We start from the raw sequence: 281651 nt of genomic DNA on the forward strand, positions 1-281651 counted from the left end.
CCTTAAATTTTCGCCTGAGTAACTGCAAAAAAAAAAGGAATGAAGATAAAAAATAAGGCAATCTCCGGCTGCATCCTTGGGCTGGATGCGCTTCCTTATTCTGGATCCAGTGCGCCGCCGCCTTGGGCCTCGTAAATCAGGCTGCCAAATGTCATTCGGCGACTTGACATGCTGCATAACAAGTTTCCGGCTTTTTTCCAAAAAACTGAGCTGCATTCTCTGCGTTTTTTTTCTTTCGATTTTTTTTTTTGAGCTGCCTGTCAAATTACTTGAGGGCGCCGCAATGTCTGAGAATTATTTGTGGGTACCCAGGAGGCCGCGACGGACAAAAAGGACGCGCAGTCTGACAAGGACGAGTGCAACTGCTGCAGACGCACAGGAGAGGAGGGCCGGGGATCCTAAGGATCGACAGGATCTGTGCAACTCTTTTTTTTCGATTTTTTCCTCTGGCTTTTTCGGGTGGATAAACCTTTTTTTTGTGTGTGTGTGAGAAATGCAAATTTGGTTAAGTTAAAAAATTTGTTAGGACAACCGGACGAAGGAATAGGAGTGGAAAAAAGCGCTGCACTAATTTGATTTTTTTTTTCTTCTTCTCCGCTTTTGGAAATGCAGTCTTGAGAAGGGTGTCCTTGCTGCTGCCATTTTTTGGTCATTTATCAAATTTCAAATTCCAGAAAGCAGATCAGTCTCAGTGTCTGGGTCCTGGTTCTGGTCCTGAGTTTGTGTGAAGTGAATATCAAAACAAAACAAGGACATCGGAGTCGACAGCAGAGTCGGCATTCCTCTTGCTCTCTTTTGCGGCCAAGTCCTTTTTCGGGGCGCGTCCTGTCGGCCTGTCAATCAAAAAGTCCTCTTCGATTTTCCTACCTCTCTAGCTATCTCTTTCTATATATATTTATATATAATCTTTGCTATACTTATTTTCCCACACATTTTCCGCATGCAAATTTTTTTTGCAGTCGTCCTTCGTTAACTCGCAAATCCCTAAAAATCCTCAATATTTATCGCTTACACGACGACATCAAGTTTCTTGCACAAATTAGGCAAATTTTCGGGGCCACCCAAGGACCCAAAACATCGATATATAAAACCCAGATATGTCAAGGGGTTTATGCCTAATGCATTCGCAATTAGTTCGCCAAACCTAACCCTCGCTTAGGGATTCAAATTGAATTTATAATCGATTTGGATCATTTTTTTTTTTTGCAAGAGCGGGGAAAGTCCAAGGAAATCCACCCCGAGTCTGCGTAACCCTTCCCTTTCGCCCTCTGTTGTTGTTGCTAATTTCGATTCTAATGAAGCGCGAATTACGAAAACATGGAAATCGTATCAATTACAGAGACAAAGATCGGCTGGCGGCCATGAAAAGCGCAAACATCCTTCTATCGAGGGTTTGGGATCAGGAAAAAAATATATATAACAGAACGGGCGGAAAGCACTTCGTACTTATGCAAAAAGATCAAATAAATGTGGGCTCAAGGGTTCTGTAAATGTTTATCTTTATAGATTTAGATTCATATTTTTTTTTGGCTTGAACCATTGATTATATAGGTGGGAGGAGTGTAATGTGTGGAAAAAGATATTAAAAATAAATAAAATAAAAATGAGAAATTAAGTTTAAGAAACAAAACAAATTTCTAAAGAAATTATTTAGTAAATTATGATTTTATTTGACTTGATTTTGTGAAATGTTTAAGCAAATATCTTAAACTATACGAAAAATATATAATCTTATAATAAAATATAATATAACTCAATTTTTAATTAAGAAAATTATAAGATCCTTTTGAAAAAGTATAATATACTTAAATATAAATTATGCAAAAATGAAATACCTTAAATCTAAATTAATTGCTAACTTAATTACTTAAATAATTTAAATAATTATAGCTTGTATATTAAATAATATATACATATATTATAAATATTATAGGCATTTTTTTAGTAAAAAGGGTGTGGAGCAAGTAAAGTCCAAGGAAAAATAATATAAAAAAATATCTTATATAAAATAATAATATTTTTAATAAGCAATAATATAAGCTCAAATTAATGGCTTAAACCTTTGCCTATATAGAGGTATATATTAAATTAATAAATAAAACACCTTGTTCAACTTAAAACCTCATTAAAAGGCAATATTAATAACACTAAATATTTATTATATAATTTAAAAACATTTTTGTTTAACAAAAACCTTAGTTTTATATATAAACAAACCTTAAATTATACGCAAGTATATAAAATCAATAAAGAAACTGCATTTCACGGCTCATTAAATATTCGCCGCTGACCAGACAGAGAACTTTCCATCAAAATCCACATTCAATAGTCCTTCTGAAGGACTTCTTGAGGATAGACAATGACATAACAGATTCGCGGGCAGCTGTCCCTATTTTCTGACTTTTTGACTGAAGTTGAGTTGTCCTTGAGAGAGAACGTCTCCCAGCGGGATCAGCTCAAGTACCCACCCCCGGCCCAAGTTTTCCACGAATCCATACCAGACTCCCCCGCACAGGACTCACGCGTTTTTTGATCCTCAAGGAATATGCAATGAGAAATGCATTTGCCATTATTCTAAGATTGAACGAGCTCGTAAAATCCAAAGATCGACAGGCACACGTCACATAAACATGACCAGGACCCGGGGCCCAAACGGCTGCTAATGTAGGGCACGAGTGTCCTGTCCTGGCTATGCCATGTCCTGGCATCTGGACAAATATTTACCGAAGCTTCGGCTCGTAAATTGCCGCCTCCGCACAATGGCAAAAGATTCAGGAGTACAAATCAGAAATCAAAGTGAAAGTAATGACCGTTTGCCGAGGAGAGAGACAGAGACATTAGGCTTCTGTTTCGGCTTCTGCTCCTGGTCCTGGTCTTGATTCTACTCCCGCTCCTGCTGCTACTGCTGCTGCTGCAATTGTTCTATATTGTGGACAACACACGAGGCAAATCTGGGCTGAGACACCTTGCGACGTCGCCGTCGTGTGGGTTTCCTTTCTTTTCCCACCTTTTTTTTAGCCGCTTGCCAGCTGTCCCGAGGCCCAGATCTCTCACATTGTTGTTTGATCGCTCCAGGATCAGGCGGATGGCCAACACAAAGGATGCCTTTGGCCGGGATTTACCTGCTTAGCGGAGAGCAATCCTGTGTTCTTTCACCGGAAGAAAGAGAGCGGTCACGGCAATAGAGAGAGAGAGAGAGTGGGAGCAAAAGAGCCCAACGTTCAACAGGAGGTTTTCCAAGGCAAAAAAGAGAGCAAAGAGAGTGTTATTACTTTTCCCTACAAGAGCGACCTCTAGCGGCTGATGGCTGAAACTGTTAAAAGGATTTGCTTTCTCCCGAAAATCTCTTAAATATTTTCTGCGCTCTTAGATTTGAGTGTTATGATGTAAAATTAATAAAAATGATATAAACTAAAATTACTTACAAATTCTTTAGCTTAGCAAGCTTTTCTTACATTTAAGTTTAGCTTAAATATGGTTCTCAAAAACCAAACAAGAAATTAAAGTAAATTTTTATAGTATATTGTGCTTTAATTAACCTTAAAAATATTAATGAATATTAAATAATATTGCAATCATATTTTTATAGAATTTTACAATTTTGTTTTTTAATTTTTTGCTTTCAGAGAAATACATTTTTATTAAAATCCCAAACATTTATATTCCTTATCTAAGAAATTCCCACACTTGCCACATACTCAACTTTCTAGCTTCCCACTTCCTTCAGATAAGTCCACCATATACCCTATCTCTATATACCCCAACAAGACATAATATTTGTCTAAGCCTTATCGTTAATATTTATCTAATCTTGAATATTATATAAAAACCAATTAAATATCAGAATTTTCCCACTACCGAAATGCCTTTACTCTGACCACAAAATCAAAACCAAAGAGAGGATTTCAACTAACTGATATTTACTCTCCCTCTCTGCTTGGGGGTTAGTTTTCTACTTCGGCCAAGTTCGTCTCACTTCGGCTCGCTTCGTTTGCTTCAGGCTTCGGCCCGAGCCTTTGCCGAAGGCTGCGCGTGCGCATTTCCTCATTTCCGTTTCAGAACTCGTGCAGTGCAGACACTGCAGGCAAAAGTTATAGAAAAAAAAATATATAAAATAAACCCCTACATTTTTTGGCTTTTAAAAGCTTATTTGGCATTAAAATTTTTTTTCTGTGCAATATTTGAAAAAAATATAATAAAATAAACAAAACAAAATTGTGTGAAAAACAATATTTTCCAAGGACACAAAATCAGTTAAGAAGCAACTGGCGCAGGACTCCGGGCGACCTAGTCGCAAGCAGATCAAGTTTCCAGGTAAGTCCCCAACCCACCAAAATGGTCATTCAATCCCTGACAGGGTGAGGGATATAGATTCCGATCGAGATCAGCGATCGATCAAAATCCAAAATCGATCTGCACCTGGCCCTCACGTGTTGGTCCTTGCTCTAGATCTAATTTAAAAAAAGGAGGGAAGGAGGGAACCCAGTGAAAGTGGGAAAATAGCAACAGAAACCCCTAAGACCCTTACCCCTAAGCGTTGTCCTTCCCAATCCAGATCAGGGCCCACAAGAATATATAAAAAAGGGGTGGTGAGTCCTTCTCTAATGCATTTAATTTGTTGCTGGCTCTACCTTGAACTTATAGATCTGCTCCTATTTGTTCTCCTGCTCCTTCTTATTATTATTATTCTTCCTTTTCGTTTTTTTTTTTTCTTGGCTGCCACCCTGAGCTAATCCTTCGGGCACAAGTCACACGCACACGAGAAGGATCTGGGGCTGGAAAGAAAATATTTTTTTTGCTCGCCTTTTAAAAGCGGCTGCCTTTCTAGTGCAATTTCGCTCTTACGGGGCTGGGATGACGTTTATAGATTACATGAAAACCCATTTTCTGTCCCAGTGTGTCTCTCTGTGTGTGTGTGTGTGTAGGAAAATACACACATCCTAGCCATTCAGGCAAAGGACAAAGACAAGGATCTTAGGGATCTGGGACGAACCATTGACGATCCCCTTTTGGCTTTGCCGATTGCCGCACTTTTTTCTTTTTTGCAAAATGGCATCATTATGCTGGGGCGTAATTGTTGCACTCACACCACACCAACTCACACACACACACTTACATACATAGATAGCAAGACAGGATCGAGTGTATAAGGACTCGCTCAATTTTATGGTTGGCAACCGCAGCAGCAGCAGCAGAAGCCTTGCGCGAAAAATCTGTCTTCTGAATTGAAATTAGCATAAGTTTAATTTCAATTTAAATGCAAACCTGAAACCAGGACCTCGAGCTTCTGGAAACTCGTTTGCCGCAAAAAAAAAAAAATAAAATAAAAACAATTTGCAAAAATTCCGGCTTTGTCCGAGCCTCCTTTTCTTTTGAGATTTTTTTTTTTTTTTTTTTTTTGCGTCGAAATTGTCGGGAAGAAGTTCCCAAAAACAGCAGAGAATGGAAATGAATGGAAAGGAGGAGAAGGAGCAGCAAACCAGAACCCTGCCTCGGCACTGATCCTCTTGTTTGGCAGCCAGCTGCCCAGGAGCAGGATTTTGTTTGCCAACCAAAGAGGAGAAAATGAAGAGTCCTTTATATACAACTTCTTCCTATACATTTTTATTAATTGCTAGATATTAATGTTCTCAATTAGTTAAAAATAACACCCAGGGGAAAGCATTTCAAAAGAAGTCTAAAGTTAGTTCCTAAAATTAAAATGCGTTACGCATCTTATTAATATATTAACTCCTTAAAATATGAATCTAGGAAACTCTTTTCCCTCATTTACAAATTTTTAAAAATATATAACGCTAAGCACAAAAAAATAAGAAGCCGTTACGCATCTTATTAGTCTAAAATATTAACCTAGAAAATACTCTTTCCCAAATTTTCCTAATTTTTAGTTAGGAATTTATTTAACAAATTTAAAATATATAAACCCTTCCTTCCAGTTAGGGACATGCCAACCATGACACGGATGCATCGCCACTCCAGCTCCAGCGCCGTGGTAGAGGAGTCACGCGGACGACGTCGCCCCGTTGCCGGACTTCCGGGCGATGCCAACAAGGAGAATTTTGGTGTTCACTTCATGAGCAGTCCCTTTGGCAATGCCAGCCTAATTGCTCTACAGGATCTAAGCAATGTCCATGGCAAAAGTCCGCAGCGTAGAAGCTTCAGCGAGGGTAGTGGTCCGCGTCAGGCCACGCCCCAGCTGGCGGCTCTCCGCTGCCTGCCCCAGCGTTCCACGGCTCTCGAGGATTCGCAGCTATCCTCCTCCCGCATGGGTGATACCACACTGGACAGGATGCTGGATGCCATCATAGAGTCGGCCCGAAAGGAGGTGCGCTGTAAGGTGGTTCCGCCCAGTACTAGTACTAATACTCTTCTGGCGGACACTGGTGCCGGCGGCGAGTGGAGCGAGACGAGTGTCCACGAGATGGAGGTGCGCACACCCACGCATCTGAAGAGGCAGCGAGTGGTGCGCCGAAAGAATCCCCACAAGACCACAGCGCCCAAGCTGGATAAGCTAGAGCTGAAGAAGCATATGGAGCTGGAGCAGCATTTGGAGCAGCAGCTGGAGCATGTGCCCAGCACCAAGCGTTGCCTAAGTTTCTCTTCCAGCTCTGGCTCGGGAAACTCCAGCGACGAGGAGGAGCAGGAGGAGGTCGAGCAGCAGGTGGCCAAGCGGAGCAGTAGTCGTGGCAGCTCCACTTCCAGTTCCAGTGGCAGTGGGTCGGACAGTAGCAGCAGGGGCAGCATCGATCTGAGCATCGTCTACGATACCAAGGAGCAGCGACTAAATGTACATGGTGAGTTCCAAGTGCGCCAACTCCATCCTCGATTTTTCTAATTGGGATTATCGAGGGACCATGTTCTGTCTCTCCTCGAGGGCTTTTCATTTAATTGATTTGCTTTTCCTCTTTTTTCCCTTTCAGTGATTCGTTGCCGGGACCTGCAGCGTTCCCATGGCAGTGGCTGCATCAATGCCTATGTAAAGGTGTCTGTGTCCGGCCAGGGCCAAGGACACTCATCATCGTCGGCGGGCGGCTATCAGCGCACTGCCGTCCATCGTCACTCGGGTCGTCCCTACTTCGATCAGCGTTTCAGTTTTCCGGTTGTTAACGGCTCTGGCGATGGCGAGCATCTTCAGCTGGCTGTGTGGCATCGGGATCGCCATTTAAAGTGAGTACGAGTACGGTCGAAAGCCAAGAAAGCCCAAGAAACAGGAAAACAAAACAAGAATTTATAAGAAACAACCTCCCCCCCCAAGCCATAAGCAGGGCTACACTGCAAATATTTAGTGGGTTTAAAGAAGGGAAATAATGAAGAATTTTAAAAGAAAATTTATAAATATTTAATTGAGTTTCTGAAACCCTATGGTATTTAAAAGATACTTTTGAGAATTTAATTTCCAAAAATTTGCATGTTTTTAATTCTTCTTTAATACAATAATACAAATTTATATTAGTATTTTAATATTTATTTCTTATTCTTAATTAAAATCCCTTGATAATCAGCGCAAAAGTATGCTACAATTAATATTTTGTTGGCAACTCTAGGCTTCCTTTTAATTTATTAAAAAAATTTTCTTTTTAAAATGAAATCAATAATTTTAGATTAAAAAGCAATTAGATATTATTTAAAATAACAATAAGCACAAATTTTTCTTGCCATGCCACCCATCGTTCAACGTTCGAGTTAAAGTCCTGCGACAAGTCATTCACCCCGAAAACGTTTATCGAGGGAAGCTCCTTGGGCTCCTTTCGAGTGGCTAACAGCAGGGGGTGTGGATTTTGGAGCAGGCAAAAGACCAAAGCTGCCAGAGCGTCTGGTTAATTGTGGCGCCCTTCCTGGCCTCGTGGCACCTCCAGTATCCTTTCTCTTCCTGCTTGTGTGTGCGTGTGTCTTGTGCATTTCCTGCACATAAACAAGCCACCCTTATTGTCCCTTCCAGTCCGCGTGCGCAGTTTAGGCGACTTCCAGTCAACTTTCCCGGGCCCAGAGCCCCGAGTCAAGCGATTTTCCCCAGTTTTTCCCTGAGAGCGAGCAGCGCTCAGTTCCCGTTACTCAGTCCGAGTGGCAAGCTCGCGTGCGAAAAGCGACTGGCAACGCTCGAGAAAGAAAAGCGCAGGAAATCGAAACGGCAAAGTAGGTGCACTTTCCTATATGCACTTGAGAAAGCTATATATCTTCCGATATATATAGATACATATATCCTACGCCTGCTTCATTATTTATTTTTGTAGATTTTTTTTTGGTTAGAGTGTCCTTTCGAAGGAGCAAAAGTATGCAACGGAAAACTTATATAACAGTGTGTGTGCGTGTGTGAGCATGGAAAGTGTAGCATAATTTCGGGGGCATGCTGCCTAAACAAACGCGAACAGGAAGTGGCTAAAGGTTCTGCCTAAGCGCGCGTGTCTGTGAGGTGTTCTCTCTTCAAAATATGAATTAAGCTTCAAGGACATCATTAGCCAAGGCTCAAAAAAATATAATTATAATAAAGAGAAGCAACATTGTGCCGGAAAAGCGAATTTAATGCCAAATCGATGGCGTTGATTATGCAATGCCCAGGCTTAAAAACCGTACACGCACACGCACCATATCCTGGGTTATCCTGGTGGCTAATTGAAGTGGCCAACTAACTAAATGTACGCCCGGGACCTAAAGGCCGGCCATAAACCAGGCACTACTACCCTCATCCTTACCCATTAAGGCCCATTTCCCCATTTAAGCCTGCTTACCTCACGCACCACCTGCTTCTAGCTGGCATTTTCCCCATTTCCACCATTTTCCTCATTTTCTCATTTCCCATTTCCCTGTTCCCTCATTTGCCATGCATAATTCAAGTACGTGCGAGTTGTGAAAATAGTTTGGCAGCGTTTTAAGTCAATTTACAAAACGACAAAAGCCACTTAATAATTGATGAGGTCCTGTCCACAGGACCTCGTTACCCGAAAAAGCCACTGCACCTGACAGCTGCGATTGCAATCGCCCCCCCCCTAAAACTACACAAAAATACAACTAAGAAATAAATAAATACAAAGAGTCAGAGAGCGAGCGAGTCCTTAACTCCGGGAAAATCAATAAAAGTGACCCAAATACGCGCGCCAACTTCAGACCCAAGTGGCCAGTGGAAGAAGAGGCAATGTACGAGCCACTGTCATGCTGCCACCACCACCACCACCAGCAGCAACCTCTCCTAAGCCAGCAGGGGGGTGGTGGCACCGAGTGGGTGGCAGCAGGAGATGTACTATATATATGTACACCCATTTTCCGCCCAACAAATTGGCCGGGCAAAGCGCATTTCCGGGCCAAACACATTTTCTAGCCAAGGAATGCGGCAGCAGCTTAAAGCCGCTAATTGATTTATGTCACGTACGCTGGTCGCTGTCCAAAGAGAGGGGGAAAACTAGCAGGAAAAGTGGTTGAAAGAGCGCGAGAAAAGCGGGTCAGGTGCTAGGCTTGGATCAGCTGTAAGCCAACTATAATTAGACAAAGTCCGTCAGACCTAGACAACGTGCCCAGCCAGAATCTAGGCCTAAGTCTAAGTTGGTATTATCTAATAGAGAGGAGCCCAGAGTTTATATACATATATATGAATCAATAGGTATTATCCTGAAAGGATAAAGTCGTTGCTTTCAAGGGGTTTCCCTATAAAATATTTATAAATTTCCAGAAACCTCGAAAACTTTCGAAGGATACTTGCAAAATAGAATCGATAGACCCTTGGGGGGGGGGTTCCTTTCTTTGAGTTAGATAAAAATATAAATAAATAAATTAAAATAATATATAAATAAATAAATAAATAAAAATAACTAGATATAAAAAAATTTAAAAAAAAATTAAAAACTAGATGAAAATAAAAATAAATAAATTTAAAAAAAAAACGTCTTTAACTAAAAAAAATTGATATTAATAAATAAATAAACTAAAAAAATCTACATAAATAAATAAATTACCAAAAATAAAAAATATAAAAAAAAGGTATTTATAGATAAGAATATATAAATAAATAAATAAAAAAAAACTAATACAAAAAATTTATTTAAAAAAATAAATAAAAAAAGTAGATGTAAATAAATAATTTTTAAAACAAATTACATAAAAAATAGATATATGTATGTAAATAAATAAATAAAAAAAAATACATGTTAAAAAATAAATTAAACTTAAAACAATATATATATTATATATAATTAAATAAACTATAAGTAAAAAAAATACTCCTGACCTTCTCCCTTCTCCTTCACAGACGCAGCGAGTTCCTGGGCTGCAGCAACTTTCCCCTAAGCGAGCTAGTGCACCCAGAGGCGGCCACCACGGCGGGATCCTACAAGTTGCTCTCGCAGCCATGTCCACCCAACAATATCAACAACAACAACAACAATAATAATAATAATAATAATCATCGCCAGCAGAGCCATACGAAAGCCCCAGGCCAGGATCATCATCGTCATAGAGCAGAGCAAGTAACGGAGCAGGAGCAGGAGCAGGAACAGGAGCAGGAATCCTTAGAGATGGCAGCGGCTGCCACTGTAACCTTGACGCCACAGAAAACGGCCAATGGATCGGGCGTGGGCGTGGGTGTGGGAGCCACGACAACGTCACTACCTCTCAACGACGAGGTCATCAGCATCAGCATCGATAGCATGGGCCGGGAGGATCCATTGATGCCACAACAGCCCCAGCAGCCCATGAGGCTGAGCAAGAAGGCGCTGCATCAGCGCGATGCCGATGAGAATCTATTCCTGCGCTTCCTAGAGCTGGATCCGCCGGCGGATGGCAATGCCAATAGCACAACCAATGCCAATTCAGGATCTGCAGCGGGAACGGGAGCCACGGCGACCAAGGCCAATGAGAGTAATGCCAATCATTTGAATGGATCAACAGCCAGCGGGAGACGTCAGTCCACTATGCCAGGAGGAGGAGGAGGAGGATCTGGCAGCCGGCAAACAGGACGCACGCCCTTCACGATGACCAAACGGCTGACAAGGACAGAGGAACGAGGTTTTGGCTTCTCCATTGTGTGGACACATCCACCGCGAGTGGAGAAGGTGGAGGCTGGTCTCTCCGCAGACCGATGCGGCATCCTGCCCGGCGACTATGTGATCTTCGTGGACAAGCACAATGTGGTCACGATGCCCGAGGCTGATGTTCTGAACTTGATACGATCGCAGGGCTCGGCCTTGACGTTGGAGATTTTCAGAAGGTCAGGCGCGGGCGCCACCACCATCATCACGAACCTGGGTGGCTCCAATGCAAACGTTAGCAGCAGCACCGCCACCAGCAATACCCGCCATCAGATGCCAGGCATGGGAGTGGGCGTGGGTGTGGGTCTAGGACTGGGTAGTGAGGAGCATACCACAGCAACGACAACTACGGGAACGGGAACGGGCACCGCCTTGATAAGCCTGCAAAGAACAGCTAGTTCCCGAATTCAAGGCTCCGCACAGATGGGCAACAGCCTAAGCCGACCGGCCACCGCCTGCTCTGGAACAACCTCATCGATTGAGGCTGCCAAGCGGAGGCTACACCTGCCACAGGTCACCTTCAGCAAGGAGGTAGGCAAGGGTGTCATCGTCTAGGACACTGACTCACCACGGTCTTTCTTCATAAAACATTATTCTTCTTTTTTTTTTGTATTTTTTGTGTCTTTGCCATTTGTATATATTGTCCCCTTTATCCGTTAAGATTTATTATTAATTAATTATTAATTTCTTTTTTTTTATATATATATATTTATATATTGTGCCTAGCCCTTAGTTCCTTTGAGAAACCACTGAACCCGCTTGACAATAAACTTTTTTCGATTTCATGTGTCTGAGTTTTGATTTCTTTGTTTGGTTTATACATTGTCTCGTTTAGGATGGATCATTAGACTAAAGACGTGACACCTATAAGACATAACATCTTTGAGATATGACACCAATAAGACATACCATCTTTAAGACATAACACCTATATATCATGTGTTCCTTTTATTTTTGATAAAACTAAGCTAACATTTTCCATTAAGGAGCTTCTCTTTGTAGCTCACTTAATATCTTTAATCCTTTATATATCTCACTTCCCTTTCCGAAATTCTTTAAGACATTCGCTAACATTTATTAAGACCTTCTCTAATATTCTTTAAGATCTTTTCTAATCACGAATTAACCTCAATCCTCTTAATCTTTTTTTTAAATCACACTTTAAGTGAAGGTTAAGACACTTTTAAGAGGGGTTTAGATTATCCATTTTTTAAACCGAACCTATAAAAACTTTTAGCTTAATGACCTTCTAAAGGCAATTCTTTTTTCATGCAATTCTTTTTCCTTTTTTTACTATCTCCCATAACTATATTCCATACATTTCTCACTCCCACCAAAACCCTAGACCTCCTCCAAGTCTTCAACTATTACTAAGCGAAAACCCCGTTCTTAAACCCTTCTATTACCTCTCCAGTCCATTGTGCCCATCACGGATAACCGGCGGCGCTTTCTCCTTCAACTGATTAGCCGCGAGCAAAACTTCACGGCGGCCCTGCACTTTGGAGTACAGCGATTCGTGCAGCCTTTGCTGGAGCGAAAGGACCTCATCTCGCCGAATGACCACCGCACCCTGTTCCAGAACATTGACGAGCTGCTGCGCATTGCGGAAGACATCCTCGAGCAGCTGTGCAGCAGCCAGGATCAGCAGCAACAGCAACCGGACCAGGAGCCGCACATGAACTTCGCCTCGCGGGTGTATCTCTCCAAGACGACAGCGATTTGTGCGGCTTACAAGAAATATTGCAATGGAATCAAGCGGGCGGACTGCGTCCTGGTCAACAAATCGCGGCAGACGGGGTCCGAGTTCATTGCCTTCATCACAGAACCGGCTGTGCCGCGTAAGCGTCCCGATCTCACCATGTTTATCCATCGACCGTTGCAGCATTTCCGGGAAATTCTCAAGCTGATGCAGCTGCTCGCTGGCAATTGCCATGTGGATACCGAGGAGCACAAGAACTTTAGCACGGTGATTGCTGAACTGCAGGCAGCCTACCGGGAGATCACAGTGAGCAGTGGCCTCATGGAGCCCCTGGGCGAAGGAAGGCCGCTGCTCACGCTTCAGGATTTGGAATCACGGATGGTGTTCACCAAGTGCAAGCCCTTTACCCTGGCTGTACAGGGTCGCCAGTGGATATTCGGTGGGGATCTGTCCCGCGTCGAGGGGCGATCCGTGAAGCCCTATTGGACGCTGCTTTTTAGCGATATTATTGTCTTTGCCAAGGTCAGCCGGGACCGGGTACTGTTCATCACCGAGGAGCCCATACCAATAGCCAATGTGGTCGACTCCTGCTTTCACATGCGCAAGAAGAGTGAGTGAATTCGTCAACCTGAACCTCCCCTGACCTCTGGTTATCCTAATCCCTTTTTACAGCCACCGAGTTCCGTCTAACTGTGGATCCCAATGGACGTTTGGCCGAGAGTCCAACCGGGTACTGTGCCCCCGATCTCACCCGAACGCCGAAGCGAGGAGCACGCCGCAAAAGTCTTATCCTGCGAGCGCCCTCCCTGGAGCTCAAGGCCGTCTGGCAGAACCTGTTGCAGCGACAGATGTGGGTTGGGTATCAGCCAAGACTTGGATCAAGAGTAATCCTGGTTTTATTTTTCACAGATTTTTGGTCAATGCCGCTTTGGGCTCAACCCCGTTGTCCAGTCCGTTGGACTCGCCGGATGTTCTTAATACTTTGGTGCCACTGAGCGACATTGGACTGACCTCCGCCTCAATGGGTTCAATGAAGCTGCCGTCGCTGGACAGCATCCATCTGAAGCAGCAGCAGAAACAGCAGGTGCGTCTCTTTCGCAGCAAGCGTCTGGACAGCGCCGATTCCTACGAGAATCTGCAGCGCCTGGCTAGCGCAGTGCGTCATCATTGCGCCAGCGCCAGCACCACCACGAGCAGCGCCACCCAGACCCATTACCAGTCTCAGTCGCAGTCACAGTCACAGGCCCAGAACCTGTCCCAGTCCCAGACCCTATCGCAGACCCTCTCCCAGTCCCGCACTCTGTCCCAATCGCAGACCCTCTCCCAGGTTCAGTTGCCGCAGAGCAGCAGTTCGCCGGCAAGGAATGGCTCGTTGGTTAATGGTCTGGGCCTAGGGGTTGGCTCCTCCTCCTGCCTGAGCAGCAGCGGCGGCAGCCTGGTCCAGGTCCACACCCAAACCCTGACCCAGTCGCAGACAAACTCACAGACCCAGACCTCGGTGCTGTCCTCCCTATCGCTGGCCAACTGCAAGTGCCTCACGGTTATACCGGAAGTAAGCAGTGAGCAGCAGCCGACTGCTCTGCCTTCACGGTCACATCCCTCCAAGAAGCTTCTCGAGTTCAGCCTCAGCTCGGTGGGCAGGTCTTTTATTGATGAGTCCAGTACTGGCATGGCCACGCAGATGGGTGGTCAGGTGTCGCTGACCACACCGGAGACACCCACGCCGAATATCTCGCCCAGCTCTCAACCCTGCAACTCGGATGCTTTTTCCAATGACTTTGTGCCGCCGCCGGCGGCAGCGCCGGAAAGGCCACCGAGCATACCCCTGGCGGAGTTTGGTGGCTCCTGGGATCTCCTTGAGCTGGATCTTCAGCTGCATGAGGTTAATCTTGATCCCTGCTATGACACCGATGTCGAGGAGTGCATATTTCTGGGTGACGATGCCGACGGGAACTGTGACCAAGATGACGATGACGATGACGAAGACGAGGAGGAGGAGGAGGATAGTGTAGTGGTGGATGATCCTTTTGGCATGTTGCCCACCAAGCCGACGCCGCCGGATTCCCTGGATCTGTGATTTGACTTTTGGCTGCAGTCGGAGCCCAATCTAAAGCCCCATCCAAGTCCCAACACCGATAACGATAACGAAACCGATACCGATACCTTGCCGCACAATCTTTGAACCCTTGACGAGCTTAGACAACTATGTAACCACCACTGATCATCGGAAGAAGTCCACAGCTCCACTTCTGTACTCTCTCTTTCTCTGTCCCTTTATATATATATATATCTGTCTCTTTATATATGCATATATGTATATCTTTTTATATATATCTCTCTCTGCTCCATTGGCGAGGCCCTTTTGCTCTGCTTTTGCCCCGCCAGCTTCGCTCAGTGTATCAGCGGCCGTGTCTCTGGAAGATTGGGTACTGACTTTGCCAGGATATCAGTAGTAGGATCAGTAAGGGGATCCCACACATGATCAGTAAGGAGATTGCTGAGAGGATCAATCAGAGGACTCTGAGACGATCAGTTAGAGGATGTCTTAACAGAACAGTTGGGAGAACCCCTGAGAGGAATAGTAAAAGTATCCTTCAGAGGATCAATAAGGGGATCCCTTAGAGGATCAGTAAGGGGATCTATGAGAGGTTCAATATGGGGATACCTGAGAGGATCACTGAGGCATCCCTTAGAAGATCAGTAAGAGTAAGAGAAAAAACCCCAAAAGGATTAGGAACAGAATCAGAATCGAAATCAAAAGCTAAAAGCATACACTAAACCTTGAGATATATCCAGAGGGATATATCAAATAAAATCACAGTTTTCAAAGGGTTTTTAGTTTCAGTGTATTCCTCATTATATTTGCGAGTGAGAAGTGACAATTATTTGTGGAAATTGTACATAGAACTAAACCATCTCTCTCTCTCTATGTGTGTGTGTTTAATTGTATATACATATGCTCGTATCCATGTAAACCCCCTGAGAGCCCCGACATTTGTTCCATCCAGTTTGATTTAGAATCGAATGTATATAAAGGTTGGAAAAGAGAGAGGTGATGATTATTGAGAAGACACAGAGAAGCAGAGATACATCGTACTAGTACTTGGCTCTTTTTAGTCACACATATATATATATATATATATTTACATAGTATACATAGTATACACGCCCTAGATATATAGCCGTAATTATGTATATTAGCTAGTCGAAATTTACAAGAGTTTTTAGCTTTTAGATATATATACATATATTACCCAAACAAGACACTCTTTCTATCTCTCTGTCTCTCTCGCTCGATTCGTAATAACTTGAAAATTTTGATTGCCAAGAGGAAACCCAAAGATTAAAAAAAAAAGGAGTTATACTATAATGTTAATATTGCTTCCATTTTGTAGCCAAAAAAAAATTGAGAACCTATATTGGATCACTGTTATAGCCGTTGTTATCTTCACTTTAGCCTAGTCCTAGTTTACATTGGATCGTATGCTAAGTTGTTTACGTAAATTAGCCAAAATATTATCTTTATCGAAATTATTACCTAATTATGTTAGACTGTTGATTGGCCAAAAAAAATATAAGAAAAAACAAAGAAACTAAAAAAAAAAAACAAAAGAAAAAGAAAACCTGCAAAACCCAGTTGTAAATAGAAACACAAACATTCCTTTGAATATTTACCTATAGTATCCGTATCTGTATTTGTATCTGTATTCGTATACGTATCCGTATTTGTATCTATATTTGTATCTTTATTCCCCTGTTGTGGGTGTGCAAGTCTGTGTGTCTTGGCTGGCTGTGTCACCTACACTTGCTACTTTTATGTATCTGAGCCGACTATCGATGTCAATTAACCGTGGCAAGCACACTTTGTTGCCTTTTGCGTATGTATCTTCAAGCTAACCACACGTATCTAAGTATCTACGTATCTAAATATCTCTAAAAACGAAGAGGAAGCACTTCTCTGCTAGCTGCACAGTGGTTTGAAATCTAATAAAAAGGCCAACCCAATAGAGATTCATATTTATCTAGTTTTTTCCTAAAACATACATATATTGATTTAAATAGTTCTTATTATACAATTATTCATTATAAATATTTTAAATTTTTTCCAAGCCTTTTTAATACATTTCTAACCACTGTGCTTCTACCGAATGGTCCCAGAGCTAGGGCTGGCAAAAAGATCGATACTAAACGATTTTAAATCGATAATTAGAATGAAAACTTGCAATACTTTGCAGCTCTAGCGTTGAGCCTGCCAGCCAAGAGTTTTGTAGACTAACCCACACACACTCCACCTGCACACACACCACTCTCCCTTGCAAACACTCCCTTGTTGAATATCAAGCATACGCCGCGTTGTCTTTTGCGCTCCGATTTTTTCGTGTGTGCCTTGAGCAGTAAACAACAACAAACAAACGAAAAAAGATTTCTATACACACTATATACATACACACTTATATATATATATATATATATATATATATATATATATATATATATATATATATACAAGCAGATATATATATATTTCTATATATTATACATACTATTTAGATTCATATTCTCATATTCTGTAAATTTTGATGTACTACGTCTAGAAAGGTTTTGCGAATTATTTACATTTAAAACGAGAAGAGGATCGAGATATACACATCTATATATATAAACATATATATATATATATAGCTTGATATCTTGAGCCCGTTTGAGATTGAGATTGCGAAGAGAAACGATGAATTCAAAACAAATAATAATAATAAAAAACTAAAATGATTCTTTGACTAAAAACGCTTGTGGATGTTCTTTTTATTTCACTGAAAACAAAAACAAAAATATAAAAAAAATAAGACACCACGAAAAAACAGGGGAATGGAAACCAAGTAGAGAAAAAGAAAACCCACCGAGCACGCTCCGCTTCCTGAATTATAAACCACAAAAATATATAAAATATATATAGAAAAAGAATATATATCTTCAAGATATATATAAAAAACCAAAACCAAAATTGATAAATTAAAAATTGTGATGGACTCAATTTTAGTTTTAAGTTCAAATTGCTTCTTCCTGTTCTCAAAAAACTAATTTCAAACTTCCATTGCTTATTAGATGTTTTTGTTGTGACTGTACCCCCCTCCATGTAACCCTGTATTATCCTGTATTATCCTGTATAATCCCGCTTATAAGCCCATCTTTAAATCTTTAAACGAAAACAACTCCATTCAGAGCCAGAGAGCAAGCGTTTTTAATCAAAGATGGACCGCGATTATTATTGTTTTCGTTCCGTTTCTCCGCTTCGCAAAAAGAAAGTAAAACAAAGATCACAAAAGACAGCCAGAGAGTTCTAAGGAATAAGAAAAAAAAAAAAAAAAAAGAAAAGAAGGCAAAGACAAAAGCAAAGCTTAGCAAAAGCAAAAGTAAAAGAAAATCAAAAGCAAAAGCAAATCAAAAGCAAAATCAATAGCAAAATCAATAGCAAAATCAATAACAAAATCAAAAGCAAAATCAGCTAGCAAAAGCCAAAAGCCTTAAGCTAGAGAGAGCCCATCACAAATTTTAATTTGCCAAAACCTTAGTGGGTCCCAGTGCTGGTGGTGGTGGTGGGTCCAGGATTATGGATTAAGAGTGTCCCTTGTCCAGGTAATGTATATGTTTCATCCACATCCTCATAATCTTCCAGCAGCGCGGCCCTAACTCCTCCCATGGAGTCGGAGGAGGAGCCACCACTGATCGTTCCTCCCATGGCCATTCCCATAGCAACAGCGCCGGTGGTCCTAGTGGCCATGTGGAGCAGATCGAACTCCTCATTGACGAAAAGTGCCGCATCCTCAACAAGACAGGCACTCCCAAGTCCAGTGCCCTGCACTTGGCCAACTGGATGAAGGGTCAGTTGGACAAGCAGCAGCAACAGGCTCGCCTGGCGGCCATTGCCAGGTCCCAGGAGAACGTCAGTGCCGAAGATGAGCAGCTAATCTTCAATAGCGACAGCGAGCAGGATGAAAGGATCACCTATTGGACGCGACAGCAGCTGGAGAAGCGCACCAAGGAGCTCAATTTGGCCAAAGAGAATGGTGGACTCTCGGCCAAGCCCAATTTTGGAGGCAAGCGACTGAGCGGCGTCGAGGAGCTAAGCATGAGTGCCACCTCGGATATATATTCCACATCGGATGCGGAGGCGGTGACTAGTGTGATAAGTCAGTCGCACAGCACCACCTCGGATAGCCAGGTGAGAAATGGGTTGTTGTTGTTAATCTTCATCAAGGATCTCTTTTTTTCCTCGCCTGCTTAACTTATTGCTAAAACCTGCTGCTTTCTCTCTTCTTTACCCTTAATGTCTTCCTGCTCCTCCTGGCTCCTTTTTTGCTTCCTAACCTCCTTTACGGCCAGATCACCGTACGCTCTAGCCCCATTGTGCTGGACAAGCTGGCCGTGTGCCGGCATTGCCACAAGAATTGCCAGCAGAGCGGGCCGGGGGGCAATAACCGAGGTACAGGCACACCTGGCGGTGCTACCAGCTCGAATCCCGTCCTGCTCTGCAACTCCCTGAAGGTGCAGCATAGCCAGTCCTCGCCCAATCGCTGTTGCAAACTCAATGGCACACTCTCCTCGGATGGCCTGGCATTGGAGATGGGTTTGAGAACAGGCACTACCACAACAACTGCTGGTGCCGGCAGCATGACCAGCATGTCCAGCAGCAGCACCACCACCACCACCACCATCACCGGAGAGCTATCCTCCAAGAGGGTGGCCGGAAGCAGCAGCACACGCCGGGAGACCGGCGACACCGAAAGCGATGTGGCCCAACTGATCACCGATGAACTGTCCCTGTCCCAATCAGAGGCCACCGATGACAGCGTCGGCGCCATGCCCAACAGCAGCAGCCTCAGTGCCGGCGAGGTTAACAGCTCCAAGCTACGTCATCTAGATCAGTCTGTTTTTCTCCCTGCCTCCCTGCCCAATGGCCATTGCTCTAAATCCAACTCCAACTCGGTTTCTGGCTCGCCCAAGCCATTGCCTCCGCCGCGAAGAACACGTATTGTGGCCCAATTGTGCCAGGAGCCCAGCAGACCCAAGGCCAATCAGCAGGTCAAGGCCATTGTGACCATCACAGAGACGGCTAGGATAATGAGGAGTGTGGAAAGAAGTCCCTCGAAATCAGTGGGTGGAGGAGGAGCAGCAATAGGAGGAGGATCACCCGCCAAATATGCCGCCTGCCATTGTCGTTGCCAGCCGGAGGACTTTACCCATGCCCAGCTATCGCCAGACAAAATGGAGCACCAGACCTGCAAGCTGCTAGAGTCACCCAAGCAGACCACCAGCACGAGCACCATTGAGCAGCAGAAGCAAGAGGATGAGCAGTTGTCTCTGATGCTCATTGGCCTGGCACAGTTTGCGCCGGCGGCCAGGTTGTGTGGTGGAGGAGCACATCAAGCACACAAGCCAAGTCCAAGAGAGGATGATACACCCACGATAGCCGTAGTGCCGCCCACTCCAGATGCTGTGCTCACCAAAACCAGCACTCATGTGTGGGACAACAGTGGTTGCTCCTCCTCAAATGGAGGAGGAACCACCACAACCACCAGCACAGCCACCACCACCACCAAGCAGCCCAGGCAGGCCACCATTGAGAATATACCCGAGGATTCTTGCGATGAATCACCGCTGGACGAAGAGCCACCCTACAGACCCATGAGTAGTGCCCTCCGGCGTTTTGGCACCATGTCCAGTTTGGAGAAGCTACCCTCCGATGATCGCATGGACGAGGCTGATGAGCTGGACGATGACCTAGAGGAGCCCGTCTCCTATACGCCGAACGGTCACGATGAAGACAATGAGGAGGATGGGGACGGGGACGACGATGAGGAGGTGGGCTCGGATAAGGCTTTGGCCCAGAATCTCAATGAACCATCCACCTCGGCGGGCATGCATCTGGTTAATGGGGATGTCCTGGCCAGTGGGGCGTGGACAAATCGTGCTGGGGCCTATGTCACTGACAAAATGTCCTTTTTCGAGGAATCGCGAGCCTTTATAGACAAGTATCTGGGTCGCTGGAATGCCGGAGATGCCCAGCTGCAGCAGGGAGGTGGAGGTGGAGGAGGAACCGCCTCCGAAACGGACGAGCAGATGGACGAGTGCACCTCGGGAGCTACCAGCGGGGAGGAGGTATGGGGCACGCCCACCAGTGGAGGGGATAATGATGACCAGGACCTGCAGCTGATCAACTCGGAGAACACACACTCGGTGAGTGGATAGATAAGCTAACTGTGTTAGAGGAAATGAACATTAATCCTTGATTCGTTTTAGTCACCCACCAAGTCGAGCACCTCGCTCAACGATGACGATGACACCGAACTGATGATGGACGAACTGCTGATGGCCCCACCCATGACGGCCAGCACGATCCGAGGACTATTGCCACGGTATGTAGGTGTCTAGGGGAAACTCCAGGACGAAGCTCAACCGAAACTAGAGCTGGAAATAAAATCGATTCTGTAATCGATTAATCGAGCTGGAAATAAAATCGATTCAATAATTGATTAATCGAGATAAAAATAAAATCGATTCTATAATCGATTCATTATTTTCAATTATGCGATATATTAATATAAATGATCAGAATCGATTTAATCGAAAAAGTTCGATACGTATGTAAATCGATATACATATATGTATAATATAATTAAAATTATTTCCATTTTTAATTTTAATCGACTATAAACGATTTACTCATCGAATTTTGTATTAAGAAAATCGATTTTCTGAAAGTCGATTTATTTCCAGCTCACCCGAAAGCCAAGATCACAGACACAATATGTACACACACACAGCCGGTAGTTGAGATAAAACCCTAGTTTAGACCTATAAAGCTCCAGCTGCCAACTCCTATATATATCGAATATAAATACATATTTATATGTATCTACCATCTACCACACATAGTCTAGTATATAGTATATATCGTGATAGTGTTTTAATAAGACCAAATGAATTCTCTTTTTTTTTCGTGTACTCCTTTGGTAACTTTCTTTCGTAGCTTTTACAGGTGTTTATCTCCCTTTCGTTTCCATTTACACACACCACGACCACACATCTCCCGAATTCGATTCGAATCAGCGCCATCAGTATCCTCCTATATCTTGATCTCTCTCTTTCTCTATATATAGCCTTTATATATCCTAGTATTTTGCTCACTCATTCGCAGGCTATAGCCATTAGTCATAGTCATAGTCAGGCTAGGGTAGCTCAGCCCACTCTCTTATGTATTTCTATATATAGTCATATCTAAATGTATCGGAATCGAGATATATATCCATTAATGACATCTATATACACACACACACACATATCGAACCAATCAACACACACATCAATCGACTGTTGCTAAATTCCAATTGAAATTCGTTTGCATACGCCACACACACGTATTATCGTAACGTATACCGTATATCGTATCCGTAATCGTAACCCGACGTATCCGTCAATAGACGTCGCCTTGAGCCCCTGTTCGAGGAAGAGACGGAGAGCGACGAAGAGAAGACGCAGCAGGATAGCGACGACGTCAAAAAGGTGGGTCGTTATTACAGCAAAATCCCAAGACACGTCCCAAAATCTTTAACTTAATACCAACAAAAAATAGTTTAAAATATCGAAAATATTTAATAATATCAAAAAGGGTATACCAAATAATAGTTGAAATATATAAAATAATATATAAAAATATCAAAAAATATTTAAAAATATCGAAAAATGTATGAAAATATCGAATATGAAAAAGGGTAACATATGTATATATGGATATGGATATTAAAATAATACTTAAAAATATCAAAAAATAAAAAATTAAATAATATATTGTTGTATTATTATTTTATAACAAAACCCTTAAATATCAAATAATAGAAGAAAAAAAAATAAAAATAATAATAATAAATACCCAAAAGCATAACAAAATATCGAAGAAATACCCAAGAATATCAAAATGTAAAAAATTAAAAGATAAAAAGATATAAAAATATAAAAAAAATATATAAAACATAATATTTACAAATATAAAAGCTATAAAATCCGACTGCAAATGGAATCGTGTCGCGTTTCGTTTCCGTTTCCATTCCGTTTTTGCATTCCGCTGCATGGCGAAAACAGTGGCAACTGTACCTATGCACCAGCCAGAAAGAGGAAGAGCGTGACTACGTCTAAGGGGAACGGGTTCGAATTTCAGAACCTGTGCCCCCTTAGTCGCCACGCCCTCCTCCGATCTGTAGCTCATAAGCAATCCACCTAGCACACACCTGCATGTAGCCTAGCCTCAACTCAATGAACTAACCCAAGAACCTTGGTTTGTCTTTCTGTATTTTGTCTATACTTTCATAAAACATCATCATCCGACTGCAACTCGCTCATCACCATCTCTCTCCATCTTCATCGCTCAAAAACCACCATCAAACCATCAATCACGCTCTAAACATGTTTTGACTTTGTATGTAAACTGTACTTCCGTTTTTGCCTGTCTCATCTTGTATATCTTAAATGTTGCTTAAAAAAAAATCACAACTTAAAATAATGTATCTTGGGTAGAAGGTCGTAGTGAAATTAGTGAAGCTTTAGCCCATACTGCAATATTGCGAGCTCATCACCATCACTAACACACGAACGGGTCCGGACAAGGACAAGGACAAGGACGATGCCGATTGACAACCAATCCGATCCTGCTATCGAAATTCCGTACTGTAAACGAACTCGAACCTAAACTCCATCACTATACACTTCACTCTCATCCGACCATTATTCACTCCTTCTCTTCATCCCGGGGCGGCGCCAACTGCCAGCAGGAAGCTCTATCCCAACCAGAATTGATTAGTTGAATTCTATTCCCAACAATTGGTAGGGGGAAGCAACGACCAATGGCCACTACCTAGAGGATTCGGCTGGAAGTTCAGACGACAGCGAGGCAGCTGCAGCAGTCCCCCCACCACAGCCACCAGCTCCACCAGCGGTGGTGCCGGATCGGGAGGAGGATCCAGCGGAGTTGAAGTTGGAGCAGGAGGAGCAGAAGGAACAGGAAGAGTACTTGAACTCGAGACAGGTTGTGCCAGCGCAGAAGGAGAAGGAAAAGGTGGAATCGAATGTAATGATGGGGCCACGACCATTGGTCACCACACGTCTACTACCCACCACGGCCATCGTTTCGGAAGTGGCGCCATTGGTGGCCTCATCCTGCGAGTATCTGCTCGATCAGCGCCCCTCGAGCGGATCGAAAGGGTCACCAGGACGCGATCGGGTCGCCTCTATCACAATGAAAAACACGACGCCATTGCCACCTACTCGGGCGATGCCAGTAGCGATGACTATCGGTACAGGGACAGAAATCGAGAAGTGGATGACATCGAGGACGACGACGACAATGACGACGACGACGACAGCGACGATGACCGTAACGGCGACGACGACGACATCGATGACGATGGCGAGTCGAGCTCCCTCATCGATTATTACAACAACCAGCAGCGGGAGCGTCACTACCAACTCCGGAGGCAGAGCCAGCGGCAAGCCGCCGAGATTTGTACCGCCGCCGCCGCCACCTCGTCGCTTGCTGCTCACCCAGACCGATCTAAGCGCTGCTCCGGCCAAAACGGTAAGTCACCTTCTAAAAAAGGCAAGCTACAAACTTGTTTTACTAATTTTTTAATCCCCTTTTAGGAGCCACCTCGAAGAAAATCTGGCGCTATTGCTGACAATGGCTCCTCGGGGGCTGTCGGCGTCGCCGCCAACGCTTCGGTCCCAATCGGTATCGGGTCAAGGATAATGCCAGCATCGGCACCGAATACCATCAGCTCCAAGCGAGTACCGTCCTCAACGATAATCGAGACCTGCCTGCTGGGGGCACCCAGGCCCGTCTCAGTCACTTCATTAGCAACAGTCTCGAGGATAGCAAAAACGATTCCCACAGCCGAATCCCAGCGGGAGAGGAGATCTCAGGTGCCAGAGGAGGAGGAGGAGGAGCAGGGGGAACAGGAGCAGGAGCCGAGCCACAGCCCAGCTGCAGTGGAGCCAGACGCAGCCGGTCCACGTTCGGTGGCCGGTGTCCAAGCGCCCCACGCTGGCTGCGGCCTAAGTCCAAGGCTGGAAATGCGACTGGCCCTCAATCACGACATTCTCGGGGACGAGGACTTGATCTGCTACGAGCCTGGTCCCGATCTAACAACTATTCTGGGGTAAGGAGCAAACTAGAATATCGATAGAACGATATGATATCGATATTATAATCGACAATATTATAAAATTTAATTTATCGAAAAAATCGTTAAGCTTGATATATCGAATTTTAAAATATTAAAAAAATCGATATTTTATTTCTAAAAAATATTACAGAAATATGCTATCCAACTTAGTTGTTATTTTAATCGATTTTAAGTAAAATAAAAAATTATTGTTTATTTTGTATAATTATATTGAGAAAAAGAGTGCGATAAGATATATTTTATCTTACTTTGTATTGATTTTGAATTAATTAATAAAACACTTTATTATTTAATTAATAAAATACTTTATAAATTAAATTAAACTATATTAAATGGAACTACTTTCAGGCACGACCTCTCCACATTTCATCGTCTGACGGGTCGCGATTTATTGAGTCGTTCAGCCACGAACCGAGTGCAGCCAAAAGAGGCTGTCATATCGTACTCTCAACATCGCAACTCAAAGATGGACACACCGACGGTGAACCGACGGCCTCGACCCCTTTCAGCGGGCGCGGCCTTGAGTCACAGTCGCAGTCGCAGTCACAGCAACACCAACAGCAGCAGTCACGGCAGTCCACTCGCCGCTGGTGGGTCAATCCGTGCAGCCGGCGAAGAGCTGCCGCAGCCACGACATCCGCATCAGCCGGGACATCCGCCGGCGGGTTGGAGCGGTGGTGGATCTGTGGGTCGAGCCGGAGGCAACGCGAACGGAAGCGGCGGCGAAGGGAGCATCGGCTCCAAATCCAACAGAGACGGGAGCAAATTAGGAGATCTGGAAATCTTAGCGAGACGCGAGAAGATATACTCCATGTCTCAATCGAGGAGTGGCTGTCGAGTCAGGGAGACATCCACAATGTCCACGACTCTGGTGGCGATGGCTTCGGAGATGCGTACGGAGATGGAGGCGATGGGGACACCGATGGTGGATTCAACGAGACGCGACTCTTCCTGGCCGACCCGAGCAGCTGCAGCAGCCTCTCTGACGAGGACGAGGAGTACTACTTCGATGGACGGAGCGGGAGCCATCACTACAACCACAACAATGACTGAGGCGTTCCTTGAGACCGATATAGGCAGGTCCAAAAGATTGTAAGTAATGGAGAGATATATATATATCTATGATCCTGACTATGTCCTGCTTTTAGAATAAACTTCATAAAGCGTCGCAACTCTGAGATAACCGCCAGTAGCACCAACAGCAGCAGCACTCCCAACTTCTCTGACGGCGCCGTCCAGCTCGGCGATCAGCAGCCCCATCCGAGCCACAGCCAGAGCAGCCTGCTGCTCCAGAAGCTGCCGTCGGCTTCGGGCCAGGACACGGCGGCGGAGATGGCACAGATGTCGCCCCGCAAGGATAACGTAAGTACACTCATAAATATAATTAAAATCACACAGTGCTCACCACTGTCAATATGCAAGTCTGGAAACCGTCACTTCATGTCAGGGATGTCAGAACCAGTTGAGAATTATAATATGAAAAATATGAAAATTGATGAATATGAAAAAATGACCAGTAAAATAACTGAAATTCACCCTTAAATTTATAAAGTAACTAAACTCCCTAAATTTGCGGAAAATATAAAAATAAACCCCTAAAAAATATTAAGGTATATAATTCTATAATAATGGTGTCTTGATTATAAAGTGCCTTGCCTTAAATTCATAGAAACTTTTTCTTAATTGTAGAAAAATATTCATGTTTATGTAGTTTCAGGAAGATTTTTCTTAAATATAGAAAACCATTTTTATGAAAAATATCTATTTATATACAGTACTCATATTTATACATATGAGCTTTTCTAGCCTCCCTAATATATGATATATTTATTTTTCCAGGACAAGCCATCACTTAACCGCCGCCTGTGGAAGCAGATCACCAAACGCCGACGCACCAACTCCGTGTCCCAGATAGTCGCAGGCTAGGGGAATCCCCGGAAAAAGCACTCTCCAAGCATCCACTTTCTAACCTCCTCCTTGGAAGCACATTCACACCCCTTCACTTACTGTGTTCTAGGGGTAGAATTTTAGTTAAGCATCTCTTAAGCCCTAATATCAGCTTCGGATCAGCTATGGGCCATGACCGATAACGATAACGAATAACGGGATATTTGCATGACGGGACAGGCTCTTCGATAGGCCGTCCCAGGTAAAAATCAAGAAAGAGAGAGAGAAACACTTGAGAGGAATCGGAAGAAAACTTTTAGTAGTACGTTAAGTTTTTTGATACGACTTTGTAGCTAGCGAATCCCCCGGATCGCAACGATCACGGGCAAGCTCTAGGCGTCCAATTGCGTCCAACATGAAAACAGATAAAACGATAGATCGACAGGTCGATATAAATCGATAAGGATATCGAATCGATTCTCCTGCCAAGGAAGCAAGCAAACGAGCCAGTCAAAGCCAAAAATATGTAACAGACAACGAATGGCAATTACTTATGTAGTTGGGAATCTAAGCAGAGAGAGGCATCCAACACACAACACACACACACACACTTGACACAACAAACAAGCACTCGGAATCCGAATCCAGCCAAAAAGAAAATATTAATAATAATATTAAATAATGACTTAGGACTTAGGGGGCGTTCCGTACACTGACTACATATTTTTTTAGAGACAAAGTCGACATTCGTTATTACATGTATGTCTTGTAGCTTTTAGCCATTTCGGGTTTATGTTGCGCGGGATTAAACAGTGTGAAATTGCCTTACGTATCCAATGAACTATTGTATGGGTAGCTTAACGTAGTTGTCTTTATACATAACATTTACTACTACAACATTTACACTAACATTTACATTAACAATTAAAATTAACGGCCACAGCCTCAGAGCAGTTAGTAGTAGAGTCAAGCCAGAGAGTCAGAGTCGAAGTTGGAGTCAGAGTCTGTTTGTCGGTAGACGTAATACAATTTTTAGTACTTAAATTCCACGTTTTTTCTCAACTATTTACAAGCGAAACTTTTGCATCAGTTAGATCTTATATATACATCAAATATATATATACATATATATATATATATATATAGGGAATCTTGGTAGTTCATTTCACATTGAAATTGTAATTGAAATTGAAATTGAAATTGAAATTGAAATAAAGGAAAGCAACACACAAATTTGTTTGTTTTGAAGCTAATAACAAATTATACGAATTAATAACAAACGATCAAGTACATTTATCAGCTTTAATAGAAATTCTAATATATATACATGGATCTAAATAGTTCTAGTTGTAGTTATATAATTGACATATACGAATTACTTTTGAATAGTGATCGCCGATCGGGGTTATTAGGCATTTAACACTCACACACCACTCACACTCACGAGCCAGTCGTTGTCTCTAGCACCGTTTACAACCACGTGAGAAAGAGAGATGATACCCTGTAAATGCCCAGAGTCCATTGATTTTCTCTTGTTTTTTTTTTTTTTTTTGGGGTATTTTTAGCAGAGTAGTACGATTACGATTACGTATGAATTTTCCTCTTGAAATTCAATAAGAAATTCAATTATAAAAAAAAACAAATTCCAAAGAAAAGCATCCAAATAAATTCAATATACAAATAAATCAAAAGAAAAACAAATACCGAATGTTTATACATTTTTTGGGTGGGTTATACATACATATTTCATTGTATTTATCGTTATATATTTAATTTTATAAATCTATATCTATATCGTTCAATTTAAAAAGTTAAGAACCTTTGATACCCTTTTGACCAAGTTAATATTATGACTAAGATGCACAATTATCCTTTTCCTTAAAAATGAAGCGTTACGCATCTTATTTTTTATAGTATCTTTATATTTATATATTACACTTTGGATTCTTATACAAATTATTCAAGATTTTCAACTAGTTTTATTTCGAAAATGTTAATACTTTTTATAATTTTAAAATATATTTTGTAAGACCCTTATTCCTGATAAAACTATATAATATTTCGTTAGTCCCAATTCTGGTTATAACATCTGTCATACCCTCTCTCGAGGAAAAGTACCCTTTCAACCGAATGTTGGTCAAATTAATTGTAATTCCCTTGGCTTGGAACTCGGGTTAGGCCCAACCCGTGTGCGTGCATTCTCCCCCTAAAAACCCGGCTGAGGAGGCCGAGAGAGGGATCTCTAAGCACGAGAGGGTTGAGAGCGTTGTTTTTGTTTTTTTTTTTTAATAGGAGAGGTAACCAGCTGCCTGGCTGCCTGCCAGTCAGCTGTTGCGGCGCTTTCAGCTCTTTGGCTTTCAGCTTTTCAGCTGGCACTGAAGCCGCTCTCATTCGAGAAACGAGTTTCGTGCCGAACGGACGCCACGCTGCGTCACTCTCTCGCGTGTAGAAGAAGCTGAAGCTGAAGCCGAGGCTGGGAAGAAACTAGGGGAAGAATTCGCCAAGGCTTTGTTTATATATTTTTTGCATACGTTACATGCCTTTTAAATTGGCGACGCGAGTGTAAGTGCGTTCGGTTTGATCTAGTTTTTTTTTAAATAGTTTTTTTGTGATTTAATTTATTTTTTTGAAAGTGAAAAAATATATACAAACAAAAAAATAAAATACTTGAAAAAAAGAGAGTGCATGTGTTGTCGTTGTTGTTGCTGCTGCTGTTAACCTGGACACAGGCATTATGGACCGATGCATGTGAGCTGACAGGAAATAAAGGGAGCACCATTAAGCCATCGTCGTCGTTAGAACGAACCATGGACAGAGACGCGGCCCAAACAGATTCGCTAATTGAGGTCGTTGTCTAGGTAAGTTGTCAGTTTCATCTTCATCTCTCTCTCTTTCTCTGTTTCTCTGGCCCTTGCCGCTTCCGTTTGCATCTAAAAATTCACTTAGTTGCCACTGCAACACCACCAAGCACTGCGATCTCCTCTGATCTTCGGATCTCCGAGATAAAGCCACAGCTAGTGCTCCAAAACGGTAAATTATGCCGGTGTGCTGGGGGCAAGAAACTCGCCTCGACTGCAAAAATTCACACGTTGCACAGTGGGGCAAAGGATATGAATAATATAATGAAATTTTGTACCTCAAAAAGATACAAATTTCGAAGGCAAAAAATATATCTAATTTGGAGAAAGAAATTAGGTTCTTAAAGTTCTTTCAGTTAAATAAGTATTACACTAAACTCTCTTAAGCGGACAATGGGCGTTTTGAAAAAAACCTAGTGTTTTATGCTTAATTTAAATAATTTTAATATTTGTTATATTTAAATATATAATATATTTAAACAAACATTAGCTCTTAAAAATCCTTCTAAACAGAAATGTGGCCTATAAACTTTCTTGAACAAGCCAAGTCTTTGTCCGCCTAAGAGAGTATCTGCTAATTTTCAACTTTGAAAAGATTTAAACTTAATGAAAATTATTATAAAGTATGTTTTTAAATATATTATATGAAAAAAAATTTCTCTTACTTATTTGCCAAGTTCAAGATCGCATTAATTCTTGGAATCCTGTCCGCTTAAGAGAGTTTTTATTTTATTTTCTACTGTGTTACTTTATGTATGCATTTTTCTATTTCTATTTTTTCACATTCCCTAATAAACATTATATTGTGAATATTTCTATTTAAGAAATATGTGTTATTTTAGATACATATGTATGTATATGCATTTGATCAAACCGTAGATATAAGGTTCTTAAATTGTTTGCTTACTTGCAACCTCTACAATAGGTAGTCTTTGGTTGACTCCAAGATTTCTCATTAGTTATGTATGTTAAGGCAATTTCCATGCTTTTTTTGCCCCAGAGTAGACTCTTTGGCAAAAAGCGGAAAATCAAAATGACAGATAGTCGGGAGTCGGTCTCCGATTGTGGCAGAAGGGGGCAAAAAGCCAAGCCAGCAAGTTGTTGCCACTGGCTGAGTCAGCAGTGAAAGCAGCAGCGGATCGGATTGAAATGGGGGATACGGATTGGGATTGAGATTGAGATTGGGATTGAGAGCTCACTGGCAGATCTCATGGGTGAGAACCAGAACTACAACTCCAACTCAAGTTTGGTTTTGATAATATAATTATCCGCGGCGGCAGCCACAATCAATGGCTTATGGCCATAATGATGAGGCTCAGATTGCTGATTGCTGAAAACCGCAGCGGAAACGCTTTTGCCGCCAGCTCGACTATCGATCAAAAAGGCAACAAAAAAAAGCAGCAAAAAAGCATAAGCTATGTAAGGTCGAAGCACGGCGGCTAAATGCATATTAAGTAATTTCCAGGCAAGTGAGAAACGAGATAAAAACAACGTAAATAGATACTTGTACGGCTCTATTTAGCGCATGTTTCCTTTTCCAAAAACATTTGCAGCATGATTTTTTTTACGTTTTTACGCTGTTTTTTACTATTATTTTGTTGTTTTTTTTTTGGTTCCGCTAAAGCAAATGGCAAGTGCAAAAATTTGTTGCGAAAATTGATTAACATCAAACAGGTTGATGGCACCCTCTCCACACCACTCCACTCCATTTTCCCCTCACAACTATTTATGAAATGGCTGGTCAAAAGTTTTTAATTGAATCTCACAGCAAACGTAAAAAAAAAAGTGAGTAAAGAAAATCCCAAATAAAAAGCAAGGCAAGCAAAAAAAAAAATTTATATATATGTATAAAACGGCGACAAAGACAACAAATGCTGTGGTGATGATGATGATGATGATTGGGACATGAAGCTTCGTTTATATTTTTGTATATATTTTTTTGATTTTAATGTACACACACATATATACTATATAGGCATTTATATGGCGTATATTATTTGGCAACATTTCACTGAGAAACCAAGCTGATAAACTGGTTTCGCAGTTTTTATTGAATTTTATACAACATTTGCGCGCTGAACAATAAACAATTTCAATGAGAAAATAAAAATAAGATGTGAGCATCTCAGCTCGTTAAGCTGAAGGTATTTGACCCACCAGTAGCTGTAGAATTGTTCTCCGTTTCAGATTCGTATATATGTACATCCCTCCCCAGAAACTGGGAGAGCCAGCTGCTTGGGCTTAAAAACTCTGAATTGTGAACTGAATATATGAATGAGCATTTCAAACAAAAGCTTCCTAAGGGAATCTCTCATTCACTTCCTTTGGCTACCCTGATCTTTCCCTTACCTTTGTTTATTTTTTGGGCCTTACTCTTTCTACCTGTCACTCTTCTACCGTTCCTCTCACTTTCGTTTCGATTTTGATTTTGATTTTAATGTTTTCTTAATTTTTTTTTCTTGTTTGGGCAACCCGCTGACGAAGGGCCTTTCTAAATCTTTAATGGCCAGTGCTAATGCGGCTGCTCCCCTTTTACCTTTTGGAATACCGGAGGGAATTCTTGGTATTTAAGAGAGCCGCGGGGGAAGTAAAAGAATTGAGAATTTGAGGTTCTCTCTTACTACTAGGCTATTTTTATTTAGAATTAAATAATTTACAAATTAAATACCATAAACTTGAATTTAATAATTAATTTTAGCTACAAAGTTTTTTCAGTTAAATAAAAAAATATCACTAAACTCTCTTAAGCGGACAATTAACGACCTTTGTCCGCTTTAGAGAGCAGATTAGTGTTTTGTGCTCAATTGTGTGTAAATAGTGTAAATAGAATACAAATATTTGCCCAGAAATAATCAAATAACATTGTACATTTTACATTCTACAATCTATAGTCTTCTCTCCAACCCATAATTCCCACCTGACCTTATGGCTGTCGGCTGTCTTCTGGTTAGATTACGGTTTGCTTAAAGACTTCCTCTATGATCTATGGGATATCATGTAATGCCTCTGTCAGGGGGTACTTGAACTTACCATTCTACGTTCTCTATTCTCCACTCTGTGGCATTCTCCCGGTTCTCTCTCTCCCTACCCATTCTGGCGATTCTCCATTCTCCTGGCTGAACAGTTCGCTGAACAATGGAGTTCTTGTTGCTCTTTGTGTGTGCATTGTCTATATAATCCATGGGGCACAAAGCCCGGCTGCTCCATACATAGTAATTAGAATCATGCACGGAGGAGCCTATACCTCTCTCTCTATGTGTGTATCTATGTATCTGCGTATCTGCGTATCTCCGGGGTTCGCTGACTGTGACTTTAACCGTTGGCGTCTGCGCCTCAGTCGTTAATTTAGGCTTCGTTTCCAGCTTTTGCTTGTAGTTTCGTAGTAATTATGAGCGACAGAAGCGGACCATTTCCCGCTGGAGTTTTTGGGGGGGAATTTGATTTGGGATCGGATGGCCAAGACTTCCCTAGTCTCTCAGTCATTAATCACTCGAATTGGTCAGTTGAAAATTCAATTTCGTGGCCACAAAAACGTCGACAAATTAACGTCTTTTTAATTGCTCGTGTGTGTTGCCTCTGTCTTTGCCACGACAACATTCAACAACGTTCAACAACAATATACAACAACAGGCGGAGCCAACACCAACAATGGCCAATTGTCATGTGAAGTCGTTGAACTCAAGAGCCCCCTTAACAGCCAGAGTTTATTTAGTCCCCCCTGTCTCTTTTTTATGTATTTATCTTTATCTTCTTTTATTTTTTTTGTTGATTTGGCTTTTAAAAGCCGAAGTTATACAATAGATCAGCTGCTGATCCATCATAAATTGTGAAATAAAAGCTGCACTTTTTGGTATGTATGGAAATGTAAATGTAAATAAAAACAAAAAAAAAATATAGAAAAAGAGCAGCGTTTGACTGGGCATGACCTTGACAAGGGCAGCCGCATAGCAAACGTGTTTACCAACAAATCGGTCTAAGCAAACCGGTCTCTCTGCCCGGCACTGCTCCCCATCATCTCTTCCCCGGTTCAGCTGATATTTTCAGACATTTATTTTTTGTTTGGTGACGCTTCACAGATTTTCCGCACGTAAAATTGTCACACAACAAAAAAATATATATAAATACAGTAAAAAAATAATAACAAAAACAACGAGAAAACAAACAGAACTTACCACGTGCCCCCAAAGCAGAGTGGCGCGCCAGCAAAAGCAGACTTGCAACAGAGCATCCAAGCAGAGCTGAGCAGATGGAGTCGAATTAAACACTCTCATGTGGAGCCAGGCATGCATGCCACAAACAATTAATGCCAAAATTATAAAACTTGGGATCGAATTTTAGAATAAAAACGAAAAAGAACCGAAATTTGTATACCCTATAGTATTGAAATCGATCATAACCAAGTCAAAAAAGCATTAATCTCAAATTGGAAAACAGTTGTGTGCTAGTTTCTTTTAGCTTAACAAATCTGGATCAATAGTTTAATATTTAAAAAAAAAAAAAAAAACTAAAAGAAAATTTTAATGATTTAATCCCTTAAAATTCCTTCCTGATCAAAAATATATATATTTTATAGGGTCGGAAATGGCTCCTTCATAGCTTAACAAGTTCCTGATAATAATAATACCCTTTAAGGTTATAAAAACAAATAAATTTAACACAAATTTCAAAGAAATGTATTTTTTAAATAAGAATAAAAATCTGCAAGTTAAATTAAGGTAACATTAAATTAAATAAAGGAATATCTAAACACTAATTCCTATAAACTGATCGCCAACTGTACTTTTTCGGGTGATGTGTATGCCTCTAACAATTGCAGTTGATTTCTTGCCGCCACCTCTCGCTATTTCTTCCCTTTCAATTGCAATTCGACTCAATTGAGTTGAGTACGAAAGCGTGAAAAACTTAGCGAATTCAGCCAGTCATAATAATAGGAGTTGACCGGCCACTGACCACCACCAGACAGGCGACGCGACGCGACGGCCAGTGGATCGCTGGCAGTCTTGCAAAATTTCTACCCGGCGATTACAGTAAAGAGGATTTTTTTTTAATTTAATTTAATGTTAGGTTTGGAAAATTAACTATAAGTTAGGTAAACTTAAGGAGAGTGCTGGAAAAGGACTTTAAAAAATGTCAATCTTAAGGGTGAATCCCCCTTAAAAACTTTAAGTGTTGAAAAAGGCTTTGCGTTCACAAAGTTAACTGAACTTATATTGACTGTTAAAAAAAAGTCTGACAAATGCAGTGTTTATTTGCATTTCTAAATGTGTTAATCTTAAATAAGTGTTGGTCAGATCTTCAAGATCATAATCATGAAATTTCCTAGTTTAAAGTGTTGAAAAACGGTTTCAGTTCACAGTTATCCAAAAACCTCTATCATGTTCAAAGGCATTTGCAAATTTTGAGGATTATCAAAATAAAATTAAATAATTTTAAATGCTGAAAATTGTAATTTAAAATTGAAAAAAGTTGTGAAAAAGGTCTTGACTGTGTTGATAAGCAGTTGTAAAGGTGTTTACAGATTAATCCCCGATCGCAATGATGAAATTAGTTACTCAAAAGTGTTGAAAAACGCTTGGTGACGCAATTAACTTTACATTGCGGATTTGATTTGACCTTGAAGTGAGTTTTTCGAAAAAAGCTCAACTGGATTCCAGTGTGGAAATTAACCACAAATGGGGTTTTTATTTGAACTTGAAGCGAAGAGCTAGGGTTTATATATTTCTTTTTATTGTGCTTTACAGGTCGAAAGCCTCTAAATCACCGAACCATGGCGATCCATCCCGATGGTTGCTTGGGACTTGCATAATTTTCTTTTTTTACGCTTTTTTTTCGGCGTTTGATTTGTGTTATTACTTAATTGCTTTGAACCTGAAAACAACACACAAAACACACACACAAAATAATTTATAGCGCGTCTTTATGCAAATCTTTAAAGATTCCATTTACATATGATTTTGTGTAAATTCTGGTTTTGAATTTATTTCGCTTTTGTTTTGGCTGCAAAATGCAAAACACGCGCTGGCCACAAAAAAAAAATAAAAAATAAAATAATAAAAACTAATTGACAAAAAGCCTCCCAGCGCTCCAGTTGACTTCATTGTCACCCGAAAAAAAGCTCATGTTGACATTGAAAATGCCCAAAAAGAAAACAAAAAAAAAGGGGTTAAAAGGTAAAAAAGAAATGAAAAGAAGGCCAAGAAAGCCGGCACAAAAGAGAGAAGGAGCGGAGAGAGAGTTGAAATGCGATCGGTTTTTGGATTCGGATTCGGATTCCAACTTGGCTCGCATTGGGGCAAGTGGGTCAAAATGTTGGGCAAGGGCCACAGAAGACACCCGAGAAGAAGCCGAAGAAATCGAAGAAGACGTGCGTGAAATACGCCCCAAATAGATATATATATATATATAGTGGCATATATTGTATAATCATGGCAGATATTGGGACGTGATCTGCCTGTGTTATTTGCTATCTGAAAGCAAAGTTGGGAAGTGGATATTTCGAGTATCTTGAGTAATAACCAAAAATAGAAGGTTCTACAGCAAAAGATACAAAGTTTTGGTATGCGGAATACTGATTGGGAGGGGAGTTATATAATCTATTACTATATATTGCTCTTAATATAATGAAATCCTTTTTAATATTAATTATTTTCTAAATAAAAATATATACAAATAAATATATAAAAATATATAAGAATATATAAAAATTTATAAAAATATATTTAAAAATATATACAAATATAATATAAAAATAATTACTAAACCCTGAAGTTGTCTATTTTAAGGCAAACAAAATACAAAAACATGATTTGTTTACATTCTCTACCACTGTTTTTCCATTTCCTTCTCATTTTTCTCTGCTCTCACACACATTTGCAATCCAATCTATCGATCGTTCAATCGATAAATCGATATCTCTTAGTCCCCCAATATATACCTAATGGCCCGAGGACGTGCCTCACATGAACGAGAGACGCTCCCAAAACACACATTTCGCCTGCGATCATTGTATAATCTCCGACTCCGCCAAGCAAAAGCGACTTTGGACACTAGCTACGTGACATGACTGTGTCTAATCTTTTATATAAGTGGGGGAGGAGGAGCAGGAGGAGATCGTTCCAGCTGGAATTCCATTAGCCGAGCTCCAAAATATAAAAAAAAAAAATAAATAAAAACGAACCAGAGCTCAGATCAAGCGAGGCGCTTGCGTGTTGCAAGTGTTGCAAGTGCTTCCTGCTCGGCGGCATGCAACACGCATCCAGCTATTGGTTTTTGGTATTGGATTTTGGCCAACTCGTTTGGCCAGTATGCAAGCCGAGAGAGAGGGAGAAGGAGACTTGTTGTCAATACTTTTCGGCCACTTTTCTTGGTTATTTTTTTGGGACAGAAAGTAAAACTTGCCACAGCTGTTTTTTATTTTTTTATTTTTTTTTTTTTTGTTTTGTTTTAAGCTTGAAAGCCTGAAAGCCTTGGTTGCACATTCTGTGCGCTGCAGGTGACATACTTTTCTCAGCGCCTGTCCTAAAAATAATTTTACTTTTTCTTAGCCAAGCCAACTGGTTGCCTAACTACTTTCTCTGCCCTGCCTGGTCGTTTCTGGCCAGGCGGTTTCTTGGCCAGGTTTCTAGGCAGCTTTTCTAGCACTTTTTGGCAACGTCAGGGGTCCATTTCAAGGTCAGCAGCGGTCGTGACAGGCTTTCCCACCAACTCAAAAAAAAATAAAATAAAAACTGTGACTTGCATTTCCAATAAATCTCGAATCTCCATTATTCGCAATGCAAAAAAATAACCATGTATAGGAGTCCAATGACACTTGTACCTAGGGTATCTTCCCCTTCCATATTATATATATATAATTTTATATATATATATATATTTATATTTTTTTATGCACTGCAAATTGCATTCCATGCATCCGGCTTCCTCGAGCGGATCGAGTGTAATCGGATACCATCGCCTTCCCTGCTAATGTCCAGCTAAGATATTTCCATATTTGCACTTGATCCGAAGGGGGTTAGCTGGTCAGCCGGCCAGATCGGAAACTGGATATCACAGATCAAATGCTGGCCCCCAAAAAAAAAAAAGTTATACATAAAAAAAGGGAATGCATTGAGATCTGAAAACTTGAAACAAAAATCACAATAACACAAGTGGAAAGGTTTATATGTGAAAGCTGGGAAAATAACAAAAAGAAAGGGGTCCAAATAGTAGGAATAATTATAAATCTACAGTTTAAGATATTTCGATTTATTCTTTTACATGTATTTCAAGGGAAATTCAGAGTTTGTTTTAGGTATTTAAGCATACGAAGGTATATCGGAAGGAAAAAACCGACTAAAATATCACATATTTTGATATACAAAAATATCGAAAAATGTCAAATTTAACATTAAGATATCAGTATTTTAGAAAATAATAAATATCGATATCGAAAATGATATCGAACTTAATTACAATTTCGAAGAAGTTCGATACATAAAGATTTTAAATATGGAAAAATATGGCAATTAACTTTACAATATTCGATACTATCCTAAAATAATCTAAACAAATGTTCGATTATTTTTGATTCCGCTTTATAGATTATATCTAAAGAATTTTAGTGGTAAACTTGTTTCAATATATCGAACAGAATATCGATACATCACACAAACATATATAGCAACATTAAAATATCGAGGTTTATCGATTATTCTATGGGAAATAAAAATTAAATGTTATTTTTTGCTATCCCAAGCCAGTTTTTCATTCATAAATCAAACCTCTACCAGATTATTGTTTTTTAATAAGTTAAATTTGTATCCTTTACCTAGTAATTTGTAAACATTTTAAACACATTTTTGTGTTCCGTAACTTTGCAATTTTTCTGATACGTAAATATTTTCACCCACTAATTGCTGGCGGCACCTGGCCACCCAGTTACCCATTCAGCTGTCCAATTTCATTGATAAACCAGGGCCCAGCCCCGCCCTCGCACACACACACACTGAGAAAGATACAGATACAGAGAAGTATCTTGAGCCAAGGTGAGCCACATTTGGTTCAATGCACCGTGCAGACACTCCAATTCCAATTCGAAATCCAATTCCAACTCGAACTGAAAACCCAAACTCCGATATAACCAATAAGCCAGCCAACTCTTTGGGGTCTTTCGGCGCCTGTCCAGGCGCTGGGGGAGCCAATGATCAATCGGTGCAAATGGCCAAAATGAAGTTAGCCGCATTTTTGCGCCCGGCTGCCGAACAGATGCAGATACTTGCACTTACGGATACACGGATACACAAGCCAGGCAGCGCACAGACAGAGAGATAGATACATAGATACATTCATAGCGAGACACTGAGATACAGGTACAGATTCAGATACGGAGATGGCATGGGCGGCAATTGTTCAAGTGACGCGCAATTAAAAAGAAAAAAAGAATGAATTAAAAAATGAGACCAGCGAAGGCAATCTAAGTACAGTCGTACATCTGTAATTTAAACGGTTTCATTTAATAAAAAATAAAATAGATATAATAAATCTAATGATTTAATACAATTTTATTTTTATTTTCTTAGAGAATTAATCAATTTATATTAATTATTTATTATATTTTTTTTAGAATTAATAAATTTATATTAATTATTTATTATTTTTTTTTTTTAGCATTAATAAATTTATATTCATTTATATTGTTAAAAATATATCAAAAAGTATATACAAAAATATATAAACAATATATAAAAAATATATACAAAATATATATAAAATACATAAAAAAAATATAAAAAATATATATAAAATATATAAAAAATATATATAAAATATATATAAAATATATATAAAATATATATAAAATATATAAAAAATATATATAAAATATATATAAAATATATATAAAATATATATAAAATATATATAAAATATATATAAAATATATATAAAATATATACAAAATTTATAAAAAATATATAACAAATTATTAAAAAAAAAAAAACATTAAAAAGAACATACAAAATATATATTAAAAAAAAAAAACAATATATAAAAATTTATAAAATAATATATATACGAAAATATCTTAAATTTAACCAGAAACATTAGACAGGCAACCCTGTAAAAATACCTATAATGAGGTGAGGCGAGCTCATCTCTGTGTGGGATTGCATTGGTTTTGGTTCGAGACGAGAGACTGGCGCGGATTGCAGATGGGTTTTGAATGGGATTGCGAATGGGATTGGGCGATGCGCACTTGTCGGCGATTTCCTGTCATTAGTTTGGGCTGCATGTCAAGGTTGTTTGGCAAGCCCAACAGCAGTAGCAGCAGCGGCAGCAGCAGCAAGTATAAAGTAGCTACAAGCCGCATCCGATGGATGCAACTGCCACAGCAATGGCATACAGTACAATTAAGGCAGTGCGTTAAACGTCTTTTCAAATGAAATGCAAGCCAGTTATTAGCCAAGTAGGAAAGCGGCTTCCACCAGGGAGCAGACATACAGGAGAGTAGCAAAAGTTGTTAGTTGCAAGTTGCAAGTAGTTGCTAGTTGCTAGTTGCAAGTTGCTTGTTGTTAGTTGCTTGTTGTTAGTTGCTAGTTGCTGTTGTTGCAGCTGCATTTCATTTCGCTTCACTTTCTTCCAGGTTGTTTTCCAGCTCGTTTGGCCAGTGGGCGGGGCTTTGGCTAGGCTAAAAACCGGCATGCACATAAATACATATACAAAAAAAAAAAATAAATAAATAAATATAAAAAGAAAGAGAAATATATCCCCCTCAAAGGCCCACGAACATTGCAATATGGAAAATGCACTCCAACAAATTATTATGAGCAGCAATTGAATGTGGCTTGGCTTCGCTGGATGTGTATGTTGCATGTTGCTTTGGCTGCTGCGGTTGCAACACTCAAACACCCGAAAAAAAAGCTACAAAATAATCATAAAAAAAACCCGATCTTGACAGGTTGCTCTGGCCATGCACCGTTGCCGTTTATTGGGCGGCGATTTCATAGTAGTAGCTCTTTCACAGCTCTCCGAGCTCCGACCAAACACTTGCAGCTGGCCACCAAAACAGAGATCCAGATCCACAAAAAGGTAGCCATTTAATGAGGGCTTTAGCCAGACAATGAAAAGCAATTACCCCGGCAAATGTTTGTTTGGAGAAATAATATATACACTGCTGTTTCGATTGGTGTCACAACGAGTTGTTTTTAGATGTTTTTAGTGAGTTTTCAGTGGGGTTTTCAGTGGTTTTCAGTGGTTTTCAATGGTTTTTCAGTGGTTTTTAGTGGTCTTTAGTAGCTTGGAACTTTAGTTCTTTCCATAACAAAGAGACAACAAAAATAGAAAACTTAAAATAACAGGCTTTGAGGCTGTTAAACCTAATGAAAGACAGCATATTTTTGCTAAATATTTGGTTTTAAAGGTTTTGGTTTTTAAGTCGTAAAAAGAAAACCATAAAATACTTGACTTGATGGATTATTGTTTAGTTTTTATGAGAAAGATATATCTCTGTAATAAGATACATCTAGAACACTTCAGAATATATTCCTTATATATATTTCTTTTCATAAAAACTAAAGGATAATCCATCTTGTTAGGGAATCCATAAAATATATACATATAATTATGTGGGTCACACTTGCCACAGTCCACTTAAGTCAATTCAGTTTATATAAATATATATTTTTAATGGATTAATCTGTGTAAAATGTGAAAAGTGACAGGGAGCGATCCCCAAGCCGCGTACGATGATAATGGCTTGCATTTGTGTAATACAAGACAAGGTTTCACTTGGATGTCGTGTAAGTGGATACACCGCATAGCTGGGGGGCACACAGATGTGTCTCTCTCACTTGAGATTGAGCCACATTGAATTGTCCGGACGGCTGACTGCACTTGCAACGCAAAACGCAATGCAATTCGTAATTGAATCAGCTGCTCCGATCTCCGAATCTCCAGGCAAATCAAAATCATTGAAAACCCAAACCCAAACCTTAACTGAAGTTAAAGCCCAAGCCAAACGCATGCAACTGTCGGCCGCACTCGAGTCAACTCTTGAGAGAGATCCCCCTAGCTCCATTCCCCGATCCAAAACTGCAGTCTGGGCACCACTATATGGCAGGCAGTGTTGACCCCATTCTGCGACTAATGACTGACGTCAGAGTTGAAGTTATACACGGTAAACTCTTTAAGCACTGATAAAAATAAAGGTAAGATTAAAAAAATATATAGAAATATTATTCACTAAAATCACAATTTCTTAGAAGGCAAACAAAGTTTTTTTCATCAGTACCTGAACTGCTTACCAATCGTTTTCTGCTTGAGCTAGTTAGGAATTTTAGGGCAAAGCAAGCAGTATTTTTTTAATCTATTTAATTTTTTTTTTAAGTATCTTACTTTTTAAGTTTTTGTTTCCTGATTTTTAATTAAATTAATTTAGTTTATATTAGCTAAGACAATTTTTTATATTTTTTACTATGTATTTGTCATCGAAGTCTTTTTGAAGAACTGCTTAGCAAACAGTTACAGGTAGACATAGTTGGGAATTATAAAGCAAACCAAGTAGTAATAAAGCCAAAACTAAGCGCTGCCTTGTAAATTCAAAAGGTTCTAGCGGATAACCCACTTTTTATGAACTTTTATCGACATTTAAAAACACCTCTCTCTCCTCTAAATTCTTGGAAAATAGTGAAACTTACTATATATTTTCGCCAAGTGCAATATCTTGTAGTGAAGAGCAGCCATTGGGGCGCTGACAGCTGCCTCTGGCATTGATTGAAGTCTAATTAAAGCAAGGCATGCAAAAAAAAAGGCATTACAAAAAAAAAAAAAAAAAGAAAAATAGGAAAGAAAAATGTATCAAGGGCCATGGCTAACGGAGCTTGTTGGTATGTAGATCAACTATTTTCCTAGATAACAAAACAGAGAGAAAAAAAAACAGCAAAAAGGAGGGCGGCCTAGGCGTGCCGCGATTTATGAAAGATTTGCCTTAGCCAAAGAAATACCTCTCTCGGAGCCAATATCATAACCAATCATAACCAATCATAACTGATCATTACGCTGATCATATGGTTCCATTGTCGAATTTGCCATCGCGAAACTTGTTTACGACGGCTGCCTGCCTGCCTGGCTGCTGCCACTCTCTGTTGTTCTTCTTGCCGCTTTTCGGAATGAGTTTGTGCCACTTTTCGCAACAACTACGAAAAAAAAAATGAGGCAAAAAAAGAAGAAAAAAAAAACAGCACAAGAATTCCCTCAAATCGGGGTCACCAGAGTACCAGAGAGTCTCCGTCTCTGCTGGAGAAATGGCCCAATGATGTTGCTGATCGAGATATATACATATAAACACTCTATCCAGTACAAGACTGATAGCAATGAACGCCCCCGTCTGTCGAAGAAACCTTCGCCAAGACCAAAGACACGACTGTTAAGGTTGAGGTTATCACAGACCCCGGAACGTGCCCCACACAGAAACACTATAAATACAAGTACGACTACAAGTGCGAGTACAAGCACGACGAGCGCCAGATGGTAGTACTTTCGGTTAGTTAGTTTCGGTGGCGCCCTCGAAAAAAAAAAATTCAGAAAAAACAACTAAGCATAATAGCAATACCCAAAATTTCCGTAAGCCCAGACAGAATTTATTGGAATTCTTTTGCGCACATTAGCGATAGCATGGGGCCGTTCTATACTAACATATATATATACTATATATGTTAGGCGTCATCGACCACCAGTAATATGCGAGTGAAACAAGCCTTAAGTGATCAAGATAGTAGCCGAAACGCGAAAGGAAATCGGACCAGAGATGATTGCGATAACAGGGGCTCTTGTAATAAATTCTTTAGATTCCCAATAGAACCCAAAACAAATCGATTCTTAAACTTAAAATTCTTTTGGGGCCAAGGGCTTGCTTTTAACATAGATTTTGATACCGATTTAAACGTTTTTATGGGGTTTCCAAGCAGCTAATACAAGTTCGAATGGGAGGGGCTATAAATATAACCCAGAAGAATTGGGGCTTATTGGGAATTTCTGTGGAGTTTTATGGAGTTTTAGGGCAGGCAATTCTTTGATATTGTACAACTATCGTTGTGAGCAGAGGCTGGGAAGAGTAATTTGCTGGCTTAAAGGTTTATTCCAGTTTATGGTAATATATACCCGTAATAATAAAGTGGTAGCTTCTTAGAATATCTTTCAAGCTAATGCTATCAAGAATCTCTAAGCTTATAATCCATAAAATCTTAAAGAATATCTAGCTTATAATCCCAAAAATCTTTCACGACTAAGGGATTGCTTTAGGACAAAATAAGATACAAAATAAATTACAAAATAATCAAATCAATACCTTGCCTAGTCTTTGAATCTAAGTTCTAACAAATTCTTAAGCTAGAACCCCTCAAGATGCCACTCACTTTTGTCAGAGAACTGAAGGAGTAGAGATGTTTGACTTCGATAAAATGTAATAGTTAGACTTGGTTCAGAACACACCCCATTATAATGCCTAATAGCCTCTTTTTTGTTTGTGTTTTATTTTTCTCTTGGAATGTCCATTTATGGTGCTTCCACCTATGATGTCATTGGCGCTTCGGCATGTGCGTGTGCGTTTAGGTGAGGCTTCCTTCCTTTCTTCTTGGCGATGATGGGGAGCCCAAAATGGTCACGCTTTTAAGCGGTTGCCACTCCTGCGGCGAGTGAAAAGCGTTGGCGGTTTTCTAGCACAAGGAGCGCCACTTAAAAACTAATGTAAAAAAACCTAGGGAAGGTGGTGATTGCTTGGGCTCCCCCCACACGAAGTGGTACAAAATACACAAATAGTTGACTGCGATTGAAGGTCGTCAATCAGAACTTGCCAGACTTGCGCAATTCTGCTGCTGCTGCTGCCGCCGCTGCGGAGTCTCTCCAGTCACTGTCGCAGTCGCAGTTACCGTCGCAGCTCATCATCATCTGAGTTATGCAACGCACTTAGCTGGAAGTTTTAGTTCAGTTTGCCCAAGTGCGGCGACAAGTGAAGATACAGATACAGAGCAGCAGATACAAAAGTCAAATACAAGGCAAGCACAACCAGCAACAGTCTAGACTCTAGACTCTAGATACAGTGCTACTTCAGCTAAAAAGTTCTTGTTGTCGCGTCAAAGAGTCGGAAATAGAAAGGTCAAGACGGTAGCTCGACAAAAAGAAATATAAAATGATCTACAAGAAGTATAAAAAATAGCTATTACTCAGGCTCGAAGCTTGAACTATTTTGGAATTATAAAGTAAATTTCAATTTCAAATACCAAAACCAAAGACTTGAGAATTACAAACATAAATAACCCTTTTAAAATTACTTTAAAGTCCAATTAAAATTTTGTGGCGACTTAAAAACTTTAAGCCAAAAATTAGCTACTAATTTCATGCAAAAAAAAAAAAACCACCAATACTCCAAATCATTAAACTGCAGATTCCAATCAGATTCAAAAAGAACTGCAATTGGTAAAATGTGCAATTATGGCTATTTAACTGTAAAACCAAAACACAAGAAAGAGACTATTGCACTTTTTCCTTTCTCCTTAAAAGCTCTTTCTCCTTGTTCTCGTTGTTGTTGTTGCTATCTCATTCTGCAAGGTCTGATAAGATAAAGCAGCAGCTCCAATGCGGCGGGAGAGTACAGAGGGAAAGCGGAGAGAAAGAGCGGAGTGGCGCGTGAGAGACCCAACAGCTGAGCGGAGCAATTTTTTTTTTCTGCTGTTCTTTCTTTTGCGTTTTGCCTGCGGCTCTATTATTAGAGAGTTACCGTTGCTTTATTATTGCCACTATTATTGTGAGTGTGCGTGGTGTGTGTGTGAGTTAGTGTGTGTTGGTGCGCTGTGTTGTGTTCTATGCATAATTTGCGCGTTTTTTGTTTTCAGTTTTGTTAACGTCGTCGTCGGCAAAAGCCGCCAAAGTCGCTCCCTCTTCTACACATTTTCTTCTCCCCGCGAAAGAGAGAGAAAGCCAAAAAATAAAAAATAAAAACCGAAAAAAACACCGCTAGCCTCAGTTAGTACGCAATTTTTTGTTGTTTTTCTAGTTTACCTTTAGTAGCTGGCGTATATAACTTTCAAGTGTGAGTTTATTAATTTAGTTTTGTTTATGACAACGTGTAAAAAAACAACAAAGGCAACAAACAACAACATAAAAAAAGCAGCAAACTCTGCGTTTAATTGCAACGAAGTGACGCCTAAAAGAAAGCACAAAAACGGCTAGAAACTAAAAAAAAAATTACAGTGACTCCTGTGAAAAGTGAACTTTAAAGTGATTTGTAAATAACAATATATATTTGTTTTGATTTTTTTTGTATGTTAAAACAGATTTAAACGTACAGTGAAATCTCATAATTAAGTGTTTAGAGAGAAATAAATAAATTTTTATATAAAAAAATAAGTATTATATTTTTCTTATATATAAAACTCTTATTTATATTGAAATTTAAAAAATCATAAAAAGTTAAATATATAAAAAGTACAGTGAAATTTCATAATGAACTATTAGAAAACTTTCTTGCAAGTATTTGGTTAAGAAATAATTCAAAATTATTATTTTTATCACTGCAACAGATAAACCTCTTTAATATTATATTTATAATAAATAATCATCAAATATTAAATATAAAAAAAGTCATGTTGAAGCGTCATATCGATTACCCACTGTGCATGCAGAATGCGAGGAGTGCACTGCGAGTGGCTCACCTCACGTAGCTCCCGGGACTCCGATATATATATACACATATTGTAGATATAACCGACTCATCTAATAACAATATATACATATATATACCATAATAGCCATACAATACCATACGGCAGAAGGCCAAGCTGCAGTTGGAAATGCAGTTGGCTAATATCGTTATCTGTGCAAAATTAACGGAAAACTTGCAATTAGCCAAGCGTCGGGCGTTGATTTGTTGCCAATTAGCCAAGCAACTGGCCTAGAGTCGCTTCAAAAGGTGGCAAATAGTGGGAATATCGATTTTTACTACCTTTACTTTAGTTCCTTCCTTAACGTATTCTTTTCATTAATTGATTTTTAAGCTTTACTAGATATTTATATTTCTGTGATGATTATAGAGATGTTTATATTGTTTAATGAATTTATTTAGGCATGTCTCTTAGTTTCTCTTAGTTTCTTTTAATTTTTTTTTATTTTTTTAACAATATTAATTTTTATTTGGGTGATATAAGATAATATTGCGTTATTTTATATCATATTAGAGTTTTAAATATGTTTTTAAACTTGTATCTAAAGAACTCTGTCATATATGGATTTCCGTTGTATGTCTAGAAGTTTATACTTGGCTTTAAAAGGTCTCATGTATTATCAATATTATTGCTTTTAGTAACTTCATTGTTTACAATATTATTGTTCTTTTAGTTATTAATTTATGCTTGGGCTTTACTAGATATTTTCATTATTTTTGTGATGATCATTGAGAGGTTTATATTGTTTAATAAATTTCTTGAGGCTTGTCTCTTAGTTTCTTTTGATTTTCAAACTTTTCATGAGCGTTTTAATTTATTTTTTGATGATATAACATAATATTACGTTATTTTATACCTTAACATAGTTTCAGAATCTTTTTTAAGATTGTATCTAGAAGTTTATACTTTGTTTTAAAAGGTTTCATTGTATTTTAAGATTTCTTGCTATTCATAACCCAATTCTTTAGACCCATTTTCCTTTGATATCTTTCGGTTATGCACCTTAATCCCACAATGTCTTTTATCAATTGAAAACCTCCCCGTTCACGTCACTCCCAAGGAAATGGACAGGGCAAAGTTTGACTGGAAGTTGACAGTAGAATTGGTTTGGTGATTGGGACAGGTGCCATTTCTGAGCCATCTGAGGCGGTACGTGATAACTGGCATTCAAACGGGGACCTATATATGTATATAGTACATATATAGCTTATAAAATTTGTTATGCCATGAGAGAGACACCCGGTAGATCGGTCTAATCAAGTGGCTCAAATTGCCATACAAATTGAAATAGATAATGCTGGGCCACAAGTGACAGTGGGCGACATAATGACGACGACAGCGACTGCGACTTAGCATATTCGGTTGGGATTAGTCATGCGTAACGCCCTGAAAGCCCGATAACTGCTGCAGATAAAGCTGTCCGCGAAAAACGAAAAAAAAAAAAAAAAAAACAAAATACAAATGCTAAAAACAGGCACAGTGACTTGAGAAAGTCAATCCACAGGTGTTTTCTTTTTGTTTCTGTTTCTGGCTATCGTCTTACCGCACAGAATTAGCATAGCCGTCTAGTTGGATTGGGTGATTATTTTGTATATTTATAAAGAAACAATGATGAGCACCAATAAAAAATTCCCTCACGTCGGCTATATAATGATATCATCGCCTAACTTTGGAGCAAACCTCAGGCGCAGGCGATGAATCTCCGTGAATGCAATGCCGCGAACCGCGGGAACTTCAATGTCAGTGTCACCCGTTGCATATATTGTACGATAATATATATAGATTTAAATATATACAACGATTGGAACGCAACATCTCTATATTTAAGTCTCATGACGAAGCCAACCCTGGGACATTCCGAGATTCCGACATTCCCCAAATCACAGACCATTAATCATCGATCCGTCTTCTGTTTGCACTTCTGATCCGCCCTCTATGGGTACTTGGTACTTCCAAAAAATATAAATATACAAAAAATTTCATTATTTAGGCACGATGTGTAACGGTAGAAAGTTGCCAATTTGTTGAGTACACATAACGGATTCTCCTTAAAAAAAAAAATGAAGAATAAATAAATAAAACGAAAGGGGAGGACAGAGAAGACATTAGCCATGAAATTAGCATTCAATCATGGAAAGTCGGAGTTATCTAACCCATCATGGGTGATGTATTCAGACCCATATAGACACCACAGTGGGGAGTTCTTTAATGGCTGCCATTTAAAGTCTTTGATTTCTAATAAGGATCTCTTGTCTTGGATATTGATATTCAAAAGCATTAAATTAAATTAGCAAATTAAATAAGATGTTGGTAATAAAATTCTGAAGAAACCCTAAAACTCACATTTAGACTTTACTCAGAAAAAATTATTCAAAATATTCACTTAAGAGATTTGAAATTTACTCAGAAAAATGATTCAACCTATTCAAATAAGATGAGTAAGATATGGCCTGCTTTTTCCTTGAGACCTACTTAGGAGATTCGAAATTTCAAAGGGAGATTTTAAGAATTTCAAAGTCTGGAGGAACCCAAAATTTATATTCAGGCTCAGAAAAATGATCAAATTATTCAAACAAGAAGAGTAAGATATAGTCTGCTCTTTTCTTAAGATATTTATAAATTGACTTTGAAAAATGATTCAAAATATTCAAACAAGAAGAGTAAGAAATGCCTTGCTCTTCCCTTGTGACCCACTTATGAGATTCGAAATTTCAAAGCCAAAGATATGGCGGGGCTAGGCTAAACTCGTGAGGCCTCAATGTGACTACTGATCGATCAAGTTCACGCTGCGATAAGTGATCTGATTTCACCAGGTTTTAAAGACCTTGTTTTGGGGATCGATCGATTTGATAAATGTTGAGTAAATGGGAATCGCTCTGACCCCTGTGGCACACGGCAATTACAAGCATTTGTACTTTGCTTTACCATATATATAACTATACAAGTTTGTATATTTCTAGATATATGTATATATATAACTTAACGTGTAGCGCCGTGTTTGTCTGTTAACTGGGCCGGCAGAGCCACACTACTTGTGTTGGAAGTGGAAATCGATAGAGAGCGTTACTTAACCAACGTGCCAAAGCAAACAGTTCAATTACGCCAGATTTTTCACATATACTATCTACCAAATAACCGTAACACCAGGCCCTATATAGAAAGGGATAATTGTGGGCTTATGGTAATGTTAACATCAATCTAAGGCGTTTTTATATATATATCGATAAGGCAGAGTATAAAGTTCAGAGACCAAACGCTAGAGAGTAATTTAATTTTTATTTCAATTAGCCGGTTCAAAAGGCCCCAAACACACTTAATGTGTGATGGTATTATTGTTGTTGTTGTTTTGCGGCTGTTGATGTGCTATTAGCCAAGCTCATTATTTTTGGCAACACACCAACCAACCGACCGACCGCAAGCCATGTTTATGGAACGTGATGATTTATGGCAAGAAAACATTTCTCATCGCCGCCTCATGATAGCCGAGGAATTTTTACTTACTCATGTTTATTTCAAGGGGAACTTTAGTGACTGACTATAAAGGCCAAAGCTAACAAAACAACAACAATACCGAATTGATAACCAAGAACCCAAAAACAATAACAGGTAAACAGGTGGAGAAGAGTGGCAAATAACAGCTGAGAAATCGACTTGGCCAATACCTTCGCCTCCTCTCGAGGTTTACTCAATTGAAATAAATAATAACAAGACAAGGAACGTACTATTGGGAAGCCGAAATTTGTATACCCTTGAAGGAAGCCATAGAATCGAGGCATTGACTCGCCTGTTAATGCTGATCCTGAATATATATGATTTATAGGGTCGGAAATGACTTCTTCGCTACTTTGCAAGCTTCTGACCGAAAATTTAATACCCTGTAAGGGTATAAAAATTATATACGAATGAACAGAAAATGAACTAAAAATAATATGGAAAATACTAGACACTGTGCTAATGCCTAGGTAATCCCTACAATTGAATAATTTTCCATATAAACCAATTATAGTTGAGACATTAACGAGAGGGAATTTGATTAGAAATAAAACCCGATTGCCAATAAAGTGGGAGTGCCGATATACCCAGAGGTATGTCTATATTCTTCTTCTCTTCTCTTCATTATTTTTGGCAAATCCATTGGGGATCGATAAAACTTGACTCCATGTTGAGTTTTATATCTAATTAGGCTGGCTAATAGTTGGGCTAATTAGTTCGGGGCTGCTGCTCATTAAAAAGTAAACACAAATCGATTTGCCTCAGGCAATCCCATGGATATAGGGGCGCGTGTCTCAATCACGAATAGTAAACATACAGTGCCGACCATGAGCACAATTTAGTAATTGAAAAACTTGTATTACATGGTTTTTTTTTTTTTTGTAGTAATTAATTGTGGAAAATATTTAGGAAAGTATAAATTTATAAATTCCATTTTTCAACATTTCAATAATGAGTTATATTCTGTTCAGAACTCATTCGATATATCTTCTTTATGAGAACCCTCTACCCTCTCTCTCTCTCTCTGTTCTAGAAATCAATTATAGTCAATTATTTGAAAGGTTAACTATTAAATTAATTGGAAAAATTAAGGGAAGTCTACTTCCTGTGGGAATCACTTACTAGCATTCAAACCTTACAGCTTTGAAATCTACTGTACATGGTTAAGTCATGTGAAATTAAACTGTATCTGTGTATTGATTGCTACAGAGAACAAATTGTGGGGTATATTTTATATATTTGTGAAATAACTCTTAATTTCTTTAACTATTATCTATGAAGAATATCAGTTTGAGGGCTGATTTTAAATAATATCTATATATTTATGTTATTATTTATTTATTAACTATGAGTTGGAGTTGAAAATAGGGGTATATATCCATAAAAAAGTCAAAATATTGCACTAAATAAAATATCGAAAATATTGTAATGGTTAAAATATCTACATATATTGAAAAAAATCCTCAAAATATCACCTTTAAATAAAAAATATCGATATTTTTTAATAATATCTGAAGCACGGTAAATAATTAATTTGGCATTGTTGCAAAATTAGTTAGATATATATCATAAAAATATTGATTTATAACACAACGTTAAATATCGATTTGTGTATCGACTTTTACATCAAATATCGATAGATTATCAATGTATATCGAAGAACTACAGATAAATTATTATATTTTAATGCAAACATGAATAAATTAAAAAATTGCATAACTTTTTAAATTACTTTTAACGAAAATTCGAAATTCCCCGTAGAACAATGGTTCATTTTGTTGCAGTGTATAGCTGTAGAACCCAGTTGTTGCCTCGCCAATTGCCCGTAATTTGCATGGCCTCACACTCACACTGCTGCACAATCTAACTATGTCATTAGACAATAAGTAAACAGCGCCTACCTACCATGCCCCTTCCGCCTACTCCCCCGGAAAATCGCCTTGCCTTCGCGATTTACGATTTGCGATTTTTTTTTATTTTTTGCATTTTCCATTGTGTGCAAATACGAAAAAAAACGCACGCGACCAAAAAAAAAAACGCTTCTCAGTTTCTCTCATTCCGATTTCGATTTTCTTGGGCTTATCGCCGGCAATGGGTGTTTGTATGATATGAATGTGTGTGAGCCATTAAACAACCTGGCCGACAATTAAGCACTAAGCCAGGCGCAAAAGACGTAAAGCGAAAAGCAAATAGCTACAAAAATAAGAACGAAGGCATTTAATTGATAAAGCAAATACCGAATACACTGAGTATTCAAAGTTACTCTAGGAAAATTTGGAATATATATGAATAAATTATAATATATAAATAAAATAATATTTAAAATAAATATATATTTTCTTTTTTTGTTGATTTTTGATGAAAATATATATATATAGCTAAACAAATATGATTTAGCTGCTAATAAATACGTAATTAGGAATTATAGAGACATTCTTCGGAAATTGAACTATAAAAAAAAAGTTCACTTTGTTATGTGTTATTTTATTTTGATATTTTTTTTATAAAAATTATTTATTGGTATAGGTTTTTGAACCCACAAGTAGGCTTCGGAACATATATTTTATTTTTACTTTATTTTTTTCGATTTAACAAATTTTGCCCTCTGAATTATTATACGGCGACGATACTACACTTCATGTTTTTTTGTTGTTCTTTCTGGGGAATTGGAAGGGTATCATGGATGCGGCGCCATATAGTAGTGAGTATATGTATCTGCGGCAGATATACAGGTGGCAGGTGATAAGGGAGACCTAGGAGACCGCCGTCCCCCTCCATCATCCTTATCGCTCTAAGCTGATAAGAGGGGGAACCTGTGGATGGAGAGCGTCGTCTTGTGGCTCTGCGGGGCATTGTTTTGTAATCGGCGAGCTTTTAACTCACTTTCTGTCTTTGCCTTGCCTTTCCACTTGCAGATTTCGCAGCGCACAAATCGCACGCCATTTTCTAGCATGCTCTAGGAATCATCTATAATATTACGAAACTCGAAAAACCAAGTAACAAACAAAACCGAATAACGAGAGCAAGTCGACACACGTTTTGAGACACGTAACAGGAAACGATTAACGAAACGGAAACGGAAATTGGAGAGAGGGAAAGGTAAAGGGTAACACTGTCTAGAAGCCACGCCCACAAACATGAGCAGCATGAAGGGCGGCTTCTCCACACTTAACCGCTGGTTTGGCCGCAAAAAGGGTAAGTCAATCGATCAGTCAACCGATAGGTCCAACGATCACTAAAGTCAATCAAGTAAAGAAATCAAAATAATAAAATCTTTTGAGAACTTAACTTTAATTTCGATGAATAATTATTATTTTTAATTAATTAAAAGGTTTTTATAAATTTTTACAAATTTCCCTTTGAAAAGTTGTTGTAAAACAAAAAATTTCCTTCGAGTTTTTATAAATAAAAATTAAAAAATAAAATAAAATATTAATAAAAAAAAATTCCTTAGTTTTCATAAATAAAAAAACGTCTTTAATTTCATTACTAACTGAAAACTTTGTAGCCCGTTACGCATCTTATTTATTTATATTGTCTTTTTATCTTATTTGGAAGAACTATATAAATATTTCTTTGTATATAAATAATAATATAATAAATAAATAATTGAATCCTTTTCTCCAGACAAAACCACCACTGGCAGCTCCTCCATGGGCAAACTGTCCAAGTCAACCACACAGCTGCATCACCTGTCCACGGACACGGACATCAACGAGACTAGTCAGCTGGAGTACAACAGGATAACCCCAGTGCCGGCTGCCACCAGCAATGCACCCTTCGAACAGACCTTCCGCATCACGGTCCTGCTACCCAAGGATCAGTTGTTTGTGGCCAGACTCGGGGCCCGAGTGCCCCTCAGCAAGCTCCTGTCGCTGGTCTGTGACAACAAGCAGCTGGATGCGGACAAGTACGAGTTCCGGAGTCCAGGTGGGTTTGGAAATTCCTACAGAGATTCTATAAATGGTAACTAAATCCACTTCTCCACTCTCCTTTCTCCCTCCAGTGGACGCTAGTCAGGTGTATAGCTGCGAGTCAACCATCGGCGCAGTGGGTCTCTCAGAGATCCGTTTGTGCCACAAGTCCGAGTCGTATGACAACTTCAATCCGGATGCCATGCACCACAAGTTCCAGCGTACCGGCATAGCTCGCGATTCCCTGAGCAGCAGCTCGGACTTTAGCAGCAGTCGCCACTCCAAGGTGACGGCCAAGACGCCCAGTCCGTACAGTTCGAGTAACTCGCTCAATTCGATGGATTCCACTGGTATGAACTACACCCGGACACCGGTGGTGGTGCCACCGCCGACCAAGGTTATGGCACCGCCGCCGCGCAAGAAGCGAACGGCACCGCGTCCACCAAATCAGATATGCATTCCAGAGCAGTCTGTACCGGATATACCATCTTCAGTGGGTTTGAAGTCGGAGCCTGCTTACGCGGTGATTGTAAAGCGTCCACAGCTGTGCATGTCCACGCCCAATCTCTCCGGTCAGCCGGAGTTGGATTGCAATGGCAACAGCTCCAAGTCGCTGCTCGATGAGGACTCCGCCTCCGATGGACATTATGCCACGTTGGATATAAAGCAGCCACCAGTTCCAGCAGCAGGTGGACCAGAGCCAACGCCCAGGAAACGGATTATACAAATCAAAAAGAAGACGGCGCCGGCACCGCCACCTGGCGAGGACACCATATCGCTAGCCTCCATTCCAGAGCCGGTGACACCCACGGCCATGGTGCCGCAACCGGCGCCCAGGATCACAAGTCCGCTGCCAACTAGTGCAGCGCCACAAGTAAATGGGAATGGTAATGGAACCCCCAATGGAAGTCCTCTGGAAACACCCAATGGCATCCCTCAGGGAACATCCAAAGGCACAACCAATGAAAGTCCACATGGAACCCCGAATGGAACCCCCCAAGGAACACTCAATGGCACCCCTCTTGGCACTCCCAATGGCAATGTATCCAAGGTACTCCTCAACCGTACGCCCACCCCAGAGCCCCGCTCTCTGGGCAGTGCCACCGAAGAGGATGACAATGATGCGGCCTCAAAGCAAGCAGATTCGGGCATTGGTGAGCCAGCACCTTCTCCCTCATCCGTTACACCCGAACCAGAGGCGGAGAAGTCGCAGCAGGAGTCCAGTTCCGAGGACGACGAGGCCATCAAGGTGTACAACTTCAAGCTGTGCCAGACCTCCTCCAAGAAGGAGAAAGAGGAGACACCAATCCCCCCAAAGGCCACCAGTCTGGCCGAGCTGGCTGTTCTAACAGCCGCCGCCGGCGAGGATGAGGAGGAAGAGGAGGAGGAAGTGTGTAGAAAAGAAGAGGGACACATGGCCGCCAACACACCAAGTAGTGCCAGCGAGCAGACATCGCTCTCCTCGTGGAACTACTCGGTGCCCATATCACCGCCTCCCGATTTCTCCGATCAGCAAGGACGCCATCGCAGTGCTGGCTCTGTGAGTCCCGGTTCCCCGCTAGACGAGATTGTGGATGAGCTATCGGCCATCATCAATCATCAGGGACTGGACACATTGATCAAGAAACAGCCTGATCCTCGGCTGGCCGAGATTGAGGCTGCAAAACCGAATCGTTTGGCCAATTTTAGTATAGCCACGGCCAAGAGCACAACAAGGATAACCAGAGCCGACTCCTTTCAGGCTGGTTCTGGTGCAGAAGCAGAGGTAATTTCGCCTGGCGGAGGAGCTCTTAGCCTGCGCAGCACCTCTCATGTCTCGCTGAACAAGCTGGAGCAGCAGAACGGTTATGGTTTGGGCCAGCGTCGTTCCTCCAGCGAGCTAAGCATTGGAGAGTCACCCTCGCTGCAGAGTCTGGAGGTAATCAAGACTATACTCAATTCTAGGAAGAACAGCTTGGCTGAAAGCGGAGGCAGTACGTCACCAACTGTGGAGCAACCAAAGAGCAGGGTTCAGGAGCAGGAGCAGCCTCACTTGGCCAAAGAGGAGTCAACGGTGGATGGGGAAACTAGAGCATCTAGATTGGTTGCCAAGGAGACAAGTCAGCCAAGTCTTGGCCAGAATGTCAGGGCTTCTATACCTCCTTCTCCTGTCCAGGAGCCCTCACCTACTCCCCTGAAGAAGCAAGTGCCTGTGCCATCGTCTCCGGTGGTCCCGAAGCAGGTGGTTTCTCTGGTTCCACAACATCTGGAGTCTCCTCCTGTCCTCAAGAAGGAGTCACCTCCTGTCCCCAAGAAGGAGTCACCTCCTCCTGTAGCCAAGAAGGAGTCACCTCCTCCTGTAGCCAAGAAGGATTCTCCTCCCCCTGTAGCCAAGAAGGATTCACCTCCCCCTGCAGGAAAAAAGGACTCACCCCCTCCACTCCAAAAACAAACCCCTTCAGCTGTCAGCAGACTCCTCCTGGACCAACCTCCCCTTCAAAACCAGGTACCACCTCCAGTGGCAGTCTCCACAACTCCCCCGAATACCCCAGCCTCACCCGCGGTCACCATGAGAGGCAACTTAAGCCAGGTGGAGAGTCCACAGCCAGCCAGGCCCATCGAATTGGCGCCCAGCTCCAAGCCCATGCCACCTACATATCGATATTCCGGACCGCCCAGCATTAATTTTGCCACATGGAGTGAACGACCCAAATCCCAGGTGGCCATTAAGAACGAAGGTGACTATATATTCGGAGGAGCAGGCAAGGCCCAACCACCACCGGGAGCAGGAGGAGCCACCTCCAAGCTCACCATCGAGGTGGCTTCACCCATACTGAGAATGGGTATTTCACAGCGCAAGGAATACCATGTGCCCATCACGGTCAAGCCGCTCAAGGATGCAGAGGCGAATCAGACAGAGAAGTTAACCGAGGAGCCACAGCCACAAGCCCAAGTTCAAGTTCAAGTCCAGCCCCAAGTCAACAAGCAACAAGTCCAAATCCAAGCCACAAACCAAAACCAATCGTCGACGCTGCCGCGTCCAGCCAAGAGCAATCGGTTTACCCTGCCAGCTGGTAGTAATCATCACATCCAGGTGGTCACAAGTAGCACAGCCAGCAGCAATTCCCTGCCTAGACCCGTCTCCAGTCTGGAGAGGAATAGCAAGCCGGCGGCAGAGGCCACGCCGGCTCCCTTTGGCCAGAATACTTTAAGACGCACGGGCTTCAAGGAGCGCATGCTGGCCAGAGAGCAGCTGGAACAGGAACAGGCTTTGAGCATACGAGTGTCTGTGAATGGAACAGCTCCAGCAGTAGCTTCTGCACCAGTTTCTACTCCCACTCCCTTAGTAGCTCGTGTTCCAGCTTCTAATGTAGCTCCTGTTCCGGCTCCCAAGCCCACATCCCCCAAGCCCGCGCCGCCAGCAAAGAGCGTACATCAGCAGCAGCAGGTCTTCAAGACCGCCAAAGTGGAGGTGAAGCTCCAGCAGGAGCAAGAGGAGCAGCCCCCCAAGCCGGTGGTTTTGCAGGTAAAGCTGCGACCCACTTCCCAGCCAGTAACAACAACAACGACGACGACGACAACGCCACCACCACCGCCGCCGCCGCAAGTGCAGCTAAAGCCCGTGAAGGTTTTGTCGTCCGGAGGACGCAATGCATCTGCCGGATCCGCGCCGGATCCCAGGTCTCAGCTGCTCGAGGCGATACGCAATTTTAAGCGCGAAGAGCTCAACCGATCCTGAGGAGAGGAGGAGATAAGGAGGAGGAACAAACCCTGGGCACAAGAAGACGCACAAATTGTATTTTTTTTTGTACTGCAAATCTTGCGAAGATTACAGCCTTTCTTCAGTTGTAAATAGTTAGAAAGCAAAAAGCTTAACTAAATTACAGGATTTAGTAGAACCTGTCTCTGTGTGTGTGTTTTTTTATATATATATTTCCCCCCCGGAAAACCCCCTTATTTTTTTCTGTGTGCGCTTCTAAAGCGCCCAAGCTTATTACCCATTATTTTTTTTTAACTAATCTTAGTTTTTTTGTTATGAACTATGTAGTTTTTTAAAAAACTTTGTTTTAGTCATTAGGTCACAAGATAGATGCCCGCCCGAAGAGGAAAAGCAAAAAGGAAAATATCCACAAAGTAAAGGAGAGAAAACGATAAAAAGCGAAAATAATCGATAATGTATGCATAATATATCGTATGTTATTATATATATTTCGTATGTCTTAGTGAATTATAGTAACCAATTTTCTAACCAACATGTGGGACTGGTCTACTTAGTCGTGTCAAAAAACAAAAAACATAAACAAATAATGCGATACCAAGAGTTAATAAAGCTAATAAATTATTATTTTTAAACGCAGCACCATGTAATACCCGGCAGCCAGCAGTAAATGCATTTAGCGCTCATGTATATACATATATGGCATTGTATTAAAGTGAATAATAATAAAAGTACACAAATTAAGCGATTGTCTTGTCATATTTATGCGAATATTCAATGTGGTTGTTAAAGGTAAGGTTAAATGCCCTGGTTAATAAGTTTTACAGTTGCTGTATTAAGCTCGAATGGTTTACAAATTAATCAACAATTATTAGGACAAAAGACTTCTGTTTTCTATTTACGAATGAGTCTGTTAAATTATAAGTTAAATGTCCTGGTTAATAAGATTACAGTTGTAATATCATTGGTTGAAAGTATATTAAAACGACAGTTTTAGTATCAAAGCGTGATTTATTTAAACTGGTTTACAAGAATCAAAAGTTATGAAGTATTTTAAAATAACGAATTCATCTGTTCTTTTCAAATTAAGAATGTCAAATGTTAAATGTTAAATGTCCTGCTTAACAGAACTACAATTGTAATGTCATTGCTTGATTTTTATAAAATGGTTTTCAAATGAATCAAAAGTATATTTAGACAAAATGATTTATATTTTTAAATTACGAATGTGTCTGTTAACTTAAAGTTAAACGTCCTGGTTGACAGGATTACAGTTGCTTGATTTTTATAAAATGGCTTTCAAATTAATCAAAGTATATTAAGACAATCGTTTTTTGTTTCTGTTTTTAAATTACGAATGTGTCTGTTAAGTGTAATGTCCTGGTTAACAGAAATACAGTTTGAATATTCAAAGCTTGATTTTTATAAAATGGCTTACAAATGAATTAGAGTTTATTAAGCAAACAGTTTTCGGTTTCTGTTTTCAAATTACGAATGTGTCTGTTAAAGGCAAGGTTTAAATGACCTGGTTAACAGTTGGCAGTTACATTTTCGTCGCTAGCATTATATAAAAAAAGAAAAAAATAACTGAAATCAAAATTCTCAATTTAGAAATCGATTGGGTCGTTTAAATGTCCTGTTAAATGATTCGGTTAAGAGGTTTATTTGTATTATTATTATTTTTTTTATAATAAACCAAAATAAATAACGTTTAAGACTTCTGATGTCAAAATAACTTAAATACAAGTTTTCCAAATCAAATGAATGAGTTCGTTAAATGTTCTGATTAACAGGTAATAGTTCTCTACTTTTGCCAATTAAATTACATTTAAATTCTTCTTAAAAATGAATGAAAAAGCAAGAGGATCTTCGCTTACCCCAGATTGTTAATTTTCATATTCAAATGTGTCATCCGAGAAAAAAAGGCTTGAGTTAACTGGTTCGGGATATTTAACACTACACTTTTGGTCCTTATAGCGTCGTTCGCCTTCGCGACGATACTCCTCAACCTGTGAAGATGAGCTTTTTTGACCCGCGACTCGGTAACTCGAACTTCGACTGCTAATCGGCGAGATTTCCTCCGAAAACTCCTCAAGAAAGCCGCGCTGTGAGTTACTTGAAGGATTACGGCGAGGTCTGTCAGAGCGGCGACATTCCTCGATCTCAAAAGTGGAGTCCTTTTGATCCTTGGCTACATAGGGAGCAAATGCACTCGAACGCTCACTCCTATTCGGTGAGCTATCCTCCGAAAACTCCTTAAGAGAACGGCATTGTTTGCCAACTGATGGATTACGATGCTGTCCACCGGGTTGCTGATATTTCTTGATCTCTGAGTGGTCTTTGTAATTATAAGAACGAGATTCACTCGAACGTCGACTGCTAATCGGTGAGTTGTCCTCCGAAAACTCGTCAAGAAAGCGGCGCTGTGAGTTACTTGAAGGATTACGGAGACGTCCGCCTTGTGGCTCATATTCGTCCTCGTCCTCGTGTGGGTAAGCACGACGTCCAGCTTGTCGCTCGATGTCCTCCTCGTGTTGGTCCACGGTTTCGAAGAGGTCAGACTCACTGCTAATCGCAGAGATATCCAAACGATGACGACGAGTTTTCTGGGGCTCATTGATTCGCAAGTCCCTGAAGGATGCCAAAGAGTGAAAGGACTCCAACGAAGACCCACCAGCTAGCGTCACGCTCCAGGTATCCGCATTATGAATCCTGTAATTGGGCTTCACTGTGGCTGGAACATGCTTGCCGGGTTCCATAGTAATGTCCAGATCGCCGCACATATAATCGCTGAAGGTGAAGGCCCAGCGCATCACCATGCTCTGCGTACAGTACTTGGTGCGGTCGTTCGCCTCGTGGAACTTGCAGGCAATATCGTTGGTAAACTCGAAGAAATCCTTCTGAAAAACGGCATCCGTTATATAGATATTGAACTTATTATTCGGCAGGCCGACTGTGTCCAGAACCTCCTTCTTGAGGATAAAAAACAAATACTGAATGTCAAAGACCTCAATTTGAAGCAAGAAATCCTCCTTGCCCCTGCAGGCCAAGAAGCGAAAGCCCGACTCCACAATGGGTATCAACTCCTTAGTGGTAAAAACGATCGGTGGCTCATAGCCGCATTGCTTGGCCAGATATCTACTCATCTGGCTATAAAGCTTGAGGAGGTTGCTCTCGCCCATAGCCTTGGGCGGCAGCGGTAGATTGTGGGTGCCCGTTGAATGCTCCTGGGCATCCCTGCTCAAACCCAAACTGAGTTGGCCCGGGTCTATCAGAGTGCTAAAAACGGATTTTATGCCATCCTGGAGTGAGTACTCGCAGGCGGCGAACTCGGCGGGCACATAGACATTGTCATTGGGATCCTTGGTGAAGTAGTTAAAAGCGCAGAAAATTAACTTTAAGTTCTCCAAATCTGCAAGGAAAGCAAAGCTAGAGTAAGAGAGAGAGAGAGAGAGAGCGAGTGGGAAAGAGACAACTACTGCTAACCTTGAGACTTCTTGGCCGCCATTACGATGCGCTCGATGGTGCGCTTCATGTACTCCACTCGCTGGGCGGCCTCATCCACCTCGGGAAGCGTATTTTGGGGCTTCTTACAGGCACCGGCATAACGCCGGTTAGCTTGTTGGTAAATTTCGCGATCCTGCTTGGTCATATTCTTGGAAAAAAAAAAAAACACGAAACAACGGTTAAAGCAAACTGCGCAACAACGAAAACGAAACTTACATTCCAAATGCCGCTGCAGTAAGAAATCGCCTCGGAAAAGCTCATTTTTGGGTGATTGTAACGCCAATGGTTGGCAAACATCATGAAGTCACTTTGCTTTTTCGGCCGAGACATCGCAAGTGCACGAATTCTTGAGAAAACACACGCAATAAGAACCGAAAGAAAAATTCACCAGCTTGCGATCGCGCCAAGGAAAATGGAACTGCCAACTCGTTGATCAGAAAGCAACGGGACCTTTTAATATAACAGAGTAGACAAGAAAAGCTGTTGGGCTTAACATTCTGTTAGGTTAACAGTTTGCTTAAACCAAACAACGAATGCTTCTATTAGTTTAAGTCAAATGAAAGCAAATAACTATATAATTTAAATAGAAACCAACATAATTATTCAAGTGAATCAAGTAATAAGCTTTTTCTTTTCATTTAAGGTAATTCTTGAACATTTCATGGTAACTTTTAAACCTGCCGCTCTTTGGCCTTAACAGTGTTATAACAGAGTCGGCTATCGATTGTTTAAGCACGCGATACATCGATAGTATCATTAGCACCTCTATCTGGCAATAATAATTGTATAATTTCTTGTTTTCGTTTTTAATGAATTAAATTCCTGCCTAAAGAGGAAAAAATCACACTCTGCAATGGCTCTACGGTTAATGAGGACCTTCACCTTGGGCCCAGCCACTCTGAACGCCGTCGGGCGGCAGCAGCACCAGCAGCAGCTGATCCACACGACGCCGGCGTGCTGCGAGATTAGGAAACTGGCCCGCCTCCGTGTGGTGGACAACAGCGATCTGGGCAAGCGGGCCATGGCCGAGGGCCGGCCGCCCCGCTGCATTCATGTGTACAACAAGCGCGGCGTGGGTCTGATCGGCGACAAGGTCCTGGTGGCTATCAAGGGCCAGATGAAAAAGGGCATCCTCGTGGGCCTCAAGCAGAACCAGCGGCCCAAGCAGCCCAAGTTTGACAGCAACAACCTGGTGCTGATCGACGACAATGGCAGTCCGCTGGGCACACGCATCCATGTACCCATACCCACTGTCCTGCGGACGATTCTCAAGGAGAAGACGCTGGCCAAGGGAGCGGACTACACCAAGGTCCTGGCCATAGCCAGCAGATATGTTTAGATGGAGTCCCACTGAGGCCTATAGCCTTTTTTTGTTTGTTAAACTTGTAAAGATATGAAAAATCTATAAAATATATAAATTATATACAAAACTAAAGGTTTTTTTAAGGTGTTTTTGTGATCTTAAAAATTATTTTAAGGGAAATTTATGGTTTAAAACAAATTTTGAATTTGTTTATATAAATTATAAATTGTTTACAAAATTAAAGGTGTTTTTGTTAACTTAATGTTAAATTTAAGGGAAATTATGATTTTTTTAAAAGTTATTTTGAACTTTTTTACCGTTTTAAAGCATCTATGGGATAATTTTTACTTTGTGAGCAGGGTTTTTCCGTTTTTAGCTTCAGTTTGGTTGGGTTTCTATACGTTTCTTTGATCTTTTGCTCATTAAAATCCCAGTGACATCCTTTAGTTTTCTGTTTTGAAACCCAAAAAACAAACAACTTGAAATTTTATAGTATAAGTATAATATGTGTACAATGTAATTGCGATCAGCTAGTTTAGTTTTAGTTTTAGCTTTAGTTTTAGTTTTAGTTTTAGCTCAGTAGTCTTGCCTAACGTATATAAGTTATGATGCAGTTATGTATGTACACATGGGCGTTGCAGTTGCAGTTTAGTTTTGTTTTTAGCTTTTAGTTTTTAGTTTACAGTTTTTGTGTAGTTGTTAAATTTGTCGCAACAGAAATGCACTTTTGTCAGTTCCAAGGAAAGCAGCCATATCTCCGCCTCTCGCTCTCTTTCGCCGCTTATGTACAGGGGGTGTTGGGGAAAGTGTGTGTGGGTGGTAAATACATATAAATATACATATTTAGTTACAGATCACTTCGTAGAGGCTTTGGCTGCGCAGGATAAGTACAGGTACAGCTGCCCAGCATCTCATAAATTTAGATATTCCCTGCACTGCCAAAGAACTGAAAATTGTTGAAATTCACCGGCGTTTTGGGGCTGGGCAGGTACAGGAAGTCATCGTTCTGCAGCTGGGACTGCGTCAGATTCGGCTCGCTGGCGCTGCGATGGATCTTGGGCAGCGTGCGCAGCATATTCTCCAGCATGTTGAGCAGCGGCCGGAACAGCGGGCGATCCTTGGTCGTATACTTGATGCAGTCCTCGGCCAAACGCTTCAGCGCCTGCGGAGCATCCGAACGCACCTGGCTCATGTCCGGCCGCAAGAGGCCACGTCCCACCATGAACAGAATTTGATCCTTGTTGCTTATATGGCCATAGGGTAGGCATTCCGCCAGCAGTTCGTACATCACAATGCCAAAGGCATAGACGTCCGACTGGAAGGAGTAGGGGTTGAGCTCCTGCATGCGTATCACCTCGGGGGCCATCCACAGAATGCTGCCAGTGGGCTGGTTGGCCTGCTTTTCGCCAGACCAACGGGTCTTGGCGGTGGCCAGACCGAAATCACCAATCTTCACCGACAGATCCTCGTGCAGGAAAATGTTGTTGGACTTCAGGTCTCTGGGGGTGAAAAATTTAAGGATTAAAGGTTACCCTATACATTTATTTACATTTTCTGCTCTCACCTGTGTATTATGTTCTTGGCATGCAGGTAATCCATGCCCTGGGCCACCTGGCGACCAATATCAATCAACGTGTTCAGCTTAAACTTGGTCTCGCTCACATGGACATGCTTGTAGAGGCTGCTGCCCTCGCACCACTGCGTCACAATGGCCAGCGAGGGCTTCGATACGCAGCCCATAAACAGCAGTATGTTGCAGTGTCGCGTCTTCTTCAGCATGGCCACCTCGTTCTTAAAGGCCTGCAGCTGGGCCAGGCTAGGTGTCTTCACATTCAGGGTCTTGACAGCCACAGGACCATGCCAGTGGGCGCGATATACCGTTCCAAAGGAACCAGAGCCAATCCTGGGGCCAATTAGGATCTCCTCCGCTTGGATGTTCTGCAAAAAAACACAAGGAATTATATCAAGGATTCAAGGATTAAGGCTCTAGTTCTCCGAAGTCCAAGTCCAGATGGTTAAAGATTAACTATCTCTCTCTCTCTCTCTCTCTTACCCAATTCTCCTCGGAACTCTTGGCATCCCGGGAGAGCAGATTCTTGTTGCTCTCATCGGCGGACCTGGCCCGGGGTCGATTGTGCTTCAAGGTGCTGGTGGGCGAGGCCTGTGTGGAGTTGGAATGATCCGTGCAGGGATGCTGTGAGGGATAAAAAAAACCACAAATGAAGCTGGGAGGCAGGACAGAGATTAATCCCAAGACTCTCTCTATCTTTTTCTCACCGGCAATGGGGGTCTGGCCTGCATGATGAGACTCCGCTGGACATCGCTGGGCACCGTGCGTATATTGTTGATGCAAACATTTGGCGCCGAATTGGAACGATCGTCCTGGCTGATGCGCGGCGGACGACCCTGTCGATGGTTGGAGGCGGAGCATGAGGATGGGGGTTTTGAGTTGCTGCTGCTGCTGCCGCTGCTGCTGCACCGCCGGCTGCGGCTGCGGCTACTCACGTTGAAGCGTACGGCAGTTCCGCGTCCAGGAAAACCCACGCCATTATCCGGATTCTCGGCCAGCAGCAGCTGATAGTAGCTGTCCATGGGAAAGGGCTGGCACAGCATGGGCACCCTGCCCGCGCATCTCTGGTGGAACCGAAAGTTGCACTGGCTGCAATAGAAACCCGTGAAGAGCAGCCGACGGCAGCCCTCGCAAAAGACCAGCGAGAAGAAGGTCTTCCGTATAAACTGATGCTGCGTGTGCGTTCGTATGGGGAACTTCTCCAGCAGCCGCACAAAGATCTCCTCTACATGCAGGGTCCCGATATCCGTGTGCCACGGTATGATATGTCTTCCGCTATGCGTGGTGCTCACCTCGCACATATCCGGCGTTAGCTGGCGCAGCTTCAAGGCCTTCATCAGGGCATCGCACAGCCGGACGCCGGCCACCACCTCGACGGAGGTGCGCTGCTGATTGGGCAAATGGGCGCGCAGCAGGATCTTGGGCTGGCGGGTGAGGGTGCCACACTGGCTGGCCGGATTGGAGCCGCCCAAGCCGGAGTCAGTGAGATCGGTGCCGCCGCCGCCGCCGCCATGGATGCGAGCCAACTGTCGCTGCTGCTGCAGGATCTGGGTTTGATTTTGATAATGCGGCTGCTCGGCCGCCGTTTCTTCCGGCGCCTCATGGGATGACGACTGCTGCTGTTGCTGCTGCTGCTGGATCGCATTGAGTTGCTCCATCAGCTCGTGCTCCTTGGCCTCCAGCTCGTGCAGCTTGGAGGTGAGCTCTTGGTATTCGGTTAAGTACATGGCCGGCGGCTCCTGCAGATTGGCAAACTTGGCATTGAGGGCATCGATGTTCTCCCGGGTGACATGCTTGACCAGCTGCACATTGTGCAGCTCCTCGGCCAGGGGGTCATACAGCTCGCTGTCGCTCTCCGCGGATGAATCGCTGGACATGATGGCTGTGCCTGCTTTTGGATGATAGAGTTGCAAGTTGGAGGCGTAGCTGCTATTGGTGGCCTAGGAGGATGCATCAACTGATGCGACCATGACCCTGAAAATGCCAATGCCAATCTCTAAACGAAAGCGTATACGAATCCAAATCCGAAATCCAAAATCCGAGTCCAAATCCTTGACTCTTCGTGCGCTTGCGTTTTAATGGAGTTCAATGTCGAGGAGCCACCCACCAGCGGCTTTCTTGTGGGCGGGGGGCAGCATGTCGTCCTTGCAACCTCTGGGCTTTCCTCAGTTTCCTTTTCTTTCTTCTCTTTAACCTTTTTTTTCACTTACAATTTTCTTTGCAGTTCTTTTTTTCACCTTTTTTTCAGTGCACCTACACACTCACACCCACACCACCTGCCTACACACACACACACACACACACGCACGCACTGGTACGCACGCTAAGGTATGTACATATATTATTTACTGCGAAGGTCGCGCGCTGCCCGGCCCTCTCCTGCTGACCCCGCGCTCGCAGCTCCCCAGGAAGCTGTGCAAGTGTCCTGCCGCAATTTGAACTGCACGGCAACTGGGCGACCACGGGCTAGATTCCAGGCTTTGGCGTCCTTGCTGGACGCAGTGCTGTGCTGTGTGCGGCGGCGGCCAGCTCTCGGAACGGGACGCGGAGGACGAAGGAGCTGTTTTGGCAGAAGTTCAGGAATTTGTTTAATGCCCCAGCAGAGTTGCCAGATGAAAATTCGGCTCATCCCCTAAAAAATCCCAAAAAGCTGAAATTTCCCCCCTAAAAATGCTTACCTGATACTCGAACCACACCTATCGATTGTAAAGGGGAAAACTTTGAAGGATTTTGTTTAATTTTAATTAAATTAAATTTTATTTAATACATTTTATAAGGCATTTTTAAATAAATGTACTGGCGTTTATACATTTTTAATTATTAAGGGAAATTTTTTGATTTAAAGTTTTCTGTTTTAAGCCGAATATAGGTGAGCATTTTTGTAATGTTATTTATTATTATTATACATAATTATTTAAATGATGGGACTATTAAACATGTATTTATATTTAATATTTTAATTGTGGAATTTTTTAATTATTAATAATTTTAAATGGTAATGCCATTATTAAAACGAAAAATAAATTCTTAATTTCTGACAGAGGTTGATTTTATCTTGTTTAGCTTAAATTAAAAAACAAAAAATAAATTTTAAAAATCCGTTTTAAATTTCTCTGCAAAAAAGGAAAAGTTTAACTTTCTTAAAAAATGTATAAAATATATATAAGTATTGACCAAAAAACAAAACCGTAAAGAAAATTAATATTCGCAGAACTTAAAAAAATTCTTGATCTCAAAAAACAAAAAAAAAATTGTATAATACTAGAAATGCTATCTTAAAAACTATAGTTTACAAAAGAGTGAATAAATGCACAAAAACTCTTAAAAAACTAAACAATTTGTACACAAAAAACCACCTAAATAAAATAGTTTTTTAAATACAAAAAAAACAAAAAAAAAACGGATTTTCCAAGAGAAATGAAACAAAAAATCACCTTAATAATATTTAAATACAAAAATAATAAACATAAAAAAAAAGAATTCACCAAGAGAGATTCCTTTCCCTATCGCCCCTTGAAAAACCTGGCAGTTTGAGCTTGAACTGCCCCGAAACCGCCCTTTCCGGCGGCCGCCTCCACAATGTGCCGGGCTATCCACTCCGGCAGCTTGCCCCGTATCCTTGTGCCAACATAGCGCTCATCCAGCAGGTAGACGCAGGCATAGTCCCTGATGTGGCGAACGGCTCGTCCGATGCATTGGTTGACCGCCTTCATGCAGAGATTCTCGTAGAATTCATTGCCAGAGCCAGGGCCCAGCTTCTCGTCCAGATGCCGCATGCGCTGCTCCAGCTCCGGCGACTGGCGATTGGGATAGGGCAGGCCCACGACCAGAACGGCTCGTCCCAGGTCATCGGCAAAGTTCAGGCCCTCGGAGAGCTTGCCGCCAACGACACTGAGGAGAAGAGCTCCCGCTGATTCCTTGATTGCCTTGCCATACTTCTCCAGGAGCTGATCCGCCGCCAAACCGGCCACCTCCCGAAAGACACACTTTTTGCGTGAAATCCTCTCCAAGCTGCCCGACTCCATTAGATGCTTAAAGATCTTGTCCAGATAGTCATAGGAGGGCAGAAAGCAAACCACACCTCCTGGTATAACCTGGCAGAGATTCTGGAGGAGCATGGAGAGCTCCTGAAGCTGTAAAAGATCGGTGGAAGATGAATATAAAGCGGAAAGGATGATGGCAAAGCTTACCATCTCTGGATTTCCACGCTGGGCAAAGTTAAAGCGCAGCGGAGCACCTTTGGGGCCATTGGGTATCACAAAGGGCAGCACTGCATCTTGGGGCACCACATGGCTGTAGAAACGCTCTATTAGACGATCCTGGCAAGAGGCAAACAGCTGCTCTTTGAGCTCCTGAGTGGGCTGCATGGTGCCACCAGCAATTACAATCTTTAAAGAAATTATTAAATATTAAATTTACAATTTTTAATATAAAATAAAGCCAAACCCACCGCTCTGGCTTGTTGGAGGATCTCTGAAAATTGCTCGGCAGGATCTAGGAGCAGATACTTGAGGCTTTCTGACTGAGGATCCAGCAATATCCTGCCATCTGCGGCATCGCTGGTGAGGGTCTCCAGAAAGGCCAGCAAAGGTCTGATGGGCGAAGGAGTTGCTTCCGGAAGAAGCTTCCCTTGGGGCTTCCCTTGAGCCTCCTTCTCCTCCGCTGCTGCTGATGCTTCTTGCATTTCCTCCAGCTTCCTTTTGCCCTGCCTGGGCTTCTCCTTCTCCTCCTGCTCCTTGCTTAATCTTTGGAGTATTAAACTCCTTGCCGTTGGCGGCTGATTCTCACTGGGCTGCGGCTCCCTTTGCATCCTAGCCGCATGGCCCTGTACCTTGCGTGCGAAACGAGTGCGAGCACAGAACTCCAGCAGCTCGTGAAGATCAATGTTGAAGAAGTCACCCTCGGCGGTCAGCTCGTAAGTGCGCAGCATCCTCGAAGATTTCGATAACTCCAAGATTTTAAGCAGTCGCTTGACTATAAAGATCAGCTGGTTGATCTTGAGAAGATTCCTGGTGCTAAAACGCTTTTGGAAGTGCTCCTTGTAGCCCAAAATCTCGGTTCTTGCTCTTTCCAGCTGCTGGCGTTTAATCTCAGCGCCATGTAGCTGGGCCAAAGTGTCCAGCAGATTGTGTGCCTCGTCCACAACCAGGACGCTGCCCTGGAGATTAATGCCCAGCTGCTGGCGGGCAGATTTCTGCAGCATTAGCTGATATGGCAGCAGTATGAGCTGGGCCTGGTCCAGAGCAGCCCGGGAGGCATAGTAAGAGCAGGCCCCACAGGCCAAACCCTCTGTGGCCAACTCCTCTATGTCCAGGGGCTCACTTAGAGCCAAGTCCTTGAGGGAGTCCACCAGGGACTGGGTTTTCAAGGGACATCTGCCTTGGCTAGATGCTACTCCTTCAGTCAGACGGCTTCTCTTGCTGGGATTTGGTTGAGACTTCTTCTGACTGGCCATCTCCAGGCAGCGCTCGTTCATCAGTCCCACCTGTTTGAGGCTTCGCACCTGGGGATTGCCGCACAGCTGCTGGCGGGAGCCCAGGGAGATGCACCTCACCCACTTGCCGTGCGGGGTCTTGCGCAGCTCCGAGACGATTTGCGCCAGCTGCGAGTGCGTGCGACTGCAGAAGAAGATCTGGACAGGACGATAGCGTTCCTCTGAGGGTTCCTCCAAGCTGTCGGCGGTTTCATGCTCCTCGTCCGTGTCGGAATCGGAGGCGGGCTTCTCCTCCTTGGCTTCCTCTAGCTTGGGCCTGCAGTCTCTGCTCCTCTGCTTTTTCCTGCTCTTCACACGCTCTCGCATCTCCGCCAGCTGCTGTTCCCGCTGCTCGAGCAGTCCCCGGAGGTGTTGCAATTGGTGCAGCTCCTCCCGCTGCAGTCGGGATTTGCCCTGAGCCTCCAGCCAGTCCGTGGCCCGCTCGCCTTCCTTCTGCAACATTTCCAGCTCCCTCTCAACGGCCACGATCCTCGCCAGCATTTCGGACTTCACCAGCGCCTCGTGCCGCTCCAGCCAGGTGAGGGCACCGCAGGTGAGGGTCAGGGACTTGCCGGTGCCTGTGGGACTCTCGAATATACCCACCTGGCCGTTTTCCAGCACCCGAAAGAGTTCCTGCATCAGCTGCTCCTGGATTTTGTACGGGACGTGCGGGAAACCAAATTCCTGGGCATCAGGCGTGGCCAACGCCTGGCGGGGCGTGTATTGTGCCATTTTCTGCCACAAAAATTTACATTTCCCGGGATCCTGGGGGGCACGAAAAAGCGGGGAAACAAAACGACGCGCCAAGCAGCGGAGGAGCAACAACAACAGGTTGCCAGCGATAATTCTCAAACGCGTTTCCGATGAAAATATCGCATATCGATGACACTTTGATGGTTCCGAAAATGGCTAAACCTCAAAATTTATTAAACTAATCTACAAAATAAAACTCTTAAGAAGTTTAGTTATTTAGTTTGACATGATCAATTTATTTTATAATATAAATCAAAAAGATCTATTAAAGAGGAAGCAAAAAACCTCCAATATAGTTTAATAAATAAGAATAATCGATAAAATTGTATTTACCCGATGACAATACCATATGGTAGCTCAATAACGCCTTCTGTTTGGTACTAAAAAAGCCCGTGCTCAGTAATGGCGCGAAAGTTCGTGGTGAATAAGCAAAACTTGTTGCCGGTGAAAAAAAAAGTGTAAAATTGGAGAACAAGCTGTGATTCTGGAAATCCGGTGAGTAATAACCGAGCTATATGCAAATCCATTGCTGCACTCGCTTAGTAATGCGCGAAGAAACATCAAAGCTTGATTGATTGCCAATTAGTCATGTGCGCTATTAATTTGCTGTAGATGCTAAATCTTGTTGTTTTTGTACCTCCCCCTCCCTTTGGCAAGATGGCGACCGCTTAAATTTCGATTTGAATGCGAATTTCGAGGGGATTTGAGCCGAGTTAAGATCGCAAATTGCAATTAATAACGCCATTGTGTGGGCGGTTATTGCATGGCGGCCTCAGGCAACACGGCTAATTGCAAACAAATTTGAGACTTCTCAGTCCCAACGGGACTCCTTGTTCTCTCTTTGTTGTGTCTCTTCTTTCTACTGTAGGAGTGAGGGAGTCAGCTAGATGTTGTGTTACCGTGCTAACGGGACAACTCTTTTTCTTAGATTTCTTTTTATCGCTTCTCTCCTTTATTGTAAAGGAGTGAAAGAGACAGCTATAACTGATCCTGCGGAGTATGTACAGTGGGCAAAACAGTTGAAATACTGAACCTTTGTTTTGCTCACTGTATATATTACTTATTTCTTATAATTTGAAGAATTTAAATGTTTTAGAATTTGTGTATATATTTTTTTTATGTGCAATTTATCACAATGCATGCTGCACCTGACTTTATTGTTGCAGATCTTAATGGTTTCTGCTGCCTTTAGCATATATTTGTGGGTTGTGTGTGCGTCAAAAGCAGACACATAAATCAAGCGCCCAAGAGAAGGCGGATTAATGCGTAAACGACCTTGGGGGTAGAAAATTAGCTTGTGATTAGCTTGGGTTAAAAATATTCATCCCAAAATTTACTGCATTGCAAAGAAAATTCTTTATAAATTTATAATCAGAATGGGATTTAAAATAAGATAATCTGCAATATATTTTAAATTAACTAAAACACACACAATTACTATACTATTACAAAAAGTCTTGTATTCTTTCTAATCGACACAATTTTTCGCAATATCCTTACATCTGTAACACCAATTTAGTTGGAAATTCTCACATAGACCAGGGCGAACTATTTTTTTATAAATAATTTCAACTAACATCAATTTTATATTAAACTATGGATATTATTGCTAATAGATCTAGACTTAAAATATAATTTTTTAACTGCAAAACTTACCAATTTGGCACCGCACCCAGCTAATTAAGTTGACAATGCTTTGGTGGCGAGCTGCACTCGACCTGACCGCTGTGTGCAGTCCGTTCTTGACCAGGCCACGCCCGTCCTCCTTCGCATTGAATCCCGCTCCCTGACCTTCTAAGCCACTGAGTCATGGGACTTTTTCCCCCAATGATCTGTGGGGACCTTGGCAGACAGCGAGTCGGCGGCACTTGGTGGTCGGTTGAGCGATTGAAATTGCTAATCTCAGAGCCTTTGCCCGAAGACATTTCCCATTTATCACAATCGCACTTGTGCCTAGGTGCTTGTGCCAATGCCAGTGCCTGTGCCTGCTTTTCGGTGGCATAATTTTTCACTTAACGCACGACTATAAATATAACCATGCTGCAACACATGTAAGACTCTATCTAAATACAAATACAGGTACAAATACTACACCTGTGTGTGATTGCTAATAGTTACCTCAATGATAATGCTTTCTGTTGATTATTTATGACCGATATTTTATGCGATTAAGTGCCATAATTTATCAAAGCACAGGCTCTGTTGACTGCCTCTATTTTGATTTCCATATGGAAACAAAATTTCTGCAAAATTTTATTTATATAAAGAATCCCTAACGGGGATCCACACATTCTATACAAAATATTGAAGAGCTGCACCATACCATACCATGTTGAAATGATCATTAAACTATATCAGAGTATTTACTTTATACAGATCTACCAAGCTAATGCTGAAAATCTTGAATTTAACTATCAAAATGTCCTAGAAAATCTGTGTAAGCCATAATAATAATACAGTACCGGGGTGTCATCTCGCCCGGGGGCTTGTCTCTCGAGGAATCATCATCATCATCATCACCATCTCCGGTGATTGCACCCACATCGTGTGTCCAGTGCATGTGACTCCTCATCCGTCCCGTGGCGACACGGTGACCCAATCTATGACACATACACTGCACCGAGAAGGATTTTTGGTGCGGTGTTTTTCGTTCTTTTATTACTGTTATGACATTCAATAAGCAATTAGGCATTAATCACGGCCGGGGGCAGCATTAATCACCCCAGCCCAGTCCGACCCGGCCCGGCTTGAAGCTTGAAGCGTCGAAAGCGAGCCTTCAACTTATGCATATTAGCGGAGAGCTAGAGCTGCGCTACTATCTCCCTCTCAGCTTGGCTTCTATCCACAAATAGTTGGCGACACGACGGAGACGGAATCCCGCTTGCAAGACACACAGCAGCGACATGATGTCACCGCCTGTTTATAGCCAAAGCCCGTCAGCGATGCAGATCGGATCTGGAAATTGGACGGGGAGTGGAGTGTGGTTAGGATCGGATTGGTTCGGTTCGGTAGAACAGATTGTCCCACGCCCACGCGGAGACACGCGCCAAGAGCAAAAGCGCACAAGCTTACAATTGAGTCAACAGAGTTTCACGATACGACGTTTGGGACACCCTGTAATAACAATGGTTTGCAGACAATATAAAGAGCTTGGGATACCTTGACTTAATAACGAGTTTGTGGTATACCCTTGCATTTTCCAAAAATTTTCATTCATTTTTTTAAAAAACAAAATGGTACACTTGTCAAGACAGCGTAATTTCACCAGCAAGTCAACAGACAACTTCCATACACCCATATACCCTACTTTTTAATAATTTAAGGGTAGCAGTAAAGGCAGGTCAGGTTGTTGATTCAGCTATGTATTTGCCTTGCGGGGCCCGTCGTATGATGTCCAAGATCCGAGATCTGATTGCTAGATCAATCAGGCTGATGCATATCCAAAGCAAACTCAAAGGGCATATTTGGATATTAAACTTTAATTTTATTGTAGTTCTTTTAGAGTGTGATCGGTTGTAGTCGGATCGGAGATGGTTTACAGAGACAGTTAGAGATACGGATGGCGGATACAGCGAGCGTTAGAGATACGGATACAAGATACGGCGGCTACTGGATAAGGGGATGATGGGTCGCGGGATTATGAGTGGAGTTAACAATATATATCGACTAACAATTGGACATAGATTGGATTGGACTTGGTTTTTGCTGTTTGTTGTTCCTTTTGCTTGCTTTTGGCTTTCAAGTCGGCTAGATCTATTTACCGTATAGTTTTGCTCTGGTCAAAATTACACAAATAACATCTGGGACTCGTGCGCTCTCTCTCAACACATTCGACACATTTCTTAATATTTTTTACAATTGTTTTTTTTTTAGCACAGTTTGTGGGAGTTTTCTTTGTTTTGTTTCGTTTGCTGCTTGCTCTTGCGGTCGTGGACATACACACACATATAGATCTTTAACTTTATCGATAGCTTTTAATTTAATTTAGCAATATACATGGATATATAATAGGGCTCTATATAACTATACAAATTAAAGGGCCTCTCGAAAGGTGATTTTGTGATTTTGCGGTCAGTTTCTCCTTCTGCCTGCAGCTGAGTGATCGTTTCTTTCTGTGCAACCCTGATCTATCGGTATTTATCGGTTGATCGTTAATCGTTAATCGTTACATTACGTTGTCCAGGTACTTTTGTAGCGCATTTCTGTTCAAGTTGAAACAAACTTTGTGTTGTATGTTGTAGCCTAAAACTAAAAGCTAAAGATGAGGGTCAGTAGGAGGTCCTGTCGTTCCAAAGTCAAAAATGTATCGTCCAGAATGTGGGGAAGGAGGGAAAATGCTGATGCGCCATGAGTCCTGCAAGGATGACAGCGAAATGGTTTGATCAAATGGATGGTTATGGATGGATAGATGGAGTTTCCAATGACGTTCTACTTCTACGATGCTCTATTAATAATATAATAACTTCGCCTTTCAGCACAGCTGCAGCCAGAAGCGAAGAAGCCCACGAAATCCCAAAAACTTGAAACTCAAACTCGACTCTTTTGTGTGTTTTTTTAGGCCATATTTATATAGGTATATATATATATATATTAGAGAATATTAATCGAAAACAAACAAAACAAATCGCGAAATTATCGATTACAAATATTAAACAAAAAATGTACAAGCGAGAGTACTTTGCTTTTCTTCGTTTCTTTTTTTTTCCTTTTGCATGTTAACATATGGAGTTGATTGCATTTTGCCATTTTTTACAGTTTACGGTTTACAGTTAACATTTACAGTTACGAATTACATTTAACATCGAATGTGGTGGCAACCCTGGGCGCAGCTTTCTTCACTCGCCTGACCTGAGTGGTTGAAACTTGATTAAGTTTTTCTTTTTCGTGATTTTTGTAAGTTTTTTCTGTATTTGGAAGCTGAACGTAATATCAATTGTCGGCGAATGGAAGTCATTCTGCTCTAAAATTCTCCAGGGTTGTGTGTGTGTGTGCGAGTGTGTGAGGTAAACTTTTGCTTAATGCTTAAGGCTCAAATACAATTTTAATTTTCAAAGATTTCCATCTCAAGTGGAAAGAAATATGCACTTTGCACAGAGTTTTCTTGTATGCTTAACATTCCTATTCAGGGGCAAATAGGCAGGCATTTTCGTGGGTGTGTGGGTGGGGGGGATACATTATGGTAGACTTGGTACATCTAGAAAAAGGCGGTGCTCAGGGGAGGGGGGGGGGGTTGGTTTCAAGAGCTGTTTTCGGGTTTAGTTATATGTTACAAATAGTTGGTTTTCTTTTGTTTTTGCGTATTTAACATAGATATAATTTATCGATTATCATTTATCGTTATCGTTGGTTAACTCTTTAGTACAAATCGAGGCAATTACCATTACAATTTTTACAAACAATTTTCAAAGCACTTGTTGTGAGGGGAATTTCTTTTGTTTTTTGGGGGATGATCTTTTAGGCCACTTTTTGGTGTTCACAGCTGTTTATACACACACATGTTTTTTTTTTGTATATATATAATTGTTATATCCGTGTATAAGTATGTTTTTATATATATTAATGAACTCTGCTTCAACTCGTTGATCAAGCAATAGACACACACAAATATATATATAAGTTTTGCTTTTTAGTATATATATAATCTTCGACTTGTATACATATATAATATAAATTACAAAAGTTGTTCATTTTATTTGCTTTCTGTTTTTTAACTATAATAAGGCGCAAGTTGAAAGGAGTTGCAAAGTTTCAATTTTTTAGCAGCACTTTAAGGTCTTCGATTCCACCGAAAATACATATATATATATAATATATCTTCTCTCTTTTCCCATCTTGTATATATATAGATTGTTTAATTATTTGTTGTTCTTGTATATGTAGATTAGTTTTTTGTTTGCAAAAGAATTAACAAAGTGTAGATTAGTAATTTAGTTTTAGTTGTCAATTGAAATTTGTTTTTTTTTTTTTCTCATTTTTTGATTAAGGCAACAGCTCACACATTTTTTTTTCGCTTATCATTTAAACATAGCTTACAAATTATGGACACGAAAAAAAAAAACAAAAAATTCATACATGTATTGTTTATATATAAGGTATATATGGTATATATATACGGGTTTATCACTGACTAAGCCTAGGATTTAGAGAAAAAATATCAAACGTCATCATATATCGCATATATCAACTTGAAATACTCCTCTCTCTCTAATCTCTCTCTTGTTTTTTTTTTTTTGTTTTTTACACACATAAGCATATATAGTAGTAGTTATCATTATTTTTAAGGCTTCGTTGGGTGGAGCAAAGAGCAAACAAAAATACGTTACGCATAGAAAAGAATAATTGAACAAATTAAAATTAATAATTACTGATGCGGATGTGACTGCACGCAGTTGATCACTGCGCTCTCTCTCCCTCTCTCTTCTCTTTCTCGATGCAGGCTTGCAATGGAATGTTATCGATAAATGATATCGTATCAAAAAGTTGGGTTATGTACAGTTGTGCAAGTGCTACTTCTTTTCTTTTCTTATTTTTTGTGTGCTCTCCTCGTCTTACTCTTCTCTTTTTAAACGTTAAAACTTTTTAATGATAGTTACTTGTTAATTGTTACTGCTTCTTGCTTCATGAGGTAGTCAAGCCACAGGCTGGATGCCGCTCCAGGCGGACTTGGGATCAGGGAGGAATATACATACATATAGGGGATGGGGTTTTGGGTTCGGCGGATGATATTCGAGTGGTCTTGGGATCTGGGGGGAAACTCAGCTATTGGAAGAACTTGGATTTGTAAGGAATTTAAATTGAAAAGTTAAATTGTAACAAAAATTAAAAAAAATATATATTCTAAAATATCCAAGATTGTCGCAAATGTGCTAAACTTTATAAAAAGTTTTATAGAACTTGAAATGATTTTGGAAGAAATTATTATCTGGAGGGTTGGGAACTTCTTGGGAGGGGACTTGGAGGGATCTTCTGCTTTCCTGCTTTTGCTTTTTGCTTAGTCGATGAGTGGCGGTTAATTTTAAGATTAGATTGTTGTTTTTTTTTCGTTTTTGTTTGTTTTTTGGATAATGATAAGGTTGTGGGCCTTAGCACCAATAGTCAACATGGGCCCAGGCCGGATCCTGCTCCTCGCCCAGCTGCAGCTCCATTTCCAGCTCCAGCTCCACCTGTTGCTGGTCCAACTGTGGGCTGGAGTGTTGTGCCTGACCCTGATATCGATCCGGTTGATGAGTCACCTGCTGCGGTTTCTGTGATTGCTGCTGCTGCTGCTGATGATGATGATGCTGGTGTTGGGCTTGCTGATGATGGCCGGTGGACTGCTCGAAGGCGGGTAGCATCAGGTCACGGTCTCGATCTCGTTCACGTTCACGTTCCCGTTCACGTTCCCCTTCCCGTTCCCTTTCTCGATCCCGCTCCCTGTCCGGCGCCCTTCCTCACGCCAGGCAACCCCCGTTGGTCATGAACGCGGTGGCTGTGTCCAAGTCGACATACTCCCCAGCAACGCCATCGTCCACCAGCTGCGACAGCAGATCCGATGCATAGCAACCGCTCTTCATGAGCATCAGCTGATGATCCTCATCGTAACAGGATGTCATGCCTACACCCACACCAACACCCACATTACCAATGCCAATACCAATACCATTGCCATGCTGCAGTCCCTGATGGAAGTCCATCAGATGATTGTTATTATTGTTATTGCTGTTGGTGGTGTTGGTGTTGCCGCTGCCATTGCTGCCATTATGATTGCCGCCATTAGAGCCCACATTCGTGGGCACCACACTGGCCATGTTAAGGCCATTGATGCCGCACGGCGAAGGCAAAACACTGACTGCATGCTTAATATCCGGAAAGCCATCACTTGGCTCGAAGAGGAACCGCTCGGCACTCAGGGCGGTGGTGTAGGGACTCTGCGAATCCACCAGTTCGTTTTTCACAAACTCAATGGCGCTGGTGGACGTAGTGTTGCTGCTGGTGTTGCTGCTGGTATTGCTGCTGCTGTTGCTGCTGCTGCTGGTGCTAGTGTTGTTGCTCGGATTGTTGTTGTTGCTGCTCAGGCCATCGCAATTGGGCACATAGTCGGAGAGGAGGCCGGGACTGGGATTTGGCTGGTGCTGCTGATCAATGTTGCTGCTGGCGGGATTCAAAGAGTGTTGCTGATTGTGCTGCTGCTGATGCTGCTGTTGATGATGCTGCTGGTAGCCTGCATGCTCAAACTCCTGGGCACTGGGCGAGGGCTTGCAATAGCCAGTGGGCAGTTGTTGGGCCATCGCCGCTGCCGTTTTGGAGCCAAACTTGAAGGTGGCCATTGATGGTATGCTTTGAACTCGCTGCTGATTGCTGGTGTTGCTGCCACTACTGCTGTTGTTATTGTTGTTGTTGGCTCCTCCACTGGAAACCACCGCATCATCCAAGTCCAGTTCGGCGAGATACTTGTGGGCCGGTGACTGCGTGAGATGCGTGGGCAGCTGACAGCCGCCGGCGCGCAGGCATCCATGAGATTGCAGCATATCCATTAGCTTGCGACGTTCCGTTTCTAGCAGGCGCACTTGATTCCTTAGCTCCACATTTTGGGTATCCAAAACTTCGGATTCCTTGATCAAATTCTGTGTACGTTCGCGCTTCTTCATCCGGCACTTGGTGGCCGCAATCTTGTTGCGCTCGCGACGCCGTCTCCGGCGATCTTCATCCTCGGGCGTTAGACCCTTGGGCTGCGACTTGGTCTCGCTGTCCTCATCACTGGTCTCCTCCAGGTCGTCGTCGTTGGCATTGCTCATGTTGCCGCTGTAATGATTGCTACTGCCGCCGCTGTGCCCGTTGTGGTTGCTGCTGCGTCGCGAGCACTTGGAGTGCGGCTGCTCTGAACCGGAGCTGGAGTCGCAGGTGGAGAGCTTGCGTTTGCTCTGGATGGAGAGCTTCAGGCCCTCCTTGATCAAGCGAGAGCAGGTCTGTAAAATAGTACAGGAAAAGAGGGAAATTAAGGTGGAAGCCAGGGGTTAGAGTGGGTTTTTCATGATTTTTAAATATTTTTTTAAAATATTTTCTTCTAAATTGTTTGTTCTTTTTTATATACTAAACCCTCTTGGCTAGTGGCCCCCGAAAAGTGGTTTGTCACCATTGGCCAAAGCGGTTGACTGCCAAAGAAGGCAGCCCCAGGTTGTTCAAGTCCACTGGCTTGGTGACATTTCAAACAGAATTCGAGCTCACTTGATCGATAGTTTCTTTGGTTAGAGTTTGGATTTGGGGGTTGTATATCGAGGAGAATTGTCTTATGGAAAATGTAGAAAAATTTGATATATCGAAAAATATCGCTTTTACCGTAAAAATATCGATTTAATGATGTAAATTTCAAAAGATATTGTAGAATTTAAATGAATATATTTAAAACTAATTGTAGGCTTTTCTACACTTCATTATATCGAAGAAAATATCGATGTATTGTTCATTTCGCAAATATCGCTAATATCGATAAATTGTTAACATTAAAATTTTCCGTAGTTTCTAGTTAGGATTGAAATTTCATAACATCTTAAATAATTTAACCAAATTTATTTAAACCAAAGTTTGGGCTTTATTATATCAAAAAAGTATCGATTTATTGCACATTTGTGTATCGCAAATTGTAAGTATCGATTTATTAGTTTAGATATCGATAAATTATTAAGATATTCAAATTTTCTGTCCCTTTTAGGAAGGATTTAACCACAACATTTCTCCCCAAAGTATATTAATCTTAGAACAACATTTCCTTATTTGTTTTTCCAGCTTTCCGCCTTTAGACTCTTCCAAAGTATTATCTCATAACCCATTGATCCTATTTCCTATCACCTGGTGGATCTGCCTCCCCTCTACTTCAAGGACTGTTGGAGTGACGATGAGTGATGCGTGAGAAGTGAGAGCTCGACACAGTTTCTCGAGAGTTGGACGCCCTTCAGGGCAGGTAGATATGACGAATCGCGGCCCCGCTTTTTCGATTCCGAGAGGAGATTATCTCTCCCCACCACAGCAGCAGCGGCATTTTCAGCTTTGTTTGTTTGTGATTTACTCCAGCGACCTTTTTTTAGTTTCTTTTTCTTTTTTTTTTTGCGCTTTGACTTAGGGCTTGGCTCTGGAATGGGGCTCAAGTTTTGGGTTTCGGTTGGGGTTTCGGGTTTGGGGACACACACATACTCGAGTTTGCATGAATTATAAATACTACAGATAGAAATCTGCGAGGGACACGCCCAGAGGTGACTCTCCCACTCTCCCTGCGGAAAGTGCAACCTCGAAACAATTTCGAGAGGCACTCGTCGCTCCATTTTTGGAGATCAGGACAGGGAACAGATGGTCATCGTTGCATTCGGCACGTTGTCAACTTTCGTTGAACAATCGCTGATTGACAACTCCAGCGCCAGCATTCGGTTATATGGGTTAAAAAGATGCCCTAACTTGACCTATTTGATATATTTTATTTAATATATGGTACGACTCATCCCTTGTCTCGTATATTTTAGAAATATAATCTGTGGGTTGACTTGAAAGTTAATATCCCACAATAAATCATCTCGCAATATGGCATCCATCAGGGGGAATGCCTGTCAAACTTGTGCCTTCAATTAGCCCTTTCAATCCGCAGCTCATTGAATTGTCGGCCAGACTGTTGGATATTCCCTTGTTATTTTTTTTTTGCTCATGTTGTTTGTGTTGTCTGGTCGAGAAATTGTTCGGATGCCCCAGTCCCTGTCTCGATTTCTTTCGACTTCTGTTAATTTTTTGGGCATCGCCTCGCTTTGCGGGCTTCATTTGAATTTTAGGCACGCTGCCGCTGCTGCTTGCAGCGTTTTATTTATTGACCCAGAAATCAGATAAATAAATTTTTTGTTTAAAAAAAAAAAGCGACCAAAAACAAAAAAAAAAAAAAAAATGCCGAAATCCGAAAAGCAAAATCATAATAATCGCATGCGCTGGCCAAATTGGAGCCAAAAAACATGGAGCACATGACCATATGGTCAGCGGACAAGTTGCTGCTGGTGGAAACTTCTGCTGGAAAATTGTGCAATTGCGTTGGGGGGAGGCAGAGGAGACGACACAGGTTGGTTGTTAGTATCTCAGTATCCGTATCTGTATCGCCAGGCCGAGCCTTTCTTTGCACTTCGCATCGCTGCAACTCAAGTCGCAAAATTCGAACGAAATGGCAACAGTTTTTATTTTTATTTCATTTCTGGTAAAATTTGCATTTTGTTTGCCTTATGTTTGCACATTTCACTCGTTTGTCTGTTTGCCGTTCTTATAATTTTCCCTCGCCTTACATTTACCCTTCTTTTTTTCGGCAACAATTTTTGTGCAAATATTTGGGGAACCAAACCTCGCACACACAGGAAACACACATTCGATGAGTCCAAGTCCCTTGGGTCTGGCCCGGGGTCACGATCGGAATGACAAATCTCCTGCTAATTGTGCGAAAATACTTCATACTTCATTAGTATGCACAGGAAAAAACCGAAATGAAATAACGAAAAAGTACGCAGAGTAAAGCCTTATGAAAACGAGACATTGTTAGCGAAACTTTAATGCCATACTTAAATGTAAATTGAGAGGCATTAAAGCGAAAAAATAAAAAAAAATTAAGCGAACCCCAACCTTTGAGCTGCGAAATGTATTTTGGGATGAAAACATTGAAACGTGGCGTTTGGCAATTACATTTTTCAATCAGTTATTTCTCTATATATTATTGTTCAATTATTGTAAGCTTGTTCTTGTGTTTAATTAATAATAATTGCTTAATTTTTGGTTACAATTTTCTATCAAACCCACAAATAAACTGTAAAAAGCATCAAAAGTTATGTAAAAACCACAAAAAGTACTCTAAATCAACTGTTGGGCGACAAAATTGGGTTTCTTTGAATAGGAATGTGAAATTCTTGCCTTTATGTTGATGATGCCTTTATGTTAATGCTGTGAAAGACCCACAAATAAACTGTAAAAAGCATCAAAAGTTATGTAAAAAGCACGAAATGTGCTGTAAAGTGAGTCAAATGCTCTTAAAAGTATTCAAAGTGAACCGTAGGGCGCCCAAAATTTCGAAGTTTCTTGAATGTGAATGTAAATTGCTTTTAATAGTTTAAGAGCAACAATTTCGCTTAATCTGGTCGGATATTTATAACTATTAATTAACATTGAAAAACTGTCACTACCTAAAGTGATTTTCCTAATTTTGAAATAAATGAAGTAAATATAAGTAAATTTACTTGCTGGCCACTTCAATCTAGGCGCCTCTATATGACCAGTATAGAATTGTAACCATTCTAACTATTCATTCATTCATTTATCCATTCATTCATTCATTCACTTATTCATTTATTCGATGACTGTTTGAGTCACCCACGCGACCACACGATGCCGTGCAAAATCGACCCACGCACTCTGCATCTTTTTTGTTTTATGTTTTTTATTTCTTACTCTCCATTGGCCATTGGCCGGCGTCTGTCTGTCTTTGAGTCTTTCTGTCCATAAGTTTGTCCCCTGTCCAGCCGGCGTCTTGAGATTTTTTGCGGCGGTGGCGGCGGAGTGGGCGTCAATTGCGAGACGCAGCGTGAATTGATTTCACTTTTTGCGGCATTGCGTTCGAGTATCTGCAACTGCATCTGCATCTGAATCCGTAAATGTGTAAAATGTATCTGTGCGCTGGCACGGGTGTGAGTATCTGACGGGGGAGGGGGAGAATCACACTCTTGACTGACTGGCTGACTGACATTGGCCTTAATGAGGCACGTAACTGCTGCGGCCGCTTGGCTGCTGCTGGTGTCAACTTCAGCGATTAATTCTCGCATATGAAGCGGGCGCGGATTGCACTTGCCACGGCGGCAATTAGAGGTCGCATCCCTCAGATAAATAGATAGATACATAGATAGATGTATGTACATATATAGATGCACTTGCACTTTCCCCGCTAGTAATTGGCAGGTGTCTGTGTGCCCACACACGCTCGCAGATACTTTGCCTTCTTTTGTGATTTATGATTATTACTTGCAAACAAATTTATAGGAGACGCTTGCACTTTTCAATTTGTTTTTTCAACCAAAAATTTTCTCATAAACTGGAGGCTCTGCCACCGCCTCCCTTTCCTGTGTGGAATCATCGCTATCGCCTTTCGGCTGAAATCTACTAACTGACTTGGTTCAGCCCTTTTGTCATGCCTCTTCAGACCTTTAATTGCAAGTCAATTACTGATTGATTGATGGATCGTTTGTCTTTTGATTTATATATCTACATTTGGTGTTTATTTTTAAGGGAAATTTTGAAAAAATAGAAACATTTTAAATTTTCGAAAGCTTAGAAAGATTTCTAAACTTGTTTAAAAATGGGACATGTTTACCCCTCTTTGACAAGGCTTATATTTATTGCTTTAAATAAATGTAGCCCTAAAATATTTATACGCAAGCGTAGCTTAAAACCTTAACTAGCTTAGGTTCCTATTTTATATATTAACTCTGATAAATTATTCCAAAATTACCTGTTGAACGCTGGGCGTGGTGGCAGTGCCGCCTGCTGGCGAATCCAATGGCGAGCCGGAGCAACTGGAATGACTGCTGTCCTGCGAGTGTAACTGTAAATATATATAGAATATATTTTAGAAAAATAAAAAATAAAAATAAAAATATAATATTAAGTATACGCACATCAAGCATACACATAGAGTGTCTACTAACCTGTCCATTGGGATGTCCATTGAAGTGACGCACTGTTACCACTGGGGTAGAGGCAGCACTGCTGCAGGAGGCTGCTGATGAAGCTGCCGAGGCAGAGATGGCTGCCACCGCTGCTGCCGAACCGAAGCTATAGTTATCTAGGGGATTGGTCATGGCGATAAGCGAATTGAGGATTTCCGGGGTCTTGGGCGTGTGAGCGCCCAGGCCACCTAGGCCGCTGCTATCGATGCTAAGCAGCGAGGCTGCCGGTATGTTTGAGTTGAACATGGCTATCGATGATCGGTTATCGATTGGTTATCGAGCAGACAAAAAGAATAATTAAACAAAAACTAAACGTATCTCTCTCTATATATTATATATATGGTTTCTTTCTTGTTTCTTTCTTGCTTTCTTTTTTTTTATGCTTAAATCACAGTTAAAGGCCTACACGTTGCACTTGTTGGTTTTTTTTTGGTTGCTTTTGGACTGCTCAACAAGTCTTCATTTATCTTTCTATATATCCTTGGAGATATATCTATATATCGTGGGTTCTGGAGGCACACTTATCACAAGTTTCCTTCTAGAGTTTCTCTTTTTGCTTTCTGCTTTCTAAAGTTGTTGCTTTTGCTTCTGTAGATGTAACGCCGATAATCCATCAGTTCAGTTTCAGTTTCCGTTTCCGTTTCTGTTTCTGTTTCCGTTTCCTTCCTGGTGCTCCCCTTGATCTGATCCGATCACCGATCTCTCTCGTGTCGTCTGTGTTGTTGCCCGGAGCACTAGGGCCGAGCGAATGCGTTGCTTTGAACGTTGAACAGCCGGCAACTCGCTTCACATCGGTAGCGAATCTGCAAAATTACAGAGACAAAACAGAGAGAGAGAGTGAGTGAGTGAGTGAGTAGAGAATCAAAGAGAAAAATCCACAGAGAGAGTCACGTACGGGCCATGTCAACGTAAACAAAAGCAATTAAATTATAAAATAAACTCGGCTAAATTGATTTATGTAAGTCAGCGTGTCGTCGTCAAGCCGCGATGCGCGTGTCACGCGATCAAGAGAGCTCTGGAAATCACTATTACGATCGTGATTGATCACGCATCACCCACTGCCACCCCACACCCTCATAGATGCCACAAGATGCCACCCAATTAAGCCATTAATCGTTTAATTGAGATCGGGCACACTTTATACACAAAAATAATAATAATTTAACCAGAATAATCAAAAGGAGGGGGCATTCCATTCCTCCAAGGGGTTCGTCGCGAGGTGAAGGTGAGCAGAAGGAGAAACTGCAGCGAAATTCCATACACAAAACGGCGACGGTGGCTGTGCCGGCAATTGAAACGGAATTGAAATGCAATTGAAGGCAATCATCCATGAATTCGCTTGACTCCCGAGAACCTCTAAAAAACAAAAATAGGGTTGGAATGTGTGCTAAGGGAACTTTGGGTGTTATAATCTCTAATTTAAGATTGAAATCATAAGAAAAATTATTTACTAAAATGTTATTAGTATAACAGTATAACGGTATAACAGAGGAATGATACGTTTTTAAGAGAAATTGAATTAAAACAGACTCTAAAAAAAGCTAGGACGCTGTTAAAGTCTGAATTTAAAGTGAAAAAGGCTTTCAGTATAACAGTATAACTGTATAACAGTATAACAGGGGAATTATGTGTTTTTAGGAAAAATTAAATAAAAACAGACTCTAAAAAATAATCTAAGATGCTGTTAAAGCTGAAATTAAAAAAGAAAATTTTTCAAAATAAAAACATACATTCAGGACACCTTAAAATTCCCAAGCATGAACTCAGCGACATTTTGTTATACAAGCAAGCTAAGAATAACTATCAAAAAAAAAACAAACTAAATATTTCAGAGCCTTAGGGTGTAATTATAATTATTATAAATATTTTAAAGCCAATGCTGCTTTACTTAAATTAAATAATTTAAACCCTACTTTCTTTCTGAATTCAATAATACAATTTACAACCCCTTTTGCTGCTACACACTTAACTTTTTAGAGGAATTCCAGCCTCAGTATTCAAGATGAACTATATATCTTCGAAGGCAGGGATTGGAGTCGTTTGGGAGGCAGGGGGAGGTAACTTAATGTGGTGGTTGGCCACTGGAAAACGGGGGGAATTTCGCTCAAAATGCAAATTGAGGCTGTCAAACTTCAAAAGCCGAAAAACAGAACGCACAGCACATACAAGAAAACATCTCATTTGGGGTTTGTGTGTGCGATTTTAGACGCTGCCTTTTGACCATTTATCATATGGCCAGAAGTGTCTGCACTGCCATTATATATTGGTATTGGTACACTGGCAGAAAATGTTAAGAGATTTTTTTTTATAAATAATAGTAAATACTTTTAAAATTTCAAATATATTTTATGTTTTTTTTTTGTATCAATATTTAATTATTTATATTTTATAATAATTTCATTCTTTGTTTGGTTTTTACCAGTGTATTGTGGTTATGTGTGCGTGACATGCTCTATAAGTTTTAGAGCTCCCCTCTCTCTCTCTCTCTCTCTTCCATAAAAACCCGAAAACCCGAAAGCTAAAAAGGCAAACGAACAACAAAACGAAGGCAGAATAAAGAATTATGATTTATGACTTTCGCATGTTTCTTTATATATTTTTATTTTTATTATTTTCATTTTTTTTCGGGGGGGCTTTGAGGGGGTTTGTTTGAGAGCTTTTAATGCCCCTCTTGCCAGCTTGGCTGCCTTTGATGTGGTGTCTCTGGCTCCTGCCCCCCAGTTTCTGCTGCAACGAAAATCACTTTTGACATTCACCTCGCACAGAAATCGCACAGAATCTGAAACACAAATCGTTGCGATTTGGCTCGCTTTTGTGTTGTTCGAACTTAAAAAAAAATCTAAAAACTAAAATCCACTTCCACTTCGACTTGGACTTGAAGCCAAACGCTCATTTTGACCAAATGCGGCGGAGACGTCAACGTCAAATCGACGGCGGCATCGATACACACACAGCACATGCGTGGCCTCCCCGAGAATGGAGAACATTTGGGGTCAGGGCGACCCGATGCCGACTGAAAGCCAACTAAGAGAGCTTGAAAACACTCTTTAGACACTGAAATCGCCTCAGGAGCAGTGAAAAAATTATAAAATAAAATATATATACAGGTTAATTGTAAAAGAAAATCTTTCTAAAGTATTACTTATATTTCTTTCAAGAAATTTTTATGAATTTTATGACCTTTTGAAAAGGTAGCTAATATTTATTTTCCAGCTTTTGAATCTTTCTTCTTTATTCAACCAAATTTTCCCTTTTAAAAAAATTAAACAAAAAAATGTATTAACCAAGCTTCTCTGGTTTTATCATGTCTTAAAAATAATGGACTATTAAATTAAATTCAAATTAAAATCCCATTAATTGACATTAACTATTACGAAAAGAACTTAAACTTATAACATATAGTATATCCTTAGTTCATTTCTATATTGATTGGAAAAATCAAAAAAATGTCAAATTTAAATAGCTTAGATTACAAGTTGAGTGGTTAATATCGTTGCCAGCAATGTGTCCCATCGCAAATGTTGACTATTGATTGCGTAAATTTCTATCAAACGATTGGATCTCATATGTTGTCCAGCTGACTTGATATTGCGCATACGCCGCGTCGGCTGACTGAGTCGTTTGTCAAGTAACCGATAAGTTGACAGGCCGCAGGCCGGCGCCCAGCAGGATTTTTAAGACAAAACAAAAAAACTAAAAAAAAATAACAAAAAATTGAAACATTTTAGCTGGCTGCACTTGCCACATTGACATTCCCCAGTTGTGCTTTTTGCTACTTTGGAAATAAAGTCATTTGCGGCTGATTTGTGGCCGGCATGTGAATTGCCCTCAAGTGTGCGAGTTTTTGCTTCGATCGGTTCGAGAACAGAGAACAGAAGCTTGCACAACGATCGAACGATCAATGAAGATATATAGAGAGAGGAGAGATCGTGTGGAGATCACTGGGGTGTCCGTCCCATGCCATGAATATGCGATGGAGGTGCCAGAAAATTCTTGTCATCGATCAGCTAATATCATTCTAAGTACTAAAGAATGTATTGATCGGGAGGTATTAAATCGGAATATATTCCATCAAAATAGCTTTGTTTTATTACCCTGTTAAGGCGACAATGTTGTTAATATAAAGACAAGTGTTACCTAAGTCGATGGATAAACAATTTAACGATTAATTTAACGATAAAGTTTTATGAGAAACACAATTATATGATTACTCAATAGTTATCGATTAAATATTGTCTTATTATTGATTTTTACGCATCACAATAATGCGATTACTCTATGGTTATCGATAGTAGTTGACTATTGACTCCTAAGCATTTTAATTAAAGCCTACTCCATAGTTATCGATCTCCTACTCATCACAATTATATGATTATTCCATATTTATTGATTTAATATTGTTGTATACCGATATCAGATCTATTATTGACTCATGATTTATATAGAATCTATCGAAAGATAGCCTTAATTATTATGTTATCGATTTAATCGCTGCTTATCGTGTCTATTTTTTACACACAACCGATTGCCATTCGGACTTGAATCAACCAAAATGTTATTAAGCAATTTTCAATGGGTTTATTACACTTGCATTGGTCACGTCGCTGAATACAAATATACATACATATATCCAAAATATCCCAAAAAGTGTGACTTACTGACTGATCGATCGATGACTCAGATTCCCGTTCCATTTGCATACGATTAGGTAAATTCGATCGGTTCGCATGCGAATGCAAGTGAATGAATTATGGAGCAGGGCAAGATTGCACAATCGAGTGGCTAGCGGCGAACGGCGATCGTCGAGCATTATATTAATAACACTTCATAATTGCGATACATAGGAGCACGGATCGTGGCCCGGACCTGCATTTATCATCGTATCGGCGTGAGTGCGCGGGGCGTGCGATGTGAAAACTCTGCATACTTTGCATTGGGGGTGCACTCAGTATTTGAGTTATTGTATTGTGTGAAATGTATTATATATATTTTGTCCGCACATCTGCCGCTACGAACGTTTATCGGCTTTTTGCTCCGCTTACGTGCTACGTGCCTCACTCGCACTCTGCATTTCACACGAGCGAACGGCCAAAAAGCCGGCGAAAACAGTCAATAAAGGGGCGCAAAATAAATAAAGACAATTTTCTTAAAAAAAAAAAAAAGGCAAACGTTTCAGCTCAAAACATTTTTTCGTGAACAACTTATTTCAAAAAAGTGCTGTTTATTGATTAATTTGTTTTTTTTCATCGATTAATTCGATTAAATTCAAATATCGTAACGTTGTTAGCCCTAAAATGACACATTTCTTATAAAAAGAATATATATGTCCCAGATAATTCGATATATAATCGATAGAATAAAAATGGTATTGATTATTTTCGATATTTTATTAGTTTTTAATCGATTAAATCTATTTATTTAAAATATCAAAACGTTTTTAGTTTTCCATATTTCTTATTACTCTAAACTCTCCTCTTTTGGGTTTTAAGAACTAACTGGTCCAAATCAAGGAAATCGATATCATATTCGATAGCCTTATTATGCTCCCAGCAAGTAAATTTATGTTTCTTGCCATCTGTGAGTAAGTTCCAAGTAATTTCCCTGTCCCTGGGATTCTGTTACACATTGACTGTCGCTTACATATCGATCTGTCCATTATTCTTTTGCATTTACCCATATATACAGATGTATGTATATATATATATATATTTGTTTGTATATATCTATCACCACATATCTGCAGTAATTCGTTTCACAGCCAGAATCAGATACGTAGATATCTCGAACGGATTCCGGGGAATTCCGAGGAGTCTTGGCTTTTTCCCTGCGTCATCGGATTCCGTTTCACAATCCTTTGTAGTAATATGCTCGTAAAATGAAAAACTTTGCCAACTGTGTGCTTATGTCCCCTTCTATTATTACTTCTCCTTCCGCTGGATCGTGCTCTCCTTGGCTCATATTCCTCCTCCGCTTTGGGCCGAATTGGATTTTAGCAGAAAGTAGTTGGCCATTATTCCGCGTGGGTGTCTCTCCTCTCTGTGTATGGACTCTGGCCATAAAAATAAACTTTCGTTGTGCTGCTTGCTTTTGCTTTTGCTTGGACGGAGCTTAATTAAAAGCCAGAGCAAACAGAGACACACGGAATATAACCGATAGATACTGGGGAGGGTTAGAATCATTCTCTAGGTTTCTTTTTCCCTTTTCTTTTTTTTCTTCCTTCTAATTAAGTGTCAGTGCAGCAAATCTGCTTGAAGATGGCACAAAATTTACACTTTAATTGGGCATTTAGATAGTGTATATCTATATTGGCCTTTGATTAGTTTGCTAATTGCTTCGTAGCAGGGATGGGTGTGTTGTAATGGGGCCCAGAGGAGGTTGGAGTTGGGGCTATTAACATAAAAGTTGACGAAACCAGAGATTGGGGATGGAGTCCAGCCATCACAGCCATCACAACCATCCATCCATCTATCCATTTTACTTCTTTAAGCGATCCGCATTCACGCCCCGCCCGCATCTGAAATTGGGCCGCGTGGCGATTCAATTAATTTATTATTCACTTAAGAGCGCCACGGGTGAGGAAGGGAAGGCGGAAGGAAGGAAGGCGGCAAGATGGAGCGCACATAAAAATGTTATAAAAATTAAGCGCAAAGACAATAAATGGCAGGGAGAGAAGAGAGAAAGAACTGAAAGCTGGCCAAAGAATTTTTTCGCACATTGCGAAGAATGCCTCCCGCAGTTGTGCCAAAAATGTCCTGACAGCGGGATGTTCAGCTCGAACAGGGGGGGTTGATTTTGGGGTTGGTAGTGTTTTGGCTTATGGAGAACGCGTGGCGCAAGTTTTACAGTTATAAACATTTCCGTGCACGTTTCAAGCGTTAAATTTGAGAGCCGCAAAAACAGAAGAAATATAAATATGAAAATTGTTTCAGAAAATTAACGGGACAAAGAGGTCAAAGCGAAATACCCTAAGAACAAGAAAAATTCAAAAGAAGTATTAACTGGAAAGTTTATATATTCTCAAAAGACTTGTTTTGAAGCTCGAAGAAGCTTTTCAAAATTAAACCTAAACATTACTATCGATTTTAAAATATTGAAATCGATAATTTTCTTGCAAAATTATATTGATTAAGAAATTAAACAATTGCTAATATATCATTATTTTTAATATTGTTGCTTTTTTAAAAAGATATTCGATGTATAATTGATATTAATCTTTTTAAATTAGATATAAAACGATATTAATAGATTTTTAATCGATATTTAAAGACTTTTAGTACAATATAATCTTATTTTGATCGATATATATCTATTTTGAAAATATTTTATATAGCCATAATCAATCTGAATCGATTTAAAATCGATAATTGCTTGCAAAAATATCGCCTATATACCCGCTCTAGTCACTTGCTCTCAACCCTTAATCAAGGGTATAGCCTGGTCATAAAACTACTTCAACTGTCGTCGGGAAAGTAAATGAAATGCCTGGGAAATGGAAAATTATGGAAATGAATTGGTTTCAAAAGAAGATATATACATTTCCAAGCAGTGGGAGAGGGTGAGTTCCTATGCGCACTTGGAATGCGCCTTGTAATTGTGTAATCAAAAAAACCGGGAAGTATCTAGATACGCCTGCATCTCCACCTGCGTAATGTATCTGCCACTATGCGTTAGTCACTCTCCAGGAGATAAGGGAGTATTACATGCAGTGCACTTTATGTGCGTGAACGCGTCGTATCTTAGTATCTGCAAGGACGTTGGCAATCAGAGAACTTTCATTAAACTTTGTGTGTGGCTTTTTATCATCGGGCTTATCAGCTCAGTGGCTGCGCTGTGTGTCAGAAGATGTCTTATCGGAGGAAAAACACGAGCACGAATCTTATCTGGGGGCCAGCCCTGCGCTCGCTCGGTTCTCTCTTGTTTCGATTTCGATTTCCAGTTCGATTTCTGTTTCTGCTACGATTTTGGCGGAATCTAATTAATTTCCAGAGCTAATTCATTTTGTGACATCGTTGCGATTTATGCTGATTAAGGTGACATTATCGGCCCTGCTCGCCGTTTGCGTGTTTCCTGTTTTATTTATTGTTATTTATGGGCACTTCTTGTGGCCTCTCTTTCTGTTTTTTTTTTTTTTTTGTTGTGTTTGTGGAATTTTATCAAAAAGAGCTGTGGAGCTTGGGGTTTTTACTTTTGTTTGCTTTTGGCTTTTTTCGGATGGCTTTCCGTCCAAAGCCATTTAGAACACTTTTCGCACCTCGTTGTTCTCGTTGCTGGCGAAAGATACATTTTGTATCTGCTGCTGCTGCTGCTGCTGCTGCTCGCCATGCGACAGCTGTCTAGCGATCTCTGAGATCTCTTTGTGGCCAGCACATCATCATAATCATCATTGTGATCATCATCAGCTTGGTGATTTTTATGAAGGAATTCGCATTAAAAATGTTTATTATGTTTATTTATTGCGAACGAGAATCGAGAACGGGCCAAAATGGAAACACTCTCACACAAGCACACACAGCCAACACAGATACAAAGTAGATCTAATGGATTTCTGAATTTTCTGTGTTGGCTGTAACACAAAAAAAAAAAAAAAAGAAAAAAGAAGAATACAACAAAGCAGAGGCGTCTCTGCAAAGGGGGGCCCTGATACTCTTGTACACTTGTTCGTGCTGGACAATGCCAGAAGCCAAAGGCAGCTGACAGCTGGCTGTAAAGTATTCACTTTTTTTCGGGGAAATCATAAGATCGTTTGCAGTTCATAGGGATCTCAGACACTGCTAAAAAAGTAGGTATTAATAAGGTCTATATGAGAAGTTTTGCTGAGTTTTCTTGAAATTTTCTTAAGTTTGCAAGGATTTTCTTAGTTTTAGGAGTAACTCTTCCAAATTTAACAGAAATTTATCTTGAATAAAAAAAATTTGAGTTACTTTTAGGGTAACTATGTAATGTAACATGTGCTGACCACTGTCCTTACCTAGATGCTAGAACCAGTTGGGAATTATAAGTGCTCACGTGTGAAATTTTTCGACGTGAGAGATCTGGGGCAAATTTGTCTTGGTTGTTATGAAAATTTGACCAGCAAAACAAGTTGAATTCGTCTTTATTTAAAAAAAGGAACTAAACAAAGCAAATCTTCGTTCTTTGTTACTTATATTTCTTCTGTAAAATCCAGTTTAAAAAAAAATTTATAAAAACAATACTAACTGTAATTGCTCAAGAAATTGCTAAATAAAAATTCAACAATCGTAAATCGTTATTTAAAATCGAAACAACAAATTTGAATTGAAAGTGAATATATATTGTTTAATTAAAAGCCATATTGTGTTTACTTTTGTTCTGAGTTTCTTTTTGTTGTATTACACACTTTTATGCCGAAATTAAATTTAAAATAAACATTCAGTTTTCAGGCTAGGATGTTTATTTTATCTGGACTTTGGCCTCTCTTTGAGTTTTAATTAAAATAAATTTGCCGATTTGCCAACTTAGTATTTCAAGGCGGGGTCCAAAGATATATATATATATATATGTATATGCTCCTGGGGAGTGCCGAAAAAAAAGCCCAAAGAAGGGAGTTGGAAATGATAAGAGGTGAGATAGAAAGAGATAGAGTTTGTGTGTGAGTGGGAAGGTGACAAGGACTGGGAGGCAACATCAATTAGCGGACGACAAATGTGTCCCAAATGTATAGAAAGGACCACGCCCATTGCACCCACATGCCACACTTCAACAGGAACCCACACACACACACACATATGTGTCTTGGCATGTCCTTGACACATATCCTGGCATTTGCTCAGCACGCACATTTCACTCCACACACACACACATGAGAAGGTCCTTAAATGTGCGAGGCAACGCCTTGCGGGGCTTCTTCTTTGCGAGGAGAGCCTGGCCCTAATCCATTTGAGAGCCCTCCTCTTTGCCTCGTCCTGTTGCCAACTCGCTGCGCTCTCCCTCGCTCTCTCCAAGGATAATAAAAGCGAATTCTCCTACTTTATGGCCGGGTCGAAACTTTTGTGGCTTCCTCATATACGAGTGTGTGTGTTCGAGCCAGTTCTGGTAATATAATCCTAATGGAATTTACACTCAAACTTTACAATGGCAGGGCAACAATAGCGAGGACACTGCGTGTCCTTTGTCGTTTGTAGGGATCTCGTTGTCCGGATATAGGGGCGGATATAGTAGAGGCAGAAGACCAAGTAGGAACCAAATTGAGTTGAAATTACATCCGCGGAAGCTCAAAACAAGGACGAATTTGAAATTGAAAGAAAGCATTGAAATTAAAATTTAAAGAAAATTTAAATTAAAAATAACAAAACAAAAAATTGAAAGATAAATTTAAAGAAAATTAAAATTAAAATTGAAAGAATAATTTAAATTAAATCAAAAATAAAAAAAAAATTAAAAATCGAAATTGAATTAAAAACAATTTAAAATTAAAAGAAAATTGAAATAAAATTAAATTGAATAAAAAAAAAACAAAACAAAAATTGGAAATTAGAAAAAAATTTAATTATTCAGGAAAGGAAAAGAATTAACTAATAACTCTTTATTTAAAAATATTAAAAACTTTAATTTATAAAATTAAATTTTCAAATGTGGCACAACATCTTCCGAAATTTTACAGCTTTTAAAAAATAAAAATAAATAAAAAAATATATAAATTGATTACTTGAAGCAGAAACTCTTCTCCATAAAACCATAAATAATATTTAGACAAAAAACCTAACAAAAAAAACCTATTCTAGTTGCCACTTAAAGTGTGGCAACCGAAACATATTGCAACCAAATGCTGTCTCGCTTGAGTTTGCAGGGGTTTTTATTTTGTTCTATTTTTTTTTATATACTTTTTGTTGTATTTTTTGTTTTGGATACCGATTCAGATTCAGATACGGACTCGAATTTGAATAGCGATCTGGCTGAAGGTCAAGTGCATTAAGGCGCAACGGAAACGAGGCGAAATGGAAATGTTAAATGGCATCGAAAATAGTTTGAAACAAAAACAAAAAAAAAAAAATAGAAATAAATAGAAAAATGTATTTGTTTCATTTTTTTCTCCCTCTCTCTCTCTCTCTCTCTCTCTCTTTATATCGAAAAAAGATAGCCTGCGTGCGTGAATGTAGTAAATTCTGATTTTATTTGATTTGATTTTGAGACCAGCCGCCTTCGAGGCCCGTATCCTTGGACTAACTTTGGCTTAATTGTGCGTGTCAGGCAGCCACAAAAGCCGCAACATGGACACATGTCCGTTTGTACCCTCGCTGGGTGTGTTTTAACCAAGGTCCAAGGACTGGCCAAAAGCAGGGAGAGAGCAGGAGAAGTCGTTAATAAGAGCGGAAATGCTGGCGCCGACATTATCATTTCAACCTCCCACCCGCTTACAGCGCAATTATGATAATTGAGTGAGCAGAAAAGGCAAAGGCAGGCAGTAGGGCTTTCAGCCAGGCTAAAAAGAGAGTGTGGCCAAGTGGCAGACAGGTTAAATTGCGCGTAACTCGACAGTAAATGGTGGCAGATTCTCGTCTTTTTCTTTTCTTCTCTTCTTTTTGTTTTTGATTGATTCGCCAACAAGTTTGCCACGCACGCACGCAAAAAAAAAAACACAAATGAAAAAAGAAAAGCAAGGGAAAACACATTACCAACTGGCGCCCAATTGTCTCGAGGACCTCAAACCTCTTTTTCTCTCTCTTCCTCCAAAAGATGCAACAACAAATTATTTTCCGAGTCCTTTTCTCTTTGTACCTCACCCCTCCTTTACCTTGTGAGTTTATGAATTGATTGCGTGCTGAAAATTCCTTGTCTTTGATTGATTTCGCTTGACTTTTGTGCGTGACTGTGTGCCCCCAGTGCGTATGCGTAATATTCTTGCTTGTTTCTCCCCACAGGAAGCTGTGTACACTATATTTAGGCACAGTGCCACCATTTAATGGATTGTTTACGTCCCAAAAAAAAAAGGCAAAGAAAAAGACAAGAAAAACACAAATTGGGACGCCTGCAAGTTAGCATAAACAGCAGCAGAAATGGAAATAGGAAGGGGTGCCACACATAGAGTTTAAAATTGGAGAGACAGAGAAAGGGATTAAGCAAGGAATTTAATATTTTATTAAATTTGTATTATTAAATAAAGATTTTAAATGATTAAAATTACATTTCAATATAAAAAAATAGATATGGAGCCTTAATAAACCCCTTTAACTTGATATCATCAATCCCAAAGTTGAATTAGGCTTCTATTACCACATGGAAAGCTTTACAAATTACTGAAAAATATGTGATTGAAGGTCTTATTTCCTGGCACACTGTTAAAGACTTTTATAAAATTTTCAAAAGATAGTTTACTGTTCCATTGAATTAAAAGAAGTTTGAAAAAGAGCTTGAGACTATAATAAAATGTATACAATATAATATTATATAAATTAATGTAATAATATTTGATTTTATAGTTTTAAAAAGGTTGAAACGTTCAGATCCTTCAATTTAATTAAAAAAAGCTTTAGTTAAACACTAAACTCCATATCATTCCGATTGGATTTTATAGTTTCATAAAAGGTTGTAAGGGTCAGACCCTCTCTCTTTGCGATGCTAGCCTCGCACTTTGACTTACCCATTAATTGCACAAGTCGCCGGTTCCGAGCTAAGCTGCTGCTGTTGCTGGACCTGGACACGGGACGAGAGAAGGGAGAATTCCAACTGTTAGCATTGATTAGCGTCTAATGTACAAACACGATGTGGATTGCATGGGATGGAGATGGAGATGGAGAGATGCGGAGGTTGGGGTTACTGAAAGCGAGCTGAAACCGAAACTGGGTTCAGAGTGGATCGGGGGACCGGGCCCATCAATAATTGCGGCTTACGGCCATCTATTATGTGTGTTTACTGTGTGTAAAGACGATGGATGGTTATTGATTAGGCGAGTGTGTATGGCGACGACGACCGCATATTATGTTATGAATCATCGCGAATACAAAAGAAGAAACGAAGCGACGCTAAAAACAAAACTCGCGTAGGTAGCGCCAATTTTTTAGGCAAACACAAATATAAATAAAGCGAGTGTGTGGATATTCGTATAAGCCCAAAGCCAAATCAAACCAAGCCAAACCAACCCAAGAAACACATTAAAAAAAAAAAAAAACAAGAACAACAACAAAGCGTTATTTTGTTGTGGGACTCCGACTTTACAGACCTGAAATCTACTCTGTAATGCGAGAAATTTATAGGAATACTATATTGGTATTTATCGATATATATATATATTAATAAATCAATATATTTTTTAGTATATTGCATCAATATTCTTTTTGAACTTTGCCTGAGCTTGTTTTGCTTTGCATGGTTACAAATTTTGGTTCTAGTTTAAACGCAATATTTTTCGATAATTAAAATTCGGTTTTCGATATTTTTGATTTTTGATATTGAGTGCTTTCTTTCGCTATTTTTAAAAATATATGTGCTGTTTCAATAGCATTGATATTCTAACGATATTTTAAATTAAGATTTTTTTACGAATGCAGAGTTTTCCTATCGATATATATTTATATAGTACAAATCTGAATAATCTGCTAATAAAAATCGATAAATAAATCGATTTATTACAATATTTTTTAGTTGAATGAAAACCCATCTACCCTTTTGAATATTCAACCCAATGTAGCGACGAAGTCAACTAAGCCCGCTGTCCATTAATTTGGCTTAAATCCCAGCCAGCGCCGTGGCAAACGGGGAATTTGGTGTTTATTTGGCAGAGAAGAACGCTCTTTTAGAGAGCTCGCGCCTCCTCCTTTGTTTGCTTTGGTCTTCGCAAATCGCCAGCGGAACCGCTACTTCATTTGCATCGATTTTTTTTTTCGTGTGTGCTTTTATTTGCACCGAAAATTGCATCTTCTGTTTGTTTGCACTCTTTAATGTCATTAATTTCGGCGAGGGAGAGAGAGGAGTGGAAAGGTGGATTTGGCTACCTGGCAACGGTGTTTCGCCGTTTCGGGTCTTGCTTTTTGTTATTTTGTGCGAATTTTCGCGTTGAATTCGCATTGAAATGTGCAAAAACCCCAATTAGGTGCAATTAACAGCAATTTTGTTGCCCCTGGGCCAGTAGTTTCTGGCCAAAAATGCTTCAATCTGAATTGAAATGTTGTTGAAAGCCCAAAAATTGGGAAGAGTAGAGTTTAAATTGAGTTTTTTGTTTTTGTTTTGGGAATGCAGATCGTTTAACAAGGGCATACTTTTAACTTCATTAATATTCAAGGAGGTAAAAGTTAATAATTTTATAAAGGAAAGGTGGCATTAATTAATGTATTATTTTTAATTACAGATAATTAAATAACATAAGCAAGGAAAATGTCAAGAAAATATATATTTCAAGTGGAATGAAAAGGTAAGTCGTCCATATTTCAATAAAAAAAACTAATTTACAAACAAGTAAATTAATAAAAATATTAATCAAGTAAACAAGAATAGTATCAGCATTTAAAGAATGCATTTTTAAACAAAATAAATCGAAGTAAATTAGAATTAAGCCCGAAATGAAAGGAAGTTTGTAGCGAAAAAAAAAATCCTGTTTAACCAGAATCTGTTTTAAATGGGTTTTTGGGGGAAAGAATATATTATTTATAAGGTAAAAATAGCTGCGTTTTTTGTTTTTGTTTCGATTCCCATATGGAACAAGCTCCGAAACACGTTTGGCTTCGACTCTCTCTCCAACCCGCTGTTAATTTGCGCGTAATTGCCTCAGCTGGGTGCGAGATCCATCAGCTCATCAGGGCAGGAGGTGGGATGTATGGGCTTTATGGCCTCATCAGCAGCGGTAATATTCAATTCCTCCATTCGTCGTAATATTGAACATCAAATGGAAATGTGATTGGAAATGGAAATGGAGATGGGACTGAGACTGAGACTGAAACTGCGACTGCGACCTGACCTTGACTGGCTGCAATCGAGGTTCTAAGATAGAGATATATAGAGGGCAATTTACGTTGCTTTAATGACCATTTCGTTGGTAATTAAGCAACGGCAGCTGCTCCACCGAAACAGCAAAAAAAAAAAAAAAAAAAACTACCAATTTCAATTTCAATTTCGGCAGAGAGAACAGCGGGTTGTGGAGCGACATTAAAAATTATTTAATTAAGTGATTTTAATTTCGCTTTTTGCCGCTGCTGCCACTTGAGACTTGCCTTCTTGATTGTCTAATTTCATTAATCTAGGCGGAATCGCTCAACAAAAGTGAATGAAGCGAACTGGCAGTGTGCCAGAGTGGCTCGTTTTGACCCACTGTGCCGCTGCCACCGCCACCGCCACCGTCGCGTTCTCTTTTGTCAATTAGAATTTAGAATTTGACCTCTGTGCACACAGCCAGCAGCAGTTAGCGGAAGACGCCGACGAAGACGAAGTCTCAAATCGAATCGAAATGGATTCGTGTTGCGTGGGACTTGGGGACTTGTTCATTCTACTCACTGACATAAATCACACTTGAGTGCCAATGCCAGAACAGAAATAATCGCTTAATTAGCCACTGGGTAAAGTCTAATTCGTAATGCACCTTATTTTCTACTATTTTTTATTTACTTATTTCCGATTGGCGCCAGGCGATAGCATCCGTGTAGGAATAGTGCCAAAGATACAACTAAAACGGTGCCAAAGATGCCAAAAAGGTTAACCAAAGGCAGTGTCAAGATCGAAAAGCTTTTTAAATGAATTTTTAATAATTATAAAAAAGAGGGTTTCAGATGCTTGAGAAGGTTATTTGCAAGAATGTTTGATATATAAAATTTCTCTCAATTCTCAAGTGATTATTCTGTGAATAACAGGAACAAATTTCTGATGTGAAGTAAAACCGAAACCTAAACTTCACTAAGATTTATTAAGAAGTAGCTTAAAACAGCACTTTTATAGAAATTTATGGTAATATAATCATATTTTGATATATATTAATTATTTTAAAAAATATATCTTATAATTCTCAAGTGCTTTCTTCGTAATACAAAGCATTAGCAGCGGATGGGAGTAAGTGTTTTATAACTAAAACCTCTGACCTCAAAATAAGATCTATAACCCAAAATTATACATTATTTAAATGAACAACCGATTAATCCGGATGTTTTTCTAAATTGTAAAAGGCAAAACCCCTGGGATAGCCCTATCTTGGAATGTTGACATTTTGAGGCCTAAAGTTTCCACCAATTCTCTATGGAGCTTTTTTTCGCAGCTGGCCTTCCGCCCTTTGGGAATCATCTCCGGCTGATTTATGGTCTCCATAATCATGGATCGCACGGATTGTGGTGGACCGGGGCGTGGCTGGAAGTGTGTATGTGTGTGTGTGCGGGGGCTTAGGCCTATGGGCCCTACAAACTAGCACGACCTTCGGCGACTTAACTCTTAACTTAACTTACAAAACTGTGTGTTTGGTCTTTGATGTTTTTTGTTTTTTTTTTTTGTTGTGCTTTGTTTTCTGTGGGCTTCTAATGCTTCCGGTTCCACACACTCCCACTCCTGTCTCGCTCTCTTGTAAGTTGAAGGCCTCACCTCGCTATGTGCGATAAGATACGTAGAGCCGGCTTTGTGTATTGATTACCCCAACTCTTGGCCTGGCCAATTTGGTGGCAAAAGTACTGACTGTCGACCATTAAAAAGTCATTACAAAAGCACGGCACACACATCACATGTACATGTTTTTCCGGAGGAGAGGCTAGAGAAGTCCGGGGGAGATGGAGTAGGGGCAATGAGACAAGTACCTGGCATAATTGCAGAGTGGCAATCAAAAGGTTCGGACCGCACACACGGGAAGTACCATGCCCAAAAGACCGACCAAGCAACAAGCACAAGTCCCAAGCCCAAGATAGCTCAAAGCCGAGAGCCGAAAGCCGAGAGCTCCTCCTCTACATTTGGATTTCCGCTATGTCGGGGCTTTGGAGTCGTCGACATGTCTGGGAGGCATCGCCCCTCCTCTGATGATGATCACTTAAAGGGATTTTGGATTGACTCGTACCTCGTATTTGCCCACTGATAATGAGCCTCAATTATCGTGTGCCCGCGTTGTTTGCCTTGTCGAAAGGCGAAGAAGAGCTTGGATGCCAATGCCTTCCCTTCTCCAACTTCCCCCGTAAAAGTCTGTATCTGGTAACTCGTGTCAGCTGGCCGTGACTCAGTTTGGTTAACAACAATATTTGGTAAATATTTGCCAAACTCGATGCACTTTTTACACTGAACAAAAGGAAGTCGTTAGAGGGATTTATAACCACGACTAAGCCCCAAGTCTAGTGACGATAAATCGATTCCTAGAAAAAAAAGGGACTGGACTGTAGACTGATGGAGTGAATCTTTCGATAAGCGTATCTATCTGTGGCCCAATTAACCCAATTAGCCGATAGCATTTGAAGGTGACCGAGAAATAAACTGCAATGCAACACCACATAGTTTACAATTATGCGGAATAACAAGAAACGCAGTAATTCTTCATTAAAATTAGCTCAATCAATTTTTCGTTGCCTTTTATTTTATCGATATATTCAGGGCAAGTTATCGTTATCGAGGGAATTTAGTTTTTTATTAAGAAAATAATTTACTTTTCCAATACAAATAAACAAAGATAAACTCACTAAGAAGTAATTTTAATTTATCGATATCGATCAGAGGTAGTTATCGGTTTGTTTTTTAATAGTTAATTCTTCCATTTTCAAGCCTTCAAAGAAAGTAATATTCTTTTATCAGAATGAAAAAAAAGATACCCTTAAAATTATAAAATTCAAATATAAAATCAACTATAAACCGATAAGCGATAACAAGTTGAATAAATTTCGATAAAATATAGCGATTAAGCTAAGCCAAGAATACCTTACAATTTTCCCGCCACTGAAGAACTCAATAAATTTTAGTGGCCCGGTGGTAGTTTCTTTGATCTTTCAACAAAAGAAATTCAATGAAATTTATTTGCCACCTGAGAGGAGAGCTCTCCCCTCGTCGTGTGAGATCTAGATGAGTAGGAACTGCTGGCCTGGGAACCAGTGGCACTTGGAAAGCCATTAAGTGCCATGCGAACTATGTAAATGTCCGGCAATAAATTCGTTCAGAGGCTCAAGGTGATCATCCTCCTTCTCCTCGGCCTCAGACTACCTCGCACTTGGCACACTTTGAGCATAAATTTGTTTTGGTGCTTTATAGAACACATATGTATATATCTATAGGTGATATGGTTTCGAGGGTGGATTGCTGCGGATGAATCTTGTTGGGCGCCGCCTGCCTTTGTTGGCCCGGCATTATTACTGTAATTGATTGATTGATTAACTTGCAGTCGCGGTAATTGAATCGAAAAGTGACCGACGGGCATGTGCCATAGAATCCATTTCGATGGGGCGTGGCACTTGACGATCGGTCGTGTCAGTGGTGTAGTTATAGTTGTCGCTCCAATGTCGCCGCTTTTCAGTTGCAAATTAATGCTGACAATGCGGCAGAAATAGATCCGAACGAACAAACGGACTATATATATATTTATATATGTGTATGCACATCCGATCTTGATGCGATCTATCCGTGGCAAAAAGCAAATAAAAATGGAACAATCGTCGGACTGGAAAACTGCAAATACAACTATACTGTGAATATTGTGAATACTGAAACACTAAAAACTGAGCACTGAATACTGCCCGAATGCCAGGCAAACACGTCCAATACAACAGCAAAAAAGTAAAAAAAAAAAAGAAACACAGCAAAAACGCCATAAAACAATCGTAAAAAGCGACAAACAAATTGGGAGGAGGGGTCTTTTTTCGAATAATGGGAAGAGGTTCCCGTACAAAGTAACCACAAAGTGAGCAGACAAATGAATCCAAAGTCGACACTCAACAGGGTTTTGAGTCTAATGTATATAGAGTTGTGGGAATTTTTTTGGGGGAGTTTATATAATAACATACCCCTGAAACTAAGATCAAAGGGTATACAATTTGGACTAGAAATATCCTTAAATGACTAGGTCAAAAGAAAATGTCAGAAAATCGTCTCTGAAAACCCTCTATTTTAGGAATGTATAAAAAGATACGATATTTGGTGTATCACATCATATCGAAAAAATCGTTAACTTTCATGTATGAAATTTTTAAATATCGAGATAATATCGATATTATCAAAAAATGTTAGAAAATGTTAGTTAATCTGCAATTATAAAAGTCCAATAAATAAAATACAATTATCGATTTATCATCCATATATCGCAATGTTATAAAATTGATTTAAATATCGACTTTGGCAAGTCAAATATCGATACACCCTCGATCTATCGATCATTTTCTTCATTCTCAGTACTATATTTTCTGTTCAGACAAGACCTTCCGTAACACCTGGAGATGAATGGCTTAGGTGTACCCGCCGTCGCCTTATGATTATCATTATCATTATGACTATGATTATGAGACAACAAATATTTGATTGGTGCGAGTGTGTGTGTGTGGGGCTCTTTATGATATTTTAATTTATTTTGAATTCCAAATGAATTGCTTATTGTTTTAAATGGAGGTACGAACGGGGATGGGTTTGTTTCGACTGCTAATTAGCATAGCAGAAAACAAGTTGAACAAAGCTCGGAAATACGAAACTAAAATAAATAGAGGTAGAAGTAGAAACACGAAATATATACACATATAGGTTATATATGTGTGTGTATATATAGCAAACAAATGGGAAATACTAAGAGAAACTAGTTTTGTTTTTTTTTTCAACGGCTAATGAATGGTGCGTGAATGGGAAGTTGCAGATAGAGCTGTGGATAGAGCTGGAAAAATTGGTAAGAGGAGTGGGAAGTGGCGGAGAATATGGCCAAATGAAATGCCAATGAACCAAAGAGGCCGAATCGCTATTTTTTCTATCATTTCATTTGCTTTTGCTTTTGTTTGGCTTTTGCCTTTGGATTTTGCTTTTTCTTGGCTTTTGATTTGTATTTGCTCTGCCTTTGCTTTTGCTATTTTCATTAGCTTTTGCTTTGCTTTTTGAATAACTTATGAACCATTTGGCGAGTGCAAAAAGGAGGAAAACGATTCCCAACCCGAAAAGACTTATGGCCATTCGAAAGTAGTCGCCGGTTCGTTCTCTCGGATATGGTTATGAAAATGGAATTGGAAATGGGAATGGCTTGGCAATGGCCACCATAGATTTGGGCGTGGAATTGGTATAGGGTTTTGCCATTGGGATTGCACTTCCAAATCCGGTCAGCGTGTCAGCAGGGAAGACAGTGTGTGTGTGTGTGTAACTAATACAAAAAATCTGTAAAAAATTTGCAAAGAAAATAGAAGAAAACAAAAAAAAACAAGCTATCTTAGTCGAGCTTAAACAAGAAATATCGACGACATCGGACGACTCCCACTCTGACAGGGATCTGGACGCGAGGGGAGACACCCACAGAAAGAGAGCCGAGGAGAGCAGCAAAGTGTAACGAAGTTAGAAATCCACACAGAAACAAAAAAAGCTTTTAACGCCCACGCCAAGGCCAAAGCTAATTTGCATATCTCGACGCGCATACACGAAACTCGAAACAGCAACGAAAAATAAAGAAAAAAAGAAAAACATACTAAATAAAACGGCGAAAAAAGCAGGCAGAAAAGTACATAAATACCTAATAGGAGTGTGCTGCCAAAACTGGAGACAGCTCAATAAACTCCTCGGGTTTCTTAGGGGGAAACGCAGAAATAGAAACAGAAACAGAACTTTGGACATACGGAGAACGTATCCTGTTTTGGGGGTCACGAAATGCTATTAAATGTATTTACTTAAACAAATATCTATGTATATTTAACCTTGAATATATTTGCATTTGTTAAACTCCAATTAAAACATATATTTATTGGCATTTTGCTTCGTATGTCAACGACCTATTGGCAGTGGTCGGGGTCACCATTTAACTTGGATTTGAAATATATTTGTTGTTATTTAGTTAAGACATGTTTTTTAGGGAAGTATAAGCTTGGTTTTAGTGAAGTTTGTAAATTTGTAGGATTTATTTTTAACTGTGAAACTGAAAATAAATATGTTTAGGAAGTAGGAATCACTCTACCCCCCGGACGTCGTAGGGGTCACCACAAGGGTAGTGATCATTCAAGACCCCCCCCCGAACCGCCACCTTATGTCCTAGATACATTTGTTAATTAGCTAAGATATGGAAGTGCAACTAAGTATATACCTAGGTATAGTACAAATTTGGGTTTATGTTAAACTGTAACAAAAGTGTCGGTATTTAGGGAAGTAAAATAGGAGGTGGTAGGTATGACACTTGACCTCCCCAGATGTCGTCGGGGTCACCACTTTAGGTCGAAGATTTTTTTACTTAGTTAAGATATGAAATTAAATGGAAGTATTCGTCTAGTTAGTCTAGCTCTATAAGATGAATCTACCTATTTAGGGAACCAAGTTACGGGGTAATGATCATCCATCCCCCCGGACGACGTCGGGTTGACCAGCTGCTGATTTCGGTGGATGTGCTGCGGATATCCATGCTAATGTATCTCCAGCATGTGCGTGTGTAACTAAATACAATGCAAATTTTGTATTTTTTCGACTCAATTACTCAAAAAAGAAAAAAAGAAAAAACACACACACACAAGTAGAGCGGCACATGCAAATTATATTGTACATATGCATATTATATATTTTACACCCCCATGACGTTGCAGGGGCATAATTAATTAGTTGAACAGAGCACGGAACTTGGACTGCTCGGGTTCGGGTTCGGGTTGGAGTAGCTCTTTATTTTAATGCTTGTATAATCTGTATATATTTTTGTGTTCTTTTTTCGGTGTTTTTTTTCGTTTATTTCTCTCTTTTTTTATTTGGGGTCTTGTGCTAATGAGTCCATATTGTGCGAAAAAAGCGAGCGAAATGTATATTTGCCGGCGAGCAAACAAAACAACATAACAAAAGCAACGTTCAGCTGAATGCCGGCTGAATACCGGCTGAATGCTGGCTAAAAAGTTGACCGAAAACGTGGCCAACAAGCCTTAGGACAGTGCTGGCAAAAAATCATTTGGTAAAAGTTAAAAAAAAAAAAAAACTCTGTGCTCTGGTGGAGTTTCTTTTCCTCCTAGACTTTTCCTTTCTTTTTTCCCTATTTTTTTGCCCATCTATTTTTAATTGGTGCTAAATTCTTATTGGATCGGAAATTATGAGTCTTTTATGCATTCTACAGCTTGTATATATATACATATGTATATACATACATTGTTTTGAAAAATGTGCTCTATCGAAGGCAGCTATAAATAGTTGGGCAAGAAAATCACATAAACATTAAAATATGCTTTTCAGTTTGGGTTCGAAATCGATTGGAAATTAATTTTCCTACAAATTTTTCCTAAAATTTGACCCTCAATTGGTGTCAATATTTCAATATATACATATATATGAACAGGTTGAAACGGAAAAGTCAAAGGAAGACCGAGGAGGAAACAGTAGCTGTGCCAGTGAGCGCTATTAAAATGGATTCCCGCCGGACTTCCTGGCCATATCATATTACTTTTCTCTCTTTTTCTTTGCCTTCTGACCAGCTGGTAGCTGGTTTTGCCTGTCCTGCCTGTCCTGTGTTTGCCTTGATGGACATGACCCAAAAAACAACAACGACAACGTCGTTGGGGCAAGTGACCCATAAAACCCGATATGCAGGCGGCGAAAGTGATGAGCGAGAGAAGCCAAACCTTCGGGTTCGGGTTTGGTTTTTGGTTCGGGCCAAGCCCCCGCACAGTGCATTAATATGATTAGCAGGAAGATATATATACATATATATATATTATATGTGGGGAGACCAGGAGGAGCAGCTAATGCCATTTCCTGGAACGCGCCCAATGTCGGTGGAAGGTCACCGCGGACAGACCCACCATATGGCCAGCCAGCACCACCACCACCACCAAAAAACAATGCCGAAAAAAAAACAAATAAAATTCAACCACCGGCTCAGAAAATATAAAAACTCAAAGTGCAACCCACGTGCATTAAGCCAAGATATATCTATATATACTATGTATATATGTATGTACATATGTACATATGTATGGTGTATACCACGTTGTGTGGGCCGACTTGGAATACGAAAAAAAAATACAGAAAATAATAAAAGAGCTACGGAAGTGCAGCCGCCAACGTAACTGTAAGCGTAGAATGACTTGGAAGTACAGAGATCACTGGCAAGTAATGGATTTCTTAAGGAAAATATACAAAAATTAAAAAACAGATACTAAAGACAACATTCATCTGGGTTACCACTTAGAAAATGCTAGAACTGGTTGGGAATTATAGTGTCAAGCGATGGAATTTTTATTCATTTTTTTTTTTATAAAATATTTAAAAAAATTAAAAAATATATAAATTATATATATTCTTGATCAGTATCAACAGTCAATAATAATATTAATAATAAGGCAAATTAAATTTATATTTATTATTTAATTTATATAACTTTATACTTATAATTGTATAACTAAATGAATAAATAATTTTAAAAGTATCTTTTAAGTGACCCAAGTACAAACTACAGACAAATTGTGTGTAATGTATATTCCAAAACGTTCTTTGTAATTATTTTCCAGCTATTTTTGGCACGGAAACTTTTTGTGATTTTTTTTATATGGGATTTTTGTGGAATTTTTTGTAGCAATTTACGAGCGGCAACTGTAATAAAGCTCATCGCTTTGCTTAAAGGGAAGGGGAAGTGGGAAGTGTACTACATGTGTGTAGGTGATTGGGGAAGCCCTTGACTGTCTCTCATCTCTCTCTCTCTTTGTTTTTCTCTCTAAAGATTCTCTAGAGAGCTCGACTTGATTGAGACCCCACCTGTGAGGCAGAGGTCTTCTTTGTTTCTTGCATGGCATTTCTTCGAGGAAGTTTCTTTTGCCTCAACAATGATGATGATCATTTATCAACGGATTGGTTGAAAAAAAAAAAAACATTCAATTTCCCTATGCAAATTAACAGCAAACAATGTATTATTCGGTGGCTTTGCTTTGTTGTTGCTCTTTAGCTTAGCTTTTTCGGTGTTTGGGCTGTTTTATTTTTTTTTTGTTTCTGTACTTTATTTTTTCGTTTTTGGACCTTGAACAAGGTGAAGTTGATTGCTGCCGCTGCCGCTGCTAATGCTGAGGCTCTGTTGTTATTTTGTTTTTGTCTTGAAGTTCAAAGTTAACGAAACGAAACGCACAAAAAAAAACGAGGAAGAAGCATAAACAATGCAAAGAAAACGTACAAAAATTCACACCTCCGAAAAGTGAGGAGCTTGTGAGATGGATGGTTGATGAGCAAAATAAAAGACAACACGGCGTATGCTTGATACAAACTGATGCAGCCATTAATCAGTGATCGTTGAAGGGTTACGTTTAGGAGAGACAAATTGCATATTTCATACTGAGTCATCTGGGAAAAAAAGGGAAAGTAATTGTGCCTATGGAGAGTCCAGAGCAGGAACATTTTATATGCGCTTTGTATCTGATAGATTAGAGTATCTGATAACTGATATATCTTCCTTTCCGACATCAAATATGTCGAGGTACAGAGAAAGGAGAGTCTTGAGCTGGAAAAATTGCTTAAATATGTCAATTGAAATAAGATTTAACTGTTATAAACAATAATTGTTATATCCTCTAATCTTTTGCTAAGAATTTCTGATATATCTTCCAATTCAGGCAGAAAGAGGTACAGAGAAAGGAGAGTCCTGAGCTGAGAAAATTGCTTAATTATGTCAATTGAAATAATAATAACTGTTATATCTTCATAGAAAACTCAAAAAAGTTTCTTTTCTGTATCAGGTAACGAAGCTACCTTAAATGTGTTCATATTTCCCTCAAATTAATCAACTCGGGCAGGCACGCGTGCGCCAGGTGTTGCAGCTTTTACCTGTTATGCTAAAATACAGTTTCAATTTCAATTCCAATTTAAATTCCGCACTCAGAAGTCCATTTAAATTTTTGTGTAATTTTTTGTTTTTGTTCGCTTTGCCGCTGGTTTCATATTGCGCAATGAATTTGTGTCGCATCCCAGTACACAGATACAGATACAGATACAAGTACAGATATATTTGAACCCGCACGAGGTGACAAATTGCCTTTTGCAATCAGTCGGCCTTGAAACTGCATCTAAAACCCTCCCGCCCCCTGGTTATCATCATTTTCCAAGGGAGCAATTTGTTTTTGTCAAATTTTTTGTGCTTGTGTTTTCTTTGTCTCAAACAAAAAAAAAATGAAATAAATGGAGAATAATTTGGGAGTTTGAAAAACTCAAGCTCTCCCGGTAGAGTTTTCCCATATTTAGGCAACAACCTTGGGCATCTGCTCCTCTAATTGTTATATAATTAAGATGCCAAAACTGTTATTATATTCTACTATTATTAATAACAATCGTTCGTGTATTATTTATTTTTTTTCGGGCATCCGACAGTAGTTTTTCCTCTCGTTTTTGTTTCATGTTTCATGTTTGGTGTTGTCTTTTTTTTTTTTGGCAAAACCAAATTTACTGTCTGATTTTATGGATCAAAAAGCGTAACACCGACAAATCATAAACATTCCCCTCTTTTTTTATATTTTTCACTCTGTCCATCGCAGCGGAAAGTCATTAACAGGCGGCAGGCAGCAGAGACCCACCGATTTGGGTTTGGATTTGGATTTGTTTTCGGCTCCGACTTCTAATGAGTTTTGCAAGCCATTTGTCTTGGCCTGAGAAATGTTTTCTTAGCTGCAAAGCTACACATACTAACACTATATACTATATGTACATATATATGTATGTTTATATATATTTGTGGTAATAAAGAAGAAACCCTAAAGATATAGGGGTCTTCAGGGGAAGACTAATGTTTATGGGCTTGCCCTTGAAAGTAAGTCCCTTTTCTGCTTTCATTTTTGTTCATTTCTTGTTCATTTCTTGTTCATTTTTTTTTTCTGCATTTTATGGCCTTTTTGTTTTAATTTAGCTTAGCATAAAAATTTAATTACACCTTCAGTTAAGATGTCTTTATTTAGTGATAGTGTTTGTAGTTCTTGCCAAGCCGAATCTTTAAGATACTTTTAAGGGTTGTTAGAACGAGAAACAGAGAGAGAGAGAGACTGAGCAGAGCCACCACATGCATTATTCATTAATGCCACCCTCGGAAAAGCAGTTACTGCCTATAATAATTTCCACTATAAAATGCCTCTGTACATATAGATTAAGCAGTATATAAAATACGAAGCTCTTGAAATTTTAATTTCGATTTTAATAGAGGGGGATTTCCCTTTTTTGGGGTCAAAACATTATCGAACATGGCCTCAGGCCACGCCCACAAAGGCTTACAAGACTTGGTTTTTGGCTTAGCTTGTTAGTTAGTTTCTTTTTTTTATTATTTTATTTTTTCAGCTTTAAACATGTTTTCTGTTAATTTTTAAATTTAATCTTTTTTTCATATTTTTTGTGTATATTTTTGGCAAGCGTGAGAAGCCAAGATTTCAAGTTCAATTTCGCATTTGAATTTACGTGCGATGAAAGCAAAAGTTGAGGCAGCTCCCACCCTTTTTTTTTGTAAGTCTCTTTCCTCCCCCCGGGCGGCGCCTCTGCCCCCTGCCCCCCATCCAACGTTTTGGGCCATTAAAGCGCAGCAGAGCGTGACGCTAGCTGCGACGTCGAGTGCAATTGAAATGACCAAAAAGTGAGGCAGAGGCGGAGAGGCATAGTGCGTAGCTGGGGGCGGGGAGGGTGCCAAAAAGGGGGTGGCATGTCAACGGAACGTAATTTATTGATCAGTATATAAAAAAAAAAATAAAAATAAAGCGAAAAAGAGGGGGATACTCAGAGAATAGAAGAAGAAAAAGAAGAAAACAAAAACAAAAACAAAATAAAATAAAAGGCAAACGCATAAATAAATAAATAAAGAAGGCAAGACATGGACAGAGAGAAAGAACTAACTTGGGGTCGCTCATTATTTGATTTTTTGCTTTATATTTATTTATTTATTTTCTGGCAAAAATAAATTAGAATTAGATACAGATACAGATACGACAAAGAAAAAATGCGTAGATATAGATACACACACGCTGAACGACGACACATTTCCAGTTTTTGGCCAAAAGTCTCTCTCACATATGGCTGCAATTAAGTAATTTTTTTTTTGAGCAACAAAAACAACAACATCAGCCGGATAATGATATATATACGGAGACATGCTAGACGCAGAGATACAGATACAAAGCCACAAGATAGAGATAGAAATAGCCAAGAAGCTGGCCGAAAAATAAAAAGCTAAAAAAGAAAAAAAGAAAAATATAATGGAAAGAAATACGAAATGAAATAAAAACGAAAACGAAACGAAAATTCGACAATTAAACCGAAAAATCATGAGGAAGAAGAGGAACAGTAGTGTTGGAGAGGCCAGAACCGACCTCACATGAATTTTTCATTTTGTTTTTTTTTTTTTTTTAATATTTCCCCAGGATACAACTGGGGGGAATATTTTAGAAACAAGTAACAACAAATTATGAAATGTAAAAAAGATACATATTTTTCTGTATACAAAAGAAGCCAAGTCTAATAAATATGCTAATTGCAAAGTTTATTTATTTATTTAATCAACTTTATTTGAGGTTTTCATTTTTTTTAGTAGAATTTTTCCATATTTACTGATCTCTAAACTATGTAGATATTTTAAATAAATATTTATTTATTTAAGCTGCTATTTAGGTGACAGCAACTGTGCCTTCCCCCCACTGTAGATACATACACTTACATACATATATGTAGTTAGAATCCCACTTCTTCCTCTTCATCTTTTTACTTCAAGTAACTGCTGTTTCCATTGTACTTGTTGTTGTTGTTGCTTTTGTTATTGTTTTCCCTTGTTGTTGGAAAATAAGTACAACAACAAACGAATAAGGAGAAACAGAATCAGAAACAGAAAAGCCAAAAACAAAATTTAATGTGCTTCAAGGTTAGGCGAAAAGGCAGCAGCAACGACGACGCGCACAAAACGAAACGAAATGAAAAAAAAATAACAACAAAAAATAGAATACAAAATAAAATACAACAACAAAAAAGTTGTACGAAAAAACAAAAAAAAACAACAACCGTATGCCGAAAAAGAACGCACAACAAAATAAAATTCGTGATGAATTTTAAACAATAAAAACAAACAACAAACAAATGTTCAGTCTGAGATAGAATTTGTGGGTACGCATGGCGGGGGGTAGAGCGGGCGAAAAAGAGGGGGCGGTTGAAAGTAGGAGGCCCCCAAGGAGAGGTTAAGGCAAAGGTTAGACGCAAAACATTTTTTTTTTTTGTGAAAGAAAAAGAGCAATACGAATTGGAATTGGGAGTGGAATTGGAATTGAAGCAATCGCTAACCCGATCCTTTGTTCTTCAAGAGAAGAATTCTTCTGGTTACGTATACAAATTCTTATGATATTTACACTCACTTAATGTCCCACAATTGAATCCATCATTTCCTGTTATTAAAGGGTAATTCTTGTAACAAATTTTAGTGAATTTTGCTTAAATATTGCTTAAATGAGTTTTGGAATAAGCAATAATTTTGAAGAAAGAATTCTTCTGGAAGCTCAAACAAATTTGAAGAGTAATGTCCCTTTAATTATCATAATTTAAAGTGAATTCTTATGAAGGCAAAAAATAAGTTCTTTTAATGGTTCTTTTCAAGAACAGAATTCTTCTGGAGATATTTTCAAATTTTAAAGAATTACATTCAACGGTTCGTCAAGGGCAACTTATCTGACGAATATTAGTTCTTTTGTAGGGAAGAATTCTTCCTCTGATCACTTATACATCATGTTTTTTTTATAAAGAATTCCCAAATTCTTCTAAAGGGTATTCCCTATTCGTTGCTTATTCTTTGCTCTGACTTCTAATGCTGCTGCTGCTTCTTCTTTTTCGGTTTCAGTTGAAGAGAATTGTTATTTGTGAAGCTTTTACGGGCTTCGCATTTTCGACTGTCGTCGACAAGTTGACAAATGGCAAACCGGTTTTTGGCTTTTGGCCAAGCTTCTAGACCCCCTTTTAGTCGGGTCGGGACGAGGGCGAGCTCAACAAACACTCATTTGGAATAAAAGTAAATAATATAAATAAAATAATCGTTAGCAAATCAAAATGCATACAAATTTCAACAAAATTTCGAGGGAATAGAAAGCGCGTGGGCGAGAGCCAAGCCAAGCATCGGGAATCCAGTATTCGAAGCGGAATTGGAAACGGCTCTAATCGCTGGTAGGGTTGGGAGGAACATCAATTGGTTAATCAATTTGCCCAAAAAGTGAATTGAACGAATTAAGCTGATTGCCGGCCGACAAATGCGGGCTTCGATGTTCAATGTTCACCCTTTTTTCTTCTCTCTGGGGGATTACAAAAATCGCCCAGTGCTGTTGTTATTTGTTTAATTCCCTCTGCTTTGAGAGGTTTCCTTCTCTTCTATGATTTTTCTAGGGGTTTTTTTTTTTTTTTGTATTTACAGTTTTGTTCTCCTAGCTATATCTAAAAATTTTCCTAGTTTTTAGTTAATTGTTTACTTTTTAAAAAGTTTCATGTTTTGTTTATTTAATATTTATTTAAAAAGTTCCAAGTTTTGTTTATTTTTTATTTATTTAAACATTTTTTCTTGTTATGTAATCAATTTTCTCAATCTCTGGCTTGTTAATCAAAGGTTAAATATTAACAGTGACTGTTAAGGGACTTAAAATTTGCTGTAAAGCACTAACACAGTCTTAGTTAATTGTTTACTTATTGAAAATTTTCTGTATTTAATATTTATTTACGTTTTTCGTAATCAAGCTGCCAGGATTTTCTTAATCGCTGGTTTGTTAACCAAAAGTTAAATGTTAACAGACAGTTTTAATGGTCTTCTATTGTATATATTACTCTTCTATCTTTTGCCGATTAAAAGTAAACTTACACTTCTAGTTAACTGGCAGTTTAGCTAATTAGATGCTGAGAAAGTGGACCGTACACATCCCTAAAATTCTTGAAATACCTAGTGTTACCTGGTGATACCACTCACACCCCTATATACCGTTTGCTTGGCTTACTTGTTGATGCAAAGCCCACACCCCTTTACAGGCAGACAGATGACCACCCCTCCTATACCTCCCATCTCCCATCCGATAGATAGTTCCAATGTAGTATTGGTCAAATCTGTTGAAATGTTTACACTTGCCACATGCATTGTATGCAAACAGACGGGGGGATTTCTATATGTAGTGTATTTGCCAGCGGTGCGCGGTGACAGTTTTCATTGCTTTGGCACAACAACTACAAAAACAACACACATGTGTGTATGTATGTGCATTCAATGGCGCACAAATAACACATATTTTTGTGGAAATTATTCACGAAAATGCCCGACAGTTTTGCTTTTGACAGCCCATCTCCGCATCGAATGGATTTCGTACTGGGACTTGGATTTGGATACGGTTTCGGGTTCGGGGATGATGTTTGGTATGTGGCTTTGGTGCTACATGCTTGGCTGCCGCCCGGCTGAGGGGTCTTCCTCGCCTCTCGTCAAGGCCATAAACTAAGCCCAACTCCCCGAGTTAGAGCTGTGGCTCCTCCGTCTCCAGTACCCCGGGCCGGCCTCATTAATGCGCACTATGTGTGCTTAAAACGCCATTTGGGCGTTAGCCGACCGACTGACTGTCTCTCCAGCTGTCTCTCATTTTGTTGTTTGGTTTTTTTTTTTGTGAGCAGCAAACACTGGGAAAACAAGACCCATTAATTCCAAGTAATGCACTTGAATTATAGAAATTTTAATAAAAATAAAAGCCTACAAGTTGAAGAGGTTTGTGATATGCTAGGGTTTTGTTTTATGATCTAGTTTAACCTTTTCTGAATATAACTATAATTTACTTGTTAAAAAGTGTATAGTTTTTGTAATCTGATCACTTGAATAATGGTAAATCCAGATTTTATAATTTAAAATTATAGTAGAATTTTTCTTCTAGAACTTTTTTACTTTCTTTGATTTCAAAAAGAGTTTTGCCTTAAAATTAATCATAGAAAAATATATATAAGCTAAGACTAAACATGAATAAATATAGGAATATTTAGGCTTAAATAATCTATTTAATAATTGACTCATTTCCTATAACAAGTTACTAAAAATATTTCTACTATAAGTTTTTCACTTTTGCTCAGTGTCTCGTTTTCTTATGAAATAAGTCATTTTAGTATTATATATATTGAGTTTTTCTTTATATTAAAGCCTGAATCATAGCCCTGGGGACCTTTTCTAATCTATTGTTGTTTGTTTGTTTTTTTTTTTTTTTTTATAAATTTGTAAGGGTAATCAATTTTTTAAGGAAATCCCATGCGTGAGTGAATTGTTTTTGGATTTTTTTTTTTTTTTTTTGCCAGTGCCAGTTCCAAAAACGAATATCTTGGTATTCGCTCTCTTTTCGGAACATTAGACTGGATGGATTCTGCCCCCTTTTCCCCTTTTCTGAGTGTTCAGTTACTGTAACTACTGCGTCTTCTTCGGTTTTCGTTGTTGGACTGCCAACAATGGGCATCATTCATCGCTCATTCACATCGCACTCGCTGGCAAATAGTTCTGGGGCACAGAGCGCGTACATTGTACACACAGTGGAAAGGGGCTATCCTCAGGGGGGGAGAGGGGTGTGGGGTGTGGGGTGTGTTGTGCGGGGTGTGGCGTTTTCCGCAATACTTGGGCATAAATTCGCTGGGCGATAAAATGCGCAACGGGCAACACACAGCGATTTCGGGATAAGTAAAGTCCTTTTGGGGGGTTGGTTGCTAGCAGGGGAGGGTTTTTGCGCTAGTATTCGGGGGGAGAGGGGGTTGAACATAAAAATATACAAATATATTCATTAATGAATGCATTGCCAGAGATACATAACAAAAAGTTTTCGCCAAATTGTCCATAAATCCAATTGGCAATGGTTCTAAATGGCAGGCACAGTATCTGTGTATCTTTATATCTTTGTATTTGTATCTGTATCTGTAGCTGCGTATCTGTGAGTGCCTGTGTGCAGCAGAAAGCAGCTGATTAATGAAGGCAATGCCAACGAGCAAAAGAAGTGCGCAAAGAGGCAAAACACCTGTTAACCTCCGTGTGTGTGTGTGTGTGCCTGTGATGATGAGTTGGCAGTAGCCGCCGTGTGCCAATGCATTTGTATCTTCTACTTTATATATTGCTTCAAGAAAGACTAACTTTATAACTAACTCTTTTCAGTTAAAAGTAAACTTACAGTTCTAGTTAACTGGCCGTTTTGTTAATTAGACATTGAGAAAATGAATCAAACATCTCTTATAAACACTTGGTAAGTTGGTTATTCAACCAACTAGACGTACTTTTTTTTGGTAACGCAGTCACCAGTTCTCATTCATACCCTTAAAGGTGTTATCTTTCAATAACAACAGGGCTTTTCGAGTGTGTAAATATAATAGAAGAAATGAATGATTCTACTGAAAATGTCAAGTGATATGATAAGTGCCTCTGAGTTCGCCAAAAAAGTATGAATGGACCCTAGTGGACTCAAACCGAAAAAAATGTAATAAATTCCTTGAAAGTGCAATCAATGAAGGCCTTTGATGGTGTTTTTTTTATATACAGAACTAAATGAGTGCATTTTATCGATAGATACGATCCTGAATAGTATAAGTGAATTACTTTGGGTGTTACGAAACCTAAAAACCCTGACCTCTAGGCGGGCACCTTTGAACACTGCTCTCTGTCCCTTGAGATTCTGGCTAGTTTCCGGTACTTTTCGAAGGGGTTTTAGGTTCGGTTTCCCCCGAGGTGGAGACTTTGTTTACTTGCGATAATATGGAACTGCTGCAAATGTGTGAGGAAAGTCACGTATTTTTTAGGGGCAAAAAGATGGGTCAAGATGGAGGAATGAATTGTCAGATTTTCAGAATCTTGGATTGTTAACAAATGCTCACCTGTTTGTTCTGCTTTTCGGCCACCTGCTGCTGCTTCCTTGCTTCGTTGGTTGCTTGCTAACACTGTTATGCTGCTCCGCTTGGCAACACTCTGTTATGCTGCTCCGCTTACCAACACTGCTGCTCCCAGTGGCAGACTGGCAGACGGACACCTGTTTCAGTTTCAAAAATTGGTCTTGCAAAAAGGGGTGGGGACTTTCTTACACTTGTGACACTAAAGCGTGACGCTGTTTAAAGGCATTTTGGTAGTAGTAGTAATAGTAGTAGTAGTTGTTGTTGGTTTAAAGCACTTTGTGGGTTCACACTTCAAAAAAATATGTTTGGTATTTGTATAATATGGTCAGAACTTGTGATTTTTTTTAACACTCTATAGGTTTTCGCGAGTTTTTTTGGGGAATATTCTGTATGTTTTTTGTTTTACATTCATCGGTTTTGTGTTTTTTTTTTTTTTTTTGTAATTTTTTAGCTTGTAATTTTGTGTTTTTGTGAATTTTGTGTGTGTTTCGGTTTCGGTTTCAGTTTCCGCTGCAAATGCTGCTGCTCGATTGTGGCAGAGTTGCTTACGCGACGGAACCAACACGTTGAATAAAAGTCCGAGCGACGTTCAAATTCGCTTAAAGCCAATAAGTCAGCCAGCGGCAGAGACGTCGACGTCGGCTGCGGCAGAGACCGAACGATTCTAACGCTGCGAGAACGCAACGAAATGGCATAAGGAACGAGCACGCGCGCACGGACCGAGCGAAATCGGAACGTCCAAAAGGCGCGGCCGCTGCTGCTTGTTGTTGTTGTTCTTACGTGCCGCTGCTGCCCCTGCTGCTGCTGCTGTTCTAAGTCAAAGTCGCGCCGCCATAAAATCTAATAAGAACGGCAGTGCTGTGTCAAAAAGGAGGGGGTGGTGCGGGAAACGGTTCGGAACGGAACAGAACGGGGTGGGTTGGTGGGAACGCGTCGTCGGTCGGTCTGGCTGGCTGCGGCGTCAGTTGGCGACAGCGACAGCGACTGTGGCGTTGCGTTCGAGTCCGGTACACGCAAAGCACTGAGACGCTAAAGTGCCGACGCCGACGCGACCGACGAAGCGACCGACCGACCAACCAACCAACCGACCGGTCGGAACGATTGGCAACGGGCCACGTCAAACAAATAAACAAACGCACTACAAACATCGGCCAGAGGCGTTGGGGGTACAAAGGGAGGGGGTTGTTTCTTAGAGTTAGATATTATAATTATAGGATTCCTACAATAAATAGCTATCTCTATCAGTTCCACAGTGTCCCATTAAAATTAACGATCAGTTAAAGTGTGGTTTAAGGGGGAAACATGTTAACATAAAAATACTAATCCCTGTCGGGGGATTTAATATAATAACATTAACCATATAAAAATATGTGGGAGTTCGGAAGAATATGATGAATAAATAATGTTACAATGTTTATTCACATTCAATTTAAGCTACAGGAAATCCCCTTTTACGAAGCCACTGGCCGGCCCCCGTGGCATGGAAGTAGATGGTGGAAGTGGAATCGGAACGGCAGGGCAGATATCCAAAAATTGAATGTGCACATGTGTGGTGTGTATGTGTGTGGATATGCGTGGAAACGCGAAAGAGCAAAAAGTCGAAAGCAGAACGCAAGAAAGCAAAAACAAAAAAAGAGGCACAGTGGGGCAGCTCCCCAGGGAATTGGCAAAGAAGTGGGAGGGGGAGGTACAGAGCTACTGCCACTACTACAGACTAATCCGACAGACGGATCGATTATGTAGGGATCTTTGTACACATTTATAGCGGCGGATGTGTGGGAAAGGCGAAAATAGCAAAAGCATTGGCCCCTTATCAATATTCGCATTTTATTTGGGCTGTCAAATTTGCCACCCACCACCCCCTCAGACCACTCCATTGAGTCGTTCCCCTGCTTGGTCCCATCGTTTCCAAAGTTCTTCCAAACTCCCTCGCTTCCTCTCTCTTTCTCTGGCTCTGTGGGGCTCGTGACTGGGGCGGAACGTTTGGCATCGGACTGGGTGCTGCACACACGCATTTCAAATGCAGCGACGTCAGCAGCAGCAGCGCCGCCGTGACCTTGAAAATGTTTTTTATGCTCCCCATCGATCCCTCTCGCTCTCGCTCTCGCTCACTCCTTCTTCTCTCTCTTTTTAAGCCCAAGCGGCATGCGCAGCCGGTTGTGCGGCACACTGCAAGTGTCTGCAATTCCTTAATTTTGGAGTTAACTTTATTAACTAAGTATTTGACATATTTTTATGTTTTTGTTTCAAAAGTAAAATATTTGTTAAAAGCAAGCAAAGTAATATTTTATTGTCACAATTAATTAAAACAATTATTTGATAAAGATAAAGAACAAAGGCATTTACACTTTATATTTTATGACTTACCCGGGTATTCCCTTATCTAAGATTAAACAAAATTAAATAAAATAAAAATATATGTATACATATTGGAAATATGGAATCAGCGAAACAAAAGCAAGTAAAATTTAAGTAAATTTTTAAAACTAAATGTATCAATTTTAAATGACTAAGATTTAATTTATAAATTATTTAATTCATATTATATTTCATTTAAAATGTATATTTAAAAGGTAGTTTTTAATTTGATAAGGAATATGGTCGAATTGATCCCCATTTTATGTCGCTATTGGTATTTGTGTTTGGGGCTTTTCTCAAGCAATGTCGTTGCACAAACTTTAAAAGCAGGAAAACAGCAAAAAGTCGAGACCCCAAAGCCGATAAAGCCCAAGAACACACTTAATTATTGCATAAATAACAACAACAACAACTACTACATGTGTGATAAGTTATCGGTTATCAGCTAATGGTGCACGAATAAGGCTGCGAGGCAAGGAGGTAAAGAAAGGCCGAATGAGACGACGTGACAACGCTCAAGTTACGTCGAGAAGAAGGACGCCAAGGAGCCAAAGGAGCGCTGCAAGCTACGAGTGAGAATTCTTCCCGCTATCAATCGGTGGGGTTGGGTGGGAATGGAACACCGGCGAAAAAAGCAACTAAACGCCGGCTACAAAGTCGCATAAAAACAATAACAAATGCTCCACTCTTGCAGGCAGCGTGAGAGCAAGAGCGAGAAACAGAGAGGGAGAGAGTGGACCCGCCGCCAACCGGCTATGTTCCATATCCATCCGTTTCGTTTTTCGCTCACACAGTTTGTTTGTCCCACTCACGTTTCCACGCGACCGCCGAAAGCAAAAACAAGGGGGCAAGAGAGACGGGTGGCCGAGCCAAGGGGGCGAAAAAGCGAAAGCTTCGTGGCTCGCGTTCGCCTTCGTATCGCTTCGGGTGCGCCTTCGTGCCCAGTGAATGTATTGGGGCTATTTTTAGACTCTTACTCGCATCATGCTGCTCCTCCATTCGCCGTGGATCCCGTCATTTGCTTTCTGATTGGCCGACGGGCTCCAATAGAAATGTCTAGCGGCAAGAACAACACAATGGCAATAACAGAACCCACTGTGGGGCAGCAACAACAACAACAACAGCAACAGCAACGGCAGGCACAGCAACAGCAATAGCAACAACTACGGCAACTAATATAAGTATATTCCAACACAGAAAAGTTCTATGTCGCCGTCGCCGCTGTTGGCATCTAATAGCGAATTTATAAAGGAATAAAATGAGCATTAAAAGCGCCAAGTGGCGACGGGGAACGCAGGGGAGGCGCGGGCGGTAGGCAAAACGGGAAAGAGGTTCGTGGGGTTCATGAGGCGGAGGCGGAGGGGGGCTTGCTTGCCAGTGGCATATGGAAATTGTGCAGCAGCTGCGATGTCCGAAGCGTGCCAAAAAGTGCCCCAAAAGAAAGTGCACACAAAGCGAGGGAGACTCACAGACACAGTTGGGGTCAGACAAATAGGATAGCCAAATTGTCGCCTCACAGAAAAATACAATACTTCAAGTAGGAAGTACTACTTTTTTTTTTTAAACTAATAACTGCTTTTTAAAGATCTAGTTAAATTATTACTTCAGCCATAAAAATATATTTATAATAATTATGAAGAAAAGATGCTTATAAGAAAACTAAATTCAGTAAGCCAAAATTTGTTTTACCCTTGACATAGATATCTATCATAACTCAGGCAAAAATGTATTAATTTTAAATCGGTTTTGTGTTAGTTTTCATTAGGTTAATAAATCTGCATACTACATTTAATTTTTTAAGAAATCGAAATTTTTTTTTGGCCATTTTACCGAATTTTTGAAGAAATAGTGAAATTTTATTTTCTTTCCAACATGGCTAGAAAGACTCGCCTGTTGATGCTGATCAAAAAGATGGTATGCCTTATAGGGTCGCAAACTACCTCTTCACTAAATAAAATCATAAAAGAAAAGCATAAAACCCAATACGGGCAGCTTTTCTATGTTAGTTTTTTCTTGGTTAACATATACATTATTAAAAATTTTAGGAAATATGTACAAATTTGTTTAAATTTTAAAGAATTTTAATGATGTAAACCCTTTAAATTTGCTTACATTTTTAAATTATTAAAAATAAGAAAAAGTTTTACAAATGTGTATAGATTCAGGCTAGTTAATTTCTCCATTTCGAACTTTAGACTTTTATTTTGACCGGGCCTGTATGGAAGCAATTATATGGAATGGGATTGCGAAGGGAAGAATGGAAGCGATGGATCTGCGGCTGCTGTGCGCCTGTTCGCACTTTTGCAAGTGCAGTGGGAGAAGCTCTCGCACACACACACACACACACACACACACTCATGCGTTGCGTGTGTGGGGGCTAGCACTCCCACTCCTTCCCTTGGAAGCATCCAGTGCAGCGCTGCAGCTCTGAGTTAGTCAATTGGAATTGTCAGTTATTGTTGCTGCTGCTGCAGTCAGTGGCGCATTCATAGCTAAAATTTTGCTTTAATGAAATGCTAAAACGTGTTATGTAAACCAACAACAACAAAGGGTCAACTAAGCGGGGCGGAAGTCGACCCAGCGAATACCCAGGGATTTTTTAATAAGTAAAATTTCTTGGCTGGGCCTGATAGGCCGGGGTCTCTACAGGGTATTTCAGACAATTTCAATAGCAATTGCTGTGCGATCTCTCTCGCTCTCTCTCTTTCTGTCTTTCTCTCTTTTTTGCATATGAATATGCAAATAAATATTAATCATTGCAAACTAAGGAAACCCATAAAATAATCAGCTAAAACAGAATTTAGAGTGTCTGGGTCGCTGGGTCGCCTAATTGATACCCATCAGTTTGAACACGCCCACCCATTGAAATTGGAATTTTTATTTGCTGGAAGGCAAAAAGAGTTGGCGAGTGGTGGAGAGTGGAGACTGGAACGTTATTAAGGAAAATGTGTAAAGAAAGTGGAAGCTTTTTGGTTACCCTTTAAATATATGTTAATTATATATACTTTTCCTTCTTTATATATATAATTTTTAGCGAGTGCCAAGTGGTATGTGTTAATTATATATTTCTAATAATCTAACCGTCAAGAAACCAGTCAATATTTGTTGTATATTTCGAGGATCATGCTCTCTCTTTTTGACCCTGAAATTGTCACAATTCATGCTGTTTAAGCTACCGTGAATTTTTACATTGTTTGATATATTGTTATTTAAATATAAAGCAATGATTTATGGTACATGTATGATTTTATAATGTACTTATTTCCCCCAAGAAAACCTTAAATTTGAATTTTTTAAAATTTAAACTGTGATATTTTAAGGAGATTGTACATAGACTATTTATTATTAAAATAATTAAGCATAAACCATACATTTTAAAGGAAATACCCAACCCATTATATACCCTTTCTCTCATATTAAAAGAACTAAAAAATATAGTTAGATGGAATTTATAAAACTTCTAAGAGAAAGGATCTTATATATCTTTAAATAAATACAATAGAGGGATCCTAAAGAGGAAGTGCTTTTGGACCTACTCAATACAAGGATAAAGAGACATGTAATATCATCCGATCAGCCAGATTCTTTTTTTGGAAAGACTATAACTTTTTTTTATGACTTTTCTAGCTGTTAGTCACCAAGATCAAGCAGGCTTTCTCTCCTCTTCTTCTCCAGTCCCCCTGAAAATGCATTGGCAAATGACTTTGTGGCATTAATTAGACACAAATTGAAATAGTGTCGCGAGTCAAAAAGGCTAAATGAAATGAAAATATACGGATTTGCATACTAATCGATCGGTAACCCAGTGGGAGGTAGGTGTGGGGTTGCACCAAGGGAGAAAAATAGTATACATCAAAAGCGGAAATGCCGGATGAGCTAATGGTAGGTGTTGGGTAAGATCAGGGCCAGGAGTTAATCACCAGATCACTAGCCATCGATCAGCCCTGGCTTTGTCTCCGACTTATATATGAATATATATACATATGTATGTATATTGCTTCCAGTCACTTGATTTATCTATCGTGTAAGTGTCCAAGTGCCAAGCCCATTCAGAACACACACGACGAATGGCGAATGGAAGTCTCTGGGGGATTAGGTGAATAGGGTGGGGTGCTGTTGTGGAGCTGCCGAAATATCTGACAGATCACCAATTGTCACTCGCCACTTGTTTACAGCCGGGACTTGTTTACACACCACACATATTGCCTCTTGGAGAAGGGTTTCTACGATCTACGATCGATCTCTATGGGCTATGTCTGGCTCTGAGTTAATACCATTGGCTCGCTACTGGCTACTGGACTTGGCCTCCTATTGTTGGGTTCTGCTCTTGGTTAAAAGTATTCCTGCTTTTAAGGGGAGTTTGTTTTTGCCAGAAGGTTATAACTTTATGATAAAGAAAAATTTAAGAGTTTTGAGTTGAATGTAAAATTATTTTACATTAAGTTTCAAATTGTTAACTACACTTAATAATTAAGTATTTCCACATATTTAATAGCACAATCTTGTATACACATATGTGCTCACCATTGTCTATACCCAAGGCCGGCCACCGTCACTTCATGTCAGGGATGCTAGAATCAGTTGGGAATTATATGTGCACAAGTGTGAAATTTTTTTACGTGAGATTTTTAGGGCGAATTAGCCATGGTTTTTTTTTAAAAATTAACCAGCAAAATAAGTTAACTTCGCCCTTGATTTAAGAAATGAACTAAATAAAGGAAATTAAAAAAAAAAAAATCTAAAAAATTTAACTGTAGAAAACTTTATTCAGTTTTAAGGCACATTTTTGTAGGAAGAACTGAATGAAGAATGAAGAATCTTTTTAGGAACGATCTAAAAAGTACTTGGGAAATGTTTGAAAACAAACAGACTTATTCTGATCTAAATACGGAATTCTCTTTAGGAAAGACCTTCATAAAATTGATTGTTGTGAGGCATGACAAACAATAAAAAAATACTATATACTACACATAGTACTTGTTATCAATCCGTATCGATGTGATGTGAGCTTTGAACGCAGTAAAATTGAAGTCACTATGAAAGAATAATTCTTATCAATTCAATGACGTAGGGCAAAGAAATATTCAATCTTCAAACAACAACAACAACAATCAAGGCAAATAAATTTTAAAAATTTATACAATAAACAACATTAAGCATTTTATATAAAATTATTTTCAATATATTTCGAGCATTTTATAGTAGTAGTTTTTTGTTATAAAGTGTATTCAACACTTCGGCTTTTGAAGTCTGAGAAAACCTCTTTCTCTAATGTTTTTTCTGTCGCCTTTTGTTTATGGTTTTCGATATTTCGAATCTTGTTTTTCCGCATGCCAGCACCCAGCTACAGATCTAGCTCTAACCACTAGATGTATCGACCTGTTGGAGTCGCTGGACTTGGAGATTAACACATCGAGGCGGAGCATTGGGTTAAATGACACGATCGATGGTCAACCTGTCCCCAAGTTCGAGCCACTAAGCGGCTGTTATTGATTAGTGTGACTCTTGGCAACATCTTAATGCCCAGCAAAACGAGATTCGGAATGCCTACGAGGGCACATAAATCAAAGACGATCGGTGGAATATATCATAATGGATCTATCGTCGAAGTGGTATTTAAAGCTAGCAGAGTAGAGTTGGAGGGTTGGAGATGTCGTGCCTGACTGTGGCACAATGTGCCACATTGTCCGGCTCCGTGCATCCTCTCTAGCTGCATGCCTCCGGGGTTTTATGGCCTCACGCAAGACCATAAAAACACTTGGCCCAGTTGGAGTAAGGGAAGAAGCGGGCCAGAGCCAACGAGGCGTATGAGGAATGTCAGAACTACAATGTAGTTGACATTTGGGTATATCCCGTGTGGAAAGTGACTGAAGGACTCACTTCACTTGCTTTTTACTTTCATCAATTTGTACTTTTTGTCGTTAATTTCCATGCAAGTACAAGCTTATTGCTTGAAATCAATGGGGGGTAGTTTGAGATGGGTTTTATAATCACAAAATTGAATTTTTCTTAATGCCAATAGTGGGAATAATTATTTTTTAGGTAAATGTTTTTGAAAAATAATAAAAAATTTCTGCAAATATCTACCAGAATGTAAGCAGTGCTTGGAGTTTAAAGTGCCAGGTAGTTTTCGTACCTCAAAAAATAATTTCATAATTTAAGGAAAAAAAATAATTTGATGACTCCCTAAAAGTTTACCTCTTCAAAATTTTCCTTTGAGATTTCAACCTTATATCTTTTCCCGGTTAATCAGTGCATGACTGTGTGTAGTGTGTGGGGAGCATAGTAAACAAGGCAAATAGTAGTCATATAATCATAGTCAGAGTTCGGTAGGCGATAAATGACGAATATTCTGCGCTGGTGATATCGAGACCTGCGCCTCCTGGCGGCGGAAATGCGCCAAAGATATCGGCGATAACTAAAAAAATAACATTCAAATTTCCGATTTGATTCACGGGAAATTTGCTGACTGCATCCCTAACTCGGTCTAATGCTTTTTCCTGCGTTATTTGACACAGAGAAATATAATGTTATTAACTTTTAAAAAATGTTGATTTTATTTGATATACATATTTTTTTTTAGGAAATAAGAAAAGCAGTAGACTAAAAATCAGACAGCATCAATGTATAGATACTTTATCGATATTTTAACAGAAATTCTATATAAAAATCAATATGTTAAAGCTGCTATAAATCAATATTCTCTTCGGTGTATTGAACGACCTTCAAAAATGTAATTTTGAATTTTTTGTATATATAAAGACAACAATTTAATAATATATATTTCTTTAATTTCTAATAAAATTAAGTAACATTAAAATCGATATTTTTCGATACTTAAAATTCCGATATATTAACATTTTCGAAATTTCCCATATGATTTTGAGCGCAAAATTTTATATCAGATTGTAAACATTCTCAGAATTAAGTTTAGCTTGTCTAGGATATTCAATATAAAAATCTGACTAGTTTATATTAGGTGGTTTTAAGCTGCAATGTTTTTAGTTGAGTGTGCACTGGCGTTTTCCTAATCGTTGCACCAGAAAGGGCAATATATGGAAGGAGTAGGAAAAAGCCGAGGCAAGGCAAACATTATTGTCTGTGGGCAGCACGCGAGAAAAGCTTCCGCGCCCCAGCTCCGACTTCGACTCTGGCTCCGTTATTTGCCGCCGTGTGGGTTGCCAGTTTTTCCTGGGAAAACAGCGGATCAATAACAGGGGCGGCGACGACAACAACAACAACACACGACAGCCAAGGGCGCCACTCTGCAGCCGGTTAGGTTGGTCCTTCAGCGAGTCAGCCAGTCAATCCTTCAGTTAGCCAAGTTCCTAGTCTGCCAATGCCACCCCTGTCGCCCCGCATAAACTTCAATTAGAATTTAAGCGAGTGGAAAGCAAGCACAGACAGTGAGAGGAGTCAAAAAGATAATAATAATTTTATATAGATCTGAAGGATACCCTCTAGCTATAATTTACTGGGTAATCTAACTATTTTGAATGCTTAAAGTTCTTGCTTAATTTTTAAATAGAAAATAGTTGGAAATGCTTGCTTCTAGAGGTTTACTTAGCTTACAATTACAATTTACAATTATTACATAATTATATATAGATCTAAAAGATACCCTCTAGTTATAGAAAAATATATTATATAAATAGGGAAAATATTTCTTTTAAGTGTTCAAAGTTCTTGCTCAATTTTGAACTAGGAAATAGTTGGAAATGTTATCTATGTTACCTTCTACAAGGTTTACCTAGTTTTCAATTATGAGGACACATAATTATATATAGATCTCAAGGATACCCAGTAGTTATAGAAAAATATATCATTTTCAGGAAAAATGTTTCTTTTGAGTGCCCAAAGTTCTTGCTTAATTTTCACCTAAAAAATAGTTTAAACCTTCCACAGGTTTACCTAGTTTTACAATTATGATCTCATGTTTGTTATAGTTTTACGATATTGATAACTTTTCGGTAATATATAGCTTATCAAATAATCCCAGCGATTCCGACAGCTTGACGTTATGTTTTATGGAATTCTCTCGATAGAAACGGGCAAAAGAGGAAAAATTCTAAGAGGACTCCTTCCTTCCTTCCTGCCTGTTCCCCTTAACTGTTGCACATCAGATTTTCTCTCTGCGAATAGTTGGCAACTGGTGACCCATTTCCGTGGCTTGGTCAGGGAGGAGCCTTAGGAGGCCACACCCGAAAAGCTTTACAAAAAAAAAAACATACCTTGAAAGCGAAACTCTGCTTTGTTTGGGATCCACTTGGTATCGATTGACGCTGAGAAGTCGCTCCACCACTCCCTGCCTCGAGCTTCCAACTCTGAACTCCAACCCCTCGTGAACAAAAAAAAAAAAAAAAAAACTAAAAGAGAGAACCATGGAGCGAGGTCCTGCACGCAACACGAAAAACTTTCTTTCACATTTTTTCGACGCCCGCTTGCTTTTACGATACGAAATTACGATTGTATAATAAAGCGGACGACAGCTGGAGAGCTGGGGAGCAGGAGCAGGAGGAGGAGGAGCCAGCGTCGTCGACGATGGAGACATTGAAAGAGAGGAGCATGGCGGCCGGATCCGAGTCCGAGTCCGGGTCCGGGTCCGGGTCCGGGTCTGGGCCAAGTGGGCCGCCATTTTGTGTGCAGACTTGTGGCGCCAGTTTTATGTACTCGACGAGCAACACGCGTTCGCGGACAGGCAGGCGGGACAGGAGGACATCGGCCAGCAGGACAGGCTGTGCAGGATGTGGGCTGAGCATAGTGCTGGCACTGGGAAAAATAACTAAAAAAAAACAATAAAAGTCTAAGACACATCAGGCAGTTTTGGGAAGTTTATTAATTCCTGATTCCATACTTTTTGTTAATTAAAATCCTCTAATTAATTAACCTACTTGGATTAAAGTTAATTAATACGAAAAAGAAAATTATTTAAAAGTAACAGAAGGAAAGCAGTTTCCTTAGGTTAATGCTTTGTTTTAAATTTAATTATGGCAATTTCTTTAGTTTTTAAATGTTTACTGGAGCTACTCATAGAAAACTGGCTTCAAAGGGCTAAGTTAAGGTTCCAATTTACTTAACTGTTAGTTAAACTTAACAATCAGTTCTGCTGCCCGCAAATAAAAAAAAGTTTTAACGAAATATATGTATATTAACCAAAGACATAAAATAATTTTTTAAGTGGTTTGATATAATTGAACCAAAAAAATAATTAAAGAATGATTTAATTTACAGTTTTATTAATTGTAAGTTAACATAACGAACCGTTAAATTTTCCTTTCCATAAACACAAAGCTGTTTTTTCGGAATTAATAAGAATTAACTAAAAATTAAATAATTGCAAATAAAGAAAATACTCTGTAGGGCTTTTTATTTTGATTACAAAAAAAAAAAATTAAATTAACGATGAGTTTAGGAGCCACTTAAACCGAAGGTTAAATAATAACTGACACAACCCAATTTGAACTTCAATATTTGAACCAAGTTTGGAGTTCATTTTAACATTAAGTCATAGTTGAAACCAATTTTTTGATAAAAATTAATCTTAGGAATATAAGTAATAAATTTCCTTTAAAAAAACCTAGAACATAGCTAGTTTATAAGCTTTCAAATAGCCAAAATGCCTCCTCTAAACGTGGGATGTCAAGACCGGGTAACTGGGAACTAGTAACTGGGATCCGAGGAGGACCTCGGACTAGGACATAAACTCATTTATTGTGTGGGCCGTGTGGCACCCCCCAGTCCAAGCCCAATCATCCCTTCCCCCAGTCTCTTAATACTCCCCAGTGGTCGCCAGGCGGGCGTGCGCTACGCAATTAATTCAAACACTCGAAGGACACAGGTCACAGGACACAAGCACACACGCACAGCCGTTGGCTTTTCCTCTGCTTTCTTTCAGTTTTTTTTGTTTTTTTGTTTTTATGAAACCTGCTTGCAGGTGAGAGTTTTTTTTGGGGTCGTTGCTGCTGGCTCAGCATATTTGCGTATGTGATTTGGCCCGCCGGCATGTGGTTAATGGCGTCAACAAACGAAGAGAACACCCCAAGCATGAGTCTCCTCCAACTCCAGAGGCAACATTACCATTTTGAACCCAGATACTGTGTGTGGAGTGTCATGTGTAGGTCCAATTCTAGCTGGAAATATGCTTTTCCCTGATAACTGAGGCATTTTCTAAAAGGTTTCTGGGAATAAATTTCATTAAATTTTTCCTTTTTTTTTGTTTTATAAATATTTTAATTGAATTTTAGAGGAGAAAAAGTTTCCTCTATTATTTATAATTTTGTTTTCAGCAATTTGTAGTCTCACATAAATAGTTATAAAAGCTTCCTGGAATCAAATTTCATTTAATTTTACTTTTTTTTTTTTGTTTACAAACTTTTAAATAATTTGTAGAGGAGAAAAAGTGACCTTTTCATTATTTATATTTTATTCTTGACAAATTTAAAGACTCATATAAATAGTTATACATTTTCGGTGGAAGGTTAAGGGGTTAAGGGGAAGCTCAAGGGGCACTTGGTTCCAGCTCAGATGGAATCTTTTGATATTCCGCCGGCCGAGAGGGGTGGGGGGACTGGGGATCGCTGCTGCTAAGCACACCGAAGCTTGGAGTAGTGCCTCTTCGCTGATAAGGTTTTGTGTGTGCCATCGTCCAGTGGCGTCTGTCAAGGGGACTTGCCTCGCCAGTTTGGCCATCAAGTAGTCCCCTTTATGGTTGCCTCTGCCTCTGGTTCTAACCGCTGCTGGAATGTTCTCAATTGAAGTGAATCGTGAATCATATCCTCAACCTACAAGTGAACTCTGAGTGGAATGAAATCGGAATGGAGATTACAATATTTCATTCACACTGCGTGTTGGTGTTCCTTTTTCTTTTTTTTCATATTTATTTTATTTATTTTATTTGTTTGCATTTAGTTGAAACGAGGGAATATAGCGATTGCGAATGCTAGAAAACTAGACTGTTGGGGGGTAAAAGAGATCCAGCGGATATATGAATATACAATACAAATTACCTAACTATTTATAGGTTGAAATAGTTTTTTATTAAAAATATTTATATATTTATTAGTACATTTATTATTACTATTTTTTAATTATTTACCTAAAATAACAATAATAACAATTTGTTCTCTTGTATATATATTCCATGTCCTTTTAAAAAATCCAAACATTAAGAGACATTTTAGCTAAAAAACTTTAGAAAAATATGACTAAATGTTAACAGTTGACAGTTTACAAAGAGGTTTCGATGAATTTTTTACCTCTTATTAAGTTGTGCATTTTTAAAATATTTTTTTGGGAAATAATAAAAATTTGTTTTCACCTGGATACGGTTAAAAATACTCACCTGTTAATGCTGATTAAGAATATATATGATTTATGGGGTCAGAAACGGCTTTTTCGCAGCTTTGCAAGTTTCTAACCAAGTTTATATGATCAACGATCCTAAAGAACAGGGCTGCTCTTTGTCCTTGCCAGGAGTCAATCTCTACCTATAGCGCCTCTTCAGATCCTCTTGATTCCTATACATAAACCCCTTCTTTATAGTCTAATTTACAGCTCTCGCAGTGTGTGTTAGTCACCTAGATAGAGTAGAAGGCTCCACCCCCTCCCTATTGCGACTCCGGGTTGGATTGGCCAATTGGACAATCCACAGATATGACTATCATTCGGTGCAAGAGGGGTGGGGAAGAGTGCCGCCAAAGTGAAATCACTGGCGCGAAAATAGCGACAATTACTTAATGCATTTAATAAATTCAAGCCGACAACTATTGGCCATAAATTATAAGCGCCGCGAGCAGTTGATAAAGCCCTGGATCGGCGGAGGGATCGATCGAGCGATCCAACGATCGATCGATCTATCGCTCGTCTGTCCGCAGTTGTAATTGCTAATTATAACCGAGGGCCGCCGTCGCGAATCGGGGATCGGAACTGGCTGTCGCGGATTGGCCGGCCAGGGTTTGGGTTATCGCCCGCCAATCGCTGGACTGATTGATAGGAGGAGCGAGGAGCACCAAGGGCTAACCATGGAGGAGAGGGTGACTTCCGATTAGATTGCACATTAAGTCATGCTCTATAAGTGTGTCCATGTCCACTGGAGCCACTCACTACTGGCATTTTCCGCCAAGAGATCTGTGTATTTCCATGGCATTTGGTATTTGGAATTTGCTTCTTGATGGTAAATCAGCGTCAGGTCTAGATTAAAGATCGATTTCTCGATGCGTAGTTAATATTTTTTGTATAAACAAACAGCCAGTTAACTAACGTGGACTTTTTAAGGGGTTTCAATAGTTCTAAGGCTCGATTTCTCGCTGCGTAGTTAATATTTTTCGTTAAGACTAACGTGGACTCTTTAAGGGGTTTTAAACTTGATTTAGTCATAAAAAAATGATGAAGATTTGATAGTTTGCCGCAAAGAAAGAGTTTCGCTTGTGATTAATTGCATATTTTGATAATTTAACAGTCCCTGTTAGAAAGCTTACCTATGGTTAATAATTTAAACTTGACTTAATCATCAAATATAATGAAAACGTGTTAGTAGCAAATTATTTCCTTAAAAAAAATCGATTTTGGCGCTTTGCGCTCTTAAAAGCTATTGTTAATAAGCTAACCTCTGGTTAATAAACTAAAATCAGTTTAATCATAAAATAAATAATCATCAGTTAGTCTGGAATCTATCAAAACAAATCCGATTTTTTCCACTTAACCTCTTATTTTATTATTTAAATAGTCTCCGCTAAAGAGCTAACCTATGGTTAGTAAATTAAACTTGATTTAATCATCAAAAATAATGAAAATGTAATAGTTGCAGATAGCAACTCCGTTTTTTCCGCCTTACATCACATTTTGTTCTCCTAAAAGCCCCTGTTAACGAGCTAACCTTCGGTAAGCAAGCTGGAGAATGAGGAAACTTCTTGATCCAAGACTACAATAAGTGGCAAACCTTAACCCCAAATATTTATTTGAAATATTCCCAAAATCTAAAATGAAACTAAGCTGATTAGAGCCTTTTGGCCAAGTTTGCAGTGGTTTGTCCGCCTGTTTGCCGAGCGAGCACATTGGAATTGCTAAAAAGACACACACACTGCGAGAGTCACAGTCACAATAATTTATATGCAAATCAAATATATATTTTGTGATTAAACCGTTTTGCTTTTTTCATTAACACCCTGGCACTACCTTAACCCCTGCTGTGCTGCCAACTTGTCAACCAACCAAAATCGAACTTGGCGATTGTCTTTTCTTTTTCTATGGCAACAAAAGATGTGCGTGAGTCACTATTAATTACTAGTCACGACTCACGACATTACGTATACGCAATGTTGTTTCCTTCAGTATGTATATTCCTTATATGTAAATATTTAACTACTTGTAATAATTTTTATTACCACGAGTCGTAAAGGAAATTAAAAAAAGGTTGTAAAATTGAATTATAAAATCAAGTCTCTATAGCTACAAGTTATGGAACATATCATTATCATACCGGAATTTAAAAAGAAATAATCTTTATATATTTTTTTCAAGCTCATCTCCATTGTTATTTAATTTAATATAACTTTTCTAGTTTCTATTGTTTAATTTGAAATCAGGTTAGAAGAACAAAGAGGGGAAATGAAAGTGTCAGAGTAGCTGGGCTATTTAGTATATATTTTTTCGGTGAAATGAATTCTCGCCATATATAGTTTTGATGACAGTTGGCACAGATTGATCGATATGCCATTTGGGTATGCAAATTTTCGTTTTATATAGATTTTTAGAGAAAGTATTAATATATTTAAATTTAATGGAATGGTAAATTTGATGGTTTTTATATAAAAAAATATATTCAATTCGATAAATAAGTAATTAATCGCTGACATTAAATCGATAATTTTTCCATATAAATTTTAAATAATAACATTTATAAAGAAAAATCTTAATAATATCCATTTTTGTCTATGAAAATAGAACCAACTTCATGAATTATATAAGAAATAGAATCTAATTAATCGAAAACATCTATATATAATCAGAAATCGATAAGTTTCGATATTCTTTACAACTACCACTTTTAATTTCAACAAAAATTCCATTAATAGCTACTTTTTGGTATAATTTTGCATACAAATTTTAAAATGCTAATAGCAAAGTTTATTTATTTTCGATCAACATCACCAGGCGACTCGGTTTAGCCACGTCTAAGCTGATACCCAAGAAATCAGCGATCAATGCTCCCATCGCTAGCTGGCCCAACTGACTATTTGGCCAACTGACAGCTTGGGCCTGGCCAAAAAGCCGCTCAGACGCTGCGGCGGACAGCTCTGCTTTTGATTAAGCTCATTTGCATTTGAATGGCAGTGCTGGACGCTGGTTTTATGTTACTCCACAGGAACCCGGGATGGGCTAAGGGGGGGCCTTTGCGAGGCTTTGAATTTCTAATAAGCCAAGTTATTTGCGCATGACTCAACGACGTCGTCGATAATATTCATGATACTCACTGCTAGCAACTCGGATCGGATCGGATCGGATCGGTGGGGATCGGCTCTGGGCTCTCCAGCTAGTTGGGTTAGTTGGGCAAATATTTATAGAAGCGCTCGCCAAGTCGAATTAAATTTACATTTGCGACTGTTCGTAGCTGCAAGCCCAGGCCAAGACGCCTATTTTTAGCCGGCTGAGTCTCTGGAGTCTCGGGTCCCCAGCCAATCAGTCTCTGCAGTCCAGCGATGAGTCGCCCCCAAGACCGAGCACGAATCCATATCCGAACCCCCGAACCTCAGCCCGAACAGTTGACTAATTATATATCTCTGGCACATTTGTCATATCGGCCTTGAAGGTCGTTGCTGAAAATTTGCTCCTAATTCACCAATGACAGCGGGTTGAAAGGTGAATCTTGAATTATCTTCTAGTTTTAAAAATAAGCTACAAATGGTATATAATATATTTTATTTTATATAAATTCATTTTTAATGTGCAATTAATGTTTTTATGTGAAAATTAATTCTTTATGTGATGTTTTTTTTAACATTAGAAAAGCATTAAACCATTTTAATATTAGAAAAACAAAATAAACCTCAATAGTTGGTTCAAAATGTGGTGTAATTCATGAATTCTTATAAATATATTTAAAATATATTTTATTATATATAAATTATTTTTTATTATATATCAATTAGTTCCTTATGTGAAATTTTCTTAACATTTAAAAACACTGAACATTATTCACATTAGAAAATAAAAATAAACTCTACCAGTTGGTGCAAATGTGGGGTTATTCTTGAATTCTTTTAAATTGGTTATTAAATTATAATTAATTAAATTTAATTTTAATTGGAAAAATGCTGATTTTGTGCCAGTTTACCTTTAATGTGACTAGCTCTACAATTATAAGTGTAAACCTGCTGCGCTAGGATAATAATATAATAAATAATAAATAATAAAAAATAATAAGAAGATATGTTCAAGGAATATTTCTACTTGGATTACTAATATTTTTATACCCCTACAGGGTATTATAATTTCATTCAAAAGCTACTTACGCAGTGAAGGAGCCATTTCCGACCCTATAAATTATAACAGGCGAGTCTGTTCGGAGATAAACAATTTTTAGCCCTTTTTTTTTAAATTTGTTAAGGGGTTACATAATTAAAATTTCAAAAAAATGGTGAAGACTTTTAATTTCTTAAATTTTTATATACAGTAACCAGATTTCTTAACCTATTAATAACTAGCACAGAACTTTTTTCCGAATTAAATTTGAGGCTTTTTTTAGTTATGATATTTTTAAACTTTTACATTCCAAAAAAATTACTATATAAAATGATGGATAAATATTGAAATTTTAATACCCCCTTAAATGTATAATAATTTCAGTTAGCTTCCCTTCTTGTTCGCTTATTAGTTTACTGTTCGTTTTCATTACTATAATCATTTATTATTCATAAACTGTGTCTTTATTAAATGACTAGTTCTAGCCGTAACACTAATATCACTTATTTATACAGATGTAACCAACAAATAAGCCTGAAAGGTCGCTTGCAAGAAAAATATGTAATATTTATTTATAACAAGTGACCAAGTCTCTAAGATAGGCAGCTTGTAATTAGAAAATAGGGCTAAAATTCATGGAAATATGGGGTAACTACCACAGAAGCCTGGGAATTTAAATGATCGGTAATTATACCCTTGCAGGGTATTATAATTTCAGTCAGAAGTTTGCAACGCAGTGAAGGAGACCTTTCCGACCCTATAAAGTATATATATTCCTGATCAGCATCAACAGCCGAGTCGATCTAGCCATGTCAGTCTGTCCGTTTCTACGCAAACTAATCCCTCAGTTTTAAAGGTATCTGAATAAAACTTTGCATTTTGTTTTCTATATACTCTCACTGCTATATATTTTGGAACGGGTCGGATCGGACAACTATATCATATAGCTGCCATAGGAGCGATCGGTAGATGTAGAGAAAATGTAAAGCTGTGAATGTAAAACTGTAACTGTCAAACTGTAAACATAATAACTATAGGTAAAATGTTATGAAACTCTGTTTTGTCTGTGTTTTCAGCATTTTATTTATGCTATGTATAAATATACAACTTTTAAGTATTTTCTTTTATTTTTTTTTAATAACAAGAATGGCTCGATTCTCAATGATCCAATTGCAATCTGCAAGGGTATACAAACTTCGGTGTGCCGAAGTTAGCTTCCTTTCTTGTTTTTAGCTAAATTTTCAATTTTCCTTTCTGCCTTTTGCTCTCTAATCAAGAATTTTTCGCAGCCCAAAAAGCAAAACGCAATCATTTCCAATTATTCGCAATTACACCCGCTTTCCAACTCGCTCCAGCCTCCCTGCATCCCAGCAGCTCCTCTTTTATTTGAATTTTTGTTGTTATTTTTTGTTTTTTATGCTGGCTCCAGCGAGTCGCGCATTGTGGATGAATTAGTCAGGAAATTAATTAATCAAAACTAACGCAAAAAGCAACAATTTCAGAACAACAAAGCGGGCAAAATAGCAAAGCGAAAGAAGCCACACGGTAAAAAATTCAAATTAGAAACTAAAAGCAACAAGTTTTTTGTAGAAAAATATATTGTATATTTAAGAAATTTAATAAAAATAAATTTAAATTATATTATTTTTATATATTAATATTATCTAAAAGTAAACTTAATACAGAGATAGATATGTGTATATAAATAATTTAAATATTTATATAAATATTTCTATAGATATATTTATTTTTATAAATTTTTTTTCATTTGTATTCTTAAAAATATTTTAAATAATTTTTACAAAGCATTCATATTAATCATCATAAATATATTCATATGAATATTAATATTAATTAATAATATCATTATATCACTTTCTATATCCATTGCTTTCAGTCCCCATTTCGTATTTATATAAATATTTACATAAAAATATTATTTTAAAATATTTTAAATAATTTTTTAAAAGCCTTCATACCAATAATCATAAATATATTTATTTAAATATTAAGATTAATTAATATTATTATTTTAACTACCAATACCAATTGTTTTGAGTGCACATTTCGTAGTCCAAACAGAAACAGAATGTTCAAAACAGCGTCGCTCTACAATTTGTTGCCTGTCATTTTTGCTTATTTTGTGTATGGCGCTATACCCCCCCAGCTTTTTGCTTTTCCCCCCTCCATTTTTTTTTTTGTTATTGTTTAATTTGTGTCGCCGCTATTGTTTATTGTTTATAGTGGTTGCTTTGTTGCTGTCCCCGGCCGTAAGTAGTATCCCCCCGCAGTAGGGCATCCGCCAGTCTGCCAGCGACACTCGGAGGAGAGACCTGTTTGCCCGGCGAGCAACCTTGGCAGGCGCTTAAAATGTTTTGATTATTATATTATTATTGTTTCTGTTTCGGTTTTGCGTTCGGTTTTCTGTTTTCGTCTAAATAATATATAGATTTTGTTGTTTTGTGGGAAGTCGCCGGGAGAACTGGGTGGGAGTGTCGTAGAGATAATTGCAAAGCCATAACAGGGACTTGAATTGATTGAGTTACCAATCAACAGTTTGCTTTTTTTTTTTTATAAGGAACATTCACTTTAATCCTGCTAACGGATTGAAAAACAAGATATTAGTTACGGTTTTGGGTATTTCTTTTAATTCTGAAATGTTGATTATCCAATTTACAGTAGTTTGTAAGCCTTATAGCTTTATTCTTATTTAACAGTACAGCACAATGTATGTCCTTACAGAAAAATATTCGCTGTTTAGAACATCTATTACACACTTTATGCTCCTTACAGCACACTTTAAGTTCTTATAAAATATTTTATGCGCTTATCAGCACAGTTTATGCGCCTTGCACTACATTTTGTGCTTCTTACAGCACTTTTTATAACCCTGACACCATACTTTATGCGCCTCATAGCACATTTTGTGCATCTAACCAAGCTTTGGTTATATAAATAACCTTCAGTTAAAACTGATAACCGCAGGTTAAGAAATTTATAACCGGAAGTTTAAGAAATTGAAAACCTTTTTCTAGAACTAGTAAACGGAGATTGAGATATTTCAATACTTTTTCTAGAATCAATAACCTGAGGTTTTAGAAATTTAAATTCCTTTTTCTATTAACTTTGACTGACAGTTAATTAACTGATAGCTTAACTGGAGCTTGTTGCAACCCAGAGCCCTTGATGGTCGCCATATGGAAAGCGTTGCAGGGCTGCTCCTATTACTCCCACTATATACATATATATATGTATATACATAGTACTTGAAGGGCCTGCATGACGGCGGTAATCGGGCTCATTTAAATGCATTGAACTTGTCTCATTATGCCGCAGCAGTAATGGCATCTGCAAGTCGAATCCCATCCACAACCAATACGATCCAACGGCTGGCTGTCCCGTCCTGACTCATTCGGACATATGGCAGCAGTGGGCCGCAAATTGTTGAACAAACAACATTTCATGCAATTTGTACGCGCCAAATGAGAAGGTGCACAGTTGCGGTGGTTATTTTAGCACCGAAAAACATTTTTTTAATGGTAAAAAGAAGTTTTGGGATTTCCCCGTTTTTTAGGTATTAGCTGGCACACAAACCCAAGGGGAAATTATCTTTACACATCCTTAAAGTTCAGACTTCAACCATATTGGTAAGCCAAGGATTCAATTTCAAATTTTCCCAATTAAGATCAGGGAATAATAAATAATTAAATTATTTAAATTAAAATTTAAGCTAATTATTCCTCCTTCATTGTCACAAAACACTCGTACTTGCTTTCTGGTCATGTTGTTGCTGCTGTTGCCTAGCCTTTTGGCCAATTTATTGTTGCATTTGGCAAAATGGTCGGTGAAATTTCGTGCTCGCTTTGATCTTGACGCGTTTTTGACACTCGTCGAGCACATTTCGTCGATTTTGCATGCTCTTCTCCGTAAAATGATGGCAAATGGGTGGTGGTTGGTAGGGGAAAAGCGGACAGCCGGCGGCATGTGCCGCACATTTTTCATTATATATTTTCCATCTCATATACACGAGTTTTATTTTCCCACAAAGAAAATATACCGCCGCATTTCGGGGCATTACTCAGCTGCTGCAGCTGAGCAAGTGGCAAGTGGAAATTGGCGATCGTCAAATGTAAGAGTGTTTTTATTTTATTTTTGTTTTATTTTTTGTTTCGGTACGTATATTAATAGCAACGCTCGGATCGCGCGATTCTATATGCAAAGCATATTCCTAATTTGTAAGCGGCATAGAGGTCAGGCAGGCATCATCCTCAGAGAGTCATTTGTCTTCGGAAAATAGGGGGAATTAAGGGGATGGTCACAGCCAGTTTGGTTCACGACTTGGCTGCCTACCTAATTATGCTAATATTAAAAATAAAGTTTATGTACATTACTAAAAGTATTTATTAAGGAAAAAACAATATACACTTAGGAAATTAAATTGCAATTTAAGAGTACTTCACAAATTAGTATACTTTTAGGCAGTGATTGCTGAAGACTCGTAACTATGAAAAAGATGGTTAATAATAGATGGTTCGATTTTTTGACATTTAATAAACGTAACAAAAACAAATTGAATGCAACTATTTTTAAGGCTATCTATTTAGGAGATTTTCTGGCCATATTCAAATTTTTAAATTAGCATTATTACTAATGCTATAATTATACCCATGCAGAGTATAATAATACTGGTAAAAAGTTCGCAACGCATTGTTTACCCATTTTTTTTTTAAATTTGATAAGGGGTTATATGCAGATTAGGTTAACATAAAAAAACTAGCAGAAAACTGTTTATCAAATTAAAATTAATGCTTTTTTGGCGTAGTCATAAAAGATCCTGATCCAATTATTACGAGCAAGGGTATTTAAAGTTTTTCCTTTCGAAGTTAGCTTTCTTTCTTGTTTATTGTTTTTAATTAACGATCAACATTTCCCCTTTTCCTTTTTGCCAACCTCTTTGGTTTGTGTCTGAACTAGCTGTTGAAAATGTGGCTTGGAAATATCCCCTTATTCAGAGGCTTAAGCCACTAATAATTTCCCCTGTGGTTGTCTAGCTAATGATGGTTTAAAAACTCAATAACTAAAAATATAAAAAAATAATACTTGAAAAACAGAAGTTTAATAATTAAGAATGTTTGTAGTTTTTAAAATTATTTTCTGTTGATATCCCCCCCTCCACCCAGGAGCAACGCCACACTGCCCACTCCACCCTGTCCTTCCCAGCAGATGGACAGGCATGAAAGCGGGCCAATTAAGCGGGAAGGGAGCGTGGAGTGGGCGGAGGTATGGCGAGGGGGCGTCGTTGCTGCTGTCAACTGGCAGCTGGCCAAGGCGCACGCATAGCGGCGGCGTCTCCTTCGTTGCTCCGCTGGAAAGGGGCATCAGGTGGCGTAGCAAAAGCAGCACTCGACGTAGTGCGTCAGAGGCGTCGTCGATGGCGCGGAAGTAGCAACGGAACGCCTCATCGGCCCCCTGGCCCCGGTCCCCCCCTGACCTCAGTTTCCCAGCGGGACCTTGACAGCGCCCGTTTTGATTTATGCGGCATTTTGCAAAAGTCAACAAATGAAAATGACACAGAAATAATGCCAAGAGCGAGCTAGAGCTAGCCTCCACCTCCATCTGCTCCTCCTCCTCCCAGCATTTCGATTTCGTTTGGCACCCAAGGTCGAACGACGCGACGGCACAAATAGATGCTCCTCCGCGGTGGTGTGTTCGGTGGTTCCGTTCCTTCATCGGGAATTAAAACCTTATGGAGGGGCTTAGGGTCTTGTCAGCAGAATTTATATTATTTAATTAATCCTTGTATTAAGAGAATTTTGCAGCTAATAACCTCTTTTTATTTGCCCAATTGAACCATGAAAACTAAACCAGTTGCGTTTATTTCATTCACAATAATCGTTTATTATAATTTGTTAATAGTTAGGGTGTAATTTCCAATAGAAGAAGCTTTCTCTCCGCACGCGAAGAGCACGTCCTATGATGCGCTTTATAAAATGTTTATGTTTTTATGTTTTTGTGTGTGATCGATCGACTGGATCTCGTGCTAAAAAAAAATATAGAAAATGATGAAGAAAACAAACAATAAGACCTTAATTATGAACATGACTTTATGGCAGGCCCGCGAGCTCCTCTCCGACTCTCCGGTGGTGATTTCCAGTTGCTTGCTGAGTCTATATATATGAAATCGGTGCAATATAAAGCACTATATAGGCGTACATGTATATATATATATATATATATATATATGTATATATCTCCTTCGTAACACTTCTCTTTAGACTTTAAGTTAAGAATTACACTGCGATTTGTCGATTTTCGAGTTATGGTAAAAAATTTGGTTTGACGCTTGCATTAGCCGAGCTTTACGTTTAGATTATATACTTATCGGATGTGCTATATATATATTTAGGTGTAATATATATATATGTATACGTAAATCGTAGGTAGAATATATATAAATAATTACAAAAAGGGTGTGTGTGTGTGTGTCTTTGCGAGAAAAAAAAAATAAAAAAAATACTTGCGATAACATTCAACTTTATGTTACACTTAGGGGAGGTTAATCCCCATCCCCTTGCCCCTACTGGCGCCGCACTGTGCGCTCTCTCTCCCGACCGCTCTCCTCCCGCTGCAGGCTGCCATGGCGCGGCGGTGATGTGTGTCCCGTATCCCCGCTGCCATTGAGCACGCGCGCCTTGCGCGATCTCTTGAACTTGGCCATGTCCTCGCCAAAGACATCGCCCGTGCGCAGGGCCGAGATAAGGTCATCAAACTCGCCCTTGTTGTCGCCCCCAGAGGCTCCTTTGGCTGGCGAATCCGGTCCAGAGTTGGGCGAGCCCGACTTTAAGCCCAAATTGCGGGCCACGCTGCTCATTAGCCCTGTCTTGTTCTTCCGCTCGATGGTGCGCTTCTTGAGCTCCGCCTCCTGCTTGGCCCGCTTCTCCTCCTCCTCCTGGCGCCGCCGGAAGCTCTCGTTGTCGTGCCTTGCCTCGGCAAAGGCGCCCAAGAACGAATCAAAGATGCCAAAGAACTCGTCCGGCTGCAGCACGGAACCATCCTCCCCGAACAAACGGACAGCGCGATCAAAGCGGGTCTTCATGTCCTGGAACTTGTCCTCCAGTTCTGCAAAGCGGACCGAGGCCGAGGCATGGAACTCGCGCATCACGGGCAGAAAGCGATCGCCCTGCTGGGCAGGGCCAGAGCTGCGATGGAACTCGATTTCCCGGGCCACATCCCCCAGGCCGGTGCGCAGCATCTGAATATCCTTGTCCATCTCGCCCAGCGACACCTTGGAAGCCTCACGGACATGCGGAATGTCATCCTCCAGCTTCAGCAGATCCTTGAATTTGCGCTCGATGACCTGGACGAGATAGTGCAGCAGGGTGGTGCCCTTGGCGGCACTGGACTTGGTGTCGGCCAGCCGATTGAGCGAGGCCAGACGGAAGCCGGAGGCATTGCCGCGGGCTCCTCGGTTCATGTAGTTGCCTGGGGATATTTTGAGATTGGATTTAATAGAGAAACTAAAATAAAAGAGAAGGATAGCTTACCCAAAGCCAGGACCAGCTCTAGGAGCTTGCGCAGGCGTCGGGAACGTGCCACCTCGCGCGAGGCCTCCATCACACTGGTGATGCGCGGTATGAGGTCATTGACCGTCAGCATGAAGCGCTTCCTGTAGTGCAGGCTCTTCAGCCGCTGCTCGTAGTGGGGAATCCTGCAAGAAACAAGGGAGAAAGAGCTCAGAAACTTCTACAACTCCTTGATGATTCTCAAACCCACTTTGATATCTCGTAGAGAAAGCGATCGGCTCGGGCCAGTGACTCAATGTCCTCGCTATGCTCATCCAGCAGGGCCCGCTCCTCCGCCGAGGGCGTGAACTTCAGCAGCTGCTCGACCATGTCCAGTGCCAGCTGCTCATTGCTGTCCATCGATAGAATGGCCCTGTCAGAGTATAGAAATTAGTATTTGTAACCCAGAGGTGCCTAGGGAACACTCCTACTTTGATATTTCCATGTCGCTCATCTTCAGCTTGCTCAGCAGAATGGTGCAGTTCTGGGCCCGGCGTCCATCGATCACTGAAAGCACCTTTTGCTTGGCCGGCTTGCCGCCAGTTGCACGCAAATCCTCATAAGAGCCATCGGTGGCCTGTAAAAGGAGCAAGAGGTGAAGCATTACGATGGGTAAATTCCCTTTAGGATCTCTTTTAGGGACTCACCGACACCCCGTTCTTTTGGTAGGCCGAAAACAGCTTGTCTATCGACTCCAGCTCCATGTTGTTGTACAGCTTGCTCTCGTCCAGTTCACTCCAGACGGTGCCCTGGAGCTTGGCATCGGGTAGTTTGGACCAATTGAAGCTCTTTAAAGGATTCGTGGGCTGTGGCACGTTCTTCTTGGGCAGCTCCACCTTGGGTGGTGCAGGAGCTGCAGAAACAGGAACAGAAATAAATATACAAAATAAATAAATATATAAAACTCCAAGCTCACCCATTGTTGGCGCCATGCTTGGTGGTGGTGGCGGTGCTCCCGGACAGGGCGGCGGCGGTGGTGGCATCATGGCCGGCGCCATCGGTGGCGGTGGCGGCGGTATGGCCTTGAGCATGGCCGGCGGCGGTGGTGGCGACACAGCCCCATTGCACCCCGTCAGGCCGGCCACCTTCTGGTCATCGGGTATGCTGCCCTCGGTGACCAGGCGCTCCAGCCTTGCCCTTTCCTGCTGCTCGCTATGCAGGCGATGCTGCAGATCCTCCGCCTTCATTTCAGCTGTCTGCGCCCGCTGTACCGCCTGCGAGTGCTGGGCCGACTCCTTCTCCAGGCGCTCACGCATGCGCGCCAGACCCGTCTCCAGGTCCTCCTTCTCCTGCATGCGCAGGTCAAGCTCCTGCTCCTTCTTCGCCAGCCGCGACTGCACATCAAAGTTCTCACGCTCCAGCTCATCGGCACGCTTGCGGGCCTGCGTCAGCTGCTCCTCCTTGACCAGCAGACGCACCAGCTTGCCCACATCGATTTGAAGGGGAGCCACATCGGGATCGTGTACAGGAGAGTCGCTGGCTAGCTTTAGCTGCTTCCCAGGGTCCTCGGGATCCGAGATGAGGTCGCTGCTAGGACGCTGCTCCACCTGCAACACAACCTGCTGGACCACGCGATCAATCAGCAGCCAGTGCTCCGTGCAGTGGCCAGTATCTGGGTAAGAAGACGGATAAGAGTTAGCTTGGGATGGTTAAGCAGGATCCTGAAGAGTACTTACAGGGCAGCAGGAGCATGTGCTGCAGCAGGGAGAGCATGTGGGGATAGGCGGGCGAGTGGCTGAGCTTGCGGCGCAGCAGCTCAAACATGGTTCCAGCGCTCTTGGTGTCCACATGCTCCTCATTAAAGCGGCGGGCAAACTCCTTTTCATCCTCGGCTCTGACCATTTCAAAGAAGTCCTGGGAACAGAAGGAGAGGGAACATATTAAGCCAGGTTATTCCAGCTACCAATCCCTTTGATAGACTCACCAAATGCCTGTCCAGCGTCTCATTCTCATGCGTCCGCAGCTTGTCAATCACCGGCTGTATACCCAACATGAGAAACTCGTAGCGCAGATGCAGCCGGAACTCGAGATTCTCTTGCCCGGGGCCATAGTTAAGCACCGCGTTCACAAACGACATCAAGGCCGTCTTGAGGTTGACATTGTCCCTATAAGCATAGGTGGACCTGTCCAGGTCATTGACAATGCTCTGGAAGCGGGTTCGCTCCGTGGCGAATTCCTGGAAGTGGAGCATGGCCTGCAGCACCTTACGATGTCCGCCTGGCACCAAACAAACCGCTCCCAGTATCTCCAAAGCGGCGATCTTGGTCCTTATGTTGTCCGCCGCCAACGAACGGGCAATCGTGTCGATGGCCGTCGGATGGGCCAGGACATGGGCGCGTCCCATTGAGTTATTCATCAGCGCCTTGATGCAGCCAATGAGGCTGGTGTGCAGCGGACTATTGGCCACCCGGATGTCCAGCTGCAGCAGAAGATCGAGCAAAGCCGGCAGACCATCCAGCTCCACGAAGCGCAGCACAAAGCTGTGCGTCGAGGTACGCAGGGCGGTCTTTAGGGCGTCCACGAAGGCGGCATGACCATCGAGTCGGTTGCCCAGCTCATGGCTGGGTGAATCCTCCGGCGATAGGGATATATGCACCACCAGCTCCTTGAGTCGCTCGATGTAGTGCTCCGCCGTCGGCGGTTGAGTAATGGCCGCCGCATCGGGCCCATCTCCAGCGTCCAGTGGCAGCTTGCGGGAGCAGTAGATTTGCCATTTTTTCTGCGCCGGCAGACTCAGCATTGCCTCCTTGTTGGGCGCCGTCAGGTCGAGCTCCTCCACCAGCTCCGCGAACTTGCTGTCCAGCTCATCCACCGCCGGCATTGGCTGGGTGGGCGTGAGCGTCTGCAGGGTGAACGCCCCTTCCACCACACAAATCTCGGGTGGCTCATCGTCCTGCGGGAGGGGGGAGAGAGGGGGATATGGAGAATCAATCAGTATCTCTGATCGTTAACAGTGCGTGTCCAATTAGCAGGTGGGACAACCTCGAGTTTAGGCAGCGGTTCTGCTCGCTGCGCTCGTGCCAGCAGCAGCTGCAGCTGTTTCCCTTGGCCAGTGACTAGTGACTGCCCCACTCGGTGGTGGTGACTCAGTGCCCCAGAAGTTCTGGGTACTTGGTACTGGGTTCTTGGTTCGACGGAAGCCCTGTTCTTGGAAAAAGACTCTGCCAAAGCTGGCTCTTGATCAGGCCAAGAGCCTCTGGAATCTGACTGTGACTGAACGAAAATATTAAATTATAAAGAGCTAAATAAAAGAATATAAAGCAAATAAATCCTTCACTGCGTTACTTGCCTTTGAATGAAGTTATAATACTCTGTTGTTAAAATATTTACATGTAAATAACAAGAATCTTATGTTATGGCCTTAAAATTCTCAACTAGTTAAGGCAGATATTCAGAACCAATCAAATGAAGAAGTTTTATTTGTATTTTTGAAATCATTTTCAGGGCCTTAAACTACAAATTGCATAAGCTTTTTGCAATTAATATAATTAATAAACTAAATAAAGATTCGGCCTTCAAATTCTTAAGCTCTCTTGATAAAAAAAACTGGAATGAAAATACATAATTTTGTATAAAAAATTTCTTTGTAATTTCTAAATATAAAGCTGCCCCAAGATAAGCATTTAAATGGAATTTCTTCACTAATCTCAAGGGAGTCCTCTGTTGACTTTGCTGAGACTTTGGCCCCTCCACACTGGAAATTAATTTAGTAATTTATTTAACCAACCCATTAGGCAAATCTCTGCTGGAACATTAACCTGGCCTGGCTAGTAATTATCTGGCACGGAGCAGAATCAAATTCCTCAGCAGACTAAGGTTTTTATTTTTATTTTTTTTTGGCAATTTTCTGAGCTGGCTTTCGTTCCGACCAGCCCGTTCCCATGGCAATTGGAATTATCGCCTCTTATGCAACATCGTCGTGCACAATTTGACAAATTCGCTGACACAGAATGTGCACAAGGAGAGCCAACGAGACTGGCGACCGATTCAAGTGCCGGCTCCGATTTCGATTGGCTTTCAAGTCAAAGTGTCCGAAGTTCCGCACGTGACTTTGTCCGGATTCGGCTTCAGTTCGAGTACTCACACACAGAGCACTCTCTCCTAGACTATATGGGTCTCGATATCTGGCTTTTACTCGAAATTCCCCTGACTAAAGCCTCTAATTCTGATTCAGTGTGAATTTCCCTTGAAAAATCCCCAGCAAAGGATCAGTACTCACCTTAAAGCACCCACACCAGGCTCTCCTCCCCCTAAACACGGGCATCTTCTTCTTTTGCTGCTGACGATAGTGCTTCTGAAGCGGCGTCTCACTGCTGCTGCCGCTGCTCCCGTTGTCCGCTATGGACTTCCTGAAGCCTAAAGTACTGGTGTTGCTGTGACAATTCCCGTTGCCGTCGAGACCGTCCTCCTTGAGGCCAAAGGGATAATTAAAGGTATAGCCTAATATGTTGTGGGTATAGAAGGATCCAGATCCGCTGCCCAGGCCGTTGCTCTCATGGTCTGACTGTGACTGCTGTCGGCGGCTGCCGTTGCTGCTGCTCCCTTGGAGGTTGCCTTCGCTGCTGTTGCTGCCGCTGCTGCTGCTGGTGTTGCTCCGTCCGTTGTACTGATTCCAGTAGCGATAGAGTCCGTGGAAGCAGTTGTAGTCACTGAGCAGGCCCTTCCAGTGGTCAAAGTCAAATCGCTCTTGGAAATTATTATTGGAAGATGTGTCGCTGCCGCTGTTGTTGGTGTTGCTGTTGATGTTACTGCTGCTGTTGTTATTGCTGTTGCCGTTGCAGTTGTTCTGTTGGGAATGATGACTCAAGGGATGAGTGTTGACTGGGCTTATTGAGGTGGTGCTGCTGCTGCTTAGAGGCAATGTGGCTGTGCTGCCCTGACTAAGATCACTGCAGCTGTTTAGGCTGGTGATGGACACTAGGCTGCTGTTCTTGTAGCCACTCTGGATGTGGCTGGCTCCGCTGGCGGTATTATTGTTGTTGTTGTTGTTGTTGTTGTTGCTGCTGTTACTGCTGCTATTCTCGCTGGTTATCGTTATCTTGGTCACTCCGGACGCAGTGCTAGTGTTGGCTGCCTCTCCTGAAGAGCCTACTCCTCCATTGATGGCTATGCAGTTGCCGTTTAGCTGGAAAAGAAAGGTAATACAAGAGAAATGAATGTAATGTCGGGTAAGGAGATCAAGAACTATGCCTGCTTACCGCTGTGGAGGTCTTAGAGGATGATGTGGCTGCGTTGGAGCTGACACTTGGCTTCTCTAGCGTTCCCTCTGGCGTGGTCTGCAGTATCTCTGTGCTGGCACTGTGCGTATCCGGCTCATTGATGCACACGCTGATGGGACACGACTGTAGGGTCTGCAAGGTGGTCAAGAGAGTGAGCAGAAGATGTTAGTTTAATTAAGTAGAATGTCTATCAATTGAAAATTTAATAATAACACGAGTAAATAAAATAGCATTTAAATGAAATATTTCATTAGAAGCTAAAGAAGTTGCAGAAATAGATAGAACTACCACTAATTCCCGCTGACAGGCGAGGTGTCTGGCCAGACAAATGCCCGTCAACGGGCCCAACAGCCACATATTTTATGTGCCCCCCAGCCCCCATTATATATGTCTGGTGGTGGTGGCTTGTGCCGCATGCCAAGGCGGCCAGCCAAGTCAGGCGGCGGCCAAGAAACCAAGCCAAAACCCAGCCAACACCAAACCGAGTCATGGCAAGACCGGGCCAGCCAAGAAGACCAATGCAATAGCTATTGCAATCGGAAATCTGGTCAATGGAATACTAGCATGTGGTCTGGGAATGTACACAGCATATCGAGGGCACACAAATTCGATATAATATATCGGCAAAACTAGCTTTCTCAATATTCCATCGAAAATATCGTAGTTGTATGTGTTTATCGAACTTAAAAATATCGAAAAATAAATTACATTTAATGTTTAAATATTAATATCTTCATAAAAGATATTTTTAAAAAGAAAAATTGCTGTGATAATTAAACAGCTTATAGATTTATCGCTTAAACATCGCATTTATCGCTATTTTAATATATGCTCCTCCTCAGATATCGATATAGTATCTGTATATATCGTTATTTTCCACCCATCTCTAACATGTACAAGTCTAGACTAAAGTCTTGTGTAATTCAGATTCTTAAGTATGCTGTCTTAACTGAATTTGTGGCCCAGACTGATAAAATTAAGACACAAATCAAAAAATCAACCAAAGCATTAGGAAAAGCTATAAATAAAACATTGAATTGAAAAGAGTTTCATGTATATTTATTGAAAACTTAGGTTTAAAGTACCTTTTCCCTATATATAATGGGTTTTTTATGCTTTGGCTTTATTAAGGTCCTGTTCAAATTATTATACCCTATATTATTATACCCTATATTATTAAACCTTATATTATTATACCCCTTATTATTATACCTTATATTATTATACCAGGATATCTATAATCTTAGTCAGAAGTTCACAACGCAGTGAAGGAGTCATTTCCGACCCCATAAACCATATATATTCTTGATAAGCGTTAACAGGAGACTTTCTAGACGTTTCAGAGAGAACAATTTTGCTTAGCATTTTTTAAAAATTTAATAAGGGGCTACATCGTTCAAATTTCTAAAAATTGACAAAAAATTTGCGAATTGAAATTAAGTCACTTTTGGCTTAGTTTATGATCAATTTTTGATTTGATGCCTCGATCCCATTACAAACTTCAAGGGTATACAAATTTCGGCATTTTAAAGTTGGTTTTCCTTTTTAATTTCCTTTTTAAACTAATATAAATTTAAGATTTAATAGCCTAAGAAGTCTTGGAGCACACTCTAAATCCCCTCACGCGATTGCCGGCACAAGCAACTTTCCCCCACTCGCTTGGAGGATATGGAGGTCACCTCCGGGGGCGCTTCGTGTCGTGTCAGAGCCTACTCCAAATTTGTCTAGGAAAATCAGCATATGTACATATTCTGTGGCACAGTTGCCGAGACAAGATATATATATATGATTTTTGTGGGTTTTCCTCTGCGTGGGCGAGGGACAGACCGAGAGACAGACCGAGATAGTGGGTAATCCAAACAAACCGAGAAACAAACAGCATTACAACTGTTGAATCTGTCATAAGTCAGCCAGTGATCCGTGTTGCAACTGGCGCAGAACCGAATTCAAATCCAACTTTTGTGTGGGAGAGGAGCAAGCGACCGCCCGGGTTACCTGGTTAGGTTACTCCTCCTCCTCATCCCTCTCTCTCACTTGCCAGTCTTTGTTATGCAAATTGCTGTGGAGTTGTTGGGGGAATTGCAATTGCATTGCACACATGATCAGTCCTCCGCCTGCCCAGACCTCCACTTAAGACGTAAGCCGAGGAGGAGGAGGCACATACTCATACCCACATAATGCCGGGTGATGGCTTATTAATTTGCTTTCATTACGTTCCGAGTGAGTGGAATCTCAAGTCGAAGTTGGAGTTGCCGTGTGGGACTTGCTCAACGACTGCGGATTGGGTAATCCGCTGTGAGTGCTCAATCAGCAGGCCATCAATCAATCGGCGGAACAGGTTCTCGCCTCAAACTGGCGCCAAAGGATTATAATTAAACACGGGTGTTAAGTCCAAGTTGAACTCTTAATGGGGTTAATCACTGGGAATCGGGTTAGTCTTTCCTTAACCCCCAAAGTCCCATAATTTATATATAATTTTTGGAGCACTTAATTCAGTGGGTCGCTCATTAGCCTTAGTTTCTTCTCTGAAAGTTCTCAGTTGGCTTCACCCACTAACCCGCTGGGGGAGCTTCGATCTTGGAGCTCGAATCTCGCCCTAGTTGCCAATCGAAGCCAGCTGTGGCTGCTGCCGCTGTGACAGCCTCTGTCCCGACTGTGTCACTTGTCTCTCGTCTCGACTCTGTCTGTGTCTCTGCCTTGGATCTCCTCGTCTCCGCGACGGCTGTCTTCGCCGTCACAAATCAGGTCAATGCTTCAACGTCAGCTTCAGATTCAGACTCAAGACTCAGCCCCAGAGCTTTGGCTTTGGTGTCTCTGAATCTCGGCCTGCACCGTGTGGGCTCGCGCGCGCTCTGCTCTCCACTAATTAAATCCGCGCTTTGGGCTCACTTTTGGCCTGCGCGTGGGTCTAATTAGACGCAGACGCGACCTGTACCGGCACCGTAAATAGCCACAATTAGAGCCAAAAAATATTTGGACAGGCTGTGCCTACGATAAGGGTCAATAGACCGACATAAAATACCAATTTGGATCGAATTACAAGAGTTTTGACATAAAGAAACTAGGGGTATATGAATACGATTATGAATACATCTACCTTTGGCTTAGATTTATAATGAGTGAGAGACTCTTTAGTGTTTCATTGGTTCAGAATTCTTGAAAATGTTGTTTAAAAATGTTTTTTATAGATGATTTCAGATTCTTTCATATTTATTTCAACTACAATTAAGCTGTAAGGTGCTTAATCTCCACTATAAATGATCGATACTTATATATATATGTGCAATAAATCGATTGTATGTTGGATATATCGAACCTATATTCTATTTGTTCTCACAAGTAAGAATTTCTGTAGTGCTTATTTTAACGATAAAAAGGCAAATTTTTTCATAAATGAAATAGAGATATATCATAAATTTTGAATTCTATATTTCGATAAAAGTTCGATAAATTTATTATATATTCGCTAGGTTTAAACTCCGATATTTTTGTCAATATATTATTTTAGACTTTTCCTTTCAAAAAAAATATCTACCTAAACAATTTTTTCGTTTATCTCATACTTTTCGATATTTTCCATCTCCTCTTATCTTCGATATTTATATCGATAAATGAAATATGACTTTTTCTCTCGATATCCCTCAACCCTACTTTCTGGCCTGTAAATCATTGCAATGGTCACCGCTAGACTCTGACTACAAGGCCTTGGACTTTGTGTTTGGTTTCCTGGGTTTGCCATTGGCTCTGGCTTCCTCTACACCACCTCCCCTTGTTTTACTCCCAAACCGATCCTCCATTTTTCACACTTGCCGCTTGCCACGCCCTCTCTGGCAGCCAAGGAAAAAATGCACTTCCGAGTACACCCACCATTCGGCACACACCAGAGCGTTGCTCGAGTCGCGTAATAACTTCATAATCGGGCTAAAAAGTGAAATGGAATGGAAATGGTAATGGAAATGGAAGTGTTGCAAGTGTGGCAAGTGGGTGACGACCACGATAGCAGCAACAGCAGCAGCAGTAGCAGGAAGTGTTACCGATCCTCGCCAGCAGCTGCTGCTGCTGCTGCTTGCCTGCCCTTTGCCACAAACACGACCAAAAATCCATCAAATGCCAGCTGCTTCGCCGGCTGCTGCTGCTGTGGCATCCAAGATGAAAATGAAAACGACAAGGAAAAACTAGTTTTTCCGCATGCCAGGAAAATGAAGAAAACATGTCGAAAGCAGCAACGGCAGCAGCCAGAAACTTTTCCTTTTTTGGCACAGCCATCAGGCATCAGGCATCGCTCTCCTCAACTTCAACTTAAGCTCATCTTTACCCACTTTTCAGGTGGAGACTCAAGACTGAATGCTGATGGTGAGATGGTGATGGAGTTGTGGTTAATTATTGGTGCGTTTCAAGTTTTCCAAAAGGCGGAGCAGCAGCCAAGCAGCCAAACAGCTGAGCAGCTGAGCACTAGCAGGCATCAATCATACGCAGCGTTGGCCGGCTTTCCTTAAATTTGCAATTGCATTCGTTGCCGTTTCGTCGCACGGTCCAAAAATAGTCATTATGACCAACTAACGTTTAGTGGAGAGAGGGAGGAGGAGGAGGAGGAGGAGCAGGGTTTGGGGCTTGATATATGCTATGTAGAGGGGCTTGGGTGCCCGAGATTTGTGGCATTTCATTTGCAGTTGTCAGTTAATTGCCAGCATTTTTAGCGCATTTGTCAGCGCGGCACTTTTCAAATGTCAGGTTGTTTTTGTTTTTTTGTTTTTTTTTGCTCAGCTTCTTAGTTTATTATTAATATTATTTTTTTGTTTGCTGCTTGGGGGCTTAGCAACTAAAGATAAGATATAATGTTGACAGAAACAGATTAGCGATTAGCTTTAGATAAAAGATATGGGTGACTTGTTATGGAATAGAACTAGATTGTTCCAAGGAAAATTTAAAGACATTCAATTTGAGCTGGGTATATGCTGCTCAGGGTTGTTTTTTATGACTTGAATAGTTGTAAACAAATAAAATAAATAATAAAAAATATATTAAGACCAATATTAAGCCTTTTTTTATGGTTTCCAGAATGCATATTGCTGGTATAAATACTAATTACAAGCTTTAATTGCTTGAGTTATGATCTCAGCTTGCTTGGAATACATTTTCTTTGGCTTTTTGTGATGTTAGATTACTTTTTAATTAGTAAACAAAAATTTAACATAATTAATAGAAAAAAAAACCTAAACACTATTTTCCTATTATTTTATTTATATATCTTTCAGTTTTAAATACTTTCCAAGGCAGCCATTAGCTTAGCCATATCCCATATCCCTTGCACCCAGAGACCGGAAAATGCGGAACTGGCACCTCGAGAAAACTCGGGAAAATTATGTGTGTGTGTGGATGGATCCATGGGATATTCATGGGTGAGCAGCCACAGAGACAGAGACAGATACAAATACTTTTGTTAGATTGGGAGGTAAACAAAGCAGGCTGACAATAAATTCGCCGTTGTTATTACTTATTAGGTTTTCGCTTTTTATATATATATATATTTTCTGTTTTTGTGGCCGATTGGCAGCGGCGACAAAACGAAAGCCAGACAAAAAAAAATCGGAAAATAAAGGCTTTGCTAAAAAAAAAAATAAAACAAAACACCAGCAGCAGCAACAGCTGGACCGTGGTGAAGGTGTTGTAAGATTGTAAGATGTAAGGTGTTGTTTACATGCAACAACAACAAGGCCAAAAACAATGCCAAACCGAACTGAACTCAACTGGCGAACGGAATAAAACGAAAACAAGTAGGTGTAATCGAGTAATCAGGCATGCGGGTGCTAAAATTATAAAATTATATTGCACAAGCCCCAATCACAGGCACCAGCACCTCCAGCACAGAGCCCTTCCACAGTGCCCCCGAGAAAGAGAAACCAAAATCGAAACTGAAAGCGCCAAAAACACCTGCAGTTAAGAGCCAAAATAATAATAATAACAAAATAAAGTACTAAAAAGATTACAAAAAAATAAAGATTTAAAAAATTAAGTACTAAAAAAATAAAGCATTAAAAAATAAATTACTAAAAAATAAAATACTAAAAAATAAATATATAAAAAATAAAGCATTAAGAAATAAAGTACTAAACAATCAAGTCCTGGCAACATGAAAAACGAATGGAAAGAAACGTGGAACTAAAATATGTATCATTGGAGCATAGGACAACCTCAGTAAATTGGTGAAATTAGGTTAAAAAGCGAAAATATTAATCTGATAACAAATATAGCCTAAAGATGAGTAAAAAGTTGAAAAACTAACAATTAGTTGAGGGAAAAAGCGGAAATCGAATAAGGAAACACTTGGAATTGAAACAAACAGGACTAAACAAGCTTGGTATTTCAAAATAAACTCTAGAATGAATTAAATATTAAGAATTAGTTAAGAACTAAACAAATATTGTCCATTTAGCTATAAAGAATATAATATCAGTTAGAAAACTTATCAAAGATTGGTTAACAAGCAACTAAAATTAAAATCAAACACAAGGAAACCAAATAATCGAACGGATGAAATCGGAATAAACTGAACATAATATATTTGTTACTTCCAAAATTCGCCTCTTTGCTTAATAATAATAATAAAAAAGAGTATAAACAAAATATGGAACGTAAACTAGATGATGGAATGTAGCCTGAAAAAGGGAAGCAAGTATTTTTAAAAATATATACATATAAAATATATATATATATAAACTAGTACTAGTTAATGCCATGGCTATTAAGTATCCAAGATCCTATCGGGCAGTCAACAATTTGGTTATATGATCTATCAGAGACATGTTGAAATATGGCATTCACACTGACACACACTTCCCATTCCATTCCATACCGCTGCGTTCTGGCTTCGCGATCTCAACTAATTTGGCCCGAATTGAACCCCTTGGAACGACTTAGTACGTAGATATCAAATCCTACAAGTGAGCGGCGTCGCAATCTGAGACTCATTTACATTTCGGCCAACTTCGAAGCTAGTTGGTATTTGGCTTTATCTAAACTTTTGATATTTCTGCCCGAATAGGCGTCACCCGGCCTCCCTCTGGAGGCGCTCCAATCTCTTGGCCAGGCCGAGAATTTATGGCCAAAAGTTCGAGTATCTCGAGGTGGGTGCAGCAGCAGCGGCAGTTTCCATTTAAATGAGTCGAGGAAAATATCAGCGAAAAAAAAACAGCACAAAAATCCACTAAATGCCAGCTTAGCCCGGACGTGGGGGAAACCCAAAGGGGGTGTAAGGGGGACATAAATAAATAAAAGGAGGAAAAACAAGACAAAAAAAAAAACGTATGCAAAAAGTGGAAGTGTTTTTTTCTACCTCAGCGATCAGCGATCATCTCCTGCTGCGGGCATCAACTTTCACTAAATGCACCGATGAAGTTGTCGTCGTTGTCCGAGGTTGTGTTTTAGCCTAGCAATCTGCTTTTTTTCCCCCTCTCTCAGCTTTTTCTGCCGGTCAATTGTTGCCTGGGCCAAAAGCGAGGATCGATCTTATGCCGGCCCATTGTCCATGCTCTGGCCCAACCCTTGTGGCCTCCTTGGCGGACATGCCAAACATGTCAACGGTCATCGCTCATCGCATCTCTCTGTCTTGGCTTTTTTCGTCCAACAAGTTGTTAGCGGATTGGCAAAGTGCTTTTTAATTGTGATTACAACGATCGCACCACCGACGAAACCAAAACCGAAACCAAAACCAAAAACCGAAACTGAAACCCAAAGCAACCCAAAGTTAAGTGAAATGATGAGGGTCGCGGCAAGGTGTCCGGCGATGAGAGACAAAGGATTGGCGGATGGACAGCTGCCAAAATGGAAAGTCAAGTGCAATTGGCAGATAAGAATGTGCGGAGATAATCGCAAAATGCAGACGGATCAGGAAGTAAAGCTGTGAAGCTCAAAAGGGGGTATGAGCTGAGCTAAAACTTAATTGCAGACTCCGATTATGGTTTATTGTCACGGGAATTGAGTTAGGTTTTCAAGCAGATGTTATTATCTTCAACAACTACACCAACAGTCACTCCAACAATAATTGTAAAATTTATCATAATTTAAATTAACGCTGAAAGTTTGTTAAAACTCTGTTTATATTGATATTAAATACTTAACAATATGGATTAATCTGCAAATTCTTGTTATATAAAGAGGCATATATTACGTCTAACTACAACAACGACACCAACAGTCACTTCAACAATAATTGTTGTAAAGTTTATCATAATTTAAATGAACCCTGAGTTTTGTCCTAAGTTTAATCACTCTGGGTGTAATGATATTAAATAATTTAAATATTGATTAATCAGAAAATTTTTTGTTATATGAAAAAAAGCCATATATTATGTTGAGTTTCTTCTTTTTTGCCTGGTAAAAAATCCTCTAGTTCAGGCTTTGTAACCTATAATTGTATTTTGAATATTTCGAAACTTATTTCCCTCAAAGCTTAGCTTAGCCTCTCCAAAATAACTTAAACCCAAACCAAAACTGAAACTAAATCTGGGACTGGCAATTCAACAACGACGACTGACATTTAAAGTTTAGGAGGCCACAAAATGTGCGCTGGAATGGTGATCTCGGGGAGGGGCCCTCTTCGCCTTCTGGCAACTTGGCGCCCCCCCGGGAAGTCATTGAGGCCATATTTGCTGGCTAATTATAGGCCAATAATATGGGCCTAATTGGCCAACTAGCTTGTGGCATGTGAGAAGTGGGAAGTGGTTCGCTTCAAACTAATTGCAGATGGACTCGGACTCGGCCTTCTGGCTTTTTACGGAAGAACTAAGGCTTAGAGACTTTTACTCGAACCTCGAAGTGCAGCAATTAATTATCTGGCCAGGCACTAATGACATCGACTTTAAACGTTCGGAGTTTGGATTCTTAGCTTAGTTTTGTTTATTTGAGAGACTTGCACTTGTTTCAAGTCATGCTGCAGTACACCCCCAAGTATATCCAACTGATCCACATTGGGCCGGGAAACCAGTTTGTGGCTACCCCCCGAGTCCGAGTGCGAATCCAGCGAGATCTAAATGAGCTGTTTGGCGGTAACTGCTAGATACACGAGTGCATGCTTAGGCTTTTGCCTGGGTTTCTCCCACTTTGACTCCAACTTAAATTTTTTTCTTTATTTATTTTTTTTCATTATTTTCATATCATGACATTTATTCCGCATTCCTGCCACTTGATTTAGGCTTGGTAACTAGCATAGTTGTGGCTGCAACAGGTTCGCGTGTTCAGTTCTGAGCTGGGTTCTAAGTTGGCTAGAACCTTAAATAACGATGGTTGTAATAATTTGAAATACTATAGTTATTGATTGATCAGAAAAGGTATAAGTAATTTTAATATGCTTATTAATATTTAAATTTTAAGGGCCACACATCAACAACTATACCAACAGCAATTCCAACCACAAATGGATTATTGATTCAGAATATTTTTAGTTGCACTTTTTTTCGGATGATAAATATTCCAAATTTTAAGGAATTGATTGATCAGAAAAGGTATATGTGAATTTATTATGCTAAATAATATTAAAGTCTTTAGGACAACACATAAAATTCTTTTAAATAATTACAACAACTACACCAATAGCTATTCCAACAACAATTGGAGTATTGATAAATCAGAAAATTTTTTGCTTTTTTTTTTTTAAGTAATACATATTCCAATTTTTAAGGCCTTATGTAAAGGTCGCTGTCACACATCGACATCTCTTTTACAGGCCTAAAAAAAAATACTCCAGTCTCAACCACTACACTACATCAACAACAACTCCAATAACAACAACGACAACAATTGTTGTGCAATTTATCTTTATTTAATTGAACTTTTACTTTCGTCGTCGTCGTCGTTATTACTGCTGCTTGTTGTGTGTGCTCAGCGAACGCGTTTCATAAATTGCAAATAATTTTTCAACCCAAAAAGTAATCGAAGAAACGAAAAGAGATATCCAGGCGGATCATATCGATAAAGAGTCGGTTATATATATATATATACACACATATATGAAGTATGTATGCTGCTGCGGCTTTGGTATGCTAATCCGGTAAATCAATTGATGTGCGCCGCGGGCGCTTATAAAAAGTCGATATAAATTATTAATTCAAAACAATGCAAAGCCAACGGAGAGGTAAAGAGAGAGAAAAACAAAAAATACAAAATACAAAATAAAAAATAAAAAACAAAAACGAAAATGAAAACCAAAGCCAAAAAGCCGGCAACAGAAGGAAAAGTCCACCAAGAAAAGCCCGCTCTATAGAGATGGAGAGAAAAAGGCCAGAAACAAGTTTCTTTTGATATTCATTCACCTTTGGCGTTGGCAATTTAATTTGCCTAAACGAAAGAGCCAAAAATAATTGGTGTGCCTGCTGCATTGGAGCTAAAGATACAGGCAGAGATAGAGATGGAGATACAGATACAACAGATACAGATATCGAACAAATGAGCTAAAGGCCAGTGGGGTGAGATCATTCCATTTGGTAATGCTGCCAGTTGGTAATCGATCTCTTAATTTCCAACCATCTGTGGACAGAATTTGTCTGGATTGGATAAAATGTAAGAGGTTTATGTTCGAAATTGGGAATATTGGAAGTGGGAATAAGGGAATACTAAGAGCTTAGAATTAGGAGTTCTTTTGTTGTAATTATAGGAGAATTATTTTTATAATTTAATTAGGAACTTGAATTTTTGGGTGTCATTCTTTGAAATACAAATTAAGAAAAATAATTAAGCAAAGTAGAAGTTATCTAGCTATTTTTAAAATATCTTAATTGCTTCCGAAATGTTTAATATTTTTATTAAACGTAGATTAATATCCAATTCCTTTTTCCGCAAAAAAAAGTAGGTCACTAAGGAGGTTCCCCAGCTCCATATTCCTTCACTTTCAATCTTTTAGTAACCATCATCCAGCATTTATCATCCAGTAACCGTACACCAAGACCCATCATCCAACATCCATCATCCATATAGAGGCATCTGGAGGTCAGCTAACAATTGAAACTGCAATCAGCCTGCAGTCTGACCTCCACAGATGGATAGATGGATAGCTGGATGGATGGCTAAAAGGAAGGCCTCCAATGAATGCGTTTCATTAGCTTCACTTGTTCGCCACGTGCCAATATTTCTCCCCGTTTCGTATCGATCGTAGAAAGCAAAAGTCTCACAAGTCTCGCAGTAACCGAAAAATCGAAAATCGAAAAAACCGAAAGCATAGCCCAAGTATCTTGACCCTCATTAATTCAAGTAAGCCGCCGAGGCATTCGCAAAAAAAATATATAAAATAAAGAAAAAGAGCTGAAAAACAGAAGGAAAACTTGAAATTTACAGTTTCAGTTTCAGTTTCGATGGGAATGGGAATTTGGGAATGGGGGGGAAACTCTGGTCTCTGCAATTAACATACGAAATTTATTTAAATTCAATTTTTATTTCAGATGCAAGAGAGGTTCAGCTTTAGCTTTAGCTTTAAACTCCTCTGCCCGGCTTCTTGGCGAATGTTTTCACTTTCGTTTGGCATCCGAAAATTCCGAGTCTCGAGTCTTGAGTCTCTCTGACTCTCCGCTGGGCATCCGGCCACCTTCGGCAACCTGTTTTTTTTGGTGGATGGATGGCCGACTGACTGGCCGCTTACCATGATTATTGTGTTTATTGGGGAGTCGGGAGCTGTTCCAAGTTGAGCGAAACCCCAAAACACACAAATTGAAAACGAAAACGAGGCGAAAACGAAAGTGAAAATGAAAATGGAAATGTTTAGGGAGGGGGAGGAGAGGTGGAAAAACAAAGCAGAAGATCGCCGATCGTGAGCAGGGACCATTGAATGCCGTAAATTAAGTTGCCAATTTCTCGTTTTGTTTGTCGTTTTATCTTTTTTTTTTTTTTTTTTTTTTTTTTTTTGTTTGTGCCAAGTGAAATCAGGCAACGAAGAAAACTTTGAAGCTCCTGTGGAAAGTTGCCGGCGACTGGGGGTCAACGGGTCAGCCATCCATCTCCAAAGCGGAGAATCTCCACTCCTTCGCCTCAATCCCACCGCTTACCTTGTTTCTGCGCGGCGGCCTCTTTACTCCATGCACCTGCACTTGGACTTGGACTTGGGTTTGGGTTTGGGTTTCGGTTTGGGGTTGGATTCGGCTTGGGTCTTTGCCTTGATCTTGATCTCCTTTTGGTTGTGACAAGTCTATTGTCCTGGCCTTCATCTTTTCATTTCAGAACTCTGGCCTCTACTGGGTTATACGCCTTAGTTGCGTCTCGTCTCCAGACTCTCTTATCTTTCAGCCAAAATATATACTCTTTCGTTTTATTTGCCTTGTTTTGCGAATGTTTACACGTTCGTTTTGACACTGACAATGATTTGCAGGCCCAGAGACACAGTACCTTAGGTAGTAGAGGCCTTATCACAAAAAAACACATGTGCAAATACCCTAAATACACACAGAGGAAATGTGAGATATATTCTTAAAAGAGGTGGGAATTTAGGAATATTTTTAAATATATAAAAGTAAATAAACATATATAAAAATATTTAATAAATATCTAAAAATATCTAAAAATATATAAAAACAATTTATAAGAATATATAAAAACTTAAAAAAATATATAAAAATTAAAAAATATATATATATAAATGTAAAAAAATATATAAAAATTAATAAATAAAATATACAAAAATTAAAAAAATATATAAAAATTTTAAAAAATATATAATAAATATATTAAGCCATTGATTTAAGTTTCTTCCTTTTAATTAGCTAGTTTTTGGCATAAACAAAGGCTTTTTAGTTCCTGAAGCTTCTCCTTTTAATTGTTTCCAATTAATTCAAGATCTTATTCTTACAGTGCAGCTAGCAGATAGCCTCGTAGCCCATAGAGATGCCTTATCAGAGGAGCAGTTAGCCAGCCAGCCAGCTAGCCAGCTTTAGCCAAGGCACTTTCACTTGCCAAAAGGCGAAAACAAACGAATTATGTATCTCCAGTTGATTAGACTTGAGTCGTCGTCGGCGGCGGCGGCGGCTAATTCGTGTCCGCATAAATTTCAATTTAATTTCAATCGGACCCTGGAAAGTTTGAGAGAGCGTAGGTGGCCAGCAAATGGATCGCATTACATCGCAGATACTCGAGTATCTTTTGGCATTAGTTTTGATTAAGTAAGTCAAGCGAGAGACTCGGACTGCTGGCATGCAAATCAAGCCAGAGACAGGAAATTATTACAAGCTCCCCCGACACACTTACAGCTCTTTCCCAGTTACAATCCCAGTTCCCAGTTCCCAGTCTAGTTTTGGCCATGTGCCTGGGCCCGGTTTTGTTGGCTTTCGCATTGGTTCACAGCTCGATTCATTAGCATTACATGGCTTCCGTATTTGGGGCCCAAAAAAAAAATGTTTATATATCCATAAACAATTTATTTCTTGGCTAAATGTAAATGGGTCAGAGAGCTTCCCGTGACGTGATCCGTTATCGGGAAGCAGTTACCTAGCCCTCTTTGATGTGGTCGCCACTGGGGGGGACCTTGGCGGTCTGTCTAGGATTACCTAGAGAGTGTGGATTACGGATTATTGACTAGATGCTCTGGCTGCTAGATGCTACCTGTTGGGTGCACAATGGCGCAGCAGAAAAATAAAGATCGTGGTCATCAAAATGGATGTGAAATGAGTGCAATTTCTTAAGGGGAAACCATTTAATTTGAAGTTCAAATAACACAATCTGAGCACAAAGCTGTTTAAAAACTTACATTTTAATGGGAAAATATAGTTAAGGGATTTAATAATGTATTTTTAATATTTTTTCATTCTTCCGTTATTTCTTCCATTTAATGATATTTACAAAAGCCAGCATTTATTCCTTATAATTTTAATTATAATGGAAAACTTTAACTAAATGGTGTAAAATTGCAATCTTTTCACATTTTTTTTATAATTTCAGCTCTAAATACCTTAAATTCTGAGCACAACACCACCTAAAACAGACCTTTGATAATCCTTAAAAATTTAATTATAATTAAAAACTACTTCAAAAGGATTTAATAATGCAATCTTTTCGCATTTTTACAAAATTTCAACTCTAAATACCTTAAATTCTGCGGACAACAGAACCTCTAAGGTGCTAAACACACCTTTAACAATTCTTAAAAATTCTATTATAATTAAAAAATACTTTTAAAAGATTTGAAAATCCGATCTTTTCACAATTTTTCTTATTTCTTCTTTAAATACCATCAATTGTTAGGAAAACTTCACCCCTAAGACCCACAATAAGCGCCTTTAAAGCCCAAAATAGCCTCTATAAATCCCCTTACTATACCATTATTATATTATTATGAAAAACTCTATAGCTAAAGGATTTTATAAAGCCGCTCTTATCACTTAATATCAAAATTAATATGCAAAACTAAAGCTAGTTCCATTAAAAACTGTAATAAACATTAAATGCCAGATCGTTTCAAGTTAAAAACTCAATTAAAAAAAAGCCTCCAAGATGGTGAGAAACAAGCCCGACTATGGAGATAAATAGGAGGTAATTGGAGGTGAGCAGGTGCGATAATTCAGATATCCATCCATCCACTAACGTGGCCCACATTCCGCACATTCGGGCACTCCGTTCCAAGCTCCAATCTCCAAGCTCCAAGCTCCACTCGTGAGAATCCAGTCCGTCGTCTGCCGGCGACTCGGACTCCCCCCCCCGGAGCTCTCTGATCAGCGGTGGGCTAGGCCAATGTCAGTCTGGCGGGCGGGCTTAGAATCCGCCAGCGGCTTACGTCATAAATATATATCGCGACCAGAGGTGGCCACCGCCAGACGACGAGATTGGTTTGGAGCCACCGCCAGAGCAGACAAGACGAACCAGTTCCAGTGGCTCAACGAGATCGGGTTTTTATATTTATTTCTTTTTTTTTAGTTTAGTTTTCGAGGAGATGGAGATGGAGCTGGAGATGCAGATGCGGATTATGCAACCCGGAGAAAGCTCAGCTCGAATTCTAGCGCAGATTGCGGTAGTTGACGTCACAACGGAACCCGCCGTTACTTATTGCCTAACCGCATCCCGTCCAGCCTACTCCCTGGTGCGATTTGTGACACCAAAGTGCAGTTCCATGTCGACATGTGTCAGGCCTCGGCTCCTAGAGTGGCTCAGGCCAAGCCCGCAGAATGTCAAGTGAGCGAAAGTCGCCAGGAAATAAATGCTTAAAGTTCTTATGCAAAAAAAAAAATACAACAAAAAAGGGTAAATAAAAACGGGAAAGGGGAGCAGAAGCAGAGCGTAGGACGGACAGGTGATATTATGACATTTCAGATCAAGCAAAAAGGTGTTGTGTCATTCGCGACGGTGTAAAATATGCGATAAATGCCATTTCATATTCAACCTTGGACGGTTTCAGATTCATAATAAATTCTACAATGGAGTTATTACCATTGTTTCTTTATTTTTTAAAGATTTTTTTAAAGAAATTATTGCCAGAAGCAGAGTATTGATTAATTGGCTTAAATGGAATTTGCATAAATCAATCAAATAAATAAATTAAATAGTAAATAAAACAAATAATAAATAAATTAAATCATAAAAAAAATCTCAAAGTACGCCTAAGCCAAGCCAGAAAATCCACCTTCTCCCCCGTTCTCCTCTTGCACCTAGCTCGTTAACGGAACCTCTTTCTCTCTCTAGTAGCAGGGAAATGGGGTGGCTTTCATAGAGAGGAGGGGCTCTTAAGACTTTGCATTGCTCAATCCTCGCCAAACGTAGCCAGGCCTGGGCTTTTGGGCCTCCTCATCAGCATTTCTACACTCGCACAAAAAGGCAACCGAAAATTATTACTAATTAATTACTGTTGCACAAATACTAGACGCTGCACTGCACCTTTACGTTCAGTGGCGGAGACATAGGAGGGGCTTTATCGAAAAGGGGAGTCAAAGCCTCCAAAAAATAAAAAATATATCTTTAGGGAATTTTATAAACAGACTAACTTCAAGTTGTTCGTTCTGGGACCAGAATAAACTGATAGATAGAAATAATGGCTTGACTCAAAGGTATATGTGGGGGTTAAATCTAAACTGTCTGTCAAGTCAAAGTAATCTGCTAACTGTTAGTTAATTGTGTCTTCCTCTGAACTATAACTTTCAATTAATTTCATTATTAGAATAAATAAACAGAGAATTAATAGGAATTCCTTAGCTTAATTAATTCTCAACTGGCTGTCAAGTAAGAGTTAACTTTAAACTGCCAAACTGGTACTTATCTTTTGGGTTAAAAATATTTAAAAAAAAATTATAATCACCCTAAAAACAGTTTTACAGACCTTATTACCATTTAACATTCTTTTAGAATACGAGACATTGCAAAAACTCAAGAACTGCCCAACTCAGATTTTAAAGTGGACATTAAAAATACAGTCGTTCGTAGGTTTCGATATCAACATATATATAATAAAGAAACAAGATAAATTATCTAATTTATTATTTAATAATATATGTAAGTCTTGAATAACAATCTAAATAATATGTAATTTCAAAATAATATGTTTACATGTGCTTTCTTTAGAACCCCCTTCGCAAAGCCCGCCACTGCTCACAGCCCCTTCTAAAATAAAAAGAAAACCCCCCTTTTCTCCACAGCCAGGGCACTTGGCCACTTGTTTGTTTTTTTGTTTTCTGTTTGATTTTTGTTTTATGTTTTTATGTTTGCTATGCGGTGCGCGCCATTTCGTCAGCTCATTCAATTGAATTGAAGCTCATTGAGGCGCACTCAATCAAGGGAGTGGGGTGATTGAAGCGGAGGGAGAGCCATTGGCAGGGGCAGGGGCAGGGGCAGCAGAAGAGGTAGAGGCACTTAATTTCGTTTGGGGCGCATTTCACTTTCGTTTCACCGCAATCAAAATGCGTCCAGATCGGAGATCGGTGAGCGGACAGCGGACAGCGGACTCGCGACGGTCTTTGGGGGGGAATTGGGAAAACTGAGGCGCAAAAATTTCAATTTCATTTATTTATGAGCGGCCAGGCGACACTTTTGAATGCAAATGACGCCAAATTGTTGGTCAGGTGAGAGTCAGGTAAGACGGCCTCTTCTTCTGTCCTTCTCTGGCCCACTGAATGTGTAGTGTGTTTTTTTTCAGGTTGGAAAACCCTAGAAATGCCCCAAAGGGGATTCCCTTAAAGATTCTTTGAGCTTGAACTATGTTGCTTAGGCATTGGTAAATGAAAGGATAGGGGAAAAGTGACAAGGTCCTTGGCTTATCTTATTATTTAAAAGCATTTTGACCTTATGGGGGTTTTTGAAATTAAACAATTGGGGGTTCTTACTGGTAAAATTATTGCAATTTTGCAATTTAAATATCTTGTAAGTCTTAAAATTTAATTTTAAAAGGAAGGCTAAACAAAGAGATTTAACCATATAATTTTGTTTAATAAAGGAAGTGAGACTAGTCATTAAATTTATTAGGTTAATGCCCTATTTATTCAGTCATTTTGTAGGGAATGCTTAATCACCTAAGTAATTTTTTAATAGCTCTTGACTTGTAAATAAAAAGTGAAATACCTTTAAGACATATATATACCTCTAGGAATATGATATCTATAAGAATATTTGTAAAAATACTCAAATTAAAATTTATAATAGTATATATCAATAATAATTTCTATTAAAATTTGTAATATCATCTTTTTCAGAAATTATAATAGATATAATTATATATAATTATATTAGATATAATCCCTTAAATAATACCCAAAGTAATATCTATATTAATACCTATAACATTTTAATTACAGAAAATACCAATTAAAGAAACTATTATTTTTTTTTATATTATTATTTTTTGTAACTCTCTATATTCCTAGTAATTTCAAAATATTCCTTAAATTTATAAACTTTTAACCCATTTTAAATCTTAAAATTCAGTTGACATATATTTCTAATAATAATTTTCTTAACATTCCCCATTTTTAATCTATATTTCTCGCTGTGCAGCTGAATCTCAACTTTGTTTTGCCGCATTAACCGAGGCTAATTCGTGTGAAAGATGCACTCGTTGGAGGTTCAAGTGGATCGCGACCCAGAGACCCACAGAGAGGCAGACCTCAAAGCTATGCATTTATGGTATATATAATCCCTGGCAGATCTGCAATCTTTAATCTCCAAGAACTCACCGTGTTGATCTTCTCCATGAAGACACTCATTTGGTTCTTGGCCGACATGGCGATCCACCGTGTGCTGGACTGGACCCGGATCGGAGAACTATAACTTTTGCAGATTCGCACACATCACGCACAACACACACTCAACACACACACACTGCTTGCGCTCTCTCGACAAAAAATTAATCAAAAAAATGTATTTTATGAAATATACACGCGCGCGCGTATTCCAATTTTTCCGATTTTGATTTGTTAGTTTCAGTTTTTTGCCTTTAGTTTCAGTTTCAATTTAAGCTCTGGCTTTAGCTTCGACTATAGCTTTTGCTTCGACCTGGCAACCGGTGGAGCAAGTGACTCGCGTGCGTTCTTATCGACGGCTGGCAGCGCATTGAACGCAGCGCTCCAAGTCGGCGGGCTCAAGACGTGCCCACAGCGATGGCTTCAGCCTGGCCAGAAAGCGGCAGCGGCAGCGGCGACGTCTGCGTCGGCAGCGAGCCGAAGAAGTTGGCCAAGATAGAGTCACGGCGACAGGTGCCGAAAACGGGAGAGAGAGAGAGAGAGAGAGAGACGAGAGCGCAGCGAGAGAGGGAGAGCGAGCAGCGAGCGAAACCGGCTGCTCCGGCTGGCTGTGTGCCTAATGCCTCAGACGCCACTGTGTCCCAGTCCCGCTCACCGCTCGCCTTGGCCCGTGGATTGGGGCCGTCTTGTGGGTGGTGTTTTCGGTGGGTGGCTTGCAAGCCCAATACCAAACAGCAAAGTATAAATTCTACGCAGAATTAAGTTTTGAAAAATTCACTGTTGATACTCCGAGAGGGAGCATGAACTATGAATAATTTTAGAGATTTTTGTTAAATATAAGAAATCATTTAAATCCATTCTGCCAATTTGTATAACCTTTCAGGGTATTTGAATCTTTTTTTGGAAATTATTTATTTATTTCTTTATTTAGAAATAAGTAAATCATTTACAAATAATATTTAGAATCTGTATTTAGAATAAATACAAATATATAAATAATTTAAATAAATAAATAATTTGAAAAAATCCTCTTGCTTGACACTATAATTTCCAACTAGTTCTAGCATCTTCTGAGTGGTAACTCAGCTGAATGTTGGGGTGGAGTACTAGAAGTAGTAAGGTTGTGTGGTAGTAGCTGCTCTCTTCTAAAGAGCTGCTAATTGTTGTGTTTCAGTGTACCCTCTCTATTTTGTAGCTTAGTGCTACGGGTTTATTTGCTATTTGAGGGAGGGATAGAGAAAACGAGCAGATATCATCGGAGAGAGTTTGAGATAAAAGTCAAGGAGAAAAAGGAAATCAATCGGAGGAGGGACCCTAGACAAATACTAGTATACAAAATATGTATTTTATTAAAGATCTCGTTAACATTAAGCTTAAGTTAGACATTTTTATTGGTTACCAAATTACCACTTGAAGTCTTTTATTAAAACATTTAACATTAAGCTCATTTCAGTAGAAAAATCAGCAGCCGAATCAATTTAGAAAATTTAGAAAAATTCTATAAAAATACGCGCTTAATGGTAAATGTTTTAGTTATTTATTTTATTTCTTATTTTTTTCAGTGTTAATAGGGGAAGGCATTTCATATAGAATAATTAAAACAAGGGCAGCACTCAAGTACTCTTGCGGGTGTGACACTTGATCTTTTTTTGGGGTAGGAACGTAGATAGTTAGACAGCTACGACACTTTTTTTTTTTTATTTTGTTGAAAAGTCACGAAACCAAAGGGGAAATTTGAGTATACACACGGTAAATGGGAATTCAGTTGTGAGTTAAACTAAGGTGAAAAAGCTCTAAAGAATTAAGTTAATTAATTTCCCATATGAAAGGAAAGTATTAACTGCCTGAAAGGAGCTTTATATACAAACAAAATATATATAAAATTTCCAGTAAATAATTCAAATCAAAATCAGGCAAAAAATGAATTTCAAATGGGGGAAAAGGCAGCCCAATGAGTGCGCAACAAAGAGAAAGGAATTTTGATCGCATAGTTTAAATGTATTAACTGTAATATCAGTGTAATAATGTAACAACAAAGTAGCCAAGTAGCCAAGTAACCAAGTAACAGTGCAATGGAGGAGTCTTAGCCTGGCCAAAACCAACAATCGCACAAACACATATATAACATATATATAATCGAACAGCTTAATTAGCTCTGTCTTGCGCACAATAAGTTAGTTATTCAGAAACACGAGCATATAGCTTTGGCTTTTGTAAGGTAACTTTGGCCAAAGTCCGACGATTCAAAGGCAAAAAAAAAAAATTTAAGGTCGTCACAAATAAAGTTTGCTTTTTGTGTGTTTAATTTTTTGCAAGAGTCATGCTAAAAAATAAAAAATAACTAAGAAAACGAATATCATGGCCCCCCGCTGTAAATTCTTGCTTCTTTTTTTTATGTAACGGTCCTTGTTAAAGACACTATATTGTTGTGGCTATTACTCGGATTGTCAACGAAAAAGAAAACAAAAAAAAAACACCGAGAGTATTGGCGGTCATTCAATTTGTGGTTGCCAACCGTTCTTCATCTTCATCTGCTTTTGGATTGATGATAAAGTACCCTGTGCTCTGTGTATAGCTTGGACCTGGGGTTAGGGTTTTTTTTATATATTTTGTTTAAAAAAATTTCTGTATAAAAAATTATAAATATATCATAGAAAATTCCATGGTTGCAATCTTTTTTTAAAATAAAAGTTATAATTTTGAGTAAAGCATAACGAGTAACTATTAAGAAACGATTAAGGGCAACGTTTAACGAGTACGAATTAAACTAACTTTTAATAAAATGCTTTAAAAAATTAGTGTTTATTTTATGTTCTATATTAATAATACTTTTAAATAAACAAGAAATATAAGCAGCTTCTATCAAAGATGTCTGTTGCCTAAGCTTATGTTTCTATAAAAAATAAAAGTTATATTTTCTACATTCTTCGATCATCAAAAATAATAAAAATAAACCTCCCTTATGATTGTCTTGTCTAAAAGGGTATTTTTTATTACCTATACTCCCCACACTTGACACTTTTTTAAGATTTCTTATATACTTTTGCTTCAGGCATTTGCTCTGAGGCCGTTACAGACTCTCAGGTATTGACACTTGGCCAACGAACCTGCACACTCATCTGCCTGTCCCGGTGGCGAAAAGGTGAGAGAAGAGGCGTATGGCTTTTTACTCACCTGTTAATTGGCTTCGTTGATGTTTTAGTTGTTGTTAGTCTTTAGTCTTTGGCTGCAAAGAAAGAAAAAAAACAGAAAAGAGGTATAAATAAGTTAAGGTCCGTCATAGATTAATGCATTATCTTCCCCAATCCGATCCAAACACTACCATTTCGATTTCCATCACCATTTCCATGGTATAAGAAATGGGCGTAGTGGTAGTGCCAACTCATCCTAGGCAAACGGCGAAAGCCAACACGCTTCGATCGCAATTACTTGGCCATTATGCGGCGGCCAGACATAATTTCCCATTAGCGGCTTTTTATGGATTGGCCAAGAAAACGTGAGCCACACAAGAACCCATTTCATTTATTCCCCAGACCCCAGGTCCGCGCCTAATCAGATTTGCCCTGCCCAAATCCCATTCCTAGTCCCTAAACCCAGACCCAAAGGCATTCCCAAGCTAATCGCAGATGCACTCATCTCCATCTAGTTATTTTGAAAAAAAAAAAAGAAAAAAATGTATGAAGATTGCTATACAAAAAGGCGGTTGAAAGTGAAACTCTGTGGCGGCGGCGGTTGCTTCTGTTTTCTTTTGCATTTATTTTGTTGTTGTTTTCGGCTGTTTATTATTAAATGCGTTTTCAATTTCACTAGAAAGCACCACTCACCAGTAACCAGTAACCACCAAGCTCAGCCTTCTTGATATTCTTGCCGGGAAGAAATCGACGCGAAATGTAGGAAATAAACAAACAATTTGCACGCGTTCGCACCTGCTTTGAATATAAGTTTAAGAGAGCACAGTGCACAGTCTTCCCTTTACTGTCCTTGTCCATCACCATCACCACCATCATCATCATCATCTCCCTTTCTTGGGCTTCAGACACGTTTATGGAATGTCAAGTGGTGGCTAAAACCGATTTACGGTTCATTTGCAAACTGTAAGTTCAGGGGGCCAAACGAAAGACTGAGGCAACGAACTTGATTGGAGAGGAAGTGGAATTTTGGGATAGAACTTCTTGAAGATGTCAGGCTTGACTTCATTTAATTTCTATTAATTATTACAAATATATTTTTAATAATTAACAGGAATTAAATTAACGTAAGCTTAACAACTTTCAGAAGTGTTAGTAAAAATAGAGATTTTGAAGAACTAGTGCACTTTTTTTGTCTAATTAATGTCTTGTTCGACTTGAAGTACCCAAAATATATAATTTATTTAATAATAAAATTAAAAAAAATCACTAAGACTTATAAAAAATAAACAAAAAATCAATGCCGTATGGAAAGCCAATTCTAAAAAAAAAATCAAGAATTTAATTAAACTTTTTATTTATATGTTGTTTATTTATTGCCAAAACTCGAAGTACCAAAAAAAAAGTCAGACAATTTAATTTTTATAATTTATAAAATCAAAAATACTTATTATTTAGTACCAAGAAATCAAAGCTATATGGAAAGTTAATTCTTAAAAAAAAAAACCAACACACATTAAATGAAACTATCAATCGACAATATTAATAATTATGGACGATCATCCGCTTGTGGCAGCCGTCACTTGGCTCGGCTCTTTCCGGCTTACGGATTTCTTGGATTTCTTGGCTTTCTTGCCGCTCCGGCGACTTCTTCAAGCGAGGTGAAAGGAGCAAGGCAAAAGCAGGGGAGGGGAGGGACTTGGTCTGACAAATTGATATGCACATTCGGGTGACATTAGCATATGGCGGCGGCTCGGCTCGACTCGCCTTAATTAACTATTCCGCTCAGCTAATATCGGTTTCACCCACCCCAAAGGGGGCTCTCTTGGCGGTAAATTGTGGATTGCGGATTGCGGATGAGTATTTCAAATTTTTCGAAGAAAGTCGCCACATGAAAGTTCGGCTGTGTTTTGGGCGGGTTGAATGACTCAAAACTCAGAAATCAAAATAAAAAGATCAAATAAAAATTAAATTTGTGTGTTGTTGTTTTTTTTTTGTAAATTTTATTTAACTTTTTAAGTGTTGCCCATCGTCATCGGTCGTTGTATGTTTGCCAATAAACATTTTTAGGGGGCGCAACCCGGCAAGTAAAAGTTTATCTAGTTGACATCATCGAACGAGATCGCTGAAATGTACACCTTGCGCTTAGTTTTGATTTTTTTAATTTGCCAAATAAAAATTAAGTCTTAAATTCAAAAGCTAGATAAATTCAAGGCCCTGCCCGAGAGTGTCGTAAATGCATCGTTAAGTGATCGGAACAAAATGCATTAGAAGAAGGGCCTCTGTAGGGCTTCCCTTTCCATTTTCATTCCCCTCCATTATTTTTTTTTTAAGTTAGCGCTAAAACCCCGACTTGTTTTTATTTTCAGCTGTTTTAATTGTCGACAAGCAACAACGATATTAATGCCAGGCAGGGCAGGGGGAAAAACGGCTGCTCTGCGGTCGTAAAAATAAATATATATTTATGTGCCGAGAAATATGGGAGGGCTGCTGGCATCATCCTCATCGAGTGCGGTTTTCCACCGCAGAAGGGGTACAGAGAGGGGGGAGCCTCGATTGCATTAAAAAACGTGAGTGCGTGAAATGTCTACTCAGAGGCAAGTGAGCATCGCGCATTGCAGGGCTTTTGTTGTCGATTTTTCGGGTAATCATTCCAGTTGTTGGCCAGTTGTTATCGCTGTAATTGTTATTGTTACGGCCGATTGCTGTTTATATATACATATATATATATATATATATAGGCTATATAATTTTGGGGCCATCGAAATGTGTCAATGCGGGATGAGCGGAGCTTCTACAGGTGGGAAAATAACAATTTCGTTTGATTTTTATGGGCACTTCAATGCCATTGCCTCTAATCGAGTTTGGTTATCGATAAGTCCCATTGTAATTAGTTCGATGAATCAATAGACTTATCAGCGATAGTTTTAATTATAATTATTGGATGTATTTCGAGGATAGCAATGTATTTTATATATGTATATAATGTTTATTTAAATATTTGTAGCATTTTGAAAATACTTTTTATAAGAAAATGGCGATCGATTAATCTCGATTTAATTAGTTCTGTGAGTCAGTATTTTAATTATCGATAGTTTCAATTATTGAAGGTATTTTCAAAATTTTTCTAGCATTTTGACAGTCTTTTTTTATAAGAAAATGGCTATCGATTAATTTCGATACAATTAGTTCTGTGAGTCGGTATTTTAATCATCAATAGTTTCAATTATTGGAGGTATTTTCAAAATTTTTCTAGCATTTTGAAAGTTTATTTTTATAAGAATATGGCTATCGATTAATCTCGTTACAATTAGTTTTGTGAGTCGAGTAATTATCGATAGTTTTAAATATAAAGTTAGGTCTCTTAAGAGGACCAGGAAATATTAAATATTAATTTTAGACCCCCATATTTTAAGTCAATATTTGTGTGACACTTTTACCCACTCGTTAGCACTCTGTAATTTATTTATTTGCAGAAATGCAAACGAAAACTCTCTCGAAGTGCCGCCTCTGCCGCTTCTCACGCTGTTTTGGGGCATTAAATCACTCATCCGCACCGTTAGGCACACGAACTAAACAAAAAAATTTGGAAAAATGTATTACTTAATTTCGCTAAAGCTAAAAGAAATTGGTCATCGGCACACATTAAACCTGCCCCGCCAAAAACAAAGCCAGCCCCGATCGAATTTCCATTTAATTTCTTTTCAATACCGAGTGTGTGTGTTGAGTGTGTGTGTGTGGTTTCTTTACGTAATCGCTGCTGGACAAAGGCATTGTTTCTTCTTCTGCCAGCAAATTAGAAGCAAGTCTGATGAGGGACCGAGGGGGGGAAATCAAAAATCAAACGCTTTCGATTTCTATTTGAATATGTAAAACGAACGAGCAAAGACCGGCAGCATCGCATCTTGGCATCTTGGCCAAGTCATCTTCACTAAAAGGCCAAAAAGAAATTCCCATCAATTAATTTCCTACTCTTTCACCTCTATTTTTCCATCTTTCTTCGATTTTGTCTCGCTTGTCTTAGTCTTAGGAGGAGGAGGGGGAGGAGGAGTTGGGTCTCTCGACGTTCGATGGTCCTCCTCCGTTTTGGGGTTGTACAAATTTCTATACAGCGATTTTTGCACACAGCTTACAGGGAAATAAAATTTGAATTATAATAAAGTTAAGTTGCTCGTAAATAACGTTCAAAGGCGTTCCGAAAAATAACCAAAAATAGTTGGCAGCAACAACAACATTATGTGAGTGTGGGTTGTGTGTGTTTTTGTTGTGTGCTTAATAATTTTATGGTTGCCTGTGTTTTGATTAACATTTAAAAAGCGTAACAATTAATTTGTTAAACGACCAGAGACTAAAATGAAGGTAAATAAAAATGGTAAAGGAAAGAAGTCAATTTTAAGCTATAAAGCTATGAAAATTCTGCTAAGAAAGCGGGTTAAAAAAGGCTTCTTCAGTTCTAAGATGAGAATATATAGTCCACATATTTAGTTTTCTAAATAAAAAGAAATTATATACATTATTTATTATACTTTCATCTTTCTATAGACCTAAGGTTTCCAATCACACATCACCCCAGATCAGGTACAATTATTCCCATGCCCAAAAATCTCTTTCCCAGAAAGAAAACAAAATAAAAAGTCTTAAAAAAAAAGCAGAAGCGTAGAACAACGCTCTGCAGCTGCAACAGGCGAATCTTCCCATTTTCTACGTGCTGAGCCAGCATTTTCCCATCATCCAGCTCCAGCTACAGCTCCAACTCCATGGCCAGAGCCACTTTCTAGGCAGAAGAAGATTTACTCATCGAAAAAAATGGCAGGGCGCGGACTGTGGCCACAAATCAAATTGCCCCAAAGAGATCTTTAACTCGCACTCCACTCGCTGGTGTCCAGTCCAAGTTTATTGGCTGCGGGAGCAGTAGTAGCTGTAGTAGTAGAAGAGGTCTCTCCGCGGGGCTTTCACCGGCGTGTTACCTGCAGCTGTAAGTGCCGGGGCAGACGTCACGTACGAGACATATGTCCGCCTCAAAAGTAACGCACTCGGAACGCCCGCCGCGCCCAGCCTTGACCTACAGCACTGGTTCGGTCTTGGGCTAGCATTTGGACACCGTTTTGGACTGGGCTTGGTCGTCGTTGGAGGCGGCAGACGCGGAGGCCTCTGTTTGCCAAAGACACCTAAACTCACTGGCTACTGAGCTTTCTAAAAAGTGCTAAAGAAAAGCACTATGCAAATCGGGAAATGGAAATAAATATGTTAACCTAAGCAACTGATACCCTTACTTTCTAGCAAATATTGTTGCAATTTAAGCAAGAACATACTGCAAAAAGCATGCTTTTCTAACATTACAACCTTCATTTTGCACATAACAGCTTCTTGAAGGTGTTTCTTAGGTTGCCAACTTCTGCGCCTATTGATTATACCCTTATGCTAGGGTATAAAATATATATTTTAGCTTAATAAATAGATATAATGGCAAGTTAAGCAAGAACAGATCTTAAAAGCATGCTTTTCCAACATAATTCAACTCATTGTATCACTTTTATTATTTTTCAGTGATTTTTTACCCAAGTAATCAAGTAAAATTCTGCACAAAATGCCCTTTTTACTAGGGTAACTTAAAGCTAAGGAAGCTACCAACATATCGCTAATGATTCCCAAATTTGGTCAGAAACAAGATTAAAATGCTGCTAATTAGCTATCGGATATATACTCGTATATGGTCAATAAAAAAAGCAGGCCTAAGCCCGAACCGTGGACACAAATCCCAGATGATTGCAATTAAGCCATTGGCCAAACACACCCACGATCCGGCCAGCCCCCCCATAGTCTTCCCGCTGCCAACGCACGCTCTCGCACCTAATTAAAATCAATGAGAGCTAGACCCAGGCAGCCAACAATCAGCGTCAATGGTAAACACATTGAATATTTGCTTTAAATATTTATGAAAAATATTTATACGCGTTGGCGTTGGCCCCTTCCGCGGTGGGAATAGCTAGAGGAGAGCTGGAGGCTGTCATTGAAACTCTCAAAAGCCAGCAGATGTGAAGAACGAAGCCCAAAGCTTAGATTTAACTGGGATTAATTCAGAAGATCTGGCTTTCGTAGAATTTAGACTGTAAACTCAATAAATAGTTAATTAAATTTATAAAAAATACCTTGTTCTGTTATGAAAAGAGTGCACTAGTAATTCCAAAGTCAAAATTTGATAGAAGATTTGCGAAATTTTATAAACTTTTTGGTAAAAAGGCGAAATTGTACAAACAACTTGCTGGACTTGTCTTTTGTGTTTAAAAACCAGCAGACTAAATTGTAAAATATTAAATTTAATAATCATAATTTGTATACCCCTTGTCTTAGACCCAATCTTATTTTCTAATACCCTTGGTTACAACCGGGTAACATCCTTAACGAGGTAATTTACTTTTCCACATTGTAAAACTTCATTAAAACATTGATTAAAACCCCCCACAAAACAGTTAAAAGTATTATATACACAAGAGTGTAGCGGCTTCTCCGCATAACATATAATCGTACGTATCTGCAAAGACCTTTTACGATCTGCAGTTCCATCTTCCTGACATTTGTTCGACAAGCAACGGGGGGGAAGGAAGGAGGAGTCTCTGTTGGGGACTGGGGATTATCCGCTAATCCGCAACGGACCGAGTCCAGCGACCACTGTTGACACATTTCCGACCTGGCCCCCGGTAACTGAGACTTGGACTGGAACTCGAACTCGAACTGGGAACTGTGTGTATATAGACCCCCCCCCCCTATATTCCTGTACCGACCAGACCAGACTTCTTGTTAAGCGCACAGCACATTTGCAACAACGTAAGCCGCTGCTGCAACAGTTGCATCTTTGGCAGCGGGCAACATTTTTGCTTTGTTGTTAATTTGGCCAACGACGGGAGCGAGAACGTGTTTTTTTGGGCCAACATTCGCCAGTGAAGACAGGGAAGACACACGGTAAGAAAAATGTCTTAGAAAATTATAATCAAATGGAAGGTTAGTAAAAGGTTTTGGCTTCGTTCAATGAATATTATTAATAAATAAATAAATTGAAAAAGTAAAGAGATTTTCACAGTCTACCCTACTTTATTTAGGGTTTCTCTATGATATTTCAAATAAATCCTAGTTTTTATGTTTCTTTCTCTAAATATTATTAAATTCTAACAAGTATATCCTTCGTTTTGTCATAATTTTGGTTCTGTGCAGGGAAACAAGTTACGCAAAGCAAAGAGCCAACAAAACCGCCGAATGAACAACAGCGAATATATGTGGCAACCTCTTCGCGTGGCTCTGTTCAACTCTGTGTGTGTGTTTCTGGTGAAGGAGCAGGGAGAAGGAGGAGTAGCAGTGCGTTGAGCGGAGGAGCAGCATTAGCAGTGGCACCGATTGCACCACAACAGCGATTGCGGCATCCCGAAGTGCTCCTGGGCTCCAAGAACGAGTCACAGAAGCCTAAATTGTGCATGTTCTAAATTCGGAAATATTTATTAATCTCGTTTAACAAGATTCTGCAATTGAAAGAGGGATTGAAAACTAAGAAATCTATAAAAAAAAATCCCATAAATTTAAACTATTTAACTATAAAGATTAGGATTACGACCACATTAAATGATAAACAGCAAAGACAAAAGCCGTGTGAATACTATATGGTATAGTATCTTTGGAAACCGTCTTGATTTGACCCGAATAAATAAAGTCTTGTTTCAGCCTTTCTATCCGCCAAGATTACAATATTAAACGAATAAAATCAATGACTGCATTTCGTAAATATTATTAAATCTTTTTGTGGTTGTTTCGACTCTTTTGGCTCTTTTTATAGCCATGAATTCTTTTTATATTTAAACTGCCGCCAAATGGGGAATTCAGCATTGTTTTAAGGTGTCCAAAATCAAAACATTGCCGGAATTGGAGAACTTTCGCGGATTAGCAGAAGAGATTGCCGCTTGAGATAAAGACTTTGCCTCAATTAGCATTCAAATGCTAATCAATCGATCGATTAAAGAGCAGACCTCATCGACTTGGTCAGGGAAAAATACAATATTTAAAAAAAAACAAGCTGCATACTTGCGGGCTGTCTCCGGTTGACTTCTTAAAGCCAAGCCAAGTCTACTTTCAGGGGTGAACTTGAAACGGATACGGAACGGAAAACAGGGGCGTGACACCCAGAGAACACTTCATCAGAACTCCACTGGAGCTTCTCCCTCAGTGTTTTTCCCACTTCTTGGTAGAAAATCCCCAAAGGGTTGATACACAGAGGAAAATCTGTGAAATTTTCCAAAAACTAAAAACGAAAGACCCAAAAGAGCTGCCAAAAAATGTTCTCTGAGGTTTCCCAATTTAATTACTGCGTTTTCTTACTTATAAACTTTATAAATAATAAATTTCATACATTTTTTATCAGTGTTGTTTTGTTTTAAACTTGAGCCTGTCTGGAAGTCTTAGAAATTGCAGAAGCAAAGCAGCAAATCAGCAGAAACCGCCTTCTTCCCAGGCAAGGAGGACATTGCCTTTGTTAACTCCTTCAGGCGGAGGACAATGCAATCAATTCACCTCACCCTAGACAGACTCCTACTTCCCTTTTCTGCTTGACTTACCTTCGTTGTGGCTCTGGGTCCTTCAATGGCAGTGTCTACTGTTAACCATTGACTTTGGCATGTTCCTCAAACTAATAGATTGTGGATGTATAATCTGAAAAAAGAAGGAAGAAAAAGAAGAACAATGAATAAAATAGGGGACTGATTGAAGATTGAGATAAAGAGTAGATAGATTTCGATATTTTAGGCATACTTTTCGGGATAAACTGATTCCCAGTCAACCTCCACCCACAAGCTTAACATTTTCCACACTTTTATCTCGACCTAAGCCTAGGCAAAACAAAGTACTAACCCACTCTTGGAAACGACCCACTCGAGCCTCAATCGATTCGTCTTTGGCGACGATCTATAAGTGCCAGCAAGTGAGTAGTGAGTAGTGAGTATCGAACACTGGCGCTGAGTGCCTTTGTCTGGGCAGGGAAAGTGCCCCAGGGGCCACAGCAGCAGCATCGAAAAAAAAACGAAAACACAAGACGAGAACCAACAAAGCGGTGGTAACAAAATAATAAAATAAAAAAAACACAAAGCACGGCATCAATAAACACAACACACAGCAAACATCTAGTTCAATCAGTGGCAATTCAATTGAAGCGCACACAACACAAGAAACCCAGGGTCGAAGATGGACCGCCGGAGGGGAAATTGTTGGAAGGCCTACCCCAAATTTAGAGCTAGACATATGTTATGTCTGGCAAAGTGAAGCTTAAGCTGTTTTTAATATATTTTTAGATATTTATAATAATTCTGAATATTTTATAATACAAATTATTCGTAGATAATACTCTTGTGTTTCTTTTTTTTTAACTTTACTAATTGTATTCCTATAATACCCATAGATATTGTATGAGAAAATCTTATATTAATACACTCTATAAACTTTTTATTTAAACTAGGAAATTACTAAATAGAAACCTCAACATTCCGTAAAAATATACTAGACTTATGCCAAGATCTTCCTAGGAAATCTATATGGATACTGGGGTCTGTATGTTTGCTTTGGATGTTGTCAAAACATTTGCATTTGTCTTCCTGCAGGCTGGCACTCTGCCACTGCCACTGCTAGGGGAAGACATTGACCCTGACGACCCGCATCTGGCCATGTGCTTGCCCAAACCCCCTTAAGACCACGCCCCTGAAAAAAAAGAGGGTGCAACACTGCATCATCAACCAGCGGCGGGGGTGAGAGTGTGTCTGAGAAAAGGTCATTGGGCTTCGGAGCTGCATCCTGGCAGAGTTGCCTTGTCAGTGTCAATGACACACCAACCAGACACACGGGGAGTTGCCACCTTTACAACCTCCTTAACGCCTTAACTCCTTCTCCCCTTAACCCTTAACGAAAAACTCTAACAACAAAAAGGATGGAAGCTAATTTTGGGAAACCAAAGTTTCTATACCCTATGAAAATGAAAATCGGATCATAACAAAGCTTAATATTGATTAATTTCAATGTGGAAAGCTGTTTTGAGTTAGTTTTTATATGCTTAATAAATTTGTATACTGGATTTAATATTTTTAAAATTTAATTTTTTTCTTATTTTCGATAAAAATAGCAAAATATTTATTTTTCTTCCAGACATGACTAGATAGATTCTCCTGTTGATGCTGATCAAGAATATATACGATTTATAGGGTCGGGAATGACTCCTCCACTGCTGGGTTTTTAGTTTTTCGAATATATTTGTTACTATAAAATAAATGTACTTTAATTTCTTCAATTAAAATTATTATAAATATTTATATTAATATTCTTAATGATTGCAAATAGATGAAAGCCTAGTCCTAATCCCAATAAAACATTTTAAAATAATTTATCCAACTTTTTAAAACGCAAATTAATAAACAGATAAGTTCAAGGTAAGTATTTTATAAAGATTAAAATCTGATATCTGCTAAAATTGTTTTGGGTGCACGTAAAAGGTAAATGCAAATCGCAGACTAGAAAACAAATGCAAAAAAACATTTCGCATGGCAGCTCAAACATTTGCCCGCGATAAGATTAAGCCTGCACCGCTTTGGATCAAATGAGTAAATATTTGCGGATCCGATAAAGGCAATGACACAAAGGGGGAAAACAGGCGTATGCTAAATATTCCGGGAATACTAGCTGAGAGGAGGCAAGGGAATTCCTTCTTGTTGTGCAATATGAAATTATCTGCAGATAAAAAGTTAATAGTCATCATAAAACACCTTTATCAGCATATAACTTAAAGTTTATGGCGTAGTTTAATAATAAATAGATGTACAAATTTATTAAAAAGAAAATGTTTGCCTCATTTGTGATCGTGATAAGCCAGTTTCTGCAGATTAAATGAAATTAAAGTTGGAAAAAAGTCATATAAGAATTTAAAATGCCTTTGCAAGTTTCTATTTTTAATAATAAATAATAGTATCGAAGGTCGCAGGGCCTTAATTGACGCTGCCCTGCCATTATAGGCAATCGATCTTTGTTCTGTGGCATTCGAATCGTGTGTGCTATCCTTGGGTATCAATTGACTGCCTCCTCACCGCACCCTTCAGATGCTGGCGCTTCAATCACTCCAATTGCAATCAATCACACGCACAACCGATGGATCCTATGCAAATAACACAACAATTGCTGCCTTGCCTTTCATATTCTGAGTCAGATTCAGTTTGAGTTTGTTTTTTGCATGCCAGAAAAATCAATGTCCAGGGAAGACAGGTGATGATCAGCAGAGAGGAGGATCTTGAGGGGAAAAGTGCTGGAAAACGGCAAGACTGGCAGATACTTTTAAATGTTTTTAGACCAGATACTTTTCAATTCATTGAATTTCTCTTCTCTGGTCTTTAGAAAATTCCAGTCCTGTTTAAAAAGTATTTTGGATTATTACATTTTATGTATTTTAATGTTTACGCAATTGCTTGGCGACGCCAGACGACGACGCTGATCTGGGATTCCAAACGGAGAAGGCTGCAGGCTGCATTGCAGCTTCTATTTTTAGGCACGCCACTTGGACGTTTCTCTGGGTCCACCAACCACCCTCGTCTTCGTCCTCGCCTGCGCTAATAGATCGTGGCAATAATTTAATGGACATCCTACAAAAAACCCCACCGCCTGCCCTCTTGTTATGCAAGGGGGAATGGGAATGGGAATGGGAATGGGATTTTCCTTTACGTCGTCGTGATGCCTTTTGGTCATGCGAACGAGAACGAGACCGGCATCTCCGCCTTGTTGAGAGACTCTATGTGTGTGTGCTTGTGCCCCGCCTGCGACCATTCCACTCACAACCCACATATGGTGGCCTGGCCATGACTTGGATTTATATTTAGTTCGCTTCCTGCTTCTGCCACTCGAGTTGGGAGCATACAAGATGGGAGCATGGAAATGGAAATGGGACCTGAAATGGAAGTGGGATGGAATGGGATCGGTTGGGATCGGGCTTGGGTTGTGATGTGAGGTCCCTAGATGGGGGAAGTGTCTGTCGATTGTCGCTAAAATTGTATCGATTGCACTTTAATATCTCCAGTGATTTATGCAGATCTCCGGAGAAACATTTTCTCTCCCCTTTGGAGTCTAAGAGGAACTCTTCTTCGGCTGTCAAATCATAATTTCCAGCATCCATATATCATCTTATATTCTCTTTGTTGTTTTGGTCTCGCAGTAGAAACTAAAATTAGTCAAAGGCATCTCTGCTTTCCCTTTGTCTGTGGAAAGCCCCTGGGGCACGAGCGGCTTTAATTAAGAATTTTAACTTAATTGTTTGGAAGCGGAAAAAACCTACAAAAATAGAACCGAAAAAAGTCCGAAAAGTGCCCTGGATAAATAAGTATGACAAATATGTGGCTCCCTGTCTTTGGAATGGAACTCTATACTGCATGAGGTCTTCGTATTAATATGTTTTCAATAAAATTTAAATTCAATTTCAAGATCAATTTACATAATTCTTGGTAAATATGAAAGAGTAAAGGAATCTATTTCCTTTCAGATCAATTTACCCAAGACAAATGAAGCTGATCCATATCTGCAGTTTAGAAAGCGAAAAATCGGTTTCCAGAAACCGCAAAACCAGAAGCAGAAGCCACCAGGAAAAGCGGTTACCTAGAGGAGAGTTCACAATTATTTAAATCAGTTTTGTCTAGCTTCAATTGAAGGCGTCTGTCGAGTGTCTCCCTCTGCGAACGCGAAATTAATTGAGACAACAGCGGCAAATTGTCGAGTGCTCCCGGGTATCCCCCAGTTGCATCTGCATATCTATGGTTGACTTGGTATGGGTATCTCAGTCTGGTTGTCTGGGCCAGCAGTCGGTCGGTTGTCATAGGGCTTCTCCACAAATGCAGTTGGATAACGGAAGAGGTGAACTAGAGGCTTGAGCTGGAGAAGGGGGATTGCATTTTGTATCTGAACTTTTGATCCCCGAGGGGTGATTGAAGCAATTCCAGGAGCGAAAGAACTTAAAAACTTTTTAAATTTAAACCATATTTTTATGAATGTAGAATTAAATTGTATCTCTTAATTGTTATCGTGGGAGATGAGAAATTCGTTATAATTTGTGATCTTATTCTTATATTCAGTGTCATCCTCCCTTATTCTGTTTATACAGAATGATCTCAAGCTGATCTCAAACAGATCCCACAGCATCCATCTTACAATTTGCATAAATATCAATTAAGACAGGGTCTAATATATGTTATAAATCAATCCTATAGTATACATATATTCGAGATATGTCTCATATATGGCGAGGAATGTTATCTCATCGTCCCCGCTGTTTTTCAATTGTGTTTTGTGTTTCGTGCGAGAAGCACGATCAATTTAATGGGTGGAGTGCTCCAATTCTGATTCGACTTCTTTATTGACAGCTTTATGAGTCCTCGGGCAGCCCTCTCAATCGCTCTGGTGGGGAATTGTTTCGTCCCCCATTTAATTTTATCGCAGATTTTGCAGATTTAGAGCAATAAACTTTATGAATCGGGGAGACATCAGCAACTGGGGTCGCCTCACTCCAGCGGAGTGTTTTAGGGAACCGTTAGATGCCGAAAGATTTCGAAGAGCCACCGCAGCGGAGTTTAATTGACGTCGCTCGCCGTCCCATTAATGCTAATTTGGACCGATTTGGTTCGAGATGTTTGGGCAACTTTGGCAATGGAAACAAAAGATACAAAGAGCCCAAACAAAGCGAGGCAAAAGAATCAAACAAACGGTTCTACACGCCCAACTGATACAGCGAAATTATTTATTCGAATCTCAGGCCTCCGTCTTCCCTGAGTTCTCACTTTCCGTCAAGTCAGCGAAATGAACGAATCGAGGGAAGGGAACGCGAGGCTTTGCTTCGGATTCCCATTTCGCTGGAATCTGGGCGCAAGCCCGACATGGGAATGTTTTTATTCGGTTGTTGTCGCCAACAAACCCATAATAAACACCTTAAAAATGTCAGAACATCATAAGGCCAGCCGTCTCCTGGCACCTCTCCTCTTTCCAAATCTGGCGAATAATTTCATGAAATTGAAAGAGCTGCCAATAAATTTGCTGCGCCCTCGATTTCCGACGTTTGACATTGGCATTAGCCGGGCAAAAAGGCAAAGCCTTGCCTTTACGGGTAATCTTTCCTCTGGGAACCTCTTTTTCTTCAGAGCGTAACGCCACGCACGCGCTGTTCAAAAAAGAGGATAAGGGGATCCCAAAAAGGGCAGCTACTCCTACTTCTTATGCTTCTCCTCATGTTGCTGCTGCTGTTTTCATGCCTTTTCTGCACCTCGAAGGCTGTGGTCGCCTCGTTTTATTTTTATTTTTGGAGTATATATTTTTTTTTTTTTTGGTAGGCGGACGACAATCTAGTTCGGTTGCCAGCAGGCAAGAAATGCAGGAGGCGCAGTACTGAGTTCAGAAGCAAGGACAGTGTCCGAAAAAAGGTAATGTTTTAAGTTATGTACTATATTATTTTGTAGATTTCTTTATGAAGAAAATACTCCAATATCAAGTTCAATTTCTATATTGATTGATTTTTAATAAATCGATGAATTACTTGCCCAAATACAAGTTCAAATTTAAATTTAATTTCTTTCAAAAAGAGAAAATCTATTAAATTTATTTTATTATTATATATATTATATATTAAAATTGCTAAAACTTTTTATAATTTGTATATAAAATAGTTTAAAGAATGTCTATCCCGTACCAGTTTAATAATAATATTTATATCAACAAAGGAATGAAATTCCAATTGGTTTTTATTACGTCTGTGCCTTGACTGAATGCCAACATTATTATATTTACAATAGTGGAATCTCTACATAAAAGAAATTTGCAGGTTTCTTCGAAATGGAATATTTGTACATCCCATAGGTAGTGCCAGTTACAAAAACGGTATAATGCTACTGTGCGAACCACCTCGTACAAGCACCTAACAAATTCAAGTACATTGATTTTATAATAACTGATCCACAAGACCCCCCAGTTGTTTTCAGTGGGAAGACCGGGGAAAGGGAGTGGAAGAGCAGATCCTGAGCCGAGTTCAATGTCAAGTTCGTGAGCTCCTTCCCCATTTTGCTTCCTCCACTGCTTTACCATGTGCTTGCTCCGCCTGCGCTTTTGTTGTTGTTGCTTTTTGCCTTTTGCAGTCTCCCACGGGAGTTGCCTGCTGCTGTTGCCATAGTGGCTGTTATTGTTGGGTTGTATGCGCTCATCGCCAAAGTCATACTACTGGCCACGCCCCGAATGTGACGGCATAGGCGCCAGGCTGCCCAAAAAAAAAAGAGTTTGGGTGCCCCCCAACTTCTTCACCTCTCCTCGCGCTCTCGATCCCCACTATATCTGTCCTGACTGCTCTCTCGCTCTCTCCCTTGTCTGCCAGCCTGGCTGTCATCTCCCTCCCACGGCCCGTTAAGTGGCCACTTTGGCGTCTCGCGAGATTTCTATCTCACCGCGTGCGCCCCCCTTCCTTCATGTCAAGGACGCAATCTGAGTCACGCTTATGACAACCGAGCATGAGTGAGTGAGTCATTGTCCAAAATTCTGGAATTCGAGATCCCCAAAAAGGTAAAATAAAGCCCTATAAGAAAAAAGTTGCCGAAATTGGGCAAAGGGAGTTATTCAAGCGGAAAGCAGGGCGTCGAACGAAGCAGGCAAGCAAAACAAAAGCGCTTAAAGGGTTAATATAGCAACAAAAACCACAACAACAAAAAGTTCAAGTTATGCAATAAGAATATGTCCCCTACCTCCCCGCAGCATCCACATCACTTAATTTTTGTTTGTTTTCATCGCCGTTTTATGGCGTTAAAGGTTCTCTGCTTTTCCACTTCCTTCCCCGCTGTTGCTATTGCTGTTGTTGTTTTCGCGTACGTAGTGGTGGTTTCTGGTGGTTGCAACGCCAAAAAATAAAACACGAAAAACAAACGGAAACAGGCGAGATGACGGAGTTTAATTAGCGCGTTTTAAACTAATTAAACACGCGAGATTATCTAGCGCCCCCTCACGCAAATTTGAAGTTTTACGTTTTATATTTTCGACAGCAACAACAATTAATCTCCCGGCTCCCTGGCTGCTTGCAGGAACAGTTAGTTTTGGGAGAGCGAAAGAGAGAGCCGGCTGCTGCACGCACACCAACGCACGCACCAAGCACACGGGAATTTTATTGATTTTTCACACACACACTGACACAAACGGGGGCAGAGAGAGGCAGGCACAATAATAAACAGGAGCTGTAGAGATAACAGCAAAAAGAGCCTGATAATGGCAAATAACGAAAAGAAGCAGCGAAAGCAACAACAACCGGGCAAAGAGTGTAATTTGCAACACAAAGGTAAACCCGAAAAGTGCATTACACCGCCCCAGACTCACTCTTTTCAATGCTCTCGCTCTCTTTCTCTTTCCCTTTCCCTCTTTCTTCCTGCACAACTCCGTTTTGCTCCTTTCGCCGCAGACTTGGCAGATTTTGGCACACGCCCAAAATTAAGCGAATGGCCGCACAATAACAAAAAACGAAACGCACACTCACACTCTGCACTCGCAAAAACAACAACAATTCCAGTAAATGCCGGGGGTAGCAACTACCGTTAGTTATCCTTTGGGACTCACTTTCTGGCTCCCTCGCTCTCTTCTTTTCTCCTCCGCTGCAACTTTTGGATGGCGTTCTTTGGCTTTATTATATATTTTTTAGCACTGCCCACTAATTAATCACTCGTGAACTTAAACTAAGGCGCGCGACTTTCGTTTAATTATTGTTGCACTTTGACTGCGAATAAAAGGAGGAAGGAAGAACGCGCGCCAACTCCCTTGCACATTTACAGTTAGTTTTCACGTTCGCGAAATTTCACATGTTTTGGGCAAAAACAATGCGCGCCCTTAGTTCTACGAATTTCAGACACGATAAAAAAATTGCAGCAAAATTTCACGCCGCCAGTTATTTTCTCTTAAAACTGTTTTTGAATTGTTGTTGAATTTTTTTCGAATGCGCTTTGCACTCGTATTTATAAACGTCCAGACGAAAATTTGGCCCTAAAAAATCTGAAAATGGCAATCTCCTAAAAAATCCACATCTGACACTCGAACCACACCCGATACTACAACCCAGAGGAGAGTAACAGAGTTTAACAGAATACGTTAAATCCGAATCGGGCATGGAGTAAAGAGCAGAAAAGAGTGTGATATTTGAACGACTTCTAATTATATATTTAAGAATTATTTTTATAATTAATAATTAAGCGGTACGATAGCAGATAGCAGACTTTTGCTGGAATTTTAGTGATAACAGAATTTTGGTAGTGAATTTTACAGAGTGACCAGTGATTATGTGGAACAGTCAAAACTCCCCGTAGTGTTGGATAACGTTCACTTAAAAACAGGCGGCAACTCTGCTGTAAAACGGTAAATTCAAAAGTTTTTTTTTGTATGGCGCACGTGTCAGTCCCCCGTTACGTTTGTTGTCAATGAATTGTGAATTTTGTTGGGTAATTATCATGTTAATTCTGCACCTGTTGCTGTGGCCAGTCCTTTTCGGGACCTTGGCCGCTGCCCCGCCCTCCGCCTCCGTTGCCCAGAAGGCGGCAGAGGTAGCCAAGTTGCGCAGCGAATTGGAAAAAGCTCTGGACGACAACGAAGGAGTGCAGGTAAGGAGCAACTGGGACTTGTGGCTTGGTTATCTGGAAGCTCTCCTTTACAGCCCCAAGGTGATGGTCCAGTGGTGGCGCCCAAGTGGACGCACCAGGGCGGGAAGCCCAACCTGGGACCGCCAGCCAAGGTAGTTGTGGACACCGCCTCGCTGAACAGCGCCGCCGCCCTGCGCCAAGAGATTCAGCAGGCGGTGGCCCAGCAGGGACAGGCCCCGGAGGTGGTGCAGCTGGAGGCGCACCTCAAGGAGATAGCGGGCAGTGCTGGCAATGAGGCTATGACCGCCAAGGTGGGCAGCGGCCGCCAGGAGATGGTGGGCGCAGCAGCTAAAGATGACCTCGGGCCCAATGTGGTGGAGGCCAATGCGGTCCCAGGCATTGATCTAGAGCAGCTGCAGCGGCTGGAGCTCTCAAAGAGGCGCACTCGCGACATGCTCATCCTGGCCCGCATCGAGGAGCTGGTGAACGCTAGCCTGCCGGCGGAGGTGGACCACTGGTTCACCCTGCAGGCCAATGGCAGTGCCTTTTTAGTGGGCCAACAGCCGGAAACGCTCCTGGTGCTATCCTCGGATTTTAAGCCCCGCCAGATTTATACCCTTCCCTCTCCGGTGTCGGCTCTGCTGACGCTGGATCGCTGGAATAGCAAGCGGCACGTTCAGGAGGGACTCCTCGTGATGGCCACCATGGAAAACCAGCTCCATTGGTTGCGCCTGGAGCCAGAGCAGGCGGAACTGACTGCCTTCTGGAACTGGCCACTGGGCAGTGGCGGGGGAACGGTGACCAAGATGTGCGCCTTTAGCCTGGAGGGAGGCAACTTCCTCGCCCTGATGGGCAATCGGACACTCAGTATCTATGCCTACGACCTGGAGGCCGAGGAGTTCTGGATTGCCCAGCGATTGCAGCTGGCGGAGGAGATCTCCGACCTGGCCGTGCTCGATGCCGGGCGAGAGGTGCTTCTGGTTGTGGGCCAGTTTGACGAGGCCCTCATCTATACCTGCAGTCCCAAGGGAGAGCAGCTGCAGCTGCGCCAACGTCTGGTGGCGCCGCATGTCACCGGCATCACGGCCTTTCACATGGGAGGTCGCAGCTACCTGGCTCTGGGCGGGATCACGCCCCAGATCTTGGTCTATGTACAGGGTCAGCTACTGCCTCGGACGATTCTGGGCCAGAATTTCGGTTTTGTGGAACACTTCCTGCCCGTTCCCGTGCGCAGTTATCGGGACGATCTGCTGCTGCTTGTTCAGCATCGCGTCGAGTTCGATCCGCACTCGCTACTCGTAGTCGAGCTGCTCGTGTGGACGGGTGACGCCTTCGAGGCGGGTCTGCCCGCTCCCTGTGGTGATGGCCTCTTCGGCGTCAGCTGCCTGCTGGATCAGGAGCGAGACGGAGGCATAGCAGGGGCTGCCCTGCTCCGCCAGCTGGATCAGCCGCCACTGGTGCTGGTTCCGCGCAAGCAGGCGCCTTCGGGCCTGTTCCGCTTGGAGACAAAGCTGCTGGCTAGGAACTCGGAGTCGCAGGACCTGCAGGAGATCCACCAGTTCATGCTGAATTGGGTGCACGAGCAGGATATGATTATCCAGCTGGCTGAACAGTTGCTGAGTGAGGAGGAGGAGCAGGAGGCGCACTACGAAGAGGTGTCCACTCCGCTGGTGGTCAGCGAAGGCGGTGCCATTGAAGAGCTCTTCGTTAACAACGTCCGCTATACGGGCGAAGATGCTGCCCTGGATATGCTCGAGCTCCTTAATCAGATTCGCCACGTGGATGAGCAGCTTTCCCGGTTGGTTCCCAAGCGAGCAAAGCGCCAGCCGGATGCTCTGTTCAACTTTCACTACGAGAAACTTGAGGTGGATGCCATCGAGGCTGGGCAGCTCATAGTGGAGCAGGTGAACCAAGTGCCTTTCTACATACAAAGCTCCTCGCTGGAGCTGCCGCTGGGTACACTGAATGTCCACCAGTTGGAGCTGATGGTGCCGCCAGAGGAGAAGTTCGATCCTGTTGGAGGAAGCGAGTCCCATGAGACCTTGCAGCTGGCTGGCGATTTGGAATGCTCGGTCATCAATGGAATGAGGTGGAGCTCGTTTCTCGAGGAGCTGGTGTGGCGGCATCGTCCCCTAAAGCTGGCTCAGCTGACTGTGGATGGAGTAAGTCGCTGTTTGTGGCTAGTATTATCTAGATCATGTCTTTTTATCGCTTTCCACAGCCCGTAATCTTTGAGGATTCACTGCATCTGAACTCCCTGAACGAGCTGAGCTTCCCGGGGGACTATCTGTGGTCGCAGGGCAATGAGACTAGCGTTGTCCAGGCGCCCAAGGAGTTTATCAACACACTCTGTGAGTGGCCTAAGGAGAAGTTATATGTGGATTATAATCTTTAATAGTTGCTCTTTTTTGCTATCTTTCCCAGCTGTGAATGCCATTGACACTTCCGGTACCATTAACGGGGTTAATCCCCAGGATGCCATCACTTTAAATGATGCCCAGGACTGGCCGGGATGGGTCACCTTCTCCCATTTGGAGGTATCTGAGCAATTGGAGGTGAGGTTTAGTTTAGTTTTTTTTTTTAATTCTGTTTATTATTTTGTTCATTTGTTCATAGCTGAATGGCAGTGCCCAGGGTCGTCAGTTCGACGAGGCGCCTCTGAATCCCACTCTGCTGGAATCCCGCCTCATCCACGCCGACTGTCACTTTGATCAGATTCTCGTAAAGGGACCAGTCCGGCTCTCTGGCAAGCTGGACAACGACAGCTTCGACTCCCTGCTGGGTGACCTGGTTCAGCGATCGACAGACCCCGGGCAGGAACTGCTAGTGACTGGCGCCAAACGTATGGATCACCTGCTCCTGCCAGTGGATGCTCACGTAGCGGATAATAAGCTCAGTGGGATTCCCCTGGATGACTTTGTGACCAAGCACTCGCCCCAAACTCTACATAATGTGACGCAACTGGGCGGATATGTCTATTTCCACCAGCTGCAGCTGGCCAAGGGCTTCGCTTACGATGGCGTCCGCCTGGAGGAGCTACTGGCCGAAAGCCTGCGGCTGGATGGACCAAATCCACTGATTTCACCCCGCACACGCCTCCGTTTTGTGGGCTCCTCTCCGCCCGAGCTCGAGCGCCTGCAAGTGAACCACAGCCTCAACCAGGTGCCACTGGCCAGTGGCTACCAGCTGCTCCACGAGCCGCTGCACCTTAACAGAGCTTCCTTTCAGAGCCTGGCGGCAGCGCAGGCTCAGGTGAACCACGATGTGTCAGGAGACGGTCTACTCAATGGCCAGAGCCTGGTTGATTTGTTGAAAGCGAAACCCCGCACCTGGTCGGGTGAGCTGCACGTCCAGGAGCTGATCCTCCCTCAGGGCGTACAAGCGGATCATCTGCAGGCCATAAAAGCCGACTTTCTGCTGGATTTCCTGCAGCAACTGGACGAATTGCCGCTGCTCATCCTCCAGGGACGACTGCAGGTGGAGCGCATAGCCGTCAGCGACTCGGTCCAGGTGGCGGAAACCCTCAACGGGCGGGACTTGAGCGAGCTGCAGCGCCAGGTGGTGTGGCTGGATAGACCCAACGAGCTGAGGACACGCTGGTTGCTCAAGGAAACCCCGCTTATCGAAGGAAACCTGCACATCCTGGGTAGCTACAACGAGCGCCTGCTGCCCGAACTGCTGGATGACATTGTGCTGAGACCCAAGGAGGGAGCACAGGCTGTGGAGCACATCATCGAGGGCACCAAGAGCTTCTTGGCACCCATTCATGCCGAGCAGCTGCAGCTCGAGGCTCTCAATGGGATTCCCTTCGAGCGGCTGGCCAACAAGGTCAGGGGTCAGAATATATCGGGTAATGTCCAGCTCCAGGGACGTCTCTTTGTGGAGGATCTTCGGCTGGAGGGTGCGCTTAATGGAGAGTCTCTGGAGAAGCTGGAGAAGCTAATAAGCTGGGATCCTGGCTATCAAAGCTTTGTCCAACGCGGTTATATCCCAGTTTCGGGCAAGCAACTGGAGCTGCTCTCAGTTCAGGGTCACCTGGGCAACAATAGGAGTGGCGAACCTCTACAGGAGATCTTCGATCAGCTAATCTTCAAGCATCAGCAGGCTGGCATCCGCCTCCAGGACCACAAGACCTTCACGGGACGCGTACGCATCCAGGAAGGAGCCCACATAAGCAGCCTGAATGGCCTGGACTTGGATCAGCTGCTAAAACAGCTCATCTTCATAGACTCGGAGGAGGAGGAGGTGTCCTTGCAGACTCCTGTTTTTTATGAGGCTGCCATAAGCATGGCTCATATGAAGCCGGAACGGCTGGTTCTGGCCGGAGAGCTGCTCAATGGCTGCAATGTGAGCCAGTGGCTGAGGGATACTATACGCGTGGATCGCGACTTTCCGGGCCCAAAAGGTGAGCAGGAGCAGAAGCAGAAGCAGGAGATTCCCTGAAGAAAAAACAAAACACTTTCCTTTTGTTTTTTTTTTTCAGTTACCTTTGCCCAAGGCTCCTTGGATGGCAACTCTTTGGCAGTGGAGCAGCTCAACCAAGTGGTCATGTCCAGAGTTGTGACCAGGAACACAGAGCAGCATCTGGTGGGCAACCTGACGGCCGAGGAGTTGCTTTTAGAGGGTCAATTACAAGTGGGTGACAGCGTCAATGGACGCAATCTGTCCGCGGAGTATGCCAACACCCTAATGGTGAGTCTCATCCAGGCTTTGACTGTGTGCATCCTTCACCTTCTCACCCCCTTTTCCTGCAGACCAATCCTTCAGGCAGAGAGCAAAGCGTGGATACCCCCCTATTCCTGGGTTCTATTGATGTCACCGGACCCCTGGACATCATCTCACCTGTGAGCGGCCTCAACCTCAGCGATGTGGCCACCCTTACCGTGGAGCCTGTGCGTCTAGAGTCGCCTCTTTACTTTGCCCGCCTGGAAGCACCCTTTTTGCAGACAGATCACCCCCTAAACGGCTTCGATTTCAGGGATTGGTATGAGCGCAGCCTGTGGGCCAGGGGCAGGACGCAGCAGGAAATCTCAGGCAGCTGGCGGGTAAAGAAGCTCCTCGTAAAACAGGCAGCGGATGAGCTGCGTCCCCGCCGACAGACGAATAAGGAGAGCTACCGAGACCTGTGTGAGCGCCTGTCGAGGATACTCCTGCCCTATCAGGTCCAGAAGCTGCGCCAGAGTTTCTCTTTGAAGCAGGAAGAGGATCAGGATGATGTGCGTCGCTTGTTTGCTGTAGAGCCACCAGGAGGCAGTACCTACCTGCTGGTAAACGAACGCGGCTGCTGGACGCGGCTTTACCGCTGGAATAACACGGGATTCGAGCGAGCCGGAGCTTTCCAGAGCGGCCCCGTGGACGAGGTGACGCCCCTGATGGTGAGCAACACCAGCTCTATGCCAGAGTTTGCCTTCATGACCAGCTATGAGCTGCAGGAGGACGAGCACGAGGCCAGCTGGAATTGCAGTGGCCTGAAAGCTACCCTCATCGGCTGGCAAATGACCCAGGAACGGCAGGCTATGGAGGAAATAGATGTGCCCCTGGCCAGGCTGAGGGCTCTCCAGGATGAGCTGCACAGCCAGCGCTCTCCCATCTACCAGGAGACCATCAGATACCTCAAGCGACCCACCATCGAATCGCAGTTGGGCAAGGAGTGGCAGCAGCAGAAGCAGAGACAGGAACTAGAACCCGCCGAGCTGGCCAGGATAAGGGGCCGCCTGCTGGACACCTTGGAATTTCGCCTGCAGGCGGAGGTTAACATCACCCAGCTGAGCATCCCCGAGAGCGATCTTTACGACGAGCACCTGGTGGAGGACTTTCTTCAGCTGCTGCAACAGCTGCGTGGTTTGCGAGGGCGGCTGAACCTCGAGGCACTGCCTCTGCCGGATACTCCGGCACGCGTGCTGGCCGCCCGCAGTGCCCAGCTCATCTGGCCGGTGTTACAGGAGCTGAAGGGGCTTTCGCAGGGAAATGGAACCGGGAAACAGGAATTGAAGCTGGAGCAGGCCCTGCTGGATGTTTTGGCGCTGGCCAATGATGGTAGCAGTGGTGGCTCTGGCGAGGATGAGAGGCTGCATGCGGTGATTGAGAGATTGCGGGGACTGCAGCAGGAACTGCATCAGCTGGAGGAGGATGAGGAAGAGGAGCAGCGGCAGGCGGCGGCTTCGAATAGAGAAGAGCAGTTCCTGCCACCGCCCTACCTCGACTGGCGGCCCCTTCAAACCCTTCGCCTCTATGTGGGACCCGCCCACCGACCCCGGCTCTTGTATGCTCGCCTAACCTTTCTGTCGCCCGCCGGTGGCCCTCCTCCCACGACGCCATCTACGGCACCACCTGCCCACATCCAAGTGCATCATGCCAATGGCTCAATCTTTCAGTCACTAGCTGCTGAGCGTGGCGCCCGCCACCTGACCACCTTGCGGGTGCGGGATGAGACCCTGCTGGCCTACGTCGAGGGCTGCTGCAATATCCGAGTGCTGATCTATCGCGGCGTCCAGGGTTTTGTGCCTTTTACCAGTTTCTCTGCTCCTCAAGAGAGTGGAAATGCGGAGGTTTTGCAGTTGCTTGGCCTGCGAGTGCCTCTGAAGCGTGCGCCAGGTGCTGTGTATTACCTGGCTGTGGTCCAGGCTCGACGAGTGATCTTCTACGAGCTGGTGGTAGTAGGATTGCTGGAGCCTTGGCTAAAGTGTCCTTAAATTTTGGAGAATCTGTGGGGTGGAATGCCCTTGAAAATGAGGTTTAATAGGAGTTGTTGTTTATGTGTTATTCTGTGTTTTTTTTTAGGCTAAAAATTAATTTTGTTAATGTATATTATTATTATTGTATTTTTGGGTTGAAACTAAAAACTGATAAATAAAATGTTGAAATGGTTAGTTGATGAGTTGGTGTAACGATGAGTTAGTGAATTGAAAAGTTGGTGAATTGTTGAACTTATGGATTAGTGAGTTAATAATTTCTTTAATTTCTAAATCTGTGTTTGTGTTTTTTAATTAAGATTGTTGAATTATGATTAGTTATTTCAACAAATTTTTGAGTTGTTGAGGTTCAAAATTAATAATTTCTTAAGTTGTTGAATTTTTATGTTGTTGATTTCAAATAATTGTGGAACCAGGGCTTGAAATATCTGTGAATTTTCCCCGATAATTCCAGAAATAGACCTTGTCTATCCCTAAATATAATTACCCTTTTTTCCACTCAGTAAAGACAACACCTATACTGATATCCCTTAACTACAAATATCGATATATCTTTTATTTCAAGGCTTCTAGTTACAGTTACACAATCCATATACACAGCGGAGGGCACACACATGGAGCTACATACATACGTGCTCCGCCTGGCCCCTCTGCTCGGTGATTGACTCTTACAGCCTAGGCCCGACTTACGACTACGGGTCCCCGGAAAGCGGATCCCCTATCCGGGGTGGGGTTAGAGGAGGGGAAGGACGACAGTGACTACAATAAATACACACACACATTGCGATGACAACAAGGTTCTAAAGGAAGAAAAGGAACAAAGGAGGAAAGGAACTGAAGGAAGCGGGGAAAACATATATACAGCTATGCCCGATGACCAAATCCAACGCCTACGACGAGGGAATCTTCACGGGCAGAAAGAGACGCGGATCGCCAATCTTGGGGCTCAGACGCACCACCACCTGGTCATCGCCGTCGCCCACTTCAAGGAACGAGTTCCAATCGGCCAGGAAGTAAAAGCCGTTCTTCTTCTTGGGCGGCGGCGGCTCTTCGCTGACGGGATCCGGGCCAAAGGAATCGGCCAGGTCGTCCAGAGAGCCATTCCGAGACTCCTCTGTGGTGGTGGTGGTCGAACTGGACTCCGGCTCCTGCTCTTCGGCTGCACCCTTGGTGTCGCCATCGGTGTCGGTGTCCAGGCCCAGACTCAGGCTGATCCTAGTCGGTGCCTGGGTCGTAGGGGCAGTGTCCTCCTCCTTCTTTCCAGCCTCGCTGGTGGTATCGTTGGCCTCGCTCTGCCTGCGCGACTTTAAGGTCTCATCCTGGCCTGTTTGCAAGGACTGCAGGTAGGCGGCATCGGGACTTGGACTCGAAGATGGACTCGGCGTACTGCTGACTGCCACCTGGTCCAGGCTAACGTTGAGCTGCTGCAGCTCCTGCAGGTTGCTAATCAAACGCTGCAGCTCACTGAGCTCGCTCTTGGAGTCCTCTCTCTTGTTCTTGGTCCGGGATTCCGCACCCACTCCCTCTCCCGCCTCCTCTTCCGGCTTGGCCAGCTGGTAGTTCAACTCGCTAAACTCCGCCATGAGGTCACCATCCAGCTCGCCCAGCCTGGCCTCTGAATCCCCACCATCCACAGCCAAGTCCTCCTCGGGCTCTCCTTCATCGCTGCGCCTGCGGAAGCCACTGCCCACGGAGAGACCCAACTTGGGCGCCAGCTCTGTGCTCACGCCTATCCTATTGGCCGCCCGCTTGATGGCCGCCTCGATGATCTTGGTGGCACTGAAGACGGGCAGCTCCAGGCTGCTCTCCGTGCTGGGTTTGGCTGGCTCCAGTGGCTGGATGCGTATTCTGGGGCGGCTGGTGGTTAAGGAGAAGACAGCCGGCGAGGAGGTGTCATGCACCTGGACAGGAGCAGGCGTTGTGGTGGTGGTGCTGCTGGAGGAGGAGGAGGAGGAGGAGGTGGCCTGCAGCTGGCTCTCCAGCTGCTGCGACAGCTCATGGGGCAAGGCCACGCCCAGCTTCTGCAGCTGCTGGGTATTGTAGAGTAGCTTTTGCAGCTCTGCTAGATCGGCCTTCCTGGGACTAATGGTGGTGCTAGTGGTGACGACCCTTTTGGCGGGCACAAAGCGTGGCGGTGATGGTGGAGTGGCCTGGTTTTGGACCGTCTTGTAAATGGGCTGCATGTGCTGGTAGCTCTGGCGCTCGCCCGTATCCTCCAGACTGCCAAAGAACTGCTGGAACTGGCCAAAGTCCAGCTCCGAGGCAGAGCCCCGTTGCGGATGGGCTGGCTGGCTCATGGCCAGCTCTCGCAGCTCCTCGCTGGAGGACTGCAGCGGCGTGGCCTTGGTGGTGGTGCTCTGGGGCTTCTGGTAGACGGGCAGATCCAGCTTGAGCTCCGGTTCGGTGTCCAGTAGAGCCTGCTCCTTGGCCGGCTGGGCATAGACTATGTGTGCCCCATTGAGGCTCTTTACATTCGGACTCCGCACCGAGGCGGCGGTGACCAGTTGGGAGTGTGATTGCGTCTGTGGGTGGGTCAGCTGGACTCTCTCCAGCTCCTGCACCTTGCTAAGCAGCTTCTGCAGCTGCACATAGTCCTGCGGCTGCACTTCGTCCGGATGGAGGCCGTTGCTTCTCTCAAAGCTGCTCAAGGGTCTCTGCTTGGAGGTGGAGGCCGCCGTGGATATCTCCACAGCTCCTAGGCTGTAGCCTGGCGTCTGTGTGGGCGACAGCTGTTGGAGATGGGCAAAGTCATTGCTGGGCAGGCTTAGGGTCTGTCCCGGCCTGGCCACATTGCGGCTAAGGAAGTTGGGCGGCGTGGTGGGCTGCTGCAGCTGCTCCAGCTGCTGGACGCGGGTTATTAGAGCCTCAAACTGGGCGTGATCCACTGAAGGAGTGGGCCTGGGCGTGGTGGTGGTGGTGCTAGTACTGGAACTTGTCGTACTCGTCGTCGTGGTGGTTGTCTTGGCCGGCTGCTGCTGCTTCTTCTTGCTGTTTCTGGCCTGCTCATACAGCTTCTCCAGCTCCCGATCATCGCTGAGTAGTCGCTGCAGCTGAAGAAGATCGGCGGGGCCCAAGCCGCTGCCAGGACCAAAGCCCAATCCCAAGGCTGCACCTAGACCAGAATTCCTTGTTGGCTTAACCGTGGTGCTTGTTGAGGTGGTGCTCCTGGACTGCTCCAGTTGCTGCAGCTGCTTCAGGATAAGCTGCAGCTCACGGGCCTCGCTCTGGGCGGGCGAGGGCGTCGTGGTCGTACTCGTGCTGGTGCTGGTGGAGAACCTGCTGGCCAGGGTCTGGGCACTGGGACTGGCTGCCTTGATCACATTCTCCGGATTGATTTTGAGCTTCTCCAGCTCCTGGAGGTTCTGCAGCAGCTTGGACAGCTCGTCGGTGCTGGTGGCCGTGGCCTGCTGGTTGCCAGCATTGGCAAAGTTCAGGTCTATGTTGGGATCGATCCGGCGGCGTGGCTTCTTGGCCTCGATGAGCAGCGGCTCGCCGTGGGTGATCAGTTGAGCTGGAGCAGGCGTAGTCGTGGTGGTGGTGGTGGTAGTGGTGGTACTTGTACTCGTAGTGGTGGTGCTCCTGGCCTTCTGTTTCGGTTGTGATTGCAGCCTTTCCAGCTCCTGGAGGTTCTCCAGCAGCTTGGCCAGCTCAGCGTTACCCTGTGGCGGCAGCCTGGCCGTTGCCGTGGACAGCTCCGTGTGGGCACCCGTGGGCTCCTCCGTGGGCTTGAGTGGCTCTTTCTTTAGAGCCTTGGGCGCCTTCTTCACTATCCCAAAGCGCGTCAGGTAACCCTCCACTTCGGGCTTCACGCGCAGCTCCTCGCCTATGTTCAGAGGCTTGAAGTTGGAGTACGCCTCCGGCCGGATGCGAGCTCCCTGGAGCCCACGCAGATCGGCCACCGCCACCACCGACGGCTGCGGTGCACTCTCCGCCGGATAGTAGTCGTCCAGGGCATAGCGCTTGTGGGCCGAGTCGCTTTTCCCACCGGAGACAATGCCCAGGCTCTCCAGAATGTCCGCCACGGGCTTCACCGTCACCGTGGTGGCGCTCGAGGGTTTGGGCTTCCTCAGGAACTGCGCATTCTTGGCGCTGTAATGGGAGCTAAAGCGAGCGGCCGGCGGAGGAGCAGCCGGAGCGGGTGCCGCCGAGGCCGCTGTCACAGGCTTGAAGTCCTGATAAACCACCGGCGGTGGCGCTGGCGGATGGTAGGTGGTGGCCAGCGGCATGGGCCTAAACTGCTGCTGCTGGAGGGGATTAGCCAGGTTCAGGCTGTAGGCCGGCTTGTATGTGGTGGCCGCCACCGCGGGATTGCCACCGGGCACTGTGCTCCGCGGCAGAGCGTTGGGATCTGGCGTTAGGAACTTGACGGGATCGGGCGGCGTGTAGGCATCGATGACCCGCGTCACTGGGGGACGGGTGTACAGCTCCTGGAGATTCTCCTCCGTGTTGTTGTCCGTGTTGAAGGGCAGGACAAGCATTAGGGCGCGCATGCTGTCCGCCCGGCTCATGTCGCCCGCCTCTAGGCTCTTCTCGTACTCCTCGCGGGTGACCTTCTCGTACAGCTCCTCGATCTCGCCGCTGGAGAGGATGGACAATGGGTCAGTAGGGGAAGGAGCAGCACTCTAAAGGCTGTACTCACCGCGTTAGTCTGGGCAGCGCCGGATCGTTGGCCAGTATCTTTTGCACCTCATCGATTGTCTGCTCAATCTCGGGCGGCTGAAAGAAGCTCTTGTCCAGCTGCTGGCGTGCATTTCCGCCCTGAATGGTGGGCACTGCCCGCGCTATGCCCCCCAGCTGGAGGAGGGCGATTAGCGCCAGGCACTCACGTAGCATCCTTGGTTACCAGATGAAGGTCTGTGGGTTAGAAGTTGAAAAATAAGTAAGTTTAAAGTTAAGTTAAAATTAGGCTAACTTTAATTTTAGGCATTACTTTCTCAATATCCAGTTAGGGCTAATCTTCGCTTTAAACTCAATCACAGTTAACCAGAGCTTAACTCCTGGTTAAAATTATTTTTGAATAAATAAAGAAATAATAGAAAATAGCTACCACTGGGCAGATTAGAGAGGAATCTGTGGGTAATAAGTAGAAAAATCACAGTTAACCAGAGCTTAACTCGCGGTTAAATTGTTTTTTAAATATTACCATGAAATAGTAGAAAATTCACATGGGCAGATTAGAGAGAAATCTGTAGGTAATAAGTAGAACAAGAAGTACGTTTTTTTAACTTAGTTAAACTATAATTTTAGGCATCACTTTCTCAATCTCCAGTTAGGGCTAACCTTCACTTTAAACTCAATCACAATAAATCACAGATTAACTTGATTGAAGTAATTTGTAAGTATTAAAACAAATAATAATAGAAAATAGCTATGGTAGAAAAATCACAGTTAACCAGAGCTTAACTCCCGGTTAAATTTATTTTTGAATATTAGAGAATAGCTAACGCTGGGCAGGTTAGAGAGGCATTTAAACCAACTCCCAGACCTCGAGGGCCCCCTCCTAGAGCCCCCATGTGACACCTTTCGTTTTCATTTTCCACATGGTTTTCGCTTTCGTTTTCTCCCCGCAAATAAATGACCCACCGACCCAGCGACCATTGAGGCGTATTAACCACTCATTAACCACTAACCACTTCCAGTTCGGCGGCTGTTAATAAACGCGTTGTGGATTTCCCCACAAAAACTCCAGATCCCGGCGGAGTGAGAGACACGGGTTTCCGTCCAGGAAGGGGGAAATGGAAAAAAATTAATAACTGACTGAAGCCGAGAAAGAAATCAAATGAAATGCATGACAAATTTTTCATCAACAAGAAATAGACAAATAAAAAAAAAAGAAACACAAAAGACTGAAGACAGCGAAAAATGGGACAAATAAGTGGACAAGTGTTCGAGTCCATTTGAGACGTAACTTGAAATCAGAAAGCACTTGGCCCGAAGAGCCACGAAGACCAAAGTGTCAGGTGAGCGAAAGAGGTGGAAATTACCATCATTTCTGAGGATATTCGGGGATTGCGCAACCGGAGGAGGAGGCCCAGGATGGTGGCCATATGTGATGCAATGGAAATTAAAACAAAAAAAACCCCCATGGAAATGGAAAATGGAAAATGGTAGTGGTAATGGGGGGATAATTAAAATGGAGCCTGCGGCGAAGATCTTGTACAATTTATAACAGCTTAGCTGGAGGAGGAGCTGCTGGCCAGCGGAGTACGCCATCTATCGAGCCCATCGAAGCGTTTAATTTTCACTTAATTGCCGTAGTTAAATCATAAATTTAATGAGTGACGGACGGAGTGCTGTAGAAAGCGATGACGCGGTTGCCGTTAGCGAAATGAACTGTTAGATAATCTGGTCGAAACGTGGAGAGAGACAAGCTAGTTATGGCCAAGCTATGCCACTCCAGGTGAACTAAGCTCCGAGGCGACTACGTGCCGGGCATTCTAAACGAGATCAGCGTCCATCGGGGCTAACTGCAGTCTGGATTGGCCTGCAAATGGGCTTGGAATGGCAGCGGGACACGGAATGCCGCCACTGGAATGCTGTCGCTTGTTGTTGAGATCGCTCTGTGCACTCGAGTGACATTAATGGGGGGCAATGATACTTCCACATTAACACTTGACAAGTCTCAGAAGTGGAAATCACACAGAGGAGTGCTTATATGGCAGGCTGAGAATCTAAAATATGTGAGCTCTCAGCCCTATACTTCTTTGGTAAATCTCTATTTTAGGACCCCAATTAGCCACATACCAAGTTCTATGACTGTATCTTAAGTTGAACTCAAGTTACATCAGGCTTGTCAGCTTGGCAACCAAGTCCTGGGAGCCACTTAGATCTCAGACTTTGACTTCTTGGTTAGATGTGTTTGGTAAAATGCCAGATAATTGTATATTTACCCACTTTTATCACTAAAACTAAAGCAGAACTTGAGTTCTCTATAGATCTACGTCAACCTGGCATGCCTAGAAACTGAATTCTATAAGTTATTCAAAGCTTTTGTTATTGGCTATTCGGTTATACCTCTATTTTTATACCCTTGCAGGGTATTATAATATAAATCAGAAGTTAGTAACACTGGGAAGCAGTTATTTTTCACCCTATAAATCATATATATTCTTGATCAGCATTAAAAAACAAACTTTACCCACTTTTCAAAGTTTGATAAGGGGTTATATCGTAAAAAATTATATAATTTAAGTAATGAAAAATATTAAAACTTGAACAAGAACAGTTTCAAGAATTTTTTATTACTTAAATTAAATTATATTTGGTAACTACTTCAAGTCTTTGATAGCTTAGAACCCAAATGCTGATAGCATTATCTAAGTTAACCTTTGATATCTCAATTAAATCTCTACTTTAAGATCCCTATTAAACACATACCAACTTTCATGGCTGTAACTAAGGTAGAACTCGAGTTACTTGGGTTATAATTTCGGCTGTTGACATTTAACTAACTCTGGCATGCCAGACCCGCTCCACACGTCGCATACGCAATGCCGCTTTGCATATACAGCCATTAAGCCTAAAAAGTGGGGGACAACAGTGCATTTAAATTTCATAATCCCCCCCTCTATATGGAGGAGGAGCTGCGTGTAATCAAAAGGCAAATAATTTGTTGCCATTGCGGCAGCACAGACCCACGAAATGTGAGTCAATCTTGGGCGAGTGCATTTCCAATCCAGCAGAAAGAGCCGGTGGCACGATAACAAGCCCAAGACGATGACGATGGCGATGACGACGACGACGTCACTGAAGCGCATTAAACGCAGAGCACTAGTAACCACAACTGCGGAGCAGCAGTACCCACTCCCCGCCGAGTGTGTGGTAACAATTAAGGCTGTGTTAAGTAATTCCCAGCGATTATTAACGTTATTAGCCGCTCAATGGCTGGGTCTGTGCCTGTGCCTGTGCCTGGGATATCGTCCACCTATTGATTGCTCTGGTTTGGTTTTCATAATTCACCATTTTCCCAGCTTCACTTGCCTCTCAATCTCTCAGCTTTCCTGGCTTTTCATTTTGCAAAAACATTAAAGGCGGAAGCCGGCCAGAAGTCGGAGCTAAAGGCCGTGATCCATAGTCCGGGGTGGAATGGAAATGGAAGATGTAGAAAATGTTGAATAATAATTCAACTTCTGGCAAGTCTAATTAAAGTCCAAAATGGGAACTTAAACTCTAAAAAAAAGGTATATAAATAATTAAAATAATAAATTATAATATTAAAATAAAACAAGAAAGGAAGCTAACTTCGGCACGCCGAAGTTTGTATACCCTTGCAGATATTATTTCAATGCATTTTACCTATACTTATTATGTTGAGAGTTTGACAGTTACAGTTTTACATTCCCAGTTTTACATTTTCCCTACACCTACCGATCGGTTTATATGGCAGCTATATGATATAGTTGTCCGATTTTCATAAAATTTATACCAAAATTCTGAACTAATAAAATAAGCTTATATCCCAGAGTAGAAAAAAATAGTTTGAAAAACAACGAAGTTATAATTTTTTTTCTATTAATTTCCTGATCGTTCCTATGGCAGCTATATGATATACTCGTCCGATTTTCATAAAATTTTTACCAAAATTCAGAAATAATATAAAATGGTCATATGTCAAAAATAGTGCACATATGTTGAAAAACAGCCAAGTTATAATTTTTTTTCTAAAAATTTATCGAACATTTGTATGGCAGCTATATGATATAGTCGTCCGATCCGGCCCGTTCCGACATATATAGCAGTGAGAGCATATAGAAGACTATATGCAAAGTTTCATTCAGATAGCTTTAAAACTGAGGGACTAGTTTGCGTAGAAACAGACAGACGGACAGACAGACAGACAGACAGACAGACAGACGGACAGACGGACAGACGGACAGACGGACATGGCTAGATCGACTCGGCTGTTGATGCTGATCAAGAATATATATACTTTATAGGGTCGGAAACGTCTCCTTCACTGCGTTGCAAACTTCTGACTGAAATTATAATACCCTGCAAGGGTATAAATATACAAATAATTTAATATGTATTCTATGTATAAGTCTATGAATAATTCAGGTTCTTCTAAAGCTTTTCGACTTATACCAGGAAATAAAACGTTCTTAAAATCATTCGATAATAAAATTATAACCCAAGTAACTAGAGTTCTACCTTAGTTACACCCTCCAAAGTTGGTATGTTTTTCAAAAGGATCTTAAAATAGAAATTTAATCGAAGTGTCAAGGGCTAACATAGAAAATGCTTTCAAAATGTACTTTCAAAGCTAACAAGCCTGACGTAACTTTAGTTCTGCTTTAGTAATCCTCTTAAAATTTGGTATGAGATTAGATAAGATGTTAAAATAGAGATATAACCCAAAAGCCGAAGGCTAAGGTTGAAATAACTTTTAGAACTCGGTTTCTAGGCTTGCCAGACTGACGTAACTTAAGTTCAGCTTTATTTAAAGTGATGAAAGTTGGTATACAATTGTGTAAGATCATTAAAAACATATTTATCCAGAAAGTAAAGATCTGAGATTAAAATAGCTCAAAAAACTGGGTTCCTAAGCTAACAAGCTCAGGCTGTTATTCAGTTTTTATAATGAAATTTGGTCTGGAAAGAGATGGCATCCCAAGACAAATATCTACCCGAAAAGTCAATGGTTAAAATTGAAATAGTTTATAATATTAATAAATATCAATAAATATTTATAATTTTAATACAATAATAATAACAATACAATAGTAATAATAATAATAATTAAATAAACAATTCCTCAACTAAACCTTGTTAAACCCTAACTTTAAGACCCAAGGCAACGTGAAAGGAAAATCTGCTAAATTAAAAGCTAAATTGTCACAGAAACCCCTTAAATATACATATGCGTGAGAAAAATCCCTTAAGATCAGTGTCCAGACCCTTGACTCGAATGACTTTAACCCTGAAATTGTACAGCAATCATGCGGCAATTTACAGTAACCATCGCAAATCGCAAACAAAAACAATAACAAAGAGCAGAAGCACAGAAAACAAAGGCAAACAAAAGACAATTGTCTTTCATTAGTTTTTTTTTTTCATTTAGTTTTGGCTTAATCAAGAGCAGCCAGCGAGCAGCACTTAGCCTCGCCCGGAGCAGGGTCAGCTTGATTAACTGGCCATTAATCTGGGTGGAGTCGACGAGGGCAACTCACTAAATGGGAGAAGGTGTGGATGGATAAGTAGATGGATGAATGGATGGTTGGATGGAGGGAGATGGTTTCTTGGAAGCCAAGATAACCAAGAAAGAAACTGTGTCAACACAGAGATCAAGCATGGAGTGAGAGAGCTGTTCTAAATAGGAGAAGGAACCAATCCTAGACTAGGTCATCCCCTGCTGTCTCTCCCTCTCTCTCTCTCTCTCTGAAGGTCACCTGGCCAGACAACCTGTCATAGCCAGCATTGGCATTTCCGGCTTTTTGAGAAAGCGCCTGGGAGCGCTGCTCTCACTCCCAACTCGGCCGATTAGTCAGGCCCAAAATGAGACGATGCTCGGCACCTCATCTTCAGGCTGATCGCCAGCCCCAACTGGCACTCCATCTTCATCTTCATCATCTTCGTCATCATCATCATCAGCAGCACTTTTACTCGCAACTCGTTCCTTGTTTTTTTTCCTTGGCCAGTTGGACGAGTGGCCAGAGCTCCTGGAGCTGGTCCACTGGTGGATTCTATGCGAGCCAAACCGCATATGACAAGTGAATGTTGTTTTGGGCGGCCAGGAAAAAGCCAGTAACTGGCAGCAGCTACCAAAAGAGACCCAAAACTGAGCCAAGTCGGGCGAGCAACTTGGCCAACTGGCTTTGGCTTTGGCTTTGGCTTGGACTTTGGGTTTGGTTTTCGGTTTTGGTTTCGATTTTGGTTTGGAATATTTCGAATTTGGTTTTGTTTGACTTGCTTATTGGCACTTTTACCCAGCCGATTGATTTTTCTTGCCTTGGCAGATGCTTAATTATTGTTTTTTTTATTATTATTCGTCTTCGTTTTTGTTTGTCAAGTGGTTTGACTTGGCTTGGCGCTGTTTCCCTTTTAGTTTGTTTTTTTTATGGACACTTTCACCGACAGCCACAACAGCGGCAATAATAATAAATATTAAAACACTTTACATGCTTGCCTTTGCTTAATTTTTTTAAATAGCTTTTTGCTTCTTCCTCCTTCTTTTTTTGTTATATTTTGAATTATTTTTTGACTCGCTGACAGTCATAATTGTGAAAAGTGTCGCTGGAATTATGTTGTTTTCGTTATTATTTCACTCTGCTCTGGTTTTCGTCTGGGTAATATTCACCAGGTAACTCCATTAGCCTCACTTCCTTGGGCCTGTCGTCTTTGCTTTTGATGGTTTTTAAAGTGAATAAACATTATTCACTATTATTTACGTAACAATTTGGAGCATGGTTTAGTTTTGTAGAGACATTAAAATGTAGATATTTTTTAATACATTTTCAAGTAGGAATGTTATGGAAATTTAAAAAAAAGTAAAGTAGGAATGTTAAGAAAATTCTATAAATTAATTAAATTAAATTTATTACAATATTTTAAAATAAATTTTAAAGAACTAAGAATGTTAAGGAAATTTTATAAATAAAGTTGAATTAATTTAAATATTTTTAAATATAAGAAGAATATTTAACGTAGTAAGAATGTCAAGGAAATTATATAAATTTATATATATTATAAACATTTCTGGTATATTATATAAATATTATATAGATTTTCCGGACAAACACAACTCTCTCTACCTTGATTTTAATCCCCCAAAAAAAATCTATGAAAAAGATAACTCTCCTTTCTGTCTTTTTGGGACTTTCCCCCTCTTTCTAGTCACTCCTTTGGTTCATTATCTCTCTCTCCTGGTCATTATCTCAATGCCATTTCCCACTTTTCCATTGTCCCCCTGTGTCAAGGTCGTTTGATCAGAGCCACCAATCACGATTCACCCGCTCTGCCAGCTCCTTTTTGGCTTTACCTAGACTTCGAGTTCGTTGCCTAAGTCTTTTGTTTTTTTTCTCTATTTTTATTTTTATTCAATTTTGTTTCTTTTTTTTTTTTGCCAATCTCCTCAGCAACCTGTCGCGGTTTTAGTGTCCAACAAAATTTCCAATTACATTTTCAATTTTCGGCGCTGCTCCTCGTTCGCTCCTCACTGTTAAATCCAAATTCAAATCGAATCAAGGCGCTTTTTCACAACTCTCTCAGCGGCACACACACCGCACACACTCACTGTACACACACAGTAAAAAAATAAAACGTTAAACGAAATTCAAAATTAAATCGAGGCAAAACGCGAACACGCGACTGGGTCCGGGCCTCGTTGGCTTCTGTGGCGGCAACGGAATGGGTTTCGGAATGGAATTGGATTCGTTTTCGGGCTCGGGCTCGCTCTCAAACTCGGACTCGTGCTCGTGCTCGTGTTGCGCGGCCTGCAGACCATTTTCGACGAGCGTTGGCAGCGTACTGAGACCGGGCTCCAGCCCGTGCCAGAGTTGGAGCCATGGCAGTGGCTGCAACTGAAATTGGAGCTGTGACGGAGACGGAGACGGAGACGGAGACTGAGGCCTCGCTTAGAAGTTCGATTTGTTGACTATTAAAACTAACATTGTTTGGGGCCACTAAACCCATTCAAAGTGCATTGCATCAGCCGAGTCATTTGTTGTTTATTCTCGAGCAAATGCTTGGCAGGTCCCTAGCCTAGATTCAGAGCTATTAACATGGCATAAACAATTGGATGAATATCATCTAGAAAATCACTTAAAATATGTGTAATTGATTCAAGAAAAATGATCATTTCATTACACTTGCTTACAGCCATCATTTAAGTTTAAGAATAAATGTATCTGTGAGATTTTTATTTTACATTCAGTTTGCTTCAAATTGGTATCTCTCAGAAACAATTTACACTTGTTAATATTCTACGAAAAAAAAACGTTCCAAATTGTATTAATTTGACTTTGAATTACATACTTCGCAAAGAAATTTTCCTTAAATTTTTAAAATATTATATTAATTTATAATTAATTTATCCGGCATTGTGAGGGGTATTAAGAGGGAGGTCTCCTTGGTGTATGCTTCAGGTTGCAGAGGAGCAATCAATAAGGCCCAATCAACAGTCCATCAAGGGGATAATCTCCGCATAAATCTGAAAATTTCGAAGCTCTTCCTTATGCCGGAAAATTTATTTCTGAGGTGTCAAGTCTGACATGAAAAGCGATGCTTGCATGTGTAGTAGTAGGCTTAATATCCACAGTCATAAAAATATTGGTATATTTTTCATAAAAACCTTGACAAATTCGACTTGAAAATCTCAAAGCGAAAAGGAAAAAATTGTACAAAATATAATCTCTTCAACAAAAATTATTTTTTTTAATATTTTTTTGGGGCAATTTTAGACAACAATTTGTATATGTGCATTTATAGATACTACTGTCGTTACTTATTATTTAGGTTGTATATAATTTTTCATTTTTTATTCGCGAGAAGCTATGCTACTTTCCTGAGTTCAGCAAAAAAATAAGTAAGAAAGTGCTACGAAAAGGGAAAATAAAATTGAAAGAGACTGAAAACAGACTGAATATCTGGTCAAAGGCCCAAGTGTTTCTTGGCATGAAGCGAGGGCTTTGTTTTCTATACGATTGGATTGGATTCGATTGGATTTATGGCTGGGCATGCAAATGACCCTTAAAGAAATCGAAAGTAGGCGAAGGTTACAGCTTATAGCTGGAAAAATGGTTTCCTATTTTATAAGTTGTAAAAGAAGAGTAACCAGTAACTTTAAATTAAATATAAATAACCATTAAGTAATTCTAAACAATATTTAATCGTAGAAATTGTGAGGCTTAAGGAAATCTTTGGCATCAGCTAAATGAAGTTGACATAATCCATCCAGTAATCACTGAACATTATTAACCCATTGCCTTAATTCTTGGACCTCCAATTAAATAGCCATCAGTGGGATTCGCTTTGCATATCAACACCAGAAGCCACCAGTTAGTGCCAGCTCTGGGAGGGATGTCTGGCAAACCGCCGGAGGCGTGACATGTCACCGCTGCTCTAAGCGGAGCGCTACCTCGCTCGCCAGCTCGCCTTGACCAAGTACCCTGCGAACTGAGCTCTCGCGGGGATCGCTGCTCTGACGGGGGAAGGTGAACAGCATTCTGCAGACTGGTTTCACGCGACGCGGCATTTCACTTTGCCCAGCCACTAGCCAGCCAGCGGAGCCGCTTCTTCAGCGTCTTTCCCCGAAATTGACAAATTCAATCGGTTTTCTCTGTCACTTTCTGCTCTGCTTTGAAGTGGAGATGGCGGAGTCCATTGAGTCGCTCTTTGCGCCCAGGGAGGCCACCACCGGAGATTGATTCGGTTTTGGATTACATTATGGTCGCTGCCCGATTGCATAATAAAGCGCACGCATCGAGATCCAATCTCTGAACGTCGATGGCAATGCACTCTCCTCGCCAGTCACTTCTCGTATGATGATTATTTTGTGATGCCATGCCAGGGGGGTCTCAGATGGAAAAGGGAGAGGTTTCTTGGCGGAAGATCTAAAAGTGGGTAATAGTTTTGACGAGGAGGAAGATCGAACTGCCGGAGAAACACTCTTAGAAAAGCAGTTTCGAGAAACCCTCTTGGAAAGATTTCCTGGCAGAGAAACCCTTTTAGAGAAACCCTCTTAACGAAACCCTCTCAGAGAAACCCTCTCAGAGAAACCCTCTCAGAGAAACCCTCTTAAAGAAACCCTCTTGGAGCAACCGTCTTGGATAACCCTATCTCCCAGAAAATCCATCAAAAGCTTGCACTCGAAGCACGTCTTTGCTGGAAATAATTAAAACGATGTTCGGTTATTTGTAACGTTTGTCATTTGCACACATGAAGATCTCTGTGTGTTTGCCCCTTTTTTCCAAAGCGAGCCAGAAGGGGAGAAGAGTAGCAGTTGCAGAGGAGCCAAGTCGGAGGGGGGGAGGAGGAGGAGCATTTGTGTGTGACAACATTTGACACAATTTAACGCTGACAAGACAAATTCGTCTGCGGTCTTGTGCACATCACTCAAGTTAAGTCGTTTCTGGGGAGGGGCTGGGGATCTCCGCTTTGGCTAAAAGCAGGAGGAGGAGGATGGGGGGCCGAGACCTGAGACCTGAGACCTTCCCAAGTGCTTTACATTTGGTGCGCTTGCGCTTGCGCTTTGACTTTGCCTTTTGCACACACTCGAAATTGCAACACGGAACACACAACAAAGCCAAAGCTGAAACCGAAACATACATAATTTCAACGAAAACTAAGAAAACAAAAAAACAAAACGGAAAACTTAAAAAACTAAAACTGAAAAATGACAAAAACCCCATAAACTCTCGACATGACACGGCCAAAAAGCTATGTGGACTTGGAATGGAACTTTGGAGCATCGCACAAAATGTGAATTGCTTTTATGCCGCGCCATAGATGTGCAAAATTAAGCTAGCCAAAGGCCAGAGTCGCACTTTTAATACCTTGTTTTTAAGAAATAAGAATTTCAGCTTGATAAAGCCAACAAAACGCGAGTTCTCTGAGATTCTGGACCCCTTAGAGATGGCCGGTAAGAAGTTACAACCCAGAAACCCCTATAGAATGTAAAATTAAGCTAACATAACAAATTTAAGTTTGATATATCCACAGGAAGTCGAGTTCCCTGGGACTCTCCGGATACCCTGTATAGAGTAATCACTTTGGATCCCAAGTAGAATAAATGCCAAGCTTGCATACCAAATTTCTGCATGATATACCCAAAGGAAGCCGAGTTCCCTGAAACTCTAAGCCCGTTCCAGATACCCTGTAAAGAGTAATCACCTCGGAACCCCAATAAACAGCAAAAATAATCAATCTTAAGGTCCCATACCAAATTCCTGCATGATATACCCCAAGGAAGCCGAGTTCTCTGGGTCTGTACATCCGATTCCAGGTGCCTGGACGCCAGCTTCGGTGGTGATAAGGCGTTGGCTGCGCCACTTGTCTCGTCTGCGTTAACGCCTCTCGTTTCTCCACTCTCTTCTCTCCGCCGCTGCTTTTACTTTATTCGGCCATTCACTTTCTCCGCGCGTTGTTTGCTTTGCTAATTTTGGATTTACCTTCGTCACAGCAAAAACAACAACAACAGTAGCAGCAACTATATAGTATAGCGATTGGGAGAGAGAAAAGTAAAATAGACAAACAAGCTAAACAAAACGAAGGCAAAACTGCTTCTGTTATGGCCAAAAGAGATGTTGCTTGGGCCTGGTCAATACAATGCGAAATTCGCATGCAAAATTCCGAGAAATTATTCAATCGCGTGGCCAAGATTATCCAATTCCATCCAATCCAAATCGAGTTTATTTCCGAGTGCGGCATATGCATATGCAGGCAGTGTCGATCCGAAACCGATCAGGCTGCCAATTGCACCAGCCAGCCTCCATCTCCATCAGTTTAATGCCAGAATTAAAGTCACCTGCTCCCCCAGAAATATTACCAATCCAGTATTTTGTTGGCTACAAAATTTAATTTTATTTTAATTTTATTTTAATTTTATTATTTTTTAATTTAATTAATTTCAAATATTTAAAAACGGCGTTTCTCTTCCTTAAAATCTTCTAAAAATAAATACAACTAATTCATGACTGCTTCGTTATTAAAAAAAAAATAAAACCAAAATAAAACAAAAATAAAAAATTAAAAGAAAATAAATAAATTTAAAACAAAAATAAAAATTAAAAAGAAACTAAATAAACGTAAAACAAAAATAAAATATAAAATAAATTAATTAAAAAGCTAAAAATAAAAAAAATACATTTAAATTAAAAAAAAAAATTAAAAATAAAACACAAAAAATAAAAAGAAAATAAATAAATTTTAACAATATTATCAGGCGTGCTCTGGTATTCACTCTTTCGTTTTGAAAAGGCAGCATTTGTTTATTTAAATTTATTTATTTTCTTTTTAATATAATATTTAAAATATTAATAATAATAATAATATTTAATATTTAATATTTAAATATATATATTTACCAACCTTAAAACCAAAACAAAAAGCTATGTACACACATAAAATTGATGAAATACTTTGTATACTTGAAATGGCAAATATGTATTTGTAATAATAATTGCGCTGCAGCCTGGAGTTCCACGAGTACCCAGTAGCCACCACCACCACCACCACGCCCATCCAAGTGATAATGTACGTGGCCACACAGGCCAATGACTCGTATGCGGGCGATGTCTGGGAGGTGGCCAGCATAGCCAGGCAGATCTTTAGCTCTGCCGGTCCCAGTGGCCCCAATCGCGAGTATCTATTTAATTTGGCCACCGCCATGGCTGAGCTATTCCCCGGGGCAGTTGATGAACATCTCGAAGAGCTGGTGGTAAACGTAAGGCGTCACATAGCCGAGGATGAGCCCCATCTTCTAAGGCAGGCTGTGCTGGAGGAGATTGCAAGTATTCTGCGGGAGAAGGAGCTGCAGGAGCAGGCTCAGGCCCAGAAGCTGGAGGAGCTGCTGATGCGTTGCCAGCAGCCAGGTGGCCGCGAGTGGCTGCTCCATGGTGCCCTGCAGCAGAGGAGGAGCGAGACGTGACCGCCAAGAGAGTGCTGTACCTTTTCATATTGTAAAATAACTCCTGGACCAAGGACGACCAGTGGAGGCATCTGTTCTCCCTCAATATTTCCCTATTTATAAATAGAAACATTTATTTCTTTTAGAAATTCATTAAATTAAAATACTTATTTATTTTTTTTAAGTACTCCATCGAACTATTATTGATATTTTAATTTATATCTAAACAAACAAAAACACACACACACAGGTTGTACATATTTTTCAGTGACCAAAGAAGCGGTAGAAAAACCGGATACCCTGTGGCGAGTCGTTGGCTATGCGGGCAATCTTCAGAAAGCGCTTCATGTCACCGAAGAAGTCCTTGACGCCGTCAAAGAACACCCGGTACAGCTGCATGGCCTTGGGGAAGTTCTTGTCATAGTTTTTGGCGTAGTTAAAGTAGCGGGTGAAAATGTAGTCCTGCATGTTGTCCCGCATCTGTTCCCGCTTCGATTTGATCGTGTCCGGCTCCTTTTACTGCTGGCTGATATGCTCGGTCTTTGGCTTCTCGATGGGCGTGCTGGCATCCCAGCCCGTCTCATAAATGGCCTTGCCACGCTGGCTATCTCGGCGGCTACATTTCGCTTGAAATGCTCTCCGCAGGTTATCGCTGTAGAGTGGTAATTGAATTTTAATGCCGATTGCTAATTAGGACGCCGGAACGCTTACCTGGCAGACGCGGCTCCGAGCGACGCCGATGCAGGAGCTCGCCCACAACAACTTTAATTAAAGGATTACAAAATTTCACATGCAATACGGGACCAGTGCGCCCATTTGCGAAACTGTTTTTTATAGCCGAGATTTGAATAAAGGATATTTTCTAAGTAGATCGATCAATTGATTAAGCAGATAATTAAGCCAATAAACGGCAGAAAAGGCATTAGCGGTCTTGAATCCGGCGGCAGAGTGGCAGCGCTGCCGGATTTCAGATCCAGTTTTAACGGCCCAAGCTCATGTGTTCTGGAAAGGCAATTTATTAGAGGATGCTGCTGATAAACTGGAGATACTCACTCTCCTGGGCCTCAGCGACTATCAGCCCGATGAGGCGAATGACGAAGGTCGGCTCGCAGGACCCGGCCTCCCGACACGCCTTTGAAATTGCCCCCTTCCAGCCGCGGCCGAGGTTCTCCAGCTTCACGGTGTTTGCCTCCGAGAAGTCGCGAGTGCCGTGTGCCCTCATCCTCTGCAGCGCTTTCATATATTCCAGCATTATTTCGCGGTAGAAGTTCCTTGCTGCTTGAGGGACCCGCTCCAGGTACCGCTCTACGTCTGGGCTGGGGTTCGTTTTTAAATCTTGCAAAAACCCTTTTAGGACGGTTTCTGTCACCGAAAATTTTCGGGAGACTGTGACTACAAGGTGGTCGTAGTCGGGAATCATTGGGAGCGTCAGGATCTTTTTACACTGCGTGTTTAAGATATACTGATCGCTCACCACCGCCATTATATTGTCGTACACTTTGAGGCACTTTCCGGCGTGAAGGAGGTTCCTCAGGTCGAGGGCCACCTCAGTCGCGCCGAGCCTCCTTTGTTTGTGGGACAGCCGCACCGAGAGCACCCGGCTCAGGCCGCCGTCCACGCTCGTCCCTATCATCGTTAGGAATTTGAATCTATATTCTCCGACCGTAACATGCAGGTCGTCGAATATGATATAGAACGGCGTCCTTTTGAACCTGTCTAGGTTGCTGTACAGCGTCAGGTATTCCCTGTCCAGCTGCTCGGCCTTGTCTGGCATTTTCAGTTTGTTCAACACGTAATTTTGGTCCATGAGACTGTGGAAAACGGTGGTTTTCCGTATTTTGGATTCCCAATCAGATTGCTAAAGAAAAAAATTAAAATTAATTAATTAATTAGTAGTTTGAGCCGGCTCGAGGTCAACGACCCTGAGTCGGCTTAAAAACTCCTAACGCCTCTCATTACGGATTTCACCAGTTGCAGCAACGGTCACACTTGTCACTTGAAAAGTAACTGTAAAAAGTTAACTGCAAGAAGAGTCCTGGGAAAAATATGCAAAAATGTCCGCATTCGACCAATTAACGATTGAACCCGGAAAAATTCTAGTGCTCCAATTTCCGGGGCAACTTGACGGAGCTGGCCGCGTTGGCTGCCATTTACAGCGGCGAAAAGAGGAAAGCCCCGATGCCAGAGGAAGGCCAGGAGCCGAAAAAGACGCTGGGCAGGGCGAAGTTGCAGGAGGAAAAGAAGGTGCTCCACGACAACTCGCAGGATAGAGCGATAGAGCCGCACATTGCCGATTGTCCGGCGAGTGACCAGTGGTTGGCGGACAACTCGCTGGAACACAACAATTCCGATCGTCCGGCCAGTGACCAGTGGTTGGCGGACAACTCGCTGGAACACAACAATTCCGATCGTCCGGCCAGTGACCAGTGGTTGGCGGACAACTCGCTGGAGCACAACAACAATTTTTCTCGGAACTATAGCGCAGCGATAGAGCCGCACATTGCCGATCGTCCGGCCAGTGACCAGTGGTTGGCGGAGAGAGAAGCGGAGAAGCTAGTGTTGGAGCCCGGAGCCTTCATTTACCGCCACCTGCTTGGTCCACTTCAATGCCAGATATGCTTTAGGAGCAAACAGCGACACCATGATAAAATCTGCCAGGGCGAGCACGTCTGCGACTTCTGCCCGGTGAAGGCAGATTCCAATGAGGAGTTGCGCCGCCACAGGTGCAAGAGGCTGTTCTGCCAACCAATCGATTGGCTTCGGGACAATTCCCACACGGGCTTGAACGGTCGAACCATCGACTTTAAGGTCACTGTTAAAAATAACGTCAAAAAGTGGGAGCGGATACAACTGTCTCCAGGCGATCTAGAAGACATTGTGTTACCCCCTGTGGAGGACTACAGGCTTTCCTGCTTGTTGGTGAACCCTGACTTATTTAATAGTTTAATTATTTAATTTTTAATTTTAATAATTTAATCATTTAATTTTTTAATTTCAAAATTTTAATAATTTTTTAACGCAATACTTTAATTTCATAATTTTAAAATTTTTTTAAAACCATATTTTAATCTGTTAAATAAATTGTAAAATTGTTCACTAGAGCTACTCATGTCTACCGATCGTTCCTATGGCAGCTGTAAGATATAGGCGGCCGATCCGGCCCGTTCCGACATAATTTTGAAAGAACACTTACATGCACATCCTCGTCGCCAATGTCTCCTGGTACTATTGGTGGCTTGGGTTGTTCCTCCTGCTCTTGCTCCTCCATTTCCGCGTCTTCTTCTTGGATCACGGCGTTGAAGAGCTCTTCTTCCGTTAGATGCTCCATGCTCCTGTTTCCTAAATAAAACGTGGTTGTACGGGGATCGTTCGCTTAAGCTTTTTTCGACGAAGCACCGCATCCAAGATGGCGTGTTTGGATACGGCGCGTCAGAAAGGGCGCAGTAAATCTGACGACGAAAACTCACCTCTTCGACGAGATCGGCAAACAACTTGGGCCGGGTTTTCCAAAGATCCTTTTATGTCGCAGCCCGATTTCTGGAGATTGGCAAAAGTTTACGTCTTCACTCTTCTGATGCTCTTCTTCAGGCCCGATTTCGGCAGATTGGCAAACTTTACGTCTTCACTCTTCTGACACTCTTCTTCAAGGCAGTGTTGTGAAGGGCAAATTCGGGTTTTCCCCTAAAAAATCTAGGTAACCGATGATTCGCCGGAAACTCGCGATTTCGACCCATATCGGTATAATTCGCGATCAGCCATAGATAGCTGATTTTTCGAAAATGCGCGCTGAAAAAACCGACGCTCGGCGAGGCTGCCACCTTGCCGCCAGAAACGGCTCTAAAACTGTTGCACTGCTTCGTTAAACTGCTTGCTGCTGTTGGCTCTGTCAGAGATCTGGCAACCCTGGCCTGTTTTGTTTATAATTTGAGCTTTGCTTTTGCGCGCACATGCGGCCAGCGAGAACCAGAGAGAGGGAGAGCGGCCCTGTAATCAAATATATGAAGCTAAACTAAGCTTGCAAACGGCAATTAAGTCGACCGCAAATCGAGAGAGTTCCGCAAGTCGACACCCCGACGCGCAGAAATCCGCTATAAAAGCGCTCGCCGCGTTGCTCTCTCGCTCAGTCATTTCAAAATTTACCGCTAATAACGTCAAAAAAGGTCGAGTTTTAAAATTCTGGCAACGCCAAGGGCTCGAAACTTAAAAATCGAAGCGCTGCCAACCTTTTTATTTCGAAAAAACGCTTACCAGCACTGAACACTCCTCGCCCGACAGCTGTTCGCTTACCTGTGTGGGTGTGTGCTGCATGTGTGTGCGCGTGTATATGTGCGTGTGGATTTATTCATAGCGAAGACCAAAAGGAAAATCAGAAGTTTTCGGGGGATATACGGATTTTACATAAGTCTAGCATGCCCGCACACACCTAGCGCCAGCGCCACAAGATCAGTTGGCCAGCAGCTCCTCCGGCTCCCCCTGGCTCTGTGTGTATGCGTGCGTGCGTGCGCGTGCTGCTGGTGTGTGTGTGAATGAAAAACCAGCAACTGTGAAAATATAACCAAAAATAAGGCCGAATTACCGTTGGCTTCCTCGCCAGAATCCTGACAGAGAGCGCATTGCAGACGACCAGTCCCAGTCCCGCTGACCCATTCGGCGGTTCACAGCTCCTGGCAACTCATTTGCTACTCCCTCTTCCGTGTGTTTGTGTGTGGTGTGTGTGTGTCCCCAACCAGGTTCAGCTCCAGGCTAGGATGGCGGATGCCCAGGCAGCTGCAGCACCAGCAACAGCTCCAGCAGCACCAGCAGCGGCCGGAAAGAAAAAGTGCAAGAACAAAAAGAAGGCGGAGAAGCCAGGCCCAGGTCCAGGCAAAGAGGAGAAGCAGGAGGACCAGCTGGCCAGCAATGGGTGTGAGTCGGTGAAAGAGCTGCAGGGCCTTCTGGAGCAGCTGCAGCTATGCACTGGCCTTGGCTATGGGCCGGACAAAACGCCTGGCTACACGCCGGAGGAAACGACTGGCTTTTATTTGGAGGCCACCGCCCACAATGGCCATGCACATGGTCATAGCAATGGCAACAATAACCACATACGGAGCAGCAACAACAACATTAGCAGCGGGTCCGTAAACCACAAAAACAATGTGGACAGCAGCAACAACAACAACAGCAGCAGCAGCAGCCACAAGCGTATAAAGGATGATTCACAGGAGAAGGAAAAGGAGCAGCAGGAGGAGGTGGAGAAGGATGCAAAGGAGGAGTCCATAACAGCCACAATCAAAAGCACTGCCAACACAACAACACGCAACGCCACAACATTAACAACAGGAGAGGGTGGAGGAGTAGCTGCCACGGGGAGCATCAGTGGCCAGGAGGAGCTGCCCTCCACTTCGGCAAAGGCTGTCACAGCAACTGCTGCTCCTGCAGCTGCTACCAGCGTCTCCCCAGCGGAACCCCAGGAGCTGCTGCCACCACCTCCCAACATTTCAGCGGACGAGATTGTGTACAAGGAGTACGAGGCCGAGCACCAAATGCATGTGAGTTTGTAGGGTTCCTAGGGTATCTCCCCCCTCTCTAATCCCCCACTCGCATCTTGCAGGACATCATGCGACTGATCCAGGCGGAGCTATCTGAGCCGTACTCGATATACACGTACCGCTACTTTATCTACAATTGGCCAAAACTCTGCTTCCTCGCCTCGCACGACAATCAGTACGTGGGCGCCATCGTGTGCAAGCTGGACATGCACATGAATGTGCGGCGAGGCTACATAGCCATGCTGGCGGTGCGCAAAGAGTACCGCAAGCTTAAGATCGGCACTACCTTGGTTACCAAGGCGATAGAGGTAGGAGCATGACCCAGACCCTGATAAAACCAACTTGTATCCTTGTTTGTTATCCATCACAGGCCATGCTGGCGGACAATGCCGACGAGGTGGTGCTGGAGACGGAGATGCGTAACGAGCCGGCTTTGCGTCTGTACGAGAACCTGGGCTTTGTGCGTGATAAGCGGCTGTTTCGATACTATTTGAATGGCGTGGACGCGCTGCGGCTGAAGCTCTGGTTTAGATGAGTGGCGCCGGCGGCTGCCGTTGAAATTGTTGTCTAAAGTAGCCGCCGGAAGATGTGTGGAGCAGGTGGCGCCCTCTCTTTTTTGTACCTATTCAACTAGGAACCATCGTAGCACCAGCTTCTAAATATTATTTTTTTTTTTTGCAATCCCCCTCCCTGCTCCCTCGCCCCATATCCTTGTTTATCCTGCCCGCCTCTCTTTCAATTGTACATTATTTTATTATCGATTATTATTATAGAGAAGAACAGATTACAAACTTAAGCGATTGCAAATTGGCAGCGATCAAACGGACCCAAAATTTTATTAATTTTACAGAAGGCAATTTTGTATGCAATACGTGATTTACATGCATAAAATTATACACATTAAAATCGTAAGCGAGCAATTAGTTATGTACATTAAACAATCTTTACAAAATCAATCTAGAGAATAGGCCTACGAGAAACAAGAACAACAAGCAGCACCAGCACACGCCATCCAGCACACAACACACACAATTTCAGAGCTAGAAAACATTTGAACATTGAAAGAATCAAAGTTTGTAAAAAGATTGAACAAAACAGAACATGTATATCAGGAATGAACACGAATCGGAACAAAAAAGAAGGACACGGGCACAGATTCAGATGACGGCTTACAGATAATGGATTACAGCTTAAGATAAGGAAGAGGATGCGGTGAATCCCGAGTAACATTGAAAGAACGCAATAAAAACTTCAATTATAAAAAAAAACGAAATCTCTATTTTTATTAAATTTCGTAGTGATTAAAAACAAACTCGAAAGAATTCCAAGTCCATCTTCCCTCTCCCTCTCGTTTCTTCCAGTCCCAGTCCGTCTCCTGCAATTCCAAGTCCGATTCGCCCGGCTCCTGCAATTCCAAGATCTATTCGCCTGGCTCCTGCAATTCCAAATCCGATTCGCCTGGCTCCTGGAATTCCAAGTCCTGCTTCCCCTCCCCCTCTCGTTTTCCCCAGTCCCAGTCCGGCTCCTGGCATTCCAAGTTCGATTCGCCCGGCTCCTGGAATTCCAAGCTTTCCTCCCCCTCCCTCTTCGCCATCTCTATAACCATACCCAGGTTTTCATTGTCAAGTCCATTCCCCAGTCCCTGCCCAACTGTAACTCCAGCCGTCATCCCCGACCCCGCCCCAGGACATAAGGAACAATTTAAGCAGGAGACCTAGGGCAAGGACAGCGGCAGGCCGTCGAGGTAAGAATCATAATAAAAAAAATTAGAATAAATCAAACCAGTTCATCCTGAACTGCTTAAGCGCAAAGAAAGCGAAATTGGAAGGATGCGGCTTAAGTACTTGCACTTGTTTAAAAAATTTTATTTATTTATTTTATATTTTTATGTAGGAGCGACACCTTATAAAGCAGATAAAGATATGCTTTTTACGACCACACATGCCAGCTGATTGGACCTGAAAACAGCTGGAACAGGTAACTATAAATATTTTTAATGTATATTTTTTAAATATAATTGTACACGAACTTCAAATATTCAGGCGTTTTAACTGACATTTTTTATGGTATTTCAGTGGTATATTTTGAAATATGAAATGGTATATTTTAGTATATTTCTGAGGGATAAATGGTATATTTCGATCTGTCCGGCGCGGTCACGCTGAACACAAACTAGATGGTGGAGCGAAATAGAGCTGGGAAACTATCGATAGTGACACCATTCGATATTTTCGATGTTTTGAAAACGAAAATTCGATACTATCGATAGTATCGTTTTTTTACGATTCTTTTTGCAAATTAAAGTTATAGCAATTTCAAATAGAATTATAATACTATTCAATATGTTTTGACTAAGTAATTAACATAAATATTCTATCCAAGCAACTTTGCACAAATAAAATTGTATTACCATTGCTAAACATACGCTTAGACTCTGAAGACGTGGCGTAGACGCACCCTTTCTTTTGAGATTCAGTTAATATTTTTCACCACCAACTCCAATTTAAGTTAATTTAGAATACATTTTTATTATAAAAAAAAAAATATATATATACATATATATATATATTTGTTTGCATTTTTCTTACTAAATTTCAGCAACAAAGCAGAGATATAAAAATAGTCCCGTACTATCGATAGTGATAAAAAACTATCGATGGTGGCTCAAAAAAAGGAAAAAGTCGATACCTCGATAGTACCATCGATAGTTTCCCAGCTCTAGAGCGAAAGGAATAATAAAATCTAGAATAAAAATGATCTGTCGCCTGTGTCTGAACGCGCTGGACGAGCAGAACGCGGTGCTGCTGTTCGGCGGCGCCGGCGCAGGCAGCGCGCCCGCCGAGGCGGACGACAGCCAGGACGACGGGGCCAGCGGCAAGGCGATGCCGGAAAGCTACTTGGTGCAACTGATCTCGATCCACTTGTACCTCTGCGTGGGTGTCTCCCCTTGCCTAGGTCTCCTCTAGGCTCCACTAATTATCGCTCTCTTCTGGTCTCTCCTGCAGCTGTCGCGCGACGACGCCATCTCCACCTGCATCTGCACCGAGTGCTGTGCCCAGCTGGAGAGCTTCCACAACTTCTGGAAGCTGGTGGAGCTAAAGCAGACGACGCTCTGCAGCCAGTTCTTGGAAATCGACTGCGATGTCAATTGGTCGGAGGACGGCGGCGGCGGGGAGCCGGACGCACAGCTGGAGCCGCACACTGCACATCTGATTCTGGAGCCGGAGTTCCCCGAAATCTGGGTGAAGACCGAGCCAAAGGCGGCGGTTACAACGCCCACCACAGCCAACAAGTTCCCGTGCATGTTCTGCGAGAAGTCCTTCAAGATGCGGCGCTACCTCGAGGAGCACATTGCCACGCACACGGGCGACCGGCCCATAGCGTGTCCCTACTGTGAGATGGCCTTTCGGTGTCGCTCCAATATGTACACGCACGTCAAGAGCAAGCATACCACCCAGTGGCTGAAGGCTCGCGAGGAGCGGGATGCGGCCAGGTCGCAGAATCAGGGAGCAGTGCTTGGTGGCGAGGTGAAACTGGAGCCGGCGGAGGAGCCAGCTCCTATGACTGCTCCTGCCCCTGTCCCCGCTCCGTCAGCAGTTTCTGTCTCTCTCGTGCCCGCGTCAACTCCTGCTCCTGTGACGAAGGCGCCACAGCCATCACCTCCCAGCATCCAACAGCAGCCTCTACCACTGTCCGTGATAAAAAGCGAACCCGGCGAGGCCATCAATCTGACCATGACCAAGGCACCGCCATCATCGGCTAGCCGGGTATCCCGCACCCGTTCCAGCCGCCGCAAGACCCACTCGCCCAAGAAGGTGCAGCACACGGAGGGCAGCGATGCCAGCGACGAGGATCTGCCACAGAAGCGTCTCAAGGAGAACGAGCTGATATTGGCCAACTACAATGCAGTGGCTGCTGCCGTGGTGGCTGCCGCCGCCGCCTCAACGCTCACCGGCGGCAGTGCCTCCGTTCAGCCAGACAGCCTGCAGCAGCGCCTGTGCGCGAGTCTCCTCCAGCAGCAGCAGCAGCAGGACCAGCTCTTCGCCGTCATGTCGGCAACGGCGGCTGCGGCCGCAGTGGTTAGTTCGCATGGTGCAGCCACTACCACAACGACAACGACGACGACAGGTTCTATACTGGGCGATCCCTACAGGTAGGTCTCACGCCAAGAGAGAGAGAAAAGGAGCTTGGGCATTAGTTCTGGCGTCTCTTGCAGCTCCCCGCCAGCGGAGGCAGATAGACGAGCCCTGGACAAGCGACGGCACAACCCCCCGCCGCCGCCAACGACGACGTCCATCCAGGCCGCCGCACCCATCTCCTTGATCTGTCCCAACTGCGGCGAGCTGCCCGGCCAGAACCATCGCTGCCTGAGCAAGCCCAAGTACGCCTGTGACGTGTGCGGCAAGTGCTTCAAGATGAAGCGCTACCTGGAGGTGAGTACCAGCAGCAGCTCACCCTAATCCGACATGTAATCGCTCTCTATCTCTCCAGGAGCACTTTGCCACGCACACGGGCGTCAAGCTGCACACCTGCGCCTTCTGCCCCACGGAGTTCCGGTCCAAGTCCAACATGTACCACCATACCAAGCGCAAGCACAAAGCGGAATGGGAGCGGTCGCGAGCAACGCGCTCAGCGGCCAAGGCGGGTGCTCAGGAGCAGCAGCAGCCACAGCAGGAGCAGCAGCTGCCCAGTGTCTGCCAGGGAGGGCCGGCCGCTGTCTAGGTTATATCTATTACAAGTATACTTATTTTTTTGCATATAGATATGTATGTATATTAGCCATTACACCGATGTACTTATCCCAAGATTCGTAAACTCCAGTTCCGGCCAGCGCCACTTTTGTGTATACTCTTCTCGTTCTCTATAATGCCTTGACCAGTTGGATTTGGATCTGGTTATAAAGTAAACACATTCATTTCAGCCAAGCGAGTTTGTATATTGGGAAATTTCGAAAGGATAGGATTTCATGAATTTGGATAATATTTAAAAAAAAAAAGCACTAGCGCTGTCAAATCTTTAATGAAGTCTCTAATTAATGCGCCAGTGTCATACGGCTAATAATAAAAGAAAAAATGCTGTATTTTTTAGGTGGAAATTTCAACAATTTGAGATTTTTTAGGAGGAAAGCCTTGGTCACACTTACGTTTAACTTCGACAAAAGTGCTCCAATTTGTTGCAAATTTGTGCTTAAAATAGCTGGTAAGTTGTAAACACAACAATTCTAACTTTAGCCGTGAAAAGCGCAACTTGCGCCTGCATGAACGTGTTATTAAAACCAAGTAAACCATCAACGGCGGCACGCACACTCAGGCAGACAATTAGCGGAACGCCGCTTGAGAATGGCGATGCAAAGGAAAATGCGAAAAATTGACTATTCCAAAGGGTTCCCCTCTTTTTAGCATTAATCTTTGCCTATTCCACCATAGCCCACACACACACTCTGAAGTGGAGCTTGTGAAGTGCAACAGGATCGTTCTTGCCCCGGGCCATGTCCAATTCCATGTTGAATGTGTGAATATAATTTATGTCTTTGTGTGCGTGTCGGCGCCGTCTCTGTCTATGAGTGTGAGAGAGTGCGAAAGTGAGTGTTTTTTTTTCTTTCCGCTAGCCGGTACAAACTGAATCGAGGGGGTGGCGATCAAAGCAAAAACGGAACAAAAACAAACCGCCGCATCGCTTACACACGCGCACGCACACCCACACGAATTTGGTCCAAAATTGTTGAGGCTGTCGCACGCATACATACATACACACGAAGCCTTAACGCTTTGCAAAATTGCATTCAAAGTACAGTGTTCCCTGTCGAAGCTTGATTTTGGAAAGGATTGTGTTTAGAAAAGATACATAATGTATATGTGTGTGTATGTTGGTTTACAATAAAATGATTACACTTTACTGCGCGTTGGAAGTCTGAAGAGAACGGTATTAATATTGCCAGCTCTTTCTAGCGCTAGTCTTCCTAAGAGTAGAGAAAGGGAGCAAAAGAGACCTATGAACCAGAAAATATCTCTTCACTGTAGAGCTGGGAAACTATCGATAGTGACACCATTCGATATTTTCGATGTTTTGAAAACGAAAATTCGATACTATCGATAGTATCGTTTTTTTACGATTCTTTTTGCAAATTAAAGTTATAGCAATTTCAAATAGAATTATAATACTATTCAATATGTTTTGACTAAGTAATTAACATAAATATTCTATCCAAGCAACTTTGCACAAATAAAATTGTATTACCATTGCTAAACATACGCTTAGACTCTGAAGACGTGGCGTAGACGCACCCTTTCTTTTGAGATTCAGTTAATATTTTTCACCACCAACTCCAATTTAAGTTAATTTAGAATACATTTTTATTATAAAAAAAAAAATATATATATACATATATATATATATTTGTTTGCATTTTTCTTACTAAATTTCAGCAACAAAGCAGAGATATAAAAATAGTCCCGTACTATCGATAGTGATAAAAAACTATCGATGGTGGCTCAAAAAAAGGAAAAAGTCGATACCTCGATAGTACCATCGATAGTTTCCCAGCTCTACTTCACTGATCCTCATTTCTTTCTCTTTGCCAGAGAGCGACCATGAGTGCACCCGACGACATACCGTCGATGTCACCTGCAAGAAAGCGTGAAAAGTCCAGCTCCGGGAGTGAGTCCATGTCGCAGCCCTCGACCACGCCTCCTGTCGAACGTCCTTCTACCAGCAATGGACACGAAAGTGGCCACTTTCTTGGAGGACACGGACACGGACACTCGCAACACCACTCGTCTGGCCAACTGGGCAACCACCACCACATGCGCCGTCCCAGCGCCGGGCACAGTTCCACAGACAGTCGCAGCAGCTCCCACGGTGATGGTGTGCGGCGACTCTCCAGCATGCGCGATCGCGTCCTAGTGTCCAATGCTAATGCCATGGCCCGGGGAATGTCCCTCAGCGAGCTAGAGGACACAACAACAACAACCACAACCAGCTCCTCCTCGTCGCCGCATATGAATGGGCATAATCACAGCAACACAGATAATGATCAGCAGCAGGCTGGCACTTCCAATGGTAAGAGTTCATGAAAATCTACAAAATAAACAGATATTATTTAATAAAATAAAATTAATTCAGGATCTCGCAAGAAGAAGAAAAAGAAGAGACACTGGCATCGTAGCTCATATGACAGCGATCTCATTGGCTGGACTGGGCTCTACCCCAACCTGTCCAAAACCACAGACAAAGTTTTGGATAGCAATCCCGAGCTGGATGCGCAGGTGAGTAGCAAATGGTGTTGGGTTGGGCGAGAGAGAGAGGGAGACAGAGACAGGAAGAGCGGCGTGTCTGCTGCTGTCTGTGCAGGCTTTGAGATTATTCCTCTGTATAACCAGAAACTGGCTAATTTCCGGAGATTCTCTTGTATTTTGTAGTTTTTTTATGTTAATTTATTTTTGCCAAAATAATTTTTATTTTCATAATAAGTCGGTCATATGTTAGATATATCGAAGCTTTTTCAAAATATTTAAATGGTCATAAAAATAAAATAATCGTTAAAAAAGGAAAAAATTTAATTACAGATTTTGAATTTGTGGCTTAATGTTTACTATTTAAATATTTTTTTAAATGATACATCAAACTCACTTGTAGATATATCACAAATTTAGAATTATTTATCGAATTTTTTTTCATATCGATTTTTTTCAAATTTAATTCCCAAATTTTCGATATCGGACTTATACTCCCGATACACATTCAAAAAAACGAGTGCCACCTGAATATAGCACAGTTTCAGATTGAAATCTGTGAACTGTGACCGTTCCCGTGGCATTATCCTTGGGGGACACCACCCCCAGGTGTGTTCTGGTATACAGAGACGCTTATGCCTGCTGTGTTGCTCCCATTTCTGTGTGCTTGGGTGTGTGTTAGTGCTCTGTATGTAGAATGCGGACATGATTTTGTTTGTTCTGTATTATTGTATGTATCCTGTGCCCGCCTCCGCCTCAAACTCCGACTCCGTCTGCCATCTCAACTCGCCTCAACCTCGACCAACAACCATAACCATATCCAGACGTCCGACGAGCTGCTGGCCCTAAGCAGACGTGGTCTAATGGTGTATCCTAGAGAGGCACAGGGATCGGAGGCAGCAGTAGCAGCCGCAGCAGCAGAGCCGACTCGAAATCCTCAGCCGCAGCAGCAGCAGCCGCAGTCGCTAGCAACGTCTCCATCGCCGATCGAGTCCTCTCTGTCTCCCAACTCTGAACTGAATAGGAATCTGACACCAGGACCAGAAACAGGACTAGTACCTGAACATGAACCACCACCAACCACAACTAGTACAAATCTAACAACGACAACAGCTAGTAACAGTTCCAACTGGGACGCAGCAGCCACTTTCCGTGTAAGCTCCCCAACAGCATTCACAGAGCTAGACCACCACGAGGAGACCCCGAACACTAAACCCATGCTTTGAGCCGGGGGAAAATCACTCCAACCACTAACCATTGACCTTTTCTACCGCTTTTGTTGTTCCCCCCGTCTAGGAGAAGAGCGTTGAAGATGATTCCAAGGAGCCACAGCCACAGGTTGCTGCTGATTCCAGTACCTCGAGCCTCGGTGGCAAGCGTCAAGGCATGCCACTAGAAAACCAGGTCAAGCAGGAGGAAGAGGACGAGCATCCTAATGAGAAAACTACGGCTAAAGAGAAGGATCAACTGGCGCCGCCATTGTCCAAGCGCCAGAAGAATGAGCCACCTGTTCGTTCCTTGTCTCGTTCCATGTCCCTGGATATTCAAGATACGCTACCTAAGCACGAGCAGGCGACGACCAGCCGCTCTAAGAGCCAGGATTCGTTGATTGATGACAACCTGGGGTCACCAAAAACTTTGGCCAAGAAAGAGGAGCGGAGCCAAGAGGAGGAGACCAATTCGCAGCCGCCTCTAAGCGTAACCAAGTCCGAGACGCCTTCTCCTAATGCAGTGGAACCCGAGGTGGTTTATCCAAAGGTAGCAGAGCCTGAGGTGCCATCTCCGAGCGTAGCGGAGCCTCTTCCTCAAGGCATAGAGGAGACTCCTCCTCCAGGCGTAGCAGAAGAGCCTGCTCTTGCAGGCATAGCTGAGACTCACCCTCTGGACGTAGCAGAGCCTGCTCCTCCAGGCGAAGCGGAGCCTTCACCTCTAAGCGTAGCAGAGCCGCCTCTGCTAAGCGTAGCGGAGACTCCCCCTCTAGGCCTGGATGAGCCTCCTCCAAGCGAAATAAAGATGAAATTGCTGCCCAACAACAACAACACCATGATGACTACAGTGAAGCTAAAGGCCACCGATGAGTTTTATCGGCTGCCCTTCTCCTATGGCTGGCGTCGCGAACTCGTCTTGCCCAGCCTGGGCAATCCCAAGCGTCGCACCGGCGACGTCTTTTTCATCTCACCCAGTGGTCGGAAACTGCGTTCCCGCGAGGATATTATACCCCTGCTGGAGGGCGATCTGACCATACAACATTTCTGCTTCCAACGTGCATCGCAGGAGGTGGGTCCCCAGTATGAGGTAGTGCGGCGCGCTACGCCTGCCTTGTACCGGTCCAAGCAGAACGAGGCGTCGCAGGAGCAGGATCTGGCTGTGACCGGAAAGCGTGTGCCCAAGCCCAAGGTACCAAAGGGTGCCAGTCCACCCAGCGAGGGATGGACTTCCACGGCGGCGGTGAAGGGTAAAGTGCGTAGTACATTGTCAAGCAATGGTGGGAATCTGGCAGTTGCCGTCTCGCGCAAGCAAAGGTAGGTGGGCAGCTACTTGAGATCTCTCATAGACTAATCTTAATGTCCACTTACAGCAAGGTTTACAAGGTGTCGAGCAGCGAGAAGGAACGTGAGTCTGAGATCGAGCAGCAACAGCAGCAACCTGTGGCTCTGCCAGTGGATGTTTTTGAGGTTTCTGACGACACCGAGGAGGATAATGATGATACCCCCAGTAGCAGTGGCAGCGCCATGGAAATAGCCGAGGAAATAGAGCTGCCGGGCCAAATGCCACCATCTCACCTCTTTGAGCAGGAGCAGGAGCAGGAGTATCGCCCTTTGAGGGATATGGATGTGGTGGTAATTGGTGGACGCAAGGCTATTTTTGTACGTGGTCCACCGCAGCCGCCACTTGTGAAACTGTGAGTCGGTTCCCTTCCAAAAAATGGGAATTTTACAAATCGTCTTTAACTAACTTTTGAGGGAATTTTCAACTTTATACAGGGTGCCACGCCTGCCAGACCTGACCAGCTACGATCGGATTTACAGGAAGCGCATCCAGGACAAGAGAATGGGCCAGACGCTGGCCATAAGCCTCAACGATGCCCACATAGGGGTCAATGTGCTGGCTGCTGTAATGAAAACCCTAAACATGAAGGTAAGTAGCATATAATCCTCCTTAGTTTTTTTTTCAATAGATTAATAGCTATTTTTGTTTCTTCCCTCAGGAACGTGTAACCATATCGCAGGTGTGCACCACCTGGGCCATGGTTAGTCGCGATAATCGCGTCTGGAACAAGGTCATATTGCGGGATACGTATGTCGGCAATTGGATTAAATTGCTTACGGAAATGGCCCGCCATCGCACTCGCGAGCTGGACATGATGGGCGTGATTATGACCACGCCAAAGCTGCGTTTTACAGGTGAATTGCGCATAGTGAAGTCATTGCGTTCACTGCGCACCGATGCCACCACCAATGAGTTCCTAAAGCTGGTCCTAACCAGCCTGCCGCAGCTGCAAGAGCTGCGAACGACCTGTGTGAGCTCCCACCTGCATTTGGGCCGGCTAGAGAGGATGCGGAAATTGCGTGTGCTCCGTATTAATATGACGCATCCAAAGGCTCAAGCCCTTCACATTAACGCCGTGCAGAACTTGAGCCACCTCACCGAACTGAGCATCCGTGGTGTGGCCAATTTGCAACAGTTGGACCTCATGCAACTGAAGCTGCTGACCCGCCTGCAGGTTCTGGGATTGGGCTCCTGTGAGTACCTAAACCATGAGCAGCTCGGACGCGAGGTGCTGCCCTGCCTGAAGGCCCTGCACACGGTACGCATTGAGAACGATCATCGGGCCATGGCCATGTTTCCGGTGGATGAGATTTTGCGTGGTTTGTCCCTAGCTGGCGGCGTGCAACGCCTCGAGCTGATCAACGTGGATGTGGATAGTGGATTTGGCCAACTCCTAGCCAGCTGCGGAACTGTAACGCATCTACTGCTGGCGCCCAAGTGCCTGCACAATACGGCGACCATGACCAATGCCGTGATGCAGGCCATCAGGGATAATGCGAATCACTTGGCGGTATTTCGTTTGGTCCTGGTTACCCAGCTGCTGAGTGCCACCGAGAATCTGTACAAGGGAACCCAGAAGAACGTGATACCAGTGCAGCGTCCTGTGCCGGGCATACCCTATGGCGATGCCCTCAATCACTGCTCGCCGGAGGATAATTGCCAGGAGGAGGAGCACACCCAGTGCGTGGCCTTTCTGCCCGTCGAGCGTCTGGAGGCGATACTCAACGAAATGATGCCCATTGGGTATCTATCGGTGGCCAAGGTGGCCATGTCGGAGACCACAAATGTGCAGTTCCTCAAGCCCGGCGTCACCGAGAGCACCTAGCCTGAGGATCAGGAAATTGTATAAGTTAGTTAAGTAAAGAGAAACCACCCCATCACCCACACATTAACCCAGTAGCAGAGAAAGTCAAGACTGAGTCTTCACGAGCCATCATCACCTTACACACTAAGCGATTCGAAAATGGGAGGTTAATTTTTTAATTTGGAGTTTTTCTTTTATTTTTGTTCCTGTCTGGCCCGTCTCCTCGAGGTGGGTTTTGGCAAATCTAACACCTGGAAAACCTTGTTTACCTTAGTTTATTAATAAGCTAAGACGCCACAGCAATGCTGTGTAAAAGCAAACACAATGAATGTATAATACAAAAAAAAAAAAAAAAAAAAAAACAAAAGAAAGAAACTAATAAAGACAAAGGTGTAATTAACCTAAAATTAAATGGAAATTATGAACTTACGTACCCCGAAGGACAAAGATTGAAGAGGATAAAGAGGATCCCCTATTTTTAGATTTTCCCCCTCAGAATATTTCTCAGTTTCTTTTTCCATACAAAAAGTTTGTGTTCTTTTTTTTATTGCATTTAAATATAAAATCTTAAAAATAAATCTCCAAAAATATACAGTACAGTACACTGGCTTTAAAAAGTATCTCCACGTTATTATTGTTTGTTGTTCAGTGTAAGAGTAGAAAAAAAATATAGTTGGCGAAATGTACAAGACAAATGCAGCTGCCACATTTCGTTGCGTCATGTGGATCGAGAGAATATATATTCAAAAATATATATATATGTAGATATAGATATAAATACGAAGTACACTGCACTGCACTGTGCGTGAGGCTCTGCCATGGCAAGGAGTAAGATAATAAATTACGCCTGCAGCGCTCGAAGTGCACTTTGGACATGGTCTAGGCTAGGGCTAGGGCTAAGGGTCTGGGCTAGTACTAGTTGTACTCCTGTTTGGGAAAGTAGTCGGGCACAAAGATGTGTATAATAATCCCGGTGGTCATCAGGGCAAAGTAGACAATGACGGCCACCCACCAGAGGATGCGCTCCCAGCGCCGCACCTCCAGATTGCGCAGCACTCCGATGCCCACCAGCAATCCAGCCACGGCACCGGACAAATGCGCCACATAACCGATCTGATCGTATTGATCGGTCAAATGGCGATATATCGAGGTGCCCAGATCGGTGAAGCAGAAGACAAGGAAGGCTAGCAGCTGGACAATGGCGTACTCCATTTCCGAGTAGTTCTGTGGGATAAGGAAACGTGTTAAATGTATAACTTCTATGATCTTTGGTGCTGTCTCACCATTATAATCGTGGCTATGTGCGCTGTAATCAAGGCATACACTCCTCCGGATGCTCCGGCCAGGAAGATGCGCGGACTGGTCAGCGAGGTGCCCATGGAGCCAGCCAAAACGCCGGCCAGATAGACCAGCGCCACGCGCCACCAATGATGCACCAGCTCCAGGGCAATGCCCAGGAATATTTGGATAATCAGGTTCATCATCAGATGCATGATGCCCACGTGGACGAACATGTAGCTGACGAAGCGCCAGCCCTCGTAGCGTTTGTAGGGATTGTAGATGAACAGTGTCGCTGCCGGACCGCTGGTGCTCTCCCCAATGTTGTCCTGGTGATTGGGGTCGTCCCTGGTGGAAGGTAAAATAAATATTAAATATTTATGAATAATTTTTGGGAAAAGTAAAGCTTAAAAATGTAATACCTAAGCCAAAAATCCATAAAATTCAATGTGGGAAACAGTTGTGAGCTAATTTGTAATAGTTTAATAAATCTACATACTGAATTTTATATTTTAAACAATTTTAAATGTTGATCATTTTTGAATATTTTAATCCTTATCAAATTTTGAAAAAATTGATCAACAATTTTTTTATTTCCCGACATGGCTAGAATCAAGAATTTATATAATTTATAGGGTCGGATATGACTCCTTCACAGAGTTACTAGCCTCTGATTAAAATTAAAATACCCTTCGGGAAAACAGTCTTAATCACCTATTTATCATATACATATATATGTATATATATATATATCTAAATATACATATCTGTTTATCCATGTCCCAGAGGCTTGGGAAACTCAATACTACTTAAAACAATGCAGCCATAAATTCAACTGAAAAAAAGTCATAGTTTTCCGACTTAAGCTTCCCTATGATATCATATATCTTCAATAGTTTGCATTTAAAATTCTACGAAACATTGAGGCCGTACTCACTGAAAGTGTATGACGTCCACGAGGAACATGATAATCTCGATAATCGAGAAGATGACCATGGTGAGCGGCGGCGGGCAAATGGACATCTGTTTCTCGTAGGCGCCATCGGGTTCATCACCCTCCAGTGGCTTGGGTGGCGGCACCACATAGCGACAGTAGCGGGCCAGCAAGTTGCGTGCCATCCACTTGTGGTGCAACGACATACTATAGAACTCCTCAAAGTCCAGATGGCCATCGTTATCCTGGTCGCTGCGCTTCAAGATCTGTGCGGAAATATAGGCGGGTATGTCCCGGCAGTAGCCGTCAGAGATTAGCTCCTTCAGCTCATGGGTATTGATGAGGCCATCTCTATCGGAGTCGTGCTGTAAATATTAAAAACTTTTAATAATATATTTTATATGGTAAATATCTTGTGAGAATGTCTTAATAGTAAACCGAAAGTTATATATGTTTATTGAGATCATTTAAATTCGTGACTTATTCGGCAGCAAATACTAAGAAGGATTTTTGTGTATAACCTTTCATGTCAGTTGGCCATGAAACCCAGTCTGTCATGGAGTAAAGTGTCATAAGGGATCTATATTAATCTGACATCCATCCCAGTTCAGATATAGGGCCCCGTTCAAGGCAACGATTTATACCGCCACCTAGCCAAGTCAGGAATCGGAAGAAGTAAGTTTTACTTTGAATTTAAAAGCTCTCAATTAAATACCATACAACAAACAAGATGCATAGCGCCATACAATTTGTTTTTATTTTAAGATAATTTTAATAAATATGTTTCGAACTCAAGCCTAAAATTATCAGAATTAAACTTTTTAAACATAAGCCAACCTTTTAATATCATTTTTTCTTAGAAATAAATAAAATATAATTATAATTAAAAAAAAATATATATATATTTAGTTAGAGTCCAGATTAAACAGTCAATAATCAGATTTTGTTCCCTGTAAAATGGAAATTCGATATTTTTATGATTCTAGATGATGCATAACTTGAACTTGAGACTTTTAAGACTTCCTGCAGTCTATTTTCTGCAGAATTTAAATGTACACAAATACTCGGCCCAGACTAGAATTTAGTTTTAAAAACAAATAAAAGCAAAGCTATAGAAATATATAACTTTTCAACCTCCCCAGAGATGGCCCAACTATCTCAGATGACCCGCTATGTCACCAGCGTGCTGGGCTGGTTACCAGCGGCAACGGCATCCTCCGATTGCTCCCCGCCGTCGTCGGCGAAGAACCAAGAAGAAGATGCCTTGCAGGAGTCGTCCGGCTTTGTCACCGTAATGGCAATCTACCTGGCCATTACCATTGTCTTGGTGGCGGTGAGTTTCATCACAGCCAAGGACCAGGCTACCAAATATCCCAACCGATTAAAAACCAAACGGAAGATAACTCGACCCCAAGAACAACAGCAGCAGCAACGTCCTTGGCGTTTTAGCACAACGGGCATGGCCATGACCAAGCTGATCCGCCAGCTGGGTAGTCCCAAGCGTTCGCGGCATCAAATGCGCCTGCGCCTTCGGATGCGACTGCGCCGGCATTTGGAGCAGGAACTGAAGCTGATGAGGGAACTGCAGGAGAAGGGGCCGCAGCTGGGGTTGCTGGGCAGTCAGGATTTCGAGGAAGTCAATAATTCCGGCTACTTTGATCCATCCTCCGAAGCCGATCTCTGAATTCACACATAGACCAGACTCAAACTAAATTATACAGTGGAAATTTCAGACCTCCAAGTGAGATAGCTTTTATCGAAAATATATAGACAGAAGCTACAGATTCTCGTCTCTTGATTGATTTTTGTCTAGAGGGTTGCCTCAGCTTGCAACAAATGTTGTGGCATGTGAGGTAATTGTGGCCATAAAAGGCCAGGAATGCAACGGATCCAAACGAGAAACTTGGCTCTGGCCAAAAACGGGGCTAATCGAAAACAAAGCGAAACTCATTGGCTGTGACTATAGTTGCACAATCATTGAAACGATAGGAAAGTGCACAAGTTGGAGTGACTTAAGATTTTACTTACTTACTTTTAAATATTTAACTTCCTTTCCCTGGAATAATTTCGTTTAATATATTCTCCCATTTAGTCAGCAGTTTAATTAATAATAATCAGAGTTTAGTTTCTCAATTCCAAAATCATTATTTACAGCCCCATATATGGATAACGTTCTTGATAGCCTTGTAAGCCATAAAAAAACAATACTATTTCAGATAAGATGACCACTGACCTTGCATAGAAATGTTACGAATATGACTGAAACGAAGATTTTCTTAGGCAAAAGTATGACTTTATCATTAATTATAAATATTTTAGGACATAAGACAGTCTATCTAATTTTATTATTAAATGTTTTCCCAGAACAAGTGACAGAAACTGGCAAAGACAAAGACAAAGGCAAGCAAACCCCCCGCAAATGTTTATGTTCGCAGAGAGATCTGACTGTCGACTATATAGATATATATATTATATGCTTATATGCTATATATGCATGCAGCACTGTGGAAAATTAGATAAAGTCACTTATAGAGCACCCATCCATACCCTGTCATCCATTTCATACGATAAGCGCTTAGTCTGGGAAGGAGGATTGAAGCTTAGTCACCTGTTAATTATTGCAGTCACTCCAGAAAAAAAATATATATATCATCTAGCGAGTGGTATTCAGGTTCATATCAAGAAATAAAAGGCAAAGCACTGGCTTATCTCTGACATATCAAAAAAACCTAATATTATTTGGATTTATTATAGCATTTACAAGAGAATATGCTCTTTTACAAAAAAAAAAAAAAAAAAAAGGCGTGGTTCCCCAAAATACCTAATGATTCTCCTGCCTAAACGATGTTATTTTATAGCTTAAAAATATCACACTTATCATTATATCTTTTCTATATCCCAAATCATTGGTGGTATGCTCAAGAACTCCACATAATAGTGCTGTTTCCATGTGTATTTTAGTTATATCATGGATAGATTGCGACTATTGAATGGAAGCTTGAATGTTTGGAGCAACAGAACCAGCGACGAGATAAGATTGCGAGCAGCAAAGAGGAGCCAGAACACAGGAATGTGTCCGATTTCCAGGCGGCTATAGAATTAGATCGAATTTTGGAAAGTATGCTAATCAAGTAGCCGCTCCCCCCCCCAGAGACTCTATTTCATTTGCGTTAATTAACAGCACAGCAGAAAAACAACAACTGGTTGTGGCCGCAGGGCCATTGAACGCTCTCTGCATTCCAATGGGAATACGAATTATGGAACCCTTGGGACCGGCATAAAGATATTTCTCCGAATTCTCAGAGATCCAGAAATTAGCCAGTAAATCCCCAATGCCAACAGGTGGGCGGTGGGTGGTCAGTGAGGGGTTAAGTGACTAACGCCACGCCACACACACTCACAGAGACAGACAGACGGCAACACACACGCGAGAAGCGAAGACAGAACTCAAAGCGAGCAAACAATAATTTATAACCGGTTATTTGTGTTTCTTTTTTTTTTTATTCGCCGCCCCTCTGTCACGATAAGAAAACTCACTGCCAGAGTTTTCAATGTTAAGAAAACAGAGTGCAGCTAAAAAAAAAGTTAAAATAAAATGGGTAGCTCGTAAAAACATAATGCTGACACACACATGAGGTGCAAAAATGAGTGACAGGGGGGCCAGTGATGGGTTAAGCCCTATCAAAAAATAAAAACAACTGGAATTTATTATTTAAAAATATTTCAACGACGTGGAAGTAAGCAGTAAGGAATGTTATTTTGAAAGGAATTCAAATATTTAAAATATAGTTTATTTTTGAAATTATTTTAGAGAACAAATTCCTTATTTGCCAAGTCTGAAAAAGTCACGTTTTTAAAAATGACGCCAAAAAAATAAAAATAATTAAAGACACAGTATGGCTTTAGACTTTGCACTTGAAAAAGAAGGACTGCAAGTTTATTTTTCATTTACTAGTTTATAAAGTACAACTAAGTATCCATTCGAGATGTATAAAAGAAAAAAATATCAAAAATATTATAATATGTGTAATATAAAATAAAAAGATCTCAAATTAAACCTTATAAGAAATCAAGCTTCTTTTTAAATAGTTTTAAAATAAAAACCCTAGAAAAAAAAAATAATAAGACTAAATATCAGTTAATTTTAGGTGAACTGTTCTCCGTTTTGCGAGTTGTGTTTTTCGGGGGTTGCTTTTTCCCTACCGAGTTACCGTTAATTAAAATACAATTTTTTTCAAGGAGCGTGTGCGTGTGTCCCCTTCCTCGACCGGTGCCCGCTAATGGGTTAAGGTGGGGTCTTATTTTTCTCTTCTTCTAGGAAGTGCGAGGAGCACAGCACTAGCGGATCGATGCTAGCAGATGATTCACCGCCAAAGGCAACTTTCACCAAGGGCGAGAAGAAGACGGACAGACAGAGCCAAAAACACAAGCAACTTCATTCACCGCTAAGCGAAGCGTACGTGTGTGCATGTGTGTGTGTTGCGAGTTCGGGCCGGGTGTTCTAATTACAGTTGTGCATTTTGTGCAGTTTTCGCGGAATTTTATCAAAAAGGGGAACTTGCCACTGTACCTTGTCGAATATCTCGCGCATCTTGCGCCGATCCTCCGGCTCCTGGGAGTGGGTCTGGTTTAGCGGGATCTCCTCCATGTCGATGGTGTCCTGGCGCAGTGTCGGTGGTCGCGCGGGGGGCGAACGTCGCTCGGGGGGAATGGTGGGGTACAGGCCATTTTCCACGTCCCGCTGCTGCTGCATTTGCAGCTGCTGGGCGGGAGTTTGGCTCTGCTGGCGGTTCACAGTTTTCACGGGCATGGTTCACTAGAGGTCGGTTCTGGCCGGGATCGGTGGGCAGAAACAACACACACACAGACACAAAAACGAAACAAACTAATCCCGAGATCTGCACACTGAAAAGTACCGCAATCGAAAGCGAAACCGAAACCGTTAGCCGAAATTCAATTACACTCTGTGCTTCGACTCATCGCCCGCGTCTTGTGTCCCGATAAGATTAAGAACTGCGGGCCATAAAAAGTGGTCGAAATGGACGCCGCTTGTCTTGACTTGGCCCAACGAAAATGCCGTGTCGCGACGGTGAAAAAAAACAAAGCGCGAAAAACAACTGACCAACAACTAACAACCGAGGACCGTTTTCGGACCGTGGCTGAAATACCAACGGGATCGCGGAAACATACCGAAACAGGGAGCAGTATATACTGGAAATAGGCAAGAAAATGAAAAAAGTCAACATGTTGGCCCCCTTGGAAAATTTCAAATTATTTTGAATCATTTTACATACATTAATTACAATTTTTATTTTATTATACATATGAAGCGTCAAAATGGAACCAGCAAGGAACTCGTTCCTGAACTAATGAACGGAAAATAATAGTAAAAAAAATACTAGATTTAAATACATTTGTAATTTTTGGAATTTAAGCCTAGTACTCTGACTCCTGTTACCCAATAGAAAGCACGGTACCTCAAACGAAAGTTTCTTTAATTTCTGTAAAAATCTTGAGCCGAAATAACCGACAGATTTTGAAAATTCAAATTGTGCAGTGTTGTAAAACTCTCGCGGTTGGTCAGTGCTGCCAACTGCCCGTTGTTTGGCGTAATTTTCAAAAATTTGAAACAGGTTCAGGTTCAAGTTCCTTGGACTTGCATTTTATTCCCGAAATATGCAAAATCAACTTGTTTTTTGGCAGTCAAAACAGAGGCAAGATCTGCTGGTATCCCCCCGTATCAGGCAGCTGCTCCTCAAACTTTGCCCCCCTCGAATTGCGGCGCATATTTATCTGGCTTCTGATAGGCGAGGGAGCAAAACAAGCAGCAAGAGTTGTCACCGTAGATTACACATTTTAATTTCTGCGACGCTAATCAGAGCCAAGAGTATGCAAGTTCACAGTATTTTCGCCAGAGCAGCCCACCACCGGCCTCCTCCTGCCCCTCTCCAGGCACCTTTATATGTATGTATGATGTATTCCTTATTTTGAATTTCGTTTTCATTTGCTTTTATCGCAAGGCAATACTGGCCCCGTTATAATTGTGTGCGTGCATTTGTTTATGGGGGCCACTGAGTGGGCTGAAGACGCAGGGGGTGTGGTCGCCCCTTGATTATGCAAAAAACAAACAACAAGTGGCTCGCGGGGGGCGCTGTCGAAGAGTGCAGCAAAACATATAGCGGTAAATGTACGTACACACATACGCAAAACAAGTTTCAACGCCGCCGCCGCGCTCCGAAATATTTAACGCTGGCTGCCATGGCGTTCATTAGCCAGTTTGTACGGCAGGCGAGCAGACGCGCCACCGGAATCAGACCGATCCTCCAGAGACATTGCCCAAACCCAGTAAGTTTTCCTTTCCTTTTCGGTTTGTGGCAGCCACAAATTCGCGGTTTGAGTGTATGTGTGTGGGGGCGTGGGTGGCAACCCTGCCCGCAACACCGATAACAATAACCGTTGTTTTTGTTGCTGTCTGGCTGGTGTGAAATTTCACAACTTAACTGAAAGAAGTTTTTGTTGATCGCCAGACTAACCACAGCACCATGGACACCACAGTGCATTCGGCCGGAATTGCGGAGATTCACCATGTACCTATGAGTGTGATCAAGCGGCCAATACCCTCCGTCCTGGACGAGCAGAAAGTGGCATCGTTAATGGAAACCATAAAGGTGAGTGGAGTGTGGGTGCGGGGGCAAGGGTTAATGGAGTTGATTAGAAATTAGAATGAACATTATCAATAATGTTTAGCTGTAAACTTTAACTTGACTAACTAACTAAAGCTGCAAAGAGCCAAAATACAGGATTTTTGCTATCGATTGCCATTTCCGATGACTTGCCTTTCCTGTGAAATGCTCTCTAACTCTCTCCATCTCCTTCTTGTCTTTCCTGTGAAATGCTCTCTCCAACTCTCTCCATCTCCTTCTTGTCTTTCCTGTGGAAATGCTCTCTCTAACTCTCCATCTCCTTCTTGCCTTTCCTGTGAAATGCTCTCTCTAACTCTCTCCATCTCCCTCTCCTTGGAACACAGCACGAAGAAAGCGAGGCGGAGGAGGTGCCACCCATCGATCTGCTGTGGATAACGGGCAGCGAGGGCGGCGACTACTATTTCAGCTTCGGCGGCTGCCACCGGTTCGAGGCCTACAAGCGGCTCCAGCGGGAAACCATCAAGGCCAAGCTGGTGCGCTCCACCCTGGGGGATCTCTACCACTACATGGGCTCCAGTGCGCCCAAGTACCTGGCCTAAGCCTTATCTATGTATGTTTGTGCAATGTTTTCTTTGTTTTCGTTATTTTTTTTACCTTTATTTCAAGCTTATCGCTGGATTCTAAATATAAATGCCTTAAATATAAATATAAGCTTCTAAGATTAAATACAAGTGCCTTAAAAAAACATAAATACTTGGAGTTTTATGGATTTCTACGCTTCTTCAGCCTAATTTACAAATTCCCTAAAATTATTCGAAAATCCTAGCTGGCAGGAGGAGGAGAGGGAGTGTCTTGCTCACCACAAAAAGGGCGATCTCTCCCTGAGTATTCGCAGTCCATATTTTTGCCAGTCGTGCTGCGATATCCACAGCTCCCGGGCGCTCTCCAGCACGGACATAATGGCCGCTCCCTTCCACGCCACCATGCCGGCGTCCATGCCCTTGATAAAGACATTCACCTCAATGCCGCTGGGCAGCATCTGCTGGCTAATCCGATGCTCCAGCCAGGCCGGCAGTCCGGGCAACTTGGCGCTGCTGCCCACCAGCAGAATGGAGTTGAACATCTTGCGTTTGGTTTCAAAGTTGGGCAGCCGGTTGATGGCTTGGATAATGGCCTGATCCAGGGGCAATACCTGACCCAGATTGTTGTGATAGCAGTCCCTGTTCTGGCCTGCCGACGACTGTTGCTGCTGCTGCTGAGGCTGCGACTGGGAGTTGCAGTTGCCTTCTTCTTGGTCCACAACTATTAGCTCTTCATCGTCGGCGGTCACGGGCAGCTGGGGAGGCCGCGGCACAGAGGAATTGGGAGCCAGAGCTAGCGGCAAACTAGTGTCGCCCGCCCGGACACCGTTCTTTCTGCCCGTCTCCTTCAGATACTCGGCATCGAAGCAGTCCTCGCAGTCGTACTGCTCTTGGGGCGCCTGCTGCGTGCACACGGCTCTCGTGCGGCCCGTAATGTTCAGCAGTTCGGTGTGGAAGAGGGCCAAAGGGGCCATGATGGCCTCGTCACCCACTTGAAGTGTGTACCTTAGCCACTGACCATTCTGCTTGCGCAAATTAAAGTGCTTCTCCTGGGCGCCACAAACACTGGCATTTAAATGGCAAAACTTCTCCTTCAGCTCGTCCAGCAGATGGGCATCCACATAGCTGTCCTGGACATTGCATTCGCGGTAGGGAAAGCCGCACTTGCGCAGCAGCATAAGCAGCACCTGGTTGAGATCACCGCCGCCGTAGTTTAGCCTCACCCTGGCATCCATCTGCGAAATCCCATCCTCGATGCAGGCAATGGAGGTCTTCTGGGCACCGATATCCACCACACAGCCGTAGCCAATGCCGGCGCCATAGGTGGAGGCCACGCTGTCCTGGACGAGGAAGCAGCACCGGAAGCCCAGTCGCTGCAGCAGCAGGGTCATGAACTCGCGCAGATGCCGCCGCACATAGACATCGTTGACCACGAGGACGGCACAGTGGGTGCCCAGGTCGCGCAACGGTATCTTCAGGCGGGTCTCCAAGGCGTAGGCCCAGATGCGCTCCATATGCTGCAGATTGGCCTGTGAAAAGGGGAAGCTTGTTATTTAAGGAGTTAAGTTACAGGAACTGGACACACCTGCAGTGATCCACCCTTCTCCTTGTGCACATTCAGCTCGCCCCTCTGTATGGGAAAGTGGATGTCGTAGTCGCGAGCCTCGAAGGCGCTTAGCCGCAGGATTTGGTCATCGAACAGGGCCAGCGCCTCGCGGTCCAGCCACGGCTGCTCCTCGGGCTGCGGCGGCGGCACCTTCTCAGCCATACTGCTCCTATTGAAGTGGGCCAGCTGCTGCGGAGGCGTGGCCACGCGCAGCCGGTTCTTCTCGTCCACGACGCAGTGCTGCAGGATGCGCGACACGGCCAGGCGCTGCTCCTCAAACTCCATCTGCAGCCGGGCGGGATTGATGTTGTCCAACGGCGGCAGCAGGGGATCATGGTGCGGCCAGTCGCCTTCCTTCTGTCGCCGCCGGTAAGCCACCGCATGGAGCAGGGTCAGAGGATTTAGGTCTGCCGCCCGGCCAATGCGTAAATGCTGTGATCCCGGATGGATCACGATGATCTTGGGCGCCTCCAAAGGCTGCACCTGGCGCTGCTGTGCCGGCGTTGTCGCCGTTGCCGGCTGCCGGCCGCTGCTGGTGCTGCTGGCGCGAGATCGTCTAAGGAAGAACACGACACATGGGGGGTTGGGTTTGATGGAATACTAGGTGAGGCACCACTTACTGCATGGTTCGGTCCGAATCCTGGTCCGTGAAGCAACAATTAAAGAGTTTATTTAAACTTTTGTTCTTTTTAAACCAATCGATATGTGGACAAGCTATCGATGGGCACTCTTTATTGATCGATGCATCGATACTATTATTTATTTCCTTGTTTTATTAGCAATAATATATTTTTATAATATATATTTTTATAAATGTGCAAATACCAAGGTCTTTAACTATTTATTTTTATCGCTAAATATAAAATAGAATATAACCTTAAAATATTAAATACATCTATAAATACCCCAAGCATCGATGTTTTTGAAAATTTCGAAAACATCGATACATCGATTGTGCCGTTGTCGTCTCGTCCAGCTCTACACTGAGTTTTCCAGAGCAACTGACAGAGCATGCAAACGTGATTAATTGGTTTGCGAGCCCAGAAAGACGACCCGGAAAGTATAGCGAGCGCCAAGGAGAGCAACCAGGAGCCAGGAGCACACACCGCAACAGTCGCCAGCGGAGACACCCACAGTCAGAGAGCTAGCGAGGAGACAGAGCAGCCACCATGCCACGCGGAAAGTTCGTCAACCACAAGGGCCGCAGTCGCCACTTCACGTCGCCCGAGGAGCTGCAGCAGGAGTCCGAGGAGGAGAGCGACCAGTCGGGCAGCGGCAGTGGCAGCGACAGCGATGCGGAGGACGGCAAAGCCAGCGGCTCCGCAGCAAAACCAAAGCCATCGACCGCCCGGAAACCCGCCGCCGCTGCCAGTCGCCAAACGACGCAGCGACAGAAGCAGCGGGCAGCCGGCGGAGCCGGTGGCTCCTCCGAGTCCGAGTCGGAGGAGGATTCCGAGGAAGACTCCGAGGCGGAGGCGCGTGATGCCAAGAAGGGCGTGGCTTCCCTGATCGAGATCGAAAATCCCAACCGTGTGACCAAGAAGGCAACGCAAAAGCTTTCCGCCATCAAGCTGGACGATGGCCCAGCTGGTGGCGGCGGTGCTCCCAAGCCGGAGCTGTCGCGCCGCGAACGCGAACAGATTGAGAAGCAAAAGGCGCGCCAGCGTTACGAGAAGCTCCATGCTGCGGGCAAGACGACCGAGGCGAAGGCGGATCTTGCCCGTTTGGCTCTCATCCGGCAGCAGCGCGAGGAGGCGGCCGCCAAGCGGGAGGCGGAGAAGAAGGCAGCCGACGCTGGCGGCAAGAAACCAGGAGCCAAGTAGACACACCGCCGGCAAAGAATGCGAATGCTCATGCTCTCCAACCAAACCCAATCCTAATCCTAATCCCTCACCCAACCGAACCGAACAGAACCGATAAAGCAATGGCAACCACTGGGGCTAATGGCAATTAGATAAGTAAATTAACCAAGTAAAGTAGCACGATCCACGATTCGTGCCGATTCAAAATTTCTTCAAGTTTTCTATGCCTGTCTTTTTGTAATTGCGAATTATACAAAATAATACAAAAATAAACCACGATGTATACACGATGGCGCTGCAGCGACTGATAACCTGTCCGAGGGGGCTGAGGTAGCGGGAGCGAGGCGTAATCCGAGCCGATATACTAGGTAAACCCCCGACAATCTTCAGAGCAAAGCCTTGAAGTGCTGTTTTAGGGGTAAATAATGCAGGAATGCCAGATTCCTATGGAACCACCTTCAAAAAATAACGAAAAAGGATCACAGTAACTCTTTTTTTTTTCATTGCAAATCTGCACAAAATGTAATTCCTTAGCTAACTACAAAACTAAACTAAGAATATAGTATTTAAAAAAAGCCTTGTAATATAATTAGTCGCTACACCACGCCCCATACCTCCTCAAAGGCGGAGCAGAGTTTGGAGCACGCTATGGCCGCCGACAGCGGATAATTGCTAATCGAGAACAGCTCCTCCGTGTAGTCCGTCTTGAGCACGCCGTGGGCAAAGGCACCAATGACCATGACAACGGGCACATCGTAGCTGGCACTGCCCTCCTCGCCATGCGGCACCAGTTCCCGACAGTTGGACACTAGCTTGCCGGAGAAGCTCATGGCGTACTTCTTGCAGCCAACGGGCAGGTGATCCGTAATGGGGTTCTTGATCACGCTCATCAGCCGGCGGGATGAATCGTTAGCCCGGATCTGGAACTTGTGCAGCAGCTGGACCATCAGGCCAGCGAAACGTTTAAAGGTGCGTGGTATGCGCGTCTGTGGATTGATCTCGATCAGCACATTGTGCTCGGTGCGGATGAACACCTGCAGCAGACCGGCGCGGTTCAGTGGGGAGTCGAACAGCATAAGGAGACACTGGTGGGTGATGTCTGGGCGACAGCTGCCCGGATCTCGCTGGTTCTTGCGCATGATGCCCGCGTGGTCGTCGCAGTTCAGCAGCTCGAATTGGTTGTGCACCTGCAGGGGATTGAGATGGTTAAAGGCACTCTCTGGCCAGTAGTTGGAGTCTATCTCCTACCTTCACAGTCTCCAGTTGAGCGCCCTCCAAGACGATGATCAGACGCTTCTCGCTGGCGTTCAAGTGCAGCACCTTGAACTGCTTCTTGTCCAAGTCGAACTCTGGGTCGTCCGCTTTGCGGCCCACGAACTTGCGTTTCCGGTTGATTGCCTTTCCTTGGCCTCCCATGCTGTCTAGGATTGGATATAGCCTGCCGATTCGTCCCAAAATCCCCGAAAACCAAAAACAAAACGAGCACGCGGCGCCGATTTAGTGACGGGAGTGGAGGTGAGAAAATATCGATGAAGCCATCGATTTGGCGATACATCAATAGCTTTTCAAAAATGCGATAAATTAATATCTATTATAATATTTGTTAGAGATACATCGATGCTATAAAAACAAACATAAAACCATTTTATTTAAAACAATTTAATATATTTTAAATTATTTTTTGTATTACTTTAAAACATCGATAATTGCGAACATCGATGTTTCTCCACCTCTAACATCTATGGTGATGCCAGATCGTTCACAGATCTAGTCCGTGCATTTCAAAGGTGTGTGTCTTGGGTTGGTTTACTTTCGCCAAACTGTTCCCACTCTTAGTTTATAGCGAACTAAGGCAGTTTTTTATAGCATGAAATAATTTTATAATTTGTATAAATAATAAATAAATAAATTAAGATAAATAAAATACATTTCTTTGTGCAATTTTGTAACCCCCTTATAAAATTTTGAAAAAATGGTGAAACTATTTTTTTGTTATTTTTGAAGAACAATCAAAATTTTGAAAATCTGTAACACAGCCAAAAACGCATTAAATTCAAATTTGTCTTAGTTTTTAAAGGGTTAATAAATCTGCATACTCCATTTATGTTTTTCATTTTCTAATTTTTAAAATTTTTTTACATATTTGACGAAGTAACACCTTATAAAATGTAGAAAAAATTGATCAACATTTTCTTATTCTTAGATACCTAGATCGAATCGCCTGATGATGCTGATCCGGAATATATTTGCTTTATAGGGTCAAAAATGAGTACTTAACTGCCGTGCATTATTATTAATAAAATTATTAAAATAAATTATAATAATCATGTATTTAATTTTCGACTCATAATAATATTTCTCGATTTGAAGAGCTATCGGATATACCATATATATAAATAATGTATCGTAAATCTCCTTTTTGATAGTTACAAAGACTTAAACTTATTCCTCTCCAAATCCCTTGATCCCTTCCTCGATAAATCCTGGCCATCTCTGGGTTTCCATTGATATTGAGGAATATTGAGAAATCGATTCCTTTAGCCGGACCCTTGATCATGAATAATGCCCCGCATTGGCACCTAATGCCGGCAGAGATCAGACACGCCGTGGAGGAACCTAATAAATCGTCGCTCCTGTTGTCGCCGCTGGGCGCTTCTTGTCTATTTCCGTATTTTCCGTCGACAGAGAGCCAGGGGAAGAATTGAATATAGAGGGGAAAATGGGAAATCCATTTGATTAAAACGGTACGCCGGCCGGGAAATCCCAATCCCCGGGCGGAGGGGGGATGATGCGTTGGGTGGTTCGCATTAAGACATCAAATAGACAACAAAGGCAGGAGGGGGAGGCGGAGGAGGATGAGGCGGAGGACCTGGCGAAACCCTGACAGCAGTTCGAATCGTTAAGCTAGCCAAGTGGAAAAGGCAGCCAGAAGTTCACCACGAAAGCACTTCCCCCGCATCCACCTGCCGCCGCCTGCTCTCTGGTGCTTGAAATTAGATTTCTGCCGTTGGCCAGCATTCGTTACGAGGTTTACAGCGGCACACGTTCTCCGGCTCTACACTCTCCGGGTCTCCAGCCTCATTTTGGTTACTATTTTCTTACACTTGAAAAAAACTTTAGACTAGTACTGGATGTTTTTCATAACTTCTTATGCAAAAACCGATTTTAAATCGATTAAAATCCAAGTTTTCATATATTTCTCTAGTTCTTCTTGGGTTACAATATTATTTCCCTATCATTATGGTTACTTTTTTCTTACACTTAAAAAATCTTAAGGATGTGATGAATGTTTGTAATATTTTCCTCTGCAAAAATCGATTTTAAATCGATTAATAAACATGTTTGTATATATTTCTCTAGTCCTTCTTGGGTTACATTATTTTTTCGCTGCTTCTGTTATAATTTTTTCAATACAAATAAGTTTAAGGATCTTAAATTCCATAATACATATAAGAAAATAAATATTTTCTTCAAGTGTACACCTAGAATATAGAGTTGGCTTGAGCCTGGAAAATCCTTGGGTTAGCTACAGCTGATTTATGCTTGGGGCTCTGCCACAGCAGGCACGGCAAGGTAAAGGGGGCCACCGACGAGGCTGGGCTGGGGGAGTCGATGTTTACGAGCGGATTAAGTTTTGCCTTCGAACAAATTCCATTTGAATTTAATGAGCCCGGAGATTACATCACCGAAAGGGAAAGGAGAACACTGCGGAGTGGGGGATGGGGATGCATGAAGGATGGGGATGCATTTTTAATTGAATGATGTCGCCAGGCTGCTGCAGTCGCCGGTCTGCTCTGTGCACAATTTGACAATCCATCAAGGCGCCAATGATAGCGATGACACAGAAGATCGATTCTGTGATAACATATCGATAATATATCGTTTAATAAATATAAAAATGTATAGATTTTTCTGTAATATGTGGAGATTATAAATATATATATCTATAGATTCTAAATATATTAGATACATATGTATTAGGTTATTCTAGATTTTTCTATATTTTGTATCTTTATTATTTTGAATTATGTTTTTATTTATTTATTATTTTAAAATATTTATTGAAATTTTCTATATTATTTTTATTTTTATTTATTATAATTATTATTACAATCAACTATATTAAATAAATTCCAACTAAAATTATTTAGTTATCGATAATTATTGATAAACAATTTTCTCGATAAAATTTTAACCACGATTCGTATATTCGATATGATTTTGATATTTCCGGGCTAGGAATTATATTTTAGGATGTTGAGACTCTCGATATTACTTGTAAAACTAAATTATATTATATTCAAAATCGATATACTTGATCGATCAAGTTTCTCTACAAGATATAGAAATACTTCCCATATTTGCTGTCCAAGCCACATCTCTTGTTTGGTATAGTAGTGTATACCCCCCGCCTCAGATCCAATCCACTTAGACAAAGCATTGTCTCTAATTTATGCCGCCTGCGTTGCCGCCTTGTCCTCAATTAGTTGCAACTGCAGCAGCAGCAGCAGCAGCAGCAGCAATGTGCAACATGCATCAACGGCTGTTTACCCTTGGGATCGCTGGGAGGCGTGCTGTATTATCTTCATATATATCTCTTTTCGGGGGCGACTTCTCCACTTACAGTTACACGACAAACCGAAAACTATTCGTCTAACATTACACGATACTTAACCGCCGCTTATTTATGTCCCTGTCATCGCCTCTCAGCTGCCTCGTCTCCATCGTTGTCGTGCTCCCCATTCTCCGCCCACAGAATGCAAAATTAAATATCATTTGGGGGCTTCTTTTGGTTAATTGAAACCTGTTGTAAATCACAAATCATATTGACTTCCCCCCCGAACAGAGTCTGATATAGAAACTAAAACAGATATAGAAACTAAAACAGCAGCGGATGTCGTCGGTTTTTCATAATTTTCATTTGGGAGGGAAAAGCAAAGAGCGAAAAGCTTCTTTGAAACAGCTGCCAGGCATTGAGATCTATGGGAAGTTTTCTTCTTTTGAAGAAAATGTTGTTTGAAAATGTTGGTTTAAGCTTTTCAATTTTCAAATTGATCAGTGGAAGGATTTTCTAGGAATTATTTTAGGTTAGGTAGCAGTTGTAGAGTGACCAGTTAGTGGTAAAAAACCCATTCTTGGAAAAGTGTGGCCTTAGCTTTAAGTGATGCCAGGCTTTCTACTACAAAAATTCCAAGAAATGCAACTACCAAGTACCTCCTTTAAGGGTTAACACCACCAAGTTCCACTAAAAACCCTTAACCCCATCCTAGATCAGACGGATTAACCGATGCATGCCTCTTCCAGCTCATAAACTCTGCCCTCAAACTGAATTTTAAGTTGAGCTCGTCGCCTGATTACTTCATTTTCGGCAACGACGACATCAACTAATGGTGAAAATATTGCCATTGATTCTGCGACAAGTGGATTTGTACTTTACCTCCCACTTACCCCGGTGGCCGGGTGCCCGGGAATTGTCCATTTCCGATTGCCGTCGAGGGTGTCGAGGGTGTCATTTGGTAATTGTTACAAGCTGCCGCATATTTGGACAGGCGGCACTCGAAAACAAACAAATGACTGTCGAGAGTCGAGTGGAGGATGATGCTGAGAGCTGCTGGATGTGGGAATTGGAACTGGAACCACCCTCCAGTTACTGGTAACTGCTGCTGCTGGTGCCGGTGGTGGTTCTTCGTCTCATTTGTAAGAGGATACAAGGACCCGGGACCAGACCCCGCGACCCCGGCAAATGTCATTAGTTTACAGTTGTCTGATTTCCATCCTCGGGCCTTCGAAAATGTTGTGATCGATGATGACAGCTTCATCCGAGCATCCCGTGGCTTCCTTTTACATCGATAATGATGTTGATTCTGGTTTTGCAGATCGAAAAATCGAGGCGAAAAAGGGACGATATGTGGGGGGATTTCAAGCTAAGAGTTCTGGGCCATATGGCAGGATGATCGGAGATATCTAATGTATCTGAAAGATATCATTAAGAAGCTTTGAAATGCATTTACAAAAAATAATATTAAAATTTAAGAAGGGTCCTTGAAGATATAATTTTAATCAGGTAAATAAATTTAAAGAAATTTATCAAGAAAAAACTTATAATTTTATATATAATTTCCCAGACAGCCTTAAACACTTTCCCAAGGCTCCTTGAGATCTATCTGTTCCTGGAAAAACTCTCCAAATGAATCTCTAATTGCATTAGATCCACTTTTCCCTTCTCTATTTTGGAGTCTCTTAGCCAATTCCCAGACAACTAATTAATGTCAACCGTCTGGGAATGCCTGTTGGAACCCTCAGAGTCCTCGGAATCCTCGGAATCCTCGGTGTTCCCTGTTTCACGATGTAACCCCAAGGACCTGGTACTGGTTCGTCGTAACTCAAAAAGCACTTAACCCATAAAAGTGAAATAATTCGGTGGAATAACAAACGCACTTAACAAATTACAGATGTGAAAATTTCATTTTCAGTGTCCAACCTTCCGGCCTTCCTTCCTGGTTTTCCTCAGCGAAGGGGGATGATTCTCCCCCTCATGAAAAAAAATAGAATTATTTTGGATGCGATTACTTCCCCCCCCTCGGTGGGCTCTCGTTGGTCGCATTCCACAAATTAGAAAATGATTAATGGACTCAACCGGTTGCACAGCACATTCCTTGTATTCCAACCACTCGAATGGTGGCGCCGTCGCGGTGGCATCCTCACCAGGGAGCATATCCTGGGCAGAACATCCCAACGAGAAACAGGAGCAGGAGCAGGAGCAGGAGTGGGAGTGGGAGCGGGAGCAGCCACTGGTTCAGCGCGTCTGGCACACTTCAGCATAAAATAGCACTCGAGAGAATCAAGAGGCTGGGAAGGGGGAGTACACTAGCAGAAATATGTGTAAAGTTCTGGAAGGACATGGTAATAACAGGTTGGCTGATAAGTCCCCGGTCTAACAAAGAAAAACAAATTTTTTTGTCAAAATTCGTTTTTATTATTCAACATAGTTCCCTTCAAGAGCGATACAACGATTATAACGACCTTCCAATTTTTTGATACCATTTTGGTAGTACTCCTTCGGTTTTGCCTCACAATAGGGCTCAGTTTCGGCGATCACCTCTTCATTGCCGCCAAATTTTTTCCCTGCGAGCATCCTTTTGAGGTCTGAGAACAAGAAAAAGTCGCTGGGGGCCAGATCTGGAGAATACGGTGGGTGGGGAAGCAATTCGAAGTCCAATTCATGAATTTTTGCCATCGTTCTCAATGACTTGTGGCACGGTTGTTTTTGGTCAAATGTAAGCTCGCGCGGCACCCATTTTGCACAGAGCTTCCGCATATCCAAATGTTGATGAATGATATGACCAACACGTTCCTTTGATACTTTAAGGCCTCTGCTATCTCGATCAACTTTATTTTACGGTCATTCAAAATCATTTTATGGATTTTTTTGATGTTTTCGACGGTAACCACCTCTTTCGGGCGTCCACTGTGTTCACCGTCCTCCGTGCTCATTTCACCACGATTGAATTTTGCATACCAATCAATTATTGTTGATTTCCCTAGGGAAGACTCCGGAAACTCATTATCAAGCCAAGTTTTCGCTTCCACTGTATTTTTTCCCTTCAGAAAACAGTATTTTATCAAAACACGAAATTCCTTTTTTTCAATTTTTTTCACAATACCAAAAGTTGCTTCACAAAAGACGCTCTATCTCACAAACTAATTGACTGACAGACGTCAAATTTTTACACGAATCATTTGAAAGTTAGTACTATATAAAAATAATATGCATTCAATACTAGCGACGTCATCTATGTGTCAGACCGGGGACTTATCAGCCAACCTGTTATTATGAATTATTATTTTAATAAGAATATTTTATATTCAATAAATTTTATTTGTAAATAAGAATTTGCAAAGTTCTTCAGACCATCAATTATTTATTTAATTTAATAATAATAATATTTAGTTAATAATAATTACTATACTTATTAATTAAACAAAACAGTATTTTAATAATTATAAAAAAAATAACAAAAATAATAATTGATTAATAAATAAAACAATTATTTTAACAAAATTCATTAATAATGAAACACTTAATTTAACAAAATAACAATTTATTAATAATTAAACAATTAATTTAACGAATAAATAATTTATTAATAATAAAACTATTAATTTAACAAAATAATAATTGAATAATAATTTAAAAATTAAAAAAAAAAACACAACTAAAGCAATGAGATCTTAAACAGATTTTTTAATTATTTTTCTAGATTATTTATTTTCCCAATTATTAATCTCTTTTTTCTCTCAGTGCCTGAGGGCACCCTGCTGCTGCTCCTGCTGCTGTTCGTCCTGCTCCTGCTGCCGCTGGAGTAGCGTTAAAATCACTCTTCCGTTTCGGCCAGAGACTGGTGCTGCTGCTGCGGCTGCTGGTGCTCAATCCCCCCTCCCGGCCCTCAGGAGGGGTGTGTTTGTTGTCATTTATTGCTGTTGTCCTCCCTCCTCCTTTTTGTCCTTGGTCCTTTTCCTGCCTGATTCTTTTCTGGGGTCACGCTTTGCTCTTTTGATCACTCCACTCCACTTGGAACGCACGCGTCCTTGCATCATCCGTGAATCAAATTACACTTTAAATCCTTGATTTTAATCTGAAGGGGCTGACAAATGGATTTTTATGTCAATTTTACCCGACAAAGGGCTAAGCAATTGAATTTTGCATTTTTGACACAACGTGGCCCCGCGGGGGTGTGGGGTTGGTAGGAGGGGGAGGATGAATGCAGGATATCCGGTGGGCAGGAAGTACGAGGGCGTTGTCTCTGCGGGCGGCTTTTTAATCTCTGATTGGATTGCCAGAGCTGTTGATTTTGCATTTAAATGTTTATGAGGTTGCTCTTTTTGTTTGTTTTTTTTTTTTTTTTGACAGTCCCTCAGCCGGTTACTCCTTGCCAATTAGTGACTGTGGAAGGTCCTGCGCATAAAAGGTGGAAAGAGAGAGTCTTAATTAAGGCTTGGAAATGGGTAAATGTTAAGCTTAGGTGGGAAATTATTTAAGTAATGCTTAAATATTTATTATTTCTTTTAGTTAGAATTTATTTATTAAAGTTATTAATGCTTACATATTTATTATTTATTTGGTGTAGAAGGGAAAAATCTTTAAAGCACACTAGGAAGCAAAGCTTGGCCTTAGAATTCTCAACTGATGAGTCTGTGAGTTTGAGGCTTATTAATGATAAATATTCCAATAAATAAATACCTATATAAATATTAAATAAAATAAGAAAACTGCGTCCTATCTTCATAGCTCACGAGCAGTCTTAAAAATAGATTAAAAGTAATATTTATATATTTTTCAAAAATATTACCGCCTCAGTTAACTCATTCCTACGCTTCAATTTCGGCCAGATTGTCAACTTTAGGCCAAAAAGTCCAACCAAAGCCAGACTCCTCCTCTGTGGGCGCTTCATAATTAACACACACACACACACACACCCTCGAAAAGTCAAAGAACCTGGGACAGTGTCATAAAAATGTATAATAACCATATTTCAAATTCAATGTCGCAGCGGGACATCATTGTTGCCATGTTAACGCTTATTTTTTGTTTACATTTTTACATAATTTCGGCTTAAGAAGCCAAAGCCAAAAACCCAAGGGAAAAACGGAGCCACAAAGGCGAGTTGAAAATGAAAGAAAAGAACTGCGCGATCGGGACAAAAGCGAATTTCGCGGTATTTTCACGCTTGATACGGCACAGGCGAAACGAAAAATCGGTAGGATCAGGATCGAAATCGCAATCGGAATCGGAATCGGGATTGGTTTCGGGTTTCATTCAAGGGAAACGCTCGCTCGCTCAGGTTCCAAAATCCCCACTCTTTACCCTTTTTATTTAGTTTTTCTTTTTTTTATGCTTTTTGTACATCCTTTTGCAGGGTATTATGATTTTAGTCCGAGGTTTTGTATTGAATTTATTGCATTTTTGACTACAGTTACAGATTTTTTAGGTTTTGATTTTCCCAAAAAATTATATAAAATTATGGATAAATATTTAAGTTGAATTTAACATGCAGATGTATTAATATTTTAACACTTAAAACATACATATAACCGAATTGAATTTAAGTTTTTTTTTTTTTTAATTTTTTAATTTTTTTAATTTTAAAATTTTTTAATATGTTATCCAAAAATAGCAAATACAAATTGAACAATTTTTTTAAAGTTTTACATCGTCAAAATGATCAACATTTTTAATACTTTACGATATTAAATTAAATCATTATAATTATATAATATCAAAGGTTAAAAAAAATTATAACTAAATTATAAACACAATCTTGTTTATAATTTAGTTAATTTTTTTTAACCTTTGATATTATATAATTATAATGATAAATAGCAATTTATGAAATGATCATATTTTAAGATTTCTGATGAAAAAAAAAATGATATGTGTATATTCTAATTCCCCAAAAAAATATTATAGTTATAACAAAAATATCCAAGACAAACCTTTACCTAATTTATCAAAAATAAAAAAAATGTACACTACTAAAATTGTACAAAATTGTATGAAAAGTTGCATTAAAAATTCTTCAACTTAATAAGCAGATTAATTAATCAAATAGAAACTAATATACAAAATTATTCAATTGAGCTTGTGCTTATTTTTTATTTTTATTTTAAATTTATTTTAGTTCCGATGAATTTCCGTACTGCAAAAGGTATAAAAAAGTCGGCAGTCTGAAATGAATTTCCTTTTTTTTTAATTTCCTTTTTGCAACTGCGGATTAAAATGATAACAAGACTTTAGGCCAGCTTTAGTTTGGTACACTCAAAAAAAAAAAAACATATAAAAAATAAAGAAATCAAATAAATAACGCATAAAAAGATAATGAAACGATTATCTGATTCTATAAAAAAAAATTAAAATAAAAAGCATAAATGTCTTACTAAATAAATGTACCTTGTTTTTTTTTTAATTAATAGTTTTTGTTCAGTGCAAAAAAGGGTTTACCTTTGTTCTTTCCATTTACCAAACGAAAAGAACGCGTCGGCACCTGCCCAAGCTGCTCTTCTTGGCTGTTTTTTATGCCCTGAAAGGGTATTATAATTATATAATTAATTCTAATTAATTTAAAATTATAATTCTTGATCAGCATGAACAGACAAGTCTTTCTAGCCATGTCAGAACTTTTTTTTCAAATTTCCTTTTCAATTTTTTTTTCAATTTTTTCGTTACAATTCTTAAAAATTAAATGTAAAATTTTTTTATTTTTAATAGAAAATTCAATATGCTGATTTTTTAGCTTATATGACTGCCTTTTTGACTTAGTTGTGATCGATTTCAATATTTTTATTTATTTTATTTATCTAAAGCTAACAAATAGTATTAAACTAAGAGCTAACTATGGGTAAAGAGCCATAGCATCTAAGGCCTTTGGCTCGCGGTTTGTGTTGGTTTAGTTGTATTTACATTAATTACATTGATACAATGAATAGATATTTACAAAAGAATAACATAAACATACATACATAGGTGGAATCATACATAAATTATATTTACAGCGGCTTCATATTTTGTAGGTAATTTTACAGTTGTCTAGGAACTTGAGGATGTTTTTGGAGTTTTTATTTGAGGGGTTGGCTATTGTGGAGATAGGGTCAGGGTTGTGGAGGAGTAAGGAACGTTGTGTGGTAATGGCAGGGCAAGTGCAAATGATATGTCGAAGATTTACTTCGGCATTGTTGCACATTGGACACAGGTTGTTTTTTGTTTTGTCAATATAGTGAGCGTTTGTTAAGTATGTGTGTCCAAGTCTGAGTCGGGTGATGATGATTTGCTCTCTTCTGTTTAGGGAAGAGTTTCTTAAGGGCTGGTTTGTTGTTGATAATCTGCTGATTTCTTGGTACCAGTCAGACGTGCGTAGTTGTGATTGTTTTTCAAGAAGTGATATTTTTAAGAAATGAGATATATCGTTTGAGTTATAGTTAGCGGTGTACGTTAAGGGGGATTTGGTGGCAAGTTTAGCTGCTTTATCAGCGCTTTCATTGCCCACTATTCCCATGTGACTAGGGATCCAGATGAGTTTAATTTTCGGAAAGTGTTGGGTGATCATGTTTCTAATGGAGGCCGGGTAGTGAGCGTGGTTGTTTTGGTTGGTGATAGCGGAAACTGCTGATAGGGAGTCGGTGCAAATGGCATATTTGCCTGGCAATTTTATGTAAATTTGCATGGCTTCCTGGATCGCTATTATCTCGCTCGAAAGTACTGAGGAGTAAATAGGTAGGAGTCCGCTTTTAATTGTTTCGTTTTCACTTGTAATGCTGTAGGTTGTTATGCCGGAGGATTTGCAACCGTCCGTATAAATAAAGGTGTGGTTAGGGTAGGAGAGTTTCAGGGAGTGGAAGAGTTGTTGGAATACAATTGGGGCTGTTGTGTTTTTATTAAATTTTGAGAGGGAGGTGTCTGTTGCTTTGAGGACATTGGACATGTTGAATTTCTTACAGGTATTTTTCTTTATTGGGAGGTAAGGGATGGAGTTGGCTTTACATATCTTTACTATTTCGTCTATTGTGCTGGGGTATCTGTAGGTCTTTTTTGCTGCTTTGGTAAGGGTTTTTAATGGTGTGTCTTTGGCCTGGATTAAGTTTTTGGAGAGTTTGCCGATGAGGAAGTCTCTTTTGTGCTCAATTGTATTAATGCCGGCTTCTGTCAGTAAATTGTTTATGGGTGTGGAGCGGAATGCCCCCAATGCTGATCTAATTGCTGCGTTTAGTGGGGTTTTTAGGCGATTGAGTTGGGATTTGGGTGCGCGTCCATATATAGGAAGACAGAAGTCTATTTTTGAAACAAGAATTGATTTGACGATTTGGATTAGGGTTGTTGTGTCTGTGTTGTATTTGAGAGAGGAAAGGTGTTTAATTATCCCTAGAGGTTTGGCAAGTTCTGATTTTAATTTGTTGATGTGGGAGTTCCAGTTGTATCTATTGTTTATTGTAAGTCCTAAAATTTTAAGAGTGTTTGTGATTGGGATTTGTGAGTCACCTGAGATTATCTTGGCTTTGCAATTGTGTTTGTGGCAGATATGTATTATTTGGCATTTTTCCTTTGAAAGGACTGAACCGGATTTTGAGCACCATTCATCAATTTGGTTAAAGGTGGTTGAAAGGTTGGTTGTGGGATTTTTATGTTTATTGTGTTGGATGATGAGGTGGAAGTCGTCAGCATAAGCACATAATTTAATATCTTTTGAGATTGAAATTATGTTAGATAATGAATTGTATGCTATCAGGAAGAGAATTACTGAGATCGGTGAGCCTTGTGGTATGCCATTGTTTAGGGGGAATGTATCTGAGAGGAATTTTCCAGATTTAGCTATGATTTTCCTATTTGACATAAAGTGTTTTATGTAGTTTATGGTTTTTTGTCCTATTTTCCAGTTGTGTAGTTGGTGGATGATGGTGTGGATGCCTATTCTATCAAATGCTTTGGTGAAATCCAGCGATATGATTGAGAGGTGCTTTTTTAAGGCAATGGATCAAATGCTTTGGTGAAATCCAGCGATATGATTGAGAGGTGCTTTTTTAAGGCAATGGATCTGTAGGCTAGGTGGTCTACGTAGAGTAGACAATCTAGTACAGATTTGCCTCTTTTGAAGCCGAATTGGCTGTTGTGTATGAGATCGTTATTTAAAACGAACCACCACAATCTTTTAGCCATAATTTTGTCCAGAACTTTAGCTAGGCATGGATTTAATGAGATGGGCCTGTACGATGTTACATCCGTTTTGGGTTTTTGCGGCTTAGCTATGGGTAGGACGAGACTAAGTTTAAATGATTGTGGGATGTGGGTGGAGAGGATGATGTTGAAGTGGTTGATTATTCTATATTTAACAGCGATAGGTAGGTTTTTAATCATTGGGTAGGAAATTCGGTCGAAACCTGGCGTGTTACCTCTTAAGGAGTTTAGAGCGGCTGAGAATTCTGTAAGGGTTATGTCCTTTTCAATTTCTATGGCTGTCTTAGAGGGCTGGTATGTGATGTTGGTATTCAGGCTGTGTTTGTTAAGTTGGAATTGGGAGGAGAAATTATTGTCTTCGGCTTGATCTGACCAAGTTTGAGCAAAGGCATTTGCGATTTCAGTTTGGTTAGTTGTTTCGATGGGGTTGCAAATGCAGTGAATGTGTTTTTGCGGATGAAGGCCGCAAAGTCTTTTTATGTTGGCCCACGTTTTCGTAGGGTCGGAAAATTGGTTAATGTTTGTTGTGAATTTGAGAATGGAAGCTTTTTTTGCTTCCCTAACTGCTCTTTTAAGTTTAGCGTTGGCTTTTTTGTATTCAATGTTGTTGTGATTGTTTATGTCGATTTCAATATAATTCTGGAGCTTAATACAATTGCAAGGGTATACAATCTTTGGCTACCCAAATTTCGGTTCTTTCTCGTTATTTATATTTTTGTCCTTTTTTTTTGTGGTGACTTCAGCTCGGTTTTAACGCTTGAATTTCTCGGGACTGTTTCAATTTAGCTTCAGAGAAGAAGCTTGTTTGTAATCGCATAAAGTTTTGGCAAATGCACTCAACTACATAAAAGATACACAGGCAGGCAGTCCACCCGGAAGAGGGTATCCTTGGGGGAAAAATAATAATACTTTTATTACTGTAATATAATATAATATTTTTACAATTTACAATTTAAATAATTAAATACTTTTAATATCATTAAAAAAAAAAGCATAAAAAAGCCCAGAATTTATGGATGAAACACACAATGAAAACATCGTTAAATTTTAATGAAACCACAAAGGGAATATTATAAATATATATATTAAAAAGGGAAAGAGGATTCGGATCCAGATCGGTTTTGCCTCATTAAACCCTTACCTCAGGCTACATACATATATATGTAGATCGTTGTATTTTCAATTATTGTCAATTTAATGGACATTTTCGAAATGCTTAGAGCGTTTTGGTCTCCATTGTGGGCCCACCCATTCGCCTCCACAGAACAACTCAATTTTCTTGTCGATTTTTATGACTTCATCTGTGCGCCGGGGCATCCACCGATTTTATGGAGCATAATTAAAAGTTTATGGTCAACACCGTCGCCGATCTCCCCGAGTTGGCGCCCGTTTCATCCATAAAATGCGGCATTAAATCTGCACAACAAGAGAGCGTTTTGCCTAAGACAACAGTCGCCAGTCACTGGAGGACTGATATAAAGATTATCTTTATGGATCGTGTTGCCGTTTAGTTTAATTCGTCGCAGCTCACAGCCGATGCGATTCGTGGCGATCAAAGATCATTGGCGATCAGCCTAAGCGATCGCCTCTCGCCAGGGGGGGTTCTTTCAAACACTGAGAAAAGAAACTGGCTAGAATATATTTGATTTGGGGTTGTATAAAAAGAAATTAATAAATTAAGCTACAACTACAGTTACAACAATTTTGCTTAAATTATCGATAAGATATCGAAATGTTTGGCCATAACTAATAGAGATGAGACTGAGTTGGGTGATAGGTATTAAAAACAAACTGTTAACTAGGTATGGGTAATTTAGGTTTAACAAGTAGAAACAAATCATCACAATGATGCCTGCTTTGCTTTTAATATCGGTAAGATATCGAAATGTGTGGCCATCTTAAATAGAGATGGATCTAAGCTAGGTGATCGATATTAAATAAACATTAAATACTTTAAGGCAACTGTTAAAAACTACATAACATGATATCTTTAAGAAGCATACAAATTAATGAAATAAAGCTGTTTTTTCGGCCGTGTAATAATATCTGCATAAATCATTGCCGTATGGAATGGGTTATATTGTGGCTTGGACTGCGATCGCCGTGGGTCTGTGACCTCTTTGGGGCTTTGGCTTTGCGGGAATTGAGGCGACCTAATGAGGGCGTTGCCAATATGTCAATTCGATTGCCCCAGCAATAAGCGGCGGAGTCCGGAGTCCGTTCCGCTGATCCCGACTTTGGCCGGGTGATAAATGAGTCGCGCGTGCCCCGAAAAAAAAAAAACAAAAATGATCTTCCCAGACTTCAGACTTCCCAGGCTGCTACCTGTATTTGTGATCCACCAACAGGTGCTATTTTGATGCATGGCCCAACATCAATTAACAAAGCAATTGATTTGGGAGGTACAGTTGGAGGAGCTAGAACAGAGATCCCAGATCGCAGCAGAAGATCTCTTGATGGATAATGCCCCATTAGGGGCTGCTCCTTGACATAATGGCTTTTTGAAGATGACACGCCTCCAGGCAGGACTTAAAAAAAAGAACGCCCCTTTCTCTAGAGATCTCTGTATACTTTGTTTTATTTCTTTATGTTTTGTTTTGTTTTTTGTCTTTTTGCAGATCGCAGAGCGCCCCATTCATCAGCGCATTTCCGCTTTTAATTATTGCCACGTCGCATTCGCCGCTGGAATGACATGCAACCAAATTGCCGGCAATAAATTTTGCGCACATTTCAGCACAGTGCAGAAGTCCATGGAAAATTGCATGAAAATCGAAAAAAGAGAACATCTTAAAAAAACACCAAGGAAAACGAAGACAGAAGGCAGCAGGCATTTCTCTAAATACACTGAGGTTGCAAGCTGTGTGAGCTTTTACAAATATATACATAGTAATAAATATAATTTTAAATTAAGAAACCATTTAAATGGAACATAAATCTATTGTTTAGTCGAAATTCAAATAAAATATTATACATGTCTTAGGAAAAGTTTTAAATTAAATGTTGGGAGATAGAAATTGTTCTATGGATCTAAGTTAATCGGTTTTAAATCGATTTAACATGACCATTTTCGATTATTTAGCAGTTTTATCGAGAGTTCAGGAGTAAATAATCGGAATATTTAATTTATTATTTATTCTGGGTTTATTTAAAGATTTTTTTTTTTTTTAATTTACTTTTGTTTTAGTTTTAGAAAGATTTTGCATAAAAATAAACTTAAAAAATATTTACTTATTTACTCATTTTAGTATTTATTTATTTAATTATTAATTTTAAAATAAACTATTATTTTTTTCGAGCTTTGAATGCTCTAATTCTTAATAATATTATTTTAGATTAAATAGCTTTTTAATTAATTAATGAAGAAAGAGGGAAGTTCTTCGATGTTTATCGATTTTTGCCTTAAATATATCGAAAATCTGAATTCTTATAAAGCTAATAGATATGTATAATCGAACTTATTTGTATTATGTATTCAATTTTAGAAAATACTGTTTTAGATTTAAAAGATGCTTAAGATATTTAAATTAAAATTTTAAAAAATATTGTCTCAGATTGGAAGATTGTTAAAAACATTTAAATAAAAATTATAGAAAATACCGTTCAAGATTTAGATGATTTTTAGAAATATTTAAATTAAAATAATAGAAAATCCTGGTTTAGATTTAAAGGATTATTAAAAAAAAAATCAAATATGATATATATTTGCAATAATTATTTATATTTAACATAAAAAAGATAGCTCAAACTACATCTATTGGAACAATTTTTAATTGCACTGTAGCCAAGTTCTGGATCGAGTGGCGCGGATTGCCAATTACATGCAACTTAACATAATTATTTGTCATCAGCCGGGCGCTGAGCGATGTACGTTAGCAGCGGCGAGAGGGAGCGAGAGGGGGGACGCTGTGGAATGCAGGCGGCAATTGGCGCAGCAACAAATTGCTGGAATAATTACGCACACACATTTACAGATTGATTCGTCGTCGACAAGGAGGATAAAAACCAAGCAAAAACCCTGACGAACCGCTGAGTGAGAGATCCGAGATCCGAGAACCAAGAACCGAACACCGAGAGGCTGCCAAGTTGCCTGCAATTCATTGATGAACGTGAGGTGTCAAGCAAATTGACTGCCAGCTTATCGTCGCGATCAGAGGCGTGGATGCTGATACTAATCGAAGTCAATGAGAGAAATGTACGTACATCCCCTCTGTAAATTTGCTTAATATATCAAGTATTAAAGAGATATTCTATCGATATTATGGATTGCTTGATCAAATAAGCCTACGATAACTAATGATAAGTAATCGAAATGTGTGGCCATCTCTAATAGAGATGGAAAGGTTAAAGCAGATCTTGATTGGTAAGAAGTAAGTTGATTCTGATCGTTTATAGTCCCATTAAAATTTCTAGTTTAAACTTTAAAAGTCAAAAGTCAATTAATTTTAAGCTCTACTGAACATAATATCGATATATTTAACAAAAAATCGATAAATTCCATATTATTGTTTGAGCATTTACAAGAAAAATATCACAGAACCCTCAAGCCAAATTTATATTGGATTTATTGAACTTAATATCCAAACCCCTGCTGTTTGGTGTATCCTCCAAATTTTCAGTTTATTTTATTTAAGGACTCGGGGCCCCCTTTAAGAGGGACGCCTCTGATCCTCATGGAATTCATCGCTTACGTGAATTACGCTCAAATTACCAGGGTCCACAAAAAAGACTCAAAAAATATGTGAAAGACGCAGACTGAAAATAGCTGTGACGCAGTGAAAATGCAAGCCAAATTAAAATTGCTCACAAATCGGCCTACGTGCCTGGCCACAGGGTGTCCCAGGTACCAGTACCATCTTTTTTTCTACACGGAAATAAAAGTAGTGTTATAACATTAAATTGATTATAAATATACATTGTAAATGCTATTTAGAACCGATCTTCTTGTAACTTTTCCACCGGTGTAGCTCTCCTTTTTGGCTTTCATTGAGAGCTCGTTAGGCGATAAGTTTATGCGGCATTAAATTTTATGCGGTCATAAAACAAACAAATATGCCTGGTACACTACTAACGCTATAGTATTACGGCCGCGGAACACGACAACAAAACAACAACCAGAAACAACAAGAAAAACAATAGCAGACAAGAGGGTATGTGGCATGGGAAAGGAGAGCCTGGGGAAGGGGAAGAGGCTTGGGTGGCTCCGAAAAGGGGTAACAGGAGCAGGAGCAGGGGGTAAGGGTAAAAAGCGGATCGGAACAACATGGTTCTTTGCGCCCGGCTACAACTCAACTTGGCCGACATTGTCAACTGACCAAATAAGGCAATCGAATGCGACATTGTCCAGAATATAGATATGACACTGGGGGAAAATATAGAGACTAGTTGTAATATTAAGAAAATAATACAAATAGTATAAGAAAAAAAAATAATATAAATGATATTAATAATATAAATGTCATAAATAATTAAAAACATATAATTATATATGATACATAATATAAGTATTGAAGTATTATTTCAGAAACAAAAAGTATTCAAGACTTTGATAAACTCTCAGCAATTACTCAGCGTGTATTTTCATTAGTTTTTGGTTAGAACCCATTGGGAATTCTAATGCAAAGCAAGCATTAAGTGTGGCTAAGCTGTCTAACTTATTCAAAAGCTTGTACATTTTATTATTGATATTATAAATAAATATATTTTTTTATTAAAAATGTTGTATAATTATTAATTTTTTTTTTTTTTTTAATAATGATTTATTGACTTATTTAGTTATTCTTTTCTTTTTAGCAGTGTACTACCAGAAACAGATGTTTCCCTGCACATCGCAATATCGTGATTTCGCGTCGTAATACGAGCATAATCGCCGATAAATATTTATGGAAACTGCATTAGCAACTATAGAAATATTCCAGCTTGGTGCAAGGGGAAGTGCGAGTGGAACCGGAACCCCCCCATAACAGTAACCGTAACTGTGAGGAAAATGCAAACCAAAATACTGCGATACTCCTCCTCCAATCGCGTGTCGAATCTCTGGGCATTTCTCACTTCTTGACAGCGTTTTGATGGTAACCCAAAACCGAACCGAAGCTTGCCATCGCGATAAGACAGGGAAGCTGAATCGGGAGGAGATGGTCCTTTGAGTCCTTCGATGGCGATTAACGAGCCCGATAAGTAGCAACGTGCCGCCTCCTCTTGAGGAAACAATTGCGTGGCCATTGTCGGCATTGTTTTCCCTTTACAGCTGTTTAAATAAATAATAGTAATAGTAATAATAAAAATAGTGGGAAATGGTAAATGGTAGAGAGGGATTAGCCCAGGGATATTGTCCCTTTTTTTTAGGAGAGAAGAAATACCTATAACTTGCCTTAAGAAATATGTGTAATAGAACATCTGTTAATTTATTTATTAAATATTTAAAAACCTAAACAAAATTCCTTAAATATGCTTTTATATAATTAATCTACCTTTAAAGGATATGCTATAAGGATTCTACCTTATTTTCCACCTGCTGCAACCGCAACAGGAGTCATAAAATGCTGGAAAAGACAAACAAACGATGTGGCAAGTTAATTTCCAACGGTCATAAGCCAATAGATTAATGGCTTACACTCATATATGGATATATATACGTGTATATATTTACCTGTATAGTAGCGTGTTTGAGCCTGAAATATGGGCGTGGCCGTGTTTGCATTTAATGAGCGCGACAAACCTTCGACATTTGTGGGTTCCCCTCTCGCGGCGATGATTTATGCGGCTGTTCATTAGGTTCATTAAAAGTGAAAGGATGTCCGATCGGCAGGTGGCTATAGCCCATCTCCGGATCACCGATCACCGATCACCGATCAGAGATCAGAGATCTTCTCTCTCCCGTCCCGACTCGTTCTGGGCGTTTATTTGTTTGTTTGTTTGTTTATTCGCCTTCGAAATGAGCCGTAACTAATAAATGTTTACGACTCCCTCCCAAGTGTAACCGAACAGCCCAAATGAGCACAATAAAAATCATTCCGGCCAGCATTAAAATGACACATTGTTGGGGCCAGCCCTGGGTATTTAAGGCACTCGAAAAAATACTTCAAGCTTGGCCATAATTTATTGAAAAAAAGCGTCTTTAATGGGATGCTATTTAAGTTTGGATAAGCTTTCTTTGACCCTTTTAGGAACATCTTTTATAGCTTATAAAATATTATAATATATATAATAATTTTAAAATTTCTCTCAGTGCCGCGTTCTCGATTAAGATCGGGTCAGCAACTCTTGGCCGGGCGCCACTCAATGGGTTAACGGGCAGGTCAGCGGCGTCGTCGCCGGCGGACAACCCGCGGCGATCCAGCCAAAGCAAACACAGAGAGGTAGATACAAGATACAAAATACAAAAAAAAAAAAAAGACAGCAACAAAAAACAGGGAATAAAAAAAAACAGCAGCCGTAATGAGCTGACAAAGGCCAGAAAAGTGAAAAAGGTGGAAATTGGTTGGGCAACGCATCGATAACACGCGTACACTCATTGTTCGCGGACAATTGATGCGGTCATAACAGTCGCTGAATGGAATTAAACAGGTAATACACTGTGAGAAATCACCAAATACTCTTGATTCTATTAAAATGTTTTCTTTGCTTCAGCTGGAGATCAGACAATTATCGATTGTCAGCGATACAAAGGCGATTATTAAGTTTAATGGAATGAAGCAGAATGGAAAAATACAGGCAATACACTGAAAGAAAGCACCAAAAACTCTTAAAGAACTTTAAGACAAAGATGATGTATATTGGACGAACGATATAACCAAATGGTTATCGTTTTTAATCGATTAAGAGCAGAGATTTTACATTTCAAGTATTTTATGAGGTAGCAACGATCGGGGAATGAAATGAAACAGATAATACACTGGGGAAATATTATTTTAACTCTAGTGAAAGCTCATATATTTATCGATTGTAAGATGATAGTACGTATTAACCAGTGTTATATTCCATTTTAGACAATAGATGCATTTACAAAACAGATAATACATTTAGCGATCAGCCAAGAACCTAAATAGTTTTAAAATGAAGTCTAGGAATTGTGTCACATCGATATGTTGATCAAATGGCTATCGATTATAAGCCATATATTGAATTTAAAGCAGCGATTATAAATGTTAAGTAATAAAGTCCCTGAAGGGAAAGAAAACTTATATAAACCTCTAAGGACTCTTGAGAAATGTTATTTATTTGAGTCCAATGTTATCACAACTCTAGCAGTTATCGATTTCAAGCGATATGTTCTATTAAAAAGAGCGATTACTTAATTTCAACATTATTAGCTTTAAGTACATGAAACTTAAAATTCGAACACACAAATAATGTAGTCTTTATATTACTTTAACCAATTCTCTTCCAGTTCCCTGCTTCACTGGCTCTCTCACCCAAGACCCAAGACATTGATCAAGTCGAGAGGAAAGTGCGTTGACAACTGGGGAAAAAGAGGGTCCAAATAAATGGCTAAAAGGGACGCTCTGGCAGGGACCATGTTCGGAGTTGGGAAGACGGATGACACTCTTATCGCATGTCCCGAGCGATAAGAAGAGGAGCTGAGCCAGGTGGATGAGGGCGGGCGGGACTCCGAGTTGCTGGAGGAAACAGTTGGTCCTGGATGTAAACCTGCGGCCTGTCAGCGACCTTTGGTTGTGTTTATAAATCATATGTTCATTGAGTTTCCCGACTTCTGGTGACATTTTCTTCTTATCGCTGCGGATCAGTCCAGGTAAGAAACTAAAGGTGAACCCAAGAGGAACAGGTACACATAGGGGCCTTTCTGGAGAGAGTGAGCGTCAGGTGCATTGATGGCATTTTAATTATTGCATCCAGGTCCCAGTTGGACGCCGACTTGCAAAATAGCTGCAAGGCGTGAAATCTCCTCCAAGAGCGTGCGGTGGGTCTGCTCTCGGACAGTGGTCACCATCCAGCACAGTGGGCAAAACTTGCCAGAGTTGCATCCCTCACCACCTGGCAGGTGAATAAACTGCGCTGCAAGTGTCCGCCCCTCCATAAGGGAACACTTTGGCTTGGTCTGTAATTATGCAGGGATACCTATTTGTTTTTGTTTATTTTTTCATAACAGTGGGGTAAATATATCCTTTTTATAAAGGATTGTATAGGAAATATATATATATCGGTAATTTAAATAAAGAATATATGATATAACGTATCTTTCTTTGGAAAAGTTCTTTATTTCTTATTTTTTAGGCCTAATATTTAATATATGTATATTCTGAAGATCTCCGAATAACCCTTGGCCTGGTATTAATCCAATTTTAATATATATCATTCGATTAAGCTTAGCACCACTGTGTTTCCCCCTGAGATCGCGGCGATCGCACGCACGCACATTTCACTTTATTTATGAGGCGTGCGCTGTGGGCGTGGCCCGCTTGTTGATCGGCGCTACATTCCAGGTTCCCCTTCACTCCTTCTCCATGGTTCTGGAGAGCGTTTTCAATCAACGTTCGTTCCCGGGGCTGCCAGGCGAAGACAAGCTTGGACCACCCTTTTAATGAAGCCCTAATTACAGTCTTTATAACAAAAGGTGATTACCAAAGCAAACCAACCACACCAGGGTTGGGGTTCTGGACGGGGGTACGGGATGGGGCCACATCAGCAGCTCTTTAGCAGAGCAGAGGGTTAGGGTTAGGGAGCGGGAGCGGGATCGGGATCGGTATAGGGTCTTCCGCCTTCGGGGCTCTCGATTCACCAGTCTCCAGTCTCGTGTCTCGACTCTGGAGTCTGACTTTGACTTGGGTAGCGACTTGGGCCCTATAACCAAGGCACTGTTAAAAATATTAACAATATTTTAGATAGAATTTAAAGTTTCTTTTAAGGATATTTTATAAAAAATCTAACAATTCTTTTTTAAAATATAAACTAAGACTTAAAATACTATAGTTATTTTTTGAAAATCACAATTTTCTTACAATTTAAAGAGCTAAGTGTTAATTTTTCTATAATTTCAAATAGTTAAACTAGATTTTCTCAGTGCACATCCCCTTCTCCTAACTGTGGACCCATCATCGTCGCATTATTTATAACTTTTCATGTTTAAATTTGTAATTTTGGCGCACTGGAACAACAGCTTCCCCGCTCTTCTTCGAAGAATCTCGTGACTTTGGAGCTTGACTCTTCAGGCTTCGCCTCTTTCTTCGCCTTGTAAATATTGATTTTAATCGAAATTGCCCTAAATTGCTTGTTTTTCATGTGCTGGGGTATGCAATTTAAGACACTTTTGCTGTGAACACAACTGCGTGTGGCTTTAAGAAGGGAAAAAGGAAGAGACAGGTTATTCAAAATAGGTGATACTTTTTTTTATACAAAAATAGGAGGGGGATCTTTGAACTAGAATATTATAAGTAAATATATTTATTTCGTTCTTTAATTTATATATTTTTTCCCCTAGAATATAGTAATTTACTTTGGTATCCTTTGGTTCCTGAAATCTCACTTGAAAGGCCACCGCCTTGCCGCCGACAGAAAGAGCAACTTATCATGTCCAAATTAAGTTCAATTCCAAATAAACAACAATGAGAGAATAAAACTGATATTGTTTTTATTTTTTTGTACTTATTTTAAGCAGATACCAAGGACAGGGGCGTAGGCACAGAAGATTTACATATTTTAGGAGCTAAAATGAGCCGAAAACTTATATGGTTAAGTTACTAAGAAGATATCTTCAAGTTCAAATGTTGATTATGTAGTAAATAATATTGATATATTAATGATATAAATATAACAAATTAAATTGGGCGACAAAATATTCAATTATTGATTTATTAATAAATATTTTATTATATTACATATTATTATATTACATAAAAGTATATATTATTTATAATATATTAAATTTTATGATTTAAATGATCTCTTAGTGTGAAAAAGGGACTAAACTACGCCCTTGATCACACAAAAAACTCTATTTGCAGGACTTGTTGCCGGTGGCCAGTGAGTGGGAGGGAGACGGCAGACCGCCAAAGGGTACAGAGGGAGCCAGCAGTCGCTCGCCTTTGCGTTGGCCTTTGTTTGAATTAATCGAAGTGATATTTTGCTTGTCCCGAAATAATTTATCCCGACCGAAGTCACGCTGCTCCCACTCGTCTGGCTCTGTCCCGCTTGCACATCATGCTATTGGTCTCAGGAGGCACTGAAAAAAAAGATAATATATATTAAATAATGAATTACAATATTTTCTATATCTAAAAGATATATAATAATAATATTATTTACTTTTGGTCCAAAAGTTTTGGATATAGAAAATATTTAAATGACGTTTTCCTTTTTTTTATATAGCCTTTTTATGTAATTTTAAATTGTAAAATTAATTTCCTATTTCTTATAAAGCATTTTTTATTTTATTTAATTTTTTTATAATATATATATTATATTATTTGATATATTTTATATATATTTTATTTATTTAAGTCTTCTAAGAGTGATTATATGCTATGCAACGTGAAACAGAATTCCGACTTGAGAATTATTAGAGCTCTCTTTATAACAATTGAACTTAAAATAAGAAATCCACATTTATTTTCGAGTTTCGTTTCCGAGTTTGTGACTAGTTCACTAATTTTTAAGGGTAAACTTGTAGTTCTGGGAAATATGATTATAATAAATAAATAAATAAAAGAGATTACCTTAAAGATTCTGATAAAGTTTTCTTTTCAGTGCATTTTGCGGCAACTGCCTAAAGCTTCAACTGAAACGAGAGTTGGAGTCCGACTTGGAGTTGGAGCTGAAGTTCTGGAGCTGTGGGGGCCTTTATTGGTTTTGCGTGGCTGATTTTTTTTAGTTTTTCTTTTTTTTTTTTCTTTTTTAAGGTCCCCCTATCTCTCTTATTGGGGCGAGCGTCGAAAGCCGGCGCGCTGCGAAATATAAATATTCGCCATACGGAGCCCCTTGATGCATTCTGACGTGAGTTGTGGCCTAAGCGCGCGTTATTAACCGCAATTTATGCGATTTTGAAGAGAGTTTACCTTTGGAATCGGCGCCAGCGGTGCTTCAATTCAATTCGATTCAATTCGGTTCGATTCGGTGGGATTATTTCACCCTTCCCCTTGACCCTGCTCGGGGGTACAAATTGATTTCCAGCATCCTTTATGGCTGTCCTATATCTTCCTGGCTAGTTAGCTCTGAATATTTAATATAATCTATACGATTTCACTCAAATAAAGACAAGTGGCTTTCAGCACTCTCAACGATAATTGCTTGGTAATTATTCAATTGGAGACTTTCCTCTTCACAATGGAAACATCCCGATGGATCAAGATGGACAGGATGACAGACAGTTGGCTAAGTGTGGATTTCCTTTGGGAAAATGCCATGGCGTTTCACTTCATTTATTTCCATTACGATTTGCGATCTCTCATTAGCATGGCTCCGGCTTCGGCTCCTTGGGGCCCCTTTTTTCTGGGCTCTGCAAGTGCAGCTGCCGATCGAGTTCGTTGCCTAAGTCTTTCGTTGCGTGCGTGTCCGCTGGAGGGAGATAGGGATAGAGAGAGAGAGAGAGAGAGAGAGAGATAGAGTGAGAGGTAGAGGGGGGTAAGGTTTATGCGCAAATAACAAGATTCGCATAAAATTACAAAACTGACATAATTCAAGATAGTAGAGTGATCAGCTCTCACAGAATTATCACAAATGCCTCTTGACGGACAGACGGACAAAGTTCTTTCGCGGACAAAACGGACAAGCTGACAAAGGGACAGTCTAAATGGCCTGCTAATGGCCTAAAGTGTACTTGCCGATAATATTAAGCACATGTGCCTCACTTAGTCGACCCGTTAAATTTATAAGGTTTCCAACTGCCATTTGTCCGCTGTCCGTTGTCCGCGAAACCAGAGATACCCTCTCTCTCTCTGGACATAAAATTGTGAAAATTATTAGCCCTGGTAGATGAAATCAATTTACATGCATTCAATTACAAATTGTGAACCATCAAGAGACAAGAGCTCTGGGGATGCCAGTCGGATCGGATCGAGTCGGATCGGATCTTGGCCCATCAGGTTGGCGATTTTATGGCGGGATTTGGAACTGCCTTGTAACTGCCTCGTTTTAACGATCTCCTGCTGGAGAGGAGAGATCTCTTCGTGGGTTTGTTGCGACAACTTTTGTGGCGCAGTTAAACGTTTGCATGATTTTGATTTTAATGATGCCACAGATACTCGGTATATCCCAGCTATCTGATACCAGAGATCCGTGTGTGGACCAAGAGGGGACATCCTAATTAGCGACTGGCTGTGATGGCCATCAAAATAAACACTTGTACAATACGAGCCAACTGGGATTGCGACGTGTTTGCGCCATAAATTTGTCCAGTTTACAATGGGAAATAATGACACGAAGATCGCCAAAGGAGGAGGAGATCCCAGTGATCGATGGCTGGGGAGGGGAGTTCTCCTGCAGCCTCCGTCTCTCTGGTTTTTGCGATAATGCAAAGTGCTCTTGGTAGCCCCCATTTCTGGGCCATAATAGCAATTTCATGTTCATGGGCGCCACACTCGAGCTCGGTTCTCTTATCTCCTCCAGCTCCGACTCCTTCCCTGTCAGAGCCTGCTCCTGCTCTTGCTCTTACTCCTTCTCCCGTTCTCGTTTAGAGGCGACTAATGGCCTAATGGCTCATCAGGGCATGTTGCGCGATCTGCAGGAATTGCATTAAATAAAAACAAAAACGAGGCGACTGCCACTCGAAATTCGTTGCCATAATTTAAATGAAGGCGAGCGATAAGACAGCCCCCGATGGGATGCGATGCGATGCGATGCGATGCCCGATGCCCACTATAAACTGAATCCCAACCAGTTCGAGGGACACCGAGACTTCGCCTTCGCTGCATGTGTTTTTGGTTATAATTTAAATGAGAACGATCGCTAAATGATCTCATTCCCGACTCGCCTTTTGTCGAAACCAAAGATGCTGTGGGAAGATCTGCGTTCTCGCCTCGCCGATCCTCGGTGCAGCGAGGTGCTCCATGCTGTGCCTCTTGGCATGCAGATCACTCTGGGCGCTATGACCAGTGGAAATAGTACCTCTATAGAGCTAAGGATTATTTTTTGGATTTAGTTTGAACTATTTACATTTGTGATATCGATTAAAAAGGTAAATATTTACGCAAATTATTAAAATAAATATTATAGAAGTAAACTACCATTTTATGTGCACGATTCTTAATGTAAACCAAAACCCACACCATCCCAAACTATATTCGACTTTAGTAATAATCGATCTATTATCGATTTTACTTATCGATTAAATATACCATTTAATATATGTGATGTTCGCCACAAAATGATTAATGTATGTACCATATATAAAAAATTCGAAAAATGTATTATTTTTTTACATGAAAGAAAGTTAATAAAAAAAAGTCGACTAAATCGATATACGTTTAAAATTTGATTGGATAAATCTATATAATTTTATTAACACAATATCCATTGAAAACAATTGCTAGGTTTTAGAAATACTTTCTATCGATAAAAATATTGAAATGTATTTGCCGAAAATAATCGATAAGTCAATTAAAATAATTATTTTTATTTTCACGATTTTTACTTTATTAGATGATTGATTGATCAAATAATTTGTATAGATAAACGTATATCAAATATCCAGAAATAATCGATATGCATATAAAAAAGAGCATAAATAATCGTTAATTAATCAAATAATATTTTTTCTTAAAAAAAATAAATTAAACAGTTTTATGCACGATTCTTACAGGAAATAATCTATATACAATATAGTAGTGTCCAAAGGGGAATGAAGACTGTGGCCCTTGCAATTACCAAGGGGCTACTACCCAATTATCGGTCATCGAGGGAAAGAGAGAGAGCGAGAGAGGGACCCCTTTTGGGGTCCGGCGAACGTGTCAGTGGCTGTGGCAGAAGCAGAAGGAGAAGATTACAGCCCGTTGACATAGGGCCCCGGCTAAGAGAGTTGGGATTAATCAATTGCCCTGCAATTATTGGGCCCTGCCTGTCATCTCGCTGGGAGGAGGAGGGGCTTGGAGGTGCATGGAGGAGCTTGGAGCATGGAGCGAGGCCGTACAAAGCCTAATGGCCGTAATGAATGGATTAAGCCAGCGTTTACGCAAACGCGTTGATATTTCCTCTGACCAAACAAAATATAAATCGAGCCAACTACACGGGACCTGTCCAACCAGGAGGACCCTCCTCGGGCGGCGGGGCATCGGTGGCGTTGCAATTTGCATGCTCTTATGTTACCTGGCTCTGGCTCTGGCTCCGGCATCTACTTAATTTCAAGTTGTCCGCGGAAAAACTTAAGCATATTTAACCGCATGTCGCTGATTTTAATGGGAGGGAGAGCAGAGCTCCAAGATTTGGAGTAGGGGCCATCCAGCATCGACTCCGACTCCGACTCCGACTCGGACTCGGACTCCCTCTCCCTGACCAGCTTGTTCTTCAGTTTCATTTCGTGGCGACGCTCACGCATATTCCGCATATGCAGACGACGCACGACGGGATGCAGGCGCCACTTGGCCAGTTGGTGAGATCGGTGGAGGTGGCCCCCGCGAGAGAAAGAGAGAGGGAGTGAGAGAGAGAGGTTAGGAGGCCCAGGTAAATGCCAACCGCCGAGGAATGCCAATGCCCTCGCCATTGCAGCCAGCTGACCTTTGCACATGCCACAAGAGCCAGGTTAAGTCAGGGGGATAGGGCCAGGAATCAGGAGCATATATATACGTGTATATATGTGCATATGTATATGTAGACAAGCGCCAGGCCTGAGCGCGGCTGTCTTCATCGGTTTGGAATTGAACAAAACAATCCCCTGTCAACGGGGCCATCATATCGAATGACAAACTCCACTGCACAATGGCTTAAGGCAGTGCTGGTAATTTCTCATCGTATTTAGAGGCTGTGGCCCAATATTGACCTTGTTTTTATTACATTTTATTCCTTATTTAACCATGTAAACAACATTTTTAAGGCATACAACTAAAATTAAAACCTAAACTAATACACTTTTTAACCAAGAAAGTTTATATATATTTTTTCTGTCTTTCTATTCTCTCCTTTTTTCTGTCACTGAAAAAATGTAAGAAGAAAGGCTGCTGAAAAGGGTTTAAAAGAGGTTCTTTTTTTTACGTATATTCTCAGGGATTATCTGGGCTCGGCCAGTTCAATCGGAAAATGATCGATGAGCGTTGAGCCATGGCAAGGTGCATCTTTGTTTGGCCTAATTAAGCCGGGTCTCAGTCCTTTCTTTACTCCGTCATTCATTATGGAGCCCAAGGGCCACGAGAGTTTGGGGGAAATGTCACTGAGCAAGGGCCCCATTGAGGTAATCCAATGAGACATGCACTCCAGGTAATCCAAGCTTCTCTACTTAAAAAAAAAATATATAAATAAAAACGATCGTGTGTGGTGGTTTCTAGGAATATATACATTTCTTAATAAAATTGATAGTTTTTATTGGTTTTTTAAGATCAAAATAAAGATATTTTTTAGCATGATATATAATTGAACTCATTTTAAACATAAGAAAAGGTTCAGATTTATTTAAATTTAGCGAAAATGTTTATTATTTTGTTAAAGAATGTAGTTTAGATATTGGCAAGTATACATTTTGAAAGGTAGTGAAGTTTTTTATTGAGCTTTCGGGGTGAAATCGTGACGTAACTGTACCAAATGTCTGACAAAAATAAATATAAATAAAAATATTAAACATAAATAAATAAATATTGAATCAAAAATTAAATAAGAACTAAAATCCGCACCATAAAACACTATAAAACCACTAAAAAGCTAAAGTTTTTAACTGTAAAATCTTGTTAATGTTGTAGAACTTACTGGAAGGAAGCTGACACAACCTGGCTATATCTGGTCCTTTCATCTCCGGATAAATGAACTTGTCCCCGTCAAAGTGTCGGCCGTGCGAAAGCGCCACGAAGTGGATAAAGTAAGGGGTGACTCTGGGAATGGTTAGGGGAAAGGACGAAGGCGCAGACAGGAGGGGGTCAGAGTGTCGTGTAGGAACAGCAGCACCAGCAGCAGCAGCGGCAGCTGCTGGCAAGGAAAAAGGGATGTAGCCTGCCAGCGATTGCAATCTCTGTGCTGCAGTTGTCGCTTCTGTGTTTGCTGCTGCTCCTTGTTCCTCCTTTTCCTCCTGCTCCGGCTTAATTTTCCGCCATTTGGTCATTTTGGAGCTGAGCCGCAGAACCACAAAGCGTATGTGAGGGCACTGGAAATAATATAGGAGCAAAACAAAGATATATGTAAATATATTAAATAAAAATAAACTATACATTTGAAATATAATCAAGGATTACAGGACATATTACCTAGGTTTCTGGTAAACTTTTTTAAATTATTTTAATTTTTTTAAAGAAACTAATGAGTATTTCTTGCCGTGGCGAAGCAGGAAGGGATTGAAGGTGCAGATCTCGTGCATCTGATAAACGAAGAAGCCTCCAGAGAAACCCAGATGAAGTCGTTTTTTTGGGAGAATCCAGCCGCAACACACTTGCAACATACACAATTTAATTAAAGACGCGACTACCGGGCAATCGGTAAAAAATATCGCTGTCAATCGATAGCTGCTCCTGACACGCATAAATCCTGCACATCGATCGGTGATAAAGCTATATATTACAACCGATATATACCTACAAATATAAAGAAGCTAACAGCGCCTGACCTTGAGCACTAATGAAGACCTCGCTCTGGCTCCTTGGGCCTGACTCTCCTGTTGCATAATTCATTTCCAATTTATATGCCATAAAAGCGATAATGGCCGCAATTAAGTTCGTGTTCCTTTGATAATTTTCCACATTTACGCGGCCATTAAAATGATTCCAACCGCATTTTTCAGCCCCGCAATGTAGTGTTGCCTATCAGCAGCTCCTCTCCATCACCATCACCATTTCCATTTCCATATCCATTCCCAGTTCCATTCCCATTCCCCCCGTGGCCAGGCTCCATTTCGGGTCTTATCGGAGAAGAAGAAAGAGCCAAGAGAGTGGCATATATAGGCGTAGAGTCCCAGTTTGAGTCGGACTCCTGCCCCGAGGTGTTAATTAGCATTATCTTAATGCACGTTCCGGCACACAGTTCAAATTGAATTATACATAATAATTTGTCCGCCGCTCTTTAAAGTGCAACTTAATGTTCGACTGGACAGGTCATTGCCAAGTATAGTATAATAAGTGGTGACCCCCGGTATAAGTGAAGGCCCCACCCTGGAACCACAAAAAATATGGTGGACTGGACGTGGCCTGGACGTGGAGTGGAGTCCAACAAGCTCGTGTTAAACGCTCATTAATCACATTAGATATGCATTAATTCGGTAAGGAATCCCGAGATATGGCGTGTAGTAAAAAGAAAGGGAGGCGGCAACGATACCCACCAAAAGATGGTGGTGGGAGTCAGATAAATAGAGACTTCTTCTTTGGCTGAAAGGAGAAGGTACAATACCCATTTCTTATAGGATATTTTCCCGGGAAAATTAATTACTCAGCGTTCGGCAGATATATAACTTGGTTTCGATGGGTTTTCCATTTAAACAGAAGACTCTACACAATAAATAAGGCAACTTACGAGCCAAAGAGCTTTTGGTTTACTTTTTGTATAAAGTTAGAACTATTTTTCAATGTTCTTTCAACATGTTTGTTTTTGAGTATATGAAGATATGCAAAAGTTATAATATTTCTACAAAACAATAGAGTTATTTGTTCTTAAAAAAGTCACTTTTTAGATATTTTCTTAATGCCGATTAAGTTCTCCATTTATAAATGTTTAAAAATGTATTACATAATATTTAAAAGTATTATAATACATACATTTTATTGCAAAAATCCATTATTTTCTACATGATAGGCTTTTTCCTAATTTTATTTTGTTTATATTTGTTTACGAAACTTTAAATAACTTTACCAAACCTTTAATTGTTTTTTACTACATAAACTTAAAATTTTTCTCTTAAATCTTAGTTCATTTTAAAATGTTCCTAAATCTTTTCCAAAGCTCTTTTCTTAGCCCCCAAAATGGGGTCACCATTTCTACCGGAAAAAGTCACCAAATCAATAGTTTTAATCTGCTAGTTGAGCTCCAAAAGTTACCTCCAACCCTCCCTCAAGCCAGAAGGCCCCTTTACCCGGTCCTGATATCCCAAAAATCCCCCCCAATAACTCAGTTAGCCAGCCAACCGTGTCCACCCACAGCCAGAGGGACAGGAAGAACACCCCCAAAGAGCCACGGAGCCGGAGAGCCAAAACAAACAAACGGCAAGGGCAGCTGTATGGGTGCTTATCTGTGTGGAAGCGGCAGTACCCATTGCGCATGTGTGCGTGTGCCCGAGAGAGTCAAGGAAGAGGGCGGAGCCAATGAGAGACGCGGGGTGGTTTAATTTTAATGCCGGACTAAAGTTAACAAAAAAAAAAACTATAGCCGCCAAGATCAACACAACAGACAAGGCGAGAAGTGTTTTATGCAATTTACACTGAGCAAAAAAGGAGAGATAAATAAGTAAATAATAAATTGCAACCAAATGCATTAGTTGTTTAAAGTTTATTACCTTTATTAATGAAAATACTTAGTAAATTAGTTAAAAAATGAAAAAAGTATATTTAAAATTATTGTAATTAATGTATAACTATAACCATTTTTATAGTAATATATTACTTTTTTATATATATTAATATGTTACTTTATTTTTATTTAAATTAACATTTATTAATACAATATCCGTTGTTTTTCTGAGTGCATGCCGCGGAGAGTGAGCACTGCACAGGCAAAGGCTCTCTCGCAGCTCCAGCCATGATTGCTTGGGGGCGAGAGAGAGAGCGAGCGCACACGAGTTGGCCAGCGCGTGGCGAGGGCCGTCTCGCTTGCACCCGGCAAATGGAGCCAGCAGCGACAGCGAAGCCGGCCGCGGCAGAGGAGGCGGCGGCAGAGACACTTTTCTTGCGGTGCGAACGCCATGCGGAATCAGTCAATGTTCAGTTGACGGCGCGAAAAGACGCCGGAAAAGCGAAGCGTAGAGGAAACTGAGGAGCGGAGAGAACAGAAAGAAAACCCCATAAACTGTGCCGTGAAAAGCGAAGAAAAGCGCCAAAAGTCAAACTGAACGTGCAATATCAGAACTTGGGAATTCTAAGCCGAGTGCCGTCCGTCGCCTGTCGTTCCTTGTCCCCCTCTCGCTTCGAATCTTTTTTGTTGTGTGTGTGTGTGCGGTGACCGGTGACCCCCATGTGTGCCCCTAGGTAATGAGTGCAAAGAGCAGTTACCCAGAGCAGCAGCAGCCAGCCGAGACTAAGCCGTAGGAGCAGCAGTTGCCGCCGCCGGGATCGGGATTGGGACCGGGACATTCAGGAGAACCATGCTAGTGCCGTCGGACATGATCGCGGCACAGTCCAAGATGGTCTACCAGATGAACAAGTATTGCGCGGACCGGGTCCAGGTGCGCAAAGCGCAGATCCACAAACAGATCCAGGAGGTCTGCCGCATCGTCCAGGACGTGCTCAAGGAGGTAGAGGTGCAGGAGCCGCGCTTCATCTCCTCGCTGAACGACTACAATGGCCGCTTCGAGGGCCTGGAGGTCATCTCGCCCACGGAATTCGAGATCATCATCTACCTCAACCAGATGGGTGTTCTGAATTTCGTGGACGATGGCACCTTGCCGGGCTGTGCTGTCCTCAAGCTCAGCGACGGCCGGAAGCGCTCCATGTCCCTGTGGGTGGAGTTCATCACGGCCAGCGGCTATTTGTCGGCCAGAAAGATCCGCTCCCGCTTCCAGACACTGGTGGCGCAGGCGTGCGACAAGTGCGCCTACCGTGACATCGTCAAGATGATCGCCGACACCACGGAGGTGAAGCTGCGCATCCGAGAGCGCATCATTGTCCAGATCACGCCCGCCTTCAAGTGTGCCGGCCTCTGGCCGCGTTCTGCCTCGCACTGGCCCCTGCCTGGGATACCCTGGCCGCATCCCAACATCGTGGCGGAGGTCAAGACCGAGGGCTTCGACATGCTCTCCAAAGAGTGCATCGCCCTGCAAGGCAAGAACTCGGCCATGGAGGGCGATGCCTGGGTGCTCAGCTTCACCGATGCCGAGAACCGGCTGCTGCAAGGTGAGTTTCCGTTTGCCGACGGCATTTGTCGTTGTGAATGTTAAGAAAAGTTAGCTAAAAAAATGGGTTTTGCCTATTAATTTCGGATTAGGGGATATAATAAAACGTGGATTATATATAGTACTTCATTCCGGTAGTATATAAAAATATTTCCAAAATATATCCAAGCATCGATTGCAAGAAGTTGTAGTTATAAGGAGTTTAAAGAACACATCCGGTCGTGTATTTTTACTAAGATATAATTATTAGATATTACATAGACCCGAAAAGCTAAGAGAGTTTTAACAAGATATATATATTTAAAATTTAGTTCAAGCTTCTCAAAAACTATCAACTGTTATAAATGTTATATCTTTCACATCTAAGAAAGTTTTAACAAGATGCAATTTCTCCAAAATTCCTTTAGGATGTAGTTAAAACTTCTCAAAAACTAACTGTAAAAAATCAAGCCTTCCCACCAAGTATTATTAGCAATACTTCAATCGATATATTTTAAGTAATATCCATGAAAACTACAACTGTTATAAGTTTTATATTTCTTATAACTCTTATAACTTAGCTTAAGGCCTGAAGTTGCTTTAGCTAAATTAAAATTTCTTGCAATTTGAATTACTCGTTAATTTCTTAATAATAATAATTATATACTCTTAGAACTAAGCTGTATTTTTTTCCCAGTGTTCAGTGAGTAGCTCCCGTATTTCGGACATGTTTGCGTAGTATTCCCAGCGTGTCCCCCAATCAGTAATCAGTGACACACTTAAACTGAATTGATTTATTCCCATCAAATCAGCGACTTGGTCTCGATACGCCCGTAATTGGTTGTAAATTAAACGCCATTCGGGGGACGCCGTATAAATTTCAGAGATCGTTAAGCTAGATCTGAATGAAAGAAGAAGAATGGTTGGAACTGGTGGAAATTCCATTTTGGGGCATAAAAATATAAATCAAGGAGCTCTTGAGGTTACTGAAATATCAGCCAGCTATGGAATTATGTCTCCATATATCTGTACAATATTCTATCAAGAAGAGTGTTTCTAATAGATATTATATATTTCAAGATTATAACATAATTTATTCAAGGATACTTTGGGTACGATTTATATATTAAAAAAATTTCATCTTCTACATATCTGCTTATAAAAGCATAGACATCTGGAACTTTATGAGGGATATACTTTTTTTTTCTAAAAGATAGTTATTCCTTTGTAGGCCAGTCCTCAGAGATTTAGCATAGTTCGGGGTAAAAAGTGCTTTGCAGATTCAATTAGGCAGCGCGATAAGAGGCATCGTCGCGATCGATGATTAGTGATCGATGATTACTGATCGGTGATCGGTGATCGGCGGGGACTGAGTCGACGACTGCCCAACGAGACATCCGATTATCGGGGCCCGATATGATGTGAGATACGAGCCAGCGACGCCCGGTTGGCTACGATCATAAATCTGGCGTCCGATCACTGGGGGGGTTACTGCCACGGAGAGGTGACTCCAAACCGAGACTCCGGGTTGGGTCTTGAAATGCTCCATACTCCGTTCATGGTTCTCCGTTACCAGTTCTCAGTTTCTCAGTTTTTTTTTCGGTCGCAGCACAGCGACAACGCACACAAATCTGCTGATCCCCGAGAGATAAGCGCAGTCTCGCGGTAGTCGCAGTCCCTGGTCCCAGTTCCAGCTCCAGCCGCTAGACTGTTAGTTGGTCGGACTTACGGCCAACGGAAAACGGGTTTCCACATGAACAATGCCAATGGCTGGGCCATAAATAAATTTCTAAACGATTTTATAAATATTTTAAATCTCGGCGATTAGATAAAGTCAACAAATAAATAAAACAACAGCGGGCCAGGCATGAGATGACACACAGAAACCAACCAGAAAAAAAGTAAATAAATGGGAGGGAGGGATAGAAAGAAAAGAATAAGAGGGAAAGAAAGAAAGAAAGAAAGAGTAACCAAAAGCTGGGGAGATGAGAGCCAAAAACAAAACAAAAATGAAAACAGATACCAGAGACCGAAACCAAATCGAAATCAATTCTAAGGCCCTGACAACGATCTCCGATTCCGATTGCCGATCGATATTGATCTCCATCTCCAGCATGTTCCCCCGCGTGTTTGTCATTTAATTTAATGCCCCAACCAGACCCCAGAGACTCTGACTAACTTTCCTCGCCCTGCCTTATGGGATAACCATATCGGTTGGTGGCTATAATTAGCACTGTCACTTGCCCCGAATTACGTATGTACCTAATACCTACCGTTCTCCCACTTGACATGAACGGGACCTCTTGAGTGCCCTGATTCGCAGTGCCAATATTGTGGCAATATCGTTCAATATTGATTAGCCGAAATGTGTGAGGCGAAACCCGGAGCCGAACTAGACGTGATTATCGGCCCGGGAGCCGAGATTAGCTCGTTGTGACACAGTGCCAACGTAGCCCCATGATTTATGTGCTCCAAAGCACTCGGCCGTAATAAATTAGGAATCGGATCGGCCGGACATATATGTATGTATACAGCTCTCGGAGGAGAGATTGAAGCCAAAATCATAAGTACTCGCGTCCAAATGGTAGATCAATCAAAGTCGAGCCAGGAAGAGGGTTACAAAGAGTTATATTTAGTTTAGTTTTAAAATGAAGTCGATAAATAGGTGTTGATATCGATAATCAAGTAAAGCATATTGCTGATATCGATAATTTGGATTTGAATATATGTAAACACTATGATATTTGTTATTTAAAAGCCTTCAAAGTTCCTCTTTATTCTCTAGCTCAAAATTATATTTAGTTTAGATCTACAAAAAATATCGATAATATCGATAGCAAGTAAAGTACATTACTAAAATATAATTAAAAAATGTTTATATAAAACTTTATATTTTTTAATAGCATCGAAATATTTTAAAAATATTTTTTCTTAGCGTTGGCTAGTTGGAAAATGTCTATCGATTATTTAATATATCAATACAATCGAATTTCAACGATATCTATTCGATTTTCATCGATTTCTTAGATATTCTTATTCCTAGAACCTTTTTAAAACCTAGCTAATATTAGTCATGCCAAGCACTACTTTATATACATATATATATATATATTTAATCAATGTCAATTAAGTGGACACCCAGCATATCTTTGATCATTAAAGGCTTTAGTTCTTGTATTGGATGAGTCAGTTGAAAGGCACAAGCTCTGGAGTAGCCAAAACACTTACCGAAACGAATAGAGAGCGATGTACTTGAGATAGAAGGAGTACTAATGACCGAACCCATCGATCAGTTTGTGTTTACCTGACAAAGAATGAACGAAGCTATATGCTCTGCCAATATTATTTCGTTTGAAAACAGATTGAGGCATTGATCAATGGAAAATCTGAAGAACTGAAGAAGATATACAAGATATCTGATATCTCTTAGGTTGAACAAAAAGCTATTGACTTGATTTTTGGCCAATCCATTCAAGAATTATTCCCAAGTTAAGATCAGGTTAAGGTTAAAATATACCCTTTTAGCCCCAGTACTTACTGCAATCTCAAAAGAAATTCAAAGAATACAAATTCTTATAGGACATAGAAAACCTATATTCCCAAACCCATCATAATATGATTCTTTATCTTAGCTTGAACTCATTCACAATTCCAATTCCACCAAATTCTCAATTCCAGGAGCTAGTCGCCGCCGCTGCCTGAGCATCCTGAAGACCCTGCGCGACCGGCATTTGGACCTGCCCGGCAACCCGGTGACATCGTACCATCTGAAGACCCTGCTGCTGTACGAGTGCGAGAAGCATCCGCGCGAGATGGAGTGGGAGGAGAACTGCATCGCGGACCGCATCAATGGCATCTTCCTGCAGCTGATCTCGTGCCTGCAGTGCCGCCGCTGTCCGCACTACTTCCTGCCCAATATGGATCTGTTCAAGGGCAAGTCGCCCGGCGCCCTCGAGAACGCCGCCAAGCAGGTCTGGCGGCTGACGCGGATTATGCTGACCAATGTCCGTTGCTTGGAGGAGCTGTAAGGCCGAGGAGGACCGATGAGGATCTGTGGCAGCTGCAGGGGGTAGAGAGCACAAAGGGGGGGTTTGCCTTTAAGTTGCCTTTTTTTTTGGTTAATTTTTTTTGTGAGAGTTTTTTGGGTCTCTTTGAGACGAGCTGCAGAAGGAGCACAGATCAGATCGGAGGAGAAGCTAGAGCAGGAGCAGGAGAAGTCAAATTGCAACCCAAATACTATTTGATATTTCGCTAGATCGTAACTTAAGTTTAGGTGCTTTCGAAAAGTATACGCCGCTTACAGAGTTTCCTATAATTAGAGCCTATCTATAGCCTATAGAGCCCAGTGCTGCCCATTTAGAACGCAAAACGCACAAGAGAGTTACGTATACGTAATATATATATACAAACATATTTTTTTTTTGTAAATTTTTTTTGGTCCATTGCGAGAGCAAAATTAGCAAAATTAGACACAAGTCTATGAAACTGATTGAGGAATATTTCCCCAAAAACGTTTATAAATTATTTATTCTATGTTTTTGCCTTCTTCTTGTGAGTTTAGTCAATAAAACGTAAGTTTTTTTCAATGAAATTTAAATGCTTTTATTTGTAAATATTGACAAGGTAAGTACTAAATATTGTAGTAGGCTATACCGATAGTTTAACACTAATACCGATACTTATAAGATACCGATGTTTAGTCTGTTAAGCCGATGTAAAATAACATAGGTCAGAAAGCGCATCGCTAATTCTGCCATTCTGTGTGACGGCGTAAAATAAAGAAGTTGAGAAAATAAAGACGCAGTGGTAAATTCAAGAAATCATCCAGAAAGTGCATTATTTGTCTGCCACAAATTCAGAAGTGGTCAAATCTACGCCATGAATATGAATGAAGCTAATTTAAACGCATTTTCGGTCATCCAGCTAAAAAGATGGCTTTCAGCGTTGGGTTTGTCAACCCAAGGTGCAAAAGCCGAATTGATGGCCCGTCTTGGGCAAATACCGCTTGAAATTCGAGGCCAAGTACCAGACGAAGAAACCGGCCAGAATTTCGGAGAAGATGAGCCTGGCGCCGCCGGCACTGGACTCCAGTTGGTCAACACCGATCCTGAAAATCCAGGGCAAGCGACGTCGCAGGAAGGCGCTTCCGAGAATGTTCCAGAACATGACGAACTTCTTGGAATCATCACGCAGCTGCGGGCAGCACTTCTTGCGCAGCAAAATGCGTTGCACCGAGCAGAAGAGCGCGGCGCCATACAGCAACAACAAATCGAGGAGCTCAACGCCATCCAACAAATACAAATGCAACAGCTAGAAGAGACAAGCGTCGCCACAGACCTACATCAGCAAGAAGAGACACACATCGCCACACACACACAACAGCAAGAAGAGGCGCGCGACGCCATACAAATACAACAAGATCAGGCAGTCGGCAACAGCGGAAATTTGAGCGTCCCTGTGAACCCAATTGGAACGTTACTGAGTGGCAACGCTGGCAATGTGAACGTCCCAGAATTCACCATCAGAAACGGACTATGTGGCAACGCCGACGACAACCAGGAAGAGAGACCATTTACCAGGGTTGGATCAGCGGCATCACTCTCTTATGCCAAGGAAGCTGCCATCGATTTCGAAGGAAATATTTGCGCACGCAACTGGGTGGATCACGTTAAAAACATAGGCCAGATCTACCATCTAAATGATGACTGCCTACGAATGTTGCTCGTTACCAAACTAAAAGGCAATGCACAGCGTTGGCTACACGCCAACCCAACTCGAATGCTGGAGTCTTTCGACAGGCTGTGCGAGCAACTGATCATTGCATTTGGAGAAACAGCGTCCAAATCGGAGCTGCGTCGAAAGTTTGAGCAACGCAAATGGCAAAGGAACGAGCGTTTTACAATGTATTTCGAAGAGAAGGTAATGATGTCCCAAACCATCAACATGGATATGGAGGAACTGCTGGAACAACTCATCGAGGGAATCCCGTCGGCGAGCTTGCGTGATCAAGCCCGCATCCAAAGGTTCGCCAATCCGGAGCAAATGCTACTAGCATTCGCCAATGTACGCCTACCGCAACAAGCCGGAGTCTACGCACCGAAGAAGTCAATGTCGGCGGCGGCGGACGTCAACAACCTGCGCTGCAGGAACTGCAACTCTAAAGGCCATTTCGCCAAGGACTGCCGCAAGCCAGCAAGGGCACCTGGATCGTGTTTCGCTTGTGGAGAGATGGGCCATTTTGTGGGAGAATGCCGTCTGAGGAAGAGCAACAACAGCAGCAACGTTAACGATTATGTAAGACGGTTACAAATTTTTTTCATTTCTTTCAATAATTTACCTATTGTTGCAGAATGTCTCATAGATTCAGGAAGCGCAATCTCATTCATTAAGCAGTCAAGAATTCCATTTGAAGTAGCATTAAAAGCAGTTGACCAAGTGTATCATGG

At 41.2% G+C, this 281651-nt stretch overlaps 26 protein-coding genes and 1 long non-coding RNA gene across 41 annotated transcripts in view; 17 read left to right on the plus strand and 10 right to left on the minus strand.

Moving 5' to 3' along the window:
- The first annotated feature begins 5944 nt into the window (after nucleotides 1-5944).
- On the plus strand, nucleotides 5945-11657 carry LOC138929238 (uncharacterized). Its single transcript, XM_070288567.1, has 5 exons — nucleotides 5945-6794; nucleotides 6921-7167; nucleotides 10238-10415; nucleotides 10464-11256; nucleotides 11305-11657. Exons 1-5 carry the CDS (start codon nucleotides 5945-5947, stop codon nucleotides 11568-11570), a joined length of 2334 nt encoding a protein of 777 aa, XP_070144668.1. The 3' UTR covers nucleotides 11571-11657.
- A 142-nt stretch (nucleotides 11658-11799) lies between these two features.
- LOC138929239 (uncharacterized) lies at nucleotides 11800-14791 on the plus strand. The gene is made up of 4 exons (XM_070288568.1): nucleotides 11800-11823; nucleotides 12430-13324; nucleotides 13387-13564; nucleotides 13624-14791. The coding sequence occupies exons 1-4, from the start codon at nucleotides 11800-11802 to the stop codon at nucleotides 14789-14791; spliced, it is 2265 nt and encodes a 754-aa protein (XP_070144669.1).
- Nucleotides 14792-18365: 3574 nt separating this feature from the next.
- LOC108084657 (serine-rich adhesin for platelets) lies at nucleotides 18366-27265 on the plus strand. Its single transcript, XM_017180978.3, has 9 exons — nucleotides 18366-18934; nucleotides 19096-20949; nucleotides 21013-21128; nucleotides 22194-22275; nucleotides 23594-24340; nucleotides 24406-24920; nucleotides 25296-26039; nucleotides 26096-26309; nucleotides 26787-27265. Exons 1-9 carry the CDS (start codon nucleotides 18587-18589, stop codon nucleotides 26871-26873), a joined length of 4707 nt encoding a protein of 1568 aa, XP_017036467.2. The 5' UTR covers nucleotides 18366-18586; the 3' UTR covers nucleotides 26874-27265.
- Nucleotides 27266-29297: 2032 nt separating this feature from the next.
- LOC108084668 (serine/arginine repetitive matrix protein 1) lies at nucleotides 29298-58230 on the plus strand. 4 transcript variants are annotated; one of them, XM_017180992.3, is made up of 4 exons: nucleotides 29298-29692; nucleotides 52791-53070; nucleotides 53503-53805; nucleotides 53882-58230. In XM_017180992.3, the coding sequence occupies exons 2-4, from the start codon at nucleotides 53013-53015 to the stop codon at nucleotides 57505-57507; spliced, it is 3987 nt and encodes a 1328-aa protein (XP_017036481.1). In that variant the 5' UTR covers nucleotides 29298-29692; nucleotides 52791-53012; the 3' UTR covers nucleotides 57508-58230. The 4 variants fall into 4 exon arrangements, with proteins under 4 accessions (XP_017036481.1, XP_017036483.1, XP_017036480.1 ...); XM_017180994.3 differs by lacking the exon at nucleotides 29298-29692 and adding an exon at nucleotides 45577-45685; XM_017180991.3 differs by lacking the exon at nucleotides 29298-29692 and adding an exon at nucleotides 45595-45752.
- Nucleotides 58231-58482: 252 nt separating this feature from the next.
- LOC108084687 (protein maelstrom 1-like) lies at nucleotides 58483-61390 on the minus strand. 3 transcript variants are annotated; one of them, XM_017181023.3, is made up of 4 exons: nucleotides 61210-61390; nucleotides 60973-61141; nucleotides 60495-60898; nucleotides 58483-60386 (listed from the first exon to the last, which is right to left on the minus strand). In XM_017181023.3, the coding sequence occupies exons 1-4, from the start codon at nucleotides 61321-61323 to the stop codon at nucleotides 59373-59375; spliced, it is 1701 nt and encodes a 566-aa protein (XP_017036512.1). In that variant the 5' UTR covers nucleotides 61324-61390; the 3' UTR covers nucleotides 58483-59372. The 3 variants fall into 3 exon arrangements, with proteins under 3 accessions (XP_017036512.1, XP_017036511.1, XP_017036509.1); XM_017181022.3 differs by having other exon boundaries at nucleotides 60453-60898; XM_017181020.3 differs by having other exon boundaries at nucleotides 58484-60898.
- A 348-nt stretch (nucleotides 61391-61738) lies between these two features.
- Nucleotides 61739-62428, plus strand: mRpL14 (mitochondrial ribosomal protein L14). The gene has a single exon (XM_017180936.3). It carries the CDS (start codon nucleotides 61847-61849, stop codon nucleotides 62330-62332), a length of 486 nt encoding a protein of 161 aa, XP_017036425.1. The 5' UTR covers nucleotides 61739-61846; the 3' UTR covers nucleotides 62333-62428.
- A 347-nt stretch (nucleotides 62429-62775) lies between these two features.
- Raf (Raf oncogene) lies at nucleotides 62776-66474 on the minus strand. 2 transcript variants are annotated; one of them, XM_017181000.3, is made up of 5 exons: nucleotides 64802-66474; nucleotides 64574-64702; nucleotides 64350-64490; nucleotides 63861-64234; nucleotides 62776-63795 (listed from the first exon to the last, which is right to left on the minus strand). In XM_017181000.3, the coding sequence occupies exons 1-5, from the start codon at nucleotides 65741-65743 to the stop codon at nucleotides 63216-63218; spliced, it is 2166 nt and encodes a 721-aa protein (XP_017036489.1). In that variant the 5' UTR covers nucleotides 65744-66474; the 3' UTR covers nucleotides 62776-63215. The 2 variants fall into 2 exon arrangements, with proteins under 2 accessions (XP_017036489.1, XP_017036488.1); XM_017180999.3 differs by having other exon boundaries at nucleotides 64574-66474.
- Nucleotides 66475-67040: 566 nt separating this feature from the next.
- On the minus strand, nucleotides 67041-70176 carry LOC108084680 (ATP-dependent DNA helicase DDX11). Its single transcript, XM_017181011.3, has 3 exons — nucleotides 68317-70176; nucleotides 68057-68254; nucleotides 67041-67999 (listed from the first exon to the last, which is right to left on the minus strand). Exons 1-3 carry the CDS (start codon nucleotides 70069-70071, stop codon nucleotides 67370-67372), a joined length of 2583 nt encoding a protein of 860 aa, XP_017036500.1. The 5' UTR covers nucleotides 70072-70176; the 3' UTR covers nucleotides 67041-67369.
- A 330-nt stretch (nucleotides 70177-70506) lies between these two features.
- On the plus strand, nucleotides 70507-165661 carry LOC121502061 (uncharacterized). Its single transcript, XR_011445629.1, has 3 exons — nucleotides 70507-70587; nucleotides 98101-98163; nucleotides 165226-165661. It is a non-coding gene; the product is annotated as an uncharacterized lncRNA (long non-coding RNA).
- LOC121502067 (putative uncharacterized protein DDB_G0288537) lies at nucleotides 73556-77426 on the minus strand. Its single transcript, XM_041774780.2, has one exon. It carries the CDS (start codon nucleotides 77424-77426, stop codon nucleotides 77175-77177), a length of 252 nt encoding a protein of 83 aa, XP_041630714.1. The 3' UTR covers nucleotides 73556-77174.
- Nucleotides 75545-117259, minus strand: LOC108084666 (Activating transcription factor 3). Its single transcript, XM_017180988.3, has 5 exons — nucleotides 116670-117259; nucleotides 96397-96449; nucleotides 83778-84601; nucleotides 83582-83674; nucleotides 75545-79037 (listed from the first exon to the last, which is right to left on the minus strand). Exons 3-5 carry the CDS (start codon nucleotides 84042-84044, stop codon nucleotides 77523-77525), a joined length of 1875 nt encoding a protein of 624 aa, XP_017036477.1. The 5' UTR covers nucleotides 84045-84601; nucleotides 96397-96449; nucleotides 116670-117259; the 3' UTR covers nucleotides 75545-77522.
- DAAM (disheveled-associated activator of morphogenesis-like protein) lies at nucleotides 140370-165544 on the minus strand. Its single transcript, XM_017180986.3, has 11 exons — nucleotides 165405-165544; nucleotides 147262-147414; nucleotides 146283-147188; nucleotides 143988-144956; nucleotides 143740-143917; nucleotides 142980-143675; nucleotides 142711-142916; nucleotides 142495-142640; nucleotides 142275-142436; nucleotides 142046-142209; nucleotides 140370-141983 (listed from the first exon to the last, which is right to left on the minus strand). Exons 1-11 carry the CDS (start codon nucleotides 165450-165452, stop codon nucleotides 141079-141081), a joined length of 4533 nt encoding a protein of 1510 aa, XP_017036475.1. The 5' UTR covers nucleotides 165453-165544; the 3' UTR covers nucleotides 140370-141078.
- Nucleotides 160253-162530, plus strand: LOC138929182 (uncharacterized). Of its 4 annotated transcripts, none has more exons than XR_011445628.1 (2): nucleotides 160253-160418; nucleotides 162171-162530. XR_011445628.1 is itself a non-coding variant. In XM_070288435.1 (2 exons), the coding sequence occupies exons 1-2, from the start codon at nucleotides 160363-160365 to the stop codon at nucleotides 162422-162424; spliced, it is 315 nt and encodes a 104-aa protein (XP_070144536.1). In that variant the 5' UTR covers nucleotides 160291-160362; the 3' UTR covers nucleotides 162425-162463. The 4 variants fall into 4 exon arrangements, 2 of the variants coding, with proteins under 2 accessions (XP_070144536.1, XP_070144537.1); XM_070288435.1 differs by having other exon boundaries at nucleotides 160291-160418; nucleotides 162166-162463; XR_011445627.1 differs by lacking the exon at nucleotides 160253-160418 and adding an exon at nucleotides 161385-161784.
- Nucleotides 165662-185976: 20315 nt separating the features above from the next.
- fs(1)N (female sterile (1) Nasrat) lies at nucleotides 185977-193051 on the plus strand. Of its 2 annotated transcripts, XM_070287951.1 has the most exons (8): nucleotides 185977-186198; nucleotides 186252-188339; nucleotides 188399-188528; nucleotides 188602-188732; nucleotides 188794-190582; nucleotides 190661-190869; nucleotides 190932-191552; nucleotides 191610-193051. In XM_070287951.1, the coding sequence occupies exons 1-8, from the start codon at nucleotides 186019-186021 to the stop codon at nucleotides 192867-192869; spliced, it is 6408 nt and encodes a 2135-aa protein (XP_070144052.1). In that variant the 5' UTR covers nucleotides 185977-186018; the 3' UTR covers nucleotides 192870-193051. The 2 variants fall into 2 exon arrangements, with proteins under 2 accessions (XP_070144052.1, XP_017036479.2); XM_017180990.3 differs by having other exon boundaries at nucleotides 185978-186198; nucleotides 190932-193051.
- Nucleotides 193052-193445: 394 nt separating this feature from the next.
- LOC108084639 (serine-rich adhesin for platelets) lies at nucleotides 193446-206104 on the minus strand. Of its 2 annotated transcripts, none has more exons than XM_070288186.1 (3): nucleotides 205842-206104; nucleotides 197509-197723; nucleotides 193446-197447 (listed from the first exon to the last, which is right to left on the minus strand). In XM_070288186.1, exons 2-3 carry the CDS (start codon nucleotides 197700-197702, stop codon nucleotides 193760-193762), a joined length of 3882 nt encoding a protein of 1293 aa, XP_070144287.1. In that variant the 5' UTR covers nucleotides 197703-197723; nucleotides 205842-206104; the 3' UTR covers nucleotides 193446-193759. The 2 variants fall into 2 exon arrangements, with proteins under 2 accessions (XP_070144287.1, XP_017036419.1); XM_017180930.3 differs by lacking the exon at nucleotides 205842-206104 and adding an exon at nucleotides 204986-205318.
- A 2335-nt stretch (nucleotides 206105-208439) lies between these two features.
- Nucleotides 208440-210453, plus strand: LOC108084637 (uncharacterized). Its single transcript, XM_017180924.1, has 3 exons — nucleotides 208440-208446; nucleotides 208527-208587; nucleotides 209997-210453. Exons 1-3 carry the CDS (start codon nucleotides 208440-208442, stop codon nucleotides 210451-210453), a joined length of 525 nt encoding a protein of 174 aa, XP_017036413.1.
- A 4195-nt stretch (nucleotides 210454-214648) lies between these two features.
- On the plus strand, nucleotides 214649-217233 carry Naa30A (N(alpha)-acetyltransferase 30 A). Its single transcript, XM_017181010.3, has 3 exons — nucleotides 214649-215960; nucleotides 216023-216268; nucleotides 216331-217233. Exons 1-3 carry the CDS (start codon nucleotides 215181-215183, stop codon nucleotides 216493-216495), a joined length of 1191 nt encoding a protein of 396 aa, XP_017036499.1. The 5' UTR covers nucleotides 214649-215180; the 3' UTR covers nucleotides 216496-217233.
- A 919-nt stretch (nucleotides 217234-218152) lies between these two features.
- On the plus strand, nucleotides 218153-220880 carry LOC108084688 (zinc finger protein 865). The gene is made up of 4 exons (XM_017181024.3): nucleotides 218153-218893; nucleotides 218966-220113; nucleotides 220177-220393; nucleotides 220452-220880. The coding sequence occupies exons 1-4, from the start codon at nucleotides 218714-218716 to the stop codon at nucleotides 220680-220682; spliced, it is 1776 nt and encodes a 591-aa protein (XP_017036513.2). The 5' UTR covers nucleotides 218153-218713; the 3' UTR covers nucleotides 220683-220880.
- A 197-nt stretch (nucleotides 220881-221077) lies between these two features.
- Nucleotides 221078-227925, plus strand: LOC108084658 (nucleolar protein dao-5). 2 transcript variants are annotated; one of them, XM_017180979.3, is made up of 8 exons: nucleotides 221078-221159; nucleotides 222542-223019; nucleotides 223083-223225; nucleotides 224017-224346; nucleotides 224489-225714; nucleotides 225771-226094; nucleotides 226177-226330; nucleotides 226401-227925. In XM_017180979.3, the coding sequence occupies exons 2-8, from the start codon at nucleotides 222551-222553 to the stop codon at nucleotides 227565-227567; spliced, it is 3813 nt and encodes a 1270-aa protein (XP_017036468.1). In that variant the 5' UTR covers nucleotides 221078-221159; nucleotides 222542-222550; the 3' UTR covers nucleotides 227568-227925. The 2 variants fall into 2 exon arrangements, with proteins under 2 accessions (XP_017036468.1, XP_017036469.1); XM_017180980.3 differs by lacking the exon at nucleotides 224017-224346 and having other exon boundaries at nucleotides 226401-227924.
- Nucleotides 227926-228054: 129 nt separating this feature from the next.
- Nucleotides 228055-234894, minus strand: rho-4 (rhomboid-4). Its single transcript, XM_017180981.2, has 4 exons — nucleotides 234329-234894; nucleotides 229762-230123; nucleotides 228830-229172; nucleotides 228055-228770 (listed from the first exon to the last, which is right to left on the minus strand). The coding sequence occupies exons 1-4, from the start codon at nucleotides 234566-234568 to the stop codon at nucleotides 228462-228464; spliced, it is 1254 nt and encodes a 417-aa protein (XP_017036470.1). The 5' UTR covers nucleotides 234569-234894; the 3' UTR covers nucleotides 228055-228461.
- On the plus strand, nucleotides 230274-231540 carry LOC108084660 (uncharacterized). The gene is made up of 2 exons (XM_017180982.3): nucleotides 230274-230433; nucleotides 230901-231540. Exon 2 carries the CDS (start codon nucleotides 230903-230905, stop codon nucleotides 231440-231442), a length of 540 nt encoding a protein of 179 aa, XP_017036471.1. The 5' UTR covers nucleotides 230274-230433; nucleotides 230901-230902; the 3' UTR covers nucleotides 231443-231540.
- A 672-nt stretch (nucleotides 234895-235566) lies between the features above and the next one.
- On the plus strand, nucleotides 235567-237153 carry Srx (sulfiredoxin). Of its 3 annotated transcripts, XM_017181007.3 has the most exons (5): nucleotides 235567-235722; nucleotides 235779-236103; nucleotides 236286-236426; nucleotides 236786-237012; nucleotides 237069-237153. In XM_017181007.3, the coding sequence occupies exons 2-4, from the start codon at nucleotides 235873-235875 to the stop codon at nucleotides 236999-237001; spliced, it is 588 nt and encodes a 195-aa protein (XP_017036496.1). In that variant the 5' UTR covers nucleotides 235567-235722; nucleotides 235779-235872; the 3' UTR covers nucleotides 237002-237012; nucleotides 237069-237153. The 3 variants fall into 3 exon arrangements, with proteins under 3 accessions (XP_017036496.1, XP_017036495.1, XP_017036497.1); XM_017181006.3 differs by having other exon boundaries at nucleotides 235568-235722; nucleotides 236786-237153; XM_017181008.3 differs by lacking the exons at nucleotides 235567-235722; nucleotides 235779-236103 and having other exon boundaries at nucleotides 236221-236426; nucleotides 236786-237153.
- Nucleotides 237147-239305, minus strand: Arp8 (Actin-related protein 8). Its single transcript, XM_017181005.3, has 3 exons — nucleotides 239210-239305; nucleotides 238569-239145; nucleotides 237147-238512 (listed from the first exon to the last, which is right to left on the minus strand). Exons 1-3 carry the CDS (start codon nucleotides 239212-239214, stop codon nucleotides 237259-237261), a joined length of 1836 nt encoding a protein of 611 aa, XP_017036494.1. The 5' UTR covers nucleotides 239215-239305; the 3' UTR covers nucleotides 237147-237258.
- A 248-nt stretch (nucleotides 239306-239553) lies between these two features.
- On the plus strand, nucleotides 239554-240681 carry LOC108084682 (28 kDa heat- and acid-stable phosphoprotein). The gene has a single exon (XM_017181014.3). The coding sequence runs from the start codon at nucleotides 239759-239761 to the stop codon at nucleotides 240410-240412; it is 654 nt and encodes a 217-aa protein (XP_017036503.1). The 5' UTR covers nucleotides 239554-239758; the 3' UTR covers nucleotides 240413-240681.
- Nucleotides 240682-240870: 189 nt separating this feature from the next.
- Nucleotides 240871-241887, minus strand: LOC108084681 (ribosomal RNA small subunit methyltransferase NEP1). The gene is made up of 2 exons (XM_017181012.2): nucleotides 241640-241887; nucleotides 240871-241578 (listed from the first exon to the last, which is right to left on the minus strand). Exons 1-2 carry the CDS (start codon nucleotides 241805-241807, stop codon nucleotides 240988-240990), a joined length of 759 nt encoding a protein of 252 aa, XP_017036501.1. The 5' UTR covers nucleotides 241808-241887; the 3' UTR covers nucleotides 240871-240987.
- A 32209-nt stretch (nucleotides 241888-274096) lies between these two features.
- On the plus strand, nucleotides 274097-279748 carry mab-21 (nucleotidyltransferase mab-21). Its single transcript, XM_017181015.3, has 2 exons — nucleotides 274097-275227; nucleotides 278884-279748. Exons 1-2 carry the CDS (start codon nucleotides 274480-274482, stop codon nucleotides 279231-279233), a joined length of 1098 nt encoding a protein of 365 aa, XP_017036504.1. The 5' UTR covers nucleotides 274097-274479; the 3' UTR covers nucleotides 279234-279748.
- Nucleotides 279749-279913: 165 nt separating this feature from the next.
- Nucleotides 279914-281651, plus strand: part of LOC108072063 (uncharacterized) — a 1822-nt gene continuing 84 nt past the window's right edge. The window contains exons 1-2 of the mRNA XM_017163063.3: nucleotides 279914-281499; nucleotides 281555-281651. The exon at nucleotides 281555-281651 is cut by the window's right edge and continues 84 nt beyond it. Of these exons, the coding sequence (XP_017018552.2) occupies nucleotides 280084-281499; nucleotides 281555-281566 (1428 nt within the window). The 5' untranslated portion in view covers nucleotides 279914-280083 and the 3' untranslated portion in view covers nucleotides 281567-281651. The remainder of the gene's footprint in view (nucleotides 281500-281554) is intronic.

Source organism: Drosophila kikkawai, chromosome X (genome assembly GCF_030179895.1).
Source record: "Drosophila kikkawai strain 14028-0561.14 chromosome X, DkikHiC1v2, whole genome shotgun sequence".
Taxonomy (NCBI): domain Eukaryota; kingdom Metazoa; phylum Arthropoda; class Insecta; order Diptera; family Drosophilidae; genus Drosophila; species Drosophila kikkawai.

What these genes read in the sequence shown, in the direction of transcription:
- LOC138929182 (XM_070288435.1), top strand. Translation starts at nt 160,363, where the DNA reads ATGGATCGCATTACATCGCAGATACTCGAGTATCTTTTGGCATTAGTT. An exon ending in TTGGCATTAGTTTTGATTAA is followed by an intron (nt 160,419 to 162,165) that starts GTAAGTCAAGCG and finishes CTTTTTTTTTAG; the next exon opens with TTTAGTTTTCGAGGAGATGG.
- DAAM (XM_017180986.3), bottom strand. Translation starts at nt 165,452, where the DNA reads ATGTCGGCCAAGAACCAAATGAGTGTCTTCATGGAGAAGATCAACACG. An exon ending in TTTCTCTACGAGATATCAAA is followed by an intron (nt 142,210 to 142,274) that starts GTGGGTTTGAGA and finishes TGTTTCTTGCAG; the next exon opens with GATTCCCCACTACGAGCAGC. An exon ending in AGAGCTGGTCCTGGCTTTGG is followed by an intron (nt 141,984 to 142,045) that starts GTAAGCTATCCT and finishes AAATATCCCCAG; the next exon opens with GCAACTACATGAACCGAGGA.
- LOC108084681 (XM_017181012.2), bottom strand. Translation starts at nt 241,807, where the DNA reads ATGGGAGGCCAAGGAAAGGCAATCAACCGGAAACGCAAGTTCGTGGGC. An exon ending in CTCAACTGGAGACTGTGAAG is followed by an intron (nt 241,579 to 241,639) that starts GTAGGAGATAGA and finishes AATCCCCTGCAG; the next exon opens with GTGCACAACCAATTCGAGCT.
- LOC108084668 (XM_017180992.3), top strand. Translation starts at nt 53,013, where the DNA reads ATGAGCAGCATGAAGGGCGGCTTCTCCACACTTAACCGCTGGTTTGGC. An exon ending in CTGGTTTGGCCGCAAAAAGG is followed by an intron (nt 53,071 to 53,502) that starts GTAAGTCAATCG and finishes CCTTTTCTCCAG; the next exon opens with ACAAAACCACCACTGGCAGC. An exon ending in GTACGAGTTCCGGAGTCCAG is followed by an intron (nt 53,806 to 53,881) that starts GTGGGTTTGGAA and finishes TTCTCCCTCCAG; the next exon opens with TGGACGCTAGTCAGGTGTAT.
- mRpL14 (XM_017180936.3), top strand. Translation starts at nt 61,847, where the DNA reads ATGGCTCTACGGTTAATGAGGACCTTCACCTTGGGCCCAGCCACTCTG.
- Naa30A (XM_017181010.3), top strand. Translation starts at nt 215,181, where the DNA reads ATGGCGGATGCCCAGGCAGCTGCAGCACCAGCAACAGCTCCAGCAGCA. An exon ending in AGGCCGAGCACCAAATGCAT is followed by an intron (nt 215,961 to 216,022) that starts GTGAGTTTGTAG and finishes CGCATCTTGCAG; the next exon opens with GACATCATGCGACTGATCCA. An exon ending in TGGTTACCAAGGCGATAGAG is followed by an intron (nt 216,269 to 216,330) that starts GTAGGAGCATGA and finishes TATCCATCACAG; the next exon opens with GCCATGCTGGCGGACAATGC.
- Srx (XM_017181007.3), top strand. Translation starts at nt 235,873, where the DNA reads ATGCAAAAAACAAACAACAAGTGGCTCGCGGGGGGCGCTGTCGAAGAG. An exon ending in AGAGACATTGCCCAAACCCA is followed by an intron (nt 236,104 to 236,285) that starts GTAAGTTTTCCT and finishes GTTGATCGCCAG; the next exon opens with ACTAACCACAGCACCATGGA. An exon ending in CGTTAATGGAAACCATAAAG is followed by an intron (nt 236,427 to 236,785) that starts GTGAGTGGAGTG and finishes CTTGGAACACAG; the next exon opens with CACGAAGAAAGCGAGGCGGA.
- rho-4 (XM_017180981.2), bottom strand. Translation starts at nt 234,568, where the DNA reads ATGCCCGTGAAAACTGTGAACCGCCAGCAGAGCCAAACTCCCGCCCAG. An exon ending in TGCGCGAGATATTCGACAAG is followed by an intron (nt 230,124 to 234,328) that starts GTACAGTGGCAA and finishes TAATATTTACAG; the next exon opens with CACGACTCCGATAGAGATGG. An exon ending in ACATAGCCACGATTATAATG is followed by an intron (nt 228,771 to 228,829) that starts GTGAGACAGCAC and finishes CTTATCCCACAG; the next exon opens with AACTACTCGGAAATGGAGTA.
- LOC108084637 (XM_017180924.1), top strand. An exon ending in GTAATCACTTTGGATCCCAA is followed by an intron (nt 208,588 to 209,996) that starts GTAGAATAAATG and finishes ATTGCGCTGCAG; the next exon opens with CCTGGAGTTCCACGAGTACC.
- LOC121502067 (XM_041774780.2), bottom strand. Translation starts at nt 77,426, where the DNA reads ATGCTACCCGCCTTCGAGCAGTCCACCGGCCATCATCAGCAAGCCCAA.
- mab-21 (XM_017181015.3), top strand. Translation starts at nt 274,480, where the DNA reads ATGCTAGTGCCGTCGGACATGATCGCGGCACAGTCCAAGATGGTCTAC. An exon ending in CGAGAACCGGCTGCTGCAAG is followed by an intron (nt 275,228 to 278,883) that starts GTGAGTTTCCGT and finishes TCTCAATTCCAG; the next exon opens with GAGCTAGTCGCCGCCGCTGC.
- LOC108084680 (XM_017181011.3), bottom strand. Translation starts at nt 70,071, where the DNA reads ATGGCACAATACACGCCCCGCCAGGCGTTGGCCACGCCTGATGCCCAG. An exon ending in TCCTCCAACAAGCCAGAGCG is followed by an intron (nt 68,255 to 68,316) that starts GTGGGTTTGGCT and finishes ATTTCTTTAAAG; the next exon opens with ATTGTAATTGCTGGTGGCAC. An exon ending in AGCGTGGAAATCCAGAGATG is followed by an intron (nt 68,000 to 68,056) that starts GTAAGCTTTGCC and finishes GATCTTTTACAG; the next exon opens with CTTCAGGAGCTCTCCATGCT.
- LOC108084658 (XM_017180979.3), top strand. Translation starts at nt 222,551, where the DNA reads ATGAGTGCACCCGACGACATACCGTCGATGTCACCTGCAAGAAAGCGT. An exon ending in ACGCAGCAGCCACTTTCCGT is followed by an intron (nt 224,347 to 224,488) that starts GTAAGCTCCCCA and finishes CCCCCCGTCTAG; the next exon opens with GAGAAGAGCGTTGAAGATGA. An exon ending in CAGCCGCCACTTGTGAAACT is followed by an intron (nt 226,095 to 226,176) that starts GTGAGTCGGTTC and finishes AACTTTATACAG; the next exon opens with GGTGCCACGCCTGCCAGACC.
- LOC108084682 (XM_017181014.3), top strand. Translation starts at nt 239,759, where the DNA reads ATGCCACGCGGAAAGTTCGTCAACCACAAGGGCCGCAGTCGCCACTTC.
- Raf (XM_017180999.3), bottom strand. Translation starts at nt 65,743, where the DNA reads ATGTCCAGCGATTCATCCGCGGAGAGCGACAGCGAGCTGTATGACCCC. An exon ending in AGGCCAGACCCCCATTGCCG is followed by an intron (nt 64,491 to 64,573) that starts GTGAGAAAAAGA and finishes TATCCCTCACAG; the next exon opens with CATCCCTGCACGGATCATTC. An exon ending in GCCAAGAACATAATACACAG is followed by an intron (nt 63,796 to 63,860) that starts GTGAGAGCAGAA and finishes TTTCACCCCCAG; the next exon opens with AGACCTGAAGTCCAACAACA.
- Arp8 (XM_017181005.3), bottom strand. An exon ending in AGAAGGGTGGATCACTGCAG is followed by an intron (nt 238,513 to 238,568) that starts GTGTGTCCAGTT and finishes CCCTTTTCACAG; the next exon opens with GCCAATCTGCAGCATATGGA.
- LOC138929238 (XM_070288567.1), top strand. Translation starts at nt 5,945, where the DNA reads ATGCCAACCATGACACGGATGCATCGCCACTCCAGCTCCAGCGCCGTG. An exon ending in GCCAGCAGAGCCATACGAAA is followed by an intron (nt 10,416 to 10,463) that starts GCCCCAGGCCAG and finishes CAAGTAACGGAG; the next exon opens with CAGGAGCAGGAGCAGGAACA. An exon ending in CTCCAATGCAAACGTTAGCA is followed by an intron (nt 11,257 to 11,304) that starts GCAGCACCGCCA and finishes CAGGCATGGGAG; the next exon opens with TGGGCGTGGGTGTGGGTCTA.
- LOC138929239 (XM_070288568.1), top strand. Translation starts at nt 11,800, where the DNA reads ATGTGTCTGAGTTTTGATTTCTTT. An exon ending in GTCTGAGTTTTGATTTCTTT is followed by an intron (nt 11,824 to 12,429) that starts GTTTGGTTTATA and finishes TTACCTCTCCAG; the next exon opens with TCCATTGTGCCCATCACGGA. An exon ending in AACCTGTTGCAGCGACAGAT is followed by an intron (nt 13,565 to 13,623) that starts GTGGGTTGGGTA and finishes TATTTTTCACAG; the next exon opens with ATTTTTGGTCAATGCCGCTT.
- LOC108084660 (XM_017180982.3), top strand. Translation starts at nt 230,903, where the DNA reads ATGGCCCAACTATCTCAGATGACCCGCTATGTCACCAGCGTGCTGGGC.
- LOC108084688 (XM_017181024.3), top strand. Translation starts at nt 218,714, where the DNA reads ATGATCTGTCGCCTGTGTCTGAACGCGCTGGACGAGCAGAACGCGGTG. An exon ending in ATACTGGGCGATCCCTACAG is followed by an intron (nt 220,114 to 220,176) that starts GTAGGTCTCACG and finishes CGTCTCTTGCAG; the next exon opens with CTCCCCGCCAGCGGAGGCAG. An exon ending in AGATGAAGCGCTACCTGGAG is followed by an intron (nt 220,394 to 220,451) that starts GTGAGTACCAGC and finishes CTATCTCTCCAG; the next exon opens with GAGCACTTTGCCACGCACAC.
- LOC108084639 (XM_070288186.1), bottom strand. Translation starts at nt 197,702, where the DNA reads ATGCTACGTGAGTGCCTGGCGCTAATCGCCCTCCTCCAGCTGGGGGGC. An exon ending in GCGCTGCCCAGACTAACGCG is followed by an intron (nt 197,448 to 197,508) that starts GTGAGTACAGCC and finishes CATCCTCTCCAG; the next exon opens with CGGCGAGATCGAGGAGCTGT.
- LOC108084687 (XM_017181020.3), bottom strand. Translation starts at nt 61,323, where the DNA reads ATGTCTCGGCCGAAAAAGCAAAGTGACTTCATGATGTTTGCCAACCAT. An exon ending in ACTGCAGCGGCATTTGGAAT is followed by an intron (nt 61,142 to 61,209) that starts GTAAGTTTCGTT and finishes TTTTTTTCCAAG; the next exon opens with AATATGACCAAGCAGGATCG. An exon ending in GGCGGCCAAGAAGTCTCAAG is followed by an intron (nt 60,899 to 60,972) that starts GTTAGCAGTAGT and finishes CTTTCCTTGCAG; the next exon opens with ATTTGGAGAACTTAAAGTTA.
- LOC108084666 (XM_017180988.3), bottom strand. Translation starts at nt 84,044, where the DNA reads ATGTTCAACTCAAACATACCGGCAGCCTCGCTGCTTAGCATCGATAGC. An exon ending in ATGGACATCCCAATGGACAG is followed by an intron (nt 83,675 to 83,777) that starts GTTAGTAGACAC and finishes ATATATTTACAG; the next exon opens with TTACACTCGCAGGACAGCAG. An exon ending in CCACGCCCAGCGTTCAACAG is followed by an intron (nt 79,038 to 83,581) that starts GTAATTTTGGAA and finishes ACTATTTTACAG; the next exon opens with ACCTGCTCTCGCTTGATCAA.
- LOC108084657 (XM_017180978.3), top strand. Translation starts at nt 18,587, where the DNA reads ATGAAGGGTCAGTTGGACAAGCAGCAGCAACAGGCTCGCCTGGCGGCC. An exon ending in ACTCGGAGAACACACACTCG is followed by an intron (nt 20,950 to 21,012) that starts GTGAGTGGATAG and finishes GATTCGTTTTAG; the next exon opens with TCACCCACCAAGTCGAGCAC. An exon ending in GATCTAACAACTATTCTGGG is followed by an intron (nt 24,921 to 25,295) that starts GTAAGGAGCAAA and finishes AACTACTTTCAG; the next exon opens with GCACGACCTCTCCACATTTC.